Raw genomic sequence first — 288358 nt, forward strand, 5'->3', positions numbered from 1 at the left:
CACCAGACTGATCTTTTTTTTTTTGGGGGGGGGGGGGGGGGTACGATAACTCAATGCAGAGCACTGCACTGCACTTAACGGTGGAATAACGCGGATTATCGACTACCTTGAGGAGCTCGGTTTCTAGGACAGGGAGGCACGCGTTTAAAAATCCAACAGGGTCGCGGCATCCCCCTGACGGGTTTTCGATCCTAGTGACCGAGATACGCTCCTCGAAGGCGTCGGCAATCGCCGAGTACTGTAACTGCAGTATGGTGTCACCGACCTGATCTGCTTCGCTAAAAGGGCGGGGGACAGAACTGCCACTAGCCACAGGATCACTAATACTAGAGCTATAAGTAGGTGAGGCGCTCTGTACCTCACACGATGGAGGTGATGCACGTGCTGACTGCTGCGAGGGACCAGCAGGCGTGCCCCAGTGTGAGCAGCCGGGGGCGTGGTCCGTGACGGCGGCTGACGCACGTGGTGGCCTGGGAGAAGTCCCAGCGGTCGGACACGGCGACCTTGACAGAGGCGGCAGCTTCACGTGAGGCGACAAGGGGCGCTTTGACCGGCGATGCACGTCTCCGGGGGCGCTGCTGATTTGCCGGTTTAGCCACCGTAACAGGCACGCGCACAACACCGTGCTGAGAGTCGATCTCTGTGGAAATTAAGTAAATAAGTACATTGTATACGTACGTGAATTGTAACGATCACACACATGGTTATAGGGAGAGGGAATAATTACCTTTTTGGCACTGACCCCAAGGCGTGAACAATTCATCGGCGCAGTGTACTGCTCCCTCAAAAATCTCATCGAGCCCTTCGTCCATTAATTGTTTATAATCATCTAGAACAAACAAACAAGATATTTTATAAATAGAACTGTTAGAGAAAAAGAAATAAGTATATTATTATTATTTATTTAAAAAAAATAAAACTTATGAGTGGGCTGTTGTTGTTGTTGTTCTATTTGCCGTTGAATGGTCTCGATCTCATTATCAACGGCTATGAGATCATCAATTGGGTTTCCTGTAACAGAACGAAATAAAAATTTTAGTTATTTTTTTAAATCTTGAACAAATTTGGCAAAAATGCAGTGGCCTGACGCATAGGTTGCCCTACTGCTCGAGTATAGATTTGAGCGTCAGGAAGTCCTTCTGGAAGTATTTGTTTTGGCCGTCGAAATTTATGGAGGTGAAACATGGACAATAAACAGAGAAGAATCGTAAAGAAGGGTACTGAAGATTAGATGGGTAGGTCACGTAACTAATAAGCAGGCGCTGAATAGAATTTGGGAGACAGTAAATGTGTGGCACGACTTGACCAGAAGAAGGGATCGGCAGACAGGGCACATTTCAGACATTGAAGTGTCACTAGTTTAGTACTGGAAGGAAGTGTGTGTGTGTGAGCGGGGAAGAGAGGGGGGGGGGTGGGAATGGTATAGGAAGAGCAAGAGATGTATACAGTAAGCAGCTTCAGAAGGCTGTAAGTTGCTGTAGTTATTCAGAGATGAAAAATCTTGCACGGGACAGAGTGGGCTGGAGAACTGCATCAAACCACTTCTCGGTCCAGAGACCACAACAACAACAATAGCGAGTAGAATAATCTCGAAACTGATAGTTTAACAGAATGTTACCCGCAAAAAACGAATATAAATCTGTGGCGTATCACATACTTATGCATTGTCCAACCACATTAGTGTACCCACCGCCTATGTTCGACGTCAGCGTGCAGTAACCACTCACAGACAGCAGGTAGCAGCACGAGCAGTGCAGGGTATATAAAGCGTGTCGAGAACTGAGGAAAATAGAGCAGTAGTTGTCATAATATGGAAACGGAGGTAGTTATCTGGCGTGCAAAAGGGTATGATCATAGCTTTCGGGCGAAGGTTGGAAACATTTCCAAAACGGCTAAGTTAGTAAACTGTTCGCGTGCCGCCTTAGTTAAAGCGTACCGCGCACAGCAAAATGGCGCTATCCAAAACTGGAGCTGAAGCAACTGTGATGCACCACGGACTATAGATGACAGGGGTGAACAATGGCTGCAGAAGTGTGTATGGTCGAATAGACGTGCAACTGTTGAGCAACTGACCACCCAGATGAACCAAGGAGCTACCAGCTCTCCTCAACGACCATTCAGCGAGCGTTGCTACATTTGGAACTGTGCAGCAGGTGCTTGGTACATAGTCTCATACTGACTTCTGTTCATCAGCGACGAAGACTGGTATTTGGCCATTAATACCTTAACTGGACATCCACTGAGTGGAGACAGGTGGCTTCTTCGGATGAATCACGTTTTATGCTCCATAGCACAGATGGCCATTGGCGTGTACGGCGTGGAACGTCTGAATGCAAACACCCTGCAACCAAAATGGATCATGATGGCCTGGGGAATGTTTTCATGGCATTCCCTGTATGATTTCGTAGTTCTGGAAGGCACTATGGATCAACACATGTATGCAGCTATCCTTGGGAATCACCTTCACTCCTACATGAAATTTGTTTTACCACACTCAGGTGTAGGCTCTTGAGCCACTCAAGTTCACATCTTCTTTGGAATTTCTGAAGTTATTTCTTCACAAAAATCTGACGCTGCCTTGCAATGTGTACGCGATACTACCGCCATCTGTATTAATGTTACTCCGAGATGAGGCCTATATTGCGTTTCATGCTTCAGGACTTGAAATGGAATACTCCCATGCTTGAGAAACATCAACAGTCATTCATGTGAAGGTATCGAGCATGTAATACAAGCAGTGCAGACAGTCAGAGCAACTTCCATATTTCTATAACGAAATGTATCCGCCCGGATAGCCGTGCGTGTTACATAACCTCTTTCGGGCCGGAGAGGTGCGCTGGCCTCCTGTCGAATTCGCCCGACAGATTAACAAGGGTTGGTATGCCTGTCTGTATGTTGTTTTTAAGCAGTTCCCACATCCCACTAGGTGTATACCGGGCTGGTACCCAAGCCCCGCGTCGGTTACACAACTCGCAAACATTTAGAAAAAAGATTCGCTCATTTTCACGTGAATGACACTACACGCAGACCGTTGGGTTACGCATATTCCGTTCCAGGGGGTAACGGGGTGGCGACAGGAACGCCATCCGAGCACCCCTTCAAAAATTAACCATGCCAAATCCATAAATAACCATGCCGACCCTCCGTCGATGCAGGACAAAAGCACAAGGAAAAGTAGAAGAAGGCGTCTTTAATTAAATGTAATTGGTGTGCAGTTATACAGTCACTGAAACTTACGGACGTCTCGTGTGCATAGCTCATTATGACAGGTAAAAAAAAATGTATTTCTTATCCAAAAAGTAGGAAAAAAAATTCTCCATTACCCCGTATCCGTCCTCAAACTTGTCTTGAGGTTCTAAAACATCATATAAGTGGTATATATTATTTTCCTTACCTGTTAAGAAATACTGAAGAATAAGATAACGCAGTTCCCTTGATTAGGCTACAGACATATGACAGAACACATATATCATTAAAGAAAACTACATCTATTAAACATAGTAGTAGTGAAGAAGGCAGTTACTTCTGACCAGGAAGACCAACGCCAAGAAAGTGACCGCTGAGCTTAAAATAATTACGCAGAAAAGAGCGTCAACAGAAACAATCTGACAAAAGCTGCGTAAAGAAAACATTTATCGGGGAGCCGCGACTGCCAGACCTCTTGTAAACCAGATGAATAAAAAAATGTGGTTCAAATGTTTCAAACCGCTCAACACGTGGCCGACAGGTAACGGAAACATGTTACACGGTCCAACTACGTGTTTTCTGCTGTATCTGTCGTTGGCTGTTTTTATGTATGGAGAAAATCAGGTGAGTGTGCAATACACGTTGTCTTCTTCTGGCTAATAAGCACTGTGCAAGATCTGTTATGGTTTTAGCGGTCATTCGTGTTTTTCATGAGTTTAACGGTCAAACTGAAAGGAATGCTAATGTGAAGGGTCTATGGGAGAGTTTCCGTGGTGATGCACGTTCAGTGGCGTGGACAATGCTCCCAGCCGTGGACTGCTTCTTTCAAAACGATATTATCACCTAACACAAGTAAGGAAAGTTTGCAAATATTTTTCATTCATCGGCCTCCAGAATAGCTGGATTTGAATATTACTGAGCTTTAGTGATATCTGTTGAAAAATTACTGGCAAATTCACAAACAGCCTCGGGTACAGGACCGGAAAATCTTAAAGGACAAACGATTTGGAATTACGGATTACGTGTCTTTGGCAAAGTGGAATGGTCGAGGAATCACCAACGTAGAAAGCTAGATAGATCAAGTACTTAAAGAGAGAAAATTAAACATTCCTATAATAACAGAAACTAAGAAAAAACTAAAAGGAACAAAAGATTTGACAGAATACTGGATGACTCACAGTGGCATCCCACAAAGAAAACGAGCTAGTGATGGAGTAGCAATTTTAGTCAATGATAAATGGAGAGGATAGATTTATAAATAGAGCTTCATAAGTGAAAGAATAATGACGGTCAGATTTCAAATTTCAAGAGCTCGTCTAACAGTCATAGGTTTCCACAGCCCTGAGGAGGGAAGAAAGGATGATACTGATACTTTTTACTATGATCTTCAGAAAGAAATGAACAAAATCAGTAAGACAGACCATATTATCATCGCTGATGATTTTAATGCAAGAGTTGTAAATCTGTGTGTGCCAGTAATAGTAGGACCATTTGGAGACAAGACCCTTAATAATAATGGATATGAACTACGCCAGTTTGCCTCCTTTGACAATTTTAAAATTACTAACACTAAGACATTCGCAAGTTTACATGGTCTGCACGAGGACTGAGGTTTGTGATAGATTAGATACCAATCAATGATGAAATGAAGAATCTTATGCAAGATGTACGTGTTTATAGAGGAAGCGACATAGGTAGCGACCATTTCCTTTTAGGCAGTAAGATAAGGTTACCATAAAAATGGAAAAAGACAAAGAAACTCCAAAATAACCCACAACATGAGTTGTTCAAAGTACATCTCCTGTCGGAATATACACTCTTGGAAATGGAAAAAAGAACACATTGACACCGGTGTGTCAGACCCACCATACTTGCTCCGGACACTGCGAGAGGGCTGTACAAGCAATGATCACACGCACGGCACAGCGGACACACCAGGAACCGCGGTGTTGGCCGTCGAATGGCGCTAGCTGCGCAGCATTTGTGCACCGCCGCCGTCAGTGTCAGCCAGTTTGCCGTGGCATACGGAGCTCCATCGCAGTCTTTAACACTGGTAGCATGCCGCGACAGCGTGGACGTGAACCGTATGTGCAGTTGACGGACTTTGAGCGAGGGCGTATAGTGGGCATGCGGGAGGCCGGGTGGACGTACCGCCGAATTGCTCAACACGTGGGGCGTGAGGTCTCCACAGTACATCGATGTTGTCGCCAGTGGTCGGCGGAAGGTGCACGTGCCCGTCGACCTGGGACCGGACCGCAGCGACGCACGGATGCACGTCAAGACCGTAGGATCCTACGCAGTGCCGTAGGGGACCGCACCGCCACTTCCCAGCAAATTAGGGACACTGTTGCTCCTGGGGTATCGGCGAGGACCATTCGCAACCGTCTCCATGAAGCTGGGCTACGGTCCCGCACACCGTTAGGCCGTCTTCCGCTCACACCCCAACATCGTGCAGCCCGCCTCCAGTGGTGTCGCGACAGGCGTGAATGGAGGGACGAATGGAGACGTGTCGTCTTCAGCGATGAGAGTCGCTTCTGCCTTGGTGCCAATGATGGTCGTATGCGTGTTTGGCGCCGTGCAGGTGAGCGCCACAATCAGGACTGCATACGACCGAGGCACACAGGGCCAACACCCGGCATCATGGTGTGGGGAGCGATCTCCTACACTGGCCGTACACCACTGGTGATCGTCGAGGGGACACTGAATAGTGCACGGTACATCCAAACCGTCATCGAACCCATCGTTCTACCATTCCTAGACCGGCAAGGGAACTTGCTCTTCCAACAGGACAATGCACGTCCGCATGTATCCCGTGCCACCCAACGTGCTCTAGAAGGTGTAAGTCAACTGCCCTGGCCAGCAAGATCTGAGAAAAGACTGCTTCACTACCAGTCAATAAAGACATCACTATAGTACAGAATAATATCAAAGCCTGCCTTACTAAAGCGGCCTCAGAGAACTTTGTAAAAGGAAGAAAACAGAAGGGAAAAAACGACTCAGAATTTGGAACACGGAAATGAAAGAAGACATTAAAGAAAATAAAGGTTATTTGAAGTTTCTACAGCAAAAGCAATCACAAAGCTGGAAAATATAAAAAATAAAAAGGAATGCTGCGAAACAAACAGTGCACAAAGCACAGCAAGTGTCGTGGGACTCATTCATAAGCGTCTTAGAGCACGGCGTACACGGTCGAAAGCAATGTGCATACAAGGTCATGAAATCCCCTCAACAGGGAAGAAAAAGACACTGCCTCACTGAACATCCTCACTGAACACTATATCCAATGAATAATGAATAAATCATTATGTAGACTTGTGGTGTGCACAGAAGGCCGAAGATGACACTGGAGAAAGTATTACACTGAAATCGTAGATCCAATTACTATGGACGAAGTACAAGAGGCTTCGAAAGCCATGTGAAACAGATGGAATAAATGCAGAGCTAATTAAATATGAAGGGGTACCTCTAGATAAAAGACTTCTACAATTAATAAATGAATGTTGGTCGAACTGTAAGATACCAGACCCTTGGTATACAGCAGGAGTAATCTCTCTTTAAACAAAAATGGAAACGTAATGACTGTAAAAACTACCATGACATCAGTCTTCTAAACACTGGCTACAAACTATACTCAAAGATAATCAATAACCGCATGAAGAATATCATAGAAGTATTATTTTTGATGAACAAAATGAATTTATATCAGATCTTTCATGCACAGACAATGTGTCTGTAATTAGAGTAATAGAAAACACAGAGATTTTAATATAGAAACACATACGGCCTTTGTCGACCTAGAGAAGGTTTTTGACTGTGTGAGCCGTGATAGTCTGTGGAAGATTATGTCTAAATGTGGATATCCTTATCACCTAATAGAGGCGGGGAAAAGTCTCTACAAAACTACAAGCGTTGTAATAAACGCAGCTAGGAATCGAGTAGAAGAAATAATTATTAGGCAAGGCGTTAGACAAGGGTCTAGCACCTGCCCCCTGCCCTTTCTAATATTTACATTGACTTTGTTATTCGCAAATGGAAATGCAAAGTAAACAAAGGAGTTAACGTCGTTATTATTCAAAAGAATGAAGATGACCTCCAAAGATCAGTATACCAGCTGAAGGAAATTTGCAAGAAGTACAACTTCAATATTTCTAGCAGCAAATCAAAAATAATTGCATTCCGAGGAAAATATCCAGTCGGATCAAAAATTGCTTTGGATAATTCATTTTTAGAGGATAATTCCTTTTTAGAACAAGTGTCTCAGTCTCTTATTTAGACTGTGCTAAAAGTTTTGATTTTGACACTGATATTGAAAATAAAATACACAAATTCCAAGCAATCTGTGGTACCATTAGCAAAACGTTGGGCCATACAGTAATGGCGCTTCTGTGTTATCCTAAGGAAGCGAAAGCTGGGTTACTGGAAAAAAATAAAATAAAATTCAAACAGCAGAGATAAGATGGTAAGAAATACGAAGGGCTGCACAAGAAGATATATCTTTAGAAACGAAGATATAAGAACAGAATTAAATGTTTTCAGCATGAATGAAAAAATTCAAAAATATCGTGAAGATTGGCGATAACACCTCATTAGAATGCCGGCTCAAAGAATTTCTCAGAAGATCCTGAACTTCAAGCCGAATGGGAAAAGAGATACTGGAAGACCTAGAAAAAGATAGGAACGATTTTGTTTGTGAGTTAGGAACAGGCAGCAGCCTGATCCTTGAAAGGAAAATGATGATGACAATGATAAATTTTCACGTCGTTTTTAGTTAGGTATATAATAGTGTTTTCAGTCATCATCCAATCGGGGGTTTCAGATAGTGTCATCCAATAAAATACTTGATATATATTAAAAGAAGTAGCCCATTTCTCTAAGTAATCAAATGCTACTGTATCGAAAGCCTTTGTCTCTTCCTCAAATTTAGAAATTACGTTAATTATTTCTTGATTAGGTTCCTCATTCTTTAATTTGTTCTAATTCGTCTTGGTTTGCATGCCAATAAAACTGGCTGTCTTCCTTCCATTCAGACACCTTTGAGTGTCATTTAATACATTTCTTATTTCAATTATCGTGACCTTATTCTTCTCAAAGGTTTTTATAATTTTTTTCAGACAGAGCCAAGTTTGACTGAAGTGAATTTCACTTATCGGACTACTGAAAATATATGATATTATTTTAGGTGGCCTGTCTTCGTCGTCAAAAAATTGTTTTAATGGAATGCAAAGCTTAAGAATTCTCGCAACTGTGGGTAGTAACGACAGCAGTCGTGTTTTTGACTGAGATAGAAGAATCTGATGATTGACATCAACGTATAAGCATAACTCTTTCAGCTTCTCTCTCCCTGCCGTGGATATTGAAAAATAATTAAATATTTTCATGACGATTATTTCAGTGTCGACAGTTAGGACTCCAGCGGCTCTTGATATAGTATTGTGGAGAATATGGCCAGGGCATCCACTTTGGTGAAACGCACTCCGCTGGTCGCGTCGATTGAGCCCTCCGAACTTGGTACTGGAACTGTTTCCATAAAAAACGATTAATTTATCTAATGGAATTTCCAGTTGTCTTGCAGTGTCTAGACAGAACTTTGCAATCGTCTCCAGTGTTTCGTTATTCAGCGAATCAAACTTCAACTGCTTCTGTTGAATTCTGTCAGTTTCAGTAAAGTGTCAAAGTTTTAGAGGGTGTGGCAACATTGAAAGAATAATGTCTCCTATCATTTTAAGTTGAGCTGTTGCTGTAAGTAAATTGCAATTTATTTAGTGAAAAGTACTTTTGCAGAAGACCCAGCTTACGTGGCCTTAAGTCGCGTTTTGATTGCAGGATGTTGCATGCAGGATTTGTGAATTCAATCAAAGAAAACTGTTTGATAATCCTCATGACAGACCGGTTTTAGCAGAATTTCAAAGACTGAGAAGCAGTACTTCATTATTTAAATTTTTTTCTAAGTCTCGAACTTCCTTATTTAAAAATATTTTCACATTCAGAATACTTTGCAGTTCTCACTTGAAGCTGCTATTAGTATTAAAATGAGTTAAACACTACCATTGTATTTTACCATTGTTTTGTTTTTGTTGTAGTCTGTAGCGTACTACACCATCCATACCAAACTGCATTCATTATTTAAAAATATTTTTACGTTTAGAATACCTTGGAATTTTCACTGCTACTAGTAATGATTAAAATGCATTATAACACATCATCTTCTTTTACCGTTGTCACTTACGCGATTTATATTTTTCTTTTTGCAATTCACACATATATTCATTTACTACTTTTTATAGTATATAGTTAACAAACTTAGGTAACGTAAGCAATAAGCAGGGGCGATAATTATAAATCAAGACGGAAGAAAATGGGTTGCCATTGCGCTCTCTTACAATGGGCTGCCTAAACTATTAGGGCAAAATCATTTGATTTAGTACTGAACTGCAAACTTCAAAACGAACTACACAGAAGTGTACGTGAGCGTATGGTTCTCTTTTATAGTTACGTCACAATCACCCTTTCTCTGCTTTGTAGGTGCTGAAACGAGCGCCTTCAAAAGACAAAAATTATCATTGTTTGTCAACCGCATAATATAAACATGTATTCTTGCAGACTTTTGTTTAGATCTTCTTAAGCTCTACAGTCTGATACTACGCAACATGGTATAGCTCTTATGAATTATGTACCGTATATCAAGAGAGCGCGCCGGTGGAAAACATTTTTACTTAATTTAGCTGAAGAAATTTAAACGGCTGAACAGGCTTTCATAGAACGTAGCTAAGAACCACTTCGGTTAGCTGCCAAACACTGCATTAAAATCGGACTTTTCCTTTGGGAGCTACGACGCCACAGGCAGATACACAGATACAAACGTTAAACTTATAACACTCCTCTGTGTGCGTCGAGGTTTAAAAAATACCGGAACAAGCTTTCTCTGTCGGTCTCAATGACAACAATAGTGATGCACATTAGAACTAGTCTGATCACTTCTCGGTATGCATTAGCGCTGTTCGGGGCAAAAAATACGCAGTGGCCATTTCTCCAAGCCTAGCAACTTTACCACAACTTCCCCTACCGATCTTACTGTTAATTAGTGACCTACATAAATTAGTATGTTGTATTAATTAATAACTGTAATTACAACACGAGACAGGATCACAAATGTTTACTAAATGTTTTGAATATCATTTTTCTTCTACTCATTGCATTGTTATACAACAACCTCAATTTGATTTCATATTACTTGCTACAAATATGTCCTGATGTACCACACCTGAAAATGAGCGTCTCTATAAAACGCATTCACGAGTCCATGTTACTTCTGTCTGACATTTATGCTGTAGCAGCTAATCGGTGCGAGTTGCGCAAGCTCGTGAGTTGTCAGCATTGGAAGACAAACAATAAAATATTCCCCCTCTCATTATATTAACCACACAGTATCGCACTGCATATCACTCTGCTCCTGAGGTAAGCGTCAGACTTTACTTAACTCACGTCCGAATACACCAACGTCAATCAAAATGAAGCACATCTAGTAATCCCAAAAGTAAGGTGTCTTATTTTTTTTATAAGTACAGAACTCTGCTTGTGTGGCAGTTGGTCACACTGTTAGGAAGAGTGCTTCACGCACTGTGTGTAAACATGCGCGCGCCGCGCTGAGGCGCTCAGTCTTGGTTTGGCAGCCGTTGAGAATGGAGCTACCGTTGGATGTTACCGCCAAGTGCGAATTGCGCGCAGTTATTCGGTTTTTGAACGCAGAGGCCACTGCGCCGATTAAAATCCATCGCCAACTGACGGAAGTGTATGGTGAGTCGTGCATGGATGTCAAAAATGTTCGTAAGTGATGTAGAGAGTTTGCAGTCTGCCGGTAAAGACATGACAACCGTTTTTTGGGATCGGAAAGGGGTATTGTTGGTCGACTTTATGCCCACTGGGACCACAATTAACGCTGACAGGTACTGTGAGACTGAAAAAACTCAAACGGGCAATTCAGAACCGGAGAAGAGGAATGTTGAGCAAGGGCGTACACATTCTCCATGACAACGCTCGCCCACACATCGCTCGTCAAACCGTTGCTCTCTTGTAACAGTTTCAGTGGAGCATAATCACCCACCCACCCTATAGTCCTGAGCTGGCGCCCTGTTATCTAGGTTAAAAGAACATTTGGCCGGAAAGCGATTCAGCTCCGACGACGAGGTGAAAGAAGAGGTTCATAACTTTCTGAATAGTATGGCGGCGAGTTGGTATGACATGGGCATACAAAAACTGCCACAGCGTCTACAAAAATGCTTCGACATAAATGGTGATTATGTCGAAAAATAGCTAAACTTTCAAGCTGTAAACTTATGTAAACCATTGTAGAAATAAACATGTCTAAGTACTTATAAAAAAATAGAAGACCTTACTTTTGGGATTACCCTCGTATTACTGTCTCTATGAGTCTATTTGTTTGTTATTGAAGAGGAAGAATACACCCTTAAGGAACTGCTAACATGGGTGGACGTTTTTGGATTGTGCTGTTGCGACATGCAAATTATTAAAAAAAAATACGACTGACAACTGCAGGCCAGACGAATACTTGATTCGGGCCGCACGCGGACCGCAAGCCGCAGTTTGACGACCGCTATTCTAAAAGGTATGTGGTTTACGACAGGTGTATAGTACAGTGTTATTTACCTTCAGGGTTTCGTAGGACGATTGGGTGAAAATACTAGAGTTACAGCGAACTGACACACATCAGTGGACAGAGCATCTCTTCAAGTTTTAACTCGTAGACGTTAAATCAAGTGACCGTTGGGGCCACAGAGGAAGAGAAGAGTCAAGACGAGAAGCATGTCCAGTCCAAACCGGAAGCACTTCGGCACTGAGTTAATCACGAACGTCTGAAAGAAAGTGTGGCGGAGCATCATCTTGCTGCATAAGCAATGGCTTATGTCTAATCCAATGCTGCAGAATTTTCGGGTACACGAAACCAGTTACTGTTTATGCCCCTTAAACCTTTGAAGAGGCCATGGTACAAAAGACGTTATTAGGTGAATCACAAATGTGTAACACAATCTCGTGTGGATTTTATATGCCCCAAACACGCAAGTTATGACGATTCATCCAGGCAAGTGCAATGTCGTTTCGTCAGCCGCGAGGGATTAGCCGAGCGGTCTGGGGCGCTGCAGTCAAGGACTGTGCGGCTGGTCCCGGCGGAGGTTCGAGTCCTCCCACGGGCATAGTTGTGTGTGTTTGTCCATAGGATAATTTAGGTTAAGTAGTGTGTAAACTTAGGGACTGATGACCTTAGCAGTTAAGTCCCATAAGATTTCACACATTTCTTTTTCGTTTCGTCACTTAAAATCATTTTCTGTGAAAAACTATCTTCCTCCAGCAGACATTCATGTCATTACAAAAGTCAGAACGAAGCTCACTGTTTCCAGTAATCAGTGCCTGTAACAACTGCAGTCATTGCCACACAGACATTTGGGTGGAATGCGCCACAGCTGACTGCGCTGTGTACAGTTCCCTGTTCAAAAGTGCCGATGATTTGTTCGGGGTCCTGACGATTGATTCCCGCACACAGTCCACCTTCTCTGCTGAAGCTCCCGACCACCTGTTTTCTTCGTGTATAAACAAGCACTCGTACAGAACATGTTACACCATCCATAGATCGTTCTGTTTGTTGGAGCTTACACATGATATTTGGTACGAAATTGTCGATGAATCGTCACAATTGAATCGTATTATTTGCTCTTATCTACTGACATATGCATAGTAGCTTTCGCGCAGTAGTCTTCTGAAACCCCCGGGATAGTTACGAATAACCCTGTAGAATTTTAGCACAATCTGCTTCAAATATCCCTAATTTAGTAAGAACAGTTTTACGAGATCAATGCTGTTTTCTGACGAATTCCAATTTAAGCTCCATAAGCTTTTCTGTGATATTTTCGTAAATCTCATACTGATCTGTTATGATTTGAAATAGTTATCAGTCTCGATCGCTAATTTTTAATTAAAAACTAAAAACCATGTATTAATGATAAACGGTTTCTGTCATATCTATATCGTCATCAGACCGTGTCTCAGGTGATGAGCAGAGACGACGAGCAGAGCACTTGCTGGAGGTGTCTTCCGATACTTGTCTGTGGTCTGTTCGTCGTCTCTGCTCACCACCTAATGAGACACGGTCTGGTGATCAGTAGTGCGGTAATGGGGCTCTGGCCCCAATTTTGATATCAAATTAATTAATTGATCAATTAATTACCCTCAGCACAGATGGCATCATGGGTTCTCCCCCCAGAAACATACAACACCATCTCAAATGTCATAGAGGCTACCAATAAAGTCCATCTGGAAATTAATGATAAAACGAAATTGTGAAAATTGAACCTGGTGCATATGATGCTGACGATTTAAACGAAGTTTTAAAACAGTCTGGAAAAGAGATTGAGCTCTGTGCAAACATCAATACACTTAAATCTGAAATAAGGACTGTGAACGCATCGATTGATTTTAAGGATAAGGGTTCAGTAGGTCCACTACAGGGTTTGACAAAGGGACTGGTTTTGAAGATGGATCCCAGTAAATTTTACAGATCTGGTCAGACAGTGGATCTTTTCCCTATCAGTACAATCCGTGTTGAGTGTAACATTGCAAACAAAAGTTCACTTCCAATGTTCCACAAAGGTTCGTGGTAACACACTCAAACACTAGTAACAGTCCAATTCCGAGACGAAGACGTAATCTTTAACGGTCGCAGTATACGAGGTAGGCATCAGGCGTGAACTGAACGTCCGGCCTGGTTCTAGCCCCTAAATATCTATCTCCAGCCAATCAGGTTTTGGTGTAGTGATACTTCCTGCAGGCCTTGGCTCGAGCTCCCCCTGCAGGAAATAGTGCTCAGTCTGTCTGTTTCCATTATCTTGTATGTAAATAGCTGGTGTTTACTATGGTGCTTTTGGGTACGCCTTGGGCATAGACAACCTCGTCCTCTATGGTGTTATATGGGTTGCCAGCCCTCAGGGGTACCTTGGCTCCGGTATAACAGATTATAAGAAACAACAGCAAAAAAAAAGAGGTGTTGAATTTGCCTACAACAAGATATTGACTATACATAACTACGAAAAAAAAGGTTCATACCAGATGGAAGTGACGACTCCTGGTCATCATCCTCGACGCTTACCCTTGGTAGATTCTCCTCCCCTTGCTCGACAGCAACATCTACAACAATGAAGAATATATGTCTCCCACAACTGTAGCCAAGACGAGAGGAAGAGAGGGGTTATACGGTATGAGACACTCCGCAGAGTGCAACCTCCGCTTTGAGGTTTGGAAAGCTGATTCACAAGCCGGGGACCAATGAAAAGGCACAGTCTTTCGGCACAGGTGATGGAGGGGCGCCTCAATGTGGGTGGCGGAGGGAATGAACTTTCGATAGTAAGCAATTTTACCCAGGAAAGACTGCAATTGGTGGACATTGTGCGGACGAGGAAGGGCCGTTATAGCGGCGATGTGGGAGGAGGTAGGCGGATATGCCATCTCGGGAAATGATGTGACCCAGGTAGGAGATAGCAGGTTGTAAATAGGAGCATTTAGCAAGGTGGCATTTTAGGCCCACAGTCCACAGACAAAGGAACAATTGTCGCAGATGACTGAGATGTTCATCCACGGCACGGCCAGTGACGACGATGTCGTCAAGGTAGTTTATACAACCCTTCTCATCCCGCAAGAGCTGTTCCAAGTAATGCTGAAAGATGGCCGGTGCACTAGCGATGCCATACATGAGGCGGTTCAACTGGAACATCCCAAATGGGGTGTTGACGACGGCTAAGTGAGTAGAAGGTTCATCTAAAGGTATTTGGAGGTAGGCCTCGGCAAGATCGATCTTTGAAAAGAATTGTCCCCCTGCGAGCTTGGAGAACAGGTCCTCAGGACGTGGGAGGGGATAGTTTTCAACCTATAGCTGAGGGTTAAGCGTAGCCTTGAAGTCGCTACAAACTCGGTGTCGCCCACGAACTGTAACGGACAAGAGTGACGACTCCCTCCATGGTGAGACTGTCCATTTCTTGTTGAAGAGGCTGCTGAAGGGCGTGGGGAACCTGCCAGGCCCAGAAGTACTTCAGGCAGGCAGACAGTTTCAGCTGGAGCGACACATGAAAATCGTGAGCACAGCCGATGCCTGGCTAGAAGGGGTTCTGGAATTCCGTGCACAAGGTATCGACTGCCGGGAACTGAACCTGAGAAGACACAAAATGAACATTCTCGTCCATGGCGAAGCCAAAGGCCCGGAAGGCATCCAACCCAAAGCGATCCATCATGGCTGCATTGTTGACCACAAGGAAGATAACTTCCCGGCGAACCGATTTATACATGACGGAAGCCATGAACTGACCCAAGAGGGCGATTGCTTGCTTATTGTAAGTAAGGAGGTGCCGAGGTGTGGGCGTCAGGTGGGTCACTCCAATCTTCGCATAAGAGGAATAGTTGATCAGTGAGACTGCTGCTCCAGTATCCACCTGCATCTGCAGTGGCCGACCGTTGACCTGAACGTCGATCATCAACTTGGAAGATCCCAAAGAGTGCACCTGGCTGACATCCATGGGTATAGGCCCAAGACGGTCATTGGCCGTATGAGGAGGGAGCTGCCGACATCGGCAGACCGAGCTGACGTGTCCGTTACGGGTACACACTGCACAATACGCCCACCTGTCAGAGCAGTTTCCGTGAATGGTTCCTAAAGCATCCCGGGCAGGTTCGGCAGCCGGAGGGGAAGGTGGCGCTGGCGAGGGCGCAGGGGCCTCCGTGCACTGACAGTCTGAGACGGACCCGTGGAGCTGTCCGAGAGCGCAAATTCCTGGATACGGCGGCTGCCCTGTCGACGCTGTGCAGAACAGGATGGGCTGCGCCGGTCATCGGAACGGACGATGGCAACGTCTTCGACCTCTGACAGTGATGCGAAGGGCTCTGAGGCGTCGTGGTCGCGGAGGGCCACCACTTCCGCCCAGGATTCCAAACGCTTGTCGGCCGCCGTAGAGACTTCGTACTTGAATGCTGGATCAAGACCTGGTGCAGAGTAGGATCGTCGAGTCTGACGGTGTCGCGCCGGAAAGCCACGTCAGGGGCAGCTTGGATGAGGTGGTTGCGGACCATCTCGTCCGTGTTGAATTCTTTGGAGCCTCGTGTGTTGAAGTGACAATTCCGGCTGAGACCTTGCAGTTCCGCTGCCCACTGGCAATAGGATTGTCCAGTCTTCTTGCGACACTGGTAAAATTCGACACAGGCAGCCAATACGTGGAACCGTCGCCGGTAGTAAGCTGTGAGAACCTCACAAATCCGGGAGAAAGTCAAAGAATCCGGAGGTCGAGATTGAAGTTTCGTCAAGAGAACATACACTTTGGACTGGTTCCAGGACAAAAAGTACGAACGACGAGTAGCCTCCTGGACAACCTGGTGGATTTGAAAATTCTGCTGGAGCCGCTTCTCGTACGTTTCCCAGTCTTCAGCATCCTCACTGAAAGTGGGAAACGGCGGGGGCTGCGGAACTGGGCGGTTTTCAAAGAGTTCCGTAAATAAATGTTCCTGTGTATCCTGAGAGCTCTTGCAAAACTGTTGAAAACCTTGTAGTAAGTCATGCACACTTTGGACCAGCTGCTGAAGGACAACTTCCGCCATGAGGAAGACACATGCAAGCATCAACTCGTCGCCACTTGTGTTGTGACTGACAACTCACAATTTTTCACAATACAACTTTTATTGATCTAAGTTCACAAGGTTTATGAGCTGAACATACAAACGAAAGGTAACAACAACGAAAAAAATCTCCTAATTGAGGCAAATTAAAGTTCACTTCCAATGTTCCACAAAGGTTCGTGGTAACACACTCAAACACTAGTAACAGTCCAATTCCGAGACGAAGACATAATCTTTAACGGTCGCAGTATACGAGGTAGGCATCAGGCGTAAACTGAACGTTCGGCATGGTTCTAGCCCCTAAATATCTGTCTCCAGCCAATCAGGTTTTGGCGTAGTGATACTTCCTGCAGGCCTTGGCTCGAGCTCCCCCTGCAGGAAATAGTGCTCAGACTGTCTGTTTCCATTATCTTGTATGTAAATAGCTGGTGTTTACTATGGTGCTTTTGGGTACGCCTTGGGCATAGACAACCTCATCCTCTATGGTGTTATATGGGTTGCCAGCCCTCAGGGGCTACCTTGGCTCCGGTATAACAGATTATAAGAAACAACAGCAAAAAAAAGAGGTGTTGAATTTGCCTACAACAAGATATTGACTATACATAACTACGAAAAAAAAAGGTTCATACCACATGGAAGTGATGACTCCTGGTCATCATCCTCGATGCTTACCCCTGGTAGATTCTCCTCCCCTTTCCCGACAGCAACATCTACAACAATGAAGAATATATGTGTCCCACAACTGCATATGATGAAAAAAGTTAACAGCAATAAATTACAAATGTTCTTTAATTCTTGCTGCTGCTACCTTTCGGCCTCCAGCAGCTGCTCAACTGAGGTCAGCTACCAATCTAATGCTGCAACAGTGAGATCAAAAATTTTATAAACACTTGTTACAATTTGGATACACCAAGAGCTGTTTTCTGAACATGTTAATACACACACACACACAGACACACACACACACACACACACACGCACACACTCACACACACGCGCGCGCGCGCGCACACACACACACACACACACACACACACACACACACACACAGAACTTGGAGGTGTACCTACATGAAGGTAGAATAACCTTGTCGGTTTACTGCTACTGTCGACTTTCAGCATCCAGCTGTCACTCTAATGCTAACAACAGAAAAACTTTTACCAGCACTTGTTACGATATGAATACCTTAAGAGATGTTTAATTAACGTGTAAACCATCACACACAGAATTTGGAAATCTATACTTACATGGCTGCTTCTCAGCTTCCAGCTGACGTTTAAAGTCGACCAGCATGTCGGAAATGAATGCAGCAACAGCAAGAAAGAGAACTTTTGTAACCACTTGTTACGAAAGTGTATCACAATCTTGAAAAATTTGAATTTTTTGCTGAGGTTTTATAACTGTAGCAATTTGAAGATTTATGCATTCCTGAGAAAAAGAGCTTTTAACAGTCGGACAGACAGACGTACAACAATGTGATCCTATAAGGAAGGGCTGGCCATGGCATACCAAACTTCATGCAGGAGGGGTGTGCAGGACATGGGTGGGACAAGTCTTCTGTCTTCTGCTGGTATAGTATGTAGCTGCTGCTGTATACACAGTCAACTGGGTAAATGCGTGGTGACCAGCAGTGGTGGTGGTGGTGGTTGTGGTGGTGGCGGGGGGGAATCGCTCAGAGCGCAGTAGGGGAAATGCTGAGTCCTGGAGGGGAAGTGTCATAGTGTCATTCTAAACTGAAGACTATACTCACATTTTTTGTAAATATTAAATGGGGCAGCTCCACGCCCACACTTGCATGGTGACCAGTCAAAATAAGTCAAAAAGATCTATCACCTCTTCTTTGGTTAGTATCTGAAAAGACCTCCACTGAAAATGCAGCAATTCATTTTCACATGGTTTATTAACCATTTTTAACTTTCAGTGAAGAGTCACAAGTGGGGAATTTTGAGTAAAACCTACACGTTTCTCTTGTTTCCATGTTAAAATTTGCTTCTTTTGTCAAAACTCAGCAGAGTTAACACAGTCTCAGCTCACTAACATGTTGTGCAGACGCAGTTGCGAAAGAATTCTGAAATAGTGATTTATTAAGTTTATTGAGTAAGGAACTGAGGAGAAGTAAGGTCATCACCTCATGAAAAAACGCACCCTCAGTACGAAAAAAAAAATTGTGTAATGGTTTCACTTACGTCATTCCCAAGCTCATGTTTCTCATTTCACCAGCTATCGATGGCCCTTAAAAATTACATTCTTTCATCAGAGAAGTCTGTAGTTAGTGGAATAACATGGTAGATAATGAAGTTTTGCATAATAACCATACAGAAAAATACTCTCCTCTTTGTGTGCTATCATTTCCCAAAATCTCATTTTTATATCTCAAACCGTTTATGAAACATAAGGAATGTTATGGATATTTCATTCTGGCTCTATCGCTGGCGCTTTGCACACAAATGAGTACACTACGTCAGATTAATTTTCTCTCGAGATTGGTGACAGATAGAGACCTCCAACTAAATCTAAAGAAAAATTCGATATGCCAGCTAAATTTCATAAGCAGCAACACATTATGTACTATTCACCAGATGCAAAATCATAGCGACCCACAGCTTTCATTGTAAACTTTTTCGAATTTCGCGCAGTGTCTAACTTCTATGGAAATATCACAGTAGTTATGACCTTAACTCATGATGGGCACATCATAATAAACCTGACATATAACGCTACAAGTAAAGCAAAAAGGATAATTTTGCCGAATATTTTCTGTAAAATCGTTTGAGAAAGATTGCAGGGCGTGCGCGTCGATTGTGTCATCGCTGACCGGCCGAAAGGTGGCAAATGATTGTCGGCCTCCCCTTATGAGCGAACGAATGAACTCGCCCAGTAGTTCTTTGGGAAGAAACTGGTTACTGTGCATCGGCCACCGAATCCTGCGCAACCTATATCGTCTTTGCTTGTTCCTTCCTGGAAATATAGTGCGGCATTTCATTTAGTATTGCGGTATGCCGTCTTCGGTCGGTACAACTCTCTTCAGCGTGGCAGAACCGTGGTGTCAGCGCTGATTACCCTTCGCTACATGTTCGTTGTGTGCAGGACATTCACAGGTTCAGTGGATGCTTGCACAAAAAAGGCAGTCTAGCCATCTATCATCACAAGCCTTTAAAAATGAATAGGAATGACAGAAGAGAGGCATGAGAGTTCTCAATACATATTACGCAGTCATTAGTGACGGGTACTCCAAATTTGGTAGGTAACGATACTACAGTACCATGCAGAAAGTTGACAATGGAAGAGCAAAGAATTACAGCGATCGACAGATGGGATTCATTGTCCAACACATGAAGAAGCAGTTTGTGCTAAATTTTCAGGCATGAAGCACATAATGATATTGGTTGTGCAAATAGTAAAATTCCTGATGTTGCACGCATTATCCCACTGCCATTTGCAACTGTTTTCAAATCAATTGAATGAAGACTGCAAAAATGTTGATTAAGTCAAAGGGCAAGCCTGGAATAATTTTTAGATTTTAAACTCCCTATTGTCGAATTTATGAAGGAAAATGGAGTGCAGGAACGAAAATTAGGTCATCGGGAATGGATTGCAGGCCTCACATTTTAAGTGGACTTGACTGCACATTGCTCACAGTAAGACACTGCAAGGTGATTTGATGGGGATGCATTTCAAAAGGAAATCTCTTTGTGGAAGGAACACATTTTGAAGAATTCATTGTAGTGTTGAAAGCGCTACAAAGATATTTTCCCAAACGTTTTGAGGACACTGTCAATCTTACATCTGTTTTCGAGACTGCTTTGCCGTTTCAGTTGAAAGTGTCCCTGTGCATGTGCAGATGTAACAGATTGAAGTGCGAGGGAATTTCCTCTTTAATCACAAATCCTTGCACGTTAAAACTCTCCTGGGCGTCTACATTGCTCTCCTTAGTTAGATTTTCAATGTCTCCATAATGAGGTTAAAAAAGTACTACAATATTTCGATCGATATATTCGTGTTAAATACCTTTTCGATTATTAAACTAAATAAGTCATGGTCACGTGGCAACTTAAGTGCGAAAATTTGTGAAATTCTCTATGTCTGTTCGTATGCCGACTATCTGTGCCAGATCAAAATTATATTATGTCGTCGGTGCACCAAAACAGAAAATTTGTTTTGTTTCTGACCTACATTTTTGAGAAACGTCAAATATAAAACCAAGTAGTACGCAGTGCGACTGCACTACCATTTAAATGTGGAGCATTCGCAGTTTCCCCCTCTCCCCCTTCCTCGCGCTCAAACAGCGTGGCAAGGCGGTGGAGAAATGTGCAGCGACGCTGATCGCTATATCACTCGTGACTAGATGTCCCTGCTATAAATGTTCCATTTTTACCGACTGAGGTACGGAACTCCAAAAAAACTAAATGAATAATGTCCTGCTCAGTTGAATATGTCTTTTTTTCCATCACTCCACATAAAACCGGTTCGTACTCAATACAACCAACATTTTAAAAATTAAATACTAACCCTACACTCCAGCGACAACTCAAGTTCACTAGGATGTTTGTTTACATGAAGCAACTACTACGAGAGTTGCCCAGAAAGTAATGCACCGCAATTTTTTTCTTCAACAATTCTTTATTGAACATAATCAGAATTACACACACGAAAGAATGGTGTTTTATCCACACACCCTGTTTTTTCACGTAATCTCCATCCAATTCTGTGGCCTTCCTCCAATACAAAACAAGGTAGTGTATGCCCATGTGTTACCAATCCTTGTCCTGCTGGAGGAGCCAGTGCTTCACTGTGTGAATCGCCTCATCATCGTCCTCAAAATGTCTTCCACGAATGGCGTCCTTCAATGGCGAATGACAACATCAGCTCGCTGCAAAACGTCAGGTGTGATAGCCATGGATGGTCTCTCCGACCGCTGCAATCGTGGAGCTCTGCCGAAACGCCTGCTGATGACCTCATCCTCCGTGCCCAGCGACTAACTGTACTTCTGTCGACAGCAGATGCTCCATAGACTTTGCACAAGCGCTTGTGAATATTCCCCACAGTTTCTTTCTCTGCAGTGAGGAATTCAGTGACGGCACACTACTTGTAACGAACATCACCTACAGACGCCATTTTGAAACTGTCCTGCAGCTACGCTATCTGTCGGAAGTGACGGAAACTTGGCGCGCTCACCTAGGAGACTTCACATAACACATATGTAACGTCTCGCACTGGTAGCATTATTTTCGGCCGAGATAAAATTCGGTGCATTACTTTCTGGGCAACCCTTGTAATACTTGAGGAATCTGAAATCGGGCAGCCAAACGACCATTTCTAGAAACTATATGGTAGTGTTTACATGACCAGCCTGAAACGGTAATGTCAAATCGGTTTACGAAAAACCTGATTTCAGAGTCCCTGTAAAACGTAGTGAGACTATCTGTAGCCTAGCCCGAGGCATACGCTAGGTTTGCAGCCGATGATTCGGTTGAGTTGGCAAAGCCAACGGATCTGAATACGAAATGTAGATCTTCATAATAGACTAATCTGTGGCGTAGCCCGAGGACACGTATCATGTTCACAACATTAGCTGCATATTTAATAAGTGCCATGATGACATATCTACTACGCTTTTGTGATTGGTTCAGCCACTTGTAACATTGGAAACAACTCGTCGTAGCCAACATAAAATTTTGTCGTTACAAACAAATATAGTTTTAACGGAAATTGAGAACCATTGTAGTGAATATTGGAGACCTATACGATGAGTAGTTCGGTGTAGAAGTGTAGCATATAAATTATTAAAGATGAAAAGGGACCATAACGTAGCACATATCTGTGTGTTTTGCTTTGGTCAATAAATAGCATTGAGACAACTTTTACAATGTAAATAAACATTATACAAGAATCGATTAAGAACCGTTAGATGTGGTGTAAATCAATATCTCAAGGAAGTCGCTCGTATTGAAGAATTTCTCTGAATTACTGTGTGCTTTTTATGTAAATTCCGTGGTTTTCAGCACATAGCACAGGTTCGCGGCATAGCGTCCATGGTCTTCAATACAAAATAAATAAGTCTTGGATATCTTCTTTGTCATTATGGCAGTAACAACTAACGTATGTGCCGAGCGTATTGCGGTGGGAAGCCTTCTGTAGATGTCGCAAACAGTTCGTTAACTGTTCTTATAATACCGACGGTAAGTGTTAATGATTTACTTCTTTCAGAGGTATAAAGTAAATAATGTCGTTGTTGGATCACACAAATCGTCACCTGCTCTCTTTCTTTTTTCTTTTCTTGGGAGAGAGGAAATTAAACCAACGTCCTTCAATCCAGAAAGTTAGTTTGATCTTTGCTTGTGCGTTAGCTCAACCTTACTAAAATAAACAGTCTTGAATCTTTTAAATGTCAGAAGATGATGACTAGTGTAATATGATGTTTTAAACTCGAGAGTTCAAATAAACGAGAAAAGTCACACCGGGCAGTGCAGTTACTCTTGAAAAGTTTACATAAAGAAACTTTTCGTATTTTCTGTCCAACTTGGTGGCAACTGCTTTACACCAAAACATCATGTTCAAAATTTAGATGGTATAGAAATAACGAAAAATGGTGTAACTCAAATTATCCGCACGTAGTACACCTGTAACTTTGACCGAAATTCTTAATTTTGTTATTGCAACAACTTCGGTATTCTTTACGGGAAAAGTTACAGTGTTAACTTTCATATAGTAATAATAATATAAATAACAAACAAACAGCACAATATTTACTTTATATTAGTGCATATAATGCCATCAGAAACAAAAATTTTACGATACATAAAAACTGTCGAAAAAAACTGAATCCTCATCAAATTCCCCAATTTTTGAAAAAACACAATCTAAACTGTTTCAATCTTTCCGTAATATATATTGTCAGATGGAACAACACACAAATTTCTTGCACTCATGACAAGTAGTTCGGAACTGAAGTGTAGCTAAAGGATGGAAAATCAAGGTTACGAGAACCGAGAAAAGAAGACTCATAATAGAACGAGAAAACTGTACGACACTGACCTTCTTCAACTAAAATATCTCTGCTCTTGATCCATTCCCTCAGCTACTCTCTTTTTAATGTTACGTTCTTTTACCAGCTGAAGAACAAGTCTGTTTGCTTTGGCGCAATACTCCTTGCCAGTAGTCACACGACGAGCTGAAGTAGTAGCCCTTACATGGCTTAGAGTGGGACACTGCCCACTGACGCATGGCGTTCTCATGTGTCATGAGCCCCAATGTATTGCAGATGTGCGACACAGCTGTCCATACGACAAACTTTAATTGAGTGCGTTTGATACGACGACCTCAGAGCTGATCTGAGTCTTCCACAGCACCCGCCCGCTATTTTAAGTGGAAATGAAGAGAGGGTTGTTCGTGTTTTAAGTTTTCGTGTGATATTTGGAAATCCTCCCAAAATATGAGGTGTGAGATTTTAATGTGTCATAGAGCGGCTCGGTCATTCATGATTTCTAAGTAGTCATCCAGCCACAGACACCTGTCCTCTTTTAAACTGTGTCTTTACTGGTGTTTTATAGTTTATTTTATCCAGTTATTCTGCTATGTTTTCGTCTGACTGTTACTAAAGGGCTTTTCCGATGCACATCTTATCGGTGTTATTTTTCCAATTTTTGTGTGTGAATACAACTTAGTTTTCGATTTATTATTATTTTTAATAGCTTTTCACAATTCTCGTTCGTATATCATTCATACAAGGGCGCCGATGACCCTGCCGTTTAGGGCCCTCATTCACAATCATCGTTATCATGTAGCGTCCAAATTCCCTCACGCTTCTACCCAAATTCATAGCTCTAAACCCCAGTTAGTCGTAATGGAGAAGTCAGAGAACACTTATACCCTCCGTTCACCTTTTTTAAATTATATTATTTATGGAACACTTAAGAAAATGGCTAAAAGTATATTTGCTTCTGTGGCAGGGTTTTGTGACACATTCCCAATCTTTTTCATTCTGGACATTTCAATTGAAATAACGGGAAACAAATCAAAACATAAAAACTTATAACGAGAAACGCACATGACTAACCCAAAGACAGACACAAACTTCATGTGCTTCAACCAATGATTGTGTACCAACAATACTGCGGATAGTAACTTTGCCATCATGTAATTAACGTTTTAATAACCTCTCGTATCCATACAGGTAAGATATAGCGTGTACTAACACGCTTAGAAGTATCGGAACGTCATCAACTGCGTTTCACCTAATTTGTATGCAACCCTCATAATGAACTTTTTTGCTGGTCCTGTAATCTATTTTCGTTACAGTCTTTTTTGTCTGTATAAAATTGTTACCATAAAAACGCTGCCTCGTATGGCTATCAATCCAGACGCAAATTAATACCACGATGATGCAAATATCAGGACTCAACTTACTAGGTATAACACGCTTTAAACTAAAATTTATTACAGTAAATGACATTTCAAAAAGCAGGTTTTAACTTGAAGTTACATTACCAAAAATTTTGTACTTTACCAAGACCCGGGACTCCTAACGAGCAACTGTTATCCCCGTTAAGTAACCACAAAACATCTTAAATATGGTTTCAATCATAAGTAACAAAGTGTGTGCATGTTTATACGGAGTGTTCGAAAAGGCTTTCCGCAGGGCCGTATGATTGTTGGCCGCGCGTGCCGTATGATTGTTCGCCTGCCTGGGTTACTTCCCTTCAAGTGGACTCTCTCAACATTCCAATGTTTCGTTTTATCTCAGCCAGCGTCAGTAGTGTCGTTGGTGCGTGTGGTTTCATGTTGACGTGAACGTTTAAGTTTAGTTCCTTTGCTAGTTTGTTTCGTTTTTGTCGCTGTTAAAATACTCACCACTGAATAACGTGTGCTTTTAGTCGAACAAGTCTTCAAAGCTGGCGGTAAATACACAGTTTCAGTTCGTCAAACATTTAATTCAGTTTTCCCGGAGACAACACTCCCACATCGCGATAGTGTGCGAGATCTGACTAGCAAATTTCGAAGTACGGGTTCAGTGACAGATGCACCGAGAAGTGGTCGTCCTAGCGTTTTCTCTGAGGATAAACTACTCGATATTCCCGATAAAATGTCCATAAGTCCGAACAAGTCAGTAAGAAAACTCGTCCAGGAAATCGATGTTAGTGTCGGAACAGCCCACACAGGTAAGGAAAAAATTAGAACTTTTCCCATACAAAGTGAGTCGTGCTGATGTTTTTGGTGATCGCATAATTTCACAGGGACTTTGGCCTCCACGATCGCCTGACCTAACACCACCTGACTTTTTCTTCTGGGGTGCAGCGAAAGCAACTGTCTATAAAAAAAACCGCCCAAAATCCATCGATGAATGGAAAACTGCAATATCCACTTTCACTGCTTCTGTTACAGAAGAAATGTTACAGCTTGTGTTTGGAAACATGATTAGGCGAATTGAATTGTGTATTCAACAACAGAGGGGGGGGGGACACTTTCAACATTTAATGTGAAAATTTGTAAGTAAAAATGAATATTCAATAAACTAATAACTTGTATTTCACTGAGTTTCATTTCGGTATATTCATTGCGGCATACGGCACGCGCGACTAATAATCATACTGCACTGTGGAGAGACTTTTTGAACACCCCGTACTTGACATGACGTGACGTAATATTTGCGTTCGACGGGGATTCGCATGCACCACCTAATCGATTGTTATCTAAGCACATTACATGCTAAATATTGAATTTTTCACCAGTAGTGAGACAACTTAAATCGACATGAGGAGACGAATAAGTGTTATCTTACTGGAATTCGGAAACATCACATATCGCCCGTACTTTCTAGCCACCAATAGATATTAAATATCTGTATCAGTAGCATGTCTAAATAGGAAGTAATGTGATGAAAAGTTCTGTGCTGAATGGGAGTCAGCTCTCACAACATACCATCGTTGTTGACTGCAAGTGAAGAGACATTCTTGTGCTGGACCAGGATCCTAACCGAGACACGTGCGCTTCGTAGAGACTTTGAGCAATTTGGAATGTTGGGAAAACAACAAAACTGTGGAACTTTATTGCCCCAAAGTGGTCAGCTATCGTGAAAGGGGAGATTTGAGCTCGAATCCCAATCCAGCACCAATATTTTCAACATCTCACTTTCGAATACAATAAGAAATAGGTGCTCTGTAACCTTACAGCCTTAAGCAGCCTCTGTAACCTTAAACAGGAAAACGAACGGCCCAATTGATAGGCCGGTGTAGTATTTAAAAATGATAGATCAAAGGACAGTACAAGGGACAGTAAGAGAGTGAGGAAAACGAACGGCCCATTGGCTAGCCGGTGACTTACAAGTAAATGACAGATTAAAGGAAAGGAGGAGGGACAGTAAGAGTTTAGTGAAAACGAAAGGCCATTATCCTGGCCTCATCTCCATGGCGGCGTCGGTGACGGCGGTGGGCGGTGGCAGACGGGGGGGGGGGGGTGAAGGGTGGTTAGGGGGGCTGGGCTGGATGTCATGACGTGGTGATGAGATGAGATGATATGAGAAAGGACTGCCGGGGCTGCTACGGTTTCTCGCTTATATAGGCATAATGACATCATCAGCAGCAAATCAAATAGACCCAATGTGGGATACACGCGTAACTTGATCCGGGCAGCTAGCGGAGCTATTGCCCGTCGCAGCACCGGTGATGTCAGGTGGCGCGAGGGATAGGCGCCACGTTTGAAACTGCCGCTCCCGTGTCGCGCATCTGTCTTTGCTTTCTTTCGATGTCCAACGCCCGCCCCCATGCCCCGCTGAGTGTGTACCCCCGGTCTCTGTTGAAATTGTTGTTGTTTAAACGAATATCGGCCGCTTCCTTTATAACAGAGTCCCAATATGTAGATGCATGAGCCAACACTTTTGTATTTTCGAACTGTATTTTATGTTCATTTTCTAGGCAATGCTCCGCCTTGGCCGACTTGTCAAGCTCCTTTTGTTGTATATGGTGCTTGTGCTCAGTACAACGCTCCGCAACCGTGCGAATTGTTTGTCCGATATACATGGTGCCACATTCACAGGGTACACCATACACGCCGGACACTCGAAGAGCAATGTCGTCTGTAGCAGGGCGCAACATATCTCGTATCTTGGGGGCGGGCCGTAACACTGGTCTTAGCCCATTTTCCTGCAGCAGACGTCCTAACTTGCTGCTAGTTGCTCCACAGTATGGCAGGAATGCAGTCTGTTTGGCCTCTTCTACTGATTCACCAGGTGTCTTTCGTCGGCGGCCCTTGAAGGCGTTTGCGATGTGTATCCATTTTCCCCCAAAACACGTTTTAACGCCAATAGGTTGCACCACGCTGTACACAAGAAAGCGGTCCTGAATACGCTGGTACATAGAGCCAAGATTATCTCTGACGGCGACCACCTACAGGCTGAATTTCAGAACTTAAAACGTGTTTTCGGGAAAAATGGACGCAGCAAAAGAGACATCGCAAACGCGTTCAAGGGCCGCCGACGAAAGACACCTGGCGAATCAGTAGAATAGGCCAAACGGACTGCATTCCTGCCATATTGTGGAGCAACTAGCAGCAAGTTAGGACGTCTGCTGCAGGAACATGCGCTAAGACCAGTGTAACGGCCCGCCCCCAAGATACGAGATATGTTGCGACCTGTTAAAGATGACATTGCTCTTCGAGTGTCCAGCGTACACTTGTTCGTTCACCGACCGCTATCTCGTTCAGCTGCCCTCGATGCCGAGCAAGAATGGGGTGAGAACATACTTTGGGTGGTGAGAATCAATTCTTACTTCCTTATTGCCGGTCGGAGTGACTGAGTGGCTCCAGGCACTTCAGTCTGGTGTACCCTGTGAAACAAACAATTCGCACGGTTCCAGAGTGTTCTACTGAGCACAAGCGCCATATACAACAAAGGGAGCTTGACAAGTCGGCCAAGGTGGATCATTGCCTAGAAAACGGACATAGAATACAGTTCGAAAATACATAAGTGTTGGCTCATGCATCTACATATTGGGACTCTGTTATAAAGCAAGCGGCCGAGATTCGTTTAAACAACAATTTCAACAGAGACCAGGGGTACACACTCAGCAGGGCATGGGGGCGGGCGTTGGACATCGAAAGAAAGCAAAGACAGATGTGCGACGCCGGAGCGGCAGTTTCAAACGTGGCGCCTGCCCCTGTCGCCACCTGACGTCACCAGTGCTGCCATGGACGATAGCTCCGCTAGCTGCCTGGGTCGAGTTACGCGCGCGCGCCACATTGAGTCTATCTGATTGGCTGCTGATGATGTCATCATGCCTATATAAGCGAGAAACCGTAGCAGCCCCGGCACTCAGTGTACTCCTATGATGTCATCATGCCTATATAAGCGAGAAACCATAGCAGCCCCGGCAGTCAGTGAACTCCTGACGACGATGGCGGAGATGGTCATCGAAAGCTCGAGGATTTTATTCGAATTGTCGCGGCTTGAAAACTGAGAACTTTTTATTCATGTATGCCATCGCGAAAGACTCCGAGGACACAGTTACTAGAATTATTAAATTTTCTTCAATTTCGTTGGTTAAAGTAATTTTTGGATGCATATTATGAGAGGCGCTCAACAAGTAATGCAATACATTTTTTTTCTCTGCCAATTTCAGTTGAAAAAATGTGGAATTTGTTGTGCGACATCGTTGACATTTCCGCTTCAGCTCCTATAATTTCATGAAGTTCTTATAGGTGGCGGCGCTATACAGACCCTTCAAATTGTCATCTTTAACGGAGGTGTGTTCCAAGCAAAGATTCACAGATGCTTGCAGAATATCTACGGAGACTCGGAAGTGAAAAAAAAACATGGTGAGTTGCTGGGCAAGGCTTCAGTCATCATTGCAACAAGTTCGCGCAAACCTGTCCAATCTCTCACGTGTCAGCCAGCTGCACACAGCTGAGACTCCTGCAGTGCTGGAACATGTGAACCCTCTCACCCCACTGCTCAACTGGACAACTTTGTTGTTAGTGGCGGCACACTCGTCCACCAGAGGTTGTCCACTCAGAAGTGTGTACCCACTGGGTTTCTCAGCCCCTAATAGAAGACCACAAAGAGCAATGAAGGGCCATCTGTGCAGAGTTTCTTGCACGTTATGAGGCTGAACGAGACAATTTTTGTCGTATATCATTGCCAGCAATGAAACATGGATTCATCACTTGAACCGGAAGCAAAATATCAATCCATAGAGTAGCACTGCACCACTTCTCCTTCGAAGAAAAAGGTCAAAGCCGCCTTTGAAAGGGTTATTCTATATCCTGTCCACCCTCATGCTGCTACAATCGTCTTGGAAGTGTAAAGTGCTGCCCTAAGGTAAATGAAGAAACAACTGTAGCTAGTTCATTGCCACAAAAATGCAAGCCAACTGCTCCTTCTCCATGACAATGCTAGACCTCACAAAAGCCTGTGCACCCCAGAGCAACTCACAAAACTTCATTGGACTGTTCTTCCTCATCCACTCTACAGCCCACATCTCATACATTCTCACCTCTATCCGTTTGTTCCAATGAATCATGTTTTCTGTGGGAATCAGTACATGGCTGATGGAGAGGTTACTGATGCAGCAAGAAGGGGACTCTGACAACAATCAATAGAGTGGTATCATGAAGGCATACAGGCCCACCCAGTATGGTCAAGTTAGGCTATTGCATTGAATTGAGGTTATGTTGAAAAATAGAGTTTTGTAACCAAAAGAGTGGGGAAAAAAAGGTGTATGGGAATCCTGAATAAAACCAACCTGTTTTTAGAATAAAATGTGTTGCATTACTTATTGAAAACCCCTCATACCTATTGTTAGAGCATATGCAGTAACACTGTTGACATCTCCTTTAACTTTCCATATAAGTATTACCATAACAATATTATTGTTTTCATTCACATTATACAAGATCATGATACAGGCAGACTGACTCCTACATGTTACACTACTATCGAAAAAACTATGAAAGTTGTATAATATGCCTGAGGAAAAAATAGGTGACAAGTTGAGGTCACGTGTATGTGTTACCACAGTTTTTGATATTTTTTGGTAGCTTACAGAAGTTTTCTATTCAACTTAAATACTAAAGTATTCCATTTCACATACGCAGACACAAATGCCAAGGATATGGTATCAACAGATTCCATATAAATTTGTGTGGTAGAAGATTCCACTTTGTGTGGGTGAAACTCTGGGCCTTCTGGTTGACAACAAGGTTGGTAGATGAACGCAGAATGGACAACAAGCAACTCTGTCCGATTTTGGAGGATCAAGTCTCGGACTTCACAAATCGGTATGTTACACAAATGATGCCTACTCAAGTGGCTGTCTGTCATAGCGAACGTTAAATGATTCAATCCAGCTACTTTCCCCTGCGCAACAATAACATTTTATCATTCTTAGCAGTAAAAATGGAGGAGAAGAAAAATTAAAGTCTTGTCGACAGTGAGGTCTTTGGATGGGGAGAGATTGGGACTGTATGGAGAATGTGTGAGTTCTTCCCAGGGGAACATCTGCAGCGTAGTCAAAACAACCTTGGCAACATGTGGGCAGGCATTATCCTTCAACAGTATGTTGCCATCTGTCAACATTCCTACGTGTTCGAAATTGAAGGCGCACCTCAACTTTTAAAAAGTATGCATGTACTGCTGTGCTTTAATAGTGGCACTGTGTTCCAGAAAGTCAACGAGCAACTGGCAATTGCAGTCAAAGAACAAGATCATCATGAGTTTCTCCAAGCTGGTGTGCCTATTGTTTCAACTATGCTGCAGAAGTTTCGCCAGAATGTCCTCATACATACTCCATACAGTCTCAATCTCTCCCCAAGCAATTTCCATATTTTTGAAGCCTTGCAGAAAGTCATACATGGCTGTCAATTTGCATTGGATGAAGAGATGCATGCCTGCGAACAACCATGCTTCATAGGCAACCGCAAACATCTTACCATGAAGACACTGACCATCTTGTCTCACACTGGGATAACTGTATTAAAAGGAATGGCGATTACTTTTGAAATAATGAACAATATACTGATTTATTTTCCGTCTGTCTCATTTTCATTTCGCTGCAACTAATATATCTGCTTCAAAGTCCTCATATCGATTTGACTTTCTTTTGGCTCAATTATATCCCTTCACCATCTAAGCAGAGCAAACTGCATAAGCAGACTTTTTCACTGTCTTAATTGTCAAAGATCAAAAGCTATATTAAAACTGATGCTGATAGTGTCATATATTTTCTATCATTTTCCCACTGGCAGAGCTGGTTGAAGAGCATTTTTCCACACAGTCAATTTATCACTTGGCACTCTCCCCTGCCCTCTCTTTTCTTTTTCGCATGAGCAGTTCCACCCACATTAGTTATCATTAATAACTGTCATATGCACTGTACACATATCTTCCACATGGGCCCTCTGGACCTCCCTCTCAGCTTGGTGCCCCATATGGCAGCTTGTGTCACCTGGGCCGTAAATTGGCCCTGCCCATTGAGAACCTATTCTGCTCATATGAACACAAATAAAAAGATATATACCACGTCATTAAGAACCACCAGTAAACCAAAAAATTTTTGCCACTCTTCACCAGAGGTAACACAAACAATATATTATTTTTTTTATATTTTATGACAAACTGCTGTTTCAAATATTGAAATTTATTCCTGAAATTCAACTTAAATGTAATAGGTATAGATGTACTAACTAAAGCAGCATATGAAAATTTGTTCTGAGCTGGGACTCCAAACTGGATTTCCCTCTTATCGAGAGCAGTATTCTGAAAACCACATGGGAATCATGAGATGTGTGAGTCTGTGTAAATGAATTAACAATCCATGAGAAGAAATAGAGAGGTGTGTGGCATATGCAAGTTTGAGCCAGCCCAGAGAGCATGCTCAGACAGCCTAAGAGGTCTGTGTGGTCATTCCATTCCATTGCATTTCGTATCCATATTCATATCAGCTGACCGATTCTAATTGTGACTCGTCGATAATGTAGTCGCAAGACACTATGTTTATTTATTTTATGAAGTGCACAGTTTTACATTTCTGAACATTTAAATTAAATTGCCAATATTTTCACTGTATGAAACCATATCAAGAGCCAACTAAATATTAGTGCATCTTTTCAGACTCTACTTCATTATAGATAACTTCATCATTTTATAAATGTCTGAGATACTATTAATATCATCTGCAAGCTCAATAATATATAACATGAACAGAAAGTGTCCTAACACACTCCCCTCGGGCACATAAAAAGTTACTTCTATACCTGATGATGACTCTCCATCCAAGATAACATAATATGTCCTCTCTGTCACTAAACCCTCAGTTCAGTCTCAAATTTCGCTTGATATCCATTGATAATAAGTATAGATGTGATACTGAGACACATACTTTTCAGAAACCAAGAAATACTGCATCTACTTGACTGCCTTGAACCTAAACTTTCAGTACAGAGCGTAATGTGAGAAAAGCATGAATTGGGTTTCACATGATTGATATTTTCAGAATCCATGGTGGTTGGCTTGGAGGAGACCATTTTGTTCAAGATGTCTCATTTTGTTTGAGCTCAGAGATATGTTCTAAGAGTCTACAACAAATCAATGACAAGGATATTGGACAGTAGTTTTGTGGACCACTTCCACTACCTCTCTTGTAAATGAGTGTGACCTGTGATCCTTCTCAACTACTGGGCACAGTATTTTGTTTGAGGGATCTTTGGTAGATTACAATTAACAAAGGGGCTAACTCAGCCACAAACTCAATACAGAATCTGATAAGGACTCCATAGAGCCATTGAGCTTTGCTCAGTTTCAGCAATTACAACTGCCTCTCAACACAATTGCCGCTAATATCTATATCAGCTATCTTTGCACTGATGTGGCAATTAAACTGGGGCAATAGCCATATTATTCATTCATAAAAGAACATTTTAAAACAGAATTTAGCGTTTCTGCTTTTGCTTTGCTATTCTCAACTGATTTCCCTGGCTTATTTATGAATACCTGGATATTAGCCTTTACATACAACCAGAATTTCTTTGGGTTTTATGATCATGTTCTGCTACAGTGACAGTTGATAGAATCATGCATTGTCTTTTTGCCAAAGATGTTTCTTTCAACATATCTCTATCTGTAGCTTTGAAAGCCAAAGATGTTTCTTTCAACATATCTCTATCTGTAGCCCTATGTTTTGTTTTATACCCACAGTGTAGTAGTCTCTGTTTCCTTAGAAGTCTCTTTACAGTGCCTGTATACCACTGACTGTGATGCTCATCATGAATTGCTCTACTAGGTACACATCTGTCAAGCACATGGTCAATTATTCATCTAAACCTCAGCCACACTTCTTCTAATGCCATTCTTCAGTGCTAAATATTTCTAGTTCATTACCAAGAAACAACATCGTTGTTTCTTTGTATAGTGTGCTGCACATATAAAATATTCTATTTGTTTTAGTTACCCTTTGTACTTTGCTAATCATTGTTGCTACAACTGTCTCACGGTCACTGACAACATTCTCAACGAGGACATCCTCAAAAAGGTCATGTCTATTTGTTACTATTAGATCCAATATATTTCCATCATGAATGGGCTTCCAAACAATGTGTTCTGTGTTGTTCTCAGGGAACATATTACATATTTTTTCATAGGACATCTTGCCACACCCACTATTTACAAAATTTTTATTTACCCAATTGATTTTTAGTGATTAAAGTCGCCTCCAATGATGATGGCATGACTTGGAAATTCACATACTAGTGAACTTAGTTTTAAGTTGCATCTGGAGGTGTGTGGTGATCAATACAAGGACCTGATTATAAGTTTCTGCTCACTCTGGATACCGAGATTTGTCCAGCCAATCTTGTTTGCAGTTTTGATTTCTGTGTCAGTGGATTTGAGTTTCTCGTCTACTGCAACTAATACACTATCTCCACTTACCATTGGCCTATCTTTTCGATATATGCTTAAATTTTTCCTCAAAAATTTCATCGCTTTCTATTTTGGATTTTAGTTAGGTTTGTGTACCTAATATTATGTGAGCTTCAATGCTTTTTATGTGTGCATCAAACTCTGGTACTTTGTAGTGAATGTTCCAGCAGTAATATTGTAAGGAATTTAATAGTCTTGCCCATAGAGAGCATTTCTTTGGATCTTATACTGACACTTCCTGGTCCCCTTCAGCTATAGTTATCTGTATTGGATGGAGAATCACCTTCTCTAATAAACCTGTGTGTGCACTGAATGATTATAGCTGACTGCGTTGCAGCATCTGGTTGTAGAACACACCTGACCTGTTTAGGAAGACCTAACAGTTCTCCACTGTAAGGCACAAGTCCAGAATGTTGCAGCCTAGCTTGTCTCAGAACTTTCAATGTCTCTGGTTCACTTTTTCCACTCAACTTAGAATCAGAGGTCCACTATCAGCTCTGAGGATAATGCTGCAAACTGTAAGCTTTGTTGAAATTCCATGAGCAAAACTGAACTTCTCAGCCATCCCTGCCAGTTGTTGTAATGATCCAAGTATGATCCTGAATCACAGATGAGAGGCATCTTTTGTTCCAACATGCATAACAATACGCTATTGGTTGCACCCTATTTTCTCAATGGCTACTGGAATACCCTCTTCAACATGCTGAACGAGGCCTCAAGATGTACACACTGCGTAGGCTACAAGTGTAATATATGTTTTTTCCCACAGCTGTAAAATAACCAGAATGATTGTTTACTTATGAAGGAAAAATTTGCTATGCAGGATCGATGCGCAAGACTGAAATTAACTTTACAACACAGATTAGGTATCAGTAAATGAAAACACACGCATATTAGGAACACAAAATGTGCATGATCATTCAGATTTAAGTGTGTTATGAACATTACCAGACTGCAATGAGGGTCTTTAAATGGAAGACTCAAGAGAGTCTGAATGCGTTCCTCAGGAATCTCCCTTCATGTGGTTTATCTGTATGTCTACCAACTGCCAGCCAGTGTGGCCGAGCAGTTCTAGGCGCTTCAGTCTGGAACCGCACGACTGCTATGGTCGCAGGTTCGAATCCTGCTTCGGGCATGGATGTGTGTGATGTCCTCAGGTTAGGTAGGTTTAAATAGTTCTAAGTTCTAGGGGACTGATGATCTCAGATGTTAAGTCCCATAGTGCTCAGAGCCATTTGAACCATTTGTCTACCAACTGTAAGCATATGAATCATGCTGGACAAGTTACCAAAAAATCACATTCCAGATATCTTCAATGGTAGATGTTGCAGGCAAATTTGTAGGCTAGGGCAGAAAAGGTACCCATCATTCATTGATAGAGACTTGGGGATTTCTTGCCACATTGAGTGAGCACTTACCTGCTGAAATGTGGGATGTGTAGTTGCCTGAGGGAGTAGCAGAACATCGGAATTTAAAACCTGCCTCATGTAGTGGTTGGTGGTTAGACTGTGCTCATGCAAAGATGTGAAATGCTTGTTATATTCAATGACACCAAAAAGTGTCATACATGACAGTTGCCCATTCTGCCCCTTAAAAAAGCATGTTGTCAGCACAGTGTCAACTTACAAGCATATAATCAGCTTAAGTTCTCAGAAACAGGATGCATGCTCTCATCCCGATTAATTCAAGATGTCACTACAAACTGTGCAATTGATAGTTCACACTTCCACCCTTTGTTAATAACATTCACAATTAGTATAAATATAAGTATCATGACTATACAGTTTCAATGAATTGTTAATAGTACCTAAAATTTATTACTAACAAAACGGGTCACCAAACTAATTGGAAATTACCTAACTTTTATGATGCTCCCTGCCGCCGTTGGATAAGCAGCTGAGCAGCAAGTCGTATACTCCTAGCTCACTCATTTGTTACATAGTTTAATTCTTAATTTCTTTGCGTGTTTTTGGTACTTGCATTGTTTAATTCATAAATTTCGGGCCTATTATAGTATTTAAGAGTTGTAGCATCGCGTTTTAGTACCTGAATAGTGTAAATTCGCGTAGTCGTTTGTCTACTGTTTTTGTTTTGAACGGCCAGTGTCGGTTGGTCACAGTCAGTGTGCTCCCTGCCGCCGTTGGATAAGCAGCTGAGCAGCAAGTCGTATACTCCTAGCTCACTCATTTGTTACATAGTTTAATTCTTAATTTCTTTGCGTGTTTTTGGTACTTGCATTGTTTAATTCATAAATTTCGGGCGTATTATAGTATTTGAGAGTGTAGCATCGGGTTTTAGTACCTGAATAGTGTAATTTCGCTTAGTCTCCTTCTGCTGCCGAGCAGTGTCAGCAGTGCGCAAGTAGCAGCATTACTGCATTTACTAGGCAATCTTGTATTTTAATAACCGTTTAAATTTTGTCGATTTGTTTGCACTCTCTGTAAATTAGTTCAGACGTTCTTTGCAAAACAGTTTTTAGCATGGATAGGGACTGCAACTGCTGTGTTCGGATGCAGGCTGAGTTGGCATCCCTTCGCTCCCAGCTTCAGGCAGTGTTGGCTTCGGTCACACAGCTTGAGGCTGTTGCCAATGGGCATCACTGTGGGGGTCTGGATGGGGGTTTGTCGGGGACGGCCAGCTCGTCCCACGCATCCCCCGATCGGACTACGACTGTGGCTGCCCGGGATACTGCCCACATTGAGGCTGATCCCTCACCTGTGGTAGAGTGGGAGGTCGTTTCAAGGTGTGGCAGGGGGCGAAAGACATTCCGGAGGGCTGAACGGAAAGCCTCTCCAGTTTGTCTGACGAACCGGTTTCAGGCTCTGTCTCAGGCTGATACTGATCTTCGGCCTGACACGGCTGCTTGTCCTGTTCCAGAGGTTGCCCCTCAGTCTGCAAGATCCGGGCAGTTGCAGAGGGTGGGCTTACTGGTAGTTGGGAGCTCCAACGTCAGGCGCGTAATGGGGCCCCTTAGGGAAATGGCAGCAAGAGAGGGGAAGAAAACCAATGTGCACTCCGTGTGCATACCGGGGGGAGTCATTCCAGATGTGGAAAGGGTCCTTCCGGATGCCATGAAGGGTACAGGGTGCACCCATCTGCAGGTTGTCGCTCATGTCGGCACCAATGATGTGTGTCGCTATGGATCGGAGGAAATCCTCTCTGGCTTCCGGCGGCTATCTGATTTGGTGAAGACTGCCAGTCTTGCTAGCGAGATGAAAGCAGAGCTCACCATCTGCAGCATCGTCGACAGGACTGACTGCGGACCTTTGGTACAGAGCCGAGTTGAGGGTCTGAATCAGAGGCTGAGACGGTTCTGCGACCGTGTGGGCTGCAGATTCCTCAACTTGCGCCATAGGGTGGTGGGGTTTCGGGTTCCGCTGGATAGATCAGGAGTCCACTACACGCAACAAGCGGCTACATGGGTAGCAGGGGTTGTGTGGCGTGGGCTGGGCGGTTTTTTAGGTTAGATGGCCTTGGGCAAGTACAGAAAGGGCAACAGCCTCAGCGGGTGCGGGGCAAAGTCAGAACATGCGGGGACCAAGCAGCAATCGGTATTGTAATTGTCAACTGTTGAAGCTGCGTTGGTAAAGTACCGGAACTTCAAGCGCTGATAGAAAGCACCGAAGCTGAAATCGTTATAGGTACAGAAAGCTGGCTTAAGCCAGAGATAAATTCTGCCGAAATTTTTACAAAGGTACAGACGGTGTTTAGAAAGGATAGATTGCATGCAACCGGTGGTGGAGTGTTCGTCGCTGTTAGTAGTAGTTTATCCTGTAGTGAAGTAGAAGTGGATAGTTCCTGTGAATTATTATGGGTGGAGGTTACACTAAACAACCGAACTAGGTTAATAATTGGCTCCTTTTACCGACCTCCCGACTCAGCAGCATTAGTGGCAGAACAACTGAGAGAAAATTTGGAATACATTTCACATAAATTTTCTCAGCATGTTATAGTCTTAGGTGGAGATTTCAATTTACCAGATATAGACTGGGACACTCAGATGTTTAGGACGGGTGGTAGGGACAGAGCATCGAGTGACATTATACTGAGTGCACTATCCGAAAATTACCTCGAGCAATTAAACAGAGAACCGACTCATGGAAATAACATCTTGGACCTACTGATAACAAACAGACCCGAACTTTTCAACTCTGTATGTACAGAACAGGGAATCAGTGATCATAAGGCCATTGCAGCATCCCTGAATATGGAAGTTAATAGGAATATAAAAAAAGGGAGGAAGGTTTATCTGTTTAGCAAGAGTAATAGAAGGCAGATTTCAGACTACCTAACAGATCAAAACGAAAATTTCTGTTCCGACACTGACAATGTTGAGTGTTTATGGAAAAAGTTCAAGGCAATCGTAAAATGCGTTTTAGACAGGTATGTGCCGAGTAAAACTGTGAGGGACGGGAAAAACCCACCGTGGTACAACAACAAAGTTAGGAAACTACTGCGAAAGCAAAGAGAGTTCCACTCCAAGTTTAAACGCAGCCAAAACCTCTCAGACAAACAGAAGCTAAACGATGTCAAAGTTAGCGTAAGGAGGGCTATGCGTGAAGCGTTCATTGAATTCGAAAGTAAAATTCTATGTACCGACTTGACAGAAAATCCTAGGAAGTTCTGGTCTTACGTTAAATCAGTAAGTGGCTCGAAACAGCATATCCAGAAACTACAGGATGATGATGGCATTGAAACAGAGGATGACTCGCGTAAAGCTGAAATACTAAACACCTTTTTCCAAAGCTGTTTCACAGAGGAAGACCGCACTGCAGTTCCTTCTCTAAATCCTCGCACAAACGAAAAAATGGCTGACATCGAAATAAGTGTCCAAGGAATAGAAAAGCAACTGGAATCACTAAATAGAGGAAAGTCCACTGGACCTGATGGGATACCAATTCGATTCTACACAGAGTACGCGAAAGAACTTGCCCCCCTTCTAACAGCCGTGTACCGCAAGTCTCTAGAGGAACGGAGGGTTCCAAACAGTTGGAAAAGAGCGCAAATAGTCCCAGTCTTCAAGAAGGGTCGTCGAGCAGATGCGCAAAACTATAGACCTATATCTCTTACGTCGATCTGTTGTAGAATTTTAGAACATGTTTTTTGCTCGCGTATCATGTCATTTCTGGAAACCCAGAATCTACTATGTAGGAATCAACATGGATTCCGGAAACAGCGATCGTGTGAGACCCAACTCGCCTTATTTGTTCATGAGACCCAGAAAATATTAGATACAGGCTCCCAGGTAGATGCTATTTTTCTTGACTTCCGGAAGGCGTTCGATACAGTTCCGCACTGTCGCCTGATAAACAAAGTAAGAGCCTACGGAATATCAGACCAGCTGTGTGGCTGGATTGAAGAGTTTTTAGCAAACAGAACACAGCATGTTGTTATCAATAGAGAGACGTCTACAGACGTTAAAGTAACCTCTGGCGTGCCACAGGGGAGTGTTATGGGACCATTGCTTTTCACAATATATATAAATGACTTAGTAGATAGTGTCGGAAGTTCCATGCGGCTTTTCGCGGATGATGCTGTAGTATACAGAGAAGTTGCAGCATTAGAAAATTGTAGCGAAATGCAGGAAGATCTGCAGCGGATAGGCACTTGGTGCAGGGAGTGGCAACTGACCCTTAACATAGACAAATGTAATGTATTGCGAATACATAGAAAGAAGGATCCTTTATTGTATGATTATATGATAGCGGAACAAACACTGGTAGCAGTTACTTCTGTAAAATATCTGGGAGTATGCGTGCGGAACGATTTGAAGTGGAATGATCATATAAAATTAATTGTTGGTAAGGCAGGTACCAGGTTGAGATTCATTGGGAGAGTGCTTAGAAAATGTAGTCCATCAACAAAGGAGGTGGCTTACAAAACACTCGTTCGACCTATACTTGAGTATTGCTCATCAGTGTGGGATCCGTACCAGATCGGTCTGACGGAGGAGATAGAGAAGATCCAAAGAAGAGCGGCGCGTTTCGTCACAGGGTTATTTGGTAACCGTGATAGCGTTACAGAGATGTTTAATAAACTCAAGTGGCAGACTCTGCAAGAGAGGCGCTCTGCATCGCGGTGTAGCTTGCTCGCCAGGTTTCGAAAGGGTGCGTTTCTGGATGAGGTATCGAATATATTGCTTCCCCCTACTTATACCTCCCGAGGAGATCACGAATGTAAAATTAGAGAGATTAGAGCACGCACGGAGGCTTTCAGACAGTCGTTTTTCCCGCGAACCATACGCGACTGGAACAGGAAAGGGAGGTAATGACAGTGGCACGTAAAGTGCCCTCCGCCACACACCGTTGGGTGGCTTGCGGAGTATCAATGTAGATGTAGATGTAGATGTAGATGTAGATTTTTTTGGTAATTTTTCCAATAATAAATCATTTAAACAGATATACAAATCATGTATGAAGTTTATTTATTTATACGTCAAGTTCTGTAGGACCAATTGAGGAGCAAATCTCCAAGCTCATGGAACATGTCACAACAAGAAATTACAACATAGAAGTAATAACAGATAAAAATAAAATGTTTATGAATCCAAAAAAGTCAAGCCATAAGTTTAAGTAAACTCAATCAACAATACAACAAAAATCAGCTTAATTTTTCAAGGAACTCCTCGACAGAATAGAAGGAGTGACCCATGAGAAAACTCTTCAGTTTCGATTTGAAAGTGCATGGATTACTGCTAAGATTTTCCAATTCTAGTGGCAGCTTATTGAAAATGGATGCAGCAGTATACTGCACACCTTTCTGCAGAAGAGTTAAGGAAGTGAGATCCAAATGCAGGCTTGATTTCTGCCGAGTATTAACTGAATGAAAGCTGCTTATTCTTAGGAATAGGCTAATATTGTTAACAAGAAATTGCAGTAAGGAATATATATATATATATATATATATATATATATAATGAGAGGCCAATATCAAAATATCCAGACTCGTGAACAGGGGTCAACAAGAGGTTCATGAACTTCCACCATTTATTGCCTTAACTGCCCATTTCTGAGTCAAAAATATCCTTTTAGAATAGGAAGAGGCACCCCAAAACATAATACCATATAATGTAAGTGATTTAAAATAAGCAAAGAAGACTAATTTTCATGTCGAACAATCACTCACTTCAGATACCGTTCGAATAGCAAAAATGGCAGCAGTAAGTCTTCGAATAAGATCGTGAATGTGAGCTTTCCATGACAGTTTACTATCCATCTGAACACCTATAAATTTGAACTGTTCAGCTTCGCTAATAATATGCCCTTCAGTGAAATTAAAAAGTCAGGTTTTGTTGAATTGTGTGTTAGAAACTGTAAAAACTGAATCTTACTGTGATTTAGCATTAGTTTATTCTCTACAAGCCATGAACTTATGTCATGAACTGTATTATTTGAAACTGAGCCAATGCTGCACACAACATCCTTTACCACTAAGTTAGTGTCATCAGCAAACAGAAATAGTTTAGAGTTACCCATAATACTAGAGGGCATATCATTTATATAAATACAGAACAGGAGTGGCCCCAACACTGAACCCTGGGGCACCCCCCACTTAACTGTACCCCACTCAGACCCCACATTACAGCCCTTCTCAACACTGTGAATAATAACCTTTTTCTGTCTAACATTAAAATAACAGGTGTACCAATTGTGAACTACTCCCCGTTTTATGTAATGGTCCAACTTCTGGAGCAATGTTTTGTGATCAACACAATCAAACACTTGAGTTAAATCAAAAAATATGCCTATGGTTTGAAACCTTTTGTTTAACCCACCCAGTACCTCACAGAGAAAAGAGAATATAGCATTTTCAGCTGTTCAATGACATCTAAAGCCAAACTGTACATTTAATACCAAATTATCTGATATAAAATGATCAATTATCCTTGCATACAAAGCCTTTTCAGTAACTTTAGCAAACACAAGTGGCATAGAAATAGGTCTAAAATTGTCTACATTATTCCTTTCTCACTTTTTATAAAGTGGCTTTACTACCGCGTACTTTAATTGTTCAGGAAACTGACTGTTCCTAAAGCAAAAATTACAAATATGGCTTAGTACAGGGCTAACATGTGCAGCACAGTACTTAAATATTCTGCTTGGCACTCCATCATATCCATGAGAGTCCTTAGTCTTCAGTGGTTTCATTATTGACTCAATCTCTCCCTTGTCAGTATCACAGAGGAGTATTTCAGACATCTGTCTTGCAAAGGCATTTTCCAAGAGAGTTTTATGATTCCCAGTAGAAACTAAATTTTTATTTAATTCATCAGCAATACTCACAAAATGATTTTTAAATACTGTACATATATCTGATTTATCAGTAGCAGAAATATTTTTACTACAAATTAACTTTATATCATCGAGCTTGTGGTGCTGACCAGACACTTCCTTCACAACTGACCATATGGTTTTAATTTTATCCTGTGAATTAGCTATTCTATTTGCATACCACATACTCTTTGCCTTTCTAACAATATTTTTAAACACCTTACAGTACTGCTTGTAGTGGGCTACTGTAGCTTGATTGTGAGTACTTCTAACATTTTGATATAATTCCCGCTTTGCTCTAAGTGATATCCTTATCTGACTAGTCAGCCACCTGGGCTGCCTTTTACTGCTAGTACCCCGTTTCAAACATTCTAATGCAAAACAACTCTCAAAGAGCATGAGAAATGTGTTAAGAAAGCATTATATTTGTCATCTATTTTATCTGCACTAAAAACATCCTGCTACTCTTGTTCCCTGACAACATTTAAAAAAGTCTTTATTGCTGCTGGATTAACTTTCCTACAACTTTGTAATTATATGTGCCATTTGTTTCAGTACAAAAGCCTTTTAGTGTTAAAATTTGTGCATCATGGTCTGAAAGGCATTCACCCTTTTACTAACAGAATACCTATCTAGTAATGGCTGTGCTACTGTTCCCCTGCACCCTAGTTTGAAGAAACACAGTCTGCATCAGATCATATGAATTTAGAAGATCTAGCAACATCCTTTTTCTTGCACCATCATATACAAAATTTGTATTGAAGTCACCAAATATAAATAGTTTCTGGTACTTCCTATAAAGTGAATCAAGAACCCTTTCTAGCTTGAGTAGAAATGCTCTGAAGTCAGAGTTAGGGGATGTATAAACAACAACAATTATAAGTTAGTTTCACTAAATTCAACTGCCACTGTACAACATTCAAATATCTGTTCAGTGCAGTGCTGTGATATGTCTATGGACTCAAATGGAATACTGTTTTTTACATACATAGCCTCTCCCCCGCCCGGCAAGGATCACCTTGAAAAACAGCTAGCTGATCTGTATCCTGGTTAAGGAAGCCTCTGAATTGTCAAATTAGTTAACTGGTGCTCTGATATACCAATAATTTTAGAGTCAACATCTATAAGCATTTCACTAACTTTATCTCTAATACCTCGTATATTTTGATGAAATATGCTAATTCCTTCACTACTTGGAAACATGATGTCCTCTAAGGGTGAGCCTTTAGTTAGAGGGAACTTCCTTTAAGCAAGTATACTTATCAGCTATGATATAGTTCAATTCTTTTATCTTGGCGGCTCACGCATGTCCGCCCAGACGCGGGAGATTGCTGCGTTGCCAGTTGCACACGACGCACGCGCCAAGAGAAGCAACGCCACAGTATAGCATAGTTCGCAAGCTTACGTTTAGGGGGGAGCGCGCAGTTCATGAAGTAAAGCCACCACGGCCGCATTAACCCTTTCGCTGCTACAGAGACGTGCTCCCCGCATTCCGCGCTGTGCGCGATTTTGTCACTGCACTGCTCGCCTGTGCTGACACATGGTGTTCCAACTGCTTTGACACACTTATCATTCGATTTTACAAAAACTATTTGGCCCAAAAATTAGATTTTTACACATTTTCTTGACTGATACCTTCCCCCATAAATGACTTAATTTTGTTTCGATTATCAACACAGTTATTATACAGCATTAAATATAGTAAACCATTGCACGAAATTTTGAAGAGTTTGCAGAGGTAAAAGCCCATAGAATATACTTTCCGTATGCTCGATTTTAGTTGCCACAACGTTGCGAATGAAATATGGACAAGATACCTAAATTTCATATAAAATTTACTGTATAACAATATCTCATTTAATTTAGGTACCACATAGGTGTCGTATTTAATATTGAGAAATATTCCGTCTTTCGCGACTGTAACAAAAGTTTTATTTACACCGGGCGCGTTTGGCATTATTTTAAAGCACTTCAATCAGTCAAAAGGAAGTAGACAAAATACATTAAACAAAACTGTGGACTTACAAAAACATTAGAACTTGAATATACCGTCTATTAGTGAAGTGCTCTGAGCTATGTCAAATATAATTTTTGTGTGTGGCACACACAAACATTATTTATTTGCTAAAACACTGATCAGCCGACACAAACGTTGAATATTGTGTTACTGCAGCACAAAACTACGAAAGGTGACTTGGCAATGGAGGAGACAAAATACTGTCCACTGAAGATGCGTCTGGTCTAAATAAGTCGCTTATTACAGTTGCAGAAGAGGAATATATTTCAATACCATTGGTAAAACTACGACTGTGGAACAAAAACAAGAAAGAGAACATGAGTACCATTGTGTATGTGCCATACCTTCCATTGATGGAAGTGCTTTAAAATAAAGCCAAATGCGCCCGGTGTAAATAAAACTTTTATTACAGTCACGAAAGACAGAATCTTTCTCAATAGTACATATGACACCTATGTGGTACTTAAATTAAATGAGATTGTGTTATACAGTAAATTTTATATGAAATTTAGGTATCTTGTCCACATTTCATTCTCAACATTGTGGCAACTAAAATCGACCATACGGGAAGTATACACTATGGACTTTTACCTCTGCAAACTCTTCAAAATTTTGTGCAATGATTTACTACATTTAATGCTGCATAATAACTGCGTTGAACATCGAAACAAAATTAAGTCATTTATGGGGGGGAAGGTATCAGTCAAGAAGACGTGTAAAAATCAAATTTTTGGGCCAAATAGTTTTTGTGAAATCGAATTATAAGTGTGTCAAAGCAGTGGGAACACCGTGTGTCTGCACAGGCGAGCAGTGCAGTGATGACAAAATTGCGCACAGCGTGGAATGCGGGGAGCACGTGTCTGCAGCAACGAAAGGGTTAATGGAGAGACAATACACTAGAAATTTCAAAAAATTGCATTCAAATGAATAAAATTCGTGACGTAAGACACTTCAATATTGTTTTTAAATAAAGAAAATATTTAGCACTGCACAAGGTTCGAACTCTTCACCTTTCGCTTACTAACCCAACGCCATAACCGTTACGCTAACGCAGCATTTTTTTTAACTCTTTATTTTTTTTTAATTAAATCTCATTTTGCTCACTTTTGTTCGTTGCATCTGCTCGGGGCGGACGTCGTATAACATCCATTGAAGTTCGTTGTTGATCGATTAACTCAGTTTTTTTTTATTACAGAGGGCAGGTAACCCTCTGACCGAATACGCTGAGCTACCGTGCCGGCAGCTCGTCCTACGATGTAACTGCTTGAGGACTGTAACAACATGTCATGCAAAATACTGACAAACACTGTTGGTATGACTATGAATTACTCACACTTCGTCGAAGTACAATAGGAAATAAACAATTACCGCTGTTCTTTATTGCGAAAAAGCGGTTCGTGAGATTGATACAAACACCTTTCCTTGCTATCGCCTGAATTAGGAGTCTTATTGCTTGTTTGGTTTAATTAATTAATAGAATATGAAGCAACTGGTACAAAGAATGCTTTTTCCAAACTTTCTACAAAAGAAAGTCTGCTATCAATTCATTGCTTTTGTTCTATTACTTTATTTATGACTGAACGTTTCTAAAATTGAAGACACTCGTCCGTGCTCTGTTTTGCAGTCGAGATCTGGCAACGTCGTTCTCTGTTCATTGGCTGACTGTGTTTTGTGACGTCAGATGAGCAGAACGAACCTAAACTCGGCCGCCAACATAAATGACGCGCACTTTAGTATTCTATTAGGTTGATGCATAAGTTCATAATGTTTTTGTTTAGAATGTTGGTATGCCAGTTGCTATGGGTCTGTTTATTGAGTTTCATTCTGTATTTGTAGTTCACTGATGCTATTTGAGTTGACATATTGTTTTGTCTGTTATAAATAGTGGGTGGAGCTGTGGATGCTAGAAAATTGAGGGCCAAGTGGGGAAATTAGAACATTTCTGACATATTCTTCTGTTTGAGTACAATAGAGGAGTCATAACAGCAGAGGTAGGCAGAAGCATTTGAATCTAGTCTGGGGCTGAAGCCACTAGGCATAGCATGACAAGAAACTGGTTTTCTCATTTCAAGGAGGATCATTTTGAGGTTAGGACTTTCCACATTCACAAAGAACTTCATGGTTTGATAAAGATTGTTAAAATGCATTACTCCACAATGATCCACATCAATGCACTCAATAACTGGCAAAAGGGATGAACTGTGATTATTCCTACATTGTGAAACAACTGCATGCAATGGGAAAGGTTCAAAATATTGGGTGCCGCATGTTCGAAGCCAAAATCACACAAATCACTGGGTGGCTTTATGAGTATCTCTGCTTGCTCATCACCAATTGGTTTGCAAACCATGCTGAACGTTATTATTCTTGTATCATTACTGGTGAGGAGAAATAGTGTCTTTATGCCAACATGAAGGAAAGCAAAGCAGCAACTCCCAGTAAAAAGACCTGCGCATATCCATAAAAGATAATGTTATGCATGTAGTAGAACAGCAACAGTGTGGTGTACTATGAAACATTTCCCCAAGGTATAACTGTGGTGTCACCGCCAGACACCACACTTGCTAGGTGGTAGCCTTTAAATCGGCCGCGGTCCGTTAGTATATGTCGGACCCGCGTGTCGCCACTATCAGTGATTGCAGACCGAGCGCCGCCACACGGCAGGTATAGAGAGACTTCCTAGCACTCGCCCCAGTTGTACAGCTGACTTTGCTAGTGGTGGTTCACTGACAGATTATGCTCTCATTTGCCAAGACGATAGTTAGCATAGCCTTCAGCTACGTCATTTGCTACGACCTAGCAAGGCGCCATTACCAGTTACTGTTGATGCTGTAAAACATGTACCATCAAGAGCGATGTTCACCAATTATGAATTAAAGTTAAGTATTCCAGCAGCTACGTACTTTATTTGCTAGTCTCAATTACTTTACCTGTTCCAGACCTCACGCCAGCCTGTGTGAGCTTAAACGCGTGCCTTTCGGCTTCCTCATAGTGGATTGGCTGTCTTGCCAATCCACAACAATAACCACCACTGCTGACATTTATTATCAACAACTGAGATGTCTTGCACATGAAATCCAAGAATAATGATCAGGAAGACTGCGTGAAGTGATGCTACACCACAATAATGCCTGCCCACGTTTTCCTAGATTGCCGAAAACACTATGCAGGAGTTGGGTTGGAAAGTTATTCCACACCCACCTTATTTACCTGATCTTGGACCCTCAGACTTTCACTTTCTCTGCTCTCTGTCAAGCAACATTGAAACAACTTCCTTTCCAGATGAAAATCTGCTCTGAACATGGCTTGACAAACTCTTCATCTCAAAACTAGATGATTTCTAAAGTCATGGAACTGAAAAGTTACCCCAGCACTGGCAGAGTGATATGAATAGTGAAGGAGAATACATTACTGATGACTGATATCTCTGTTTTGTGAAGCTATTGCGTAACACTACGTACTAATGTATCAGCCCAATACTTACTACTATTGCCTTTCGCAGCCCAGTAAGTCAGCCATAGCCAAGCATTGTATCTATACAGGACAGTCCATGGATTATTTTACCACAGAAATCTTGGCCTCTGTAAGATCCTTCTAGGACACAGTTATTAAGGAATTTGTGGAAATAGTTTGGCAGAAGATCTTATTAATTGTGATGGCAGCTTTCAGCTGGATAAGGCATGGGATTCAGTGATTTCTTTAATTTCTTTGGAAAGAAAACATTTTATCACTAATGACATGGTTAGAGACATTTAATTTTAATAACTTGACATTTTAATTTTACTCCATGAGCCCGTATTCTGACAGTGTGCAAGTAGTATTAACATTACACATGCATCTGCATGCCATAGATGGAGCAAAATTTAACAGAGGTCACTCATATAGCAGATACCTTTGCACATGCATCTCTGTACCAATTTGTGGTATAAAGTTAGAAATGTGAACTTACGATCACCAATGAAAAACACTTACCTGAAGCTGGGTGAATGTTTGTGAAATGAAATTTCATGACAAGAAGTCAACACCATCTGGTGGCAATCCCAAAACTTCATGGAATACTCTTTGTGCAGGGAAAATTTCAAGAACCACAAGGTATTTATTTGTGACTCAATGCTCCATTTATGTACATAAGAAAACGAATAAGTACAGGAATGGATCCTTGGGGGACTCCATTTTTTAATATTCCTGCAACCGAAAAATATGTTCTAGTGTTATCATTTAGTTTGTATATTATTACTACTTCCTGTTTCCAATTTTTTAAGTATGATGAGAACCATTTTAATCCAGTGCCTCAATGCTGTACTTTTGGAGCTGTTCCAACAGGATTCTGTGGTCCAAGATGTTAAAAGCTTTGCTTAGCTCTAAGAAAATATCAGCAGCATTTTGTTTTTGTCCAGTGCTTCTATAGCATTTTGTAAGAAATTATAGATACCACTGCCATGGATTTATTTTTCTAGAAACCATGCTCAGCATCAGTGAGGATTTTGTTCTTGTCCAGGAATTTCATTAATCTAAATAATAGAAGGAAACATTCCACGTGGGAAAAATTATATATAAAAACAAAGATGAGGTGACTTACCGAACGAAAGCGCTGGCAGGTCGATAGACACACAAACAAACACAAACATACACAAACATACACACAAAATTCAAGCTTTCGCAACAAACTGTTGCCTCATCAGGAAAGAGGGAAGGAGAGGGGAAGACGAAAGGAAGTGGGTTTTAAGGGAGAGGGTAAGGAGTCATTCCAATCCCGGGAGCGGAAAGACTTACCTTATTGGGAAAAAAGGACAGGTATACACTCGCACACACGCACATATCCATCCACACATGTCTGCTTGTGTCTGTATGTGTGGATGGATATGTGCGTGTGTGCGAGTGTATACCTGTCCTTTTTTCCCCATAAGGTAAGTCTTTCCGCTCCCGGGATTGGAATGACTCCTTACCCTCTCCCTTAAAACCCACTTCCTTTCGTCTTCCCCTCTCCTTCCCTCTTTCCTGATGAGGCAACAGTTTGTTGCGAAAGCTTGAATTTTGTGTGTATGTTTGTGTTTGTTTGTGTGTCTATCGACCTGCCAGCGCTTTCGTTCGGTAAGTCACCTCATCTTTGTTTTTATATATAATTTCATTAATCTATTATACATGATCCTTTCATTGAGTCTGGCAAAAACTGAGAATAATGAGACTGGTGTATAGTTTTTCAAATTTGCTTTTCCATCTTTTTTTATGAACAGGGGTTACTTTGGCAGTTTTTAGACAACAAATTTGCTTTTCCATCTTTTTTTATGAACAGGGGTTACTTTGGCAGTTTTTAGACAGTCAGGAAAGGATCCTGTCGGGAAGGGTGAGTTGATCATACCTGCAATGGGTGTTGCAGTGTTTATAATACATTCTTTTCTGATGAAGTCTGGAATACTAGCAGTTCCTGAGGTAATTTTTGAAGGTTTTTGCTGTGTGAATGTTTTCATTCAAGATTGTTTTATAGAGATAGATTGAGTAGAGGCAAAGATTTACTTTGTTCTGTCTGAGCCATCTCTCTTACTATCGATCATTAGATTTTTTATATCGTCTGCATAGTACTGGCTGAAAAAAGTGAATCTACTGATAATCACAGAAGTAATTGTTTATAACAGTTTTGGCAATGTTCGGTAATGTTGATCTCCTTGGAGAGTGCAAGGATTGAGAGCTGATTTGTGAGGGCAGCCAATCAGACCCCCTTACCTGGGCTGAGTGGGTTCAACAGTGGGAAGTGTGAGCAAATACATACACACTCAGATTTGAACTAGTTGATTTATTTCTCTTGCACAGCATACAATGGAGATTCAATACCAACATCCAGCAGTGGGGAGTAGGCATTGAACCCACATCCTTGGTGGCAATGTTTACTCATAACTTTACCTGTTACCATCACAATTCAGTTCAGTTGAGAGTGTAGCAACCTTGTAACATAAGCATACCTGGCTGGCAGCCACAGCTACATCAGTCATTGGTGATGCGGACCATCATTGCTATACCACGAGCAGGCTGTGCCAGTAGCCTTGACTGGTGGTGGCTGGTGGCAGAAGCAGTGGAATCCAGGGAGCCAACCCCAGCACCTCGCTGGTGGCACCTGGTCACAGTAGATACTAAGAGGGTTGCGTGCTACAAGAGCTGTACTTCAACCCTTTGTTTTATCAATGCTGATGCTGGACTGCACAATGGGCAATCCTGTAATGTGATGGACACTGGTGACTGCACCAGTGGATGTCAGTAGAATGACAATGCCATTGCAGGCCACATGGCTCTAGCCCACTCCACATCCATTGCTGACTCAGTGCTCTTCCTGGGCTGAGGGGCTATACCTATATGCCCCAGGGCCCACTGTGTTGACGTGCAGGGCCCAAGGCATAATGTAGTCTCTCTGTCGTAATGCTGCAGGTGCATCCTTCATTTTGGTAATGCTGCTGGTTGTCAACCTGATGGTTGGAGCAAAGTGCTGAGAGAGGTCATGATATTAAAATGGTATGACAGCTGCTTGCTGCAGTCACTATGATGACAGCAGCAGTGGCTTTTCCTGACCAGCAATGTTCCATTTCTCTCCCTTTAAAAAATTCAGCACCAAAATTTCAGCCTGCAATTATCTGGATGATGACTGTTTATATTATATACAGTTCATATCGGACATACTTTCACTTTCTACTTAGTATTTAACTCTCTATTTACAATGAGCGAAACTTCACATACAGTCTGCACAGGCAGACAAATCTCCTTTGATTGTGAGTATTGGTGCATTAGTTAGGGTCACACTATTAAGTAATTACAGAGAATTCTTTGATTTTTTTCCTTTTTACTATTTTTGATGCCAATTCTCCATGCAACAGAGCAGTAGGTAATAGGATACTGAGAACAGGATTTGGATGACTCTATGCTTGTAATAGCCTATCATGATCAAGACTAAGAAAGTGGCTAAAATTGAAGTTTCTACTGTAAGGAGCCAGTGCTGATAGTCTCTGTGATATTGTCTCATATGTCCTAATAACTGTTCAGTAGCAATACAGCTGTTATCATTTAGTCCAGGGAAGTGAGTAGTGTTTAGTCCAAAGTGGTGTTCAGATATATTTGATTTTCAGTGGACAGGATTCTTGAACTAAAGATCAGGTAGGTCAAGCAGTCACTAGCTGGTGTTCAGCATTTTGGCTCCTGTCAAGTTTGCAGGTAACCAAAAAGAGGGACCAGATATTTCACAATACGTCCTGTTGATCATTACCCTATATTTTTTGGTGATATGTGTCACTTAGGTGATTGTGATCATAGCATGTAGAAATGTTGATCACTGGTTCCACCAGTCAATAAGCCTGTGTGACCCAATCCCTTGAAAGTAGTTGGCTATGTGTTGTACCTGGATCACCCCCAAGGGGAAGACGAAATTTGCAGTTATGATAGTATTACATGCTATCTGTGACTTTGGGGCACACAGATAGGTAACCACAGGGAAAATTTACTCGTTTTGTTGGGTCTTGCCTTCACCTTCAATCGTTTCCCTCCCCCCTTTCACGGAATCTGACAGCAACTGTAACAGAGATTCTGAGGTGCTTTAGAACAGATGAACTGACTCCATGTGCGCCACCGTAGTGTGCATCAAGATCTGTAACTTCACACTGACTAGGTAAGTCATCCTTAACACCTCATAGGGGCCCCAGTACAATGTCCTGAATTTCTTTCTTTTATCCTCTGAAGTGTAAGGGTTTGTTAGTTTCACCGATTATCTCTTGTGATTTTTGGCAGTTTGCTGATTCCCTTTGTGTGCTTTATTGCCACTGTAGGGCTCTGATATTTATCTTCTCCATTTGGTACCATACATCTCTTAACCAGTTTGCAAAACCAAGGTGTGGTTTAAATAACTTGAGTGGGGAAGGCATTTTCTACCCATAGACAACTTCCTGGGGCAAAAGTCCTGTACTGTCATGCACCTTTGAGTTGTATACTGCTGTTACACATGGCAGCAAAGTGTTCCCCTTGCTGTGGTGACTATTTCCTTAGTAACTCAATATTTTACTTATGATCTTGTGAATTCGCTCCGTTCCTCTGTTAACTTGTGGATGCAGTGCACTTATGCATAGTTTCTGAATTTTCTGGACCTGGCACAACTGTTTCATCAGTCCCAAAATAAAATTAGTCCCCTGATGGATTAGTAGGATTTACAGCACCCAAAATTTCAAGATCTAGCAGTTAATCATTGCCTGGGTCACTGTCTCTCTAGGCTGGGTTTGTGTGAAAATCATTGACATGTACCATGAGAAGCAATCAATGATGGGTAAAACATATGGATTTTTGCATGAAGGGCCCAAAATATCCACACCAATCATTTGAAGCGGTTGACTGGCCTTCAGTAATCACTGGAATGGTAACCACTGTTGGCTAAACTCCACCCTTTGTATACAGAGCCCAGAATTCTTCATGTATTACTTGATCTACAGCTTTCATGTCTGCCACCAATAATTTTCTGTGACACATCTTCCATGCCCTGAAAACATAGAATAGTGGACCTGCCTCAGTGCTTCACCACATAAACTTTCCAGTATGATTACACATCAGTCCCACAATGTCTGGTTAAACAGTATTCTGTCATCAGCACAGGACTGTGTTTGTGTTATGAATTACTGACAGAGAGGGTCAGCACTCACATAGCTCATCACTCATCTGTAGAAATGACAACATATTCCATTGCGTGCACTTTTCAACTTACACAATTTGATTATCATGATTCTGCCACACTTATGGATTACTTCAAAATTGTAGTCTTTCAACTGCAGTGCCCATCGAATCAGGTGGCTGGTTGGATTCTTTAAGCCCATAGGGCAGTTTGGTCAATTATTACCTATAAATATCTTCCATACAAGTACCAATGAAAGTGAATCATTCCTTAAATCAGACTCAGCATTTCTTTTCTCCATAGTGGAAAACTTCTTATATGCCTTGCTTAGCTGCCTGTACGCATAAAGTATCAGGTACTCCGCTCCAGCTACTGACTCACCATGGAGCCCAAGGCATGGTCACTAGTATCAGATGATAATATAAATTGTTTATGGTAGTCTGGGAAAGCAGGAACAAGAGCAGTTGTCAATAGGTCCTCTAATTGTCTGGAGATTCATCATGTTACAATGTTCAGTGGAATTTCACCCCCGTCTCCACAAAATTAGGCCAACTTTTGATAATAATGGGTAAAACCTTAAAAGGAAAGCAGTTCCTTGACCATCTCAGGGATAAGAAATTCTTATACTGCTTGCTTAAGCTAGAGGACAGTTTACACTCTGTCCTGTCCAATAATGTGGCTAAATAGTGAACTTCGTGTAACACAAAATGACATTTTTCTAGCCTCAGGTTTAGATGCTCTGCCCATAGAAATTTGAATACGTCCCATAAATGAGCTACACGTTTATGTATGTCCTTGGATAATACTATATTGCCATCCAAGCACATCATGCACTGCCTCAGGTTTAGTCTCCAGAGCATTTTGGTGGTACAATGTTCAACCTGATTGGCATTCAGGGGTGCTGATAATGCCCAGTTGAGACTGTGAAAGGCCAATTGTCCATTGCAGCTCCTAACTGAATGTACCCACTTCACAGATGCATAATTGTAAAATAACACCATTGCCTTAGGTTATCTAGTGATTTTGAGATACTTGGAATTGGGTAAACATCTTTGACCATGCATCAATTTAAATAACACTAATCACAACAGAACCACTATGTCTTACTCCCACCCATACTTTCAGTAAATTCAATTACCTTGGGTGCCTCCTAAGGGATGCTAGTTTCTTCAGTAATTCTGTCATGGAGTTAATGATTTACAAATTCCTCCATTACACGTTGGAGGTGGTGTGATTTCTTGTCCATTGGTGCTGTGCTACTGGAGTTGTTGCAAAATACTTATCCAAATCCTCTTTCTCCAATATCTCTAGACTGGCTACCAGCACAGCTGTTGATAACTCTACATCTTCTGGGTCAAAATTCTCTGTGCTGACAGCAACTAAATGATTCCTGTCCACCTTGCCAACTCTATATACTCTGCCAGTTGAGCAACCAGGAAATGTTACCAGCAAGGATGACCATCGGATGGATCATTCTGCTGGTGCTACACCTCTACAGCCATAGTGGTGTGCACACATTGCAGGTGTGCCAGTGGGGGGAGCGTACTTCTAACGTCCTTTGCATATTTCCACTCAATAATGTCTTACGGTATAATTTTCTGGGGGAACTCACCACTCAGATCTAAAGTATTGATTGCACAAAAGAAAGCAGTTAGAAGAGTTAGTGGTGTTCACCCAGGGACATCATGTAGGCACCTATTCAAGGAGTTAGGTATTTTAACTGCACCATCAGAGTACATATACTCACTAATGAAATTCGTTATAAATAATCCATCTCAATTCATGAAGAGCACTGATGTTCATACATACAACACTAAAGGGAAAAGTGACCTTTCCTTTCCGTTATTGAAGCTGCCAGTTGCTCAAAAAGAAGTACATTATACAGCAAAAAAATCTTTGATCATTTATATATATATAAAAACAAATATGATGTGACTTACCAAACAAAAGCGCTGGCAGGTCGATAGACAAACAAACACAAACATACACACAAAATTCAAGCTTTCGCAACCGACGGTTGCTTCATCAGGAAAGAGGGAAACACGAAAGGTTGCGGGTTTTAAGGGAGAGGGTAAGGAGCCATTCCAATCCTGGGAGCGGAAAGACTTACCTTAGGGGGGATAAAGGACAGGTATACACTCGCACACACACACACATATCCATCTGCACATACACAGACACAAGCAGACATTTGTAAAGGCAAAGAGTTTGGGCAGAGATGTCAGTCAAGGTGGAAGTACAGAGGCAAAGAAGTTGTTGAAAGACAGGTGAGGTATGAGCGGTGGCAACTTGAAATTAGCGGAGGTTGAGGCCTGGCGGATAACGGGAAGAGAGGATATACTGAAGGGCAAGTTCCCATCTCCGGAGTTCTGACAGGTTGGTGTTAGTGGGAAGTATCCAGATAACTCAGACGGTGTAACACTGTGCCAAGATGTGCTGGCCGTGCACCAAGGCATGTTTAGCCACAGGGTGATCCTCATTACCAACAAACACTGTCTGCCTGTGTCCATTTATGCGAATGGACAGTTTGTTGCTGGCCATTCCCACATAGAATGCATAACAGTGTAGGCAGATGAGGAAGTGGCTCTGGTTATTTGCTTCTGTACCAGGTCGGGAGGGTAGTTGTGGGATGCGAAAGCTGTTTTCAGGTTGTCGGTGTAACGGTTCAGGGATTCCGGACTGGAGCAGATTCGTTTGCCACGAAGACCAGGCTGTAGGGAAGGGACCGTTTTATGTGGAATGGGTGGCAGCTGTCATAATGGAGGTACTGTTGCTTGTTGGTGGGTTTGATGTGGACGGATGTGTGAAGCTGGCCATTGGACAGATGGAGGTCAACGTCAAGGAAAGTGGCAGGGGTTGTGGAGTAGGACCAGGTGAATCTGATGGAACCAAAGGAGTTGAGGTTGGAGAGGAAATTCTGGAGTTCTTCTTCACTGTGAGTCCAGATCATGAAGATGTCATCAATAAATCTGTACCAAACTTTGGGTTGGCAGGCCTGGGTAACTAAGAAGGCTTCCTCTAAGTGACCCATGAATAGGCTGGCGTACGAGGGGGCCATCCTGGTACCCATGGCTGTTCCCTTTAATTGATGGTATGTCTGGCCTTCAAAAGTGAAGAAGTTGTGGGTCAGGATGAAGCTGGCTAAGGTAATGAAGAAAGAGGTTTTAGGTAGGGTGGCAGGTGATCGGCGTGAAAGGAAGTGCTCCATCGCAGCGAGGCCCTGGACGTGCGGGATATTTGTGTATAAGGAAGTGGCATCAATGGTAACAAGGATGGTTTCCGGGGGTAACAGACTGGGTAAGGATTCCAGGCGTTCGAGAAAGTGGTTGGTGTCTTTGATGAAGGATGGGAGACTGCATGTAATGGGTTGAAGGTGTTGATCTACGTAGGCAGAGATACGTTCTGTGGGGGCTTGGTAACCAGCTACAATGGGGCGGCCGGGATGATTGGGTTTGTGAATTTTAGGAAGAAGGTAGAAGGTAGGGGTGCGGGGTGTTGGTGGGGTCAGGAGGTTGATGGAGTCAGGTGAAAGGTTTTTTAGGGGGCCTAAGGTTTTGAGGATTCCTTGAAGCTCCGCCTGGATATCAGGAATGGGATTACCTTGGCAAACTTTGTTTGTGGTGTTGTCTGAAAGCTGACGCAGTCCTTCAGCCACATACTCCCGACGATCAAGTACCACGGTCGTGGAACCCTTGTCCGCCGGAAGAATGACGATGGATCGGTCAGCCTTCAGATCACGGATAGCTTGGGCTTCAGCAGTGGTGATGTTGGGAGTAGGATTAAGGTTTTTTAAGAAGGATTGAGAGGCAAGGCTGGGAGTCAGAAATTCCTGGAAGGTTTGGAGAGGGTGATTTTGAGGAAGAGGAGGTGGGTCCCGCTGTGACGGAGGACGGAACTGTTCCAGGCAGGGTTCAATTTGGATAGTGTTTTGGGGAGTTGGATCATTAGGAGTAGGATTAGGATCATTTCTCTTCATGGCAAAGTGATATTTCCAGCAGAGAGTACGAGTGTAGGACAGTAAATCTTTGACGAGGGCTGTTTGGTTGAATCTGGGAGTGGGGCTGAAGGTGAGGCCTTTGGATAGGGCAGAGGTTTCGGATTGGGAGAGAGGTTTGGAGGAAAGGTTAACTACTGAATTAGGGTGTTGTGGTTCCAGATTGTGTTGATTGGAATTTTGAGGGAGTGGAGCTGGAAGTGGGAGATTGAGTAGATGGGAGAGACTGGGTTTGTGTGCAATGAGAGGAGGTTGAGCTTTGCTGGAAAGGCTGTGAAGGGTGAGTGAGTTGCCTTTCTGGAGGTGGGAAACCAGGAGATTGGATAGTTTTTTGAGGTTGAGGGTGGCATGCTGTTCTAATTTGCGGTTGGCCTGTAGGAGGATGCTCTGAACAGCCGGTGTGGATGTGGGAGAGGAAAGATTGAGGACTTTTATTAAGGATAGGAGTTGACGGGTGTGTTCATTGGCTGAGTTGATGTGTAGGTGAAGGATTAGGTGGGTGAGGGCAATGGATTGTTCAGTTTGGAACTGGTATAGGGACTGATGGAAAGAAGGGTTGCAGCCAGAGATGGGAACTTTAAGTGTGAGGCCCTTGGGGGTAATACCAAATGTCAGACAAGCCTGAGAAAATAAAATATGGGAGCGTAATCTGGCTAGGGTGAAGGCATGTTTGCGGAGGGAATGTAAATAAAACTTAATGGGGTCGTTGTGGGGGTGTTGTGAGAGTGACATGGTATTAGAAGGTGGAAAGTGTAACCTGAGGCTGAAATGAAAATGAAAATAAAAATATATGGGGAGAGATAAAGGTGAACTAGAAAGCAACTGGAGATCTGGTGTGAAAAAAGGCGAAAAAGTGTTGGTTAAAGCTGGGCTATGTTGATCCTGTGGTGAACTTGGGTTGGTAGACAACGATGTGCATAAAGGTTAGGTGGTTGTGTTGCCGCCAAAACACGTTAAAAGATGGAGAAATTCGGGAAAATTTCGAAAAAACTTCGTGTAAATGTATTAAAAGGAGTGGTTTTGTGGTGGCAGATTAAGAAAAAGAGGCTAACAATTGTCTGACGAACAAATAATGACGTTAAAACCTGTGGGAAGCGGCTAAAAATGATCAGTGATGTGGGAAAAACGGACATGGAAATAAAGCAAAAGTTATTAGAACTAGCCGAAATAGTTGTTTAATAGGTGAAAGGAACTGTTTGTGAACCAGAAACGGTTGATTTTATAGTAGCGGTAGTGTTGAAAGTGCAAGAAAAAAAAAATTTTTTTTTTGTTATGGTTGGGAAGTGGGATTACGTATTATTGAGTATATATAGGCGGGATAAAATTGTATAGTAGATTACGGTAAAAAGGAGAAGGTGAATACAAAGTGAAACTACTGGGTAAAACAGAAAGAGAAAATAAGACGACAGAAAAGATTTCGAAATTCAACAGTGACAATAACAAACGTAATTGTTGGGTTCAAATTAATGATATGAATATAATAGAGGGAAACATTCCACGAGGGAAAAATATATCTAAAAACAAATATGATGTGACTTACCAAACAAAAGTGCAGGCAGGTCGATAGACACACAAACAAACACAAACATACACACAAAATTCAAGCTTTCGCAACCGACGGTTGCTTCATCAGGAAAGAGGGAAAGATGAAAGAATGTGGGTTTTAAGGGAGAGGGTAAGGAGTCATTCCAATCCTGGGAGCGGAAAGACTTACCTTAGGGGGAAAAAAGGACAGGTATACACTCGCGCACACACACATATCCATCTGCACATACACAGACACAAGCAGACATTTGTAAAGGCAAAGAGTTTGGGCAGAGATGTCAGTCAAGGTGGAAGTACAGAGGCAAAGAAGTTGTTGAAAGACAGGTGAGGTATGAGCGGCGGCAACTTGAAATTAGCGGAGGTTGAGGCCTGGCGGATAACGGGAAGAGAGGATATACTGAAGGGCAAGTTCCCATCTCCGGAGTTCTGACAGGTTGGTGTTAGTGGGAAGTATCCAGATAACTCGGACGGTGTAACACTGTGCCAAGATGTGCTGGCCGTGCACCAAGGCATGTTTAGCCACAGGGTGATCCTCATTACCAACAAACACTGTCTGTCTGTGTCCATTCATACACCATCAAAGGCATAGCCACGTGTGAAAGCACCCACATGATTTACCAACTGACCTGCCTACACTGTGAAGCTTTCTATGTGGGAGTGACCAGCAACAAACTGTCCATTCGCATGTGGGAAAAATATATCTAAAAACAAAGATGTTGTGACTTACCAAACGAAAGCGCTGGCAGGTCGACAGACACACAAACAAACACAAACATACACACAAAATTCAAGCTTTCGCAACAAACTGTTGCCTCATCAGGAAAGAGGGAAGGAGAGGGAAAGATGAAAGGATGTGGGTTTTAAGGGAGAGGGTAAGAAGTCATTGCAATCCCGGGAACGGAAAGACTTACCTTATGGGGAAGAAAGGATGGGTATACACTCGCACACACACACACATATCCATCCACACATATACAGACACAAGCAGACATATATATATTTTCTAATCTGACTTGTTCCACATCATATCAATAAAATAATCATGAAAATGATCTACAGAATGTGACATAACTAAACTAAACTAAGTAAGAGCATTGCCTGTGCATATGAAAGATCCTGGTTTGAGTCCCAGTCCAGCACACATTTTTATTATGCCAAGAAATTTTGTAACAGCATATAATCTGCTGCAAAGAGAAAAGATTCACTCCAGATGTAAGTTAATATTGATCTCCACACTGTAGCATGGTGTAATATATCTTATTATGACACTGTTTTGTGTCATGAGCAACAGACACTTACATAGCCAGTTCTTACACGCAAGAGGATAGGTTTAAAGGTCATAATTGTTGGTACAGTAGTCCCAGCTGCCAACCTTGGAGATAGTTCTTGGTGCCAGAAGGCATGTCTAGCCTGGCAGTGGTAGTCACTGCATTGGGAAGTTCTTGCATTGCACAAGATATGTTTCTCTTTATGGGTTTGGGTTGCCCATTTCTAGAACCACCATTACTGTCGAGCTATTACTAATAATCAACTGTGATGAAGAATTATTAGCACTGCACATTATGTGTAAGCCACATTCATTCCAGTGACATAAATATTCTAACAATAGCAGTGTTGTTGTTGTTGTGGTCTTCAGTCCAGAGACTGGTTTGATGCAGCTCTCCATGCTACTCTATCCTGTGCAAGCTTCTTCATCTCCAAGTACCTACTGCAATCTACTGCCTTATGAATCAGCTTAGTGTATTCATCTCTTGGTCTCCCTCTATGATTTTTACCCTCCATGTCTAAACTATTTATTGTCCATGTTTCATTTCCATACATGGCTACACTCCATACAAATACTTTCAGAAAAGACTTAAACTGATATTCGATGTTAACAAACTTCTCGTCTTCAGAAACGCTTTCCTTGCCACTGCCAGTCTACATTTTATGTCCTCTCTACTTCAACCATCATCAGTTATTTTGCTCCCCTTACAGCAAAACTCATCTACTACTTTAAGTGTCTTATTTCCTAACCTAATTTCATCAGTATCACCTGATTTAATTTGACTACATTCCATTATCCTCATTTTGCTTTTGTTGATGTTCAACTTATATCCTCATTTCAGGGCACAGTCCATTCTGTTCAACTGCTCTTCCAGGTCCTTTGCTGTATCTGACAGAATTACAATGTCTTCAGCAAACCTCAAAGTTTTTATTTCTTCTCCATGCATTTTAATTCCTACTCCAAATTTTTCTTTTGTTTCCTTTACTGCTTGCTCAATATGTAGATTTAATAACATCGAGGATAGGCTACAACCCTGTCTTACTCCCTTCGCAACCACTGCTTCCCTTTCATGCCCCTTGACTCTTATAACTGCCATCTGGTTTCTGTACAAATTGTAAATAGCCTTTTGCTCCCTGTTTTGACACCTGCCACCTTCAGAATTTGTGAGAGAGTATTCCAGTCAACATTGTCAAAAGCTTTCTCTAAGTCTACAAATGCCAGAAACATAGGTTTGCCTTTCCTTAATCTATCTTCTTGGATAACCAACATCTGGAATGAGTCTTTTCTCTTTGCAGCAGATTATATGCTGTTACAAAATGTCTTGGCATATTAAAACTGTGAGCTGGAATGGGACTCAAACCAGGATCTTTCATATGCACAGGCAATGCTCTTACTTAGTTTAGTTTAGTTATGTCACATTCTGTAGATCATTTTCATGATTATTTTATCGATATGTTTTGGAACAAGTCAGATTACAAGATACATATATACACACATGAAATGTCTGATATTAATATTACTGATATTTTTAGTTCTACACATGCTACTACATTTAGAGGTAGGAATTTTTTTTACCAGTTCTGAAACAGAACATGGAATAGAAGGAGTTGTCCAAAAGAAATGATTTTAAGCTAGATATAAAACTTGATCTGCTACCTGCCAGACACTTTATGTTGTTGGGCAAATGATCAAAGATTTTTTTTTGCTGAATAATGTGCTTCATTTTGAGCAACTGACAGCTTCAATAACAGAAAGGAAAGGTCACTTTTCCCTCTAGTGTTGTATGTATGAACATCACTGCTCTTCGCAAATTGAGATGGATTATTTATAATGAAATTTCATTGGCGAGTATATGTACTCTGATGGTGCAGTTAAAATACCTAACTCCTTGAATAGGTGCCTACATGATGTCCTTGGGTGAACACCACTAACTATTCTCAATGCTCTCTTTTGTGCAATCAATACTTTAGATCTGAGTGGTGAGTTACCCCAGAAAATTATTCCATAAGACATTATTGAGTGGAAATTTTGAGAATCTCAGTAATACGCTTCTTCCTGTTCAAGTTGGCATCAATGTGAACACCCAAAAATTTGGAGAAATCTACCCTGTTAATTGAGCCTTGTTCATATGCTACATCAATTGTCGGTATGACTCTATTCGGTGTACAGAACTGGATATAGTGAGTTTTTTCAAAATTAAGGGAGAGTCCATTTCTGATAACCACTTAATAATTCTTTGAAGGACATCCTTAACAATATCTTCAGCTGCTTTTCCTGGAATGGGATTTATTATAACACTCATGACATCTGCAAAAATACTAGTTGTGATTGTTGAACATTGAGTGAGAGGTCATTCACAAGAATACGGAACAGCAGAGGACCCAAAATTGAACCCCGTGGGACTCCCTTTGTGATAACTCCCCATTCACTAGAATTTACCACCCTCCCAACGTTATTTGTGTTAATCAGCACAACTTTTTGCTTTCTGTTTGTTAAGTATGATTCAAACCACCTGTTTATATAGCCTTCAATTCCATAAAACCTGAGTTTTTCTAAGAGTGTGACTTGATCCACACAGTCAAATGCCTTGGAAAGAACACAAAAAATGCCAACTGGCGATAATTTGTTATTTAGGGCTTGTACTATTTGATGGGTAAATGTGTGGATAGCATTCTCAGTCGAGTATCCGTTCCGGAATCTGAACTGTGACATGCTGAGTAAATTATTTTCACTTAAATGTCAGACTACTGTTGAGTACATAACTTTTTTGAATATTTTAGAAAATGAAGTCAGCAATGAGATTGGTATATAGTTATTTAAGTCACTCTTGTCCCCTTTCTTATGAAGAGGTTTGACAATTGCATATTTCAGTCTGACTGGAAAAATTCCCTGTGCCAGCAAAGCATTACATATATTACCAAGGACTCCACTTATTAAATTAGAACAACACTTCAAAATTCTGTTAGAGACTCCATCAACAACACATGAGCTCTTGTTTTTCAGCATATTTACAATTCCCTTAATTTGAGTGGGGGATGTTGGTGCTATTTCTAAAGGTCTAAAGTCCTGGGGAATGACATTTTTAACATATTTTTTTTTGCTTCTTCAACTGAACTCTTTAACCCTATTTTTGCTGCCACATTCAGAAAGTGATTATTAAAACATCCAGCTAATCATATGTACAAATCAATTTGCAACATGAATGTACGAGGTGTGGCTAGAAAAAAACCGGACTAGTACTGGTGAAACAATAAAACGAATGCAATAAGGCTGAAAGTCGCGTGGCCTGTCACGTGACTCTCGCTCCGCCTACTGCTCGAGTTTCATCTGCCTCCTGCACTCAGTCTGCCCGTGGCGTCTGTTTTAAGTAGTTGACGTTTTGTCTGTGCGTCGGAAAATGTTGAGTGTACAGAAAGAACAGCGTGTTAACATCAAATTTTGTTTCAAACTAGGAAAATCTGCAAGTGAAACGTTTGTAATGTTACAACAAGTGTACGGCGATGATTGTTTATCGCGAACACAAGTGTTTGAGTGGTTTAAACGATTTAAAGATGGCCGCGAAGACACCAGTGATGACACTCGCACTGGCAGACCATTGTCAGCAAAAACTGATGCAAACATTGAAAAAATCGGTAAACTTGTTCAACAAGATCGCCGTTTAACAATCAGAGCAGTGTCTGAGTTAACAGGAGTTGACAAGGAAAGTGTTAGGCAGATTCTTCATGAAAGTTTCAATTTGAACAAAGTGTGTTCAAAAATGGTTCCAAAGTGTCTCACAATTGAACAGAAGGAACGCTGAAGAATGATTTGTTCTGACATCCTGGAAAACATTGAACGTGATCCCACCTTCTTACAAAATGTTATTACTTGCGATGAATCATGGTTTTTTACTTACGATCCCGAAACTAAACACCAATCGATGCATTGGAAAACTCCTGGTTCTCCACGACAAAAAAAAGCACGAATGTCAAAATCGAAATTCAAGGCAATGATGATTGTTTTTTTTTTGACATCAAAGGGATTGTGCACATTGATTGGGTACCAAAGGGACAAACAGTGAATCAGCATTACTACATTAGCGCCCTGGCTACCCTACGTGAGCGAGTACGGAGAAAACGAAATGATTTGTGGAGAAAAAAGTCATGGATCCTTCACCAAGACAATGCCCCAGCTCACAGTGCGTTGTCAGTGAAGACGTTTTTGGCAAAATACAACATTCCCATCTTAGATCATCCACCCTACTCACCTGATTTGGCCCCCTGTTACTTTTTTCTTTTCCATAAAGTCAAGTCAGCTTTGAAAGGAACTAGATTTGAGACTGTTGAAGCAGTAAAAGAAAAAGCGACGGAAGTAATGTATGGACTTACCGAAAATGATCTGCAGCATTGCTATGAACAGCGGAAAATTCGTATGGAGCGGTGTAGAGACCGAGGAGGAGAGTACATTGAAGGAGATAACATGAAATTGTAAATAATTGTAAATAAATGTTTTTTCCAGCACCAGTCCAGTTTTTTTCTAGCCGCACCTCGTATAATGACTCATTCAACAACATTATGATCCAACATCCAAAATGATCCATGGAACACATTAATACCTAACTAACTAACTATGACTCACCACTCATCCTCCATCTTTCACTTTTGCCAATACTTCTCTCCTACTTTTCAAACTTCATGTAAGTTATCCTGCAAATCTTACAGGACTAGCACTCATGGAAGAAAGGCAAGTTTTCAGGTCTGAATACTGGTTCAGCACACAGTTTTAATCTGAGAGATGAGCTGGCAGCATACAATTCCTCATCAACATGAGTTGTGTGTTAGTAAACTGAGTAATGTCTCAAAGCTGTCTGATTGGGATGTATTACCTTTTTCCTGATACTTAACAACATAGGACTGCAATTTTTAAGCAACCTTTGTACAGCTATTGTCTGCTGCTTAGGTTCTTAGGCCATACTCAGTACATATGTGCAGCTGGTGGAAGTGGCGAAGACTGTTGGGCCATTTGCAGGGTGCAAGCAGAGCTTTGCAGTATCATACCCTGAACTGATTGGGGTCCATTAGTTTGGAGACAAGTGGTAGGTCTCAAGTAAAGGCTCCATCAATACTGTGAACAGACCTGGGTACAGATTTCCAGACCTGTATTACAGGATCGAGAATTGTAGGGCTCCCCATGATAGGTCAGGAGAAATCAGCTACTTCAGTAACAGAATGCTTTAAGAGGGCATATGGTTCTTTTTAGGTCACCTGATAGTTCGAGGTCTGATGATGAATGCTTGCCATTCAACATGCAGAGAGTGAAATTAGACTGCATTCAAAGTAAAGACACTTCCGACATCAAAATTTTAACAGCAAATAAACAAAGTATTCATAATGAAGTTCCTGAATTTACAGCCTTCAGAGAAAGCTGTCACACTCAAGTTATACTCTGAACCAAGGGATGGATTAAACTCAAAATAGAAACATCACAAATATTTAATGAGGCATGGAATATGAACCAAAAAGACAGATGAAATGCCACAGGAGAGTGTGTCCATTGCAGTTGACAAAAATATTGTTAATTTAGAGATTGAAACAGAGCCTGACTGCAAAGTTATCTGGATGTGAGGAATCAGGCTAGATGAACTCAAGTTAATCATTGGATGTTTTTATCAGCCACCATAATCCACTGTAACAGTTGTTGAATCTTTCAAAGAAAGTCTGTGCTTAGCACTACAGAAATAACCTGAACATGCAATATTAGTTCAAGGTGCCTTTAACCTACTGTAGACTGGGGTGTCTATAGATTGATTGCACGTGCTGTGGACAGACAGTCTTATGAAGTAGTTTTGAACAAATTTTCTGAAAACCATGTTGAGCAGCTAGTTTGACAGCCCACACACAATGCAAACATTTTTCATGTTTTACCTGCAAACAGGATTCACCTTATTGGCAGTGTCAGCATGGAGCCAGGGAGTAGTGACCATGATGTCACCTTAGCAATGATCATTACTAAATTTAATAAATCAATCAAGAAGGCTTAGGGAGTATTTTTGCTAGAAAGAGCAGATAAGCAATTGTTAGCATCCCACTTAGACAAACGATGGACATCCTTTGGTTGTAGTATGATGGACATAGAATAATCATGGGCAAAGATCAAATTGATTGTAAATCAAACTCAGGAAGGGTAAGTGCCAAGTAAGTAGAGTAATAGGTTAATAACAAAATTTGTAAAATGCCGAGGTAGTAGAGACTGTTGTACCCTTACGTCAAAACAGAATGTGCAAATGACAATAGCTAAAAGTTAGTAGCAATTCATGCACCCTATAAAAATACTGATGCACTAAGCACACAACAATTTCCAGCATCATACCACAGTAAAAGATAATGCCGAAACCCAAGAAAATTCTGGTTCTACCTAAAATCACTGACTGGGTCGAAGGCTTCAAACATACCACTTGTCAGTCAATCCAGTGTGGCAATAGAGTAAAAGAAAAACTGAAGTTTTAAATTTCATGTTGAAAAAAAAAAAAAAAATCATTAACGCGAGTGGATCATACAGAAGTACCATCATTTGACCGTGACACAGACTCCCATATGGAGGACATCGACATAGACATCCTTGGCATTTGAAATAACTGAAAGAGTTGAAAACAAATAAGTCACCATGTCTGGTTGGAATCCTGAGTGTAACAGAATAAGACAACATTTAATGAAAAGTACAATTCCAAACATATTGAAGACTGCAATGTTTATGCAAAGTTACATACGTGCAAAATCTTAGGTTGTAACATTGTTGGCTTACTGTAGTGATGAGAATAAGTTGACACAAGATTAATTGTGATCAGTTAAGATAAATTCTAATTAATTTATAGAGGTATTGCACTATAAACCAAAAATATGTCAAAAATAATGTAAACAGCCAATTTATCATTTGTGGAATTTGTACATAGAAAAGTGACAGTAATTCTGACACAGCCAACTGTAGAGACATGGGATTTATGATATGAAAAAAATTCACACGGCATTCATAAAGTCATTAACAGAAATAATTAAGACATTGTTATTGATGTATATTCCATTTAACTTTACAGCGGAAACTGCAATATTTCAACATTCTGTTTCAGAAACACTGTAATGAATTGTAAAGCCAAATTCCATAAATAGTTTGGTGCAAGAATCAAAATCTTAATCGTAGATTCAATTAACTTCAATTTATACAGTGCATAATGTAATTCTGTAACTGTTAGAACCTCTTATAATCACCAATAATGGTGGCTGTATTGCTTCAGTCTTGGCACAGTTTCAGTGTCAGTCTTTTCATGTTAGAATTTGGGCAGTAAATCAATGTCATTGTTATTTGTGTTGTGCTGCAATAAACACACTGCATTTTAAATTATTTTGTCCATTTTGGCTGCCTTTTTGATTAACTTGACATAAATTGCTTTACATACATAAAACTGGACCCAGATGTTATTTTAGGAGGAGGAACTGCAACAAACATGAGTTTCACACCTTGGTCAAATTGTCAATCATCAGCAAGTTAAGTAACTGAAATTTAGCCATGAAAGCTGGTTACATTTTAATCCCAACTCAGTTTGGTAGAGAGTACTCATCAGAAATAGCTCCTTACTCATCTTGAATTTATTGTAATAATCTCTCATCCATTGCAAAGTTAATACCACCTGGAATAATAAGCAGATGACTCTGTACATAAGAATTGTAACAGAATAGACCATTCAAATTACAGACGAAAATCCTTAACATTCTTTTGCACCAGATATCTATAGCATATTCTAGGTTCAAATATAATAAATTTCCTGGAGGCAGAAAAGTTTCTTGTCCGCAGATCAGCAAGGATTTAGAAACCATTACTCATAAAAAAACTCAGCTTGTCCTTTTCTCACATGATATATTGTACACTGTGGATGAGGGGCACAAACTAGATTCCGTATCCCTACTTAACAACAGTCTGAGCTTTAGAAGAGGTCCCCAGATACATGAGTGGCCCAAAGATAAGTACACCATCCTAGATTGATCTGACAAACAGAGTGAGCAGCAATCTGTGTCTGTTTGTTGATGATGCTATAATGTACAGGAAGGTGTAGTCATTGTGTGACTGTAGGATGATGCAGGATTACTCAGACAAAACATCTGTCTGGTGTGATGAACAGCAGCTTTCTCTAAATGTAGAAAAATGAAAGTTAATGCACATGAGAAGGAAAAACAATCCTGTAACATTCAAATACAGTATTAGAGGTGTGCTATTTGACATAATCACATTGATGAAATATATAGAAATCATGTTGCAAAGCAATATGAGATGGACCAAGCTAGTAATTATGGTCATAGGGAAAGCAAATGGTTGACTTTGGTTTACTGGGATAATTCTGGCGAAGTGTGTCTCATTGATAAAGAAAACTGCACATAGAACATTATTGAGATCCACTATTGAGTACTGTTTGAGTATTTGGGATTCCCACAAAAAAGATGAGATTAAAGGAAGTTGTCAAAGCAATTCAGAGGTTAAAATTGTTACAGATAGGTTTGATCACCACATGAGTATTATGGGGATGCTTAATGAACTCAAAAGAGAATCCATGAAGGGAAGACTAAGTTCTTTTCATGAAACACTACTGAGATAATTTAGAGAACTGCAAAATGATCCTAATGTTGCCAATGTACAATTTTTTGTAAGGACCATGAAGATAAGAAAAAAGAGGGCTCATTCTGGGGCGTGAAGACAGTCATTTTTCCCTTGCTCTATTTGCGAGTGGAGCAGGAAAGGAAATGACTAGTAGTCATACAAGGTTCCCTTCGTGGCTTGAAGAACATTTATGTAGATGCAGATGTAGGTAAATACCATCAACAAGTCACATTAAGGCAACAGAAAATAATCTCCATAAGGGCTTTGTCCATGATAGTCCCACATTGAAACCACAATCAAGTCAAAATTTAAAAGTTGAGTAATCAATGAAATACAACACTTAGCACTGACAGCACACTTATTAAGAACACCAACATATTGCCAGTACAGAACTGAACTGGATGGAGAGTGGAGTAATTTATGCAAATATAAAATATTCCAGAAAGATAGTATTTATACAGCCATTGAATATTCTAGACATAAAGACACTACAAATGGAAAATATTTCCAGAATCTTGTAGAAATTATAAACAAAGTATAACAAATAACTGCTGGTGACTGAGTTTGAATTGGCAATCCACAGCACACCAGCAAGCAACGTTAACCATTACACTACACCAAGTGCACCAGAGCTCACAGCAATACACCCTCTCTTGAAGAAAGAGTGATCCACTATTTCAGAACGCTCACTGGTGCCAGCTGCAGTATCCTAGATTAAGATCTTGTCACCCTGTAAGGTGGCACTGGTGTAGCCTTGCATTCTGGTCGTGTTGTTACATCCTCTTTGTTATGATCAGAATTGAAGATAGCACCACCCATCAAAGCTCCATGATCCTTAAGTGGGTCTTCAATTTCCTTGAACCTCAAAGCTCCATGATCCTTAAGTGGGTCTTCAATTTCCTTGAACCTCCAATCACTGATATGTGTCTTTGGACTACATTAGGGCTTGAAAGGGTGTACATAGTTGACGTCTCAGTGCTATTGTCTTTTTGATGAGGAGTCATAATTCTTGACTTCATATGTGATGTCTGACAAAAGATGAAGGACACAATATGGCCCAATGTAGCAATTTAGTAACTTTCTGGATAGCCCAACTCCCTGCATATGTGTAAAAATCCTTACTGGACTGTATCTCACTGGCCAGTGCTTTGCATTATAGTGTTGGTACTTCTCCTAGGTATCCAGTACCCATATGTGAGACAGCTACCTTGTAGTCATCCTGAGTATCACCCAGATGAAATGGAAACAGTGCATCCACTGTCTTTTCAGCCTCGCAACCTTGGAGTAGGAAGAACAATGTGAAGCCTGTAGTGCCTTGCCTCACTATGTTGCATACATATGTCACAATGGGCCTATTGTATCCCAATCACTCTGTTTGACATCAACATACATCAAGAGCAATTCTTATTAAGGCATTCAGTGAGGCCATTTTCCTGTGGATGGTAGGCAGTTGTCATCCTGTGGTTGATGCTGAAACATGAAATTATCTCTGTTACTAATCTTGACTGGAAAACTTTTCCAGATCGCAGATCATCACAAAGGGTTCTCCAAGCTTCAATATGACGTTTTCTAAAAGAAACTTTGCAATTTCCTGAGCATTGGTAATCATCACAGTTTCTGTGACAGCATAGAGGGTAAGACATCCATTGCAGTCCACTGATTCCCATTTGTTGATGTTGGAAACCTCCTCAGAGGTCAATTCCAATTTGATGGAATGGCGCTGCTGTAGATGGATCAGTTACAGATGCCCCATATGTTATTGTGGCAAATGTTTTTGTCATTGGGATTCCTTACTCTGGATCATACACATGGGTAGAGACCTTTGCAGTGATATCTACATCTGAATTGGTCTAGAGTCTTCACAAATTCCAGGTGAAAAAGGTGTTGGAGCGTCTCGAAAATACTTTGGCATCACTGGCTGCAGATGTGCTGGGGCGACAGGCAACCATTTCTGCACCAGTGGATCAATGTTCCTCTTATACAATGTTTCAATTATTAACTGGAATCCTCCTTTGGCCAGTTCCTCATTCTTTGAGGCTTCTATGGTTTTCAGCAATGCTGGCTCTTTCCTCAATTCGGCAACAATGTCACAATAGCATTTAATGCAATCTTGACTGACATCTCGTCGATACTGTTGTGTTCTGCCAAAGACAGTCAGCATCCTTGTGTCAGCATCTGATTTTTTACACCATTGTGACACCAGACTCCTCAAGCCTCAGGGTCAATCTCATCGGCCAACCTGGCAGATCCTTTAGACTAGTCAGCCAGCATAGAGAATGGTGATTCGTCATAATGCTGATTGGTTTGCCAAATAAATATGGCCAGAACTTGTTGATGGCCCAAAATCTGCAAAGCACTCTTTTAAGGTTTGGAGTAGTTCTTCTCAGGCAAGGAGAGTACTCAAATAGCATAAGCAATCACCTATCATCTTTTCAACACCTCTACTGTACTAGAACTGATCCTATCCTAAAACAACTATTACCAGTGTGAAGTTCTTTCTCAGTGTTCTCATCATACAATGATAGAACTGGAGAGGACATTAGTACCTCCTCAAGGACAAAGAAAGATTTTTCTTGCACCTTGTTCCAGAAAATTTGGTGACTCCTTGCACTAGTCACTCCAAGGGATGTTCCTTGGTTTGGAAGTCCTTTATGAATCACTGATAGTATGAGCAAATTCCAAGAAAATTTTTCATATCTTCAGTGTGCTGAAGAGTTGGGAGATCGGTGACTGCTCTTATTTTCTCTGGACTGTAACAGACTCCATCACCATTCACTGGGTGCCCCAAGATTTTTATTTCTTGAATAACAAAGAGGCACTTTCTGGGATTCAGGCAGAGACACAGTTGTAAGTCAGCCTAGATGTTCTTCAAATGTCTTTGATAAAATGACAATGTCCTCCAGATAGCAAGAAGATGTCATCCATTTAAGGTGTTGAAGCAAGTTGTCCATTATATGTTCAAAGCTGCCTGGAGCATTACATAGTCCAAAGGGGATAACTTTGAACTCAGAGTCTGTCAGGAGTTATGAAGGCAGTCTTTTCCAGATCAGCTTTGTCAGTGGCAATAGCCTGCCTGCATGTCCCTAGTAGAGAAATATTTTGCTGCTTTCAATCAGTCCAGTGTGTCATCAGTTCATGGTAATGGATCAACCTCTTTCACTGTGGTTTTGTTCAGTCATCAGTTGTCACTGCAGAAATGCTTGGTGCTGTTCTTTTTCTTCACAAGGACAACTGCAGAGGACCAAGAACACTCTGAAGGTTGTTTGTATTGATTATTTGTCAATGATACTAAACTTCCTTTCACATTCTGGGCAATTCTGGTTGTAGAAATTGGTGCTAAAGACTAATATGTCTCTTCCTCGAAGTTTTCTATTACCTCCTGACATACTGGGTCAACATTCAAGGCTGCTATCTCTTGTGCACTCAGTCTAACATTTCTGGCCACCATGCACTGCTGTATCTCTTCTCTTACTATTGAAATATAACAGAGTCAAGCTCACAGTAGTTTTCCGCAACTGCCTTAGGGACCACATTCAGCAGTCCATCATACCTTTTTTGTCCAACTGTTTTTCTGATGGATTTCTACAAGATGAATTCTGCTAGTGTTATGGCTTGCTTTATCTGAAGAGCTTAAGAGCTTGTTACATGTCTTCTGTAATTTCTTTCATCAACTGTGAAATTTTGTCAGCTTTTGTCATGCTAGGATTCAGTATGTGGCACAGGGCCAATACATTCTATACGTATGACTGTGTCATGTCCCCATGACATTGTATCATTTCCTTCTATTGTTCTTCCAATAAATGGACTTGCTGCTGATTGTTGCCAGACATTGTATTCAGTATGTCTTGGAATTAGTCCCAGCTGGTTGAGATTCTCTTCATTGTTCTTGAACAATGAAGGATCCTTTATTGTATGATTATATGAAAGCGGAACAAATACTGGTAGCAGTTACTTCTGTAAAATATCTGGGAGTATGCGTGCGGAACGATTTGAAGTGGAATGATCATATAAAATTAATTGTTGGTAAGGCGGGTACCAGGTTGAGATTCATTGGGAGAGTGCTTAGAAAATGTAGTCCACCAACAAAGGAGGTGGCTTACAAAACACTCTTTCGACCTATACTTGAGTATTGCTCATCAGTGTGGGATCCGTACCAGATCAGGTTGATGGAGGAGATAGAGAAGATCCAAAGAAGAGCGGCGCGTTTCGTCACAGGGTTATTTGGTAACCGTGATAGCGTTACGGAGATGTTTAATAAACTCAAGTGGCAGACTCTGCAAGAGAGGCGCTCTGCATCGCGGTGTAGCTTGCTCGCCAGGTTTCGAGAGGGTGCGTTTCTGGATGAGGTATCGAATATATTGCTTCCCCCTACTTATACCTCCCGAGGAGATCACGAATGAAAAATTAGAGTGATTAGAGCGCGCACGGAGGCTTTCAGACAGTCGTTCTTCCCGCGAACCATACGCGACTGGAACAGGAAAGGGAGGTAATGACAGTGGCACGTAAAGTGCCCTCCGCCACACACCGTTGGGTGGCTTGCGGAGTATAAATGTAGATGTAGATGTAGAACTACTGCTGAGCAGTGCCATCCAAGTAGAAGTACAAATTTTCCAAATAAATCACCCCACCTGTTGTATTCAGCAACTCAGTCAAATCCTTTCAGCCACTTCATTGAATCTTAGCCGCCATCTCTGGAGAACACTGATGGAAGCCTGATGTGCAGCTGCTTGCTTGGAGTTCATCGATCTCCTTAATATACAGACCATGGCAACACTGTATTGTTTGTATTGTGGTTTGAGTCCATATAGGCGTTAGCTTTTACATTTTGCCTAATTGGAGCCACAGTGATGCAGTGATGCACCAGCGTCTCCACCAAACAATGTTGTATTGAAACCACAATCAAGTCCAAATCCAAAGGCATGGTCATCAGTAAAGTACAACATTTGGAGCTGAAAGTATGTTTATTAAGAACAAAAAGAACAGAATTGATCTCCCGGACAAAGATTGCAGTTATTTATACAAACATAAAATATTATTAAAATGAGAGAATAAACAGCTTAACTAAACCTTCAGAAATCACTTTTTACATTTCTCAAAATGGAAAGCCTTTTCCCTTAGTCTAGGCAGTAATAAGAGTGGCATCAATGACACCTTCATTAAGCACTTGCAGTCTGCCGCTGACAGCTGTGCAGTAAATGGCACATTTAAATTTCCCACCTGTACGCCAGTGCTGTTGCCAATAGCTGGGTGGGGTGGGAAGGGGGGAGGAGTGGGGGGAGGGGGGGACAGACCATATATACACACCTCAGAGGACACTGAATTAATGCTAAAGACATCACTGCCCATGACTATGATTGACCAGTGCATCTTTTTAAGAAGCTGCACTGAGCCTCGGCCCATAATCAATTAATCTACAGGCACATATCAACTTTGGCACAGATGACTTCAGTGAGTAGGGTGGCCAACTATTCCTTATTTCCCAGGAAATTTCATATTTTGGTTAATTTTTTGGTCAGATCCCGTGTCCCATATCATTTAAAATTCGTCCCATATTTTTTCTAACTTTTGCAATGATCGTTCAAACAACTTATTTTGCCTGACATGCCCTGGTTTTCCCTACTACCTCTACCCCTTGTGGTGACTGTGTAAACCATTCCTAAAACTGTATGGTCACTTATCCAGTTCTGCAAAACAAAGGGAAGTTTTAAACTTCTTTTTTTGAATTTTTAGATGTAGAATGACATGAACTTCTCCTACATTTATCGACTAGATGGCTTTCATTAACATGAGCAGTTGTCAGAATCATTACAAATTGGGAACCCATTAAAAGTCACATGAGAAGTAGTGATGGTTGCCCAAATCTCTGAAGTTATTTTTAAATGATTCTGATGACACTGAAAGGCAGTTAACTTCAGACATTTATTCATCATTTTTCCCATATTGGTGCAGTTGTTTTGGAATATGCTAACTATTTAGAATGCTCTAATGTTAGTATAAATGGAAACTCTTGATGCAGCCAAGACTCTGATAAGTAAAATTGAGCAAAGGATGAAATATTTTGGTACTGGAGCAAATAAAGTTTTTAATAAGTTAACTGTTTCAGAAAACACCTTGAAGATAATCATATGGACTTTTAAGTCTAATTGAAAACATGTTTAGTACAGAATTTCAAATTTGAAGATCATTTGCCAATGGCAGTACTATCTTGGATGCCTCTTTTTCTATGGTTCAAGCTAAAATTTAAGCATTTTCAAGAAGTAATTGACTCATTACGCTTAGATGATGTAGCTGAAGATTGTTTATGTGATGAACATTGTAATGCAGATGATATTTTGAATCAAGGGTTGTGCTTGAAAAGGAATGCAAACAGAAGGTGGCTTGTATTTTGTATTTTTTTCCCTAGTGCAAATTGCACAACAAATGTACCCCTGAGCTTATAAAAGCAGAAATGCAAGTAGCAGGGAATTTTAATTTAGCTGTTTTTTACATATGTAAATTCGAATGAATCTTTGCAAAAAGAAGCAAAGACTGTTAGTAAACACAAGCAATATTGTAAAATAAAACATGCATGAATGTTATAAATGAATTCCTACTGTTTTTTGTAAAAAAAAAAATCCTATTTGGAATACTTATTTTGCAGGCTTCCAGTCCCCTATTTTCCAGTAAAAAAAAAAAAAAAAAAGTTGGCAACTCCATCAATGAGGAAAATTACAATAATGTAGCATGACACTATTAAGTATCATTACTATCAGGAACTTATTATATCAGCATTCAAGATTATTTGTTTCTGTCAGGAACATTACTCTCATTGCATATAACTCAGCACCACAGAAGGACCTTACAGCACTTCAAAGTTATGAATATCTCAAATATTAAGTGTACATAGTGTGAAAAAACTTATCAATGACTTTCTTATCTTTTTTTAGTTGTCTGATAATTTTTATAGGCCACCTTACCTACCAATACATCAGACATCCATTGGCAACGAACCTGGTGCTTAAGTGTGGCAGTTGTTGGCAATTCGTATAACTTTTCATAATTTTTGTGTGGAATATATCTTACAGTACATTTAATTTGTGTATGCAGTGGTAACTTCTGGAGAGCAATCAGTCACTGGACTTACTGACATTCAGTGACAATAAATTACCTCCCCACTCAATGCTACTGGCTGATTGTTGGACACATAAGAAACCCAACAAACAAAAACAACTGAAGCACAGAATGTCACCAGCCAGGTACCACCTTCTCCCTTCTGCTCTTTTGATGCAAAACAAGAAGAACAGAGTATTGCCTGCAGCATATCACAGCATACAACATATCAGATGAATTACAAAGATCTTTTTTTTATGGGTAAGAATGTTTACTTTCAGATTGTGTAGGAAATCATTACCTCTGTTAGGGCTCCAAACCCTACCCTGTGAAGACACTGTTCAGAAACTGGATGACTTCTTTGAAGCTCAGAGTCATGTAGCTGCTTCACATTTCAAATTTTTTCATATGCATCATCATAATAACCAGTCTTGCAAGGAATGGATCACTGAATTCATGGCATGGCTAAATTTAACTGCTCTTGTGGATTTTCACTCCAAGACAAAATGCTTTGTGATGATCATTATTCAGATTCTCACTCATAACATAGTACTCACTAGATTCTAAACCACTGAAACTCTGGTCTCAGTGACTTGTTTAAAGTAGTCAAAGCTCAAGAAGTTCAAGATTTCATTGAATTTTACTTTTATGTGCTTTCTGTTGCAACACTGACTGCAGATAGCTTGCAGTGGTCCCGGTTTTGCATGGCATGCAACAATTGCTGCCATAGGCAACATCATAAACACAATGCAAGATGCTCAGCTGCTTCCTCAGCTAGTTGAAATGTTCCAAAGTCTTGTGTGAAATTTTAGATACTACATGACTGCAAAAACTGATGCTCCACCACTTGAAATGCCGCCACTGTCATAAATCAGGATATGCACAGCAAATGTGCATGCAAAAGAAATGGAAAGTAAATTCCATTCCACTCTAATTTCAACTTCAGAAAAAGGAAGTAACTATGATCTCTCATTTTGAATCTGTACCCACTACTCTTAGCAAGCCATACAGGAATGTGATGACAGCAAGGAATGTTTTGTGGATCACAATTAGGATAAAGACATCTTCTGCAGGTAAGAACAGATAGTTACATTCAGAAGACAAACCATAAACTATTCTTCTCTCTGCAGATTTTCTGTCAATCTTTATCATTTCTGTTAGATACTGGTGATTCAGTCACACTGATTAATGAAAGTAGTTATGAGGAATTGGGACATCCTAAACTATAAAAATCACACCTGCACCTCATGGCCTACAATGGCAAAATTATCTCTGTTCTTGGAATGTGCACTCTGAATGCGAAATATAGAAATGTGACTGCATCAGTACCATTCACAATAGTCCAGCCATATCCTAGTCCCAATATTTTTGGCAAGGACGCCATTGATTTATTTGGTTTAGGTATTTAGGATAATGTAAATCATATTAATATCCAACTTTCTCATTCCAATGTTCATCAGATATGTGAAAAATATGGACATTAGTATGATGACACAGTGGGACATGCAAAGAATTTTCACATGCACATTATGCTTGATGACTATGTACAACCTAAATTTTGGCATGCTTGTCGAGAAACCCACACCGTTTGCAGTGAGCTTCTTCTGAACTCAACAAATTAGAGAAAATCAGAGTTTTGAAACCCATTTCTGCAAGTCAATAAACACTTCCCCTTGTCATCACTAGAAAAATGATTGGAGGATCAGACTTTGTGCTGACTTTAAAGTTACATTTAATATTCAAACAGTGTTTGATTTCTTCCAACTTTCATGTAGTGGCAAACTTCTGGATCGCTTTGTAGGTGTACAATTCTTATCAAAAATTCATTTAGCCATTAAATGCTTATCTTCAACTGCTGCCGGATGGGAAAAAATTATGTTGGTTAATACACACATCACCTAGTATCAATATTAGTGCCTCCCTTGTGGTATCATGCATCCATACCACTCCACCAATGTATCATAGTTGGCAATGGAGTTAGACGTTTCCATTCAACAATGATAGTGGTTGTGCAGGACCTGGTACACCCAATGCAGAACATACGCTGAGCCACACCTCCTGCAACTCTGCACTACGAGTGCCCTTTGCCGCTACAATATAGGACTGCCGGCAGCAACTACTCAGGCTTCTTGCACTTCAAGCCACTATGCTATGGCGCCTTCATTTGTGCTTCTTCCTTGTGACATCAATAGTTGGATTCTATTTCTTGTTCCACAATTTGTAATGAATCTTTACATATATTTGGAGAAATACAAGTTTGCTGTGTTAATTGTTCACTAATAATTCCTAATCTTGTCTAGCTTTTCTACGATGACAGCTGTCACACTGCTTAGTAGCCCACCTCTCCTTACTGTTGTATATCAAGTTGTACACAACATTCCCTTCAGAAGCACCTCTGCTCATGTGTTATTTCAGCACTGTCTTGAACAAGTGCCATCAACAGTTTTTTCCACTTCAAATTATTTAAATGACATCATTGTATCCGGACAAACACTTGAACAACATCTCAAAAATTTGGAGTCTCTTTTCCAAGTTCTAACTGAGGCAGAACTCAAGTGTAATTTACAGAAATATTCATTTTTCAATACTGAAATTGAATATCTGGGACATATCATAGGCACCCATCAAGCTTGTCCTTTGAATAAGCATTTAGAAGCCAATCGAAGTTACCTTCTCTTACATACGTATGAGAACTCCAAGCTGTTGTTGACAAACTGACCTACTACATCAAATTCATTCCAACTGCAGCACAAATAGCTGCTCCTTTGCATCACTTCTGGTGTGATTATGTTCCTTTCAAATTGATTGGAGAATGCAAATAATCTTTTCAGGATTAAAAGCTGCACTGCATAATCACCAATATCTTATGCAATTAGACCCACAAAAACAAGTAGTGCTTGCAGCTAACGCCTCATCACATGGAATAGGAGCAGTTTTATTTATTAGTGTTGGGAATATGCAACTGCCAATGATATTTGCTTATAAGACATTGTACAAGGCCCAAATCAACTACAGTCAGTTGGAAAAGGAAGATTTAGACGTAATTTATCACGTCACAAAATTTCATCAACTTCTGCATGATAGAAAATTTCTTCTTGTGACTAATCATAAGCCACTGACAGCTCTTTTTCATCCACTAAAAGATGCATCTGATCATCCAGTAGCCAAGCTGCAGTGTTTATCGATAATTATTTCCAATTATCAATATGAAAACCTTTATCACCTTACAGCATAACATGCTAACACAGTCGCTTTGTCTCACTTACCTATGGGAAATAAGCCAGATTTCAATGCATCCAAAGTTTCTTGTCTACAAATTGATCACCCTGATTCACAAGCACTGCATGATTTTTCCATTGATTCTCAGCAGATCGCACAGGTTACTGAACATGATCAATCACTAAGATTGTTCAAGTACTACATTCGGATGAGTTGGACTCATAATTTAAAATCAGTACCAGATGCAGTGATTTGTAAATACCACACACATCCCAATAGCCTTTCCTATTCAGAATGGTGTAATTTTCTTACATTCACCTAATGAACAAACATGAGTCCTGATTCTCATGTTTGCAACACTTGAGACTACTACATCGAGGACATAGGGGAAGCATTGAAATAAAGCATCATTGTACATGGCTTTGGCTGAATAAATAGATAGAAGATACAGCCATCTGTTACCATACATGCATAGATAACCAGTCAGCACCATGCCAAGAATTTTTCAGTTGGCCTCGATGAGATGGTCCTTGGCAATGTAATCATAATAATTTTGGTGGTCCTTTCTGGAACACATGATGGCTGATTATTGTCGATGTATACAGCATATGCCATTTTGTCATTCCAATGCATTTGAATACTGGCACTATCAGTGCACTCACTTCAGTCCTTTGCCACAGACAATTGTTTCAGACTATGGTCTACAATTTTCTTGGACAAAATTTCAACAATTTTGGCAACAAAATAGAATTCAACATATTTGAATAGCACTGTTCTCTCCTCAGTCAAAAAGTAAAGCTGAACAGTTTGCTCACACTTTCAAGACTCAGATGTCCAAATTTCATGCTTTGCACTCAAGGGAAAATACTTTGTTGTTGTTTCTGAGCACCTATCACACTATGCCTGCTCATGATCTTCACCAACAAAACTTTTACATGGCTGTTGCCACCGCACTATGCTGCATTTCTTTCATCCTTGTCACTCTGTTTCTGATGATAACTTTGCAATGAAGTTCCACACAAAGGACAAAGTTTTCTCTCATGTCTATAATGAGCCTTACACTTGCAAATCTGGCATTGTTACTCAAATGTTTGGATGTGCTCATTACACCACTCATAGCGCATAAGTCTCCACTGACAGCACCAAACCCAAATTAGTTCCTGTGATTATACTTATCCTGCCACAGTTTCTCATTTGTCAACAAGTTGCCTACAACCCAGCCTGATACCTCCAAGTGGCCCTTTCTGGTGCCTGACATCTGACCACACGGATCTTCCAATGACTCTGCCATGAAGATTGGCCCCTGCCCACCTCACAGCAGTGGCCTGCAGAGTATGTATGTATGTATGTATGTATGTATGTATGTAGATGTAGATGTAAATGTAGATGCAGCATGATGCTACTAGGCATTACTACTGGCAGTGACTTAAATGATTGTATCAGCATTCAAAACTATTTGTATCTAGCAAGAACATTACTCTCATTGCATATACCTCAGTACCACAGAAGGACCTCACAGCACTTCAAAGTTACATATATCTCAGTAATTAAAAGTAAATAGGTCTGTGCATGGCAGTGCATGGTGCCGATAAGTTACAAAAAGCCATGTGCAAAAATGCAATTTTTCGGGGTGAGGGGAGTCATATTTTAGGTTCTATTGAGCACTGAGATAAGAGGTCAAGTGTTATGGATAGCCCTTGGCTAGTGACCATTTGTATACCTATCAGCAGAATGAGCATACCGTAGCTATCCTACAGTATATGGTCCGAAGTTATACACACTTCCTCTAGTCCTGGAAAATTGGGCAAATCGGTTGGTTCTTTTACGTCAGGTGTGGTCTAGGGTTGACTTTAGGCAGCTTATAAAAGCACCATTTGTCCATGGGCAGTTACTGAGAAAACCCCAAAAAACTACGATTTTTGGTTACAAAATGTACCAATTGAGGGGATGGCCATTTCTGTAATTTCTATTCCTTGCAGAATGTCGAAGTTTTTACCATATGTTCTAAAGATGATATTCTCAGGGAACTTCAAAACATTTTTGATATCATTATCAATTACCAAGATTCAGAGGTTCAAATGTACTTATGCACAAAATAACAAAAACTGATTTTTAGCCCTTTTTTTATCTAAATAACTAACAGCAGCAAATGGTTCAAATTTAATCTGCACATTCTTTAGGCATTCATCTACAAATGCCATTTTCCTCTTTCCAAAAAAGAATAGTGTTTGGGTACAAAAAAATACCAATTGTGGGGATGGCCACTTCTATAATTTCTATTCATGGCGAATCATCAAAATTTCTACCATACTTTCTAAAGATGATGTTCCCAGGGAAACCTTAAATATTTTTTTACATCATTATTCATTACTGAGATCCCTAGGTTCAAAATTACTGTACTCATGCACATAAAATATGCACATAATATCTGGTCTGAGGAATAACTGTAACTGACTTGGTGAACTGATGGCAAGTTTCAAGGGTCATTGTAAGGGTTCTGAGGTCACCGAACTATGTATTTAGACAGCATTATTTCACCAATAAAACTCTGACTCAATGTCTTGGATAATGGGCACTTCATAAATGCTGTAGTGACAAAAATTGTGCTAAAATGGGTCTTCAACATGCCTCACAAGAATTTATAATGACTGCAAAAACTTACATAAAATTTAAAAGACTGCAAATTCAGTAAAATATTTCTAATAATATTTTTACTATTTTAAGATACAAATCAAAAGCCAGGCATTTTTGGTGAATTGCAATTGATGAGCAAAGCCTCCAGAAAAAAATGTAAAGCAAGTGACTTATGTTACCCTAATGTTATGCATAATAATTTATTGTTCATATGTTTCAAAGACATAAATTTGTCCAAGTACATAAATAAACTTTCAAAACTTGACTGACCAGTAGAATTCATTTTCTATAAGCAGCACACCCTCTTGTAGCATGGAGAAAAATGAAATAAGCAGAAAAATGCTCCTATCAGAGCACAAAAAGGTGAATGTGTTTCTCTTTAAACGACTCTGAGAGAAAAGTGAGGAACCAGCTGTCGTCAGTCCTCACCAGAAATTTTGGCATGTGAACATATTTGTGCTTTTTGTATCGAAAGAGAGTAGCAGGGAGACAGAGATGGTTGGAAGAGGGAGGATGCAGCGCCAGTAGGAAAGAAAGAGAGAGAAGACAGTGATGGTGGGAGGGAGAAAGTTGCAAGCAAAGAGAAAGAGAAATGGATGAAGACAACAGTGGTGGGAGCCAAAGAGAGAGGAGATATTAATGGTCTGTGAGAGACAGTAGCAGTAAATGAAAAAGAGAAATGGATGAAGTGAGAGCAAAGGAGAGAAGAGACAATGGAAATGGAAAATATGGATAAGTGGAGACCACATATATACTTGGGTGATCTGGACCCTCCCAGAATGACAAACTTTAACATGAGGGTACAGGGGAGGCTGCATTGCTGGCCAGGGTGGCTGAGCAGTTCTAGGCACTATAGTCTGGTAGTGCGTGACCACAACGGTCGCAGGTTCGAATCCTGCCTCGGGCATGGCTGTGTGTGCTGTCCTTAGGTTAGTTAGGTTTAAGTAGTTCTAGGTTCTAGGGGACTGATGACCTCGTCCTGGATGTCTCACCCTGTGAGTGGACACATGGTCATTCCTTCAGCAGGGTCCGAGCAGGCGCATGCGGACCAGGATTTGCTAGGTATTGAAAGCTCCTATGTAAGGTGCATTGTGGAGCTCCTTAGGGAAAAAGCATTCAGGGTTGGAAAAAAATCCAGTGTGCTTTCAGTATGCCTGCTGTGGGACCTCATGCAAGATGTGGAGGTCCTTACCAGTGGCTTTTGAGGGTGCCAGGGTACAGTAGTCTAGAACTTGTAGCTCACATTGGCAACAGTGACATTCATTGCCTAGGTCTGAGGCCATCTTCAGTTCATATGGATGTCTAGTGAAAGTGGGGAAAGATTGTTGGCCTCACTCACAGGTTGCAAGCAGAGCTCACAATGTGCAGCAACAGAGTTCATAGGGCTCAGCTGATTTGCAGCCAAGTGGAGTGTCTCAACAACATGCTTTGTTGATTGTGTGATGATCTTGGATACAGACCTGTGTTATGGGCTGGAGAGTTGTAGGGCTTCCCTTGGTAGAGTCAGTGGTGCACTACACACAGGAAGCAGCTACTTGAGTAGCAAAGTATTTGTAGAGTGCATTTGGGGATCTTAGGCTAGGTGATAGTTTGAGACCCTCTGATGAATGCTCACCATTCGATAGGCTGAGGTCAAAATCAGATTGTATCCAAAGCAAAGAGATTTCACCCGTCAAAATTTTAACAGAAAACTGTCAAAGTATTCAAAACAAAGTTCCTGAATTTACTGCCCTCCAGGAAAGTTGCATGCAAATTATTTCCAGAAATAAGAGCTGAATGAAACTCAAAGCAGAAAGCTCTGAAATAATTAGCAAGGCATGAAAAATATATAAAAAAGACAGATTAGATGTCACAGAGGAGGGTGTCTATTGGGGTCGAAAAAATGTTATGTCTGTCAGGGTCGAAATTCAGTCTAACTGTTACGTTACCTGAAAGCAAGTTACAGATTTGGGTGAACTTATGTTAATTATCAGATGATTTTACCAGCCACCTGATGCTCCCATGGTAGTTTTAGAATCATTCAAAGAAAGTCTACATTCAGTAGTGCATAAATAGTTGGATCATGCAATATTATTTGGAGGTGACTTTAACCTTCCAAATATAGAGTGAAACATACATGCATTAATCACAGGTGGTGTGAACAGACAATCTTGTGAAGTAGTTTTGAACAAGTTTTCCAAAAGCTATCTTGAGCAGCTAGTTCATCAGCCAACACACAATGGAAATATTTCTGACCTGGTATCTACAAACAGGTCTCACCTTATCAACAGTGTCAGTAAAGAGACATGTATTAGTGATCATGATATCATCATAGCAAAGGTAGTTACTAAAGTTAATAAATCCATCAAGAAGTCTAGCAGAGTATTTTTGCTAGAAAGAGCAAATAAGCAGTTGTTAGGATCCTACTTAGACAAAGAATGAACATCATTTAGTTCTAACATGATGAATGTATAGGAATTATGGGCAAAGTTTAAACTGATTGTAAATCATGGCCCAGAGAAATATGTGCCAAGTAAATGGATTGAGGATCCAGTTTTACAGAGAGGATTCTATGGCATTGGTCATTTATCATGAATCTCTCAACCAGCAAAAAGTTCCAAATGACTGAAAAAGTGTGCAGGTGACATGAATATATAAGGAGAGTGAAAGAACGGACCCACAAAATTACAGGCCAATATCCCTAACATCAGTCTGCTGTAGAATTCTCCATATTTTGAGTTTGAACATAATAAATTTTTTCTTGGGGGGGGGGGGGGGGGGGGGGGGAGGTTTTGTCCACAAATTGGCATGTATTTAGAAGGCACCACTCATACAAAACTCAGCTTGCCCTTTTCTCACCATATCGAGGGAACCATTGATGAAGGGCAAAAGACAGCTCAATATCCCTAGATTTCTGGAAACTCACACTGCAGACTGTTAATAAAGGTCTAAACATACAGGTTAGGCTCACAGATATTTGAATAGCTCAAAGCCTTCTTCAGTAATAGAAGCCAGTACGTTGTCCTCAACAGTAAGTATTCATCAGAGACAAGGGTGTTGTCAAGAGTGCCCCAGGAGAATGTGATACTAAACCCCTTTTTCCTATGCTCAGATACAGTGCTCTCGTTACATTAGTTATTCTGAGAACCAGTTTACATCTGCAAAGCAGTGCGTCTCTGCTGTGTCTTTGTCTATCAGATGTTGCATGTAAAACTGTAATCACCAACCCAAATGACAACAATATTTCCACTTTGAACAATGTACTTAACTACAATGCACTCTAATTAATCTTGACAATGTGTTTAGCTAACTGAAATTTAATTTGTCTTTCAAACTATTTCTGAGGCAATCAGTAGACAACCACTGAGTCACAATATTTAGCAACATAGTACCTGATGTATTTGATTGCTCACCTTGGTTTCAGTTTTCCACTAAATGTAGTAAATGCACCCACCACTTGAATAGGAACTGTGACTGTACTCACCTTGAGAAATTCCTCCTGTTATATAATGCTTCTATTTACTGTTTATGGTTACCACATATTGCTGGAATGAATTTTGTAAGTTAAATCTGTTTAATCAGTGTGGAACAGTTACTGGTACTCAAGTTAATTTTTAATGAAGTTAAAACTTGCTTTCGAGAACCTGAATGAAACTGAGAAGATATTTATTAACTTCCTTTCAGTGCTTTTAAGACTTTTCACAATTCATTTAAAGTTAATTCTTGTCATTTCAATAAAGAAAATATACTCTTGAGACTTCAAGAAAATGTCTTTATGCAAATGAATTTTACTCAAGTGATATAAAGTGACCCAGCAAACTTGCATAATATTACATATTTAAGAAAAATTAAGTGAATACTGAAATCAAACAGCAATACTCTGTAGTTATAAATGAGAATATACAGACCAAAACAAACTTGATCAGAGAATGAGTTGAATTATGTCTGGCTCTGATTTATATTAGTGACAAAAATAGTTCGTAGCTCACTTTGTTAACTCCTGTGAAGTTGTTGAGGTAGTGCCAAAAGATGCTTCTGCAAATTTCTTCACATCTCTGGTTAAAACAATATGACAATGGCCTCGCCAAAGCTGCACATACTGAAAACAAAGTTGTGCAAACTTTTATTAATCCTGGTAATTCTTGAAGCCACAGCTAATAATTACCAGAAATGGCTTTTTCATACTAAAGTATTAATGAACATCTTCTTCCAGTATATTGTGCAGATGTTAGCACAAAACCTAAAGCTTTGTGATGCACACAAAAAATGAATGTTCATTGCCACTGCTGTCTGGCTACTTCTGCCCTGCTCAGTCTGCCTTTGGTAAAGTTTTTCCACATGAAAGTTGTTCCGAAAGGGGAATGCAACACAGCCACCCATTATCTATCTCAACACTGTCCACCAGGTCTGCCTACATCATATTTTCTCCTGTAGGAAAAGTGTTCTGCAAACAGAAGTGACAAGAGCAAAATAGTTCAAATGGCTCTGAGCTCTATGCGACTTAACTTCTGAGGTCATCAGTTGCCTAGAACTTAGAACTAATTAAACCTAACTAACCTAAGGACATCACACACATCCATGCCCGAGGCAGGATTCGAACCTGCGACCGTAGCGGTCGCTCGGCTCCAGACTGTAGCGCCTAGAACCGCACGGCCACTCTGGCCGGCCAAGAGCAAAAGCTGAGCCTTCTTCAGCCTACTGGCTTCCTTCTTTCTTGTGTTTGTTTTGTTACCTTTTTCAATAATAGCTATATATTAAGTTAAGGATTAGCTCTGACCATACATAAATGATTTGTTTTATCTTCTCAAATTTAGGACAATAATTTCATTGTGTATTTATCATTGCAACTATACATTTTAAAAAATAAGCATGTCATGTGGGGACATCAAAGCAAGGCAGCTAATGTCTTCAAACTACAAAAGAAGGCAATAAGACTGATATGTAGCTTGGCACCCAGAGCTCACTGTAGGCCAAGCTTTAAAAAATTACAGATTATGACCCTGCCGTCAATATTTATACTACACTGTGTAATGCATATTAAGGAAAACTATCCGAGTTATCTACAGTATGACATGCGACATAATTATAACACAAGAAACAAGCAGGACCTAGTTTCTTTCCGATGTAACTATAAAAAAAACACAAAAGTGCTTCTTATACATCATCATCATCATCATCATCATTTAAGACTGATTATGCCTTTCAGCGTTCAGTCTGGAGCATAGCCCCCCTTATAAAATTCCTCCATGATCCCCTATTCAGTGCTAACATTGGTGCCTCTTCTGATGTTAAACCTATTACTTCAAAATCATTTTTAACCGAATCCAGGTACCTTCTCCTTGGTCTGCCCCAACTCCTCCTACCCTCTACTGCTGAACCCATGAGTCTCTTGGGTAACCTTGCTTCTCCCATGCGTGTAACATGACCCCACCATCTAAGCTTGTTCGCCCTGACTGCTACATCTATAGAGTTCATTCCCAGTTTTTCTTTGATTTCCTCATTTTGGACACCCTCCTGCCATTGTTCCCATCTACTAGTACCTGCAATCATCCTAGCTACTTTCATATCCGTAACCTCAACCTTATTGATAAGGTAACCTGAATACACCCAGCTTTCGCTCCCATACAACAAAGTTGGTCGAAAGATTGAACGGTGCACAGATAACTTAGTCTTGGTACTGACTTCCTTCTTGCAGAAGAGAGTAGATCGTAGCTGAGCACTCACTGCATTAGCCTTGCTACACCTCGCTTCCAGTTCTTTCACTATGTTGCCATCCTGTGAGAATATGCATCCTAAGTACTTGAAACCGTCCACCTGTTCTAACTTTGTTCCTCCTATTTGGCACTCAATCCGTTTATATTTCTTTCCCACTGACATTACTTTCGTTTTGGAGATGCTAATCTTCATACCATAGTCCTTACATTTTTGGTCCAGCTCTGAAATATTACTCTGCAAACTTCTTCACACTCTGCCATCACAACTAAGTCATCCGCATATGCAAGACTGCTTATTTTGTGTTCACATATCTTAATCTCACCCAGCCAGTCTATTGTTTTCAACATATGATCCATAAATAATATGAACAACAGTGGAGACAGGTTGCAGCCTTGTCTTACCCCTGAAACTACTCTAAACCATGAACTCAGTTTACTGTCAACTCTAACTGCTGCCTGACTATCCATGTAAAGACCCGCTTCTTATACAAGTCCATAAAATTTTTTAATGCCATACCCCAACATATCAGGGATCTTCCAATTCAACAATTCAAAAAAAAAGTAAAAGAATTTCTTCTTGAGCTCAGCATTTATGAAACTGATGAATTTTTAAGGGAGGCAAAGAATATGGTATGACTACACTTTGTGATCAGTTTTTATATGCTCTTATATATGAGTAAGTCCATAATTGGCTAAATGTACTATGCAATATCAATTTGTACCAGAAGTCTCTCTGTTTTGTTTTTGTGTGAAGGTACCATAATTATTTGTGTAATATTTAAATTGTGTAATATTTTTCTTGTTTTTGTAATTATTTGTGTAACATTTATACGATGTAATATTGACTTTTGTAATGCCTCAGATGATCTCTGAGGTCTCTACAACAATAAAAATCAATCAATCAATCAATCACATTTCAACAACATACTATTTACATGCACAATAACATTTTCCGTTATAATACAACTGTTCCTTTTCTCCATTACACAAAAGATCTGATGACAGGGTGAGCTGCTATCTGTGACTGTTTGCTGATGATGCTGTGGTGTCAGGAAGATGATATCTTTGAGGATAGTAAGAGGATACAAGATGACTTACACAAAATTTCTATTTGGTATGACGAATGGCAGCTTGTTCTAAATGCAGAAAAATTTAAATTAATTCAGGTGCATAGGAAAAACAATCCCTTAATATTTGAATACAGCATTAGTAATGTGTTGCTTAACACAGTCCAATCAATTAAATATCCAGGAATAATGTTGTAGAATGATATGAAATGGAACAAGCATGTAAGGATGGTAGTAGAAAATGCAATTGTTCGACTTCGGTTTATTGGGAGAATTTTAGGAAGTGTAGCTCGTCAGTATTAAGATTCATTCTTGAGTACTGCTCAAGTGTTTGAAATCTCACCAGGTCAGATTAAAGGAAAACACTGAAGCAATTCAGAGGCATGCTGCCAGGTTTGGTACTGGTAGGATCAATCAACATGCACATGTTATGGAGATGCTTTGTGAACTCAAATGGGAATCCCTGGAAGGAAGGTGACACTTTTTTTGCAAAACACTATTGACAGGATTTAGAGAACTGGCATTTGAAGCTGACTGCAGAACAATTCTACAGCTGGCAACATAATTTTGTGTACCACCCACGAAGACAAGATAAATTAGGGCTCCTATGGAGGCATATACACAGTCGTTTTTCCCTCACTCTATTTGCAAGTGCGCCAGGAAAGAAAATGACCCTCTACCATGCACCATATGGTGGCATGTGGAGTATGTATGTATAAGCAGATATCTAATCTGTTACACTGGGTTCATTTAACTAAAATTTGTTGTCAATCGTATAGCAATTTTCACTAACAATACTTTATTATCTAGAAGTCATTAGTGTATTGCATGATTATACTTTACATTTTTGTAAATCTTTTAGTTACTCTGACTTAATGATATGAAATGTTCTTTTTAATTTTTTCTTTTCCTATTTTAGAAACTAGAAAATATTAAAACCATTTTATAATCCTGATGATATTTGTCTCTACAATACTCTGATAATGGTGACAGTTTGAAGGGTAAAAAAATAAATATGGTTCCAAAAGTTTGCTATTTAAATTGCTGTCACAACAAACCTGTTTTGTACTGAATTGTATTCCATACTTTGATTAATTGGAAAATAAAATGGCCTAGGGAAACAGTGAGATAACAAACAGTCCTTTAAATTTTCCCTGTTGGTTTATGGGTATCCTAAATGTTATGATAACATCTGGTGTCATTTATGTTTATGTTTTACTTTATAATGTACTTTCTTTTATCATAGTTCATCACTGCTCACATCCACAAAATCTTGTGGTACCAGTGCCAAAGCATAAGATGTACAAGCTTGTTGTTTGTGTGCTCTATTGATTGAAGCAATGAAAATTGTTCTCTATTGATTGAAGCAATGAAAATTGCAAGTTGCAATGCCTTAAAACATTTTTATCCCTGAGAATGAAATTTCCTTTGGCATCTTTCATTCCAATTTTGTCTTCTCCACACCATGCACTGGGCAGTTTCAGATAGATATTTTGTGGTTGCTTGTATAGTTTATTTAAGTTTGCTGGGATGGATGCCACAGATTGTATTGGTGTGCTTTTCATAAAAAACTTTATGTTTGCAAAATAATACTGTGTGCTAAATCTTTGTTACTGTAAGCAACTGCACACTTTTAGCTGGGTGTACCCCATTTTTAGGCCAACAAACAGCATCTGACTGTTCACAGTGTATCAGGATGCAGTGCTATTAAACCAGCACTTTGCTTTCTGCATTATGTTCTGAGGCACAACTAGCTTGACATTGTACCACCCCTAACTCCCCCCCCCCCCCCCACCCAAAGTTCTTCTTATTCTGTATTTCTAAGTGCCTAGTCTATTTTACGCATTTCTCTAGAAATATGACAATCTCTGCATTTGTTGCAATAGATTGGGCCATAGACTTGAGGTTGCTGTCCCCACTAAAATGATATCATTAAATGGAACCAGCAAGGCTTTACCAAACTTTCTGAATTTCAAATAAGATGTTTTAATCAAATAAGCCTCATTTTATCAAGACAGTACCTTTTAATGGCAATGTCGCGCTACAGTTTCTGGCCGTTGATGACTTCAGTTCAGAAGATCTATCGCTTACAAAGAATATCAGATCTTGTCATGGGAACACCTATGGTACTAGGTATTGGTTGTGTTGTCATAAAGAAAACAGTTTTCAACTCATTAGAAGTACATGATCAAGAACCTTTATTGGCTATTGACCATACAAGATTGAATAGGCTTTGTCCGTGGTACATGTCATAATAAAAAGTTGTGACACTCTATACAGTGAATAGAGAGAGTTAATATATACGGTCCAGTCACATTAATGTGACCACCACCTATGTTTGATGTCAACGTGCAATAATCACTGACAAAGGTATGTGGCAGCACTAGCAATAGATGCTGTTAAGTGAATCGAGGGAATGTAGAAAACAGTGCAGTCATTGCTGTAATACAGAAACAGAGTGATTTATCTGACATCCAAAAGGGCATGAGTACTGGCTTTCGCACCAAGAGTAGAAGCATTTCTGAAACAGCTACATCTATAAACTGTTTGCATGCCACCATGGTTAAAGTATATCATGGATGGCAAAATGGCACTATCCAAAAACAGCACCAAGGCAACTGTGGTGCACCACAGGCCATGGATAACAGGGTGAATGATGGCTGTACAGGTGTGTACAGGTGAACAGATATGCAATTGTTGAGCAACTGAACACCCAGATGAAGCAAGGGGCTACAAACAGTGTCTCCTCAATGACCGTTCAGCGAATGTTGCTACTTATGGGCCTCTGTAGCACGCGCCTGGTTCACACATCCATTTTGAATGCTGTTCATCGGCGACAAAGGCTGGAATTAGCATGCCAATACCACAACTGGACGTCCACTGAGTGGCAGCAGGTAGCCTTTTCAGATGAATAACATTTTATGCTCCATTGGACAGATGGTCATTAGCATGTACAGCATGCAGTGTCTGAAAGCAGACACCCTGCAACAATTGTTGGAAGGGTCCAGGTTGGAGGGCATTCCCTGGGTGAAATAATCATTCCCAAAGGCACAATGGACCAACATAAGTATGCATCCATTTTTGGTGACATGTCCACCCCAACATAAAGTTCTTTTTACTCAGTAAATTGGTATCTACCAGCAGGACATTGCAATGTCACACAGATCACATTGTGTCGAGCGGTTCGAAGAGCACCAGGATGAGTTTGCCGAACTCCCCTGGGAATTAAACTCCCCAGATTTAAACCCAATAGAGAATATGTGGAACCAGCTTGTTCGGGTTGTTCATGCCACAGATCCTCAACTGAGAAATCTAGCACAGCTGGCTACGGCACTGTAATCAGCAAGGGTCCACATCCCTGTTGGTACCTTAAAGAACCTCATTGTTCATTTACACTCTTCCTGCAGGTCTTTCAGTAGTTCACACAGCAAAAGGTGGTTATTCAGGCATCTGACAGCTGGTCACATTATTGTAACAGACAGTGTGTAAATAAAAATCTGGTCACTTAGTGGCGGCAGGAGAACACATATATAAAGGTATTTAAATTTTCAAGCTTTTGGAGCTAGTGGCTCTTTCTTCTGCCAGAAGGGTTGAAGGGGAAGAAACAGGGGTGAAGGAAAATGACTGGTGAGCTTCAGGAAATGGGGAGATTTCAGAAAAGTTGCCCAGAACCTCATATCAGGGGAGACTTACAGGATGGAATGAGGAGGAGAGACTGATTGCTGGGGTCTGCACTGGACGAGATCTGTAAACCTCAATCGCTTTCTTACAGTAAAACCAATTACCCAGTAACCAATTTTTAATGCCATGGCCCAAGCAATTTGTGATAGTTTATTGAAGATTTTTACAGTATTAATTTTGTGAGAGTTACCAGCCTGTACCTTGGTGTATCATAATCTGCCATTCATAAAAGTTTTACAGATTTGTTTTCTATGGATCTGGGCAACCCTAAAAGAAACTGCCGTGTTTCCTCAGGATTACAGAGCAATTTATTCGCTCAGAACCATGAAGGGCAGATTTGAATGATTCCTGTGTACTATTATCCAAAGCTGAGATGAGATGTTCTGATGTGAGGTGAGGAAAGGAGAGTTGTGTCATCATCACAGAATACAACAGTACGATTTATGTAATGAGGCAGTTCAAGGATACTGATGATGAAGGAGAATGGACTAAGAACAGAGCCCTGTGGAACACCAGTACTAATTACTGCTACAGCAGAGTGTTTACTTTTAGTTATGAGAAATTGTCTTTTATTGTGAATATATGAATATACAGGGTGCAGCAAATAAAAGTGGCCCAGACAACAAAGTCTACGGTACAAAGAAACACAGCAGAGGAAAGGAAATACAGTACTAACCTGACAATAGCAGACACTGAAAGTGACAACTATTCATCTCTTGGCACTTTTGGGCCCTTGTCAGCAAGTTGCTGAAGTCAGATTGAAGTTGGACTGCTGGAATTGCTCCAGTCTAATCCATAATGTTCTGCTGCAGTTCTTGAAGACTAAGAGGGTTGTGTTACACCTTATATTTGAGGGCTCCCCACACAAAGTAATCACACATTCACAGATCAGGTGAACTGGGTGGTCAAGTACAGCTGCTGCCAGACTGACCTCTCTAACAACTCTGTCAGGTGTGAAGAGAGTGTATTAATATGCTCCAAGGTTTGGCCAGCTGTATGGGCAGTTTGCTCCATCATGTTGGAAGTAACTGTAGGTCTTTTCCTCCTCCATTAATGCTGCCACAAATGACATCCACTTGTCCAGGCTACTTTTATTTGCCCCACTCTGCATTACTGTTAATGCTGGAATACAGACACCATAAAATTCTAGTTTTGCTATCAGAATCTCAAATCGAATGCAGTAAAATGCTTTGTTAGAATAGCATGAGACACATGACGACATATACTGGTTTCCGAAGGTCATTAATGTCTGGTCATTAATTTCTAAAATGGTCAACTGCTGTCTGCTCCCTGTCAAAATCCAAACTAACTGCAACTCAGAAGGTTGTGTGTCTCAAAATAGCCACATACACTTATCAGCCAGAACATTATGACCACCTACCTGATAGCCAGTATATCTACCTTTGGCATGGATAACAGCAGCAATGCGTCATTCCACGGTAGCAATGAGGTCTTGATAGGTCACTGGAGGAACTTTGCACCACATCTGCACACACAGGTCACCTAACTCTTGTAAATTCCGGAGAGGGTTTATGAGCTTTGATGTCACATTCAGTCACACACCAGGTGTGTTTGATCAGGTTCAGGTCTGACGAGCTGGAGGGCTAACACATGAATTGGAACTCACTACTGTGTTCCTCGAGCCACTCCATCACAATTCTGGCTTTTGACATAGCACATTGTCTTGCCGAAAACATGGTTATCATGAAGGGGTGTACATTGTCCGCAACTGGTATATAATATTCCTTGGTCATCATGGTGCCTTGCATGAGCTCCATGGGACACATGGATGCCCATGTGAATGTTCCCCAGAGCATAAAGCTGCACCCACACACTAGACACATATTTCAATTGGAACCATTGTTTCCTGCAGTGTTTCGCATCTGTTTCTGATATTGTTTCTTGTCTCTGTTTCTGTCCACACTGGCAGCAAACATTTCTCAGTGTGTTCTATCATCTGCAATGCTACTTCTTGTATTGTTTTTGTATTGTCTGCCAAATCATGTCTAGATGAGGAAACTGTAAATGTGCTGTTGCATTGTTAATCCCAATAGTTCACACAAACAAAATGAAAGGCATTGTCACCACCTTTTCTTTCTTTATTTATCGTGACTTGTGGCTTGAAAGCCATCCAGCCACATCTAAGTGTTCCAGAGTTTTACAGAAGATTGGGTTTATCAAAGAATTTTGTAATTGCTTTTAAAACTATGATATTATTTTGATGCAGGAGTGTTTGTATAGTAGTTGGTAATGGTTAATAACATCAGATTAGTAGTTTTATGAAATCAATTTGCTGGTTTGCATACACTCATCATCAATGGAGGGAAAACATAATATAGGAGAACTGGTGGGAAAAAACTTGCTATGTATGGAAACTGAATATGGAAGAGAGCTCTACAACCAGATGTGCTGTTAGTCTTAGTTTTTGCCAACAGGAGATTCATTCCAGAGCCTTGAGTATTTATTTTGTATTTCGAAGCAGGCTACAACACATGACCTTATTTTCTTTTCTACAGAGTCTTCGTCAATTTACTACCAAATGCAGCAGCAGTTCTCTGCAGAGCATTTTGTGTTTTATTGATGTATATATTTGTACTGCTTGCTTCATGTATTTCACAAGTAACCCTCAAGCTGGTATAGCGATAAAGCGATAACAACTTGACTGACTGCTGCCTTGTCCACTTGCCCCCCCCCCCCCCCCCAATTTCTATTTTTTTTTAACTTAATACAGCAAGGGAAAATAAAAAACCTAATAACTCTATACAACAGACAACACAATGAGACATATAAATGTACACTAGCACCAAGCAGTGGTGACATGAAGTAGCTGGCCTTAAACATTGTTTCTTTTGATCTGTACTGACACTGCTATGGGTAGATGTTTCTAAACAAGTTTCAAAACATATTTCCAAACTGTGTCCGAATCAAGTAGCTGGAAACATGTTTCAAAAACATGTTTCAAGCTCAGTGTGTATGCAGCTAAATGGAGCAGCCACCAGATTGTCTCCTTCCCACAGTACAGGTGTCAAGGAGCTGATCCCCCGGAAAACGATGGATTCACCCCCTCCCATCAGCATGATGAAGAAGGCATCAGGATTCATCAGACCATGCAATACACTGCCAGTGCACAAATGTCCAGTGCTGGTGGTCACTTGCCCATTTCAGTTGTAGTTGCCAATGTCATTGTGTTAAGATTGACACATGCATGGGTCGTCGCTGTGGAGGTCCTTTCTTAGGAGTGTTTGGTACATTGTGTGTTAAGACACACTTGTGCTCTGCCCAGCATTAAAGTCTGATGTTAGTTCCACCACAGTTCTCCACCTGTCCCATTTCAGCAGTCTGCCTACCCTATGATGCCCAATATCTGTAATGAGGGGTGGGCAACCAAGCCCATGACATCTGGACATAATTTCACCTTGGTTTTGCCACATGTTGAAGAGACTGACCACAGCACTCCTTGAATACCTGACAAGTTGTGCACTTTCCGAAATGTTCATGCCAAGCCTCCGGACCATCACAATCTGTCCTTGGTCAAAATCAGATAGATTGCACGCCTCCTGCATTCTACACGTGAACAGCGTACTCACTGATACTGCATGCACTGTGTGTGTGTGTGTGTGTGTGTGTGTAGCGGTCCTCACCAAGTGACACTGCTATCTCCTGGACGGCTTTATATAGACAGTAGGTCAGTGAGCATAATGTTCTGGCTGATCAGTGTAAGTGACTCAAACACCTTAGAAAATGTTGGTACATTTGAGATCGGATGATAGCTTTGAAGTAGATGTTTATCTCCCATTTTAAACACTGGAATAACTGGAAATTTTGAGGCAGTTGGGCAAACACTCTAGAATATAAACATTTGTTAAATATGAAAGCTAATGGTTTACAGATCAAATTGAGTGTGCTCTTTTTTGGAAGACAGAAGCAGTCCATACTTTTAGACGCTCATAATTTTGAGACTGCTTTTTTAATTTCAGTGGGTGTGATACTATATCAGTGAAAGACATTATTGCCCAGACATGACCCCAATATGTCTGAGAAAACCTAACGGCTGATGTGTAGCTAGGACCACAGTATTGAAGGAAAACTATTGATAATTTACTACTGATTAGTTTTGTAAGAAGTATCACTGTCATAAAAGTATCAAAGAAAAGTATTGACACTGAAGTATCAATAAATACCTTTGATAAAAAAAAAAGATTACAGTAGATACTCTACCAGCTCCAATCTCTCTCTATCTGTTCTAAAATCTATCTATACGAGAGATATATAGTTGGTTTCACAAGTTTTAAAGCATTAAGTCTGGCAATGTATTTATTTTCATTACAGATTGCAGTTATAAAAAATTTGGAACTTGAAATAGGAAATTACAGAACAAATTATCAGTAAAACAGTTGAATAGTATGCAAAATTACATACATTAAATCATATTTACACTTTCCTTTCTTCTTCCATATAGGACACACCTGAATTTGACAATGTGTTGATTGCCTTTGAAAATAAGCACTCTGAGAACACTGATGTCCCCTGAATTGTGAGGTGCTTATTGGCTGGCTTATATGATGGTGAAATGAAACTTTCATGCCTTGCCCTTGATGCAAAGGACTAGAACCCACAGTGATGACACAGATGTTGCAAAACAAATGCTCATTTCATCTCTTTGATCAAGCAGAACAGGGTTGAAAGAAGGAACTGCTCAATCTTTCCTCTTTTGTTTGCTGTATGCTACTGTCTATGATGACTCCAAAAGTCATATATCATCTGCTGCAGCTGGTGCTAGCAGTAGAAGCAATATTTGTTTCCGATAAATGCCTTATAGTAGATATTGCTCTAGTACATGTTCTGGAATCCTAAAAATGTATATTTTTGAATCTTGGGTCAAGCAAGCTGGCTATTACAGCCAAATTATTATCTCAATTTTGTCCAGATCTGCCTTAAAATAATACTACAAAGGCATCAATAAATAAGTAGAATTTCCTACCTTTCTTTTCTACATGCAAGATTTCCAAGTCTCTTCCTGTTCCCTTAAAGGGATGACCTGTTTTGTATACATTATTTGCAACAGCTGATTTGCCGTAATTACCCAGTCTAAATGCACCTTTCCAGTTCTTGAATCTGACCGAAAATGTTCTTCCTGTCTGCATCACAGGATACGCATTGAATTTTGTAAACTCCTGATATTTTGAACTTATTTATCTTTTTATGGGCATTATTTTTCAGATTATGCCTCAATAGAATTTTTGTCTAGAATGCTATATTAACACCATGCAGTTTAAAATTGTTCACGATCTTTTGCAATAGTGTACCATAATACAGCACAGTGACCCTTTTCTTTTTTTCTTTGTTAGGTTTATTCTTTTTGTTCTCATAACCTCTGCACAGCAATTTATTAGCGATACCTACATAGTAACCATCGTCAGACATTATCTTCTGAACAGTGTTCAGTTCTGTCTCTCTATCCTTCCTGTTCATTGGCATGTTGACTGCCCCTTAACCTAATTACGGAAGGCAGCTTCTTTACAAGCACGTGGACAGTATGAATCATAGCATTGGTTGTTGTTGGTTTCCTGTAAATGATAAACATGTACTTATTGCCCTGCCTTTTAATGTTAAAATTGGGGAATTGCAAACTGCTATCAGTTTCAGGCTCCACTTATTGTGAAACAATAAAAACTGTTACCTCACATCCATAATGGATAAAATTAAACAGTTCAGTATTCCACATTTCTAAAGCTGAGAGAGTGCCTTTACACTGAACATCAAAATTTGGTGTACAATAGGAGCCAGTTCAATGTACCTCTGAAGAATGTTATGAACATAATTATGAGTCTTCACATCTAGGATCAACTTAAGGGCTGTGTCAGTTTGGTTTTGTCTCACGAACCACTCTGAATGAAACTTGATGTGAAATATTTAACAATTTATCTTACCTAGTTGACCAATACATTAAAATCATTGTCTGTCATGGCTGGTTCAAAATGGTTCAAATGGCTCTGAGCACTATGGGACTTAACTACTGAGGCCATCAGTCCCCTAGAACTTACAACTACTTAAACCTAACTAACCTAAGGACATCACACACATCCATGCCCGAGGCAGGATTCAAACCTGCGACCGTAGCAGTCGCGCGGTTCCGGACTGCGCGCCTAGAACCGCTAGACCACCACGGCCGGCCATTGCTGGTTCAGCAATAACATTTACTGAGTACACAAAGCAAGGTCTGTTAGGGCTCACACATTCAATAGTTGAAAGTTTTGGAAATAAGTCAGCGGCCGAAATTTTGGGTAAATAATAAAAATGTAATAAGTTATTCCTACAATCATTCAATATGTGCAAGGGTACTTGGCCACCTCTTAAATTAACTACGCCAAATTCACTCACTGCAATGTCAACCCTGTACAGATGTGGGGCAAAGACATATACACCTGTGAGCAGTTCCCTTTTTAGTCCTGCAAAACTCTAAGAATCTTTGACACTTGAACTTGTGAATAATGATTTTTTTTATAATCAGAGGTAGCACTGCAAGTGAGAAATGAATGATTATATCCCAACAACACAAGCACTCAGGGCTGGTTTGAGAACATTTTTTTACACAAGTGACAAATAATGTCACCTCACCACTTGCCTTCAGAAAAAGTGGGACAGAAATACAAAAAATTTCATCAATTTTTATATTAGTGCGCTAAACATAAGACACTGTTTTACTGTGTAAGCTGACTCACATTTGCGAAAAAAAACTACCTATACCCAGTTAAATTTTACAAAATTTACCATGGAAGCAGTTCAAGATTGATAAACATAGTCAAAATGTTTGTGTATGCTACTGAAGAGAAAAACAAAAAGTCATGTGATATATGAAAAAGAAATATTCTATTAATGAAGTCGCATGAAATTCCAACAGTTGTTCAATATTATGTTCTGATAATTTTTCCCATGGATGAAAACATTATACTGAATTTTTTTTTAGCCTTTCACTTAATAAAGTCATAAAATAGAATGTGAATCTATTGACTGTACAGTATACTTCCAATAGCTTAAGTTCACAGTCAAAACACTGGTTCGTAAAAAGGTGGTGACCTGAAGACATCTTCATCAACTAGAGTTTTGATAGCTTCCTTTCACCACTGGCTACAAATATAGGTAATGTCAAGAGGATTCATAAGCTTACAAAAGTTTTGAGAAAAATGTTAATAAAATTAATGTTTGTAATATAAGATAAAGGACTTTGTGAAGTACTTCAAGCAGGAAGAATAGACAGCAACATCAAAACTTCATTGTTTAATTCCTTCCCACTGATATATTTTATCACCATCGCATAACACAACCTCAAGAGCCAAACTCACATCTTAGTTCTACATCACATCAAACATCTTCAGATCATGAATATCATACAGAAAGTCGAAGCTCTTACTACGGCTGTTCATAAGCTCCAATCATTTTTTTAGAGAGTAGACAGCTGTACTGACAATAAGACAAAAAAATAATTGCTTTAAAGGAGCATATGTAAATTGAATGAGCTATAAACCAAAGACACCACTAAAGGAAAATTAACGAGTTGTTTTGTGGCAAGGATAATGTTTTAATACATCGTTAAATGTCTGTATGAAACAAAGTAAAAATACACTCTTGAATTTATTAATTCATGTATCTTCACCGTTTTGATTTGGGAAGTGGTAGCAGCCTACGGCCGTATGCTTGGATCCATCGTACCAGCATTGTCCAAAATGTGTATTTTAACCGTTCATTGAAAGTATTAGAAAAGGAATATTTATTCACATGGTTATAAGATCAGATCCTATCTGTTCATGATTTCACTGCATCAAGAGATTCAGTGCAGACAAGAACAATTCACGCGGTATCTGGAGGAGCGTTCCTGCATCGACATTGTCAGTCGAGACTAAATACAATGGAATTAATGTGAAGGTAATGACTCAGACTTGATAGGCACATATTGAACTTTGTTTACTTATACTAAAAATATTGTGCATCGTGTGACAGATCGACAATTTCTATGGTTGTAGTGATTACTTTGTACCACACACTACTGGAAGCAGCAGTAAGTACTGCAATTTATGTTCATTGACCTTGAATGTAATGATATTAATGGTCTGTTAATATTGGTATCAGTTAAAGTTCACCCTGGACAGATTCATAAGTTACCCCCTAAATTTTTTTTCAACTATTCTTTCCAATCAACTTTTCCAATTATTCAAGCAGTTATTAATTCATTTCCATTTCTACATCTCTATTCAAAGTTCATTGTTCAACTCCAAAGTAAATTGTTTCTTCATCCCCCTGGAACAACTTCTTCTTCTTGTTCTTCTTTTCCAGGGTCTAAAGCACCTTTGCATTTGCTATAACACTGTTACAGAGCTTTGTGGACCCGGTGGATACTGTGCTAGTCCTGTGAACAACAAAACCTGAATTCTTGAAGCTTTCTTGGAATACCAAAGACACTTTCTCTTCTATTCAGAATCTTTATTAGCTTCATAAACAGCATCATACAATTGTTCAGTGTAGTAACTAAGAGCCTTCAAGGCATCTATTACGCTTCCCCAATGAGTACAGCTGACATGTTTTGCAGTCATATTAGATACGTGCTTTTTAAAATACCTCATCTTTATGCAAAAGCAGACAGAAATATGAAAAAGTTGACAGGAGTAGGGAACAATAGCAGTGTACTGTTCATGGCAAAGTTTAACCAGTGAGGTCCATACGGAACAATAAAGGCTTGAGGGTTAATGACTTTAATTATTTTTTGAACTCTTCTATTTTTTCCCTTTCATATTCAAACCATAATCGTATCCTTGACCTCTCACATTTTTCAAAGAAATCTGCTGTTTTATCGACTCATTTAAAAGACCATTGTTTAGACATTCACTGAGCATGTCTCTAAATGGAATACAGACAGGAAAATGTCCTTTGATGATAATTTAGTCATTATACTTTGATCTTCTTTAATCCCAAAAGTATTTAATTTTTTTGTGTTGTATGAATATACTCTCTCAGAACAGTTTACATTTACAAATTTTGCTTGTCATGTCCTGGGTTGAAATGGTTTCCCATACACTTCCTGCTTAAACATTACTTGTAATCCCTGCATGAAGTACTGATATGGCACAGCTGGGCCGATACATATGACTGTACACTTCTGAACCACACAGCTACCTGGAAAGCCTACTGCATTGTTTTAAACACAATATATGATGGCAGATCAATGAGAGATCACAGCAACAAGGATACTTACTGTCAACTAACTCTGTAACATGTTTTCCCACACGAAACTGATGTTTATAATGTTATAAACTATTCACCTGATCTCAGACCCTTGGATATTTCTGACCATAGTAATCTCAAAAGTTAATTGTGTAGTTTTGTCAATATTTACGAGACAATCTGAGTGTGTTTCAAGAATTCTTAACACACTGCAGAGAGAAGTGCAGTAATGTCTCCAAATGTGAGAATGACATGTGGAACACCACATTTAACAGGTACAAGTGTACAACAGATTGTAACATGCAACATGCTGAAGTAATATTGTATTTCTTGTTAAGGAAATTTGAGCCCAATTAGATGGGGAGTTAAACAAAGAATTTGCATATACACTTAAATCTGTGACAGCTCATAACAAAACATTTGCAATTATCTCGCAAACAGCTCATTTACAGGCGCATGTTTACTGGAATGTTTTTGTTTATCTTGTAATGTAATTTCACCCATGTTAGTTTTCACTACTAAGTACGATACATCCTGTACATAAATTTTGCACTTGGGCCTCTGGTGCCCCTCTCAGGTTGGCACAACAAGCAGGTGCTAGGGCCTTAAACCAGCCCTGTAAGCAATAGTTCAGCATCTTCCATAAAAGTAAGTTATACAAGGATGATGTAAATTATAAATTCAAAATAATTACTTACTGATAGCGAGTTGGCTATCATATTGTGAAACAGAGTATCATCACACATTTGATCATGATGCTTAAAACGATTTATGGGAAATCCCTTGTGAAGAGGTCCAGAGGAATGATTGCAGGAGGTGAAGAGACATGCATGAGGGGGTTCACTATTTATTAAAAGGGCCTACATAGACAATTGTGTATCCAGACTTAAACACTACTGTTTATCACTGGATTTAATAGGAAGGTGGAAGAAAGGTAAAATAAGGGTTTTGGCGCGTAGGATTCCAAAAATATGACAAATATAAATTATTCCGGAGAGTGATCTTCATAAAAGGCAAAATTAACATTTTTGAAAATTATGGCTACTCTCATTCTGATTCATGTATTGTAATTTTCGTAACAGATTTTCAAAATTAAATTGATGAACATCATATGAAAAAAAGGAGAATCATTTCAGTACTATACCGAAAATATTCAGGTATCAATAAATAATGTCCTTGTAGACTGACACTAAGAGAACTTGTAACAAATTACACAGAAGGTGACAGGTGAAGTTTCGAGATTTTCAAGTTTTAGAAAGGCAGAAAGTACTCACTGATTTAAATATTTGCAGGAAATTTACTGAATATGCTGGATAAGAGGATAAATGAAATTAGTCTCTAGATGACTCAGGAAATGGTGTGAAGCATGAGGAGAAATATTTATCCATAGATTGGTAACGAGAATGCTTATACACAAAACCATTTGTTAGGGGATTATGATGCTGTACAATCCATGGTACCAATCTTAAAAAAGGAAGATATTTTATGACAGGCAAGATCTTAATGTCTTTCCATTCACCTAAAAGAATCTACCGGAGAAAAAATATCATTGGTGGGAACAATGGTTCATCATGACCTCTGTAATGAGGTGAAAAAGCCCAGTGCTAAAGTATACTCCATGATCATCTTGTGACTGGTAAGCAACTGGGAATCCACCTTGAATGTACATCAAGGAGAGAAAAGCAATATTCTATGCACTTTGCATGACAAATCGACAGTATGCAAAAGAGACGCCAAAAACACTCTTCTTGTAACAGCACAAATAGGAGTTTAAGTGACCAAGAAAATGACAAGTATGTTTCAAAAAGCTGAATGTAAGATACGGCCAGTAAATATTTTCTATAATAATTTGGTTACTATACACCTAGAAACAATGCAACACAAGAAAAAGTTGCTCATTCTGCAGCTAGCTGATAAGTTTTAGGGGGTGGGGGTGAGGGAGGATTGTCCAGTAAGGCATCACAAAGCACAGCATGCAAGAGTGAAAGTAGCTCCAGGCTCAATGGTTAATGAAGAAAAGAAGTGCCAAACTGGCAAAGGCAAAGACAACACAACTAGTAACTTATGTGAAAATGCTGCAATGGCCTGTCCATAAAATGTGGATATAAAACAGAAATCTCATGTGATAATGTGTCGTAGGAGAAAACTATGTTAATGCACATGCTGTAAAGGCACATGCTAAGAAAGAGAGATAACTTCATCAAAATGTTTCTAGGATGTACTAATGACAAAAAAATTATTAAAAACTGATTGCAATAATTGCAGAAGTAGGCTCAGAAAAAAACATAAACAATCATCATAAAGGAATTCAAGTTCAAACGCTCTCTTAAACGGGAATAATCGAAAATAATAATAATTTATATGTAAGTAATCAAATAAAAATAAACAGTCTTTTGTACTTATGAGATCAACAAATAAAACAAAATTTAATATTTGTAAATTTCTTTCGTAGGGATCAAAAACTGAATTCTTGCCATTCTTGAATGTACATTCTTTGACTTCCCAGTGTTAATTATGGTAATGCAGATATTACCAGTATCCTGATATGAAGGCACATTCCTTGGATACGGTACAAATGTTTCTACTCATGAAAATACTAAGAAATTTGGAGAATAATTCTTGGGCTTCCAGCCGGGTGGCGGTGTCTTTAAACTGTGATGTTTCGACGAGTGACATAATCATTACCTTCTGGCGAAGTGCTGAGACTTTGCGGATGCCGGTCCCTTTATACCTGCAGCGTGCCCACCACCACCTGGCCACGGGAGGCTGGATCCAGAAGAGCCAGCAGGCGTGGTGGAGGGGGAGGTTGGTGCATGTCTCCGTCAGAGCATTCTGGTCACGTCTTGCGAGATGCGACTGGAACGCTCTGACAGAGACAGGAACGGCGCACCTGCTTCCCTCTATTTCCCGCCCACCGGCTCCTCTGGATCCAGTCTCCCACAGCCAGGTGGTGGTGGGCATGCCACAGGTATAAAGGGACGGGCATCCACGAAGTCTCGATACTTCGCCAGAAGATGATGAGTATGTCGTCGAAACATCGCAGTTTGAAGACACCACCACCCGGCTGGAAGCCCGAGAACTCTTCACCAGCTGCATATGCCGGGAAAGCATACATTCACTCTTAAATTTGTTGCTAGCAGTTACTATTTAATGGTGCTTACAGATGAAGGAATGTTTAGCAAGGTGACAAAACAGATCTCTTGTGATGTGTGTCATCAACTGCCATGCATGATATTATTCCATGATGTATAATCCGAAGTACACTACCAACAAATTTAAGATGGAGAAATATGAGTAGATTTTAAAAACAAAATTAACTAAAAAATGGAAATTATTCCAGGATGGAATAATGACAATGAAAACAATAATTGCTACGCACACACACACACACACACACACACACACACACACACACACACACACGCACACACACCAAAAAAGAGGGGGGAAGTAAAGAGGCTGTGGGTGTGTTGGTGGAACAGAAGGCTGTGTAGTGCTGGAGTGGAAGTAGGGAAGGAGACAGATGGGTGAAGGATGGCGACTAACAAAGTTTGAGACCAGAAGAGTTACAGGTACATAGGGTATATTGGTAGGAAGAATCCAGATGGCATAGGCTGTTGATGCAGTCATTAAAGTGAAGCATGTTGTGTCAGGTAACATGTTTAGCAATTGGTTGGTCCAACTGTTTCTTAGCCAGTTTTTCACTGGCCATTCATGTGGATAGACAGGTACATTACACGGCTGCTCTCACAGATAGCTCTGCCTATGATGGGATGGGAGCTGCCTGTGACCTAACTGGAATAGGTGGCAGTGAAAAGATGCATGGGGCAGGACCTGGATCTAGGTCTATAACAGGTACATGAGGCAAGAGGTTGCAGCATGGCGTTGAATAGGGATGGACGAGGATTTGTGTAGGTTCAGTGGGCAGTGGAATACCACTGTGGGAGGGTTGGGAAGGATAGTTGGTAGGGCATTCCTCATTTTAGGGCACAACACGAGGTAGTCAAAAACCTGGTGGAGAATGTGATTCAGTTGTTCTTGTTGTGCCATGAAATGAGGAATGTCCTACCCACTATCCTTCTCACCCCTCCCACAGCGGTATTCCACCGCTCACCGAAACTACACAACATCCTCATCCACCCCCACTGAACCTCTGCTCCTAACCCCTTGTCTCATGGCTCATAGCCCTATAATATACCTTGATGCAAGACCTGTCCCATACATCATCCCACCAGCACCTACTGCAGTTCAGTCACAAGCATCACCTATCCCATTTTGATGGGATCCTATGAAATCGCTCATGTGATATATAAGCTAAGCTGCAACCACTGTGCTGCAATCAACATGGGAATGACAGCTAACAAGCTGTCAGTCCACATGAATGGCCACCATCAAACTGCAGCCGAGAAACACCTGGAGCACCCAGTTGTTGAGCATGCTGCCCAACACAATGTTCTTCATTTCAATGACTACTTCACAGCCTGTGCTATCTGGATCCATCCTACAAACACTAGCTTTTCTGAACTGTGCAGGTGGGAATTCTGCCTGCAATATCCCCTAGCCCTCCTGATTTCAAACTTAGTTACTCCATTCTCCTTCGTCTACTTGTCCTCTTCCCTGTTCCCATTCCAGCACTACACAGACTTCCATTCCATCAATGCACCCATGGTCTCTTTCCTCTCTTCTTGTCCATTCCCCCTCACACTGCCATCTGTCTAACCTCCTGACTGTACGTAGCTACTCTGTCCTCCCCCCCACCTCATCTCTGTATGTTCTCACTAGCAGCACTTCACTGTCTGCCCACTCCTACCTGTGTTACAACTGCCCCTCATTGCCCTAGCCTGTTCTTTATCACCAACAACCAGACTGCTTCTCCCATCATGTGCTGTTGCTTGCTGTCTGTTCTCTGTTGCCATAGACAGTGGTCATGTGTGTGAGATCCAATTTCGTGAGTAGGAATCTATATTTTTCATAATACTGTCAGAAACGGAATTAAATGAGCCAGAAGCAGCATGCGGATCATCGATCATTCAAAATGAAATTTACTGTAACCTCTTTGCAAATACAAATATTTACAGTTCTACGAGGAAATGAAACTCAAATTATTGATCATGCCAAAAATTAACAAAGTGGACCTCACTCTCAATCACCATACCTCCTCCAACTTCCTGCACTTTAATCAGAAAGTATAAATTATGTAGTTAAATGAAAGCAGGTTTGCATGAAGATTGATCATGTTCAGTCTTTGACTAATACAGTTCACAGAAAATTGTGATTATAAAGAAATGGATGCAAAATTATGTGCTAAGCATGACAAAAAAGTATATAATGTATCTTCTTCTAGTGAAATTTTTCTCCAGTGATATTACTTCCGTCACTTATGACTGTTTTAGACATCTGCATATGTTAAATGCAGTTTAGGAACCTTCTATAAAATTAGACTGTTGCTCTCTTTCTTCTTCTCCCCTCCCCCCCCTCCCCTCCCCTTCATACAGTTTGGACTTCACTATTTTATGTGTGGAATTCATTAAGGTTGAGAAGTTCTGAGACTCTTAATACTCTCATATTGGTTCAAATTAATGGCACTTGTATACAAAAAATGAAATTACATGTACAATATATTCTCCTTCATTTATTTACATTTTCTTTTAATTAGATCATGAATACCTTGCAAACACTTATGTCTTATAATCATACAATCTGCTCGAAGCATAACAACCATGCACAAATTTCACACATCTTTAAATCCTATTAATGTCCTCTGTTTAATCCAACACAAGTGAAAAATTCAACAAGGTAATATGAAGCATTCAAGCCATAAAACAGTAACACATTTGACATGATATTTGGTAATATTTCTTTTTATTCATAAAAACTATATGAGCTGTAAATGCTGCAAAATTTTCACAAACTCAGACAAACAAAACAACATAATATTAAATATGGCTAATCTCTGTTCAGCAGTCTCTGTTCATGAATGTCTAAATCAAATGAAACTTTAAATGAAAGATAGATGATCCACAACACAATGGACAGACATGGCTGTAATTTTTTCCTCAGGCTTAAGCATCATGGTATTGTGAAATGAAAAATACGACACTTTCAAATGTTTAGGACTAATGCTTTCTTCTTTGGTGGTCAGGAGAACAGGATGTTAAAAGGCAGAAACTGGAGCAATGGAATAGGTCTCTTGAATCACAAATCATTAAAAGTCAATAAAGGAACATAATACAATGTTATCTATTTGAATTTCAGAAAAGTCAAAGTAGTAAATAGTCATGAGAATGCAGTTGATCAGGGACTGATTTTAACTGGGAATATATAAAAAAAGGGAAGAGAATTGTATCCACAATACTTTTAATAAGTTCATTGGCATTTATAAGAAAGAGTAACAAGAAGAGAAAATAGTATATTCGAGGCTGTAATGTAATAATTAAGTAAATGGCGGAAGGCATTGAACAGAGATGAGTTCAGCTGACAGAAAAACGAAGAAATACTTTAAATGTGTAGGGATAACAAACTGCTACGAAGGGCAAACTTACAACAGACACCTTTGAGAAACACTGATATTACGATAGACAATTTAAATGAGCTGAACAGTGCAATAGGCAGAAACAGAGCATTACTTAGTTTTTATTTGTGACAGAGCACTTCCATTTTCTTGGGTTGACCTCTGCGACTTTCATAAGCTTTAGTTTGAACTTGTTTGCTTATCAAAAAATTTGCAATTGAATGGATATGTGTCGGTGAATCACCAGCAAACACCATCATTATGTATATTTCCTAATACCAATCAAAAAAAGATAACTGTGTTTTAAAACTTAAGATTCTGCGTAAACTCTTATTTAGGTACATAATAGTGCCACTGTATTTTCAAATTAAGTATATAATATTCCTCTATATTTACTGAGGGTTGCTTAAGACTTACTGTGGAATAGCAACGTTTACTATGTAAATAAATTACAAAAAAGGACAGAAACAACAAAATGTGTATTTGGCGTGGTTTTGTGCATGCTCCCCCCCCCCCCCCCCCCCCGTCCCCCCCCCCCCCTCTCTCTCTCTCTCTCTCTCTCTCTCTCTCTCTCTCTCTCTCTCTCTCTCTCTCTACCACACACACACACACACACACACACACACACACACACACACACACACACACACACAGTGACAGGTAATAAGCTCACAGACACTTTTACGTTGATACAGTAAATAAGTTCAAGCACCATTCAGCTATGAAGCTGTAACTACACAGAGTCTTTGTTTTGGCTTGAACAGCCCAGCACAAAAATTCAAAGAAATATTAATAATTAAAAACAATATAGGCTCTAAATCAGAACAAAAAACTGAAAATAACAGAGATATGTGATGTTAAAATTCTTCTGAAGTGTAACATTTCTTGCTCGTTTAGACTGTACAGTACTAACTAAATCTGTGAAAGATGATTTTAGTGCCATTTCATTTACTGCCAAAACAGAGACATGTTCACAGAATGTTAAGCATGGTATAGACTATTATTTGCTACACTGCAGCTACGTTATTTCACCAAAAATTGAATTTATTTTAGCTTATACTGCTTGTAGTTAAATGGCTGCAGATCATAAAATCACTGAATCCTCTTTTAAGTACTCAAACCCCAATATAAAAAATGAACACTGACCTACACATATTGACAATGTTTCAAAATAGAACATCTAAATATTTAAATATTAGTCTTGATAACTTACCACATATAATCACAACAATGATTACATTAGCACATATTCATACAATGAAACATCTCAAAGCAGCTGCTCTTATTATCGATATTTAGGCATATGAGGTAATCCTGTATTGAAACAAAGTCCTGCATAACACACTTACACCTATCTTGGTCCTTATTGTCAAACACATCACGAATGCATGTAGGTATGGTCATTAACTATTAGATAGACAAGCTACCACAACAGAGAGAGATATGAAGAGTTCACATTTCTTCGTTACTGACTCAGTGTTTATGGTTTTCCTCTGGAATCCATTCAGTTAACTCTGCATTCTGGGTATATCATTAACTTGCACCACACTTTCACAACTGTTGTCACAACTTAAATAGCCTAATACTTCAGTACAAATCTTATCAGCCAAAGAACACAGCTTCCTACATGTATAACACGAATTTCTCTTCAAGCACTTGAAGAGGGCTTTCAATAAAATTTTGTGATTCAGTAGCTTGTGTTATTAAACCTTCCACATTTATTTCTACAGGCTTGTTATTACAAGGCTATTCTTTGTTTAGTAACAATACTTGCTTCAACACCCAATTGATAAGCATTTTAGATAGAATTGTACCACTGCCAGTGACCTTATACTGGTAATGCTGAAGGCCATTCAGCGATGATTAAAAAATTAAGTAAAGCAAATAAGTAACATTTTTCAAAGTATGTGTCCGAAAAACCAGAAAGGTAACTGACAGCTAACTGTTTCATGCTGTTCTAAAATGCCATAGGCCTGAATAGCAGGAAATATGTCTAAAGTTTACAAGATATTACTTTACTGTCTTTTCCCTTCATTTTTGACCTAACTTCAGTTACATATTTCCCGAAGTAATTTAAGATGTTTTAAGCCAAATCTGGCATTATAAGTAAATCATTTGATCAGTTAATAATCAAATTAATCATTTAGAGAAACAAAACAAAATTTTGAGGTGCTCATAAACATTCAATAATTGCACCCAGAATGTACATAACCAATACACCTCTTTAGTGTGATAGTTGTAGCACTACACTGAAAATTAAATCAGTGTAGAAAAGGCATATGATTTGCATCTACCAGGCTGCAGGCAAGAACATACAAAAAACCAAAATATAAATTTAATTTTGCAGTTTTTCTAGGTACTGTCTGAATAGTCTCCAGGCAGCGAAAATGCTTTTCTATGCGAAATGCTGCAGGTAATGTCGTAAGTGGTAGCAGGAACCACATAGAGTATCTAAGACCTAGAGCCACAAATAAAATATATGGGGTAAAAAGGAGAAATGCATACAAAATATGTGAAGCTGTTTGTCCAATCAATATAGCAAGTGTTACAATTCCAGCACGGCTGTCACTTTCCAGATCTCTTGTATTGTTGCTGTGTAAGATAGCTTCTGTGTTTAACGCTAATGGAATTGCATAATAAATCGTTCCCCAGTCGACATGCCCTGTCTGGGACATGAAGGAAAACAACACTGATATAGGTCCAAATATAATGAGTATTATAACGTCACCTAATGCGATGTACTTCAATCCTATTCCACCAGTGTACAGAAATGAACTAGAAAGTCCGCCAAAATACACCAAAGCCAAGTGTTCCATTTTTGCCGGTGAAACTGCTGCCAAGCAAATAAACCCAAGGCAGCCTGCTGCATACAACATTGCACCAAGTGTAACAACTTCATCCTTAGACAAAATATGGTCTACAAGGATACGATCATCACTCTTTCGTCCATCTATACCCTTCACGTAATCGAAGTACGTGTTCACAACATTCCCAGCACCATGCACTGTCACGACTGTAAACAACGTCAGTAATAATATAACCCAACTGAAGTATCCACACTTGTATGATAGTGCACATCCCAATAAGGTAGGCATCAAAGACCCGCTTAAGGACCAAGGCCTTAGTGCCAAAACATACGATGACAGTTTCATAAACTTCGGTTTGGCAGTAACTGTGTGGTTTGCCTCTTGATGGCGAATATTGTTGGTTTCTTCTGTCCCCATATCTTCAAAAATGATGTACCTACAAGTAAAATAAGTGATTAACAATAATGCCTACAAAAATCTCAAGTGTTGCTTTACGTGACCAATAATTTCCATTCAAACTTACGTTCATTTAATAATATCGACAATGGTTTTACAGAATTCTGCCTCTATCCGCGCTCAACATAACCATTGGATAAGGTTAGAATTCGCTTTCGGGAAACTAATACATGACAGTATGCCAATAAAATGATAAATTGCTCACTACCTCAGAAGCTCTATTTTAGAGCGAAATAAAGCTTAGCAGAAATAGGTATTTAGTGTTTCCTGCTATTCCATGACACTCGGCATTTGCCTTCAATTTACAGAACACATTGGTGACGTGTTTGTTTGTAACCTACAACAGCCAACAACAATCTGTGTTTGATCATGAAAAGAAATACGTTTACGTAGTGCTTTAATGACCTCTACAATTGTTTATACAACTGCCTCGATTTTATTTAGGTAAAAATCGCCTATATATTGCAACACTATCTTTGACATATCAAGCATCTATGACGCTAAAGTGAACATCTCGACACGCGTAAGCTCTGACGCATTCTAGAGAAATCGTCAGTACGAACTACGAAGTTTCGATCAGTCGAACAACGAACGAGTTAGTGTGTGTGTGTGTGTGGGCGAGAGAATTTTCCTTCAAGCAAGTGAATTTAGTCAGTTATAGTGTGAAATTTCGGTGCGATGTCGCTTTTTGGATCGCTGATGGGGGATTTTGAAGAGGACCCTTTCTTTGGGTAAGCATAGTTCTGTAGTTTTGCGAAATAAGTGTGAAAATGTTTACATTTTTAATTGTATAGTAACGATATGTTGTTTTGTATTCTGGTGGATTGGAGAGCCCATGCCTATTTCACACAAAGTAAAATACGAATTTGTAAGTTCAAAAGCAGCACTAAACCGCAGAGAGAAGTTTAGAGCAGTATTGTATGTGTGTTATGGTTTTTCAAACTGCGCCATTTTACCTTTCATCGGATCACTAAAAGCGTGGAATTTATGCTCGAAATCAAATCCTCGCTTGATTATTAATTTAAAATTAACTTCATATTTGTGTTTAAAATTTTTTTCAGCAAAAGTGTATGATAACTTAATAATTGCCCTTTTCGTTTAGTGTCTGAAGCATTTATTCTGAAGAAAGGATGTGTAATTTCAAATGTGAGCTTTAAACTTTTGAAAAATGAGATTTTCCAACCGAGCAGGAACTGTCAGGTAATGTTAAATTATGGTTCATTGATTGAGAATAGTAGGGGAAGAAATTACAAAATATATATACCGGTAACTTTGTTACTGGCGTTCCATGACTCTCGGAAACACGTAATCAGTTTCTAAGTGCAGGTAATATCCTGGATCCCAATTGTTTCTTCCGTAAAAGCTACGCCTGCCAGCAATATGACAATTTTTTTAAATTGTGTGGACCTTCATCCTCGTGCATATTGAAGTTTGTGTGATGGGACTATTCTGCCTTGACAAGTGACGCTACCAACATATTTTTTTGAAATTGCCGATTTTTAATTTTGTAAATGAATTTAAGTGACTGTTATACAGGCGGTAACTGCGATGTTTTTGTTGGTATGTTTTGTTTGTGTTTCGTGTATGGTGTTTGTTAACCCTTCCACACCTGAATTTTTGTCGAGATGAAAATTTTTTTACATTGTAATTCTTTTAATTTTTAACGATTTTAAAATTAAAAAATTAAAGTTATATGTACGCATTTTCAAAGTATAGTAAGTCCAGTGGGTCTGTCAACGTTTAACTCATTGCAGAGAAAAAAAATTAGTTAGTGCATACATATGTGAATGCTTTTTACCCACACAATAGAATAAAATTCGTCATTTTTCTAGTCAACAATGTAGTCTATAGGAAATTATGTTCAGTGTCCTTTTTATTTAAATGAAACTAATGGAAACAGTTCTTTTCCTTGGAGAAACAAAGATGTACATTGCATTCTGGGAATTTGCACCTAGTAGGTGCTGCACTGTTTTTATGAAGTGGCAAGTGTTCCTGCTGAATCTCTTCAGGTAGTCTAGTTTATCCTCGTCACCTTTGAACACGAGTATATGGAGGTGTGACAGATGGTTAGCCTTGTTTTATTGGGAGGGTATCCATCCCACTTAACACCAGAAAACTAGCCTGTCTCGTAAAGTTGGTTTGGCACTAGTCCTGTATTCCGTCCAACTCTGTACTACAGCAAAATCCAACAGCATGGAAAATAGCTCTTAGTGTCTGTTCCTTGGATGTCATAAAAATCAGTTGATTAGAGAGGTCAACCCCCTCTCATTCTGTGGCTTTACAATCTGTGTTCAATTTTGCTAGATTCTCCTTTCCTATTAAAGTTTCAACCCAGAACTACTGTGCTGTCAACCCATTTTTTCAGTATTATGACATTTGTGCTGCGTAATTCTTCTGAAAAAGCACATTTCTTCAGTTGCCTCCTTGTGTGGCATTAGAGCAGAATTAGCAAGATAATTTAGGCCTACTGACAGTTCCGGCAGTGCGAATGTTTTCTTGTGTCAGTGCTTTGAAATTTTGTATGAAGTTGTCAAAATATGTTATGTGCTATTTCTCTTTTTATTCTCTGGGTTGACAGAATTACTGTTGATCCTTGTTCAAAGATTCCTGAAACTCAGTTGGCACGTCCTGATGAATAAAACTATAAGCCTGTCCACTGTTATAGTATAACATGTACATTTTCATACCCCCTTGGAGTTATCTTTCACATGCTGGTTTTTTTTTTTTTTTTTTAGCTGTCCTGTAAATGGGATCATTTCCTCAGTTGCTAACTCTTCTGCAACAGGTAACTGTAGACTTCTGTTATGCCCAGCTGTATACATGGGCTGAACTTTATAAAACAAACATGTTGTGAACAAGAAGCAAATTTCTCAGTTGGAAGAATATCTCTGGCCATATCGTCTTAAGAATAATTGCAGTTTCAGTGCTGTGTCCTAATACATTCGAATGGTGGGCAATTTTAGAGTTCCTCTAATTATGTGAAGTTAAACAATGTTTTATTTCTGCAGATGTACTCTGAAGGAAATTGCTTGTCTGTTCAGTTTGTAATGCATATGTGTTCATCATATCAGCTGTGGTGCTGAAGAGGTAATTGGAAATGTACATACTGAATTAAGTTGAAGGTGAGAGTAACTCCTGATCTTCAGTAAGTTGTTCTCAGTCAGAACATGAATCCAGTTTTGAAACTGGGCATTGGCTCCACTTGATGCCCCATTTTTCCAAATAAAATGTTTTTTGTGTAACTAATTTCATTGTTTGTAATTATGACTTTGTTGACCATCACTGTTGTCATTTCTAGCACTCCAGAAAGCAAGGGGATTTCTAGTTTTGCAAGATTCGCAGGAGAGCTTCTGTAAAGTTTGGAAGGTAGAAGACGAGGTACTGGCAGTAGTGAAGCTGTGAGGACGGGGCATGAGTCTTGCTTGGGTTGCGCAGTTGGTAGAGCACGCGAAAGGCAGAGGTCCCAACTTAGTCTTGGTCTGCCACACAGTTTTTAATCTGCCAGGAAGTTTCATATCAACACACACTCCGCTGCAGAGTGAAAATCTCATTCTGGAATATTGAGGATAAGTTTGGGGAAGTGACAGCGCTGTCAAAGGTGAGAAGCCATGCAGCCTTGATTCAGACAGCATCCTCGGCCCAGTCCTGGGCGTTACTCGCTTGTGACTGGCAGGGTGATAGTCCTGTTCCTGTCAGTTCCCATGAAAGTCTCAACATGGTCCAGAGGATTATTTTCCATCGCGACCTCCTCTTGCAGTCTTACAACGAGCTCTTGTGCCTATCTAGAATGGTGGGGTGTTCTTCATCCAGCATGTTTACAGGGGACGCGGACAACAGGGTTGCTACTGGTGCCTTCATCTTGGCCTTTGAGGGTTATTCATTGCCTGAAAAGGTCAAGGTAATGGTTTACCACTGTGATGTTAAACCATACGTCCCTCCCCCTACGTGGTGCTTGAAGCAGTGGAAATTCAGGCACGTCTTCCTGCTGCACTTCCAATGCCACATGTCAAGACTGCGGACATCTACAGCATCCAGACCCTCCCTGTGTGCCTCCTCCCACTTGCATCAACTGCGGAGAGCAGCACTCCCCCTGCTCGCCATATTGCACAGTACTCCAAAAGGAGTGGAAAATCATGGAATACAAGCCCCTGGACTGGTTGAGTTACCAAGAGGTTAAATGCAAATTTGAAAGATTACACCCCGTTCAGAGATGTCCACATACTTTTTAGCTTCATTACCATTGCCATCACAAGTACCAGTCACACCACACTCTGTGCCATGAACAGTGGGGCCTCCAGAATTCACCTGCCCCCTTGGTGGTAGGGCAAAAATCTCCTTCCATTGCTCCCAAAGTACCTACTTTACAAGCAAGTTCCCCCCCCCCCCCTTACCCCCCCCCCCCACCCCTAGCCAGAGAAGCAACAGCCTCCTTACGTGCGGAAGGGTTCCCTTGGGACCCCCTGTCCCAAGGTCTATTAATGCCACAGCAGACACTTACCAGTGGCTAAAGGAGGTGAAAGCTACTGGGTGAAGATCTTCAGGTCTTTCTCTGTGCCTGAAGCTACTTCTGAGACGTCATCCCAGCAAGCCTCAAAAAGAGAAGCGAGAGGGAAAGGAAACAAGGAAGTCTGTTAAGAAAAAGGTCCCTCTGGTGGCCCCAACATGACCACTCCCTACCAATTGTGCACCTGCAGATGAGGTGGAGACCTCAGCGTCCCCTGAGGACATGGATCTCACTGATACCTCATCCACGATAGGAATGGATACAAATACTCAGGTGGTGGCAGCAGGTGACCCTGAGGCGTAACCTGCCTCGTAGCATGCGTCATCCCAGCTTCATGATAACGTCATCCTCCAGTGGAATTGTTGCATTTTTCTCCACCACCTTGCTGAGCTATGGCAGCTGTTAAGCTTTACACCTGCTTTCTGCATTGCCCTGCAGGAAACCTGGTTCCCGGCAATGCAGACATCTGCCCTTTGTGGCTATAGGGGATATTAAAAGAACCGTAGTGACTATTATAGTGTGTCAGGTGGATTTTGTCTCTGTCCTGAACTCATTATACAGTGAACCCGTGCCCCTTCAAACACGTCTTGAAGCTGTGGCTGTCAGGATGAGGATGACATAGGAAATAACTGCCTGCAACGTATATCTTCCTCCAGCTAGTGCATTACCCCTGAATGCATTGGCTGGACTGATTCATCAACTCCCTAAACCTTTCCTACTTTTGGGAGATTTTAATTGGTGGGGTGGCACTGCGCTTACTGGTCAAGGCAGAGATGTCGAAACTTTCCTGTCTCAACTCGGCCTCTTCCTCTTAAATTCTGCGGCCCCCACACATTTCAGTGTGGCTCATGGCACTTAACCCAGCCATTGATGTATCCCTCTGCAGCCCAGAACTTACCCCATCTGTCCACTGGAGAGCCCACGATGGCTTGTGTGGTAGTGACCACTTTCCCATCTTCTTGTCACTCCCCCAGCGCCATTGTCCCGGACGTCTACCAAGGTGGGCTTTAAACAAGGCAGGTCGGGAAGCTTTCACCTTTGTTGTCACCATTGAATCTCCCACACATGGTACCATCGATGTGGCAGTTGAGCCCCTGGCGAAAGTCAGTACCTTGGTGGTTGTCAGAAATTGCTGAGGCCATTAAAGAGTGTCGGCGGGCTCTACAGTGACATGAGTGGCACCCTTCCCTAGAGCACCTAATAGCTTTTAAACTACTCCATGATAAAATGATGGAAACAGGCATGTCGGGAGAGGTACATCTTGACCACTGGGTGCCACCTGTCACCTTTCCAAGTCTGGACGAATATCAGACGTGTTTGTGGTACCACACTCAGACAGGTGTTACTGGCATTAGCATCAATGGTGTGTTGTCTACCAATGCAAATGCAATTGCCAAGCACTTAGCTAAGCACAATGCTTGAGCCTCTGTGTCAGAGAATTATCCCCCAGCATTTTGCACCCTCAAGTGGATGGAAGGGAAAGCCCTCTCGTTCACTGAACGTCACAGTGAACCCTATAATTCTCCATTTACAGAATGGGACCACCTCAACGTCCTTGCACATTGCCCCGACACGGCTCCTGGGCCTCATCTGATCCACAGCCAGATGATTAAACAGCTATCATCTGACTCGTGGTGTATAAAACCCAGGACATCTGGGAGAAAACCAGGAATTTTTTGGATTTCCAGGAATTGTTCATTGTTCTAGTTTTCAGTTAAATTTTTGTAATTTTGGCAGGTAAGAATCGCTACTCTAACAAAGGATATTACTGTATCCCACTACTGCAGAATAATACTGCAACAATAAAACGTGAACGAGAAAAAAAATGAAAATGAAACATAAATTGTAAAGGAAATTTGCCGTATACAACAAAAAAACACAGTGCTCATACAAGCATTTGTCAACATCAAAATGTGTCAAAGGCTTTAGGAAGACTGTGCATGCTTCATAACAACAAATTGCCTCCAATGAGTGTGACATCACAACTGTTTACATTAGATTCGTTTTGCCAGTTACAAGCGGGCCCATGCGCATGCACAGTTGAGTGGCATATGAGTAGTACCTTCTCCCATTTCTGGCTACAGAAATGTGGCTGTTGGCTGTGTGTAAGCAGTCACAGCAAGCAGCTAGATGCAACTGGGAAAAATTTTACTGCCTCACCCAAGCTGCCAGATTCACGCATGCACAGCGGGCCCGGATCTATGAGGGATTTGGGGGGGGGGGGGGGGGCATGAAATTCATTAAGAGGCAAAAAAAACCTTGTTTCACAAAGCACCTAGCATTCAGCGCACATTGGTCTATCGATTACTCATATGATTTTTATGCGCATCCCTGTTGGTTTTTGAACCCACTCTGTACGTTGATTTCTGAATGAATCATAAGCTGCACAGAGTAGCAGACTCGTCACGGTTCGCGTGGCTACCCCCATCTCAGGGTCGAATCCTTCCTCGGGCATGGGTGTATGTGTTGTCCTTAGCTGAAGTTAAAGTTAAGTTAGGTAGTGTGTAAGCCTAGGGACCGATGACATCAGCAGTTTGGTCCCATGGTAAAAAAAAAAAGTTTCTTTTGAATGCATGCATAGTGTACGTGATGTCTGTCAGGGGAATCCTCGTCGCATCTCGAAATAAACTTTCCTGCAGGCAAAAGGGAACCGATCTATACGAGTGAACGCCAATTGCTGTCTGATTATGTTTTTTGGGTTTGCGAATGATCAGCATTGTTATACAGGGTGATGCAAAAAGAATACCACAACTTTAAAAATGTGTATTTAATGAAAGAAACATAATATAACCTTCTGTTATACATCATTACAAAGAGTATTTAAAAAGGTTTTTTTTTCACTCAAAAACAAGTTCAGAGATGTTCAATATGGCCCCCTCCAGACACACGAGCAATATCAACCCAATACTCCAACTCGTTCCACACTCTCTGTAGCATATCAGGCGTAACAGTTTGGATAGCTGCTGTTATTTCTCGTTTCAAATCATCAATGGTGGCTGGGAGAGGTGGCCGAAACACCATATCCTTAACATACCCCCATAAGGAAAATATCGCAGGGGGTAAGATCAGGGCTTCTTGGAGGCCAGTGATGACGTGCTCTGTCACGGGCTGCCTGGCGGCCGATCCATCGCCTCGGGTAGTTGACGTTCAGGCAGTTACGGACAGATAAGTGCCAATGTGGTGGCGCTCCAACCTGCTGAAATATGAATTGTTGTGCTTCTTGTTCGAGCTGAGGGAACAGCCAATTCTCTAACATCTCCAGATACTGTAGTCCAGTTACAGTAGCACCTTCGGAGAAAAAGGGACCAAAAACTTTATTGGCTGAAATGGCGAACAAATGTACAACTAAATGAAACTTTATAGCTCCCTTAATTCGCCGACAGATAGTGCTTAGCTCTGCCTTTTGTCGTTGCAGAGTTTTAAATTCCTAAAGTTATTCTTTTTGAATCACCCTGTAATTAGGCCTACTAGGGAAAACCATAGATTCAGTCTAGCAGAGTAGAAATAAACAACTAACAGGAATAACAGATAAGAAAGGTTATGTATTATCTTCTCGGTGTATCCAGGAAAATGAAATTTTGTCAAATTTTTGGCCAGATCGCAACACTACTAAGGACCAGTTGTACAGTCCCCATCTAGCGACCACTTAAGTTCTATTCTGGAAGTAGTGCAGAAAATGGTTTGTATGAACATAACACCTAACTGGATAACCAAACCGGTGATTCTGGTAGGGTTAGTGAAGTTGAAGTTGACTGGCGAATAAGTTTTGACAAAGGCAGGAATAGTTCCAGAATTAGTCATGACAAGATTGCTCGTTAGAATGAGGAAGGAAGAGAAACAGGGACATCACACAAATTAGGGAAGAATATGTTGATTCCAAATTTATATAAAAATCTCGTACTACTACTTTTCAATCTCATGCTCTAGAAACTGTAGTGTATGAACGAAATGTGAAACTACTTTCTAACATAAAGCTTTTTCCTTTTAGTAGGCCTAACAGGCATTTTATGTTGGTCTTCGTAAATTATATTCTGTTGTTTCATAAAAATGACCATTTGTGCCAAAACAGTCTCGTTTATTTGGTGTGTGTTACAGTTTCTGCAGTGTTAGAAAGGCCTATTTTGTTTTATATAGCAGACAGTGACAAAATAGAAACCACACCAGTCTTGGGTACTATTCGGATTAACAGCTTACTCAGTATTAGACAGCGATATTTCGATTTTTCATGTAGCTAAACATTGGATGAACTTTGATGAGCTAATAGATTCTGTCGCAGAAAGGAAAGCACGTCATGTAAAGTTGTAGCAACATTAGAGAGAAAACAATGCTAGGAGCTAAGGATTGAAGAAATGTGTACTGTATTGCTTGTCTCTTGTCTTTACTGGTTTTATGTATCCTATATTTAAATTTTATGTAAAGTTATAAGCTAAAGGCAATAAAGAGTGCAAATTTTCTGAAGAGTTCTTGTTCTCCCGATTACAAATAATTCCATCCAGTATTAATTGCGAGTTGCTTGTTTTCTAGAGGGGCGGGATGTCAAACTGGGCGAGTGGGAGCAGGAGAGGCACCACAGGACATTTTAATTTCCACTGTCCTGAATATAGTTTGATGGCATCCAGTACAAAATACACACATTTAAATTCCACGGAGCAAAATACAGTGACGTGCGATAGAAGAATGCTGTGTGAAGAGGGGTGGCACTGCACTCTGGCACACTTAAGACCAAATAACGTCTTACATTTCCTCGAACATATGTTTTATGTATCAGAAAAATTCGATTTTTTCAATTTTTTACGTTGTATCTCAAACACTCAAAGGAGGGAGGGGGGGTGGGGGCGCCAGTATCTTAGTATTGCCCTGGTTGGGAAATATTGTAGATCAGAGGCTGATGCACAAAGCAGTCTGATTTATAGTGGGGAAGTGTGTAGTCTCCATGTGACCCATGTTTACATGTAGTGATTTTCCTGTTTCCTCTTCGTTTACTGCTCTCACAGCAAATGAAAACAAAATGGATTTCTGTGGCCGTGAGCTATGAAGTGAATTAAAATACATTCACATAATTACGGAAGGGTAATATACGTTATTAGTTTAAGATTTTATTTTATTTCCACTTTTCTGACAGCCATGCATTAATCGCCTTTGCCTTGTAGAACAATGAAGCTATTTTTGTCGGTTTGCTAAAGAAACTTGGTTTTTTATTAATCTTTTATGCTGAGACACCCAGTATGTTTGAAACAGTGTTTAGTTCCGCACTATTGGCTAATTTCAAGTGCACATTTTCATCTTCTAGCACATATGGCATTATGCCATAATAATCAAAAAATGAGTTAATACAGTACTGGCACTCCAAGAAAATTTACATCCTGAAACCCACACTAAAAAGCTTAATATCAGGTAGAGGCCTACTTCATTGGGAACTTGGACATACGAATGAGCTCTTTAAGTGTGCACTTTAAATGTGCCATTTTAGTATGGTTCACGAAATTCCGATGCCCTTGGCGTATCCTCTGATGTCTTTTTCTTTTATGACATAATGTAAGATCATTTAATGTCTTACATGAACACGGGCTTCCTGCGTCTTAGCAGCTGCCAAAGCGCGGTGGCACCCATTATCTGGCGCTCTCTGACTACTGAAACAAACCTATTTCTAACAGGTCGCGGAAAAATATTGCGAACGGTGGTTTGAAAAGCATTACTTTCAAAGTAAATTTCCTTTTATGCAAGTTGAACTATGTACGAGAATGTTGGATGAATTTCTTAAATCAGTGTTTGATGACGAGCCATTTAGAAGTATTTAGAGCCCAGAAGATGAGACATTCATGTCGCTGTTATGAGCATATTGATGTTGTGCTACGGGAAGCTCTCTCTCCTGTGTGGTAGCTAATTTATCTGCGGAAAACTTAGAGGACAAGTCACTGGACTCTGCTAAAAATTTTACTGGCACATTTGTGTGATATATCTTAGTGTAACACACGCACAAAATATCAACATTATATGTGATAGCTTAGCTTCTCTTGCAGCTTATTAACCTTAGAGACCAATATTGTATGTGAAAGCTTTGCTTTTCTTGTAGCAACACTATGTATATTAATTTTTCGTGTATCCGCGCTACTTAACAGTGATGTTGCTATTAGCTGACTACATCAGGTGTACTATGGTCTGAATAACCGCTGACATTGGCTGGCAGGATCACGTGACATGAGCTATGACTGGCTTACAAAAGCACATCACAATCTTGCTTACAATGGTACAGAAAGTAACATGCGGTGTTTGGTAGAATTCGAATTTATACTACCGTAATACGAAAATATGCTGGGTACATGTTACTGCACATCAAAAATCTTTCCAAAAGGAGTTTTCTTCCCTGAGTTTAGTTTTCTAAAGTGCCGGGAAATTCTACGCCGATGTATAAAAACATAACCATTCAAAGGATTGATAAGTGGGAGGGAAAATATACTGTCACTTAGTAACATGGTAAAAGTATGTTTTCATCTGGGAGAAAGTGTATTTTTAACCAGGAAATCCGGGAAAAATTTGGGAATTTTTTTCCTTGTCCACATATACACCCTGTTACTATAAACGACATGTCCTCATCATCTTTAACCAGATCTGGCGTGATGACGTCTTTCCATCGCAATGGCGGGAGAGCACCACCATTCCAGTGCTCAAATCCGGTAAAAACCTATTTGATGTGGATAGCTATCAGCCCATCAGCCTCACCAACGTTCTTTCTAAGCTGCTGGAACATATGGTGTGTCAGCAGTTGGGTTGGGTCCTGGAGTCACGTGGCCTACTGGCTCCATGTCAGGGTGGCTTAACGCCAGGGTCGCTCTACCACTGATAACCCTGTGTCCCTCGAGTCTGCCATCCGAACAGCCTTTTCCAGATGCGAACACCTGGTTGCTGTCTTTAATGACTTACGTAAAGCTTAAGATACGACCTGGTGACATTATATCCTTGCCACATTGTATGAGCGGGGTCTCTGGGGCCTGCTCATGACTTTTATCCAAAACTTCCTGTCACTCCGTTATTTCCATGTCCAAGTTGGTGCCTCCCATAGTTCCATCCATATCCAGGAGAATGGAGTCCTGCAGGGCTCTGTATTGAATCTCTCTCTACTTTTAGTGGCCATTAACAGTCTAGCAGCAGCTGTTGGGCCCTCCGTCTCACCCTCTCTGTATGCAGATGACTTCTGCATTTCGTACTGCTGCTCCAGTACTGGTGTTTCTGAGTGCCACCTACAGGGAGCCATCCACAAGGCGCAGTCGTGGGCTCTAGCCCACGGTTTCCATTTTCAGCCGCAAAGTCGTGTGTCACGCACTTCTGTTGGCGTCGTACCGTTCATCCCGACCCAGAACTTTACCTTCATGATGATCCACTCACTGTAGTGGAGACATATTGATTCTTAGGACTGGTTTTCGATGCTTGATGCTCCTTCCTCATCTTCGTCATCTTAATCAGAAGTGCTGGGAGCACCTCAACGCCCTCCATTGCCTGAGCAACACCAATTGGGGTGCAGATCGCTCTATGCTGTTGCAGCTCTACAGAGTCCTTGTCCAATCTCAAATTGACTATGGTAGTGTGGTTTATGGTTGGGCAGTGCCTGAAGTGTTGCATTTACTTGACCCTGTGCACCACTGAGGGGTTCGACTAGCGACAGGAGCTTTTAGGAAGAGTCCAGTGACCAGAGTATTGGTGGAGGCTGGGGTCCATCCATTGCAGATCAGTCGTGCACAACTGCTCGCCAGTTACACTGCACACATTCGTAGTTGTCCTGAGAATCTGAATTACTGTCTCCTTTACCCGCCTGCGGCGATCCATCGCCCACATCGGTGGCCCAGGTCGGGGCTAACGGTCGCGGTTCGCGTGCGGTCCCTTCTCTCCGAACTGGAGTCCTTCCCTATACCACCCCTACTTGCCATCAGTTCACGTACACCTCCATGGTGTACTCCTTAGCCGCAACTTCATCTGGACCTTTGCATGACCCTAAGGACTCAGTTAACCCCGCCGCTCTCAGATGTCGCTTCCTCTCGTTCCTTGACTTTTTCCGTGGCTCAGACGTGGTTTACACCGATGGCTGATGGTCACGTAGATCTTGCGTATGTTCATGGAGGACATATTTAACAGCACTCCTTGCATATGGTTGCAGTGTTTTCACAGTAGAGCTATCGGCAATATCTCATTCTCTGGCGTCTCATTTCTCCTGTGTACTTGCTCATTGAGCAGCCTACAAGCTATCAACCAGTGCTACCCTCTCCATCCTCTGGTGGCATCCATCCAAGAGTCCATCTGTGCCCTGGAATGATCCCATCGTTTTTTGGTGTTTGTGTGGACCCCAGGACATGTCGGAATCCCAGGCAACGAACTTGCCAACAGGCTGGCCAAACAGGTGACGCGGGAACTGCTTCTGGAGATGGGCATATTCGAAGCTGACCTGCATTCTTACACCGCAGGGTTTTCAGGCTTTGGGAGACGGAATGGCATAACAGTATGCACAATAAGCTGCCCGTTATTAAGGAGATGATGACTGCATGGAAGTCATCCCTGTCATCTGACAGGGAATCAATAGTCGTCTGCCGGCTCCGCATTGTCCATACATGGCTAACACATGGTTAACTACTCTGTCGTGAGGACCCACCTCTGTGTCGCTGTGGCTCCCAAATAAGTCGTCCACCTCTCTGGACTGCCCACTTATAGCCACTCTTCGGCAAACTTTCCCAGCTCCCTGCCTTCAGTGTTGTGCGATGATGCCTCAGCAGCAGCTTTAGTTTTACATTTTATCCATAAGAGTGCGTTTTATACTTCTATGTAGGTTTTAGCACATGTCCTTTGTCTCTCTGTGTCCTCCACCCTAGTGCTTTTAAGGTGGAAGTTTAAATCTGTTGCTCGGCCAGCCGCTGTAATCTGCTTTCTTGCTTCACCATCTTCTGTTTCTAGCGTCTCTATTTTCTTGTCCTCGTTTGTTCCTTTTTAGTGTTCATTGCCTTTCCTTCGTTCTTGTGGTTTTTCCATTCTTTCTGTTTTGTGTGTTGTCTTGACCGTTTTATTCTCACACAAGTGGCATTGTTTTATTAGGAACAAGGAACCAATGACCTCGTGGTTGGGTCCCTTCCCCCATCTTTTAAACCAACCAACCAAAATCCCTGAGTTCCGTGGAGTGCCCCATTCTGCTCTGTGTCTAATGACTACTGATGTTGCTGATGTGGAGTACTTGGCAGTAGGTGACAGTGCAATGCATTTAATATGAAAACTGTGTGTATTTGGGGGTGTCCAGACACTTTTGAACACATAGTGTAGAAAAAGCTTATATTGCAAAAAGTGTTTCATTAATTTTTTCAAATTTTATGCTAATTACTCAGCTAGGGCTGTTGATAAAGTTTATTACAAGATAATCAAACAATGGAAAATCCTGGATGGAATGTAACAATATTATGAGTAGGAAAGTTGCTACTCACCCTGCTGAGTCAGATAGGTACAACAAAAAGAATCTCACAATTAAAGCTTTCGGCCATTAAGAACTTTGTGAACAATACTACACACACTCACCACAAGAGACGGCAGTCTCAGGCAATTGAAACAACACTGCTAGCAGCAGCACCAGTGCATGATGGGAGTAGTGACTAGGTGGGGGAAAAGAGGCGGCTGGGGTGAGGAGGGGGGAAGGATAGTATGGGGGGGGGGGGGTGTACAGTGCAGTGCTGCAGGTTAGACAGAGGCAGGGGAGAGGTGGGAAGGAAGACAGGGAAAGTAGTGGAAAAGGAGAGAAATAAAAAGGTGGTGGTGGTGGTGGTGGTGGTGGTGGTGGTGGTGGTGGTGGTGAGGAACAGGGAAGGGGCTGGATGGGTAAGGACAGTGACTAACGAAGGTTGAGACCAGGGGGGAGGTTACGGGAATGTAGGATGTATTGCAGGGAAAGTTCCCACCTGCGCAATTCAGATAAGCTGGTTGTGGGAAGGAGCCACTGGCACAGGCTGTGAAGCAGTCATTGAAATAAAGGATATCATGTTTGGCAGTGTGTTCAGCAACGGGGTGGTCCACTTGTTTCTTCGCCACAGTTTGTCAGTGGCCATTCATGCGGAAAGACAGCTTATTGTTTGTCATGCCTACATAGAATGCAGCACAGTGGTTGCAACTTAGCTTGTAGTCCACATGACTGGTTTTACAGGTAGCCCTTTTCGTTTGATGGGATAGGTGATGTTAGTGGGTGGTGGTGGTGGTGGTGGTGGTGGTGGTGGTGGTGGGAGGAGAATGTATGCGACAGGTTTTGCATCTAGGTCTATTACAGGGGTATGAGCCATGAGCCTAAGGGATTGGGAGCAGGGGTTGCGTAAGGATGAACAAGTATATTGTGTAGGTCTGGTGGATGACAGAATACCACTGTGGGAGGGGTGGGAAGAATAGTTGGCAGAACATTTCTCATCTCCGGGTACGAAGAGAGGTAATTGAAACGCTGGCAGAAAATGTCCAGTCCTGGGTGGTACTGAGTTCAGAGGAGAATGCTCTTTTGTGGCTGGACAATTGGACTTTGGGAGGTGGTAGGAGACTGGAGAGATAAGGCACGGGAGATTGGTTTTTGAACGGGATTGGGACGATAACACGGTCAGTGAAGGCTTAAGTGAGACCCCTTGGTATATTTAGATGGGGACTGCTCGTCACTGCAGATGCAATGACCATGGGTGGCTAGGCTCTATGGAAGGAACTTCTTGGTATGGAACAGGTGACAGCAGTTGAAGTGGAGGTATTGCTGATGGTTAGTGGGTTTGGTGTGGACAGAGGTACTGATGTAGCAGTCTTGTCAACATCTAGGAAAATGGCTTGTCATGTTAAGTAGGACCAGGTAAAGCAAATGGGGCAGAAGTTGTTGAAGTTCTGGAGGAATGCGGATACATTGTCCTCACCTTCGATCCAGAGAGCAAAGATGTCATCAATGAATGTGAAACGGGTGAGAGGTTTAAGATTCTGGGTTTTAAGGAAGTATTCCTCTAGGTGGCCCATGAATAGGTTGGCATAGGAAATGCGGGTGCCCATAGCTCTACCACGTATTTTTTCGTAGATAACGCCTTCAAAAGAGAAGTAACTGTGGGTGAGGATATAGTTTGTCATGGCAACTAGGAGGGAGGTTGTTGGTTTGGGATCTGTCAGGTGTTGGGAAAGGTAGTGTCCAATAGCGGTAAGGCCATGGGCATTAGGGCTGTTAGGTTACAGGGAAGTGGCATCAATAGTGACGAGCAGGGCACCATGTGGTAAAGGGACAGGAACTGTGGAGAGTTGATGGAGGAAATCGTTGGTGTCTTTTATATAGGAGGGTAGGTTCCGAATAATAGATTGAAGGTGTTGGTTTACAAAAGCAGAGATTCTCTCATTGGGTACACAGTAACTGGCCACAGTGGGGTGTCCTGGGTGGTTAGGTTTATGGACTTAGGAAGCATGTTGAAGGTAGGAGTGTGGTGAGTGGTGGGGATGAGTAGAGAGGTGGACTCCAGGAGAGGTTCTGGAATGGGCCTAAGGATTTGAGTAGTGACTGGAGATCCTGCTGGATTATTAGAATGGGGTCACTGAGGCATGATTTGGAAGTGGAAGTACCTGGCAGCTGGTGGAAGCCTTCCGCCATGTAATACTTGCAGTTCAAGAAAACAGTTGTGCAGCCTTTGTCCACAGGTAGGATTATAAATCAGGATCAGCTTCTAGATGATGGACTGTTGTTCTTTCTGTGGATGTAAGGTTAGTTAGCATGTTGAGGGATTTGGGGAATGGTGAGGCAAGGTTTGAGGTTAAGAAATTCTGGGAAGTTAACGGGGTGGTTTGGGGGCAGTGGGGATCGGTCGCGGTTGGCTGGAGGAGTGAACTGAGTTAGGCAGGGTTCAGTACTGGTTTTAGGTTGAGCCTGACTAGTAGGGTTGGTGGTAAAAAAGTGTTTCCACTGTAGGGACCGCGAGGGGATATCGTCTTAAACAAGTCCAGCATGACTGAATTTGGGAGTGGGGCAAAAGGTGAGGCTTTTTTAAAGGACTGATATTTATGGGGGGCTAAGGCTTCTGGAGGAAAGGTTCGTGACTGTTTTGGGTCTGTTTAGCTTCTGGTTTCCTTGTGGTACTGAGAGGCAGTTTTGGAGGGTGGGGTAAATATAGTAGGTCTGTGAGACAGGGTTTTTCATCTATGAGAGGATGTGGGGAGGGGGGGGGGGGATGTTTGGAGGTTGTTGAAGATGTGGTGGACAGTGGTACTCAAAGGCAGGAGTAGGAAGTGAGCAGCATGGAGAGCTTTTTGAGGTGGCATTGTTCATGTTGCTCTAGTTTCTGCAGGGCAAGAGTTTCAATGTGTGTTATAGGTTCCAGGAATTTGGGATTGCATAGCAGGAGAATTTTGCAGATGGAGAGAAGGTACTGCAACTTAAATTTTTTGTATTACCATCAAATTATGTAGACTCTTGTAATGGACTAAGTGGGGTTGAAAAGTGCCTTTCGATGTAAGCTGTTGTAGAAACAATGCATGTAGGTTAGTTTTCAATAAAATAGAAATGTTGAACATATTTTAGTTTTTGAAAATTTGGTTTTTAATATTCAGTAAAGCACTTTAATACCACAAATAGAAACTAAAACATAAGTGTGCTTCTTTTGTAGTGATAGTGTTGATAGTGTTCACAATATTTTTCTGAGGAATGGCTTCTCATCTAAAAAATTACAAACATTATCTTGACAATATGCTTGCTACATGATCATGTAATCTAGGTGAAACACACTGTTACTTCATTCTCTCTTCAATATTTATTTATCCCCATTCTGAGGCTTAGTAGTTTTCCACATTGTACTTCTTTTCTTGCTTAATCTTGTTCAGAGATGATACTTAGGATCTATTTGTTACTCTGCTAAAGGTGTAGCCTTGTTTTCCAGAAGGCAAGAAACACTTTGAAGATTCATCAGAAAATTAGTTGGGGTTAGTTCAGAGTTTCATGTCAATGACTGTTTCAGCTACCCTGGGTTCAGGAGAATGGGACAGCAGCTGCTCGATGAAATGTAAGATTATCATACCAGCAGCTGTTATATTGATATTGTTTTATTAGGCAACCAGTTATGTTCCAATCACGTTATCTTCAGGCCTGTCGCTTGAATGACAATAAGTACCAGTTGTGAATGTGTAAGACAAGGCAACCAATACTTGTACCTAGATCCATAGCTGTCCAAACTTAATGAGTGTGTGTGCTGACATGTATGTAGAGTTCTCATGCTCATGAAGTTCAGATAGTTGCAGAAGTAGAAAAGAGTATTGGTGCCTAGTCTTATACATTCATGAGTGGTACTTAGTGTGATAGAAGCCTGAAGATGACATGATTGGAACGTAGTAACTGGTAGCCTAATAAAGCAATATCAGTATAATGGCTGCTGGTATATTCTTACATACTACCTATTTCTTCAAATGAATCCTTTTACAGGCTTAAAAATTTTAATTGGTTTTTAGTGAGCAAATATTTTCTCATCTTTTCCCCAATCTTTTTGTTTCACCCACTTCGGCATAAACTGTTTGGATTCAGTGTTTGTGAAATTTTATGAAGCTTCTATTCTAGTCGATCAGCAGGTAAATGGAGTGTCTGTGAATGGGAAATTAGCGAAGTCACATGCCCTGGACATTCTCTTTTAACTAGAAGACAAAAAGTGATGGAAAAATATGCATCCACATTCTATTTAGGCTACTCTCCATCTTAACGGAACAAATTTTTTACATCCGACTTCTGTATTTCTAAGTGAACAAAAGAATGGTATGAGAACGACGAGGAAAGTTCAGAAGCTGGGAAGTACTCCAGGTGGAACTGCGCAAGTATTTCGGCGACACACAACAGAAGTGCAAGGCTGAAGACAAAGTGCAGGGCACAGCGTCCAGGAGAAACAGCATCCTACATTCAAGGTGTCTTGGAGCTGTGTAAAATATTGGATCCAGTGCCCTCGAAGTAGTAAAATACGAGGCGTGTTTTTAAGTAAGTACCGTTTTGAAATTAAAAGAAGGCGTGCTAAAATATCTGAATAATTTTATTTTTACATGAAAGCCTGTACCTTAATCTACGCACTGACGCCATCACAGTCTGGTTCTTCATTGTTTATGTTGTGTACTGAGTGTTCAAGATGCCTCCGACAATCGTGAGTCCCGCTGTCTGTGAAGTATGGGCTGCTAAAAGATTTATTAGTGCTAAGGGCCTGAAAGTGATTGATATTCATGAGATCTGTACAGTTTACAGAGAAAACATTGAGTGATGGAATGGTAAGAAATTGGGTGAGAGCATTTAAAGATGGCCGCACAAGTGTGCATGATGAACAATGGAGTGGGTGTCCCTCGGTCATTAATGAAAGTTTGGTGCAGGAAGTGGACAATAAGGTAAGAGAAAACAGATGCTTTACTATTTCCTCCTTGCGGGATGACTTTCCTAATGTTTCTCGTAGTGTTTTGTATGGCGTTGTGACGGAGCACTTGAATTACCGAAAATTTTGCGGACGTTGGGTACCGAAAATGTTGACGGATGTGCAGAAAACCAAACATTTAGACAGTGCATTGGCTTTCCTTGAGCAGTACCACAACGACGGTGATGATTTCTTGAGCCAAATTGCTACGGGCGATGAAACATGGGTGGCCTAAGTCACACTAGAATCAAAGCAACAGCCCATGGGAGTTGAGCAAGGGCATAGTTTTGCTGCAAGACAATGCCCATCCACATGTGGCGAATCACACCAAAGATCTCATCACACCTTTTCGAAGGGAAACTCCAGATCATCCTCTGTACAGCCCCAATCTTGCGCCCAGTGACTACCATCTATTCCTGCACTTGAAGAAACACCTGGGCGGTCAGCGTCCTCAAGATGATGGTGAAGTCAAAACAGTGGTGATGCAGTGGTTAACAAGTCAGGCGGCAGACTTCTATAAGGAGGGTATTCAAAAACTGGTAAAACGTTATGACAAGTGCCTCAATATTGATGGAAATTATGTAGAAAAATGGATTAAGGTACAGGCTTTCATGTAAAAATAAAATTATTGAGATATCTTAGCACATCTTTTTTTTATTTTAAAACAGTACTTACTTAAAAAACACGCATCCTACGTTAGCCAAACACAGGGTGTCATCCCATTTGTTAAATTTGGCTATATGCTCAAATACCTTCACCCATTTGTATGGATCTTGGCCATCGTCACCAGAGAACCCAGAAGGATATCTCGTGTCGTGGCACACAGTTTCTATCATCGGAACGTCTTCTTCTGTCTCCGATAGACTGCACTCTGTTGAATATTGCTCGAACTCGGGTTTCTTGCCACGTAAATGGTGGCTCTGTAGTGGTCTGATGGGAGCTACTGTGTCATCGATAATGTGTGCTATCACAAGTTCCAGTACCCGGTGCCTCCACCAGAATAATGTCATGTAAGAGAAGGTGTAATTAGATGAAACGAAGATTTATTCAGCACTTGTTCATACAAGAGCATGGGGCGAACTGCCTCCGGCCAGAACACACATAAAATATATACAGTTACAGAACATTCCAGTACAATGATTATTGACATTTTAGGATTCTTCTAGAATGTGTTCGAACCGACTGTAGAAATTAAAAATTTACAGTTCAGGTGAGTTTTGAACTCATGACCCCCCCCCCCCATGCAACAGTCTAGTATCATAACCACTACACCACGGTGACTGTGCTGCTCACCTTCTTCTGCCACAATATTTATTCAGAAATAATAGATTTCAAATGTGCAGTACCTTATTATGATAAGTGTTGTTAGGGTCCTTTATACACCTCTTTGTCATACACCAGTATGAAGATGTTAAAGCCTTGTTTGTTCAGTTCCATTTCGAGAATGCAAAGTAATCAATCAGAGTATGCTTCTTGTAACAGCATTATATAAAAACAGATATTTTGTGAACCTAAAGTACAGCCTTTATATCATTAATGCATTATGAAAATTTGTTCACTGGAAATGCACAAAAGCTCCAAGGTCAAACTGTGAAGTCAGTTTTTGACCATAGCACACAGCGCACTTGAACACCTCCTTCTGTGCATGCAGGCATTATTCCTGTCTAGCATGCATGTGCCAATTTATGTCAGTTTAGAACTGCTGCCTTTTTCCACCTGCCATTCATGCTCGCTAAATCTTTGTTCCACCTCTTTTGTTGCAAGTGGCAGCTGTGCTAAACGTGTTTCATTTGTCGGGCTTCATCGTATAGCACCCACCTTATCCTGTCATATCCTATCAAAACTGAAGCATCTGTGAAACTGATCATTTCTTGTCAGAATTTACGGGCTTGATCTCAAACCTGTACAGTTAGTACAATTGAATGGCCACTGTCAAAATGTGCCAAAGATCGTATACCCACCCACTATTGGAACATGTCTGGGTGCACAGATTATTCAATTTCAATGGCTGCTTCACAACTGTAGCTTGTGGATAATCATCCCCTGCCCCCCCAAACAACTACTTCTCTAAATTATGTACTTGGTACTTGGCCTTGAACACATCCTTCTATCTGTACTCTTGTTGACCTCAATTTCCTCTAACCCCGTGCTTCACATCCATTTCCGCCTGTCAAACTTCACTTGTGGCACACCCTTTTCCCTGCAGTCTCCACTTCCTCTGTTCTGTCTTCCCTCTCGCTGCTTCTTCCCCATCCACTCTTTGGTGAAAACTGCAGTTACTATAACAAGCACTCTGGAATAAGGGATGCATTTCAATGGGTGACAGTTGAAGAGGGTCAGAATGATCAGTCTGAGCCACAAGAAGTAACTTTACAGGAGAGCAAAATAAATATTTGGAAAATCTATAAACTGAAATAGACTTTTGGTGTAGACTTATGACATTCTTAGGTTTTTTGAGTAAATTGTGAGAAATAACTAACAAAAATTATTAATGTAAAAATAAATCACTTTGACTTTCTGCTGTTTTATGCATATTATTCTTCTGTATAAGTTCCATAACATCTTGCAACTCCTTCTTGCTGAAAGGAAAAGATTTCTTCTGTATTTAACAGGTGATGAATTCAGGTCTACTTTCGTAATTTCTGCTGCTGGCCTTCACTTTTTTTGTTTCACTTAGATCTTGAGACTGATGCAGTGAACTGCTTCAGGGACTTAGTATGAATCCTTTAGCTGAGTATTTATATTGTAGGATATTTTCTGTACTCAGCCTATTATACAGTTGTGCGCGCATTTGTTTACACCACTGAACTTTCTAGGGCAGGTTTAGCAAATACCTGTTAGATGTGCTGTAATTGCATTTGTTTCACAATTATGATTTCCTGAGATTTTTTCTTTTTATGTCAACATTTTTTTTGTATAAAAAAAAGGGTGTGTGTGTGTGTGTGTGTGTGTGTGTGTGTGTGTGTGTGTGTGTGTGGGCGTGCGCGCGCGCGCGCGCGCGCGCGCTACAGAGAACTGTAACTTGATTTCACATGCATATAATTTTTGTAAAACAAGGAATTATTTTTAATGAAATATCTACAAACCATTCTAGTTAAAATTATGTAATGCCATTAAATTGAGTGGTTTATGATGTATTCCTGCTTGTAAACTTACATTTCAAATGCAATCAGCAATTGATATCTCCTATTTTTTCCTTCCTTTTTCTGTTTACTTGATATTATTTCATAAAACAATGAAAATCTTTTTGTTAACTTGACTATATATATCTGCAGTAAGTGTCAAATTGGCAGTCTCAAATAAACATAACTTCTGGTTACTGGTTATGTAAGAAGCTTTGATCATTTGCCCCACAAAATGATACTGTAATTCCGTGGCAGATTATTTAAATTTTGCAGTTTGGTCATGAATGTCACATGTGTGCCAGCTGACAGGAAGAGTTGTGCAGTATCATCTCAAAATAACTTTTTATAAATTGACCAAATGTAAATCAGAACACTTTACTATTATATATTATTCTGTTATTCCTAGTTTTTTAGAAATAATAAACATGTAGTAGGGTCATTCCTTGTAATGTCTTGGCGCGGGGTGGGGGGGAGAAAAGATTACCATTTCAGAATTTGGTACATTGGCACTGTGTGTCTTAATAGTAAAACTGCCAAATGACATTGTCCTAACTCTAACCCTTTTGGGGTTCATGTTTTAAAACTGGTAATTTGATGGATACGTTCATGTTTTAAAACTGGTAATTTGATACACCAATTTTCCTATTTTCAGAGTCCCACTACTCAATAATTAGTAATCCTTGTTTGCACCTAGTATGTAGGCTTTTAAGCTGATATAATGTATAAAAAGTAGGATACCTCATTCAGATTTTTAATGAAAAATGCTGAAACACTTTTTACGTGCTGTGCTTTAAATGTGATGATTCTTTTAAAATTAGTAGAGGCCGCATCTTGTGTTCTGTAACTCTTCACTTCTAGTATTAGGTATAAATAACAATGAAAAGAATTTAGTGCCACACTGAGTAATTATTACCTCTGCCTTTAGATGAGTCCATTGCAAAAAGAGTCAAATAGTGGGGGGGGGGGGGGGGGGGTGGTACATAGATTGTTGAATCTCAACTTGATTTTTTGCTGAAATGTTAGTTACATAGGCCTATGTGGTAGCAGTCTTAGATGCAAAGTAGAATATCCTAACTTTACTCATTAACAAAAATAAAATTAAAATTCTACAGACATGTGCCATTCGACCATTCAACACCGTAAGGCATTGGTAAATAAGTGTTACGTATTCCTTGAAACGGTGTTCATAAAATATTTGTGGTTGGCCAGAAGATCAGAACTGTAAGCAGGTGAGAACTTAAAAGGGTTACCATTCATTTTCCTCAATGGATTTGTTGTATTTCACTGCTGTTTGTCTTTTCAGTTGCACAAATGAGTTGATATATTATTATTCTGTCACTGTAAATTAAAATGATACTTCAGTAAAACATAAGAAAAGATGCAAACAGTAATAAGACATTAATAACTTTTTAAATATATATCAGTATGTATAAATATAAAAATTCTGCAAAGAACAGTTTCATAAAAAAAATTCAAATACAAAAAAGAATTTATTTTTAAAAACACTTGCACTTTGCATATAACTTTCTCGTTCTCCTTGACATCTTGATGCATATACAAAACAAGTTCGCTTAAAAGTGGTAGATGATATTTTTCATGGTGCTTATTGACAAGCTTATACAATCGTGCACTGTGTCTTTGTAATGATGGGTCATCCACCTTACATATAACGTTGGAGAAGGGGACCCAAACAGCATAATTCCAACTGAGCCAAGAAAGGAATTGTGATTCAGCAGTAGGTATTCAGTTAACCTCAACATCTTTAAATTCATGTGATGCTTGTAAATGTCTTGTGTGCCAGTTTTCATTGTATTTGAAAGCTACATACTGTGCAGCTTACAGCACAAAGTGTCTTCATTAGCTTTCATAGCAACAGTACTCCCATTTGCATCTGTTAGGAGACTGTAAATGCACTTTGCGATCGTTGTTTCTGGAACGGTCTTCACTGTACTGTACCTGTGTTCTAAGAAACTTTCACACAATTTGATCTGTGAAGAAACTAAGAAAATTAATGCCCTGCGATTGTGTGGAGTATCCATGTGAACAGTGCAACAATTTTTCTGATGTAATGGAGCTCCTTACTCAGAAATGTGGAAATCAACTCTTAATGAACAGGTTAAAGTTTTCACTTGCTCTGTCCTCATGGAGCATTGTCAGAGTATATTTACTTTTATCGCAAAGTACATAAAGTTGACAATAAGTGCCATGAATAAAATCATCTCTGTCATTTAAGTGAACTTGTTTTGTTTTTGCATCAAGAGGCAAAAAAATAAACAGTTTTAAGGGAGGTGGAAGAGTTTTAAAAATAAAATTTCCTTCTTTTTGAATTTTTAATGGAACTTTTTGTTGAATTTTTATGCCAGGATATGTTGGTGTATATGTAACAACATTTTTAATGTTTCTTGTTTGCATCTTCTATGTTTCACTGAAGTATCTTTTTAATTTACAGTAACAGAATGATATATCACCTCATTTGTACACCCAAGCTCCCTCTTGTAATTCTTTAAACTGAAACGACAATTAACAGTGAAATAAAACATATCATTGAGAAAAATGAATGGTAGCTGTTTTCAGCTCTCGCCTATTTACAGTTCTAACTTACCGGTCAACCACAAATATTTTAGGAACAATTTGTCACGGAGGACACAAGATTTTTTTTTTACCAATTCCCTGTCTGCTGGATGTAGATGGCATTTGTCATTTTCATTTTAATCTTTGCCAATGAATCAAGTTAAGATATTCTTCTTTGCACTGAAGATTGCTACCACATAGGTAAAGATTTCAGGAAAAAATCACGTTGAGAATCAGCTGTCTAAATAAGGCCTTTGATAAATTTCAAATTTGACATTTTTTGCGATGGGATTGTTTGAGAGAAGGTAATAACTACAAATTGCAACGCCAAATTCTTTTCATTGTTATTTATACTTCGTATTGTGACTAAATAGTTACAGTGAACATAATGAGTTTCCCACGGTTTCCATGTGCAATGTTATGACTTTTTAAAAATCACCTATTTAAAGTACAGCATAGAAAAGTGCTTTCTCACCATTTTTCATTAAAAAAAATTGAGATGTGTCCTACTTTTTATATACATTATAGCAACTTAGTGGCCTGTGTACTAGGTGCACTGCAGGTCAACTTATTACTGAACAGTAGGTTCTGAAAATAGATAAATTGGTGCCTGACTGATTGGGTACACACCCTGGAGTGTGCAGACCTGAGTTTATGAAAAATTGTTAGTTAGGACAGTGCTGTTCAGTAGTTTTACAAAGACATGTAGGTAGAATCCATTTACCGAGTATCACTAAATTCTGAAATGGCCACCTTAAGATCCATCAAAATACGTGATTTTTTACACAGAATGACCCAATTGAGGGCATAGGTTGCATGTCATGACAATGGACACTTTTATAGAGTATGCTTGTTTCTTGTGAAGTAGACTTTTGAAATACTCCTGTGACAACAGTAGTGTAGACAGGCTTTATTTTTGATTGACTGTGAATTACTTGTATTTCAGAGCACACATGCGGTCCATGCGTCAGATGAATGACATGATGAATTCAATGTTCTCGAATCCATTCGGAATGTTGGGAGGTATGGGTTTTCCAGCTCTAGAAGGCCCACGTTCTCAGAACTCTCCTGCAAGCAGGGGGTGTCAAGATTTGATGCCATTTGGATTTCCAAACATGAACAGCATATTCCAGAATTTTGTAAGTGTGTTTAAGATCTTATGTTGAATTCTCTCTCTCTCTCTCTCTCTCTCACTCACTCACTCACTCACTCACACACACACACACACACACACACACACACACACACACACAGTTGCTTTTACATCAAATTTGCCATGTTTCATTTGGTTACCAAGAAAATGTGAACATGCACAACTACTTTTTAGGTTAGAGCTACAGCTGTAAGCTGCTTCTCCGTATATCTTTCTGCAATATTTACACCCTTGTGGTAATTGTGAAATGCCCTGTGCACACAAGGTTAATAGAACTGTGCCGCTGCTAACCTTCATTATAATTCAGTTACCATGTTCATGAGCAGCACAACTTCCAGAAGATGGTGAATTTTGGAAACTGTTTTTTCGCCATTGTGTTCACGTGTAAGACCTGAAGTGGTTGATACTGGAATGTTTGTATGTCCAACCAGAAGCATTATTTGGAACCTATTTACAAAATTACTTTGGGAGCCCCATATAAACAGAGTGAGAGACATCTTCAAACATTTCTGTAATGTTGTGATGATACCTTTTTTTATGTGCTGGTACTATTTAGCAGGAATCAAATCAAGATTATATGAGCAGTAATGAAACTGTTCTCATTTGAGTTTCATGTTGCAGCACATTGAACTGTGAGATAAAAAAACTTACACCCTCTTACGCATTTCCTATTACAAATGTGAAAGACGATCCTTTTTAGACTTTTCGGACATCACAAAAAATGAGCACTTATCAAATAGACTTCTCATAACCTAATCAGTTACCATATCTTACGTAACTGTTCATGGGAACATTATGTATACCGGCTAATAAGGCCTTAATTGCAAATTGCAGATTTCTGCAGTTGTCTCAGTGGCAGGTGCAGGCAAATTACGGTGTAGATCTACTGCTATCTCTTAGCATCACCACACTAAATAAAAATTTTCATAGAAACGGCTCATATTTTGCATAGGATTCGTGCTGGCTCTAGTTTCATATTTGTGTACAGTATGTTACTTTTTCTTCTCTTCTGTCGTCAGTATGAAAACTGAAATTACTTTACAACTTGTAGTGTGTTTGCAGCAGTGTCTAAGAAGTAAGATTCATGATGAGATATTGAAAAGTGACAAGACCATATTGTAGAGATGAATAAGGTAAAGACCAACTTATTCTTGTAGGTAATCCTGAAACTTTAGGTCAGAGGCTGGGGCTAGGTACAATATTAGTCACCAACCCTGTAAAATGTTTTTAAAATTTAATTTACTCAAAGGAAGGAAGAAATTACATACAGGTTTGACCAGCATTTTTCCATGTTGCTTACATTTAATAAAAGGCAGTTGGCTTCTGATATGTTTTAAACATTTATCCTAAAGACGTAGCATGAATTGTTTTGGGCTCAGATAAACTACATTCAGGCAGTTTCCTTAATGTGCTGAGGTGTTATTACAATTGTTTGATGGTGGTATAATGACAGAAGTTCCATGCTTGTGAACAACATATTTGTCTAATGAATGCTGTCTTTTACTTATCAGGGTGAAGTGATAACTTGCAGTTATGTGGACTCACTTAGTCCCATGACTTCGTAAAGACCACACTGGGGCTAAAGTACTAATGAAAATTGAGCGTAGAAAATGTCTTTTTGGACAGGTGCGATATCTTGCAGTTAATAATGTTAACCTTGTTGATAGAGAGGAGGAGAAGGGATTGATTGTGATGGTGGAAAAGACTACAGAATGTGCAGTCAACATGTTAAAAGTTAAATTAGAGCAAGAGCGTGGTTTGCAAATTACAGGAGGGAGGGTACAAAGGCGAACAGAGTGGAATTGAAGTTTCTATGCCACAGAAGGAGAAGAAAGATGTTCGCAACAAGAATTCCATTAACAATATGGATAAATGGATTATCAGGCAGCAATGTATCAGACACTTGTGCATACAGCCACCTGCAAAGCAAGTGACTGCCATCTCCAAATGATGAAAATTCCCCCTAGGTGCAGGCACCCACTGGCTGTTAACAAATCTGTAGCAGATTGCTACAAAACAGCAGCTAAGAGGTTTCTGCTCAATTTTTAAACTGCTGATTATTTGTATGAAGTCATTTTGTGTAGAGTGATGAAAAAAGTTTGTTCTGCCCATGATGTGTTTCCTTTATATAAGGAGAATCATATTTTATCCTCCTGACAAAATATTTTCTGAATTGACCAAACAACTAATTAGCAACAATCGTATTCTCCTTCATAGTACGCTAATTTGTAAATGATGATACCAAATTTCTCTTTTTGACACGCACTCTATCATTATTTGCTAGTGACAAAAGTTTGAAAAGTTAAACAAAGATTAAAATGATGTAGCACAGGTTCAGAAATAGAATAAATTCAGTTGAATAAAACTAGTGATAGAGATCACTTAAATAGAGAGTTAGAAACAAAAATTTCAGAGCTCCTGAGGATTTACATTATGCTGGCAGCCTTCACAACATTATTCATTTTAAGGCTCTAGGGCACCATGCAAAATTATTTTTTGTCAATTATTCAGTCTCTTTACCAGTTACAAATATTTCTTGCCAATGAAAGTGTCTAAAATATTTGCTTACACTGATGTTCAACCATTGATCACTTTGCAATTTTTTCCTGTAACATGCATGATCTGATGGGAGTATCAAAACAGCCTTGTATAGATAAGATCTTTAAATCTCTTCTTGAACCATCTGCTCTCTTAATTTTAAAAAATAAAATAAAATGAATGCACTCATAATCTCCCATCAGAGTTGACTGAATCTGAACAACAGATTACATAATCAGTTTGTGTTAGACAAGTAATATTTAACTGGATAAGCAAAAATGTATTGTCCTAGCATGTAAACATGACAGTGAACATCACATTTGAATTTTAAAATTGCAAGTAAATGTAGATAGATGCGTGGTGTGTCAGTTCTCTACGTGTAACAGTACTGGAATGTATGCAACTACTACTTCCCTATGTTTTTCTTGGGTGTGAACAGGGCACTGCTGCAATTGCTGAGGCAGTTACCACTTCGCCTTGCTGAGTAATGCACTGTCATTGCTGTTGTGAACTCTGTTCGAGCAAAATGGTCATGTTGGTACATCATAGACTGTTCTATGTATACATGAAAAGAGCGAGATCACAGCAAAATTATATTGCCAATATAATACCTTACGGAATATAAAATAAACAAAACACGCGTCAGTGTATGTAAACAGGTTAACTTAATATTGCTAAATGATATACCTAAGAAGTAAATACGGTGCTGGAAATTAATTTGTGAAATTCAATTATGACAGAAGAAAACTACGTAGTTAAGTGGTTGATTGGCCAACGAACAAGATTAAAAAGTGTTGGTCTTTCAGATAAGCTTCTTCAGATTTTGCGAACACTCAGGTGCCCGCATACCCAACTTTTCCTGCAAAGTATCACTTATTTCACCTCTGACAATAACTTATGTTAAAAGTGGCAAGTTGCAGTGTTGTTGAGAGTCCACTGCAAACTGTAGGTTCCATAATTGATGGGGCAAGAGCACATTAAACTATAGTTTACATAAGTCAGTCAGTTTAAAGGTTGGAGGAAAGCAAGCACACATTATACTCACATTAAAATTGCTTCCTGATTGACATTTTTTCAGTCAGGTGGTAGGGGTTAGCCACCACCTAGTCATAGTTCTTTCTTGTGGGCCACATGCTGCTGTGTTGCCTGTTCTGGAGGTACGTACAGCATCTTGTGATGTGTAACTGGCTGCACACTGACAGCCCCCCCACCCAGATCCTGTCATTGCAATCTGATGGTCACAAAGTATAATTTTAATTAGAGTATAACTCGTGTATGACTGTATGTAGTACAGCACTATATCATTCAAACCAACTATTGGATTGAGGACAGTGTTAGTTTATGGCAAATAAAGCTCCCATCATTGCATTAAGGATGAACTTCACATCTCGTTTGTTGTCCCTTCCTCATGATGATACACACCTAAAGTACTGCATCATTTCCACACTCGTAGAATAGTTAACACTGCAAGGGGCCCATTTGAGAAGATTGTATGTCTGATAACATTTGTTTTAGTTACGTAGAATGTGATAGTACTGTTAAATTAACACCATTAAATGTATGCATGTTTCTGCAGACCTGTAATAGGTATCTGCTTCAAATGGAAGCAATGGAGACGCTTTGTGATAGGTATGAGACATGCTCAGGGAATCAATATAGGTCTATATTTTACTAACTATTCTTCTCAATATTCAGACGGCATACCAGTCAGACCAAATATATCATCATATACCCTGTTGTTGCTTCAATGAAGTAGTTGTATTTCTGATAAGTGTGAAATGTGAAAACTTGATGGCAACAGAATCACAAATGCAATATCGTTGAGGCTTGCAAGCACCAAACTCTTTTGAGTTTTTGGTTGGCTACCATGGGGCCCCAGCCCTCAGGGACTCAGCATTTGTTGGCTGAGTATGGGCTTGGTGACCCCGGGGTTCCCGAGCTGGTGACTGGTAAGTGCCGCCAGTTCTCTGCAACTGTAAGCTCTGGGCATGCTTCAGTGGCCACGATGCAGCCCGGACTGTGAGGATGGAATAAACCTGTATAAAAAACCCTCAATCTCAAGGTGTGCTGTACACTGATGAGATGTATGGCTGTTGATGTGGAACAGTCCTTAGTGGGCAACCTCTGGGGAACCTGCCGCACCTCAGTTGTACTAGACTTACTCAGGCACGCAGGGCTCTGTGAGTGGACCCTTATTTCCCTAGCTGCTCGTGGGACCGAAATGGACCCTCCGAAATTCTCTTTACCCCTCTCAGTGGAAAGGGTGGGCCGCTGGAAGGTACTAACAGTCCAACAAGAGGACTCGTGTAGCCAGTCGTCCTGATACAATCAGTTGTAACAGAGTGCATGCTGCTTCACAGAATGTGTTTCTTATTGTTAAAAGAAAAGAGGGGAGTTTTGACAAAGTTTTGCCATTTTACATACAGAAAGGCTTAGAAGGCATTGCTGGCACCTTAAAATCTTTTAAGCACTTGCGAAATTGAACCCTGTTGGTTGCAACATCTAGCTTCCAACAAGTCAAGAATCTTCGGAAAGCATAATGCCTTGGGGAGTTCGTGCTAGAAACTGAATTGCACAACACCTTGAACTTACAACAAAGGTGATGTGACTTGAAGGGATCTGGTTGACATTCCCCAAGAAGAACTGAAAGTTTCATGGTCCCAGACAGACATTGTCGACGTACAACACGTTATGAAACGGGTGGATGGTGCTCTCGTGAAGTCATTTGTTTATCCTTACTTTTAACAGCACCAAATTACCAGAGCATTTGAAGGTGGGTTTCCTACGTTTAAGTGTACGGCCTTATTACCTCAATCCAATGCTGTGTTTTAAATGCCAGCACTTTGTGCACAGTACTCTCAGCTGTAGAGGGAAAGCCACTTATGGGAAATGTGGTAAAGCTGCCCATGAGGGAGTTAGTAGCTGCTCTTCTCCAAAGTGTGTCAACTGCTCTGGCGATCGCCCTGTGTGTGTCCTAACTACTGCCAATGCAAGCAAGGATCCTGTGTTTCATTGCTACTGTGCAACTCTAGAGGGAAAAGTTGGACTTCAGGTTCAACAGTTCTGAGGCCTACAACTCCCCTTTCTCCATGTGGGGGCTCGAATCTGCACTGGCTGAGACTGCTGGCACTGCACCCAGTAATTACCACATCTGGTACTGCATGCTTAGACATTTTCCAGCGGCATCCCATGAAATCATCCTTGAATTTTTAATCTAATATGGCAGACAGGCAACTTCCCCAATTCATGGGGGGAGGCAATTCTGATCACTTCACTCAAACCAGGAAAGGACCGCACGTATCCAAGTAGTTATGAGAGTATCGCTTTGACGAGCTGTATAGGAAAGATCCTGGATTGGATGGTTAACCATCGTCTGGTCTGGCTGTTGGAGACCAGACACGCACGTCCTTAGCCGCTCTGTGTGGATTTTGAAAATTTCAGTCCACAGTTGACAACCTGACCCTCTTAGAGGTAGCTATTCAGCAGGCTTTCCTCCATAAACATCTCTGTATTGGCACTTTCTTCAATATAAATAAGGCTTACGATACTATCTGGAGACACTATATACTAGTGCAACTGCACAAGTGGGGTCTATGTGGCAATCTCCCCATTTTCATTCAGTCTTTCCCGTCACAGCGTTTTTTCAGACCTGAGTTGGTGACACACTGTCTGATTTGAGCAGGAGAACGATGTCCCAAAGGGCAGTGTTTTAAGTGCTACCCTCTTTGCCATAGTCATAAACAGTATAACATCTACAGTAAGGAGTCCAGTACAGTGCTCCTTATTTGTGGATGATTTTGCTCTTTGCTGTTTTCTGTTCCTCCCCCAGTGTTGCATCAGTGAGCCGTCAGTTTCAACATATGATGTGGCAGTTAGGAGTGGGCTGCAAAAACTTCTCTCTCTGCCTGCATTGCATATGGGGGACACTATCCTACATTTTAGAGATACAGTGCAGTTTCTGGGACTCATTTTTGACTCCAGATTGTCATGGTTGCCACGCCTGCGAGACCTTGAAAGCCAGAACCCTGAAGGCACTGAACGTCCTCAAGTACCTCAGCCACAGGTCATGAGCAGACAGGGTACGTCTCCTCCAGTTTTATTGCGCTTTTGTGCGTTCGCAGCTGGACTATGGGTGCATGGTGTATGGGTCAGTGCAGCCCTCTTATTTGTGGATCCTTCACGCTGTCCACCATACGGGGATTCAACTGGCCATGGGTGCTTATCGGACCAGTCCTATATCCAGTCTCTGTGCTGAGGTGGGGGAACTGCCATTTACCATCTGGCAGCAGCTCTTTCTGGCGTGCCAGGCTTGTAAGTTTCTTGCAGCTCCAAGCACACCTGGTCAACATGTTCTTGCTCATCCTCCTCTGGACAGTCTTTTTTTTCCCACCGTCCCTGAGCCACAATGCCGCTTGGGATCTGTGTGCAATGTGTGCTGGAGTACTTCAGTGTGGAGCACATACAGCCCCAAATCCATGGTTTTAACTGCCTGCCACCCTGGTTACTGGAGAGGCCCAGGCCCAGAGTGATTTTAAATTTGGTGCAGTACAAGAGATTGCACTCCTGCCATCATTTCTAATGCAACATTTTCTGCTATTTTATCTGAGCACCAAACTATGTAGCTGTTTTTGTGGATGGGTCGAAACAGGGGGATTCTGTTAGTTGCTCTGTTGTTTTTCGGGATCGTGTCCTCAAGGTCAGACTGCCTCAAGCGTTTACTGTCTTTTATGTAGAATTGTCGGTGATCTTGCGGGCACTGGAGCAGATGAGACGTTCTTCCCATCCTAAATTTGTCTGTTCTGATTCACTCATTGCAATGTTTGTATCCTGCAGGTAAAATAGTCCAATCCCTCCTCCAACTAAAATGACTGGGGAAGGAGGTGGCTTTCTGCTCGGTTCCAGGGCACGTCGGCATTGCTGGGAACGAAAGAGCAGATCTCGCAACCAAGGAGGCATGTCTCGGTCTGCAAGTGTTTCAGTGTGCCATCCCCCTGCACGCACTTGCCTCTGAGTTCAGGAGTAATGCGTCAGTGGGAGGATGGGTGACCAGAAATGACTGACAATAAGCTCCTTTGAGTCAAGTCCACAATGTGTGTGTGTGGTGTACTTCCTTCCAGCCCCGTAGACGGGACGACGTTCTCCTGTCAACTGAATTTTTTTTATTCATCGTAACCGTATGGCAAAGGACACTTAATCTTTAGTTCAGAAACTCCGTCGTGTCTACAGCATATTTTGTAGACCTTTCTCAGAGTGGAAGTCCTTGTTTTTAGCTTTCCTCCCATCTATTGGGCTTAATGTGTAGTGGCTATTAACTCCTTTTTTGTCTTAGTATTTGAAGGTTCTGACATGGGCACATATGACCTTAGTTGTTTTTGCGCCCTAAAACAAAACAAACGAAACTGACATGCCAGGTCTATTTGTTTAGTCGTGGATGGAAAGCAGAGGAGATTAGTAGCATGACACTTTCATGCCAAAATGCTAGTGAAAAAGTGTTGTTTCTCCACGAATTGCTTTGGTCCTAGTAATCTACATCAAATGTTACAGTAAGGTTATGGTATTCTGCTTGAGAAACTAGTACTTTATATTACCAGACAAATTTTAGCTAGGCAGTATGCAGTTTCGCTTGCAGAAAGCTGCCAGTGAGGCATGGTTAACTGTATACTGAGAATAGTTAGCTAAGTCTGAGATGCTAATTTGTTTGTTTGAAAAATTAAACATTTCAGCAATTGGTCCTAACTGAAAGGTGTTTGAGTAATGTTTGTAATGACTATGAAGTTGCATTTTATTACAGTGTGTTTATAAGAAGGCCCCTCTCTGACTGACACTCAGGGCTGTAAGGAAGAATGCCTTGCCCTGTATATAAACAGAAATGGTGCAGATGGAACTAGCATTGATTCTGTTTTGCAGTGCTTGTGTTATTATCTGTGTTTCTACACAAGCAGAAGTGACATAACTTTCCTAAATTCCAGTGTCATAGTAAAGAGAGAGAGCTCTGTGATAAACTGTAGGTGACTCTTTTCTCATTTAATCACAGAAACATGACACAGCATAGAAAACTCTTAATGATATATTACTAGTTAACATTGGCAGCAGTCTGAAGAAAGAAAGAAAAATACTACCTGCCAGCATCACCAGATTAGTTTAAACTGCTGAACTGCTAGCAGCCACCAATGTGAAGTGTCTTCTTAGTGTGTACCTTTCTTGTACAGTGAAATTGTTGGGGTCATCTATTTTTAAATGCCTGAAATATTCTTAAATTGTAAAATATTTTCAAATTTGATGAACGGCTGCCTTGTTGCCAATGTACAACAAAATTCATTGTCACCGTCGTCCATTTGCATGTTAGAGATATACTCAGAACATTATTTACACAGTGTCTCATTTTAGTAATCTTAAGGTTTGTTTGTTTGCAGCTGTTTTTAATAAACTGTGATCTTGTGTTCCTTTTTGCCAGCTGTCATTGAAGAGAGAGACTGTAAAATGTTTCAAAATATGTTTACAATTTGTAAATGGTGGTCAGTAGAATGTATAATTCCCTCCAAAGATGGGAAACTGTTAGTGTTTGTGGCTTAGTTTCACTGTAGACAGTGTCAGTCGCGTTGGAAAAGTTGAACATAAAAATGTGGCATGTGAATGCATCTCATTGAGTCTCTACAGTTTGACTGAATATTTACTAGGTTGCCACAAATTCTGGAAATTGGGGAATTTCAAATGTCAGGGAAATTGGGGAAATATCAGTGAAAAAACTGAAAAAAATTCCCTTTTTCTCAGTGGATGAAATATGTTTACTGATGTGCATAGCCACTGGCTTGGCGCAGCTGAGTTCATGCGCCACTTCCCTACTCCATCATTCTTACTGCTTCTCCCCTTTCTACAATTCCCCTCAGCTGTCAATCAGTGCTGCCACCTCTTCTTGTCGCTAGCCTGACAGTGGCCGATGAGAGGCAGGGAGGTGTGAGGAGTGGTTTGTTTGGATCTGATTCTCAGAGACTGTTGACACAACGGCCGGAAACAGTGGTCACATGTGCATGAGTTGTCTGAGTGATCGTGTGTGTGCGGTTGCGCTTTTGTTTTCTGACAAAGGCTGTGGACAAAAATTTAGTTGTGAGAGTGTGATTGTCCTTTATATGTGTCTGTCTGTGGCTCAGGGATCATATTTACCATGAGTTGCTATCTGTCCTCATTAGTATTGATTCTCAGAGTATTGGTGCAAGTTATCTGTTGCTTGGATTGATCACTGCGGCTTCATTTCAGCAACATAGTGTCTGTGACACATGACTAGTTGGCCACATAAATGAACTTCCAAGATGGGCCAAAACTGCAGGCCATTTCTGTGGGGTATCTCTAATGGATTGGGCCTGCCTATCTGAAGCTCATCATTTCTCATTAATATGCAGGCCCCTGCCTGTCGGATCTGGCCTGCGCGCCAGGTCTGTTTGTGTATGACATAATGCGAAGGATTTTCGCATAGTTTATCCATGGAACCATGACTTGGTGGGAAGAATGTAAGGAATTGCGACTGTCTCACTGCAAGTACATTGTACAGTGCAGCATTTTAGAGACATTTAATATACTCTAGTACATTTTGGCACTTCATAAGTAGTTTATATATCAGAAAGTATAGACGGTAAGAAGAAAAAATTGTAGCAGTCGCTGGCAGTTCGTACACTATATATTCTTGTATTTCTTGAAAGAAGAAAATATGCAGTACCTGTGAAATAATAGATGTACACAATGGGTAATAACAAACATAGAACAACCAACATTTTATTGGCAGTCACCTATAGTGTTGGTTTACACGGTTGTTCCCAATCGTCTTTCAAGGGGCCTACTTTTTTCTGAGATTATTTCTGCAATCAGTGAAGGTATTTTAAATCTATAGACTCCAACGAAATGCGAATTTTTGTCACCAACGTGTTTAGTTCTATTGAAATAAAATAACATCTTTGGTCTTCATGAAACACACACATCATCAGGCTTGCTCTCTCCATCTAAAAGCAGTTATTACAAAAGATGTTATGTTACTACTTCAGATTTTCACTCACTCGTTTAGAAGTACAGAAGTCCTTACAATCTTTTTTGTCCAATTATGTCTTTATTTATCCTTGAAATGTCAAAATTTGTTAGGGAAAAAATGCCAAAACTTGTCTGGAAATAAGGGAATTTCACTTTGGGAAACTTAAGACAACCCTAGTGCAGCACTTGGCTTAAAATAGACTTCAGCCACTGTGAATGTTGATGTTTTGTTTAGTATATAAGGTCAATTCCAGGTTGTAGAGTGGATGTCTTTAGTGTGGAAGTAACCAGTATCATTTGTGTAGCCATTACACAGCACCTGCAGTTCAGTTTTGGGAAAGTGGGAACATACCACAAATGATGGTTGTGTTCCTACATGATTGTCATTTTCATCACACTTTTTGCAATACTGTTTATAAAAATGAGTATTACAAAGACAAGTGTTAATCAGTTCATTTGTTTTCTTGCATGAAGTATTTAATAGCCCATTTTTTTGTCTGATGTTATACCTAGAAACATGTCGCAATATTAAAATAGTTTGTGAGCAAGGTAATAAAATAGTGTCATTGGTAGTGGTGTACCTAAACCTGTTAACAAGTTTTAAAATTGATTAGTGGTCAAATAATGGCCATCTTGACCATAATTTGTTACAGAATCTGTATTGTGCTGCATCACTAAATACGTTAAGAAGGCAGGTTACTGGGAACAGTCTTGAAAGTTGATTCACATTACTGTGGTGTCTGTAATTTCTTTTAACAATGGCCATTTTGTTAAAAATACACATTTACCCTTCTTCTGTAATTAGGATATGAAAATAATTTTTCTTATTGCCAACTTGAATTATATTCAGCCTGTTTCTTTAAGTGTACTAATATTACCATAATTACACACACACACACACACACACACACACACACACACACCTCTATATGTGAGAGTTCAGCTTAATGAATTATGAATTCTGTTTAAATAGGAGCACATGGCCAACAATCCAAACTGTCATTCATTCAGCAGCAGTACAGTCATGACAATGAGCAGTGGACCAGATGGAAAGCCGCAGGTATTTACTGCCTTGATAACAACTACTTGTTCTTATGCCAATTGTAATTTTTTACTTGCAACATGGGAATTCAGTTTATTTTACAACTAAATGAACTATATTTAAGGAATGTGACATACACTAATGTACAGGAAGTTTACATTATATTTCTGCAACATCTGGAGGTAAAAATTTTAGAAACTTGTCCAGACAAATTTTCTTTAAAGCAACAGATAAAATGGATTTGTCTTGAAAATCATATAGCAGCAGTAAAAATTGTATTTCTGAGGCTTTTGTAGTGTGAATTGATAAAATTCTAAATTACCAATCAGGTTGACACTCCATTCTTTGGCATAGTATTTACATGGTCTTGATCAGGTGATGTGACTGATTATCCTGGACATGATTACTGTGTTGACCCAAAAATGAATGGCCACCATCCGGTCTCCAAACATACCAATCACTAGCAGTGTTGTCATTATAACCGCACAGCCCCTCCCCTACTACTTGACATCTGTGTCACCAAATATGCTTACAACCTTAACAGAATCTCTATATGCAGTATCCTGTTCTGCTAATCCAGTAAAAAAATTCCTCCATCACCAACAAAACCATTACTTATGTGAACTACTCTGTTGAATATTCCTTAACCACATGAGGCTTGAAGGGCAGAACTTCCCTATTATAGTGCCATGAAATAAGGGATATTGTACCATCTGCACTGCCCCCCCCCCCCCCTCCCCCAACCCTGCCAACCGCAATTGCCGCCCCAGGGTTGTCCTTCCAGTTAAGACACGCTCATTTTGTCTCTCATCACAGATGCCTACATGAACAACTGATTGTAAACAGTTTTGTGTGTAAGGTCACTAGCTCATGTATATAAGTGAGGAATGAGTGGTTGTGTTCCTCATTTTGTCTATTTGATATTGTTCAAGGCTGAACTTCTGAACAAATCAGCACTGCAGCCACGAAAGCTAGAATGTCCTGGATCACCAAACAGCCTATAGTCTCAGATTTGTCAAAATCACAACTTAGATAACAGAGCAAGGTGGCAACTGGATAAATGTTCAGGGCGGCCAGGATTTAAAACTGTCTGGTTATTAAGGTTTACTTGGTTTGTTTCAGGTAAATACCAGAATCTCTTCTCTCCTTTCCCCACAAAAAAAGGGGCTGACAATTGCTTCTACATCCATCTTGTCAACCAGGTAATAAACTGTTACTCACATGAGGGGCCACTGCCAAACTGTGGCAAACCCCAAACTTGACCATCCAGTTGCCGAACATGGGCACCACAGCACAAATGACTCCATCAGCTGTGTCACTATATGAGCCGTTATGCATATGCCATTCCAGCACTAGTTTCTCTGAACTACACAGGTGAGAATTCTCTTTACAGCATATCCCGCACTCAAGCAGTTATACTGTCCTAAAACTCTACTAACCTTTTTCCCACGGTCTCCATTTACCATTTCCCTTCTCTCTCTTTGGTCCCCACCAGTCCTTCCCTGTCCAGCTCATTCACTGCCTTCTCCTTCCACCCTCATTTTCCAATCCTCTTCATTTCTCTCTTCCCTTCATCTCCTGCTTCGTATCCACCTCCATGTATTTCTTATCCCCACCTCCATCCCTCAGTAATGGATAACTGTCCTGTCAGTCTCACTGTGTGTGTGTGTGTGTGTGTGTGTGTGTGTGTGTGTGTGTGTGTGTGTGTTGAGGGTCTTGGATATAAATTTGTGTACTTCTGCTAGAGCTGCTAAGAGCTCAAAAGTTATTGCTAATACTGTGTTCTGTTGAGTGTTTGTGTGCCCCACATCAGTCGGCTGTAGGTCAGTAGTTGCCTTTCCTGTACTTTATTTACAGATATTAAATCTTGCTCTTTTTTTTTCCCTTTCGTGTACTTCGTAGTTTTATATGACTGCCTCCTCACCCCCCCCCCCCCCCCCTTCCTCCCCCGTCACTCAGCGGAGTCAAAATTCTTTTGTATGTGTTGGCTATCACGGGACCCCATTATTCGCAGCGTTACTTCTTTACTGTCTTGCAAGCTTATAGTTTCAGTATACCTTTGCCCCACTGCCTCTCCATTGGTTGGTTTTCTTGATGCAGAACCTCCTTAGACCTGGTTTATGATTGGGACTAGTTTCCACTTCCGGCATTCTCTACATCATTTCATTAAATAAAAACATTGTCCCCATTGTTGGGTTCAACCTGCCACTAATTTTCAAAATGCTCCAGAAGTGCAGATCGTGCAGGGAAGGTCGGCCAATGTGGTGTATGCTCCACTTACGTGCCTCTTCATCTCTTCACACTCCCCTTTAATAAGGTAATATACCCAAAACTGTTAATGCTTTAGCTGAAAATTCCTCATGTGTGTCAAGGAGTATGTGCTCTTTGTGACTTGGACACATGGACACTCAGCAATGGATTATTGGTCTGCTGAGGCTGGGTGGCACCCATGAGGAGAGTCGCAATTTGGAGTGGGCTGTACCATGGTAGATTAGTCCCACATGAAGCGGATGAAGTTATCTCCTGCTGGTAGCCCTATGGCCCCAGCAATCTCTATGAAAGGACAGTCGTCTTCTAATGCAGAGATGTGACCCTAAAATGTTCCTTTCCTTGGCTACTCTGTTTAAGGAACGTAGGGCCAAGTGGAAAGCAAAAAAGTACTCCCCCACCCCAGTACTTCCTTTGCACAAGGAGTGATGGGGATTCCTTCTAGGCCACAAAGCCCTTATTCTTTGTGGAGAATCTTTCTTTTAAAATTGGGAAAGCAGCTGCCATCTCCATAATGAAGACCGGGTCCTTTTTTATCAAAACGGCACCCCCTGCCCAGTCAGGGGCACCACTCGCTTGTAACAAGACAGGTGACATACTGGTGACAGTCACTACGTGTAAGTCTTAATATGGTTCAGGGCATCATTTCCACAGAGATCTGCTCTTACAATCTGATGAGCTGTGCCTCAAATTGGAGCAATGTCATGTACATAATGGGTCAGAAGACAATACAGTCACTACCAGTGTCTTCATCTTGGCGTTTGAGGGCGATTCACTGCCTGAAAAGATTAATGTGATGGTATAATGATTCAGTGTGAAACTGTGTGCGCCCCCCTCTCCCTCAAAGTGCCTGAAATTTGCGCATATGTTTTTGCGTTGCAGTGCTAGCCCCCACCTATAGAGATTGTGGATCAGCACTGCATGCAAATGCTCCTTCTACACCTCACTCCATCTGTGTCAGCTGTGGAAAGCATCATTCTCTCTGCTCACCAAATAGCAGCATTTTCAGGAGTGCGATTACAAGACTTTGGCCAAATTTACTTATCAAGAGGTCAAAAAGTAATATGAAAGGTTGCACCCAGTGTGTACAATGTAACATACATGCTACAGCTACGACAACGTTGCCCCCTTTGGCAATTGTGCTCTCGCCCAATTTCACCTTCTACAGTGGGCCCTCGGGCTGCTCAACCATCCCTGCCTCCACCCCCCCACTCTCCCCAAGGGTTGGGTTTTCCCCTTTTGCTGCTTCCTCCACACCTACTTCGGGATAGGTGGCTTGCTGATTAACAGGGACAACGGTTCCCATCTCCCAGCTGGAGGCCCCCAGGGGGCCCATGGTACTCTCGTGAGTTCATGCGTGGATCGGACGGTACCCCAAGCTATTGCAGCCAAGTCTTCTTTCCCAGGCTGTTTTTCCTTCACCCTGCCCTCCCTCCCTATCCTCGTTCCTTCCCGGTTGTCACCTCCTTCACCTGTCTCAGAGTTCTGATTTATGTTGACCTGGCTATCCAACTGGTTTCCTGTATTGGTTGCAGTTTTGTTCCTTTTGCCTGTTTTTTTCATCCTTTTTGGTGTTTAGGTCCCCACTTAAGGTTTGACCTCCACTTCAAAATTTCCTCTTTTTAGTGTGAGCCATATGAGGAAGAAATCCCTTCCTAGCATCTATGGTGTGTATTCCTCTCCCTCCCCCTCCCCTTCCTTCCCCTCACCCATCCCTACTGTAGCCACCTTCCACTCTGCTAGATCACCAGCACTTGTAGCCAGTCTGTGTGATAGGGCTGTTATGTACCCATATGACTGAGCCCCCTGACAACACAGGGATCACTCCACTGATACCGGAGTTGTTCGCTCCCCATATATGCCAAGGAGTGGTTGTTTATCTTCATGGAGCATTGGAACTCCCGGCAACGGCTGCCGTGCCAGAGAGCCCTTGCTGTGGCTGGGTGGCGCCTATGGGAAAGAGCCCCTGGTCGGAGTAGGTGGTATCAGTGTGGATTCTTGGCGCATGAAGCATATCAAGATGCAAAAATCTGGCCTTTATCAAACGGCTGTCACTTAGAATGGTGAAGGATCACTGAATGCTGCTTCGTATGACCCGGCAACCTTCCTTTCCCTGGCTACACATTGGGAGGACGGCAGGCTCGCTGTCTTGTGCTGAAACCTTTTCACTGTTACTTCGTCTGTACTAAGATGGATGGGGACACATTCACTGCCACAAAGCCATTGTTTTTCATAAAAAATGTTAAGGACAAGTTTGGTGAAGTGGAGTCTTAGTAAGATGCAGTCGGGCTCCCTGTTGATCAAAGCTACTTCTGCCACCCGATCTGTAGCTCTTCGTGCCTGTGATTGTCTTGGCAACATCCCGGTGTCTATATCACTCCACACCAATCTCTGAGTGTGATCCAGGGAATTACTTTTCATAGGGACCTCATCCTGCAAACTGTTGAGGAACTCCAGGCTAATCTGGCGCAGCATTGCATTTATTTTATTAGACATATGCTGAAGGGTCGTGAAGACAACACTGCACCGATACTGGCACCTTCATTCTGGCTTTCAAGGGGGATACCCACCCAGAGAAGGTCAAGCTTATGCGCTACAGATGTGACGTGAAACAGTACATCCCTCCACCTATGCAGTGCTTTCAGTGCTTGCTTTTTGGGCATATGTCTTCCCACTGTACGGCAGACCCTTTGTGTGATGACTGTTGCCACCCAGTCAATGAGGGAAGCCCCTGTGTTCCACCACCTGTGTGTCTGTTGTGCTGACCACCACTCCCCTCACTCACTGGATTGCCCAGCTTACAAGAAAGAAACCTCCACCTCAGAAAGAGGAGGAGGAGAAACATAAATCCCAAGACAAGGTGCCCTCGGAGGTGCCATCTACCCCACTGATACCGCATTTATGGATGTCAACCCATCCTTGTCGGTGACGAATACTGACCAAATGACCTGACTTCTTCCTCAGCTTCTTTATGTCTACCTTGGACTCTTGCCACATGATCATCCAGTGGAATTGCAACAGATACTATTGTCACCTACTGGAAATGCAACGTCTTGTCTCCTCCTATTGTGTGTTCTGTCTTTTTCTTCAAGAAACACACATCCATGACAACTACTCTCCAGCATTTCGCGGTTATCGGGCATTCTGTTGAAACTGTGCTCACCCCCAGGTAATATCTGGTTGGGTATGCACTTTGGTTCGCTCCGATGTCATTAGTGACTGCAACCCCCTACGTACCAATATGGAAGTAATAGTAGTTAGTACACGTGACTCTGGCAATCACCATTTGGAATGTCTACCTTCCTCCAGGTAGGCCACTTGGTTACGTTGCACTGTTTACTTTTATCCAACAACTCCCGGCCCCATTTCTCCTCCTTGGGACTTCCCCAACCATCCACTGTGGGGGAGTGTCACTTCAATGTGTAGGAGGTATCCTTGACCAACTTATCATGGACCTCGATTTCTCTCCTCAAAGATGGTTCTCCTACCCACTTCAGTACCGCTCATGGCACTTTCTCTGCTATCTATCTCACTGTCTCCTCCCCTGCCCTCATGGCTTCCCTACACTGGTCATCCCATGATGACATTTGTGACAGTGACCACTTTCCGGTGATTCTATCATTCCTCTGCTGCAGCCAGACTGATGGACCCCCACGTTGGGCATCTCGCAGGGCCAGTTGGTCTTTATACACTTCTGTTGTGAACTTGGAAACCTCCCTCTCGAATTCCATTAATGAAGTCATGCAAGGCATTTCTACCATTATTCTTCATGCTGCTGGTACTGCTGTCCCTCTATCCACAGGTCCCCCTCGTCATCAACCTGTGCCGTGGTAGACCAAGGAAATCAGTCGCTGTCCAGGATCGTTGACGGGTATGTCAGATTTAAGCCACGCCCTTTACTGACCAACCTCATCGCTTTTAAATGTCTCTGTGTTAAGGCTCGTTACCTTATTACGTGGAGTAAAAAGGAATGCTGGGAACACTTAAGTTTCCTTCCTGGGGACGTATGCCTCTTCATCACAAGTCTGGTCCAAGCTCCATAGCCTTCTGGCCGCCAGAGATAGTTGACTGTCCAGGGTCTAAACTTTAAAGGAGCTCTGTGCACTGATCCATTGGGCCTTGCAACATACTTTGCGATGGTGTCAGTCATCCCCATCCTACCCTACTACCTTTCTCCAGCAGAAATGCAGAGTTGAACAGCCCCCCCTCAATTTCATCCCATATCCCACATCACATTGAGTCCTATAATGCACCTTTCACTGAATGGGAATTGGTGCAGGCTCTTAGCTCTTCACAAGACACAGCCCCAGGCCCAGATTCCATCCAAAACCAGATGCGTTTCTGTCAAAATGGCAAGACGTATAGTTACCCTGTCCTCCAGCCCAGGAAAAACTAGACTCTAGATAGCTACCGCTGAACTAGCCTGATGAAGGTACTTTGTAAACTGCTCAAAAGGATGGTCAGTGTCAGTTATGCTGGGTACTTGTCCCTCTCTCACTGTGGCTTATGGGCAGAGCAATCTCCAACTGACCATTTACTCTGATTGTAATCGGTCATCCGACAGGCTTTTATTCACATCAGCACCTTGTTGATCTACATAAGGTGTATGACGTGGCTTGGTGCCATCAGATTTTAGTTACCCTCCATGAGTGAGGCTTCCGTGGTCCTCTTCAGATTTTTATCTGCGAGTTACCATCTCACCAGCTCTTCGGGTTAGAGTTGGCACTTCACTCAGTGTCCCTCAAATTCAGGAGCGTGGTATCCCACAGGGTTCTGTGCTAAGTGTCACACTCTTCCTCATTGCCATGAATGAGCTTGTGACCTCTGTTGGGCCTCTGTTTACCCCGACATTGTACCTTGACGATTTTTGCATCTGGTGCAGCTCCCACTCGATAGCGTCTGCTGAGCGCCATTTCCAAGGCACCACCTGAAGGGCCTATGTCTTAGTTTCCTCCCTCCAACACACAGGTTATGCATTTTTGCCGTCGACACACAGTACACACCGATCCAGAACTTTATTTAGGCAACCAGCCCTTTGATGTTGTAGCCCGGTCCCGTTTCTTGGGCCTTGTTTTTGAACAAGCTGACATGGCTGCCCCACATTCGCCACCTAAAGGCAACATGTATGCGGAGTCTTAATGCTCTCCACCTCCTGGCCCACACATCTTGGGGTGCACACCATTCCACTCTTCTCCATCTTTACCTTGCTCTGGTCTTGTCCAGACTAGATTATGGTAGTCAGGTTTATGGCTGAGCAGCTCCTTTCACTTTGAAACTTCTTGACCCTGTCAATCGTTGTGGGGTGCATCTAGGTATTGGTGCCTTTTGCTGCACTAGTCCTGTTGATAGTCTCCTCAAGGAAGTGGGGGTTCCCCCACTACATATCCGATGGAGACAACTCCTTGTTTCTTACACAATCACCATTTGCCAGTTCCCTGACTGTCCTGTGTACCGTGTGCTCTTCGCCAATGAGGGAAGTCTCCCTCCTAACACCCGCCCATGGGTGGGATTGTCAGTTGGCATGTGTCTCACATCCCTCTGTCGGGATCTCCATCTCCCCTCACTGGACTGCACCCTGTGTTTTCCCTCCAATACCCCCCCCCCCTCCTCCCTCCCTGTATGGTGCCTAGACCACAGATAGGACCGATCTGTTCCAGGGTCCTAAGGTCTCTCACTCCTATGGTTTACCAGCATCTTGTATGTAACATTCTTTGCAGAGTTCCAGGGTGTCACCATCTTTTACACTGATAGTTCTAAGACAATCGATAAGGTGGGATATGCTTTCATGTTTTCTACTGGCTTCTAACACAATTTATTGCCGGGATCATGTAGTGTGTTCACAGCACAACTTCTAGTACTCACAGGTCTCCCCCCCCCTTTTTTTTGCTTCTCAGGGCTCTCTCCACAGTGTTTTAATTTGTTCAGACTCCATGAGCAGCCTGCAGGCTATCGACCGATGCTACTCTCATCACCCTTCAGTCTCTGCTATTGATGACCTTCTCTCTGCCCTTGCGCATGTGGTCTGTTCAGTTGTCTTTCTCTGGGTCCCAACTGATGTTGGCCTCCCAGGGAGTGAACTGGCTGACTGTTTGGCTAGAAAAGCAGATACTTACCCCATTTTCCTTCATGATTCCAGCTGCGGATATGCGGGTCTACCTCAAATCTCTCTCTGCCCAAAATTGGAATGCCGTCTGGAGCATTACTGATCATAGTAATAAACTCTACACAATCAAGGAGTCTACTGCAGTCTGGCACTCTTCATACCGCTCCTCTCAGGAGTAGTTAACTGTTTTATGCCGTTTATGTGTTGGCTACAGCCAGCTCACCCATTGTTTCCTCCTACATAACAACCCACCCCCACAATGTGGTTGTGGAAACAGACTGACGATATGTCACATACTGGACTATCCCCTTCTTTTGGCAATTTGTGTTAAGTATAGTCCTGATTACTTAAATGTAATATTAGCAGACAATCCACAGATGGTTGAACTGGTCCTCTGTTTCCTCAGTGGAAGTGGTTTTTATTTCCAGATATAAGGTTCTAGTGTTGGGGCAGGGACAGATTGGTTGTGGTTGGGAGTTCTTTTACAGTCTTCTTGGACTGTGCCCCATGACCACCCTGTTTTTTCCAGTTTTTAGATTTGATCTCACCCTCTATGCCTTTACTGTGTGTGTTTAATGATTCCCCTGATGGAATCCGTCCATTTTCAGCAGACCCTTTTTCTTCTGTAACTCACTTTGTAATAGCAGGACTGATGACCTCTCCATTTGGTCCCACAGACCCTCTCTAATAATGAATCAATTCCAGCTGGAGATAAATCCCCTTCCTCTGACTTCTTGCCAGTAGTAATCCCTTGGGACAATTTTTACAAAGTTCTCTTCAAGTAACTCGCCAATAGCCTGGACAAACTGGCTACCAGTAAATAGACTCTACAGATCAGTATACCGGAAACAGGCCACTGATCAGTATTACACCATGAAGTTTTAGGAATCTGGCATATGAAATGGATTACTCTGACTTTACCAGCTATGGGTGAAAAACAGTAGGAATCTGTGGACATCCTCCATGCAGGACTATTGCAAAACTCTGCCACCCTTTGCCAGCTCTGCATCAGTTGTACCTGGCTGGCTGACGGTCATCTCGTCCCTCATGACGACCCACCCCACTGTCATTATGGTTCCCGTTTGACTGTGGTTAACATTTTGCTGAACTGTCCCAAGCTAGCTGCCCTGCAGTGGACTCTTTAATCTCAGTGACTTGCTACCCCCGGTGTTAGTGTTACATTTTTTTTTTTCATGAAGGGGTCTGTTACCAATCTCTTCAAGGGAGAGCCACTTAACCTTATCAGCCCATTGAAGGGTTGTTTGAACACACTGTTGCCTCTTCTGCTCAGAGGGGGCTGCAACTGTGTGGGCTTGATTGTCCAACCCAGTTCTCACAGTACCTGCTCTTGCACTCTTCCTCCCCCCTCTTGTGTGGTCTGTTAGACTTGTGCATACTTTGTCTCTCTGTACTTCTTCATTGTCCATGTTGCTAATCTTTCCTATACAATTTCTTAGTGGAGTGCCTCCAGTAAATGCTGGATGCTGGGGGATGTATGTCTCCTCATTGCAATCTGCTCTCGGGGGGCTTTGGGCTGCTCCCCAGGTGGGGTACCTTTTCTTTCTTCCTCTATCTCCCTTTCTTCCTCAGGGTTTTGCGTGGCAGGCTATCTACAATCTAGTCATATAGACCTGTTCAAGAAAAAAGCGACTGATAACCAAGTAGATTGGTCCCTTTAATCATCCAACTAACCAACTTGTGACTGTTACCTGTTTTTTCTGTAATGAAATTCAGACTATATTTCTCAGACCCCTTGTTGCTTTAATATGGATAGTAGCCGATTTGGCTGTCACATCTCCATCTATTACATCTAGCCCACCGATAGGCAACAGCAACTTCATTGTGGCAATTAGTAATCTTTCTATATACGTGGTTTCATATGTTAAAAGTTTGGTTGTTATAGGAAATGGTTGTGACCAGATGCTTACTTTCATAAGATTGCAGGATTACTTACTGAATTTTTCTGCATCTAGATATTACTTAATATTAGTTCTGAAGACAATTTCTTTGGCTGGAATGACTTGACCCATTCAGAACAAGGAAAGTGTTCAGGTATACTACCGTAACATCCTGGACAAGAATCTGATGCTATATAAAATTCTGCTGCGCCACACTCTGGTAGGAGATAAACATTGTCGAAAGTCTTCCCATATTTTATTTAAATTGCTGTGATAATCTCGGATCTTCATAATACAGTTGGTAGCCTCTAGACGTTTGTGTCACATTACGTCATGGTATTTCCCTTGTGAGCAATCCCATAGTAAAACTTCCTGTATGCTTTTGTCCATCAACACCTACTCTAGTGTCATCACTGAAGAAACACACTGTGAAGGGAAGTTCAGGTGATTACTGCAGAGCCGGGTCATTTAGCTATAATTAACTTTTTTGCATTTGTTAGGATACACCAAAAGTCTAAACTAATACCTCCCCTATTACAAAATATGTTCAGGTATACCAGGCATCATCGTCAACACGCACTGCACCTGGTGGCATCAAGGAAGTGAAGAAGACCGTTTGTGATTCTCGTTCAGGAACAAAGAAAATGGCTGTTGGACATCATATTGGTGAACGTGCACACTATCTGGAACGTGAACAGAATATGTACTCTGGGGAGCAGGAGGAGAGGCAGGATTTCATTAACCTTGAAGAAGGTTAGTTGATAAATGTTTATGTACTACAAAATACTGAGCTCATTTCATGTATGAATTATTCAGCCGGTGGTTTCTTGTTTCATTGTAAGAAAGGAAAGGACTTCAGGAAACTAGAATATTTGAGAGTTCATGAGTGTCATTACACTGAGGTGACAAGTCATGGGATACCTCCTGATATTGTGTCGAATCACCTTTTGTTCAGCATAGTGCAGCAACTTGACATGGGATGGACTCAAAGTTCTTAGAAGTTCCCTGCAGAAATATTGAGCCGTGCTGCTTGTAGTTGTCCATAACTGAAAGTGTTGCTGGTGCATGGTTTTGTGCATGAGCTGACCTCTCGATTGTGTCCCATAAGAGTTTGATGGGATTCATGTTGGACGATTTGGTGACTAGATCATTTGCTCAAATTGTCCAGAATGGTCTTCAACCAATTGTGAACAGTTGTGACCTGGTTAGAATTCCAGAGTTATTAGGGAAGAGCAAGTATATGAATGGTTGCAAATGGTCTCAAAGTAGCCGAACACAATAATGTCTTGTCAGTGACCCAGTTCGTTCCATGCACACATGCCCCACAACATTATAGCGCCCCCACCAGCTTGCACAGTGGCTTCAGGGGGTCTTCACTGCTTCGTGGGGTCTGTGCCACACATGAACCCTTCCATCAGCTCTTACCAATTGAAATCAAGACTCATCTGACCAGGCCGCAAATTTCCATTCGTCTAGGGTCCAACTGATACAGTCACAAACCAAGGAGAGATGCTCCAGGTGGTGATGTGCTGTTAACAAGGGCAGTTACGTGAGTCATCTGCCAGCTAATGGATACATTCTTTGTATCTCCTACACTTTTTCTGCAGTTGTTTCACACAGTGTTGTTTGGTAGCACTGACAATTCTACACTGGCTCTGCTGCTCTCGGTTGTTAAGGGAAGGCCATCGGCCACTGCATTGTCAATGGTGAGAGCTAATGCCTGAAATTGGGTATTCTGTTCTCTTACGATATTGCAGATCTTGTAATATTAAATTCTTTAACTATTTCCGAAATGGAATGTCCCATGCTTGTAGCTCCAACTATTATTTCTGTTGCATGGCCATAATCACATTGGAAACCTTTTCACATGAATCACCTGCTTACAAATGACAGCCACACCAGTGCACTACTGCTTTTATAGATTGTGTACGTGATACTACTGCCATCTGTGTATGTGCGTGTCGCAATCCCCTGACTTGACACTTCGGTGTATGTGTTGTGTGGACTAAACGGCACATGAAAAGTCTGTAATGTATCAAGAGAATTGTTATTGACTCAAGATAATTGAATCATAAAATAAAATTGCATTCTACACTCCTGCACAAGGCAAAAAGTGCAGAAATATTTTTCTGTGAATGTGGAAATGTTGAGTGGTTGTTGACGATTAAACTTTAAATGTTTCTATGATTATCACTCTAACACTGAATTGTCAGTGGATGTGTTGTAGGATAATTAAAAAAGTGCATTATATTACAATATCTAAATTACAATTCTTGAAGATGTTACATTGTTTGATTACCTTTCATTGCTAGTAAATATAAAAAATTACTAATACATTTATTTGTTGGTAAATGATAATAATGAATAGCAAAATGTGATAGGGTGTCCAGTATGCCAAGAACAATATTTGGAAATCTCACAATGGGGTGGAGGAAATACCATTGACAAAAAAAACGTGTGCTGGAAAAAACATCCATGTTTATACTCATTTCCAATTCATTAGTGTTACAGAATACTTAAAGGTTCTTTTATACGTATCGAAATGTATTCCCATTTCCTGTGCCCAATGAGGTGTTGTAAATGTCAATGCTATGGCTGCACCACCTTAAATTGCAAACACCAGGCAACGTGTAACTAAGTGGCTCAAGAACCTGTAACACAAAAACATGTCACTTCTCTGAGAAATGTGAAATTTGGTCGAGAGTACTAAGCATCAATCTACAAAACTAGTGTACGAAATCGAGGTGATAAATAGCTTATGCTGAAGCAAATAAAGCATATCAGGTTGTGATACAATCACTGTTTCCAACATAATTTACTGTAGTGACTAAGTAGAGATGAGGCTTTCAACATTTATATCAGTAAAAAGAATTGAACAAGCACCTCTACTGAAAGTTCATCTACAAACTACTTGTTACAAAGTCATTCATGCCTTTCAGGTCATCAACATATTAACAAGACAGTAATAGGCTCCATTTTGACCAGCCAAGACAGCAAAGAATGTTAAAGCGCTGCTTCCAGGGCAGGGGCATGCGGCGGCCGTGGATTGATTCCTCATGGTAGATTGATGAGGTCTCTGTTACATGATCCACAAACATTTTGAAAACTTTGTCACTTTCACATGAATAAATGAATAAAACTACGCCCGGACAGTTAGGGTACATACGTTTCCTTGGGTGGGGGGGGTGGGGGGGGGGAGGGGATACAGGGTGGTAGGAAAGGCATCTGGCCACCCACTTAAATTAACCATACCAAATCAGTCTTGAATATCGCTGTTAGCTGCAACTGTAAGTTTCCAACGTGAAAAGCAGGCAGGTTTCAATATTGCTAAGACTATTTCCTATAGTAGAACAAGTAGTCACTTAAAAACATTTTTAATAAGGACTGGTATCTTGCTCCTAACTGTGAAAAGTGATTAAAATCATAAATGGAAAATAAAAGCTGTTACCTACCTACATTACTTTACATAAAATGTGATACATTCATCATGAGCAGAAGCACTCACATCTCATACAAGCAATATGATTAAAATTCATTAAAAGTGTAAGATAAAAATCAGGTATGGGTATTCAACAGACAAATGTCAAACTAAGCATGTGGCAACTTGTTTTGCAGCACTTACTTGCATGTTGTGGGCTGATAACGTCACTTAAAACTTCTCCTGCAGTGTCATACCATTGTGATACCCAAAACAGTTTGACACAAAAGCAACGAGTGAAATCGGATAAAATTAAAAGGAGTAAAAAGTACTACATGTTCTCAGATTGGACTGTCCCACACAGTTTTTCACTGTAAAAAAGCAATAATGGAAAAAAATTAACATGAAGGCATAAGTAGCCTGTTTATCTAGTAAAAAATAAACAATATGACCATTTAAGATTTCGTTACAGGACCTAATTGTCCTCGTGTGATGAACTTGTGTATTAAAGAAACAGTGCCATCTAGTTAAAATAAAGTATTAAGACATGTACGTGAGGGAGACAACACTACTGAAGAGCAAGAGATGTTGATGAAGGACCTACACAGTTGCGAGCACTGGCTTGAAACTGTTGAAAAAGTCTATTTCTTGATTGCAGCTTGTCATATAGGATGATGACATCCAACCTTCACCATCTCTTTTTATTATGCAGAATCCAGATTTTTCTAATCTTTCTGGATTGTGATCTGATGTTAACGAATGTTATTTGAAAGGAGAATTATGGACAGTAACACATTTTTTTTTTTACCAACAGATGTTCTTTCTATCTAACATAGAAAGCCCTTCCAGTATGTGAGATAAAAAAAATTACTGGATATGCACTGCATTTAATCCTGAGATACCTGAACTACTGTTTTAATATTATGGATTCAGTTTTTTCTGTAGGCTGCTTTTAGTAGAGAACACAACTTTGCAGCTGTATTTATTTAACAGAAAATTTTTAATCCTGCCTGAGATTGAGATACTCCTTATAAAAAGAGTTGAAATATGCCTTTCACTTTCATTAGTCACATAATGTGGTAGCTTATTTCTGGTTTCCTTCTTAAAAGTTTTTCTGCTGTAGATGGATATTATATTATTGCAAGTTAGTTTTAATTTCCCCCGTCTCCCTGTCAAGTCAGATGGTATAATTGGATGAATACTAGTTGGTTTGTGAAAAATATTGAAACCTATTGTCGTCTGTAACCCCGAGTTCGAGCTCTAATAAATTTGGTTTGCAATATTCATTTTGCAACTCTGAGGTAAATTTAAATTTTTCATGAAGACTATTCAACATTCCAAAGAGTTGACCCATTATATACAATTAAAGTATCACCATACCTCGAATGGGGAATTAAATTCCTAGTTTTGTGGATGCATGACCTTAAAAAGAAATTTTCTCTTCTAATGTGACTATAAAAATATTGGCCAGAATGTCGGCTAATAGATTATCCGTGGCAGGACCATCTGACAGTTTACAAAGCTTACCATTAAACTCAAAATAATGTATTTTACTATCATTTAACAACCACATTAATTCTATAATCTGTTCAGCAGTTGTTTCTTTCTTATTAGCCCCCAAGCTCTTCTCTAGTGTTTCTAAAGTAGTGTGAACTGGCATATTGCTGTAAAGGTTTGTAAAGTCATCATAAGACTAAACCTGACGTAAACAAATGCAAATGCAATGATTGGTGAGAAGTTGCAGCACACATGCACTGGTGCTGTTATGCTCTTGAAAGTAGGTCCTGCGTATGTGTTAGATCACGCTTTAATTATGACTATACACAATTTTTGAAGTAAAAACTACAGTCTCTGTAATGTTGTTTTCTGGTTGTCATGCTGTTAATACGCAGTATGACATTGGCTGAGGCTGCTTCTTGTTCCGTAGTGAAGCACACATGTGGAACACGGTTAAAAAGTGCTGAGAAATATGTTGCTCTTAATGGTTTTTCATAAATTTGCAGAAAAAAAATCTGATTTGAAGCACACTTTCGTAGATTGCCGGTACGAGTCTCGCCTTACTCATTCCCTCCTCCTCCTTGTTGCTTTGTTCCAAGTTGCTAGGGTCCCACAACGGAGCACTACATAATATTACATGGCATGTATCTCAGACAGACATTTAACCACCCACATTTCGCGTGGCTGAAGAGCATTGAGTCCACTGATACATTGTTGCGTTTGTGCATATTTTATTTTGCAAACACATTCTTAAGAACATTATCTTCTCAAATTGGGATTTGCCTGATGATGTGCAATACCAGTAACCAAACGTTTGTTAAATTTTAGATATTAATATGCAGAAAATAAGGCTATAAACTACCTCTAATAAAATATCTCATATGGATACATGTTGCTGTGGAATATCGTTCATTAGGTAATTTTGCATTTTTATATTTTGAGGCAGAATTCACATTCATATTTGCATTTATCACAAAATTCAAATTTTTGAGTACTTAACAAATAACTGAACAAAAATGATGTGTGTAGCTTAGGAAAAAAATTTGGCGTTTTGACCTGTTAGCTTGTAATATCCTACACTCACATTAAGGTAAATGGTTTTTAAATTTTGAAGAGTGGATGATGTTTTCTGGCCTTTCCTTTGATTAGAAGCTTGCAGAGCTGTCACATCTGGGCATAGGAAATAATTCTATCAAAATGCTTGGTATTCTAAAAGTCTGCACATAGGCTACATGCGTGTGTCCAGCCCCATCATTATTATAGAACACAGTGTATATGTTTGTCAGTCACACCCAAAAGTGGTAGATACAGCTGACTGCAAGGAAATTCCATTACAAACAGCTCTGTTTAAAAGATCTCAATTTCCAGCCTCTGCACGAAAGGTGGCAGGTCTCCATTTCAGGCATCACCTTAACCATAATGCAACAGTTGTGCAAAATATATTGTGTATGCACCCATGCAGTGATTTTATTTTACTAATTATCTGTGAGGAATGAGTGCACACAGGCTTTGGACTAGGACAACCCATCTTCTAGAAATAGGTGTGGTGAATGTTAATATTGTATACTGAAGTTGTCTTCCAAACTCAACTACGGAAGTAACTGATGACTTGAGAAGATACCTCATTGCCTACTGTGTGTATTTTTAAGGCTTGCTGTAATAATTGGAAGAAATGTTAATCATGCCAAAATTCATTAAGACAGACTTTGAGAGTTATAAAGTGAAAACTTCCTGCAAAAGACCTAAAGCTTTCTTTCATAATTACTTAAAGCAGATGATTTTAAACATTTTTCATGATGAAAATATGCTAATTTCTTTGCGAATGTTGATGTACTGATCACAGTACGGTAGAAGCTACAAGGGCCTAGAAAAGTAAGCAGGAAAGTCTTAAATTTCAACAAGATGGCTGAGGAGGAGGAGGAGGAGGAGGAGGTTGTCATTTCTCAGAAAGGAACTAGAATCACTTTATTCATGCAGTGAGAAAAAATCATTGTAGCTGAGACAGAAAATTGAAAATGCCGAAACAATGTCTCTAAATGTTTCTTCCCAAAGGGCATTGAAGCATTGTTGTAATAATTAAATTTCTGTACTGCAGTTGCTGTGATCATCATCGTAGTCCTTACTTCAGTCTGAGAGACAAAATACAAGAATGTTCCACACTATCAAAATTGATAACGTAACTTCAAAATGGGGCAACAAATTTTCATTGTGTACAGTGCTTAAAGACAGGTTTCAGTTATTCAGCTACTACATCTACATCTACATCCATACTTCACAAGCCACCTGACGGTGTGTGGCGGAGAGTACTTTGAGTACCTCTATCAGTTCTCCCTTCTATTCCAGTCTCACATTGTTCATGGAAAGAAAGATTGTTGGTATGCCTCTGTGTGGGCGCTAATCTCTCCGATTTTATCCTCGTGGTCTCTTCGCAAGATGCACATAGGAGGGAGCAATATACTGCTTGACTCCTCAGTGAAGGTATGTTCTCGAAACTTCAACAAAAGCCTGTACCGAGCTACTGAGCGTTTCTCCTGCAGAGTCTTCCACTGGAGTTTATCTATCATCTCTGTAATGCTTTTGCGATTACTAAATGATCCTGTAACGAAGTGCGCTGCTCTCCATTGGATCTTCTCTCTCTCTCCTATCAACGCTATCTGGTACAGATCCCTCACTGGTGAGTAATGCTCAGCAGTGGGCGAACAAGTGTACTATAACCTACTTCCTTTGTTTTCGGAGTGCATATCCTTAGGAGTCTTCCAATGAATCTGTGTGGCATCTGCTTTACCGACGATCAACTTCATATGGTCATTCCATTTTAAATCACTCCTAATGCCTACTCCCAGATAATTTATGGAATTTATTGCTTCCAGTTGCTGACCTGCTATATTGTAGCTAAATGATAAGGGATCTTTCTTTCTATGTATTCACAGCACATTACACTTGTCTACGTTGAAATTCAATTGCCATTCCCTGCACCAAGTGTCAATTCGTTTCAGATCCTCCTGCATTTCAATACAATTTTCCATTGTTACAACCTCTCGACATACTACAGCACCATCTGCAAAAAGCCTCAGTGAACTTCAGACATTATCCACAAGGTTATTTATGTATATTGTGAATAGCAACGGTCCTACGACACTCCCCTGCGGCACACGTGAAATCACTCTTACTTTGGAAGACTTCTCTCCATTGAGAATGACATGCTGTGTTCTGTTATCTAGGAACTCTTCAATCCAATCACACAACTGGTCTGATAGTCCATATGCTCTTACTTTACACAGGACAGATGTTGTGGCGTGGCATTGCAGATTCCTATGCAAGAGCATGGACGTGACATTAGACAGTAGTATGTGGCTAGACGAAATATGGGTTGATGCCATTCATTCATTATGAAGACGCTAGGCTGATGAAAGCACTAGGGAACAGTGGCAGTGTCTTTTGGATTTTTGTTTTGCAAGCAGGGTACATTGCGTGGTTTTGTTCCAAACTGCCTGTTAATGTATATTTTTTAAAGAAAAAAGAGAGAGAGAGAGAGAGAGAGAGAGAGAGAGAGAGAGAGAGAGAGAGAGAGAGAGAGAGAGAGATATGATGATCAGAAATGAACAGTGTCAGAGTTTTCAAAAGACACACATCTAACCACTTTGCGATACCTACAAGGGTATTAGTCAGTGTTATGAATAATGCAATGTGTCATTCAGTTGCCCATGGTAAGGCACCATCTCTCACAATAAGAAAATTCAGTATTATTCCGTGGTCAAAAGCATGAGATTAGGAACTGAAAGAGATTTGAAGACAGCTGACTTGCTCGGAATTACGGCACAAAAGAAGCCAACATTACCAAAAGGTGCAGGTGTTCTAAGCTTCCTCCATAGCATTGTCATTTCAGTGTCATGGAAGTGATATTGGTGTAAATAAAAAAAAATGTAGCTGAAACAACAAAATATCGCCTATCTCTGAAGTTGATTCTCCTTGAGGTCGCTGTCAGTCAAGTGACTGGTGAGACATGAAAGAGAATAGGGAACTGCACTGCAGGTATAATCAGAGGTGCAGCCAGAAACAGATGTACCGTATTTACTCGAATCTAAGCCGCACCTGAAAAATGAGACTCAAAATCAAGGAAAAAAAATTTCCCGAATCTATGCCGCACCTGAAATTTGAGACTTGAAATTCAAGGGGAGAGAAAAGTTTATGGCCGCTCCTCCAAATCGAAACAAAGTTGGTCCATTGTAATATGAGACACAATTTAGGTCGAATGAATGACGATACAGCTACAGTAGTTTGGTTTGAGTCGTAAGCTTAGCAGTTAAGCTCTACCAGGTAGCCATTGCTATGCGTCAGGCGCTCCGTCCGTATTTATACGGGTATCCTTCCTTCTTCACGCGCTTCATCTTGTTTGAATTCATTGCTTGTTTTTCTTTGATCTGACAAGTGCCGTTCTCTTTGTTATAGGTGTTTACGTCACTCTAAAACTGAAAATGCCTTATTGTACTGTGTCATCCATTGTATGTCGCATTCTGATGATGAATGTTTACGACCTGTCGCCGATCGCGGCATGGCTTGCTTTAGTGCGCGCTGCCGCTGCTTACCATTAAAAAATGAGAGAGGAATTGTCTCATTAGCGAAACATTGGAATGAGACTATTTGTTGTTACTTACACTGCTGCTTTCTTTGATAATGATCAACAAGAACCAAATAATAGACTGCGTATGATAGAAGATGTTCTGAATGAGAGTTTAGCGAAAATTTTCCTCCGTTTGAAAATCTTTGCAGGCGCCTCTTTAGTACATTACATTCTGCACAGAAATTAGATTCATCTTAAATTTAAAAATCTTGTCAATTGCCGTGCTTCATTTCTGACTGTATCACTATTAGGCATAAGAATAATACAAATATAAACATGACAGTATATTCTTCCGCGTTTGCTGTTGTCTCACTCTAGTTTCGTTGTTTATGAGGCAGACAGGATTTAAATGAGACAGCAGCAAACACGAAACAATACGTGGCAAAATGTTTATTTTCGTATTATTCTTACGGTGAAGAGAATACTGCATGTGATTCAAAATTCACAAAAGTTCCTATTAGCAACCATCTCTTCTCACAAGTAGTAAAAAATTCAAAACGTAGAGTTGGCCATATTGACAAACATCCCAAACAGTCTTGCCAGTGGATTTTCGTAGTACATTGAAATGCTGCTACATTCGAAGATGAACAATACGGAATTTGTATTTACTTCGTTGGATAATGTATGAAAATGCAGTGATCGAAACACGGGGCGGAGAAAAAAGCTAGTCTTCCATCTTTTTTTTTTTTTTTTTTTACTGATGCAGAGATTTTAGCGCCAGTATTTATCTTAGTGCCTGCAAAGCATGCCTGTGTAGCGCTACATATATTCGACGGCAGAAGTTCGATGTGGCGGCACCTACCAACATTTTTCAGAACTTCCGCTTGCTTTGCACTCGATTCTAAGCCGCAGGCGGTTTTTTGGATTACAAAAACCGGAAAAAAAGTGCGGCTTAGATTCGAGTAAATACAGTATTGATGTGGACTGTGTGGAAAATTACACATATGGAAGGAATCAGTGGCAGCTTGAATTGTACAAAAGAAACTAATTTGAAATAAGTTTCTAACAGAGAGATTAGTGGTGGTTTTCCATTACCCTAACTGCAGTGTGCTTGGGAATTTAAGTGGAGAATGTGGCATTGACTGATCATAACATTATGATTACCTTCTTAATATTATAACTATTCCATGAGGATTTGTGATTGCAGCTGGATAACATAGACTTCCTGCTGTTAATATACTGATGAATTATTCTGTCACTAGTGCAACGGTAATAACCTGTATCTCTTAACAACAACAAAAATTGTGAATGTTTGACAATATTGTGAGAATAATCCGCATTTATATTGTGTAGTATAACTAGTAACTTCAATTCAGCGAACTGTATAATAAAATGAGTGCTTTACAGTTTGTAGAGTTCATATACTGTAGTTAGTGACAAAGTAAATTCACATATCCAGGTGTGACGTGCATATTGTTATGATTTTTGTTTTGCTTTTAGAGAATGTGAGAGGTAGCTATTAGGCCATGAATAGTCAATACCAAATATTTATCTCAACTGACTATAGTGCTTTGAAAAGCAGTGTAAACCTCTGAATCTTGGTAAAACCATAGGGTGCAATGAAGTCCTAGTCAACTTATCTACAGTATATTCTAGTGAATAAGCTCCACTCTTTATCATAATGTAGTACAGGTACCTTGAGTATAACAATGTTCACTGTGATATGTAAAGAGCTTTCACGTGTACCTGCAAAAATGGAAAAAACTTAACCTGCAAAACTGCCATACTGTATCACTCAAATCTATTTGTCAACATAATCGTAGAACGTGTTCAGAGTTCCTATCTGACCTACATTGAGGGGGGAAAAAAACTCTTCTTCTCAGAAATCTACTTTGTTTCCAGAAACAATAATCTTGCAGAACTTAACTTATGCTCTTCACCCAGAATATCCTCAGTGCAACCAATAATGCAAGCAATGCTAATTGGTGTTCCTGGGTTTTCAAAGAGCTTATGTTTTGGTCCCATACTGAATCTTCTAAAGAAAATGTTTCTATGGGCTATCTGACCAGTTTTTTAATTGGTGACAATATCACAGGTAGGATACAGCACAATTACTGTGGATGATGATTTATACGCACACAAGTAATATTTGATGTACTGCAGGGAATTATAATTCTACAATGCAAGTACCTATGAAGAAATACTATACAGTAAAAATTGGTGAAAACCTCCAGCTAGAGTATCAGACCTGTTGCAAAGACTTGACAAAAGAGATGTGTACTTATTTGTTTGGGAATAAAAATGTGTTTATGTATGAAGTATGATGAACATCAAAGGCTTAGTTGTTGTAAACCAAGTATCGTGCTAATCTTGATTGATAGGATTCAGGGAAACTGCAGTACAAATACAGAAGAGATTACCATATTTACTCGGATCTAAGCCGCACTCGAATCTAAGCCGCACCTGAAAAATGACTCTAAATTAAGGGAAAAAAAATTTCCCGAATCTAAGCCGCACCTGAAATTTGAGACTCGAAATTCAAGGGGAGAGAAAAGTTTTAGGCTGCACCTCCAAATCGAAACAAAGTTGGTCCATTGTAATATGAGACCCAATTTAGGTTGAATGAATGACGATACAGCTACAGTAGTTTGGTTCGACTCGTAAGCTTAACTGTTAAGCTTTACCAGGTAGCCACTGCTATGCGTCAGGCGCTCCGTCCGTATTTATACAGGTACCCTTCCTTTTTCACGTGCTTCGTCTGGTTTGAATTGATTGCTTATTTTTCTTTGATCTGATAAGTGCCGTTCTCTTTGTTATAGGTGTTTACGTCACTCTAAGCTGAAAATGCGTTACTGTACTGTGTCAGTGTGTCGTGCATTGTTTGTTGCATTCTGATAGTGAGTGAGTGTTTCGGACTGTCGCCGCTCGCGGCACGGCTTGCTTTTGTGCGCGCTACCGCCGCTTACAATTTTAAAAAAAAGGGGGGGGGGGGGAATTGTCTCATTAGCGAAACAATGGCAAGAAACTGCTATTTGTTGTTACTTACATTGCTGCCTTCTTTGATAATGATCAACAAGAACCAAATAATAGACTGCGTATGATAGAAGATGTTCTGAATGAGAGTTTAGCGAAAATTTTTCTCCATTTGAAAATCTTTGCAGACGCCTCTTTAGTGCATTACATTCTGCACAGAAATTAGTCATCGTAGATTTAAAAATCTATTAAATTGCCGTGCTTCATTTCTGACTGTATCACTATTAGGCCTAAGAATAATACGAATATAAACATGACATGATGTGTATATTCTTCCGCGTTTGCTGTTGTTTCTAGTTTCGTAGTTTATTAGGCAAACAGAATTTAAATGAGATAGCAGCAAACACGAAAGAATACGTGGCAAAATGTTTATATTCCTATCATTCTTATGGTGAAGAGAGTACTGCATGTGATTCATAATTCATAAAAGTTCCTATTAGCAACCATCTCTTCTCAGAGGTAGGAAAAAATTCAGAACGTAGAGTTGGCCATATTGACAAACAACCCAAACAGTCTTGCCAGTCGGATTTTCGTGGTACATTGAAATGCCGCTACATTCGAAGATGAACAATACGGAATTTGTATTTACTTTGTTGGATAACGTATGAAAATGCAGTGCTCAAAACTCGGGGCGGAGAAAAATGCTCGTCTTCCACTTTTTTTTTACTGACGCAGAGGTTTTGGCGCCAGTATTTATCTTTGTGCCTGCAAAGCATGCCTGTGTTGCCTACATATAATTGACGGCAGGAATTAGTTGTGGCGGCACCTACCAACATTTTTCAGAACTTCCGCTTACTTTGCACTCGATTCTAACAAGGGAACCTCCCCATTGCACCCCCCTCAGATTTAGTTAAAAGTTAGCACAGTGGATAGGCCCTGAAAAACTGAACACAGATCAATCGAGAAAACAGGAAGAAGTTGTGTGGAACCATGAAAAAAATAAGCAAAATATACAAACTGAGTAGTCCATGTGCAAGATAGGCAATATCAAGAACATGAGCTGAGGGGCGCCATGGTCCCGTGGTTTGCGTGAGCAGCTGCGGAACGAGAGGTCCTCGGTTCAAGTCCTCCAAGTGAAAATTTTAATTTTTTTCTTTTCGCAAAGTTATGATCTGTCCGTTTGTTCATTGACGTCTCTGTTCACTATAATAAGTTTAGTGTCTGTTTTTTGTGACCGCACCGCAAAAACCGTGCGATTAGTAGACGAAAGGACGTGCCTCTCCAATGGGAACCGAAAACATTTGATCGCAAGGTCATAGGTCAACCAATTCCTCCGCAGGAAAATCCGTCTGGTATATTCTGTACGACACTGGTGACGGCATGTGCGTCAAATGACAGGAATATGTTGTCGACCCACCTAACCTGTACACTTGGCGAATGAGTAAAAAGATTCTTCTACCTTGCCCGATTTAGGTTTTCTTGTGGATGTGATAATCACTACCAAAAAAGTGATGAAAACACAAGTTTCACATAAACTGCAACAAATGAATGCAACAATTTCACAGTCGCACAGTTTTCCCTGTGCTCTGTCAAAACATATGTTTTTAATGTTTTCATATTTTTCCGTGTGTAGACCGTCAAATCCTGTATATGTCCAAGCAAATTTGAACATGTCCTGGAATTTTGGAGAGCGAAGTTAATTATGTGTGATTGCCTGATCTTTGATAATTGTCAGAAAATAAAAAATTAAACTTTTTACTCCAGTGAAGACTTGAACCAAGGACCTCTCCTTCCGCATATGCTCACGCTAACCACGGGACCACGGCGCTCTTGAGCTCACACTCTCCTTAATGTTGCCTATTTTACGCATGGACTACTCAGTTTGTATATTTTGCTTATTTTTTTCATAGTTCCACACAACTACTTCTTGTTTTCTCGATTGATCTGTGTTCAGTTTTTCAGGGCATATCCACTGTGCCAACTTACAACTAAATCTGAGGGGGGTGCGATGGGGAGGTTCCCTTGTATGCCGTAGGCGGTTTTTTGGATTGCAAAAACCGGAAAAAAAGTGCGGCTTAGATTTGAGTAAATACGGTACATATTAATCGGGGAGGAGCAAAATGGTTGTCATGCAAGCATGTAACATAAATGTTGAAAAATCATGACTAGCAGACACTTTAAGAAACACATCGTACATTTAGCAAAAATCTGCATACAGAAGTTACAGAACTAGCTTTCAGGGCAGAAACTATAAATGTTCTTCTGTCCCATAAGGATCAGGGTACTTTTCCGGCTCAATGTTGTAGAAAAATCAACAATTATTTCTTTCAGGCACTGTTTATAATGTATATGTTTTACAGACTTTTTTGTCAATATCAGGTATTGCAGCACACTATCTAAACAAATTGAAAGTATTTTAAATATTTTGAACCTGATTAGGATTATTAAAAAATTACAAAGAAATTGATGCAATTTTTTTTTCCGAAATGCTTCCTGAAATTGAGGTACCATTTAATCCAATGTTATACATTTGGAGGAGACCAAATTTTTGCCAGATATACATGACATGATGGCTGAGGTACTAGACCTATTTAATTCCACCTCTTGTGTATATTACAAGGATAAAAAAATATCACATCTTACCTTTTAATTTTTATAATTTTTTCGTAATGTTATTTTTTCTATAATTTAGTTGATTTTGCAGTAAAGTGTATGTCTACTACATAAGTATGGACTATTGCAAGTTACAGAAAAAAAATTAGAGCAATGCTTTGTAAACTTTGGGAAATATTTGTACCTGAATTCTGAAAAATACAACTTACGTGAAATTGTGAATGAAGATACAGAAGTCCAATTAAACTGTGCCTTAGAACATTCCTGCAGCATTTCTTCATCTTCAAGCTTCCTGTTGGCATTCCTTTTAGCACTTCTTCCTTTTTTAGTAACTTGAAGAGTGAATCTTTCAGCTTCATGCACTCGTTGTCTGTCACACGCAAGCAGTTGATCTTCCATATTAGGGCCACATTTTATTCCTCAATTTCTCAGGACTTCCAACCTTCCTAACATTCAATCATTGAAAAATATCACTGCATCTAGTACACCAACTTTTAATGTATTTAGTCCTACAAGAACATTCTTGGATAATATTTCCCAAATGCTATGGTTGGAACTTTTGTTTGTATTGAGTGCCCCCATGAAGACATTTACTAAGCAAAACAGGGTCACTCAGGTCTCTAAAAATTGGTTTTATTTCATTCATAACAGGCTCAGGAAGAGAATGCTTATGATGGTATGTTTGACCACTTTCTTTTGCTTTTTGGTAACCACACCAAGAATCTGCTCCTTTAGGGCACAGTCCGTGCATAGGGTGCTCGTCTGCAGACAACTTATGGAAGTAGGTGGCCCATACAGCTTTTCTCATTGCTGTATAATCTTTCAGAGGTGCAGTTCATTTAATGGCCGATCCATAATATCTCTGGAGGAGGTCTATTTCAGTTTCTGTCAATGTGCCTCAGCCAGAGAGAGATTTTCCATCAGATTCAACTTTCCTTTCATTTCGCTTTGTAGCTTCCTCAATCTAGCACCCATCCTCTTTTGCACGTGTCCACAACGCTCCAGTTTTGTTACCAAGGTATCACCACGAACATTGAACTCATTAATTTTATTGAAAGATTTGGAGTCCCCATCACCTAGGTACTTCATATATCTAACATTATAAACGGGCACCAACCTCTGAAATATTTGTAGATCTCCATCACAGTCCATACTTCCAGTGTACCAATCATAATTCTTAGAACACTGATGTTCACATCCTTCAGTGTTGTCATGGCAAGTGTGGCAGTACTTAGATAAGCACTCAACATTAACTACTTATCCATTCACCCAAGAAGTAGCAGTTACAACACTATTCAAGGAACGATGTCCTTGACTTTGCCATGTCCCATCAAGTGCAACAGCAATGTGCCTGGTCCCACGAATAGTTGCAGTTTTTTCTACTGCACGTTTCATAGATGCTTTAGACACAACTGTCAAGGCACCTAAAAGTATTTTTATGTACTTGCTGAACCTACTGGGAGGAGAAGGAGGAGGAATAATGTTCATCAGACCACAAAACATTTGAGTAGCCTTTTTTTCCTTTTCCTGTTGCATGGATTGCGTACACTAACTTCAAATTTACATCATTTGAATTATGCACAATGTTCGAAGTCATTTTTGAGGTAGATTTATTGCAGGATCTACACAGAACAACTAATTTTGATGCTAAACTCTTCCTGCTACTTTGTTGTTCAGTTATTTCCAGACAGCCTACACAATCACATTGTTTACATTTTGCCCTTTCCTTTATCAAAGATAAGATGCCCACATTATCATCAACAACAAAAAATCCACTGCAAACAATGTCATTGTTAACTCAAAAATTTGAATCACCAGGAGGTGTGCCATGTGGGAGTTTCTTCCCTGAAGAACTGATACATAGATTACTTTCAACAGTGTGACTTGCTTTGTCTGTGAACTGGTTATTACAGAATTTCCTTTTATTGAATTTCTTGATGCGTGGCATATTTCGTATTTATTGCACACTAAAGGATATGTACTTCCACAAATATATGTAGCACTCGGACAACATACATTCAGTAACACGTGAATGTTTGTTCATGCAAATCAGAAGTAAATACTAGCATAGATAACCATTTACAGACACTAGAAACCTGCACTGTTACCAACACATACAATGTATTATACATATAATTGCTGGAAACAAAGTTCAGGTCTTTTCGAAATAATACTGGTTTCTGTAACGGAAATAAAGGGGGTGTGGAGGCATATATGACTGTAACTTTAAAATGTGGTATATATAGGTCATTCTTCATTTGAAACCCTATAATGTATATATCAATGTAATCAGGAAAGACTATATAATTTAATAAAGTCATAAAAAAATTTCAATGTTTTTTCCACCATTTACAAGTATCCCGTATCCTTAAGTATCAGTCCCATAGTGATAGTAAAGAGCTGGCAGAGCAGCGTAAGAGGGATCATTCTTTGTATTCCTTAAAAGTATAGATGCAGATATATTTGTAGAGGTCAGTGAGGGAATTATGGTAAAGTTTCCATCTTTATACTGATTTTATTCAACATAATTTTTCAGATGAAGCAGAGGAGTTTAACAAAGAATTTGAACAGAAAGCCCGCAACACAGTGGGATCAATAAATTATCCCTCAGCCCATCTTCCCTCTAGAAGGCACCGTGATATGCTTGCTCTTCCTAGCAGCAGGTAAGTTATGGTGTTTACTGGATTTGCTTCTATTAGTATTAAATTATTTACTACTGTTGAACTGCACTAAATGATTGACGTGTTGTTTTGTCATCTTGCCCTGAGAGAGTTACCTGTTAATTGTTGTGGTTAATTGAAATAATGTTGTTGTGTTAAGACATAAAAGCTAGTTCTCTCATATATATATAATAGAGGGAAACATTCCACGTGGGAAAAATTTATCAAAAAACAAAGATGTGACTTACCAAACAAAAGCTCTGGCAGGTCGAAAGACACACAAACAAACACAAATATACACACAAAATTCAAGCTTTCGCAACAAACTGTTGCCTCATCAGGAAAGAGGGAAGGAGAGGGAAAGACGAAAGGATGTGGGTTTTAAGGGAGAGGGTAAGGAGTCATTCCAATCCTGGGAGCGGAAAGACTTACCTTAGGGGGAAAAAAGGACGGGTATGCGCGCACACACACACACACACACACACACACCAAAAAAATATGTGTGGATGGATGTGTGTGTGTGTGTGTGTGTGTGTGTGTGTGTGTGTGTGTGTGTGTGTGCGTGCGAGTGTATCCCGTCCTTTTTTCCCCATAAGGTAAGTCTTTCCGCTCCCGGGATTGGAATGACTCCTTACCCTCTCACTTAAAACCCACATCCTTTCGTCTTTCCCTCTCCTTCCCTCTTTCCTGACGAAGCAACCGTTGGTTGCGAAAGCTAGAATTTTGTGTGTATGTTTGTGTTTGTTTGTGTGTCTATCGACCTGCCAGCGCTTTTGTTTGGTAAGTCTCATCATCTTTGTTTTTATATATATAATCTCAGAGTGTGCAGGAAAAACAATTCTTTAAAAGTCTGTGTGCATGCTGCTGTTACTCTAATCTTGGCCTCACAGTCCCTATGGTAGCAATAGGGAAGGGGTTGTAGTATATCTCCATAGTCATCATTTAAAACCGCTTCTTGAAAATTTGTAGGGATTAAAGCCACTACAGATCACTGTACTTACATTCAGTGGAAGTGAAATCTAGAGGGGCAAGTACTGGTATCCCTCCACTTTTTCTGTGCAATTCCTCCATTACTGTATTCTTGCTGTTGTCAGTTAGCACGAATTGGTACCATTCAAACAATATTCTGTAGCTTACCAGCCATAGTCCCCATTGTCGAATCTAAGTTTTGTTAATTTTTAACTACTTACACTTCTCAGCATCAGACGCACACACAACTACACAGGCAGCCTTCATCCAGTAGCTCCCCTGCACTGAGTTTGCATATTGTTCACCGAAGAGAGAGGGAATATGATTGAAAAGTTCATCTGAATATAGGGAATAAACCAGAACACTTATAAGTGTGTTACAGTGATTTTAATTGTCCTCTTTTGAAGAATCACTACAATGATACAGCCTTCTTCCTAACCACAAAAATAAATTGAAAAACAACTTTGTGTTAGCTCTGAAGGACTTTGTCTGGAACCTGTGTAATTTTTCTATCTTTCTTACGTACCTTTGCACGTTGCTTTGTCCCTTTTTAGTTATATTGTGATCTGTTATCAACAACATATTTCATCGTGTACTGTCAGTCAGTTTCTACAGGATGATAAATTGTTAACGCCAGCTGGCTGCTGTTTTCACAGTTACGAGATGTGCAGTAAACGCAGCACATTATGTCCCATAAGTCATTTCAAACATGCACAATATAAACACTTACAAACAGAAGTAAATTACTCACATTTATTAACCCAGGAGATGCTGGATCTGCCTCCAGTTGTTGTTAAAGCATTTCTGACACATGCTTAGGAAGCTGCTCATCACACTCTGCAGAGGCAGAAATTTCTTGGCGATTGTTATTTTAAAGTTCATTTTAAGTGTATGAATTTACTTTGTACACTTTCTCTGTTAATGTTCTGAGACAGAGAAACTGCAGATGACCTTTACCCAGGAAACATTTCTGCCCCCCCCCCCCACCCCCTCCCCGGTAACAACTAACCAAAACTGCACATAGAACCCTCTTTATAACAGTTGCAGCCTCCATCCAGCTGTGAACCTCCCCTTCTCCTACCCACTTCTCCCCCTATAACCTTCCAGGAATTCACATTTGTAACCTGGCCTACCTCACTTCCCTAAATCCCTCCCCAGTGGATCCAGCACCACTCCTGTGAATCGCACAGCTATCCATAACTGAAAATGAATTCAGACCTTCTCATCCTTGCCGTACAAAGTCACCACCATAGAAGTCGTGGAATCCTAGTGATGTTTCACTGCCTCTTCAGTTCCTGTCCCATTTCCACCAGGCTCCTTGTTGGTCACTGTGGACATTAAATCCTTGTACACAAACATCTTCCCATGTTCATAACCTAGTGGCTGTGGACAACTATCTGTCCCAACATTGTCCTCATACCAGATCCATCACCTTTTCGTAAATTCTCCTAGCCAACCACATCCTGATCCACAATTATTTCACTTTCGAAGATTGAATCTACAAATCTGCGATACTGCTGTCAGTACTCTCTTGGTGCCATCCTATGCCAACTTACTTATAGGCTACCTGGAGGAACCCTTTCTATACAGTCAACACCTAAAACTTCTTGTCTCATTCAGGTTGGTTGATTGACATTTTCACGAACTGGTCACACGGAAAGGACCCTTGCCATCTGTTGACACAATATCTGTAGTGGAAAGTGGAATTTGTTCAAATATACTGATAACATTACCAAAATCTTTTCAGACAGGCAATACCTTCCTCAGCTCACCCATAAACAAATAATGCACATCATCTGCTCCTCTCAACACCAGTAAACACATTAAAACAGCCACTGACTAGCGTTGCTCTAATCATTCTGTGTGGGGTGGTATTTGTTGTGTGTATATATATATATATATATATATTATGAGATCTGATCTGCAAAAGTGGTTTGTTTGTGCTGTCACTTTTTAAGGCTCTGAGGTGTTCAGAGTATTAGGTGTGGAAAATAGGAAATTTACTTCCAAAAAAACAGTGGGTGTGAGTGTTTGTCTTCAGTAGACAAAACAGTTGTATTACAGTGTAGTTCCTCAGTGTTTTTTGTTTATTGAAAGGGCTGTGTGGTGGTATTTGATGCTCCCTTGTATAATTGCAGACAGAACACTATTGGTAGAGACATCACCTACTAAGCTTATGAGACAGCTTCCAAGAATATCATGCCGAAGTTTCGTTATGCTATTGTAATAGCAGAGACTTTTTCCAGCTGTAGAATGGGATACTTGTGCAATTAAAACTGGTGCCAGTAAAGAGATTTGTGAAATAATTCTGAATGTCTTGTTATGGAATTATTTTGGGCAGATCGTTAAAGAACGGATGGATGAGACCAATGTCTTAAACCTTCTGGTAACTAACATGAGCTTTTCAAACAAGTTAACTTGTAGCAGGGAGAAGGTATTATAAGGAATGTTAAGGAAGGTAGAAAAATAATTTTTACTAGCACGAGGGTCAATCCATATGAAGTGGTCCAGTGATGGTTGCTTGACCATTTTCAAATATATTAATTTTTATATGTGATTGCCCTATATTTGAGAAGTTCAAAACAAGATTTTTAAAATAATTTATCTTGCGCCTTTACTGGATGGTGGTCATTTTTATTTGTAGGCACACGACAGATTTTTCAGCCTGGAGACATTAGCGAAAATTTGAATATATCTGCACTGGATTAAGTTATAACATTGCAATTGACATGATTGTTTTTAGAAAAAGTGTCCTCTACAACATTGTCTATTACACAAAATACCCTAAATTCAAAAATAACCAGTCAAAATGACCTCCAAAGTTTGATATCCAGATTTTCAAAAATCCTCTTTAGGCCCAAAAATAACCAACAAGGGGTGATTCTTTGATTCTATTTTTTCCTATAGTTAGATAGCATACACTATTAGCCTCATATAGAGCAAGAATTTGAGTTTTTGAAATTTGAAAATTTTCATTTTTTTTAAGTTTGAGGTTAGTGATCTCTGGTAGCACTGAATGTAAAAATGATTTTTGCACAGTTTGTACACCTATATGATAGCAACGTACTGTAAAAATTTCAGCACTGGTGTCTGACTGTGAACAAAGATATGACTTTTTAAAAATGAGGAAATAGTTCGCATTACTCTACAACTGATTTTACGGATGTGATATTGGCAGGATATAATCAATTATTATTGGAAGTAGGGTACTGAATTATATACAAAAAGTGGAAACATCACTGAAATTAACATTTATATGATTTTGACATACTTTAAATTAATATTTTCAATTAACATCCTTAGAGATGCGACTGTTCCTAGACCTAGTGCTCAGTGTTAAGAACACTTACTTCTTCAGACAGCTTCTGTGATATAGAATAAGACCTCCCAGTTGCTGTGGTACGTTCAAGCACTGAAAGTTTCCTGAAAACATTTTTCATTAGTTCCAAACTTTCACTAGTAGATTTCTTGAACAATGTTCTTGGGCCAGCAGGGTGGTAAAAATGCACAAAAACATCATTGTTTTCCAAACTTATTCTTTCAATCACTATCTATCATACACGCAAGCCACTATGCCACTCAACGTTAAAGACAAATGTAATTTTGGTGACACAATGATCCTTATACATTTTGGTTTCTGATGTTACATAGCAACAAAGTAAGTTTTCTGCAATGCCAAGGAATCAGGAAATATTTCTTCTCATGATACTCACACACTGATGTTACAGAAGAATATACTCAAAACATATTCGAACACGTGAGGCAATACTGACCCTACGACTTATCTTAGAAGCTAGGTTAAGGAAGGGCAAACATACGTTTCTAGCATTTGTAGACTTAGAGAAAGCTTTTGATAATGTTGACTGGAATACTCTCTTTCAAATTATGAAGGTGGCAGGGGTAAAATACAGGGAGCGAAAGGCTATTTACAATTTGTACAGAAAGCAGATGGCAGTTATAAGAGTCAAGGGGCATGAAAGGGAAGCAGTGGTTGGGAAGGGAGTGAGACAGGGTTGTAGCCTCTCCCCGATGTTGTTCAATCTGTATATTGAGCAAGCAGTAAAGGAAACAAAAGAAAAATTTGGAGTAGCTATTAAAATCCATGGAGAAGAAATAAAATCTTTGAGGTTTGCCGATGACATTGTAATTCTGTCAGAGACAGCAAAGGACTTGGAAGAGCAGATGAACGGAATGGATAGTGTCTTGAAAGGAGGATATAAGATGAACATCAACAAAAGCAAAACGAGGATAATGGAATGTAGTCGAATTAAGTCGGGTGATGCTGAGGGAATTAGATTAGGAAATGAGACACTTAAAGTAGTAAAGGAGTTTTGCTATTTGGGGAGCAAAATAACTAATGATGGTCGAAGTAGAGGATATAAAATGTAGACTGGCAATGGCAAGGAAAGCGTTTCTGAAGAAGAGAAATTTGTTAACATCGAGTATAGATTTAAGTGTCAGGAAGTCATTTCTGAAAGTATTTGTATGGAGTGTGGCCATGTATGGAAGTGAAACATGGACGATAAATAGTTTCGACAAGAAGAGAATAGAAGCTTTTGAAATGTGGTGCTACAGAAGAATGCTGAAGATTAGATGGGTAGATCACATAACTTATGAGGAAGTATTGAATAGGATTGGGGAGAAGAGAAGTTTGTGGCACAACTTGACTAGAAGAAGGGATCAGTTAGTAGGACATGTTGTGAGGCATCAAGGGATCACCAATTTAGTATTGGAGGGCAGCGTGGAGGGTAAAAATCGTAGAGGGAGATCAAGAGATGAATACACTAAGCAGATTCAGAAGGATGTAGGTTGCAGTAGGTACTGGGAGATGAAGCAGCTTGCACAGGATAGAGTAGCATGGAGAGCTGCATCAAACCAGTCTCAGGACTGAAGACAACAACAACAACAACAACAACATACTCAAAATTTAAGCCAAGTTTGTCTTACTTCATCAAAGCCATTGACATTTTTCAAGTTTTTGAAACTGAACTGTAAACTGTTTTGTGACACACTTCACGTGCTATCTGTCCAACAGAGCACTGTTCATCCATGTTATTGCATTCCAGTTAATCTCTCAAAATTAATTACAAATTACACACAGAACAAAGCACAAAACACATTCTACACTCTCAGTGAAGTATGTACGTCCACTCTAACAGAGGTTTCAGAACAGACTGACTAAAACGATGCCACCCCCAGCAAATAATGTACTTCTATGATGCCACACCCAGCAATAATGTACTTCTTTATTGACAATAAACCTAACTGTAGACAGGCATTTTTATTACCATAGAACAAAAGTGAAGGCCCCTGTTGTTTAATATTGTATTATTAAAAATAAACTAAATGAATATTGGGTGATAGTGTTAACTAAATATGTCACAATTAAATTTTATTACAATCAACCATTTAAATAGGCAACACCATAGGATCAGTTGTAGAGTAATGTGAATTCTCCTCATTTTCAAAAATTCGTGTGTTGAAATTTTTGGTGTCATATAGGTGTACAAACTGTGCAAAAACCGTATATTTATATTCAGTCCCACCTGAGATAACTAACCCAAAACTTCACAAAAAATGAGTTTTCGAATTTCAAAAATTCATAAAAAATTAAGGAAACATTTGTAAGTGTTCTTGATGCATATGAGGCTAGTAGTGTATGATATCTAACTATAAGAAAAAAATACTCTCATAAATCACTCCTTGTTTGTTATTTTTGGGCCTAAAAAGTGGATTTTTGAAACTTCGGATACCAAACTTTGGAGGTCATTTTGACATTATTTTTGAATTTATGGTATTTTGTGTACTAGACAATCGTGTCAATTGCAATATTGTAACTTAACCCAGTGCAGAGATATTAATATTTTTGCTAACGTCTCTAAACTGAAAAATCGGTGCGCGCCTCCAAATGAAAATGGCAGCCATTTAGTAAAGGTGAAATGTAAACTTTTAAAAAACTGTTTTGAATTTCTCAATTATAGGGTAATCACATTTAAAAAATGAAAATATTTTAAAATGTAAAGTAACCAACTTAATTTTTATTGGACCACTTCATTTGGATTGACCCCAAGAGTGACTGAATACAGGGTATGTAGTCAGCATCAAATATTGAGCTCTGAGGATGAAAATTTGTAGCACAAATGAGTAAAACTCAGAAATATTTTACAGAACTCCTTAAAGTATGTCCTTAAGTAAGGTTGTGATGATGGTTGGGAAAAGATATTCTGTGGTTAAATAACCATGTTAGTAAGTAGCTTTATCTCAGATTTTAGTGAAGTCGCAAAGCTTAGTAGACACACACTGAATGAAGCCAAAAGGGTGAGATAGAGAAGCGTTCACTGAATTTGAGAGTAAAATTTTGGTGAAGTATCATACTATCTATCCTTCCAAATTTTGGTCTTTGTGTAAAGTCAGTAAACAGATCAAAGTAGTCTAGTCAGTCACTGACAATACTGGCAGTAACACAGATTATGATGGAGAGAATGCCGAAATACTGAATTTGGTTTTCCTAAATTGTTTTCTGCTGAAGACTGTAACGTGGTTCTACATTTCAGTCTTTTCACAAATGCTGAAATGGCAGATACTGAGATGATTGGTTGTGAGATGGGAAAAAAGTAAACTGCTAAACAGTGGAAAGCAGGTGGACCAGATGAGGCGCCTGTGAGTTAATAGAGAGATTATGTAAAAGAAATTGCTCTCATCTAGCAGTAATTTATCATAGGTCACTGAAATGACAAAAGGTACCTAGCCGCCGAGGAAAAACTGCAGTCAGTCAAGTTTTCCGCAGGTCACTCAAGTTTCCAAGAATGTGTAATTACGGGCCTATACACCTCAGGTTTTCATGGTGTAATTGGTTAATGGTATTCTTCCAGGTGTTGTGCCGAGTTGTTGTTCAGATTATATCCCCATTATTTAATGACGAACACAGCTGTCATCTTCATGTGCTGAGAGTTTTGATTTTTGAGTTATTTGTACTCGCTGCCCGTACGCCAACTAGACTGTGAACAATTATCAGTCTCACCCCATTATTTACTGTGGAGTTCAGCTCCCAGAAACTAGCATTCTCTGTGTTTCATTCCCTTCATCTAAGGTAAGTGTCTTTGTAATATTAGATCATCTAGGTCTCTGAAATCTGGGTGTGTACCACATTCTATGCAGATGACCCATGTCTTAAGTGGTGGCAGATGATCACAGCAATCAAGGAGAGGTGGGACATCAGCAACACCCCCAACTAAAACAACCAAGCAAACCATCTGTCAATGAGCACTTGAAATAAAATGAGACGAGTATTGTGGTGTAAACACACAGTTTTTGGGACAGTGCAATTAATGTCCGTTGAAACAAAGGTGGAGAAAATCTAATAAATAGGATCTAGGTTCTCTTAAAACAAAGCTTGCAGTCCGGAACTCAGTTTATTAAGATCTCACCTGCTGTTAAATCAACCAGGAGCTGGGAAATGCTGAGAGAATTTCAGTACACACTCTGAAAAACAAAAAGCATTGAAGTGCAAGTAGCTGAGAGAGACCAGTGATTTCAAAATCTGGTTGGAGGTCGCACAGCAAGTAGACATAACAGTAAAACTTGGCAGCACCTGAAGGAGACTACAGAGTCCGTTGTTGAAATATTGTGCATAAAATGGAAACGGCAGCTAGCTAGAACACCCAAGAACACACCATTATTAGCCCTAAACCAAAGATGTCAATCTCTGTTATATAATTATGGAACTTGCTCTGTTCTCAAGCATTATGGTTTGTCATTTAGTTAACAAAATACAAGCTTACTGAATAGCAGAACAGTTTTCTAATTAAATTAACAAGTTCTTTGCATATAGAACTAGAAACATCATTCTTCATGGAACAAAATCGACAGATCTAAAGCTAATTTAGAGTGTACCCTGGGGAGTGTTATAGCGTAGTTACAATTTAATATTTATATTAATGATCTAATGGGGTTGGAAGAGAAAGTGGTACCAGATATAATGTAAGCCACACATTGTGAACTGGCTTCTGGAGCAGATAGAAAAGTTTTGTAGGAGTTGGTAGTGTTACTCGTTCTGGAAAATCTCCACTCTTCTGGCTTGCATTTTTGTTACCATTGTTAAGAAACAATGCATTTTTAAATTAATTGCCTAACCAATACTAAGACACAAAAACAGAAAAGTCAACAAATGCAGCATGTGAGGTGGTGTCATAAGGTTTAAGTATCACCTCAAAAAAAATGTTCCATAATGCATGCCACAAGAGCATCCAAAACAAATGTTGCAGCCCATCTCCAAAACAAAATGTTGCAGCCCATTGATAAATTGAAGATCATGCTGAAATTCATTTTTCGCTGCTGCAGGAATGTATAAACTGTGTCAGGCCAATCCACGCAGCTGAAAAGGTCACCTGGATTGGTGACATTTCCATTGCTGCTGGAAGTGAATTACCTCACAATACTCCATTTCATCAACAGGCTGCAGCATTCTTGTTTAGACTCTTATAGCAGCATGCAATACTACAAAGGTGTCAGAATTTCATCATGCACATGCACTACAGACATTTTTTTAATAAAAAATTAAATACGTAACTTTGTTTCAAAGTGCTGATTAAAACCTTGATTACCCATTGTTATTCTCAATGTAATTGAAATGAAATTACATGAAACGAGTTTTGCTGCTCCACAGAAATAAGTGTTAGTGTTGCTGAATCGTGTTGCATTTTAAGTTTGTTGATATTTTCCATCAGAAAGTGTGTGTGTGTGTGTGTGTGTGTGTGTGTGTGTGTGTGTGTGTGTGTGTGTGTGTGTGTGTGTGCGCATGCAAACAGTATGTTTCCGAAGTAGATGTGCTGTGAACATTCAGCAAATTATTCTTATTTAACATGTTCAACATTTGTATCGTCTGCCAGGCTATGACTTGTAAATTTTGACAACAGTAATGAAAATACAGTCTGTAATTTTTTGAAAAATAAAATTTAAGGAGAGTACCCTTAATGAATCAACTTAGCATACATGTTCTTTCTTTTCTGTAGGTTAAAAAAGCATACAAAGAAGAAATAAGTTCTCTGTTGGGGTAGTACCAACTTCCCTCTCAGAAGATGAATCTCTAGAGATTTTCACCCAAGATGAAATCTTTGTAAAAGAAGCAAATAAATTTTTCTAATAATAGATAAATTGTGTTATTTCACAACTAATTTTTAATGTCTGTACAGTTTATCAAATGTGCTCATGAATTGCAATTGTAGAGTCGATTTTGCAGCATGTGCAATTTACTTGTTGGAGTGATCGGGGGGCTGACCATTTAGTCATCGCCTTTCATTTCATCACTTGGCGGTATTCTTGACGGTCAGATGTTGTAATCAGCCACAAAGAAATGTCTTGCAGCTGAACGACATATTGTTCCTCAGTCTCCCACTATATATATAAACTCCTGTGCTAGTTCTATAATTTTGTTGATTCCAGAATGCTCAGTTTCATAAGTGAACCTAGGGCTACATAAGATGTATTTTATAGTATGTCTCTATGGTTTTCATGTTGAGTTTTGTTTTCTTTGCAAGATATATTTTTACTTATTAAATAAGGATTTGGAGGGCACTAGAGATGCATACTTACTTTCACTTGTTTTATTGCCTGCACAAATTAGTATTTAGACAAACTAGGATCTTTTGACTGCTTTGTAAACAAGCCTGATACTCAAATATACAATTTCAAAACAATGTTATTTATATCAAAAGTAAGTTCAGTTAAAAAAACTATGAAATTAAAGGAAACAGAATGGCTGGCGAATAAGTGATTTCAAGAGATGAAATTGCCCTACCACAAATAAAAATTGCAAAGAAAAGACTCCAAGCTTTTGAAAACATTATTTCCTTCCTCAGGGAGGGAAGAGTGGTAGGAAGGAATAAGATTAGAAATGAGAGTGTAGTGCACCAACCTGATGTTCTGTAGTCGCTGTTGCCTCCTTCGTAGCACAACTGTTTTGTTTCCTTGAAGTTGAAAATCCTACTCAGTAGTAGGTGTTTGCTCAACAAAAATATACAGACTACCACAATTAAGGTTGCACTATTCACGCAGTTTATTAGCCTCAGTCGTATTGTTTCAACAATGATAAATTTCACTTCTCCATGAAAATTATTAGCACTTACTAATACCCAAGAGTACAGTGGCAAAAGTACTCATACGAATTACAAAGTTAAGAAAATATTCATTAATAAAGCACTGTCCATAATCAGAAATAGTTCTAACCGGGTAATGAAGTGTGGCACAAAACACAGTCCATATTTACACAAATAAGTTGACATACCATATTACCTTATTTATCACCAAAACCTACAAAGTAGACCACTTGGGGGTGTGTACTCATAGCTCCCAGCAGCTTCTTGATGACCTTAAAGCTCCTTGGAATTAATTTTTTTGTGAGCCTGTTTAGTACCACTTGATATTCTATTTGAATCTCAATTGTGTAAAATCTTTGGATTTTTGAGTTTTGTCCAGGGGAGGAACTCACTTAGTGCCATGTTGGTTGACTATCACGGGTGAGGAACAACTGTCATTTTGCTTTTTGCCAGAAACTCTCGGGTGATAAATACAGTGTGTGATCGCATATTGCCATGACGGAGGAACCAGTCACCTGTGCACTACTTTTGTTGGACATTATCTTCTGACACAGTCCGTAAGACAGCCCCACAACATTGCTTATATCCGGGATGGTCTGATTACGATCTTCCAGCAACATAGCCCAGACAGCAGCAACATTTTTAGGAGTGATATCAGTTGATGGGCATTCTGAGTGGAATCATCATGAAATGATTGTGTGCCATCTTGCAATTGTTTAAAACTAGTTAAAAGCTTGACTGTGACCTAAGGCGTCTTCTCCAAACATATTGTGTTAATGTTTATGCAAACATGTTGTTCCTAGGTACCCATCATCTCAATTTCGCAAGACCCGCAGTGTGCAAGAATGAGGAAGCACATGTGACAACTAAATCGGATCATTTAGCTCAAAGTCGAATGAGCCTGTAACTCTCAAAGCATGTATTAGGTGCCACCTGGCAGCTTTTCCTAGTAAAAGCTCTATTTCACCAGCTCCAAATATATTCCAGGAACTTTTTAGTAGTACCTCATACTAGACAATATTTCAGTTGGTTCACTCAGTAATTGAAGTCGCAACGCTCAACAATAACTCGTCACATGACAATGATAGCTCAAACCTCACACAAACTGTGACACATTTCAGTCAAATATTCTTTGAGTTACAGAAATCACATGGAAGTAATCAATATCACTATTGATTGTGTGTGCGTGTTCACACAGATACACACATTTTTGTGAACAGCAGAATTTTAACTTGATAGAATATTGGAAGCACAGATGTTACATGCTTGTTAGGTTGGCCAGGACTGGACACATACTTGAGGACTTGGAGTGACGTATGCCAGTTTAAAAAAAGGCATATGAAGAAATTTTTATTTCAGATATTATTCAGTCATTTAATAGCCAGTTAGGTAAAATTTTAGTTTATGAAAAAGTGGTAATCTAGTAATTTAGCTAAGCTTATAGAATCACTTCATGTCTGCACTGGGAATAACGTACTCAAGATTACAGGTGCCACATTGCAAATTGTTCTACATAATGATAAATTATTCAGAATCGTAGTGTTTTAGTTGGTGAAGGGTGTGCGACATGATCCAGGAAGAATAGAGTAATAGTAGTCCAGTGTCAAAGTTCATAATCTAACAATCCAAAAAGCAAAATTGACAATACAAAATTATGATGGTGTGGAACTTTCAGTGCTAATTACCTTGTAAGTTAGTTTCATGTAAAATAAAGTACTTCACTGTAGAATTGGGATGCCAGTTTTGTAATTAATAGTGTTACTTCTTTCACAAATGTACATTAGCTCACATGATGTGAAAAATTCAACTATGAATGTTTTTCTGGTTAAGATTCTTGAAGTGGAAACTAATTACACTGTTGGACTCGTCACAGTGAAAGTAAGTTTCTGGCAATGGAAACTTGACATCGCACTCCCCTCAGATTTAGTGGTACGGTGACCCAGTGGATAGGCTGTAGATGGAGTATGAAAACAGGAAGGTGTACTGAACTATGAACATAGAAGCAAAGAGGAACAGTGAATGGTTGAAGATGAAGGTATGAAACATTGATGGATATAACTAGGCACGTTATCATGGTTATGTGGTCACGGTGTTGGCTGCAAAGGGGGAGATCCATGTTCAAATTTCCCTCGTGCCCTTCCTCCCACCACTCCCCCCCCCCCCCTCCCCCATTTCCCCGTAGAATTATGAACTGTCTATCTGGTCATTGACTTGTCTGCATCATGGTGTAATGTCTGTTTGCAGTAGCTAGGTATAAGGACGGGGCCTCCAGATGTAAAATTCATTTCCTTTGTTGTAGTATACTTCAACACCCGTTTATTTGTTGTTTTCAGTTCTGTGAGAAAGGTCCATGTGGTGTCTCACCTACTCTCCGTGTGCATCACATTGACTTGCAATGGTAATATAGTCTTAGCATGTGATTCACATTCTATAACCAATGTTACGTATGACAGTAGCCAAGACTACAGAGGGAGAACAGGTACATGAATGAATGTCTGGATGGTAAGTTTGTAATTTTATGGGGGGAAAAGTGGGATATGAGGGAGGTTTGTTCATGGATCTCCCACTTTGCAGTCCAACACAGTGACATGATATCATAGTTCATGCAAGTTACTCGTGTTGCACAACTTAGTCTTGGACCATTCACTGTTTCTATTTTGCTTCATTTTTTTCTCAGTTCAGTACACTTCTTCCTGTTTGAACCCTTCATGTGTGTTCAGTTTTTGACAAGTGAGCCACTAGAATATTTTACCACTAAATCTCAAAGTGGGGGGGGGGGGGGGGGTGGAAAAGGAGAGGGCAGGGAGGGGGAAAGACAGGTCAGTGCATTGGCAGAAGCAGCATTTTTACAGTGAGTAGGTACCTATCCCTTTCCTTGTATTGTTGATATTCCACTCTGGAGTTGCTATTGTTTGACTAATAGGTTTAGAGGGAGCAAAGAATAATCAAAGTTTTCAAATATTTTGGTACATGTCATACTTACAAAACAATGATAATTAGCATAATTACTGGGAAGAAAAAAATACTGATTATCAAGAGGTGGAAGGCATGACAAATGGAATAGTTCCTACTTGTTATGTCACAAAAGGCACATCCATCACTCAGCAGACTCCAGGATGAGAGTGACTTACCTGTTTTAAGAATGAGGAGAGGCAAACCTTTGACAAACATGATCTACCTGTCCATGATGTGTGGATGATCTCCAGAGGGCATGTCTTGAAACAATCTTCTGAAGCATTTCATGAACTCATTGTCTGCAAAATTTGGAACCCAGTCTGGGGATGTGAGGGCATATAGTGCCAGGGAGCGGCCGTAATCTTGAAGTAGTTATCAATGTATTGATAATATGATTGACCTCAGCTGCATCACAAACATTTCACTTCAGAGAGCCCTAGTTACATTTGCCCCTCCCCTTCTTGGAGGTGCTCTTATACAGGGTGGAGAAAAATTGTCATGAAATTTTAACGCTGGATAGCTGATGCCAGTAGGAACCAAAATCTGATGTTTTGTAGGTTGACAACGCATCATTTTTAAACTACAGAAACTCAGCGCCACACTTTCAGATTGACTGTGGGATTGCCCTGTTGCCATTCATCAGTTGATGGGCAGTGCTATGGTTGTCAATTCACGGATTCAAATGTCCCTCGCTCCGTCACTTCCCCAACATGATACGCACACGTGTCAAGTAGGTCTTGTGCTGTTTCTCTCCATCTCACATCAGAGGCATTTACATGTAAGCTTTGCTTTGGAACACACACACACACACACACACACACACACACACACACACACTCACAGTAGTAATAGTCACAGTCACCTGTGGTTTAGTCATACAGTAAGCTGGTGGCACATTATTTGTTTGAGAACAAGATATGGTTTTTGTTTATGGACTAGCTGATGATAATGCCCATGAAGTTTGACAGTTGTATGAGGAACGATACTAACAGCAGGACGCCATCCACACCCAAAAACGTTTACAGCAATTCACCAGTGACTTGGCAAAACAGGCTTGTTAGTGGGATATCATGGTGATGGTGAAAGACTTCGAATATGACAGGATGCTGCATTTGAAGAGACTGTTCTCGTGCGCTTCGGGGAAGCACCTACGACAAGTGCTCAAGTGGTTGGACACGACATGAGGGTCACTCATCGGTTAGTGTGAGAGGTTTTGAGGGATGATGGTGAGCATCCATTTAGTTTCCACCCTGTCCAAGACATAAATTCTACAGTGGACTATGAACTCAGTGTAGGGTTTTGTTAGTGGTTTCTGTGACGTGTTGCACGAGGTCCCAACTTCCCCATCATTATGTATTATACCAGCGAGTGCACCTTCCATCGGGATGGCCTTTATGATACTTCAAACGTTCATTACTGAGCAAGGGGAAATCCTCACACTATTTACATCCACGGACGCCAGGAGCGATTTTTGCTCAACATTTGGGCAGGCATTGTGGGTGACCATCTGATTAGGCAAAGTCCGTGTACCTACTCGACTTACTGGGGCAAATTACCTTCACTTTTTGCAAGAAACTCTACCTTGCCTGCTGGAAGACGTTTTCCTGGACATACGGCTACGCATGTGTTCGCAGCACGATGGGGCACCCACACGGCTGGGTAAATAGCAAGATGTTCTTGCAGGACATGGCCCCTGCGACCACCAGAACTGAAGCCACAGGACCTTTTCCTGTGAGGGGGATTCTTCAACGTTATAATTCACCCACCCGGACACAAACTACCTAGAAACGAAGAGGAATTAATGGATTGTATTCAACATGCCACCAATCACGTCAGGGCAATGCCAGGAATCTTTGAAAGAGTTCGACAAAACACCGTTCGACTTTACCAAGCTTATCACATCAGAGGGTCGCAAGTTCGGGCATGTGCTTTAAGTAAACAATGTCCTAACTACAAAAAAGGCCCTTTTGAGGGCCAACCAATTTGTAAGACTTCCTGTACTAACAGCTGTTGACTGGTTTGTTCCCGGTATGTCTTATCATGAAACTACAGTGGATGTGTCGGGATCCCGGTGGATTCGTCCCAAGGTCCCCAGAGTGGAAAGCTGGCACGCTACCACAGCGTGTGGGGGGGCTGCCTTGGATACATCGCGATCTCCAGCAGGCAAAGCATTTGCGGTCATGGGTTGTCCAGAGCATCCTACAAGGGCAATCCTACAGCCAATCTGGGCGCATGGCGCCCAGTTTCCATAGTTTAAAAATTGTGCATTGTCAGCCTTACAGAAAACTAGTAATTTTGGTTCCTACTGGCATCAGCTATGCAGGGTTAAAATTTTGTGACACAATTTTTCTCCACCCTTTATAGAGGTCTTGACAGCCCAGAAGATTGGCTGTGTGATTTTCCAAGGGACATTTGTGTTGAACAGATAGCTGAAATGGATACTTCCACTTAAGTGACAGCCTCTTTCTTTCTGTATGTTTTGGTTTATTACGCTGCACTTGTTTCTCTCCTCTTGCCAAAATTTGTTCATATATTTCACACACGGGGTGACTCACTATTGCCACAAAGAATAACTCCAAAAGGATGATAGGAGCTGTAAAGTTTGTGGGACAAAAGTTGCATGGGACAGCAGGGGCCATAACATGATGGTTTTTTTGATGCTAGGTGGGGAGCTGCAGATATATGAAGGTCAACTTTGTTTTTTAAATGGGATACTATAGTTTGGCAGTTTCTGATAGTGACTACTGAGATGAATCCAATGATGTGTAACAGTAACTTCTTGGAAGGTCAACGAAGGTCACAAAGGTAGCATGAACATCGATTGACAGTAAAGAAAATCAAATTAGTAAATGTGTCATCCCTCTAAATCTGAAGTTGAGTCCACCGGCAAATTCATTGTGATGCATACAATCCATACCAGTTAATTCTTGGGGGAGACTGATATGGTAAGGATGGTATCGGTGGTGATGCAGAACACAAAAAACACTACTCTGGCTCATGCCAGATTCCCTTGCGATTTGACTCTAACACAAGTTTCTCGAACCACAGTGGCAAGAGTACCAATTTCTATTTCCTTTTTAGTAACTTTACTTTGTTGGATATGTTTCTGATGTGTTAAAGATCCAGTTCTCAATTTATCATACGCACATTTAAATGTACAACGTATGTAAGTCTCTAGCTCTCACTGAATTTCGTTGGCATTCTGCAGAAATGAGAAGCATATCGACTTGTTCTTCGAAGGAGTACATCATTCCAATTCACTTCACAGGGAATCGCCATGTTACATGCTTGATCGCTTGTAAAATTTTGTGTAGTGGATTTTAAGACTGTGTGTAAATTGGGCTTATATTTTTAAAGTGTTGAAAGAGAGTTTGGCTCATGCCTCCATCTGTCATAAACAGTTCTCAGTGCATTGTTAGTGCATGAAATATCACCAAACATCAGATTACACAAAGAATAGTTTTTCTGTGTTACATGTTGTATTAAAGCCTTAGTGATTTACCATGGATTTACATAAATGAAGTGTGAAAAATAAGTATACTGAAAGTTTAGCTATTCTGTATCTCTTGCAAACATTTGTTACTGAAAATATGCAGCACCAGAGGTTGAATTTGCATGTAGGAACCTTGTCAGCATTTGCTTTTTTGTATTTAATTACAAGCAGTAAAGAATTGTGATTTAAATACTTAGTTCGCAGTTGGATTGGTAGTCCACTATCACGAAAGGCTACTACACTTGCCTTCTGTAAATTTACTTTAGAATGTATGATAGAATCATGTTGTGGTTTAATTTATTTTCTTTATGCATGTAAACTTTTGTTTGATTTTGTTTTGTTGCTTGATTATCGTGTTTTATTACTTGTAGTTCTCGCATCAAGAATCGTCCCTATCACAGTAATAATCACAGGAACTATCCAGCGCTGCCATCTCCATCTCGGTAAGGGTTTCCCTTGAGAAAATTTTTAATGTGGATGTGGTTGGCTTTGCCTTTAATTTGTTTGACTGTTAACATTGTTCTCAATGTGGCTTAACTATAATAGTAAGAGAATATCCTTGACAATTAACATTTTGTGTGTGTGTGTGTGTGTGTGTGTGTGTGTGTTCAAGTATTTTACTACTGATGAAGATTTTTAAAGCATGTATTATTTCAGTTAATATTGTTGAAAGCTTTCTCTAAATCTAACAACACTGTGAGCATAGGTTTGCTTTTAACCCATCTGCTTATACGAATTGTAGTTCATTATTGCCCCTCTTGCATTGTAATGTTGTATGGCCCAAACTGCCCGTCCGTATGATGAGTGTGTACCAGACTCCTTCTGTAAATAATTTGTTCTGGTATTTTGTAACCTGACTTGTTAAACTGATAGTTATGTAATATTAACACTTGAAATAATGTGACTTTACTTTGGGGTTGGGGTTGTTACATTCTTCTTGAAGCAACAGGGTGCTTCAGCTGTATCATATCTTCCATATCAGGTGGGATAGTTTTGTCTTCAGTGGTTCTCCCTAGGATCTCAATAATTCTGAGGTAATACCATTGACTCCAGGCGCTTGTTTACACTTGGCTTGTTTAGTGCTCTGTCAAATCCATCTTGCAGTAGTGTTTTTTCCACCTGATGGTGTGCTTCTTTCTTTTTCATGATATTATCTTTGAAATCCAAACTGTAAGTTTGGCAACTGTAAGATAGTATTTTAGGAGGGGTTGAAAAAGAAAATCGGCCAACCAGTTGCAAGTGAAGGTTTATTGGAACCTTTGACCTAGGTTTCAAGAATTTTAAAATTGTCATCTCCAGAAGGTGTAATGTACACCAAAATTAAATTATTGGCTACAACACTATTTCAAACAAAACAGAGTAGTAACAACTGTTGAACAGAAAATTATAATTTAAGCTAATGCACATGTTAAATCACGAACTAATGAAGTCGGAGGAACACAAATAATCACTGCAGCAACATAGTATTTCTGGTGCAAAGATTAAATGCCAAGTGTAGTGGCCCATTAACATAGAGCTCTTGTCTATGTAAAAGTTTATTTGTTTATAAGAAGACACAATGATGGCATGGCTAAAGTCAACTGCCCAAATGTACAGTCACTAGTTAAGGAGAGCTACATAAAGAGTTCATTAAAAATATGTGCATAAGAAGTGTGCCTAGACTGCACTGAGTAGATTAAGTAAATTAAAATAGAAAAACAAGGTTGTGTTGTGTAAGGTGGAATGATACCTAAAAACATTATTGTAAGGAGTAAACCTGCAATGATATTTTGCCATTCATGTGGTAAATAGTGCTATTAAAAATATAAAAGAATATTATGAAGAAGGGGGGGGGGATAGGGACTATGAACTAACATCCGTTAAGTGGATTGCCAAAAACCTTTATTTTCTCTTTTTTTTTTTTTTTTTTTTTAAATTAGTATTGGCTTCCCATCTAAGCTCTTGATGCTCATAAAAGTGCTTCCGTTTTGTCCAGATTTTCTTGTAGGTGGCATCCATCTTTACCGTACTTATCCATGCTTCTACAGCATGCAATCCTACTATAACCATTACTTGCTGCATTATATTTTCTCTTTTCACGTAATCGCTATCTCAGGTGTTGTCAAAGAACTTCCATTGGGCTTCTCTTTGATTATCTGATCCTTTGCTGCCTTCAGTATTTCATTTCACAGTTATCGGCTTGCCTTCTTTCGTTTTCTTTTACCCTTTTTCAGTCAGTCATTGCATATTACTCCCTTTAAAATCTACACAGTTAATTATTATTCAGGTCCCAACTCCTCAATTTGCTACCTGTCTGCAGTTTCTTCACTTTTAATCTCTTACATGTATACATATGTCTTTCATGGTCCTTAAGCATAGTATTAGCACTGATTCAATAGTGCTTTGTGCAAAATTCTATCGGGCATATTTTCTCTTTCATTTGTTTCCGTCAATACATGTTCTAAAAAATTTCCATCTTTTCCTTTTTCTGCTTTTGAATTCCATTCTCCCATCACAAATTTTTCTCTCTTGATGATCTGAGTAATTTCTTTTATCTCATTTTTTGTTTTTTCAGTTTCATCATCTCCAGATCGAGTAGACATAAAAACTTTTCTGCTCTGGTGGGTGTTTGCTTAGTGTCTAATTTTTTGGAATATGGTATGTGTGTTCGATGTGCATTCTATACTGCCTCCAAATGTAGGTGTGATGGTTTTGAGGTTCAACACTTAACTGGAACTCAGTAAGGTAGTAAATATAGGTCCACTAGGTTTTCCTACATGCAGTGTTCCTTTGCTCAGCATCTGTAATCCCTACTGTGTGCTGTTGATGGGATGCTTATGATGCACCTTAACAAAGATGTTCACGAACCCCTTGGGATGAGATTTTGCATTTTGTTGTAGTTTGCAACACTCTCGCTGCAGTAGAGGTGATTTAAACAATCTGTTCAGATTAAAGTGAAAGGCAGTTGGTGTCGAGACTATAGAAGTTGAGGATGATTCCATCAATTTATTCTTTAGTTAGATTTGTTCTTTGACAGTAACTCCACAATCTCAAACCTAAATTTATCTTGCAGGAAGACAGAAGAGCTTGTACTTTACAGTTGGCTTATAATATGACAAATCTAGGGAATTATATTGTTGAAACAATGAAAGTTCTTTTTTGGTGCTTATGTAATGGACACACTGAGAACTAAAGGCTGCTGGAGCTCACTATTTTAGTAATACTAACCCTTAAGTCGTGAATGTGCCATGTTAAAAGCGAGCATGAGAACATTTCTCTTCGTAAGATAGTTTGGGGCAGTGGTGTTACAGTAGACACAATAACATTCCCAGGGTGTTTATATCATGGTCTTAAATTTAAATTGGAGGAGAAAGTGAGCAGACAGCAAATTTTGTCGTGCTGCCAACTGTCTCAATATATACCACATACCTTGACTTCATACAAAGATCTGTCTTCAAACATACTGTCGTTGCAAGGTGCACTTTTGATTTTGACTACCTGTTCCTTAACATTAAACACAGTTTTCTCCTTACTTGTTACTCACCTTCACAAACAGTTAATCACAAGCAGTAACAATAAAACTTCGTTTTAATTGTCCCAGTGTCAGAGGTGGCATGCTTCTTCTCTTAACTCCCTCGTCTGTATGTTGAGTTGCTTACATTCTGGTGGAACCCGTCTCTCCACTCCCCCCACCCCCATCTGGCTGGTTGCTCATTGGCTGCCGCTCTGTCTAAAATAGTGCCAACCTTCCAGTTCTGTATTGGCTGACATCCTGGTATTATGGCATGGTCCATTTAGTATTCTCTAATGACAGCTGCACAGTGTTTTAATTTTGTTTCTGTCTTCCACATTCAGTATGCTAAATGCAGCCTGCGCACACTTTTTTTTACTTAAAATTTTGTTAAAATTCATAGCCTCTGCGACCCCATATCATGTTTTCCAATGCCACTTCTGATCTTACATTCGCTATCCCCAAGTTCATAAATCACTTGGTACTTTCCATAAATTTGTACGTCAACTTCTGACTGTACCAGAGTGGAACAATTCCTCACCTGGAAAGGTTGTTTGTAGGAGATGGTAGATGCATTCCTCTTCTAGTATCCTAGATGCGACAGCAATAAATGTGTGGATTATCTACAATCAAATAACCAGAAGTTACAGGAAGAGTGTCTTTGTCTTCAGCCAGTAAATGAACTCCCAAATAAGGAACAACAGAGAGGGATAGCACCAAGAAATCCATTCAAATGAAGCAGCAACTGTGGAATTTTGCAAGTGAAAAAGCAAAAGAAAGTCAGTTTAGAATGTGCACAAAAAAAATGCCCCTGTGAGAGATGCAAAAATCTGTCTGTAGGAAAATGTGTATGAAAAGGACACAATGTGCTTGAAGAGTGATTTCAGTGTTTAGAAATAAATGAAGAGATGTTAGGAATCTTATAAATAGGCCATGTTTCTGGGTAGAAGTGAAAAATTTTGTTTCCAAAACAGTACAGTGTTGGAATTTAGAGTTAAAGCTTTGATTGAAACACACAATGAGATACGAATGACTTGTAAAAATATAGGTCTTACCTTAACCACACTGGAATTTTAATACACGTCTCATTAAGGGCCTTCCTGTTGTAAGATGGCTAATACAGTTTTCGTTGCCATTTCGGTACCACACCTGTCTGTAGTAGTTAAACTGAAACTAGTAAATGGATACTGGGTGGTATTTGCTTAATGATATTCACACAACAACAATTACATCACTTTTTTACATATTTATTATCATCAGTGCTCTGTCGTTGGGATGGTGAAGCAGTTTCTTACCTTCGTAACATAGCCACCATTTTAGCTTTTGCAATCAAGAGTCAAGTGGTTGGATTCATCAGATAAATTGTAACATTTTTGAATTCAGTTAACGCAGTTCACATTTAGAGCACGTCACAGTTAATACACTGACTTTCAGTAATCCAGCTAAGAAAGTTTTGCACCAATATTTCATATAGTCCAGTCCTACATGCAGCAATCATTCGTTCAAATCACAGTAATAGTGTGTGACACCCTCCTACCGGTCACAACATAATTCGGAAAAGTATTCACAAACTTTAATTAAAAGAAGTGACTTACAAGTTCTTAGGCACTGACAGTACTGAGTTTTGCAGATTCCAATACATTTATTTTAGGAAACAGGTTTCACATAGATGTTGCTCATTCATTTGCTCGACTGGGACTGATTATTTTGGGTGACGTGAGATTATTTGAAGAGTGGTGTATGAACGGATCATTATTTTGGAACCTAGACAATCATATTAACTGCTACGTTAGATTCTGCTTCTCAGGATGGACTAGAAGTTTTAACAATAAATTTGTTTAATAATGTGGTGATGTTACAAACTGGAAAAGTTTATGAAACCATTTTGTGCATCCACATGAGGAATACGTTATTTACGGGTAAGTGTTACATCAAAAATTGAGGTAAATGGTACAGCAATCTTAACAACTTAAGGGGATACGGAATCGCCGATCTCCGCAATGTTAAAATATGCCTACTATAGGGAACATTTTCTCACAAACTACTGGAGACAGAGAGGTAAAATTTTTACTGTATGTGCATTGATATAACAGTACTGAAACAACAGTTTATCGTTAAAGTATTATTTTACAGAGATATTTTAGATTTATTTTTAAGTAAATTTTTTCAATCACTTTTTACTAAATTATCACCCGTAAGTCTTTTGTAAATAAAATAATTAAAAAATCATTGTTTCAATGTGTAAAAGAAACACATGTTACTGTCATAAAAATTTCAGACTTCTAGGTTCACCAGTACCTGATATAATGTTCCTAGAAGTAGTAAAATGCCAACTTGCGGGAAATGGAGAAAGAAGATTAAAACATTCCTGATCCATAGTTAATACCCCCCTTCAGTCTTCATAATCATCTTAGTCTTCTTTTGGCACCCATCTGCACCTGTCCTGATTTTTTTCACTAATGTCTTGATTATATAGTCAGCAAACCTTAGTCTGTGCTGATATAAAGTCAACGTAGCACATACTGTGCAGGAACCAACACGCAAATCCAACTTTTGAAGGACCTGGCATTTAGTTACATACCAAAGATTGAAGGTTGCCACAGCAAAATGTAGTGTATTAATTCCGACAAACCCTGTTCTTGGGAGACAATGCCATATCACACTATTAAAGCACTCATTGGGGCTCTGCGTTTTTCCATGACGACATTTCATCAGAAACTTCTGTCAGCCATATCTCTGAAAATGGGCTTTATTTCTTCCATGATGGCTAATGGTAGACTGTGGTGATAATGTCTCTCTCTCCAGTTGTTAGTCCCCTATTGTATTTACACCAGCTCTTTTCACCTTTAGGGCACAAACCGCGTTCTGGATGCTCGTCTGTGGATGCGGTGTCGAAATACAAAGCCCATATAGCTTTCCTCATTTTTTCAAGATTGCCTGTATTTTGCCTGATTGCAAGGCCATAGCAATTCTGAATGTTGTCTATTATGGAATCAGTCATCTTCCTTCGCCATGCAAGGTTTTCCCGTCTAGTTTTTTCCCTTTCATAACTGAATTTAACCTTCTCAGCCTGGTACCCATTCTCTTCTGCACATGTCCTATACATTCAAGTTTGCTTATATTTACACTGTTCCCATATGGTTTGCTTTCCAAAATTTCTTTGAATGCTTTAGAGTCACCATCTCCCAGATACTTGACATAGCGAAAATTATACCACTCTGAAGAGTGATGAAAAATTTTTTTCACCCCAGCAACCTCCATGTCACCACTACTACTATAATAATTAGCAACACAGTCATCACTATGTTCATTTTTCAGCCTGTCTATGCATATACAGTATTTAGACATTATTGCAACAGCAATAACCTTGCCAGTGTCAACACTAGTTGCTGTTAAAACACCATTGTTGGGGTATGACCCCTTTTTTGCCTCGTGCCATCAAAGGTCACGGCCACCATCATTTTTTCATTGCTTCTTCCACAGCTACCTGCATTGGCTTCTGTGCTACATCTTCAACTGCAGACCCTAGTACATAGTTGTAAGCATCAAACTTTGAAGGTACACTTGGAAGATTTAGAACACCACATAGCATATCACCAGCTGCTTTGCTCTTACCAATTGCGTGCAATCCGTAAACTAACCTAATATATACACTATAAAGGGCAGCTAGGCCAACATGGGATTCTACTTTCAGATAAATGTTTCCCTGACAATTTTTGCAGCACACACTGTTTCCAAGGGCTTCGCACAATATAATCATATCAATGAATTCAGAAACACTTCTTGTCCTTTATCAAGTAAATTATATTTCTCTTCCAAATCTCTTAGTTTTTTAATGAGAAGCATTGTTTTCATTTGGAGTAAGCTCGTTCGTCAAATCAGTAGTAATGGACCTCGCATTTTCCAACAGTGATGATGAATTGCTTTGCTTTTCTAATGAATAATAATTTCTTTTCTTTTGCCAGTTCACACGCTTTTTAAACACTTTTTGGTCTAGCTCTAGGCATTTTCACTGAAATGAAGCACTAAATACAAAATAACTCAACAACTACTTCTTTCATATAGCACACTATTTACAAACAATCCCATCACAAAGTCGGAGTAACTTGAGGAGACCAGAGGAAACATTTTTGGACAAATAGTGTATAAAGAGTTGCTGAAAAGCAGGATATTTGAATTCATGTCACATAAATGTACTGCCAAGAAGTTTATGGTCAGCCATGAGAGATGTGTATAACTAAAGCGCAATACTCAATCTCACAAATCTATAAGAATAAAATAGTTATAATTCTAGTAGAGCATGTATGATATGTCAGTTTAAAGAGGAAACTTGACGGAATATAATGTCAATAAAACGAAAATTGATTTTTTTAACCCAAAATCAGATTCCGTATCCCCTTAGTCAAATAATAAAGTATGCGAAAATTAGGTCAACAAAAGTATAACAGGAAATGTCAGAATCTAACACTGAGGCAAGACCTGCAGTCAAAACAGTAACCACTTCTGAACCTAACTGTTAACAATTTCCCAAGTTAATTATTTCACAATATTTGAACTAAGTTATTGAAAAATTGGAATGTCGAAGTTCATAATGTGTGGTGTCACTAAGTCCATAAATCATACCTTTAGATTGCCAGCACTTCCTGAGACCCCCTACATTAGAAGGATCAAGACATTAAAAATAATACTCTGAATAATGAAAGTGAAACTCAGCTTAGACAACATTTAGAATATTCGTGTGTTTGCCACATATAAATTATGTAACTAACTTGACCCATGTAGGATAATGATTGAGGGGAGGGGAGTATTTAGTTAACAGAAGTTCGTATATAATAGCCAATGCAATGGAGTAATTTCAACTTTTGATATGTCTTTAGGGGTATCATATTTTCCACTGTCCAAATTCTGCAGGTGCCAAGTCATGGTAATATGGGGGTTCTTCAAAACACCTCAACCAAATGAGTCCAAAAACTCCATGATGGCTAAGTCTGCGTGAGGACTGTGGCATTATTGTACAGCAAGCACACTCCTCCCATCAGCATTCTCTTCTTTCATTTTGAATGACATTTTGAGTTTTTTAGGGTCTTGCAATATCATTGTGTGATGATGGTCTCCCGCTGAGGCAGAAATTTGACCAAAATTATGCCTTTTCAGTTCCAAAACACTAAAGTCATGATTTATCGCCCAAAATTGTGGTTTGATTTTTTGCCAGATGTTGAATTGGTGCAATGCCATTGTGCTGACTTGTCTTTTTGTACCGTGTAATAAGCGAACCATCATCTCCTGTCACAGTACAGCTCAGAAAATCCTCACCTTCTTATTCAAATGACTCAAGAGCTTGCTGGACCCATTCACTAGTTTTTTCTTGTCCTGCTCTGTCAGCTGTTTTGGAACCCATTTAGTGCACAATTTCTGGTATCCTAGTGTTTTTGTGTTTCTGTCTCTTTCAAGGTGGGGCAGAATGCACTCCATAATTTATGGGTGAAAAGTAAAACAAAAAAAGAACACAAAGGTAATTAAAAAAGATTTTATTTCTGAAAACTACATTCAGTGCCATTTTATTCTCATTAGGTTTTGGAAATCATATCATCCGGGTGACAACCTCGGTGAGCAATGCCCATATTGAGTCATTCAAAAAAGTTTTCGAAAACTTTTCTCAGCATGTCTTGCATTATTCTAGCGATGGCATCTGTAATTGCCTTCTTAAGAGCTTCCAAGGTCCTTGGTCAAACTTTGTAAACAGCTGCTTTGACATATCCCCAAAGAAAAAAATGACAGGCTCAAATAAAGGGAGCGATGGGAGCCAAGGAACATCCCCTTGTAAGGAGATCAGATGACTGGGAAACTGTTCTTTCAGAATTTGGCATGAATGACGGACGGCCTGTTTAGTATCACTTGTGATTCTGTGTGGATCTCCTCAGTTATGTAAAATTAACGGATTTTTGAGTTTGTTCAGGGAATAAGTTACTTGGTGCCAGGTTAGTTGACTAGCACAGATGAGGAACAACTATCATTTTGTTTTCACCAGAAACTCTTGGGTGATCAACACAGTGCGTGATCTCAGATTGTCACGGTGGAGGAACCAGTCGTCCATGCGCCACTTTTGTTGGACATTATCTTTTGACACATCCTGTAAGACATCCCCACAACATTGCTCATATCCTGGATGGTCTGATCACAATCTTCCAGCAACGTTTTCAGGAGTAATACCAGTTGAGTGGTATTCTGAGTGGAATCGTCATCAAACGATTGTGTGCCATCTTGCAAAGTTAAAAGTTTTACTGTGACATAAGACGTCTTATCCAGACATATTGTGTTAACGTAGTGGTTTTTCAGAGTCTGAAAAAAAAGTTTATGCAGACATGTTGTTCTCAGGCACATGTCATCTCAATTTCGCAAAACACGCACCTATCACAAAGTCACACAAGCCTGTAACTCTCAAAGGATTTATGAGGTACCACCTGGCAGCGTTTAATTGTACAAGCTGGATTTCATCAGCTCCATATAAATTTGAGGAACTTCTGGGTAGTACCCCATACTCGACAATATATCAGTTGGTTCAGTCAGTAGGGTCATTCAGTAATTGAAGTCACAACGCTCAACAATAACTCGTCACATGACAATGATAGCTCAAACCTCACACAAACTGTGACACATTTCAGTCAAATATTCTTTGAGTTACAGAAATCACATGGAAGTAATCAATATTACTATTGATTCTGTGTGCGTGTTCACACAGATACACACATTTTTGTGAACAGCAGAATTTTAACTTGATAGAATATTGGAAGCCCAGATGTTACATGCTTGTTAGGTTGGCCAGGACTGGACACATACTGGAGGACTTGGAGTGATGTATGCCAGTTTAAAAAAAGGCATATGAAGAAATTTTTATTTCAGATATTATTCAGTCATTTAATAGCCAGTTAGGTAAAATTTTAGTTTATGAAAAAGTGGTAATCTAGTAATTTAGCTAAGCTTATAGAATCACTTCATGTCTGCACTGGGAATAACGTACTCAAGATTACAGGTGCCACATTGCAAATTGTTCTACATAATGATAAATTATTCAGAATCGTAGTGTTTTAGTTGGTGAAGGGTGTGCGACATGATCCAGGAAGAATAGAGTAATAGTAGTCCAGTGTCAAAGTTCATAATCTAACAATCCAAAAAGCAAAATTGACAATACAAAATTATGATGGTGTGGAACTTTCAGTGCTAATTACCTTGTAAGTTAGTTTCATGTAAAATAAAGTACTTCACTGTAGAATTGGGATGCCAGTTTTGTAATTAATAGTGTTACTTCTTTCACAAATGTACATTAGCTCACATGATGTGAAAAATTCAACTATGAATGTTTTTCTGGTTAAGATTCTTGAAGTGGAAACTAATTACACTGTTGGACTCGTCACAGTGAAAGTAAGTTTCTGGCAATGGAAACTTGACATCGCACTCCCCTCAGATTTAGTGGTACGGTGACCCAGTGGATAGGCTGTAGATGGAGTATGAAAACAGGAAGGTGTACTGAACTATGAACATAGAAGCAAAGGAGAACAGTGAATGGTTGAAGATGAAGGTATGAAACGTTGATGGATATAACTAGGCACGTTATCACGGTTATATGGTCACGGTGTTGGACTGCAAGGGGAAAGATTCATATTCAAATATCCCTCGTGCATCCCATCATTGACGTGTCTCCCAGTCTTTGCAGCATTTTACCCTTCTGTGCTGCATATCTATTGCTAGCTATTCTTATTCTCCTCCCTTGGGGAATGTCTAGGAGTATTCTGTCTCTGATGTACATACAGCCCCACCTTTGTTTTCCTTTCTTTGCTTCCCTTCTCCTCTCGTTCCTCCACTTCAGTGTTTGAGGATCGTCTTCCTTCCTTTTTCCTCCCTGTGTATTCCTGAAGGCTAGCTCACGCATATGACATGTGACAGGTGACTGGGTAACGCATAATTCCCAGCACTGGGTCGACAGGTAGGGTTCACACATAACCCCTGGTACAGGATAGACCCAGGGAGGGGTGATAGCGTGAGTTGCAATCTTCTCAAATTGCTGATTGGTCCCTCCATCAGATGTTCCGATTGTGTGGCGTGAGGTGTGAACAATCACCTAAGGTGGGTGTGGCCCCTTGGGAAGGGAGCTCCCAGTTGGAAGGAGCGTGCCATCGGAGACACTGGCAATCATGGGAGATTTTCTAGTGATGACTCAATCATCTCCCCATTCAATCTCTACCAAACATAAACGTAATGAGGCTATTGATTCAGAGACCCTTCCCACTGCACCACAATTCCTTCTGGTCCCATGTACTGAAGAGTCAGTCCTTCGCCACGATCAATCTGTTTATTATTCGCAAAAGTGTTCATGCAATTGCTGGCCCTGTGAAATTCTGCTCTCGATTACAGAATGGCACTTTGATTTTGGAGACGGCTTTTGATTCTCAAACACAACTATTGCTTGCTGCCTCGCTTCTCCATAGCTACCCAATTTGCGTGGAGGCCCACAGAACTTTAAATTCTTCCCGTGTTGTAATTTACACCAGGCTGATTGACAGTCTAACAGAGGCTGAAATACGATCTTAGCTCTCTGATCAGGGTGTCATTGCTGTCCATCATGTAATGAAGTAGAAGATTGCTCCTTAGTGCCCACCTGCACTCATTTCCTCACCTTTGATAGGATGTTGCTGCCGTCCAAGCTCAAAGCAGGGTATGAAATTGTCACATTCCAGACGTACATTCTAAACCCGATGCGCTGCTACCAGTCTCATCGTTTTAACCACACTAGAACATCTTGTCGACACCCAGCCAAATGTGTAACCTGTGGCAGGAATGCACACGAGGGCGATTGTCTGCCTCCTTCTCTCCTCTGTATCAACTGCAATGGTGGCCATGCCGCTGCCTCTCGGGGTTGTCCCATGCATCTAGATGAACGGGCTGCCCAAGAGATTCGGGTAAAGGAGAAAGTGCTTTACCCAGTAGCTCACAAGATACTGGCTAATCGCAAACCCTGTGTTCTCCCATCTGGCACCTACAATTCTGTTCTTGTTACTCCTCGCTCCATGAAGGATGTGGCCACGCAGACATGCAACCTCTAATTTGGCTCAGAGGTTGTGAAATCGCCCAGTGTCAGGGTAGCATTGCTAGCCCTCTCCCCCTCCTCCCCCATCCCACTATGCAACAAACTGTCAAACTCTCGACTCAAGGGGCGAAGCCACCAACTACACAACCAGTAGACAGGAAAGGATAGGAGTAGTACTCCTGCAAAGACTTTCTCCGTCCCTCCAGCCAGACAACACCAGTCCTCCTTTACCTGGAAAGGCTTGAAGAAGTCCTCTAAAGGCAAACGGTCTTCTCCTTCACCAACTCGACGATCCTGTTTGACGGTGTCGCCATGTGATACTGCCACGTGGTACCTTAGCCCGGCCGGCCTCTGTCTCATCAGTGCGCACCACCAACCATTTTTCAGCATTGGAAGCCACAGATGGACCGCACAAGCAAGCCGATGCTTCTGTGGACCCCCTGGAGCAGGATCCTCCTGCTCCTGTGCCCTGTAGTAGTGACTCTACACATGCTGTCACTCAGTCCACCAAGTTGACACCCCTCTCTCTCTTCCTCCTCGTGACTGTCCTCTAATGGAATGTTCGTGGCCTTCGGACCCACAAAGAGGATTTACAGCTGCTTTTAGCATCACAGCTTCCACATTACTTACCACTTTGTCTTGACCTTCCTCCTGAGGTTGGCATTGTCTCATGGGGGTGTCATGCTGCTCATTCGGGATGACCTTCATAGTCAACCTATCTCCCTGACTACCTGTCTTCAAGCTGTTGCAGTTCACTTTTTCCTTCCCCACCTGACGTTCTCCCTCTGTATCATTTATGTACCTCCATCCTTCGATGTCATCAGGGCAGACTTCCTTCAACTTATCGGGCAGCTACCTCCCCTGTTTTTGCTACTTGGTGACATTAATGGGAATCATCCCCTCTGGGGTTCTCCCAGGACCTGTCAGAGAGGTGCCCTCTTGGCTGACCTAAACCAACTTGACCTCTTCTGCCTTAACACTGGATCACCCACTTTCCTTTCCGACTCCTCACACACTTATTCCCATTTGGACCTCTCCTTTTGCATTGCCCAGCTTGCCCATCGTCTTGATTGGTCCGTTATTTCTGACACCTACTTGAGTGACCATTTCCTGTGTGCTCTCCATTTGCTGGCTCCTACCCTGTCTGCAGGCACACCCAAATGGCAGCTTACTAAGGCTGACTGGCAGCTTTACTCTTCCCAGGCGACATTAGCAGAACAAGATTTCCCCAGTTGGGATGACCAGGTGGACTATCTCACTGACGTTATCCTTACTGCTGCAAAACGTTCCATTCCTCGCACTTCCTCTTTACCACATCGTGTTCCAGTCCCTTGGTGGCCTGAGGTATACCACAATGCAATTTGCGCACGGAGACATGCTCTCCTTGTTTTTAACTGTCATCCTGTGATGGCAAACTGCATTCGTTATAAACAGGTGTGTGCAAAGTATCATGCATACTTCGGGATAGCAAACGAGCTAGCTTCCTTTCATTCACTAGTTGTTTTAACAGTTCCACCCCCTGTCGTGTGGGTCAACCTCTGACAGATATCTGGGACCAAGATCAATTCCCAAATTTCCGGCCTAACAGTAACAGACGATGTTATTGTGGATCCTGTTGCTATTTCCAATACCTTGGGCCACCATTTTGCAAAAGTTTTGAGCTCTTTGCACTATCACCTTGCCTTCGTTCATTGGAAACAAGCAGAGGGGGCTCAGGCGATACCCTTCTCTTCTCGGAATCGTGAGTGCTACAATGCTGCCTTTACTATGAAGGAGCTCGTTCATGCTCTGTTCATCCCAATCCTCTGCCCCAGGCCCGGAAACCATCCACATTTGGATGTTGCAGCTCCTTTCTCTTGTGGGCAAGCACTTACTTTTTAACACGTACAACCGCATCTGGACAGGGGGCACTTGCTATGGCGCCTTAACTTCACACTACCTGCACTTTCCCAGTGGGTGCAAACCCTTTACCATTTCTCACTTTACCTTCCCAGATGATATTTAAAGATCAGCAGCATGTTTCTGCGCAGAGTGCGATTGAGACTGTGTTGTGGACGCTCTCACTGCCACAATGTTTTCAGGTGTCCTCACACTTTCAGGTCAGCCAGTGGGTTTTCTAGGAAGTGCACAGCCTTTTACCCTAACATGATAAACTCATTTCCTAACAGTATTAGCATGTGGAACCCTGTCACGAAGATCCAAACCAAACTGCCCTAAAAGTGCTCTGCATCTTTGCCATGCTATAATTGTTTTTAAAGAATGTTTCTGCGACAAAACTTCATGCTCACCAGACCATGGCATGGTGACTACTAAAATAGCAACGTCTGCCCCTACCTAACACCACTATCCCCACTTCACTACTGCACCTGTGCGCATTTCAGTGATTGTTTGAAACTAGGGAGTACATTCTGCTGCACCTAGTATAAGAGTTCTGGAAACATCACAGAAATTTCATCCGTTGCCTTTAGGGAGTCTTCATCAAAAGTTTCTTCGCACCACTTGAAAAAACTAATTCTGTTCATAAAACTCCCGCTGTTTTGATTCACAAAAAAATTTTGGTAGATATTCCTTCTGCGAGTAGGAAGTGGATCTCAACACATGAATTGTGCTTGATGGTACTTCTTACCAACATCTTTCACACAACAGGTCACATCATCATCAGTTTACATACTTACCATGTCGCTGTACTGATCACTCTGATCAGGGGAACCCCTCTACCACTCGGTGTTGCCAACTCCCAAAAAACAACAGCCTGTTAGTCGCTGTACACTTACCTTCTGAATGTGCCTTGTATAACGTTAACATTTTGGCCAGATATTTAACATCAACAAAGAATTTTATAGTTTTGATTAGCAGAATATGTTAAAATAAACATTTCTCAAGGAGCCTATTGTTTAACACAGGCACAGTGTGATGTGGAACTGACACTGTGTTCTGTTACAAACTCTTGAAGTGAAATATTGGCTGTAATTTTAAGTCAAGGTTAGACTTTCAGCAGCATCTTAAAATTACTAGGCTAACACAATAAATTAACCCGCTTTGCGAGCAAATGGAAGACAAATGTGAGGACAAAGAAGCTATATTTCATATTATCTGGCAAGTATAAGCAAAAACTGAAATTTTAGCTTGTTATTGTAGAAGATAATTTCTTCACCCTGACATATTTCAGAGGAAGGACAGTATTTACTTGAGTATAAAGAAACCCTGACTAAGGCTCCTGTGGAAAAATGTGTTCGTAACATATTCTTACTAAACAAAATATCAGTGACTGTTACTGACCTAAGGCACCGTATCTGCCTAAAAAGCTCATGTAACACACATTCTAAACTTGTCCATTCATTGATTCTTTATTTTGGTAATACAAGGAAAAATGAACAAAAAGAAATTGTTTACATTAATTTTAATCTTCATCCCCTTTTTTGTTTAGTTAGCCTGTTGTCTGTGGTATCACTATTTTAAACTGTTATAATCCTAACAGGACAGCTGTGACACTTATATCTTCTTTGTCACAAATATGTGATTTCTGAAATTTTAATTAATGTGGGACCTCAGAATGCAGGTTTTTTTCCCCCCTGAATGAATAGCGAATTGTGCTTCTCAGAGTATTAAAAGGTGTCTTGCTCCCAAACATTTCATCTGCCCACCACTCTCTCGTCAGTTGTAGAGAAGTAGCAGCTGACACATCATTCCCAACATACCTCACGACAGTGTTGACAGCATTGCTTCACAAAACACTATGTGCACCACTAGCTCCAATCTGGACTTCCTATGTAAATAAAAGATTGCAGTCACGATTCAGTCCAGTACTTGAACTTTCGCTCATTCTGATCTAGTGACGTTTGTTGTACTATCTCCACAATTGGTTTTCCACCATAATTTATTCTTGCAATAACAATTGCTTTCAGTTTAATGTGACTTTTATTTGTTAAACATTTAATTCTGGATTAATTTTCTTTCTCATTCCATCTGAATACAACCATCTTGTTCTAAAGGTGGCAACATTTTTCCCCTGGTGTTGTAAGGCATGAACAGTGATAGAATTTCTCATTTGGCAAGCCATCTGTTAAATCATTAATTTCTCGTAACCAAATAAAATATTGAATTGGTTTCAGAATCAAGTAATCTACACTCCTGGAAATGGAAAAAAGAACACATTGACACCGGTGTGTCAGACCCACCATACTTGCTCCGGACACTGCGAGAGGGCTGTACAAGCAATGATCACACGCACGGCACAGCGGACACACCAGGAACCGCGGTGTTGGCCGTCGAATGGCGCTAGCTGCGCAGCATTTGTGCACCGCCGCCGCCAGTGTCAGCCAGTTTGCCGTGGCATACGGAGCTCCATCGCAGTCTTTAACACTGGTAGCATGCCGCGACAGCGTGGACGTGAACCGTATGTGCAGTTGACAGACTTTGAGCGAGGGCGTATAGTGGGCATGCGGGAGGCCGGGTGGACGTACCGCCGAATTGCTCAACACGTGGGGCGTGAGGTCTCCACAGTACATCGATGTTGTCGCCAGTGGTCGGCGGAAGGTGCACGTGCCCGTCGACCTGGGACCGGACCGCAGCGACGCACGGATGCACGCCAAGACCGTAGGATCCTACGCAATGCCGTAGGGGACCGCACCGCCACTTCCCAGCAAATTAGGGACACTGTTGCTCCTGGGGTATCGGCGAGGATCATTCGCAACCGTCTCCATGAAGCTGGGCTACGGTCCCGCACACCGTTAGGCCGTCTTCCGCTCACGCCCCAACATCGTGCAGCCCGCCTCCAGTGGTGTCGCGACAGGCGTGAATGGAGGGACGAATGGAGACGTGTCGTCTTCAGCGATGAGAGTCGCTTCTGCCTTGGTGCCAATGATGGTCGTATGCGTGTTTGGCGCCGTGCAGGTGAGCGCCACAATCAGGACTGCATACGACTGAGGCACACAGGGCCAACACCCGGCATCATTGTGTGGGGAGCGATCTCCTACTCTGGCCGTACACCACTGGTGATCGTCGAGGGGACACTGAATAGTGCACGGTACATCCAAACTGTCATCGAACCCATCGTTCTACCATTCCTAGACCGGCAAGGGAACTTGCTGTTCCAACAGGACAATGCACGTCCGCATGTATCCCGTGCCACCCAACGTGCTCTAGAAGGTGTAAGTCAACTACCCTACCCAGCAAGATCTCCGGATCTGTCCCCCATTGAGCATGTTTGGGACTGGATGAAGCGTCGTCTCACGCGGTCTGCACGTCCAGCACGAACGCTGGTCCAACTGAGGCGCCAGGTGGAAATGGCATGGCAAGCCGTTCCACAGGACTACATCCAGCATCTCTACGATCGTCTCCATGGGAGAATAGCAGCCTGCATTGCTGCGAAAGGTGGATATACACTGTACTAGTGCCGACATTGTGCATGCTCTGTTGCCTGTGTCTATGTGCCTGTGGTTCTGTCAGTGTGATCATGTGATGTATCTGACCCCAGGAATGTGTCAATAAAGTTTCCCCTTCCTGGGACAATGAATTCACGGTGTTCTTATTTCAATTTCCAGGAGTGTATTATGAGGGAAAGATTTTTGCCTTTGAATGTTACCCTTACGTAAAAAGTAACATGAATTTCTGTATACGGTAGCTGTAGAAGTACAAGAACTTGTATTGCAGAACTGTTCAAATACAACAAAAGTTTGTAAGTTCATGCACTCTAGTGCTATTTCTTTGGGTTTTTCGTAAAACTTTCAGTTTTTTAAGCAGAGCATTAGATTGTTGTAGTGGCTAGTTCATAGTTTCTTCACTATCCCTTGCACTAGCACCGCGCATCAAATGTCACGATTGTTCGAGCAAGATCAATCCTGCATTGAGCACTCAGGCCTATCAGGAAATCTAGAGCTTATTCAAATGTAGTTATTGTGTGATAAATCCTACCTTTGGAATCCTTAAAAATAAATTGGTACAAATCCTCACTGACCAAAGTTTCATCTGTAAATGTAAAATGACTCCCTATAATCAGCCGTTAAACAGTGGAAAAAAGTTGAACTGAGCAGTAATAGTTTAATCTGTGACTATAAGATGACCCCGTATTTTTCGATTGATGAATCTGTGGAAAAAAAACCTCGTCTTATCAGGTAAAAATGGTAAATAATAGAAATAATTCATTTGTAATTGCATAACAACTGAGTTGACATAATTCTAAAATTCTAAGTAGAGAGAGACAGAATGGCTGTCCAGTACATACCTCCTGGAGACAAGAAGTTTAGTATTGCTGACACACACACACACACACACACACACACACACACACACACACACACACACACACACACACAAGTAAAGGCTATGACGATCTCATTCCTTTTGAAGCTATTAGTTCCTCCCTCGCGTAGGAGGGGGGGGGGGGGTGGGGGGGGGGGGTGGGGAAAGGTAGAAAGGAAATACATGTCAGTCAAACCCTAGAATGAAAGGGTATCACACATTGTGAGGACTCATTTCTCCGTGAAAAAGAACCAGTAGTTTCGAAAACCAGTATAGTGTTCCCGCAGTTTTGTGTGTGTCTGTTGGTAGTATTAAACATTTCATCTTACGAAAGAAAGCACTGGACTGCTATCTTGTCTCATAAATTATTAGTTTTTACCATTGAATTTTGTTATGAAATATGAACAATAATGTGCATTAGATGCAAATCAAAGGCCAGAAGACATGTTTAACTCCTAAGTGTTTGCTGGCTCGGGACCTTAAAAAGACTATAGTTCACACTAAGATTAAGGGTTGAATGATCCACTTCTAATGACCTTGCTATTGAAGATTTTTAAACAAACAAGGAGTTGACCAGTTACTACAAAGACAGTTTTTATAACAATGAAAGCAATCAGTTATTGACAAACCAAAAAATTACTAACCAAGCGGCAGCAGAACTCGCACATAAGACAGTTCTAATTGGCAAGGTTTCAGAGCCATTGGCTCCTTCGGGCAGAAGGGTTGAAGGTGAAGGAGGGGTGAAGGAAAAGGACTGGCTAGGCAAAGCAGTAGATTTTGGGAAAGTCACCCAGAACTGTGGGTCAGGGGAGACTTACCATACAGGATGAGAAGGAAAGACTGATTGTTGGGGAGTGCACGAAACAAGTTTTGAAAACCTGAGAGCTTAAAGATGGAAGACATGGAAATATGCATGACAGAGATAATGATTAAACATCATGCATGAGTAAATAGCTAAGTGCATTGCATGTAACAGAGGTGGGAGTGAGGCAGTGATAAATAGACAAGAAAGACAATAAAAGATGAAGAAAACTAAAACGAAGTGAAGGAAAGAGTGATTACTGTGAAGAAATGCTGAGATGGAAAAAATTAACGTAAATTAAGACCAGGTGGATTGTGACAACCAAGGACCTGTTGTGGTCTTGGTTCCCACCTGCAGAGTTCTGAGAAACTGCTGTCTGGGGGGAAGAAGCCAGATGGCACGTGTGATGAAACAGGCACCGTAGTCAAGATTATCATGTTGTAGAGCATGCTCTGCAGTAGGATACTTCCAGCTGCCACTATACATCCTATGCCTATGCCCATTCATTGTAATTGATAATGTGGTGGTAGTCATGCTAATGCAGGCCGAACAGTGTTTACATAACAGCTGGTATAAGATGTGTGGCGTTTCACAGGTGGCTCTCCCTTTGATAGTACATGTTTTTCCAGTTACAGGGCTGCTATAGGTGGTGGTAGGAGGGCGCATAGGCAAGTCCTGCAGTGGGAATGGTCACAGGGGTATGAGCCATACGGTAGGGAGATGGGTGCCATAGGAGCAAAGGGTCTGACAAGAATATTGTGGAGATTGGGAGGGCAACAGAAAACTATTCTAGTTGTGGTGGGCAAAATTACAGACAGAATGGATCTCATTTCCGGGCATCATTTTTAGGAAGTCATGGCTCTGTCAGTGTAGCTGCTTAACACATTTCGGATCAGGATAATACGGAGTCGCCGGTGGTGTGCGCCAAAGTTTTTTAAGGGGTCAGCAGTACCAGGATTGGATGTGATGGCCCAGAAAATCTGCTTTTTAACTAAACTAACCCAATCATCCTGGCTGTCTTATAGTTGCTGGCTTCAGTGCACCCACTGAACATATATCTTCTTTAGCTGATCAACACTTGCAACCCATAGTACAAACACTCCCCTCCTACATCAGAGATACCAACCATTTCATCTGAATGTCCCACTCCCACCACATACCTTGCTGGTCACCATTGATGCCACTTCCCTGTATACTAACATTCCCCATGTACATGGTCTGTCTGCTGCCGAACATTTCGTCAGTCAGCTTCCACCCAATTCCAAACCTACGATAATCCTTCCTACTTACCTTAATCAACTTTCTTCTTACCAACTACTTCACCTTTTAGGGGCAGATGTCCAAACACATAAGGGTGCAGCCATGGGAACCAGGATGTCTCCTTCCTACGCAAATGATGCATCGTGACTCGCTTGGAGGTCACTTTCCTGGGATCCATAAGTCTTCAGCCCCTGGTTTGGTTTAGATACATTGATGACATTTTTACCACATGGAATTGTGAGGCTGACATGCTAAAATTCCTGGAATCCCTGAAGACCTTCTCCCAATTAAATTTCACATGGTCCTGTTTCGAATCCCACGCCACTTTCCTCGATGTTGATCTCTTCGTCACCAAAGGCTAGATACACACTTCTGCCTACATTACTGCCTACATTAAACCTACCAACATACAGTACTTACATTTGGCACTTGCCATGCTTTCCCTATCAAACGTTCCCTCACATACAGCCTTGGCATCTGAGTTAAAGATACTTGTTTGGATGCAGATTCTTTACGGCATCACACTACCATTCTCATCTCACCCTTCACAGGATGTAATTACCCCACCAGCCTAGTTAAAAAGCAGATTTCCCGGGCCATCACATCCAATCCTGGTACTGCTGATTCCTCAAAAAAAAAAAAAAAAAAAAAATTTGGAGCATACCACTGGTGACTCGGTTTTATTCTGGTCTGGAATGTGTTTATCAGCTACTTCAACAGGGCCATGACTTCCTAAAATCATGCCCTGTAATTAGATCTATTCTGTCTGAAATTTTGTCCACCTCAACTGGAATAGTTCTGTTACCCTCCCAATCTCGACAATATTCTTGTCAGACTGTATCCTCCTTTGGCACCCATCTCCCTTCCATATGGCTCCTACCCCTGTGATTGTCCCCTCTGCAAGTCCTGCCCTGTGCACCCTCCTACCACCACGTATAGCAGCCCTGTAACTGGAAAACCCATATAATCAAAGGGATAGCCACCTGTGAAGTGACACATGTTGTATACCAGCTGTTACGTAAACACTGTTTGGCCTACATTGGCACAACCACCACCAAATTATCAATTAGGATGAATAGGCAGAGGTTGTATAGTGGCAGCTCACAATATCCTACTGCAGAGCGTGCTCTACAACATGACCACAGTTCCTGTTTCGCCACCCGTGCCATCTGCCTTCTTCCCCCAGACAGGAGTTTCTCAGAACTCTGCAGGTGGGAACTAAGACCACAACAGGTCATTGCCGCCACCCCCCCCCCCCCCCCCCCGGTCTGCCACCCACCTGGCCTTAATTTATGTTAATTTTTCCACATCAGCATTTCTTCACAGTAACCACTCTTTCCTTCACTCCATTATAGTTTCCTACATCCTTCATTGTGTTCATCATCAACATTTAAGACTGATTATGCCTTTCAGCGTTCAGTCTGGAGCATAGCCCCCCTTATAAAATTCCTCCATGATCCCCTATTCAGTGCTAACATTGGTGCCTCTTCTGATGTTAAACCTATTACTTCAAAATCATTCTTAACCGAATCCAGGTACCTTCTCCTTGGTCTGCCCCGACTCCTCCTACCCTCTACTGCTGAACCCATGAGTCTCTTGGGTAACCTTGCTTCTCCTATGCGTGTAACATGACCCCACCATCTAAGCCTGTTCGCCCTGACTGCTACATCTATAGAGTTCATTCCCAGTTTTTCTTTGATTTCCTCATTGTGGACACCCTCCTGCCATTGTTCCCATCTACTAGTACCTGCAATCATCCTAGCTACTTTCATATCCGTAACCTCAACCTTATTGATAAGGTAACCTGAATCCACCCAGCTTTCGCTCCCATACAACAAAGTTGGTCGAAAGGTTGAACGGTGCACAGATAACTTAGTCTTGGTACTGACTTCCTTCTTGCAGAAGAGAGTAGATCGTAGCTGAGCGCTCACTGCATTAGCCTTGCTACACGTCGCTTCCAGTTCTTTCACTATGTTGCCATCCTGTGAGAATATGCATCCTAAGTACTTGAAACCGTCCACCTGTTCTAACTTTGTTCCTCCTATTTGGCACTCAATCCGTTTATATTTCTTTCCCACTGACATTACTTTCGTTTTGGAGATGCTAATCTTCATACCATAGTCCTTACATTTTTGGTCCAGCTCTGAAATATTACTCTGCAAACTTCTTCACAATCTGCCATCACAACTAAGTCATCCGCATATGCAAGACTGCTTATTTTGTGTTCACATATCTTAATCTCACCCCGCCAGTCTATTGTTTTCAACATATGATCGATAAATAATATGAACAACAGTGGAGACAGGTTGCAGCCTTGTCTTACCCCTGAAACTACTCTGAACCATGAACTCAGTTTACCGTCAACTCTAACTGCTGCCTGACTATCCATGTAAAGACCTTTAATTGCTTGCAAAAGTTTGCCTCCTATTCCATAATCTCGTAGAACAGACAATAACTTCCTCCTAGGAACCCGGTCATATGCCTTTTCTGGATCTGTAAAGCATAGATACAATTCCCTGTTCCACTCATAACACTTCTCCATTATTTGTCGTAAGCTAAAGATCTGGTCCTGACAACCTCTAAGAGGCCTAAACCCACACTGATTTTCATCCAATTGCTCCTCAAGTAATACTCGCACTTTCCTTTCAACAATACCTGAGAAGATTTTACCCACAACACTGATTAAAGAGATACCTCTGTAGTTGTTACAATCTTTTCTGTTTCCATGTTTAAAGATTGGTGTGATTACTGCTTTTGTCCAGTCTGATGGAACCTGTCCCGACTCCCAGGCCATTTCAATTATTCTGTGTAGCCATTTAAGACCTGTACTGTACTTGATGAGTTCCGACTTAATTTCATCCACCCCAGCTGCTTTATTGCACTGCAATCTATTGACCATTTTCTCCACTTCCTCAAACGTGATCCTATTTCCATCATCATTCCTATCCCATTCTACCTCGAAATCTGAAACATTACTGATCGTATTTTCACCTACATTGAGCAACTCTTCAAAATATTCCCTCCATCTGCCGAAGGCATCCACAGGATTCACCAGCAGTTTTCCCGACCTGTCCAAAATACTTGTCATTTCCTTCTTACCTCCCTTTCGAAGACTGCTAATTACACTCCAGAATGGTTTTCCAGCAGCTTGACTCAATGTCTCCAACCTGTTTCCAGAGTCTTCCCAAGATTTCTTCTTGGATGCTGCAATTATCTGTTTGGCTTTGTTTCTTTCTTCAACATAACTTTCTCTGTCTACCAGAGTTCTAGTATGTAGCCATTTTTATACGCCTTCTTTTTCCTTTTACAGGCTGCCTTGACTGTGTCATTCCACCAAGCTGTTTGCTTCCTCCTACTTTTACACACTACTGTTCCAAGACATTCTTTAGCCACTTCTAGTACTGTGTCCCTGTACCTTGTCCATTCCTTTTCCAATGACTGTAATTGACTACATTCAACTAACTGGTACCTTTCTGAGATCGCTGTTATGTACTTGTGCCTGATTTCCTTATCCTGAAGTTTTTCCACTCTTATCCTCCTACATATGGACCTGACCTCCTGCACTTTCGGCCTCACAATCCCAATTTCACTGCAGATTAAATAATGATCAGTGTCATCAAAGAATCCCCTGAATACACGTGTGTCCCTCACAGCCTTCCTGAATTCCTGATCTGTTATTATATAGTCAATGACAGATCTGGTTCCCCTGCTTTCCCAAGTATACCGGTGAATGTTCTTATGTTTAAAAAAGGAGTTTGTGATTACTAAGCCCATACTGGCACAGAAATCCAAGAGTTGGTGCTCGTTCCTGTTGGCCTCCATATCCTCTCCAAATTTACCCATAACCATTTCATACCCTTCTGTTCAATTTCCAATCCTGGCGTTAAAATCACCCATGAGCAGAACACTGTCCTTGTCCTTTACTCTAACAACTACATCACTGAGTGCCTCATAAAAACTATCCATCTTATCTTTATCAGTCCCTTCACAATGCGAATATACTGACACAATCCTAATTTTCTTGCTAGACACTGTCAAATCTATCCACATCAGTCGTTCGTTTACATACCTTATTGCAACTACGCTGGGTTCCATTTCTTTCCTGATGTAAAGCCCTACACCCCATTGTGCTATTCCTGCTTTGACTCCTGACAAGTAGACCTTGTATTCTCCCACTTCTTCTTCTTTGTCACCCCTTACCCGAATGTCACTAACAGCTAAAACGTCCAACCCCATCTTACTTGCAGCCTCTGCCAGCTCTACCCTCTTCCAAGAGTAGCCCCCATTGATATTAATAGCTTCCCATCTCATTACCATTTGTTTGCCAAGTCGTATCTTAGGGGTCCCTGGTTTGTCAGTTAGAGGTGGGACTCCGTCACCTCCAAAAGTCCGAGGCATTTTGCTCTGATTGTTGCCAGCATCATATTTAAAGTACCAGGGAAGCAGGTTGCTAGCCTTACTTGCCCCGAGTCCCATTGGGTTTTACCCCTAACGGCTGAGGGACTAACCGGTGGATTTGGTAGTCTTTGCCGTATGAGCACAAAGGTGACCACGACTCAGAATATGTCCGAGATGCCCAGCCTTATTCCAAAGTAACTGGTATCCCGACTGTCGGGACCACTTACTTGGCCACTCATACGTTGCCCGTGGTTCATGAACTAGGACATGACTACAGGAACCCACACCATGAACCCTTCATTGTGTTACCTGTCTATTTTTAACCCCCCCACCCGTTACATGCAATGCACTTAGCTATTAACTCATGCATGGTGTTTAAGCAGTAATCTATGTCTGCATAATACCCTGTCTTCCACTTTTAAGCTCGTCTGCAGGTCGTGGTCTTGTGGCTATAATTGTTGCCTCTGGATGATGGGGTCCTGGGTTCGATTCCTGGCCGGTTTGGGATTTTCTCTGCCCAGTGACTGGGTGTTTGTGTTATCATCATCATCATCATTTGTGACAGTGGCTGGATTACTCTGTGAAGAAAAAGGTATGTGTAAAAATTGGGACATGTACGGGTGCTGATGACTGCACAGTTGAGCGCCCCACAGACCAAACATCATAATCAACCTTGAAGCTCTCAAATTTTCAAATCTCGTATGATGCAGTCCCCAACAATCAATTTTTCCTTCTTATCCCATGCGGTAAGTCTCCCTGATCTGCATTTCTGGATGACCTACCCCTTTTCCTAGACCTCTTCAGTCCTTTTCCTTCATCCCTCTTCCTTCCCCTTCAACCTTTCTGCCTGAAGGAAGAGCCACTGACTCTGACAGCTTGCCAGTTACAACTGTCTTTCATGTGTGTGTGTTCTGCTGCCACTTGGTGAGTAGATTTGTCTATCCAATTAAATTATTAAGACTGTTTTTAGATAGAATTTGCCTGTATAAAATTTGCAAGCATTTCATGAACATCATGTACTTATAATTTGGAAAAAACCCTGATTTTTCCACATTTCCATTCCTACTCCATTTGTCAGATAGGGTGCTGCAAACATACGCTATTTCATGGGCTGCTTCTGTTATTGAATAATACTCTGAAATAAAACCAACAGAGCATTATGTTGTTTTTAATTTTAACTGTTTGGGAATGAAAACCAAATATTTTCACAATAGCATTATTGTGAAGTATATTGCCTTTTGGAATGGAATGCCTTTATAGTTAAAGCATATGTAACATAAAGAGCTACATGTTGCTTTGTAACAAATTTGACATAAGACATGTAAGTTACATGACATTAACTTTCTGTGCATTTTTACTTATTTGAGAGTGATATGCAGCTTAAGTTACAAGCAAGCATTTGTTATTTGTCTGTTTCCATTTTTGTGAAAAATCATTCTGTATATCTTGCTTAAAGTGAAAGTGTGTGCATGCTTGATTCCACCAGAGATCATAAATTGCAGATAGTCAATCAGTAACATGTTTTGGCTTCATGGAAACAAAAATACAATTTTTAAGCAGTGCAGGAAATTAGCATTCCGTGGGGAAGGATCAGTAATGTTGCTTCAGAGACCATACTCTGCACTCAAGAAACGTGTAATTGACAGGCTTTGTAATTGCAGTTCTCATTGGGCATTTTTAACTTAGTTACTGCAACATATGTATGCTTCCATATCACATTTCAATTCGAAGCTACTCTTCAGGACAACAGCAAATGCATTTGAACTTACTTCTTATGCAGTATTTAATGGTGAGTCAAGACTAGGTAATAACAGGAAGTTGTCTGCATATTGGCTTAATGCATTTTGAAAAGTGACAACTTCACCAAGTACACATGATAGTTGACTGTACAACATAATGATCACAGAATCAGTAATTAATTTGATGACTACACATACTGTGTTCGTATCATTCATTGATATGGAACTATTGGCATTAACTAGTAGAACTAAAGCTGGTTTTGTTTATACATTGTGAGGCAACAACTGTCAAGAACTTTTGGGTTAGGTTATCAGATGTAACACTTCATAATGTTTTCTGAGTCAACATGTTGCACAAAGTATTCAGCTGAGAGAGTGTGGCCAACAAAAATGTGATACTAATCTGGGAGGTGAGCCAATCCAGTACCTTGAAGCACACTGTCATAAGAACTTGTTATTGTAGAATGAGGGTTACAAGACATGTATTAGTGGGTCAGATTTAAAAACTGAAACAACATTTAAACATTTATTGTTGTGAAGTGAGAAATTTTGCAAGCGATATCACTGTAAGCGTCTTAACGTAAATGGGGTCAGCTACATATAACAGATGAATCGCAATAAGATGACTACGGTTTGAGTTGCACAGTTTTGCCACCCGTACTGTTCACTGTGTACGACTGCTCAAGTTTGGCAGTCAACAGTTGTGATGCTGTTTATTAGGTAAGCCCATTTACCACGGCAAGCTCTACCATGTTGGATGGAAAAATCAGTTTTCAGCTGTCCTTAGACCAAAAACTGCATAAAAAGCAAAATTACATAAATTCCCAATTGTCATGAGGCTGGTGGAAGACATTCAGTATGCTTCCCACTGTTTCCAGCCACAAGTTGAAATCAAGAAACAGCATGTTCCACAAGAGATAGGAGTTTCTCGGGGGTCACATTTAGAATGCATTGTGCAGTGTGTCTCTTCAGTTAAACTGTTTCTGAAATTGGAGCACTGAACACATCTTTCAAGTAACCCCACAGCCAGAAGTCACACGAATTAAGATAGTCATCTTGATTGCTGGGCTGTAGGGAAATGACTGATAATTCTAGCATTTCCGATACACCTCTGCAGCTGTCACTTCACTGGCTGTGCAATGTGAGGAAGATGCTAAGCACACATTCATACTGTGAAAGGGTTGGAATGATGTGGTGTGCAAAATACTCTCAAAGCATTTACCAGTGGCAGTATGGGTAACAGGACCCGCAGGACTCGTCTCTTCAGAAAAAATACAGCCCCTACGACACACAATGCCATCAACCTGTGCCACACAGTCAGCTGTGCACAATGAAGTGCTATTAGTTGATGTGCTTGCGAGCTTACTGTTGACTATATTCTGCCTATTGACATGTCCTTGGAAGTGGAAATAGGTATCACCTGTCAACAGGATGTTCCATGGTCATACATTTTCTACTTATATGCAATCAATAAATTCAAGAGTGAATGTTTGCCTTGCTGACATGTCAGCAGCAAAAGAACCTGTCTGGTAGGATTTTGTAATCATTTTCTCCAAACCCTTAGCAAACACTGTACCTGTGCCTTTTTTTATACTTTGAGTATCTGGAATTTTGGCAGTATCACTGTGCATATTATTCATCATTATTGGACTGTTTAAACTCAGCTGCAAGAAAAACGCCGGCGATTGGACCACAAAAAAGTCCTTTTCCATCACAACGATGCACCTCAGCAGGTGTGGTCACAAAATTAATGGAAATAGGATTCCAACTGGTTTCACATCCCCCGTATTCTCCAGACTTGGCTCCCTCGAACTACTATTTGTTCCCTAATTTGGAGAAATGGCTGGTGGGACAAAGATTTTATTCAAACGAGGAGGTGATTGCAGCAATTAATAGCTGTTTTGTAGACAGTTCCTATTATTCGGAAAGGATCAACAAATTAGAACAGCGTTGGATGAAGTGTATAAATCTAAAAGGAGACTGTGTCGAAAAATAAAAAAGGTCTACCCAAACATGTAAGTAGTTTTTATTTTTGCATGGACTTTTCAAACCCCCCTCGTACAGGTGTCAGTGTTGTGCTAATGGCAGTCTGTGGAAGGGATGGTAATTTCCTAGTTCGGTTGCTGCGTGTCTCTGACCAGTGGTAAAGGATGACACAGGCTGCAGGGAGTCTGTTACCTGTTCAAAATTGCAGGCACAGATCTGAACAGGTCGCAGTGTGCTTGGTGCAGTATACAGTGGTCCTTCCTTGGGTAGTCTGAAGTCACGGGATACCTGTCAATATTCTCAGACCACCTTTCTTCTGGCATAGTACAGCAACTCGACAGGGCATGAACTCAACAAGTCATCAGAAGGCCCTGGCAGAAATATTGAGCAATACTGCCTCAATAGCCATCCATAATTGTGAAAGTGTTGCTGTGCAAGATTTTGTGCACAAACTGACCTCTTCGTTACGTCCCATAAATGTTCAATGGGATTCATGTGGGGCATTTGAAGTGTCTGTATCATTCACTTGAATTGTCCAGAATGTTCTTCAAACTAGTCAAGCATGAAAGTCAGCAGGTGGTCTCAAAGTAGTCAAACACAAATATTGCCAGTCAGTGATCATTTTGCTTGGGCCAGAGGACCCAATCCGTTCTATGTAAATGCAGCCAACACCATTCTGGAACATCTGGAGCAAAACCAGCTTGTACAGTGCTTTGTTGACAATGTGGGGTCATGGCTATGTGGGGCCGCACCACACTCGAACCCTACCAACAACTGGAACTGGGTCTCATCTAACCAGACGCCATTTCTCCAGTCGCCCAGGGCCCAACCAATATGGTCACGAGCCCAGGAGAGACGATGCAGGTGATGTTGTGCTGTTAGAAAAGGCATTTGCTTGGATCATCTGCTGCCATATTCCATTAACGCCAAATTTCTCCGCACTGTCCTAATGGATACGTCCATTGTCTATTCGACATTGATTTCTATGGTTACTTCACACAGTGTTGCTTGTCTCTTAGCATTGACAACTCTACACAAATGCCACTGTTCAGTCATTAAGTGAAGGTCGTCTGCCATTGCAATGTCTTTGGTGAGAGGTAATCCCTGAAGTTTGGTATTTTCAACAAACTCTTGACACTTAGGATCTTGGAATATTGAATTTCGCAAGGATTTCTGAAATGGAATGCCCTATCGTCTAGCTCCAACTACTATTCCGCATTCGAAGTCTGTTAGTTCCCATTGTGTGGCTGTAATCACGTCAGAAATCTTTTCACATAAATCACCTGAATAAAAATGACAGCTTCACTGATGCCCTGTCCTTTTATACCTCTTGTATATGATACTACAGCCATTTGTATATGTGCATATTGCTATACCATGACTTTTGTCATCTCAGTTTCCTTCTTAATTCCCTTTATTACTCCACATTATTTCTGGTTTCTCTTTATAACAATCTCATTCTGTCCTTATCCTTTTCCTCTGTTGTTAAACTAAAATCTTCAGCCATGCATTCCCGAACTCCTGTGCTTCTCATGGCTGTTGTTTCTTCTGCAGCATCCTTAATGGCTCTTTCAATCCTGTTCCTCCTTTTGCCTACTGTCTGACTCTTCAGTACACAGTTCCCTACTTCATTTAGTTGGTATTTTTATTTATTTATTTTTCCTATATTCTGGTTCGACCTGTTTTCTTTCTATCTTTCCTATTAACTATCGATAGTTTATCAAGATTGATGTTACCACAAAATGATTCATCACAATTTGGTTTTCTGTAGCTCAGTATGCCTAAGACTGAGGAGTAACTCCACTTCTACATATAACTCTGCAAACCACTGTGAAGTGCATGGCAGAAGGTATCTCCCATTGTACCAGTTATTGGGGTTTCTTCCAATTCCATACACACATGGAATGCAGGAAGAATGATGGCACTAATCATTCTAATCTTACTCTCACATTCACTATTTAAATAATAAGTGAGGGATTATAGTATATTCCTAGAGTTATCATTTAAAGTGAGATCTTGAAACTTCATTAAGACTTTCTTGTGATAGTTTACATCTGTCTTGGTCTTCCAGTTCAGTTCCTTTAGTATCTCTGTGACACTGCCAGGAATCATACCAACCTGTGACCAATCATGCTGCCCTTTATTAGTGTTTCTTCCCATTCCATTTCACATCCCCCCAGTTACACCCTGGTATTTGTATGACTCGGTTACTTCTGACAGTGACTCATTGATATTAACAGGCATAGCATACTATGTTTTTCTCATTTTGTAAAGTGCACAGTTTTAAGTTTCTGAGCATTTAAAACAAGTTGCCAATCTTTGGACCACTTGGAAATCGTATCGCCACCTCACTAAAGTTATGAAGCTTCTTTCAGGCAGTACTTATTTGTAGACAACTGCATCATCTGCAAAAAGTGTGGGGTTACTGTTAATATTGTCTGCAAGGTCATTGATATACAACATGAACAGCAAGGATCCCAACATACTTCCCTGGGACACACCCAAAGTTACTTCTACATCTGGCGATGGCCCTTCATCAAAGAGAACATGCTGCATCCTACCTACTAAAAAGTCCTCAGTCTAGTCACAAATTTCAATTGATACCCCATATGCTGGAACTTTCGACAAATAAGCATAGGTGTGTACTGAGTCAAATGCCTTTTGGAAATCAAGAAATACTGAATCTGACTGCCTTGAGCCAAACTTCCAGCATGCAGTGTGAGAAAAGTAGGAGTTGGTTTTCATATAATCGATGATTTCCGAATCCATGCTGGTTGGCATTGAGGTGTCCTTCACCATGTCCTTCAGTGATCACACGTCATCAGAAGCTTTTCATGTCACTTGTGTGTCCTACCAAGGCTGGAATAACACAAAACACAGTCAGCACTAATACACTCTGGTTGCCATTCTATCTGTCGCAGAGAATTGCAGGTGTGTACACGTACTAAGCTACATTGACGGCTCGCTATGCCTTCTGGGTGCTGCACTTTGTCAAACAGCGTATAATGCTTAAAGTCAAGTCTCTCTCTCTCTCTCTCTCTCTCTCTCTCTCTCTCTCTCTCTCTCTCTCTCTCTCTCTCTCTCACTCCCCCCCCCCCCTCCCCACTCCCCCCCCCCCCTCTCCCCAAGGCCAGTTTTAACAATCCTCAATTTGATGAAATTGTTTTATTTGGATGGAGGAAGATATAGTGATATAGTTCAAAACAAAATAGATGAAATATAAGATTGTTTTACTGTAGCCAGAGACCAGTTATATTAGTAGAGGATCTGTCAGAGGAAGAATTTCAGGAAAATTGTGATGGGGACCTTTCTACTTCTGCAAGAAAGTACTTAGTGTTGGTTAAAATCAAATGTGTTCAAAGTGCTGATAAAAATATTTAGATCCTAACATTGAATTTAAATTTTGCAGACTTTCTTTTTGTGCCTGTCAAAAGCAGTTCATGTGTGGAAGTTTAAACCCTGGAATTTAGTTTTATGTGAAGATTCTCTTCTTATAGAGATACATAATATTATTCCTATGTAATCAAGTTCTGTTACAGTTTATTACTGTTTAAAAAACCACACAGAATTATTTGATTTCGTGAGATGAAATGAAAAATACTGCAGACTTCATTTAGTGCAACAAAATCAACGAGGAGTATTTAAACAATATTTGAATAATTGTAAAATAAATATTATGTAACCGACATTAAAAATTTCAATTTATTTGCGCCTTAAATCTCAGTTTAAACTACGGGTCCCACAGAGCCCATCTCATAGTATATGTTGCAGAGAAGTTGTCTCAAGAGTTCAACATTAATCACTTCTATCCAATATTGTACTGTCTTGATACAATGTCTCGTTGACAAAATACGGTTAAGGGTACAATAATTGCGGATATATGTAATGAGGAAGTCATGAAGTGAGATATTTCTATTTGAGGTTGGTAGATTTTTTCCATCTGGAACTGCATTGGTGCTTTTGATGTTTTATATTATTTTATTAAAGATAGATTGCAAAAAATCAAAAAGATATGTGAAACAAACAGTTAGGATAACTTCAGCTCTTTGGAAAAGTAACCAATTTTTTTCACTCTTTAATTTAAATATCTGTTCATTTATCCTTGTAATTCAAAATTTTATTTCTATCTTTACATTTCTTTTGATGTTTCGCTTTTCAGGTACAACAGAAAGTATTGATAACATAAATATTTGCACGATTAAGCCCATGTAAGTAGCTCAGGCTAAGCTTGAGTATGTTACATATGACTTAACACTTGCTAAGGCCCGTTGTTGAGAGAGTCATTTTTTCTAAGAATGTCATGAGAACTAATGTTTGTCATTAACCAATTGTCTCTTTTTGTGGTGTAATAATAATGTATATCTTAAACTAAATCCACTGCAGTTTTGTGTGTCTTAAAAATTACAGCCTGTACAAATAGTATGCTTATACAACCAGCAGAAGTTGGGTTGAATGCAATTTGCCTTTTAGTATGAAGTCCTGTAAGCCTAATGATAGTTCACTAACTATTTAAATAATGAACACCATATAAGATTAATTGCACCAATATTGAGCAGTGTATAATTGTCACACACACACACACACACACACACACACACACACGTCTTTGTTCTGCTTTTAACAATGTTGTGAACAGGACCAGAGCTCATTCTTCACTTTTTTGGTTCTTCAATGTCCTACGTCTCTGTAAAGTGAAACAAGCACGAGTCTGTAAAGTGGTGTGCATTACAGCATTGTCTATGACTTTTTTTGTCAGTGTCTCCGTGTCCCACATAATCTGTAAAGCAATAAAACATGACAAAGAAATTTTGCTCATATCTTTATCATACAAATGAAAGAGCAGCCCAAAATAAAACTTAAATATTTAACAAGCAAAAATGGAAAATTTTGTAACCTTCATCCAGTTACTGCTCAAAGTCTAATTCATATGACTACAAATGCATGCTTTTACTATGTCATCTTTCATGCATGCACTTTGTTTTTGTGAGGATACATTTCATATGCCACAGGTTACCAATACCCAGTGATATATTTGGATATGTTGCAGTACATTAATGAATAATCAGTTTCGAAAATTTAAGCATGTAGATGGCACCTTGGTTAGCTGCTGTAATATACAAGGTGTCTTTGGCAATGTATGCTAATGGACTCTGCTAGACTAAATTTTTCTACTGTTTGACGAAGGATTGTTTCTGTCATGTTGATATATTATCTCATGATTGATTTTTTTTATAATACATATCATTGTTACATGATAACTAGTAAGGCTGTAGTAAAACGCATCGCTTAAGAGTATCATATAAATGATTAACATATTGCCATAATTTTCACTGAGAAGTGTATAGGCAAATAAGCAGGAGAGGGCATTGCTATGGTTTAGGACAAACCCTTCAGAGCTGACGGAATACATATGCGTATATATCAAATTAGTCACTCCCAGGAGAGACTATGCTAATATCATGTAAACATCACCTCTAGTCTTGATAATGGCCTCAGTTACGTGAGGTGGAGTGTCCACAAATTTCTTCATGTGCGTAACATGTAACTGAATTCACTTTGATGATTGTCCTGGAGAGCTACCAAAATGTGTGGATGTTGAGTCCTATATTTCACTTGCGTTTCAGATAGTAACAGACATGCTCTGTGAGATTAAGGTAAGGTGAAATAGCAACCAGTCAAAGGGCAATAGAGAAAGCGATTATTTGTCAGATTAAGAAATCTGCAAGCAGTTTTGCGGATGTAGCTGTTGTCAGCATGAAAGATGGGATTGTCCACAGCATACTTATCATTTAAATGGAGAAGAAAAGGAAACTACTTGTTTGCTGAGAATATTAAAATACACATCCTGCCTAATGTTTGCATTAGCCTTAATGTATAAAGCCCAAATGGTGGTAGGAGAAACATCATGAAACACCTAAGAACTTATCATCTTCATCACATGGCTTAAGTGCTACATTGGGTTGTTGGTGCAGTAGATACCGTGCATCATTTGAAAAGAGGAAAAATTGTGGCAGTCAGACCCTACTATTATCTTCCACTCAGCTACTGTGCTGTTTCTTCATTGTTGGGCCTATTGAGACGGTGTATGTGCCACCATATACAGTAGTCTGTAATGAGCTAACAGACTGTGCTAGCAGTTCCATTTGTGATCACTTGGAATCTAGTTAGCTGCATTCAGTGACAGTCCATACACAGCTCTTCAAAGTTGGAGGAGGTGGTTAATATTTTGTCTGGTGACCTCAACAAATCTGTCTGCCTGCCTTTGCCCCTGCTGAAGCAGCCCACTTCATCAGTTGAAAAGATATCTTTCCAAAAGCAAATTTCTTCAGTCGGCACATGTTGCTGTTGCACGCGTATGTGCACACGCTCACACACACACACACACACACACACACACACACACACACACACAGAAAATATGTTATTCAAGGTAAAAGAAAATGATGTATTTCTCTTGTTCAACAAGGAAGTTACAGCTAATATGTCTCAATTAAAGATTGGTAGCATGTTGAGAAAAAATGAACTGTGGACAAAACAGCTTATCTGGGAGACCAGGTTGGGAGTGTTTTGGAAATGTTACTGCCAGTGGCACAGGCACACAGTTACCATCTCAAGCTCCACAAAATTGTATGAAATTTGGAAACCTGCTCCCTGGTTCCCTCTAAACTTGTATGTTCCCCAAGTCATTGAGAAGTTTCTGTAGACGCTTGTGAATTACATAATGCAATCAGTTCTTACTGTTCACTTCAAGGGAGTGGGGTGGGGGATAGCAAGTACTAGTTAGTGTAGTGACTTCTTATATTTGCCCAGATGGTCACCTGTAGATCAGATGACATTATGATAAATGCATTTAACATACATTCCATGCAGAGTGTTACTGGTGCTGAGAGTACCATTGATTGTAATTGAGATTGGCACCTGAACTATCGTTTGACAGTTAACTCGGTACAGTTATATAGGAGCAATACTGTCACCATTCTTTTGAGCTTTCTCATACCTCTCAGTACAAAATGGTGTTTCAATATACATGAAATTACATATTCAGTGGGATTTCAATTAGCTTTATGGTCTAGGAGTCACCCATTTCTGCACTGGAAATCTTACTGTTTTATCAGCTTATTTGCCAGCAAACAGTTGGACATTGCTCCATGCTAATAAAAGAAGATTAGTTATTACTCACTTTATTGTTCAATGTACACCTCATTGCTGTAGCCTCAGTCGCCCAGTTGCTATGAAGGCTGTAGTACAATCTGCTATCGTCAGTGGTAGACTGTGTTGCTAGAGATCACTGTCAGTCAGCATCGACAGCTGACTGCCGGCCTGGCAGATGTCCACATGCCAATTCAAAGGCACTTTTCATGGGGCAGATCAAAGGTGTGACTGAGGTGCATGTATAACTGATTCACATGCCACCCTGAGAATGCTCGGTCCCTCTCTGGTCATTGCCCGAATTGTCCCTTCAGGACCACCATGGTATTGGATGCCATGAAGTCTGATGTGATGTATGTTGATCCTGGCCTGCCGGTTAGGTATGCCCTCTGGCCTGTACAAAGCTGAAGGGTCAAAGCATCTTGAGGCCTGAACTGAAACTGTGGTGGGAGGACCCATGGCCTACCCATTAGTGGTAGATACATTCCTGGACTTCAGCGTCAGTTAATTGTGGTTGTGGAATCGCTATCATTACACCAGACATACTGTGTATGACTATCACGGGGTGAAAATACTGGAAAAATCTTAAACAAAATGTTAACAATAAAATAATCAGAGAATTGAGTGCAAATGACAAGAAATTTGCCATCAATCCTAACCGCACCGTCTGAGGTGCCTTGTCATGGTCCGTGCGGCTCCCCCCCTCCTCCAAGCCCGAGAGTTTGGTCCCCTAAGACCTTACCACAAATTTGCAAATTTTTCCATCAATCCTACTGATTGACTGTCTAAGCTAGCTGGTCATGTTATTTATCCTGAACTGAGAGAAGGTTTTGCTGAGACACACCAGTTACATTAACTTAATTGGTCCAGTTTATTACAAGTGGTCAACTGTCTCTGGCTCTGCTATATTTGCTTAATTTGCTTGTCAGTAGTTCTAACTGCTCCATCAGATCACTGATAGGTGTTGTTGCATCCTATCTGTTGCATCTTATTTAACGTTAAGAGGGCAATGAAGGCAGTTTCGTGTGTGCTTGTCTTACAATTTCTCGCTTAGCTCTCTCACAAGTGTTCATGTTGCACTCTTGCTGACCAGCTGTGTCAAAATATTTATGCCTTGCATCTGACTTGGGTTGACACATCCCTACACTGAAGCAGTGCTGGGGTGTGGGTAATGGTAATGAATTCTTATTGACGTGATAAAGTTGAAAGGTGAATTGACCTTCAAAGAGTGAAAGATTTTAATTTTAACACTATGGTAATATTGGCTGGCAGCGTAGTTGGAAAAAAAGTGTAAAATATTGCTGGAATTGTTTTATTAGAATAGCACTCTGTGGTATGTCTGAAACCTGATTTCACATCTTTTGAAGATGAAAAAAAGTTTAACATACTCTAGTTGTAGTTTCAAATGTTGTGAAAACAGATTTGTCATCCATACTTAAATGTAATAATATATGGAGAAGGAAGTACTTGTAAAGATTGCTTCAGCTAGGTTGGAGAAGTTTTATAATCGGTGAAACTGTAAAGACACATCAGATAGTATCTGATGAGTAGTCCCACTTCTATAAACAAGACTTCCTGTGAACACAAATGAATAGTGTGGAAATAGTTTATAGTGGGTAAAATTTAAAAATTTTACTACCGTAGTTTGTGAGAAATGTGTGTGTGTTTAGGTTGCAAGCGTTGTTACTCTTAAATTCTGAACTACTGTGTCTTGAAATAAAGGGTGTTTCAGAAAGACTGTGTGTATTTATATTGAATCTTAAAACAAACAATTGTGAAATTTCAGACACACATTTATGAACTGCTCTTGTTTTAGAGTACAGATATTCAGTATGTCCTCCATCAACACGAATAATACTGCATCAGTACTCAAATGCCTCCCACAGTCAGGTAAGCACATCCATAGTCAGTGATGTTACGGGAGTACAGATAGGGTGTCAAAACTCCTCTTGATACCGTGGAGGCCAGTGGAGAAGTGTTGGAGGCCAGTGGAGAAGTGTTGGAGGCCAGTGGAGAAGTGTTGGAGGCCAGTGGAGAAGTGTTGGAGGCCAGTGGAGAAGTGTTGGAGGCCAGTGGAGAAGTGTTGGAGGCCAGTGGAGAAGTGTTGGAGGCCAGTGGAGAAGTGTTGGAGGCCAGTGGAGAAGTGTTGGAGGCCAGTGGAGAAGTGTTGGAGGCCAGTGGAGAAGTGTTGGAGGCCAGTGGAGAAGTGTTGGAGGCCAGTGGAGAAGTGTTGGAGGCCAGTGGAGAAGTGTTGGAGGCCAGTGGAGAAGTGTTGGAGGCCAGTGGAGAAGTGTTGGAGGCCAGTGGAGAAGTGTTGGAGGCCAGTGGAGAAGTGTTGGAGGCCAGTGGAGAAGTGTTAATGTGCCAGCTGTTTGATGACCAATCCAGTGACTCGGTCTAGTTTCATTCAGATATTCCCGTACATGGTGACTCCATTGAGGGGGTGCTCCATATTTTTAAAAATGAAGCTGTCCTCATTCAGCCTCGGAAGCAACAAGTTTTGTAACATAACAAGATATTGTTGGCCGTCAACCTCTTTGCTGGCAGTTTTACTGCAGATTCTCCCATTTCAGAAGGTGTTAATAATGCTAACACAGGAATACCTGACAAATTACTATGTCTTTGTCAGACTGGTCATTGCTTGCGCAGGTTGTTTTAAACGATGGTCCCAAACCCTCCTCTGCTCTGGGTGGGTAGTTGCCTTTGCTCACATCTTCTGTTGTTTATTCTCTTCCCCTCCCCCTCCCAGTTGATTCACTTCTCAAGATCTTTTTGCAGAATAAACATTTTGAATGGTTCCACTTAATGCTTTGCAAGGTTGTAGACCATAGTAAAATGTAGTTGATCAGTGTTTAATGTGATTTTATTGTGTGTTTTTGCCCTGCTGCTGCTCATGTTCATTGATATGCATAGATGCCAGAATTATTTCAATCCCTGTGTTACCATATCCTATCCATTTTAGATGTTCAGCTGGTTATTCTTTAATACTAAAAATTAATTACTTACTCCTTTGCTTCATTTATTCATGGTAAAGTACCTCAGCCTCTGTCATATTATTTTTTATTGATTTTGTCTGAGATGATGATTGTCAAGGACAGTCTTTACCATTGATGTATACTTCTCTTCACTTGTTGATGAGTAAACTTGAATAACATTGTGTGAAACAGATGATATTTCACATTGTTCAATTTCATGTTTCCCACATTATTTTTGCACATATTGGTCATAAAGAGTCTCATATTGTACCAAAATATCCTCAGGATTCTTATTATTGAGGAAAAGACCTTGTTTCACAAAGTACCTAGCAGAACCAGCACACGTTGGTCTATCGATTACTCATATGATTTTGAATGCATCCCTGTTGGTTTTTGAACATTTTTGATCAAATTCTAAGTTGATTTCTGAATGAATCGTCAGTTGATTTCTGAGTGCGTGCATAGTGTACGTGACGTCTCTGTCAGGGGAATCCCCGTTGCATCTAGAAATAAACTTTCCTGCAGACAAAAGGGGATGTGTCTATACAAGCTGAGCGAATAAAGCCAAAAGGATGAATGACAATCGCTGTTTATGTGGTTGACTGGGTTTGCAAATGATGAGCGTTGTTATAATTACTAACGAATTCCATTGATTCAGACTGCCATAGTGGAAATAAACGACTAACAGATTACGTATTGTCTTCTCCGTGTATCCAAGAAAATGAAATTTTGACGGAAAATTTTTGGCCAGATCACTACACCACTAAGGGCCAACTATACAGTCCCTGGCTAGCAGCCGCTAAGTTCTGTTCTGGGAGTATCGCGGAAAACGCGTTGTACGAACACGTAATAATGCCTAACCAGAGAATAAATGCAGGGTAATAAAACCGGTGATTGTGGCAGGGTTAGTGAAGTTAATCACAAAATAAATCACAAATTACGGAAGCATATGAATATTTAAATTTTTATATGAATTTCGTGCTACTACTTTTCAGTCTCATGCTTCAGAAGCTAGAGAGTACGAATGAAATGTGAAACTATTTCCTAACATAAAACTTTTTGTTTGTAGTGGGCCTAATAGGCATTTGATATTGGTATTTCATGAATTATATTCTGTCGTGTTATAAAAATGACCATTTGTGCCAAAACAATCTCGTTTATTTGCTGTGTGTAACAATTGCATAATATAATTAATAATGATGTTATTATTACAAATGTGATAGAATCCTTGAAAGTAAAATACTACAGGCTTGTTTTGTTTTATCTAGCAGACTGACAAAATACACATAATCAGATTGAGAAACCACACCAGTCTTGGTACTATTTTTATTAACAACAGCTTTTCTAGTATTAGATAAAAACATTTCATTTTTTCATGTAGCAAAATGTTAACGAACTTTGATCGGGTAATAGATTCTTTCCCAAAAAGGAAAGTATGCCATATAAAGCTGTGTCTTTACTCGTTTTATGTATCCTATATTTAATTTTATGCCACACAAAACAGCAAGTTATTAGCTAATAGGCACTAAAGACTGCAAGTTTTCTGAAGCGTTCTTGTTCTGGAGATTTTTTGCAGAGGGTCGGGACGCCAAACCGGCTGACTGGGAGCAGGAGAGGCACCACAGGACATTTTAATTTCCACTGGCCTGAATGTAGTTTGATGGCACCCATTACAAAATATTACACGTTTGAATTCCACAGAGCAAAATACAGAGACATGTGATGGAAGAATGCTTTGTGAAGAGGCGTGGCACTGCACTTCAGCACACTTGAGACCAAATAACATGTCTTAAGTTCCCTTCAACATATATCTTTTATGTATCAGACTCTTCAGAAAGGCGTGCGCTACAAAATGAAGATATTTTTGAAAAATCTGTTTTTTAAATATTTGACGTCCTACCTCAAACACTCGAGGGAGAGGGAGCACCACTATCTAATATTGCCCCGGTTCGGAAATATTGTAGATCTGAACCTGGTGCACAGATCAGTCTGAGTTGTAGTGGGAGGTGGTAGTCTCCATGTGACCTGCGTTTACGTTAAGAGATTTTGCGGTTTCCTCTTCGTTTATTTCTCTCACGTCAGATGAAAAGAAAACGGATTTCTGTGGCCAGGAGCTGTCAAGTGAACTAAAATACATTCACATAATTACGGAAGGCTAAAATATGTTATTAGTTTCAGATTTTATTTTGTTTCCACCTTTCTGACAGGGAAGCGTTCATCGCCTTGCAGAACAATGAAGTTATTTTTGTCGATTTGTTAAAGAAATTTGACTTTCATTGATCTTTCCTGCTGAGGCAGGCAATTTATTTGAAACGAAGTGTTTAATTCCACACCATTGGCTAGTTTCAACTGTTAGCTGCACTTGTAAGTTCACATTTTCATCTTCTAGCATGTATGGTTATTATGCCATAATAAAGAACCTAACATGAGATAATACTGTAGTGGTACTCCAAGAAAATTTACATCTGAATCTGGACATACGAATGTGCACTTTAAGCCGATTTATGCATATTAGTATTGTTCACAAAATTCCCAAGCTCTTGGTGTATCCTCGAATGTCCTGTTTATATTATGACATAACGTAAGATCTTTCAATGTTTTATACGTGCGAACGTACGTGCTTCCTGCATCATCGTAGCCGCGCAAGCGCGGCGACGCCTGTCATCTGGCGCAACTGCTGAAACGAATCTATTTCTAACAGGTCGCGGGAAAATATTCCAAATTGTTGTTAAAAAAGCATACCTTTCAAGTAAAGTAAATTTCCTTTTACACAAGATGAACTCTGTGCGCGAATGTCTGATGAATTTCTTAAATCACAGAGCGTTTGACTCTCATTCAAAAATCAAATCTTTGAGGACGACCATTTAGAATATTTTCGAGCCCAGAAGATCAGACATTTATGTCGTTGTCAAAATTTTTACTGGCGCATTTTTGTGATGTGTCTTAAGTGTAACACGCACAGAAAAGATCGACATCATGTGTGAAAGCTTAGCTTCTCTTGCAGCTTATTAATCTTAGAGACCAATACTATACGTAAAAGCTTTCTTTTGTTGTAGCGACACTCGATGTATCAATTTAAACCATTACATTTTCCTATTTGTGTGTTCACACTACTTAACTGTGATGTTGCTATTGGCTGTCTACATCACGTGTCCTTTGCTCTGAATATCCGCTGTCATTGGCTGGCGAGATCGCGTGACACGAGCTACAACTGGCTTACAAAACCACATCGCAGTCTCGATTTCAATCCTTGGGAAAGTAACATGTGGTGTTTGGTGGAATTCGAATTTATACTTTTGTAATATGAAAATATGCAGTGTACATGTTGCTGCACATCGGACATCTTTCCAAAACGTGTTTTCTCCCCTGAGTTTCATTTTCTAAGTGCCAGGAAACTCTACGCCGGTGTATAAATCACAACCATTAAAAGGATTGATAAGTTTCACAGTTCCGAGGAAAAGTATACTGTTACTTGACATGGAAAAAGTGTATTTTCGTCTGGGAGAAAGTGTATTTTTAACCAGAAATCCTGGAAAAATCCGGGTTACTTTACCCTGCATAATATTTTTGGATATGAGTATCTGAAGCAGTGGTGTTTCGGCATTTCACTGTGATTGATTTGAAGTAATGCTCTCTTGAGTTTCTATTTTAGATATTTTACCACCAAGAGCAATTAATCCTTAGCCTGTGACCCATTATAAGGCGAGCACACCCGACCTTTTAACAATTTAAGAAATGACCTGCTAAATTCAAATGTATTTGTACCATTTTATATTAATATATAACTACAAGAAGGAATTGTGCAAAATGGTTGCCACATTTGGTGAATACTGACTGTAGGCAACTGTGAAATATAATTTCTTAAATGTTTGAACAGCATTAAAACTGTACTGCACAGATATGTTACAGTGATAGTCTGGGTCCTCTACTTTGTACCAGAAATCAATAAGCAGTGAAACAGTATTGACAGCCTTGCACAAGTAAATGTTAAGCTGATATAATCTGGTAGAAAGGTTATGTCCGTTGTTTCCAAGGAGTACAAGAACAACCTGCAGTTTGAGGTAAATTTGTCCTAAAGTTTCCAGGATAAGTTGGTAAAAAATGAATGATGCATCAAATGTAAAAGGTCAATGGAGAGACCCCACCGTATTTCCACACAAGAAATTTGTTGCTAAAATCATGGGGTACCCAGTGAGAAAAAGTTACAGTTGCCAAGGTGGGTATTTTGTGGACTTTCACAATAATTTCGTGAATGGGGAACTGAAAATTCAAAAAATTGGGCACAGTCTGATTACCAAAAACAGGGATCCTAAGCTAGTCTCTCGTTGCTCTCATCTCTCTGTCTACTTGTAAGTTCATAGATGTATTGTAGATATAAAGGGTTTGTAATGTCTTCCTTTCATCCATGTCTTAAGAAAATTGCAGCCAACTTTCTTCGTTTATTTTATAAGCCTAACTTGCTGATATGAAACACAACTTAGTGATTCATTATGTTTGTGTGCATATTGTTTTGTTTGTTTTCCATTCATTTTAATGCTGTAACAACCCATTGGGTGCAATGGGTAACTACCATGAGAGGATTTTTCTTCTTAGAAATGCTAATGGTAGCAGCTGATAAGTAGTTCAGGTTAAAACTGCTTTTGTTGGTGACAGGTGACACTAGTTATGAAGCTATGGTCGTTGCATGACCTGCATGATTATTGGCTATACATTACTCTCTTGGTCAATGTTTGTATCTATATATTAATTGTAAGTCAAGTATTTTGCATTATCCTTGTTTTTTTCCTCTAGAGTATCTCCTGAACATTTATGTAGTTCGTTATGTGTATGAAGTATCATTTATGGCTTGAGTGCAGTGTAATTGCCAACATAATTCTGGCTGTTTTTTGCCCTGCTTGCAGAATCCCCGCCCCCCCCCCCCCCCTTTGCTACCCTCACCCCAACATCACTTGGTAAAATCATTTTGCAAAGTGTTACTTGACTGCTTGCCTGTCACCATTGACTGAATGATTGCTGTTTCTGGTTAACAAAACACAATTTCAAGGTAAGTTTCCAGGCAATTCACATCATTATAATATATACATAAAGCAGAAAAAATTGCTAGAATAGTCAAAGAGGAGTGGGAGGTATTGAGTTAAGCAAAAGTTGCAGTGGAAATAAACTGTTGTAGAATTACAGCAGTAAAACAATAGTCAAGACAGGTGTACAGTCAACAACCATAAAGAAAAATTTTTGTGCTCACTACAATCTTTGTGTTTGTGGCCACTGTAATTGTTCACAAAAAGCCATAAATTTTTTAGAGGATGTGCCCGTAGTTCATTCATTCTCTCCACACATTAGCAAAGTATTGAACACACAGCCTTCGGAGTGCATTATTCAAAAATGAATCTTACAAAGCCATATATTAACTACTGTATTGCAGAATTGTTTCTGTAGTACAGCTTATTTTCTTACCTGATTAATGGTGTTACAGCACTTTTAGCTTGTCTTATTTAATAGTCAAGCTTCTCTCGGTAATCTTCACGAAAAATCATACCTTAACAGTAGAAATGACTTCAGCTAATTTAACCAGCAGCTGCCCCTCTTGCTGACAGGTAATAGCAGTGAGCACACAAAATTATGTGCATTCAGACTAATTTCCCTAGCTGATTGGATGCCATTTATTGCCCAACTCCTCAACAATGCTTTTCCGATCTACGATTATCCGTCACCTTTTGATGTATTCAACATGGTCAACCTTCTTCAACTTATTATCAAGGTGTATTTCTCTGTACCTTGTGTGTCTTCCAGTTCAGGTAAATAATTTTGGTGTCCTTTAGCTTCTGGGGTTGCTTCTGTAGCACAGCACTCACTCTGTTTGTCACTATATAGGCTCCTAGCTTTGTTGGAAAAATTTGATTTATATTTTATTTGGATTAATATATACTTAAATGCTTGGTCAAGAACAGTCAGTTTCTTCTCTCTTTGCTTTATCATGAGATGTTGTGGAAAGTATCAAAATGAAGCCCTATAGTAGCTTCCCAATAGGGAGCCTCTTTCATTTAGGTTATAGTGCTTTCTGTCTTGTATTTAAGCAGAACTGCTTTTAGGGTATATGAATTATATAAGGTAGACTATTTCTTTGAAGCTTCCATTTACTTTACAGGTCTTGGGTCAGGACATTGGAGTGTTAATAGCTACGCACAACTGTACACATGTTGACACACACAGATGTACCAGTAATATAGCTGCACAACATTGCTTTCCTTAGTCACAAAGATGATTTACCATTATTAAATGTAAGAACAATGGAAACTAAGAAAGCAGAAGACTTAACATTTCATGTGTTTATCTATGAGTAATGGGTAATTTTAATTGTTATTACTACAGTCAAAGTTAGAACTTCGTGGAAGATGCAGCAGGAACTGGCAGAGTTGAACCAGCCTGCGCAGTAAAGAAAGTTCCATGTGATACTTCTACAGGTGATGTGGGATTAAATTACCTGAAACAGGCTTGTTTGCACATATTTGAGAAGCAGCATTTGTGAAGTAATACTGGTTCTAAGGGGCACAATACCACTATAATTAGCATTTTTGCATTTATTTTCTTGTTCTTTATTTATTGTGTCTAATTAGTAAGTTTGTTTGAACTTCCATGTCACTTCTTTTTCCTGTATCTCTTCTTCCATTTCTTGTGTTCCTTGTTTAGTTTTGCTGTCTGTCCTGAATGTGGCGATCAGGATTCTCAGCAAATTTGGATTGGTGAATTAGGATTTAATGTTTCAGTCTCAAATTATCACTAAATGCCAATTTCTTTCAAGCCTTCATGAACTTCTGTAGGCTTCATTGATGAAAATCCACAACACCTGGCTAAGATTAGAATTTAGTTTGTAAGCTTGTTGTCCATTCTATATAGGTGACTTTAAAACACTTTTTAACTGCTGGTGTCTGCTCTCTCTCTCTCTCTCTCTCTCTCTCTCTCTCTCTCATCTCTCTCTCTCTCTCTCTCTCTCTCTCTCTTCCCCCCTCCCCCCATGCGCTTCAGAAACTATAGATCTGTGATCGTTTAGAAATTGTTGCTGAAAAAAGAAAAAAACACAAAGTTGTTGACACTGGTATTCAGGAATGTGCATTTATGTAATTTTTTTTGTTTCAGCATACACTCAAAGGAACGTTCCCGGAAGCGAGATCATGAACCTGAATCCCTATTGGAGAGGAGCCACAAATCTCTGAAGTCCTCCAGCAGCACTTCCAATGAGAATCCTTAGTCAGCTAAATTCTTCATGGCTGTATTTACTACTACTACTAACTTCTGTTTAACAAGTTAGAACTGTTGTTCCCCTTATGATTGGAGGCTGTATACCATCTTCAGGGATTAGTGTATGTGTGTATTGTATTATTCAATGTCTAGACATTAGTCTTAAAATGTATTACAAAATAACTTTGCTTGTTTAAGAGAATCTTTTTCTTGTCTATGTTTCCCTAGAATTTGTGCTACCCCACTTCCTCTTCAAAAGTATGTTTATGGATCTTCAGCACAGTACATGAACAAAATGTGCTTCAGTTTACTGTTGTATTATATAAAGGTTAGCATGTTTCCAATATATATAGGAACTGGTCCATATGGCATACAGTTTTAATTTGTTGATAAAATGTCAGTTTTTTAGTATTTAGCAGCTCATAGACGATTGTACTAAGCAAACATTCTAAATTGCCGTCATTATTGTAACATTGATGCATAACTATTATTCACCAAGGTTGTATTATCCCCCTTAAGGTTTTGTGTGTGTGCGCCGTGTATGCAAGTTGTTATATGATTAAAATAAAGTTCGCTGAATTTGATGTCTGTTTCCTTTGGAAGAGCATATTGTGCATATATTATAATATATTAATTACCAAACATCTTAAAACTTGTAATTGTGTTGTTTGCATGTGTCAGGAGGGCAGGTGAATGAATTTTAAATTTTATTTATTAATTTAATATTTCCAACTCTTGGTCTACACAATAGGCATATCTGCTAGCTTGTAGATGGCCATTCAAATCAAAATGTTCTGGAATGACATAAGTTTTGTAGAGTGGTAGAAACTAATTGCTGAATGTTTAGTGCAGATTTCTTTTTTCTCCCAATTGATTCAGAAGTAGGTACACTCAGATAACATTGAAACTATAGCTCGGTCATTACTGCAGTGAATGAAAGAACTACACTCGTTATTTTTTTTTTTTTTGTGGGGGGGGGGGGGGGGGGGGGGGGAGTTATAAATCTCAAGAACATTCCTTGGGTCAGAATTATAACTTGGTTTCTTTTTTGGTGTGAGTGATTTCTCAGATTGAGATGGCACTGGCAGCAATGCAATTCATCAATTTGGCCATCCTGGCATGTTTTTTGCTGCTTATGTGATCACTTCCAGTTGGGATTCTCTTTTGACAAGGTTACAATTAGTTTTCTCTCCAGTCTTGCTAGACAGAGTTATACTTAGTTACTGATAAACTTAATATCAGTCAGATTATTGAATAAGCCACATGACTGGTCCCTTATTTTGGAATGAAATGTAGCTGTTTCTAAACCCAATTTAACCCTTAAGTGGCACACCGTTTCTCATAACATGAGCAGGTACACAGTGTATTTTGTACATGTGTAAAGAATAGCTGTCTTTGTTATCTAAGTAAACATGTAAGAGTGAAATGACAATTTAATCTTGGTTTAATTACACGACATTGAGCGAAAGTACTGTTTAAGTAAATAGTAATCAGATCAACTTTAATCATATTACTTTGTTGCCATGGACAGGTCTTAACCCTCATTAATGACCACATTAAACAGTGCACCTGCATCAGATCCCAGCCAGCTGCTTATTTGATTTCTAATTATCTCATAGACAACTGCATCATCACTGGATTGTGCCAGATAGTTCATAATATGGGTCATTCTTACTTTGTGTTTATTTTGTATTATTGCAACTCACTTGGATGTGCAACACAATTTATCACTGTGTTAGCTGAAGGAATTTGTACCTGCTTTTAATTGTGAATGAACAGTGGAACACCAAAACAATGTTATTTGTGGTCGGCGAACTTTATACACAGGTGCATCTGCTCGAGCACTAATATTTGAGATGTCTTCAGTAAATACCAAAAGAAAAAACTGTCATGGTGTAAATGAATGAAACAGTGTAACTTGAAGCTGTGTGTGCAAATTGCTGAACCACGCTAATGCCCTCTCAGCTGCAGAATTTATCGGGTTGTTAATTTTTACACTTGCAGTAATGTTATTTTTCGTGTCATAAGTTATAGTTTTCATCCTTGTAGCGTAGAACTACTGGAGGCATCCCTGCATAAGTGTTTTCCTCCTGCAAGACAGCCTTTTAAAGATAACACTCTGAAAAATTAAAGCTCTTGGAATTTAAATTTGGTTTCTACTTCCAAGAAATAAAGCAAATACCCCTACAGTTGCAGTTATTGTGGTGTAAGCAGAATATATAGAAGTAACTGCTTACATTTGTTTTATTTAATAAGTTTTTATTAAAATTATGAGCAGGCCTTGGAAATAATCGCGAAAACTGCCATGGCCAGGGAAATCCCTAGTGTAGAAATTTCACTACAGTTGTATATTTAGTCTGACACTGTCTATTAAGTATACATTAGTTCAACTAATTAGACTGGTTAATGGTTAATTGAGGGTTGGTCCAGAGAGTGAGAGAGAGGGGGGAGGACACACACACACACACACACACACACACACACACACACTCGGTAGGAAGGACATAGCATGTTATCTTGGATGGAGACAGACTCAGATGTAGAAGTAACTTCATGTGTGTTCCAGCGAAGTGTGTTGGGACTCTTGTTGTTCATCTTGTATATTAACAACTTTGCAGACAAAGTTAATCATAACCTTAGACTTTTTGCAGCTGATGCAGTTATCTGTAATGAAGTACTGTCTGAAAGGTTCGTAAATATTCAGTTAGCTCTGGATAAGATTTCAGAGTGGTGCAAAAATTGGCAACTTCCTTCAAATATTCGAAAATGTAAAATTATGCAAGTCATAAAACAATAAAATAAAGTACTCTATGACTATAAAAATGGAATCAGCCACCTCATATAAATACCTGGATCTGACACTTCGTAGAGATATGAAATAGAATGATCACCTAGTCCCCGTTGTTAGTCAATCAGTCTACAAAGGAGATCGCTTACAAATCACTCGTGCAACCAGTTATAGAATATTGATGAAGTGTGTGGGACACATACCAGATATGAATTAACAAGGAATACTGAATGTGCGAGTGTGTTAGACATGCTGAAGATACTGAACTGGCAGATTCTGGAAAAACAAACTTATCTCGAGAAAACCTGCTGACAATTTCAATGTCCGGCTCCAAAAGATGAATCTCCCTTAGGGATCGTGACGACAAAATTAGATAACTTACAGCATGCACAGACACATTTTAACAGTCATTCTTTTGACACACTATTTGTGAAAGGAACAGGAAGAATCCCTAATAATTAGTACAATGGAACATACCCTCTGCCATGCACTTCAGTGGTTGAGAGATTACAGATGTAGATGCAGAGTAAACGATAGATGTTGCACTGTTGTCATCTGACACTCCAGTGATTATTGAAGAATTTCTATGGGACTGCAGTATCGTGTATTAGTAGTAGTTACAACCTGCTAAAAAGGACCATACTATTTTTGAGTTGCTGTACATCCTGATGTGAAGATAATGGCGATAACAGATATTGGTTTTTCAGTATACAATCTTTATAAAGTTATGTGCTGATTTCTGTACATCTGGCACTTAAAGAATGGATTATTCAAATAATCATCATCTGAAACCAAGTTGTGCAAAGAATTTAGTGAGTCTCTTTCCAGGCATTGTACACTGGGATCAAAAGTATCCCGACACCCCCAAAAACATATGTTTTTCATATTCAATGCATTGTGCTGCCATATACTGCCAGGTATTCCGTAACAGCGACCTCAGTAGTCATTAGACACCGTGAGAGAGCAGAATTGGGCGCCTCACGGACTTCGAACGTGATCAGGTGATTGGGTGTCACATGTCTGTATGTGAGATTTCCACACTCCTGAACATCTCTAGGTCCACTGTTTTTCTGATGTGATAGTAAAGTGGAAACATGAAGGGACACACACAGCATAAAAGTGTACAGGCCGACCTCATCTGTTGACTGACAGGGACAGCCGACAGTTGAAGAGGTTTGTAATGTGTAACAGGCAGACATCTATCCAAACCATCACACAAGAATTCCAAAATGCATCAGGATCCACTCCAAGTATTATGAAAGTTAGGTGGGTAATGAGAAAACTTGGATTTCGTGGTCAAGTGTCTGCTCATAAGCCACACATCATGCTGGTAAATGCCATACTTCGCTTTGCTTGCTGTAAGGAGCGTAAACATTGGACAATTGAACAGTGGAAAAACGTAGTGTGGAGTGACGAATCACGGTACACAATGTGGCGATCCGATGTCAGGGTTTGGGTATGGCGAATGCCTGGTGAATTTCATCTGCCAGTGTATTTGGTGCCAAGAGTAAAATTCAGAGGCAGTGGTGTTATGGTGTGTTAGTGTTTTTCATGGATGGCACTACAGACTTAACCACGGAGATAAGAAATAGAGAATGGTACTATAGACTTAGCTGTACGTTGTTTGGAAACCAGAGTATGTGGGGACTGCCACCATCTTAAACACCCAAAACATTAGCAGTTTACTGCTTACAATAATGACTAGTCCATTATTTCTGTTATGTGCATGCAACAATTGTTTTAAATACTAAAAATCACACTGCTTACATGAATAACATAGTGTCACAAAGGCAATTTCGAAAGTTGGGTCAATTCTAGTGTCGGATTCCACCTGTCGGCTTTGACCAATGACGTAATGTGTGATGTTATTTTGTTTGTGCCACAGACTGTATTTATGAATGTTAAATGATTTATCTGGATTTCCTCGTTATGTGCATGTATGAAAAATTCGATGCTCATTGTTTTGTTTTCATATTGTAATTTTTTTCAGCATCTTTTGTTGAAAGTAGTCGTGATTTATAAGATCTTCATTTTTCGCGCAATTGCTTTTCATTATGGATGAGTCAATTGTGTTTATAGTGAAAATTCCCCTTGAGAAAATGACTGACCGTAAATCAACTATAAGATTTCTGCAATCATTGGGTGTTATTGCAGAATTTTGCAAGTGCAATGTTTGTGGAAATTATATAGTTTTGACTAAGGTTCCATCATCATGAACTTCTGACGAATACATGTGGAGGTGCAGAAAAAATAATATATGGAGATCTATATGCAGCGGGCTTAGTTCGAAAGATCAAGGCTGAATTTAGAAGTAATAGTCATGTTGACTTATTTTTGCTATCAATATTATTGTAAATCTGTCATCCATGAAGCGCAGGGGTTTCGTGTGGCAGTGTAGTTGACTGGTTTTCATTTTGTAGAGAAGTCTTTGGTGAATTTATAAAGTATAGGGGATCATTGGAGGGGCCAGGGGCTACAGTTGAAGTAGACGAGTCACATTTTGGAAAAAGAAAGTACGAAATGGGGCATGAGGTGGTTGGGCTTTGGGGTTTCGGAGTAGTAGTTTCTGGAGGGGATTGTGCTAATGTATTTAGGGTCGTACCAAATCGTACAAAGGAAGTGTTGACATTTTTAATAGAAGAAAATGTTGAAGAAGGTTCGGTAGTCACATGGGATGGGTTTGCTTCATACAAGGGGTTGGGTGAAAGGGGTTATCATCATTTGGTTGTGGATCACAATATTCAGTTTAACGATTACAAGGCGTTGTCATGTACCAACACTACTGACGGGTATTGAGCGGCTGTAAAATATGTTGTCGGGCAAGGAAAGAGGATCACAAAAACCCTCTGGCATAAGACACAGCAACCCACCTCTCCCAACACTGTAACCAAAAAATATTAAAACACACTGCCCCCATAGAGAAACCAAAACAGTAACAAACCCACAGGAAGATTTCAGTGTTGCAAGGCCAATTTTTTTGTTCTTGTCAGCCGTGATCTTTCACTCTTTTGGAAGTTCATTTGTGGTAAGTTTTCTTTTTAGAAATAATTAGCCATCTTCTGAAGAAACACAAAATGGCAGAGTCTTCGGGCCCCTAGCAAAGATTCTGCAACTAATGAAGCTTGTGAAACATGCAGGTCTCAAAGCTCGTTTACGCTGGTGCAACATTGTGGCATGCTATGGAAATGTGGCGATGTCGTCTTGTAGTATACTAAAAAAGTCAACATCATGCGGCTTATGTTGCATGCGGCAGGTTAACTTATATTAAAGCAACAGAATTTGTGCCACAGAGACGGTCTTGCAGGAGAGTGGGTGATAAAAGAGATTGCGGAGGCTGCTTACTTGGTCATCGCACATGCAGCTAACAATGGAAAGGAAGGAAAAGATGGTAGAAGAGAAGAATACTTAAAGAAGGCACATGAACGAGTACACTAGGAGATCTAGCAGCAGATGATCATCCATTATTTAATAATTTTAAGAGAACGCCCAATGAAGACTTCAAATATTTACCACATTTAATTATGCCTCTTATTCTAAAGAAAGATACCGATAGCCGAGAAAGTATTTCACGAAGAATTCGACTGACGATGGCATTACAATTTTTAGCCACTTGGGATTCGTACAATTCACTAACGTACTTATTCGAAGTATCATATTCTGCTAATTTTCCTCATAGTGCCAGAAATATGTGAAGCTATTTCATCAGTGTTGAAGAATAACAGAAAGGTAAGTACGCAACGTTCAGTACTCAATTTAAATAATTTTTTAACTAAGTTTTAATCGAAATTAAATAATTGGTACAAAGTATTTCACTTTCGCAAAAATTAATCGAGGTCTTTCGAAGTACTTGGTACTTCGACGAATTCTTCACCCTCACCAGTTTCATTGTCAACGTAATAATTTGACGGTTAGCTTCTGGACAGCTAGTTTCAGCACTGTCTTCCGATACGACAACCGGTAATGATGAGACGCTAGGAGTTCCCCTTTTCTCATTTCATTGACGATGAACTCTCCATACCCACTCCATTCATCTCTGTTAACAGTTTTTTAAAATCTAGTAAGCTTCCTCAACTCGAGCACCTCTACATTTCCCGAGCTGTTCTTTTTGGGCTTAGTAACTGTCTCTCGTTGTGTTTCCTCATGAGACGTAGTTGGTGTTTAAGGAACATTTTCTTCGGAAGGCTGACTTGCATCTTCATCTTTTGTTTTTGTGTTCTCTGTGTTGTAATTTTGAAAAACTAGGGGAATGGAAGAATGCCGCCAGAAATTTCGAAGTAGAGTGGAACTTCCCTCACTGTGTAGGAGCTACAGATGGCAAACATGCACAAATTATGTGCCCTGCCAATACTGGAAATGAATATATTAACTACACAAAAACATTTAGCATCATTCTTATGGGAGACGCAAATTACTGCTTTCAATATGTGCATATTGGTTGGTAGGGCCGCATATCAATTGAAGGAGTTTTTAAGAACACTTCGTTGCATAAAGCGTTAAAGGAAATTAAATTAAAAATTCCTCCCCCAGAATCTCATCCTGGAAGAGAAAATTTGACACCATGTGAAACCGTATATTGGGCAGTTACTAGGTTCGGAGGAAAAAATAATTACCGACTTTATCGCGCCCTAAGTATTGTCGAAAACTCTTTCGGAATAATGTCCTCTGTTTTTAGTTTGTTTAGGAAGCATTTTTACTCAAAGCTGAGAACGCTGAAATAGTTACAAAAGCTTGTACGTATCTCCATAATTTTTAATCCAAAATGCAACGTCCAGAATTTTTTATTCACCTCCAAATAGTTTTTATATAGAAGATGTGGTGTTGTTGTTGTTGTTGTTGTTGTTGTTGTTGTGGTCTTCAGTCCTGAGACTGGTTTGATGCAGCTCTCCATGCTACTCTATTCTGTACAAGCTTCTTCATCTCTCAGTACCTACTGCAGCCTACATCCTTCTGAATCTGCTTAGTGTATTCATCTTTTGGTCTCCATCTACGATTTTTACCCTCCACACTGCCCTCCAATACTAAATTGGTGAACCCTCGATGTCTCAGAACATGTCCTACCAACCGATCCCTTCTTCTAGTCAAGTTGTACCACAAGCTCCTCTTCTCCCTAATTCTATTCAATATCTCCACATTAGTTATGTGATCTACCCATCTAATCCTCAGCATTCTTCAGTAGCACCACATTTCGAAAGCTTCTATTCTCTCCTTGTCCAAACTATTTATCATCCACGTTTCACTTTCATACATGGCTACACTCCATACAAATACTTTCAGAAACGACTTTCTGACGTTTAAATCTATACTCGATGTTAACAAATTTTTCTTCTTCAGAAACGCTTTCCGTGCCATTGCCAGTCTATATTTTATATCCTATCTACTTCGACCATCATCAGTTATTTTATTCCCCAAATAGCAAAACTCCTTTACTACTTTAAGTGTCTCGTTTCCTAATCTAATTCCCTCAGCATCACCCGACTTAATTCGACTACATTCCATTATCCTCGTTTTGCTTTTGTTGATGTTCATCTTATACCCTCCTTTCAAGACACTGTCCATTCCGTTCAACTGCTCTTCCAAGTCCTTTGCTGTCTCTGACAGAATTACAATGTCATCAGCTAACCTCAAAGTTTTTATTTCTTCTTCATGGATTTTAATACCTATTCCGAACTTTTCTTTCGTTTCCTTTACTGCTTGCTCAATATACAGATTGAATAGCATCGGGGAGAGGCTACAACCCTGTCTCACTCCCTTCCCAACCACTGCTGCTCTTTCATGTCCCTCGATTCTTGTAACTGTCATCTGCTTTCTGTACACATTGTAAATAGCCTTTCGCTCCCTGTATTTTACCCCTGCCACCTTCATAATTTGAAAGAGAGTATTCCAATCAACATTGTCAAAAGCTTTCTCTAAGTCTACAAATGCTAGAAACGTAGGTTTGCCTTTCCTTAATCTTTCTTCTAAGATAAGCCATAAGGTCAGTATTGCGTCACGTGTTACAACATTTCTACGGAATCCAAACTGATCTTCCCCGAGGTCGGCTTCTACCAGTTTTTCCATTCGTCTATAAAGAATTCGTGGTAGTATTTTGCAGCTGTGACTTATTAAACTGATAGTTCGGTAATTTTCACATCTGTCAACACCTGCTTTCTTTGGGATTGGAATAATTATATTCTTCTTGGAGTCTGAGGGGTATTTCGCCTGTCTTATACATCTTGCTCACCAGATGGTAGAGGTTTGTCAGGACTGGCTCTCCCAAGGCTGTCAGTAGTTCTAATGGAATGTTGTCTACTCCGGGGGCCTTGTTTCCAGTCAGGTCTTTCAGTGCTCTGTCAAACTCTTCACGCAGTATCATATCTCCCATTTCATCTTCATCTACATCCTCTTCCATTTCCATAATATTGTCCACAAGTACATCACCCTTGTATAAACTCTCTATCTACTCCTTCCACCTTTCTGCTTTCCCTTCTTTGTTTAGAACTGCGTTTCCATCAAAGCTCTTGATATTCATGTAAGTGGTTCTCCTTTCTCCAAAGGTCTCTTTTAATTTTCCTGTAGGCAGTATCTATCATACCCCTAGTGAGAGAAGCCTCTACATCCTTACATTTGTCCTCTAGCCATCCCTGCTTAGCCATTTTGCACTTCCTGTCGATCTCATTTTTGAGACGTTTGTATTCCTTTTTGCCTGCTTCATTTACTGCATTTTTGTATTTTCTCCTTTCATCAATTAAATTCAATATTTCTTCTGTTACCCAAGGGTTTCTACTAGCCTTCGTCTTTTTACCTACTTGATTGTCTGCTGCCTTCACTATTTCATTCCTCAAAGCTACCCATTCTTCTTCTACTTTATTTCTTTCCCCCATTCCTGTCAGTTGTTCCATTATGCTCTCCCTGAAACTCTGTACAACCTCTGGTTCTTTCAGTTTATCCAGGTCCCATCTCCTTAAATTCCCACCTTTTTGCAGTTTCTTCAGTTTTAATCTACAGTTCATAACTAATAGATTGTGGTTAGAGTCCACATCTGCCCCTGGAAATGTCTTACAATTTAGAACCTGGTTCCTAAATCTGTCTTACAATTATATAATCTATCTGATACCTTTTAGTATCTCCAGGGTTCTTCCAGGTATACAACCTTCTTTCATGATTCTTGAACCAAGTGTTAGCTATGATTAAGTTACGCTCTGTGCAGAATTCTACCAGGCGGCTTCCTCTCTCATTTCTTAGCCCCAATCCATATTCACCTACTATGTTTCCTTCTCTCTAGGAAAAGGGAGAGAATAGACGATGTGGATAATAGTGTAATTTCTCTTGGAAAGTGGAGAGAAGCTGCTTGCAACTATACAGGCTTAGCGAATTTATCAAAGGTATCTCGAAGACCTTCCTGTGATGCACAGGCAGTACAAGAAGAATTCAAAGAATATTTTGTGACACCACATGGAAAGGTTGAGTGGCAAGAGAGATACCACTGTATACAAATTATGTTCGTACTGCAATGTATATTCATTTACGTAAATAAATAGAATTATCTAGGTGAATTCAAAACTTTACTTTCTTCCTACAAACTTGTTTGTGTGGTCCACCGTTGTAAAATGTATTTTGAAACTACTGTTTGCATCTATCTATTACATACTTATTCGATATCATTTAACAGAAGGTACTGTATGTAGTCTGTTCATTACAACAATTTAAAAAAATGGGATTTTCTAAGAACAGAATAAAATGATCTATTTTACGGATATACTTATTGGTAACTTTGTTGCCATGGATTGGTATACTACAGTACTCAGTTAAGAAACATAGTTATTGAAATCGAGATACTTGCAATTGAGCTGTCCATTTCTGCACGTGGTTCTGTCACATCTAAGATGAATTTTAATGATTCATATGCAAACCATTACCCAATGAGCCGCTTGTTTTAGTCGCCACACGCGTGTTTTCGCGATGAAGCGCACTTCTCAGATTTTTAATGTTCTTCCTTACAGCGTTCTCATCGATTTCATATTTTGAACGAAATTTCGTATAACGTGTCTTTTCACTACTTTTTTTATAATTACTTTCTCGTTCGTTCCACAGAACCTCAGCTTGTCTGCAGTTCTCTATGAATGCTAAATACGTAGCCGGCCGGTATGGCCGAGCGGTTCTAGGCGCTTCAGTCTGGAACCGCGCGACCGCTACGATCGCAGGTTCGAATCCTGCCTCGGGCATGGATGTGTGTGATGTCCTTAGGTTAGTTAGGTTTAAGTAGTTCTAAGTTCTAGGGGACTGATGACCTCAGATGTTAAGTCCCATAGTGCTCAGAGCCATTTGAACCATTTTGCTAAATACTTTCCGTTCGACCAATCCATATTTTCGAATTTACCGCTGCCGCACAGAAAATGTCGCACACGAACCTATTCAGGTCGGAAGATAGCTGCGGCAGCTTGCGGCATGACGCACGTTGTTGTCTATGCCGCATGAATCACGCGACAACGTGCGTCATGTAGCATGCGACACTGTTGCATGCCACAATTTTACAAGAGATTGCCCCAGCGTAAACAAGGCTTCAGAACACATCGAATTTACAAAATACCATGTGGGAGTGGGTAGTTTTTTTGTCGGTTAGACTGTCTGCACTATTGAACAGCGCATAGAACATATAAGCTGTTTCTGTCTACCCAGTCCCAAGAAATCAGCTGTTGCAGAGTATGCACTGGAAAACAAACAGCAAATTGCATTCGACGATACTTTAATGCAACAGACCAATGGCTTCGGGGATGGAGTAATAAATGAAGTAGTAGGGATCAAAATATCCCTCAGTAAGGATGGTGGACTGCAGGTAAGTACGGCCTGGGATCCTGTGACTGGGGAGTTGAAGTAGACATGACATTGTCATATATAGTGCAGCACTGGCGGCGACACAGCTATATATGCACGGCGGCGGCAATCGCACAACAGTCAACCACTTGATAATGGCAGAGGAGATCTCTGCTGAAAAATTGGGGCAGTTAACCACTTGATGCGGCTGAACCATTTGACATCGCTTGAAGCCCGAGAATATTTTACTAGCGCGTTCCTCGCAAGCTAATTGAAAGTAGTGGTACACAATTATGCAGATAAGTTTGAAAGGGTTGATCTCTCACTCATCCACAGCCCAGTCCACATAACAGCAGAACTTTGCCAATTTAGAAACAATGCAACTTTGAGGTTAAAGTATCCTGAAGTAATGAAATAGAGTAACTTCCGGTTCTCTTCACTTAATGTGAATGTTATCATTTTGAATGTCATGGTCGCCTCACGTGTTGTGAACCAAACGATCACGAAAGTTGACAGATAGTTCTTTTCGCCTTTCATACAGCACATGACGTCAAATGACATCACGATTGCACAAAGTCTGGTGATGGGTGAACTTAGGTTACCCATCTTTGTTGAAACCCTTCTTCACCCAAGTACGAGCAGCCCTTAGCAGCTCGCTATCTTATTTACAACTATTCATAACGTCGCCTCTCCGGCTTAGATTTTTTAAAATGTGACTTGTAAGTACTGCATCTCTTTCCAGTCAGTACAAATTTTATTAATGTATTATATACCTAATATGTTTTAGAACAGTTACTTTAATTCTGAAGACGACGCTCATAGTAGCATCGAAACCTGGTCAATTTTTACTTAGTATTTGTGACCGAGGACTTATTTTTTTCTAATACCATCTACAAATCATACAAGGCTGCCAACGAATGAATTTACCTAAATAGGAAAGTTGATGTTAGTACAAACCGATCAAAGAATAAAAGTATTGGTTATATAAACTAAATATTAGTAAAAATAGTATTATAAATGTGTAACATTCTGCCTGGAGTCGCCCCTGTGCCTCAAGACAGCACAGTTTATAGTACAAATGTCACAGTTTGCCCAATTTGAGAATAAAGCTCTCTGAAAATGTGTTCTAGACAATCGTTTGCAAATCTAAAACGATGCCATAGGCTCTGACGAACACTTTTCTACATCTGAAATACGCATGACAAGAAAAAAAAGTCACTAAAAGTTTCTGTTTCTTCAAGCATTACCGGTATATTGTGAAAATAAAGACACTGTTTGAATCATGATTAAATATGCATAATCTCGACAATCAGATATAAGCTTCAAAATAATTTCTCATTGGGATTAGAATTCAGGCCAGTTCAAGGCTAATTCACACTGCCACATCAATGTTTATTCACATGTCTGTCAAGACACATCAAGTCATTTCAGCCATGTGATGTCATCAACTGTTATTTCACAGGAATTACGATCTTTGCAAAATGATTTTCAATTGTTTTTATGTGCGAATTGCCCATTCACAATAATGTAGTTTATATGCAGGAGTCCACATCTGTACGAAAATGTCATGTTTTGGACTCAAATGACTTGCAGGGATAGCTCTTATATTAGAAAAGGGAAACAGAAGTGCAAAACAACACAAAGTGCGTAGGATCGAAAAAAATGTCATTAAATGGTACAGAAGGGCAATTACACACGTTATAGAAGGAGCCTGAGGAAGAGGAATCTGCATTTTACATTTTGGAAAGTGGAAGCATCAGGTTTTTCATTTGTTATGTCAAATTGCACCCAAAACTATTAGAAGGAACAGTGGAGCTGCCGTTACATTCCATGAAAAATTGTTTTGTTTAAGGTCTGGCTGTTAGTCCATTGCAAATTTTCGTGCATTAGTCATATCTCCTTCAATACCTTTCCCATCAAGATATATAAGTTTTCTTTATATGTTGTATTTGGCTTTTAGTAGTTCAAGTGCCTTACTTGTACCAGGGCTAACTAGTGAAACCACATAAATATTGACCACCACTGCTGGCAAAACTGTATTGCACACAATTCGGAGAGCTGCTTAACAGTAAATAGCCTGCCACAAATACATACTTAAACAAATAACTTGCAATGTGTGAACGTTTCAGTGCAATTATGTATGTAACACTAAAATTGACTGACAACACACAACTAATTACACCTACTAATCAGTCTGATTCTGCCTACTGTACTTTTTCCACTTAAAGTTGCAATACATTTCATTGTAAAATATTAAATATGGTACCAGTATCTACAAAAATTCACTTTATAATTTTAGTGCAGGATAAGTAATTTAGCACGCTCTTGTCACATAATTCAAACTGCTATCTCACTGCTCCAATTAATCTGTCGTCATTTATTATAAACTTTAACAAAAGAAATGATATAATTTATGCCAAATAACGAACAACAAGCAACTGATGCCATCCTCTAAAACCACCATGAAATGAAATATCGGGCTCTGCCCATGGCTGCGAACAGGAGGAAATGAGTAAGTGGGTCATATGATCAGCAATGGATGGACAACATCAGCCATCAAAACTTCTCTCTGGAGAATCCTTGACGGTGTTGTGATGTGACAGGATGGGAAGCATGGATATCACAATTTGAAACGCATTGCAGAATGTTTCAATGGGACAGGACATGACATGATGGTCAGTGTGAATTGGCCTTCACTCTGGCCATCATGTCACATGCCATCAAAATATTTATTTTGTTTTATTTTTTTTATTTACACGTCTAGTTCCGTAGGACCAATTTGAGGAGCAAATCTTCAAGGTCATGGCAGGTGTCAATACATGAAATTACAACATAAATGTAACAACATATGAAATACAATGTTTATGAACCCAAAAAAGGTCAAGCTATAAATTTAAATAAATGCGATCAATAATATAACATAAGAATTAGCTTAATTTTTCAAAGAACTCCTCAACAGAATAGAAGGAGTAACCCATGAGGAAACTCTTTACCTTCGATTTGAAAGCATGGATTACTGCTAAGATTTTTTAATTCTTGTGGTAGCTTATTGATAATGAATGCAATGGTATACTGAAAATGTTTCTGTACTAGAGTTAAGGAAGTGAGATCCAAATGCAGATTGGATTTCTACCAAGTATTAACTGAGTGAAAGCTGTTAATTCTTGGGAATAAGGTGATACTGTTAACAAACGACAGTAATGAATATATGTAAACTGAGAGGGCAATGTCAAAATACCCAGACTAGAGGTCGACAAGAGCTTCACAAACTTACACCGCTTAATTGTCAGAACTGCCCATTTCTGAACCGAAAAAATCCTTTTATAATGGGGAGAGTTACTCCAAAATATAATGCCATATGATATAAGCAAATGAAAATAAGCAAAGTATACTAATTTTTGTGTTGACCAATCACTTATTTCAGATACCATTCGAATAGTAAAGGTGGCAGCACTAAGTCTTTGAACAAGATCCTGAATATGGGCTTTCCACGACAGTTTACTGTATGAACAGCATAAAATCTGAACTGTTCAGTTTCACTAATCATATGCCCATTCTGTGAAATTAAAATGTTGGGTCTTGTTGAACTGTGTGTTAAAAACTGTAAGCCATACTGTAATTTAGCGTTAGTATATTTTCTACAAGCCATGAGCTTATGTCGTGAACTGCAATATTTGAAACAGAGCCAATGTTGCACACAATATACTTTATTACCAAGCTAGTGTCATCAGCAAACAGAAGTGTCTTAGAATTATCTGTAATACTAGAGGGCATATCATTTATGTACATAAGGAGCAGGAGTGGCCCCAGCGCTGATCCTCGCCCCCCCCCCCCCCTCCCATTCAAACACGCCTCTGTCAGATGTCACATCACAGCCATTTTCAACAATGTGAATAATGACCTTTTGCTGTCTGTTGTTAAACTAAGAGGTGAACCAATTGTAAGCTCCTACCTGTACTCCATAATGAGCCAACTTGTGGAGCAATATTTTGTGATAACACAATCAGACACCTTACTTAAATAAAAAAATACGCCTAGCGGTCGAAACCTTTTGTTTAATCCATCCAGTACCTCATAGAGAAAATAAAACAGCATTTTCAGTTGTTAAACGACTTCTAAAGCCGAACTGTACATTTGATAGCAAATTACGTGATATAAAATGATCAATTATCATTACATATACTGTCTTTTCAATAACGTTAGCAAAAACTGATGGCATAGAAATAGGTCTAAAATTCTGCAGTACATTTCCAATGGTGGCATCCATCCTGGCTGTTCTGTCACATCACATCACAGCACTGTCATGGTTTCTCAGAAAGAAACTTTTGACGTAATCTTCCATCCATCATTGATCATGTGACCCATAAGATCATTTCCTCTCGATACACCATCATGCATGGATCTCCATATTTTGCTTTGTGGTAATTTTTGTGGTTGATATCAGTTGTCTGTTGTTTGTAATTTGTTACAAACTGTTTCGTTTCGTTATTTATTTTGCTAAAATTTATAATAAATGACGAGTTATTAATTAATGATGACTTTAATTTACCCTCGATATGTTGGCGAAAATACATGTTTAAATCCAGAGGCACACAAAAACACCATCCGAAATTGATCTAAATGCATTCTTTGAAAATTATTTTCAGCACTCAGTTCATGAGCCCACGTGAATAGTAAATGATTGCGAAAACACACTTGAGCTCTTAACAACGAATAATAATGAACCATGGACGAGCATCAAAACAGAATCAGGGATTACTGAAGACAGGGTTGTCATAGGGAGCCTGAATGTTGTAACCTTCAAAACCTCCAAAAATAAAAGAAACATTCACTTGACACCTTCCTGAGAGACAGCGTCCAGTCCTTCCGAGTTAACTGTTATGTGTAGACCACATGTGGCTTGAATTCAAAGAAACAGAATCGACAGCAATTGAGAGATTTATAGCAAATAAATTAACAAACGACGGAGCTGATTCTCCTTGGTACACAAAACAGATCAGAACATTTTTTCAGAAACAAGGAAAGAAGCACGCCAAATTTAAGCGAATGCAAAATCTCCAACATTAGCAATCTTTTACAGAAACTCGACGTTTAGCACGCACTTCAATACGAGATGCTTATAACAGTTTCCAAAACAAAATATTGTCTCAAAACCTGGCAGAAAATCCAAAGAGATTCTGGTCCTACGTTAAGTACGCTAGCAGCAAGACGCAGTCGACGCATTCTCTGCGTGATAGCAATGGAAGCAATATTGATGACGATGCTGCCAAAGCAGAATTACTAAACACAGCCTTCCAAAATTCCTTCACCACAGAAGACGAAGTAAATATTCCAAAATTTGAATCAAGAACAGCTGCCAACATGACTAACTTAGAAGTAGATATCCTTAAACCACTTAATAAAAGCAAGGCTCCCAGTCCAGAGTGTATACCAATTAGGTTCCTTTCAGAGTATGCTCATGCAATAGCTCCATACTTAACAATCATATAAACTGATTACTCGATGAAAGATCCGCACCCAAAGACTGGAAATTGCACAGGTCACACCAGTATTAAGAAAGATAGTAGGAGTAATCCACTAAATTACAGCCCCACATCATTAACATTGATATGCAGCAGGATTTTGGAAAATATATTGCGTTCGAACATTATGAATTACCTTGAAGTGAAAGGTCTATTGACACACAGTCAACAAGGATTTAGGAAACATCATTCATGTGAAACTCAACTAGCTCTTTACTCGCATGAAGTACTGAGTGCTATTGACAAAGGGATTTGAATCTGATTCCATATTTCTAGATTTCCAGAAGGCTTTTGACATTGTACCACACAGGCAACTAGTAATGAAATTGCATGCCTGTGTAATATCATATCAGTTATGTGATGGGATTCGTGATTTCCTGTCAGAGAGATCACAGTTCATAGTAATTCACAGAAAGTCATTGAGTAAAACAGAAGTGATTTTTGGCGTTCCCCAAGGTAGTGTTATAGGCCCTCTGCTGTTTCTTATCTATATAAACGATTTAGGAGACAATCTGAGCAGCAGTCTTAGGCTGTTCACAGATGATGCCATCGCTTATTGACCGGTAAAATCATTAGAATTTCAAAACGATATAGAAAAAATTGGCAATTGGCAACTGGCAATTGGCAATTCGCAAAAAGTGGGAGGTCATTCACATGAGGTCCAAAAGTAATCCATTGAACTTCGGTTACAGGATAAATCAGTCATATATAAAGGCCACTAATTCAACTAAATACCTAGGAATTACAATTAGGAACAACTTAAATTGGGAAGAACACAAAGCAAACCAAAGACAGAGTTTTATTGGCAGAACACTTAGAAAATGTAACAGACCTACTAAAGAGACTACTGACACTGTGCTTGTCCATCCTATTTTGGAGTACTGCCGCACAATGTGGGATCCTTACCAGACAGAATTAAAGGTGTACATCGTGAATGGTCAAAGAAGAGCAGCATGTTTGGTATTACCGAGAAATAGGGGAGAGAGTGTCATGACCATGATACAGGATTTGATGTGGATATCATTTAAAAAAAACGCGTTTTCGTTGCTGTAGAATCTTGTCCCCAAATTTCTGCCACCGACTTCCTCCTCTGCATACGAAAATATTTTGTTGAAGACGACGTACATAGGGAGAAACGATTATCATAATAAAATAAGGGAATCAGAGCTCACAGGGAAAGATAAAGCTGTTCGATTTTTCCGCGCGCTCTTCGTGATCGAAATAATTGAGAATAATTGTGAAGGTGGTTCGATGAACCCTCCGCTAGGTACTTAAGTGTGATTGGCAGTTGTAGGTGAGGCATCAGTCTGAGTCATACGTCATGAGCGTGATAAGTTACTTGCCCTTTACTAGATTTATAAAGTGGATTTTTATATACATACTGGTACCGTGTTCAATTTTTTACAAGCCGATGGACTTCAATATGGCTGCAACTTGAAGTGAAATAAGTACTGTGTGTAGAATCAGGTTAATTAGTACATGGAATTTATTTGTATACTGTCAGACAGTTGTGTTTCGTAAAGAAATGGACTAAAACTTTCACACACTGCAAGCAGGCTTATTTAATGTTAAGCAGCTCCCTGAATTGTGTGTGAAACAGGTTTCTAAGGGTTACTGATCAAAATTTATGTGCTTTCACCAGCTAATCCCACTACAACCAAGGCACTTGAAATATTCAAAGTCAGATACATCGTGTAAAACCTATGAATCCTGAAGAGAAAGGAACTGAGGGAGATAAGACTGTTGCAAAAAAATTCGTACTGGACTAGCAACTAAACATAAATTATTTCCTTCTTAACAAGCGATATAGTTGCTATGTTTTTTTTGTTCCATCTATCATTAGATTACCAATAGACCTGACTTAATGTGAAATACATTTAAAAACAGCAGAATCACGCTAATTGAATTACATGAGGAACAACTTGTTCATGAAGAAATACTTTCGAGTATTTTTTATATTTGCAGCTTATTCCACTGAAAGCAGGAGAATATAGACACATATTTCATGCATGAAAAGCATATATTTCTATTGTTGTCTGTTGTTATTATCATATGCAATTTCTTTGTCAATTAAAAAAAAATTATGGAATCTAAAGATTCGCCCATTCTTGCACTTAATTCGTCGTTCTAATAAAGGAACATTTTTAAGTGTAAATAATTTTTGCTTCAAAAGTGAATGCATTGAAGATTCTTGCCGTTTGTGGTTCAGATTTCGCAACAATTGTGAAAATGGTTTTTTCTATGTTGGGAAACAGTTTTATTGACTTTAATGATTTATTGTGACGTCTCTGTGGTTTTCCCTTAAGCTACAGCTATAGTGGCTTATTTGGACGCCAAATAATGAAGAATTGCATCCCATGTAGGTTTATTCTGTTCCAGATCCCATTTAGAAACCCATTTAAAGAATACAAGTCCTGTAACTGGTAGAAACATTTAGGATTAACGTAATTAGGTGAAATCTGGAAAAAATGCTCTAGTACATTGATCAAAGTCATTTCTTTGAAAGTGAGATGGATTTGAGTTAAAACAATAACTAAATTAAACTCTGATGTATTTAAACGAAAAACCAATGGAGAGAATCAGAACTGATTAGAAAATGTAATTATCGAAAATGGTATAAGTGGCATCTAAACATAGGTAGTTATTTAGGTATTTTGTCAGTAACAAATAAAAGACACATATCGTCACCCTCATTGGGTGACTTGGAGACATATACATTGGTGGGAACATTTTCTGATCCATGTATCGTTCACATTTTATAACAATAGTAAAAGTATTGATAATATTTCATATTTGAGTATTTTCACATTTATAAAATATTAAATGGTTAAAGTTCGATAGATGTATTCATTCTATAAGTGCCAATTCAACTGATGAAATTTGTCATTAATGTTAAGACAACAGTTTTAGTTGTAAGTTTATTAAAAAAAAACCCTTTATAACAATACCGAGGATTGTTCAGATGCATATATAAAGGGGCAGCCATGTTGGAATTTGGAGAGCAGCAATTTATTAGACTCCATGCAAGAAGCATGTAATGACGTAAGGAAGATATAAGTGTTGTAAGCATGTCAGTGTGATTATGAAATATCTTAGAATAACTTTTCTGAAACTGAATGTTTATATTTTTTAAATCATGGCTCAAAACCCACGTTGCAGTAGACAACATGAGCCTGAGGCAGCAGCAGATATATGCATGAGTACACCCTACAAACGTATGTGCTTTGTTAAATAATAAATTTCACAATGTGGTGAATGGAGCTGGGATTTGTCATAATTTTGTAATCTTACATTTTCTTTCAGAAAAAGTTTCTAATTTCATGTTATACTTTAGGGTCATGTGAGGAATAACAACGAGATTGTGATCAGCAGCACAAGAGTACCAAGAACGTAATGATAATCGTCAAAATGAGGTAAACTGAAGTAGTAAAAAAAGGCCTAGAAGAAGAAAAGTAGTGTAAGTACAAAAAAATATTTCATTTTTTGTTAATTGTTTCAAATTTTTTCGCTAGCATTGTTAATATGGAAGACAACAGGGGGGGGGTTGATGTAAACAATCAGAATGGTGCAAATGTTAGTGGGGAGGAAATAAATGATAATGATGCAAGTATTTGCTCATCAATCCATGATGAAAGTAATGTAGTTAATCGAAACAACGGAGCTGGGGAAAACAGTGACCACAATAATGTAAGTGAAGGTTCATCTTTTTTTGGGTTTGAATCAAGTGTGTCTGTTTTGGATAGATTAGTTCAACTAATGGAAGAACAGAAAAATTCGGTTGATGAACAAAAAACTTTTCTCAATCAAAAATTTGAATTTGTTGAAAATAAATTAGATGGATATGGGAACCAAATACATGAAACAAAAGATAGGTTACAAGAATGTTGGGTTCAAGTAGACAAGAATATCAGAAATGTGTCAGTTATCGAGAGAGAAATTTCTACTTTAAAACAAGTACTGCAGAATTTTGAAGAAAGGTCAGACTCTGTAGAAGGAAAAGATGATAGTTTCGAAAAATTTGCAACCTCAGTATTTCAACATTTAAAAAAGTTTAACAAATATGTATACAAAACTTTACCAAAATTGCAAATGACAATTTTACAGAACTGAAAGAAGACGTAGGTACATGTTTAGGGCGAATTTAAAGTTTCAATTAAAAAATTCAGGAAATTGAGGACACTGTTGCTATAAAATCTTTCAGCAACTACAATCCATTTTGGAATAATATCAACATCAAAACCTTTTCAGGGGGGGGGGGGGGGGAATGTATATCCTGTTGAATTTATGTTTCAAATATAGACGATTTTGAAAGTAACATGAGTGACAATTTAAAAATTAAATGCATTACAAAATTCGTGGATGCTGAGGCTCTCATGGGCTAACCAGACAATAAAATCTGACATGTCCTTTTGTGAAGCTGAATGTGCCTTTATGAATAAGTTTTGGTTGGAAACTAGACAAGCCAGAATCAAGTCCTAGATTTAATTGGTTCAAATTTCAAGCAAGGTAGTGGTTGAATGAAAACATTTTGTGAACAGCAGTTAAAAACATTAGTGCATTTAGATAACCCATTAGATGAAATGATTCAAATTGATGCTTTGAAAAGACGTTTGCCACAAAGGGTATATTGGAGTCTGGTCTATGGGCCTGACGACACTATTGAGGAATTTTTAAGATTTGTAGACAAACTAGACTTAGTCTGGGAAAGAAATGAAATGTATAATGACAGGCAAGATGACAGTAGAAATAGAAACAGAGCTTTAAATGATCATTTTGAACATAGGGATAGGAGGAAAGATTTTAGAAATGAAAATGATGGGGAAAGAAATGACAGACAGAGACCAGATAAAAGAACTTTTGATCCAAGAAGTAGGTGGTGGGTACAAAGTCATGAGAATAATGATAACAATTTTGATAACAGAAGGAATGGTCTGGGAAACTAAGGCCTGCCTCCTGCGGAGCCTGCAGAGTGGGGCAAATAGAAATGGTATTTATAATCAGGCACATTGTGGTGATTTCTGGAGGGGAAGGGGTAGAACAAACAGGACATATCAGAACTATGCATCCAGAAGACAAACTGAAGTGAACAGAATGAATTTTGGTAGGGAATTTTGGGAGAATTTTTTGTCTGTGAACAAAGATGAACAAAAAAGGAAAAGAAAATCTGAATTTAAAATAGAGGAAAACATTCTGGCCAATTTCTTTGGTAGTAGTAATGTAATAGTAGTTGCTGATAGTGATGAGAATGAAACTGATGAGTATGGTTTAGTGAATATGTTGAGTGATCGTGAAATGAGTGAAAGAACTGATACTGGTGTTGTATGTATGGAAGCTGATGATCATGTACTTAGAAATGAAAGTGAAAATGACAGTGTTATTCCAGATAAAATTTCAGTAAGCAATAAACAGACAAAAGATGATGATGATGATAATGAGGTTGATGATACTGTATTGCTCACAGAATTAGATGGAATGGTATATGCAGAAGTTAAGATTGATGATGGTGTGCTGAATGATTCTGGAAACTCTGATGTAAGCTTGAGTGATGATTCTGAAACAAGTAGAAAAGTACATGATAGTTTAATTTTGTCTGTAGATGTTAGTGATATTGTGTCTGAATGTGTTAATAAAAATGCGAAAGAAAATTTGATCAGTGATAAAATAGTGAAAGTAATTAGTGACTGTGATAACAAATGTAACTATAGTGATCAAAGGTTTAAAATCATAACTGAAATTTGTCAAAATGTGTATTTAGAGAAGGAAATTTGTTTTGAAAATTTGTAACAAGTTCCTAATAGTAATTCAATCAGTGAATGTGTACAAGTAGTGGAGGAAGGGAGTGTGTGTGTTGAAATTAGTAGTTTGCAAACAGATTTGAGGGACATTTGCAAAAGTAATTACCCAGTTAGTGAAAGTACTACAAAACTAAATGAAAAACCAGAAAATATTAAACTTGTGCTGAAGAATTTATACTCTATGACACACAGACAAATCCATCTCATACACCTTGTCATGCCATGCTATGAATATTTTGATCCAGTAGTAATGAAAAAATTAATTGAAAGAAAATTACAATTCATAAGAAGTGCTTTCTGTAAATTCAACCACTGAGAAACGAAAAATCGGATAACTTAACACATTTTGTAGTTTACATTTATATTTTTTGTGTGAACATTTGCATATTTGCCTATATTTTTGTCTATTCATAGAGTGAGGGTTGAAAAGTTAATATCCGAACATTAGTGTATGCTTTTACCTGGCGTAGATTGGAGGTTGTTTAATATTTATGTAGGACAATTTGAAATTGTTGAAAACCCACATCCAAATGCATACAGACTTGTATAGTTCTTTGATATTTAACACACCATCGGAAGTTTATTTGAAATGTATCTTACAATACACTGTCAAGATCATACTGTATACTTTAGCAAACCATATGGTAAGTACTTTAACCCAGTGAAAGTGAAGTAACTAATAGAAAGAAATTTATTCTAATCTCTGTTATCACTGAATATTTGAACATTTTTTAAGATTCTTATTTCCATCATACGTTACGAATTAAAAAGTTATTTGAGGAGTTGAAATATTTGAGACTACATTCTGTGCACTGTATAGTCAAGGCAAAATCTTGGGGTGCAGTAGTTTTGTGGTGAAATTTAACAGGTAGGGGATCTGTGGTACTTTCATAGATACACCATGTGGTATATAGTGCCTTGCCCCAGCCAGTGACTTCATGTTTATTTTCTGGAATCACTTCTCTTCTACTATCCTATCTAGTTAGTAAGAGCAATTAGGATCCTTCTACTATCCTAGAGTATACAGTGTGCAACATGTAAGACACAAGACTATATCTTGACCAGGCACTGAACTTACAGTGTGGAAGAACAAAACAACACCGATTTGATTTTTTTTAGTAACCTGTATTTTCAATGTGATATCCACTTTTCTTATAAAATTTCAACATGTAGTGATTTGCCACTGTGTACCAGTAAAATATAAACAGAGTAATTTAGTAAATGGTCCATGTTGCCATCAATTATTGTCGAAAATGAGAGCAATCATGATAGAGGTTACACCCACATTGGGCTGATAAAAAATAATGGGGGAAACTTTTGACAGGGAGATCTTAGAAGGAAATTAGCCTTCAATGAGAAGGAACAGGCTTATTACACGAAACTTTCAATGAAAAAGCAGATGATGTGACTGCCTGTTTGTGTGGTATGGATAGTAAATATCTGGCAGATGTCAAAAAATATTTTGTGGTACCCTGAATAATGTGTATAGCTACCAAAGCAAACCCAAACATACATACCATGGCCCCATTACACTAAAACCATGTAGAGTTCCATTTTCAAATAAGAAGGCTAGATATAATCACAATCTCCATAATTATTCTATCAAGGCTATGAATTCTGATAAACGTGTAGTGGCAGTCATAACAATTTTGTGAGGACAGTAAGAACAGATGCAATTTCAAATGAAGACAACCTCAAAACATCCTAACAAAACTTCCACAGGAGGATGCAAGCTCTTTTTGCAATTTGGGGCTGGTGAACCCAAGGCTCTGAGCTGGTGTGACTCTTTCCTTTTTCATGTCTCATTTGAACTTCTGTGAACATGGCAAAGGAACATTTCTCAGGAAGGAATTTATTATGTTTACATTACTTGAATGGCTCCATCTGTGGAGAATGAAGAAAATGGAAATTTATGTTTGAGTTAGTTACTGGGACAGAAGTGTTTATGATTCCCAAGTTTTGAGATTCATGCAGTAGTTATTTCTAATGCCTTAATGAGCACTATGGTCATCCACTGGAAGTCTTATTTAATAATTGTTTTACCTTTAATACTATAAGATAGAGATGATGTTTGCCACATGTCTGGTATCAGTATATATTATAATATCTGTTTGATTTAAGGTGTTAGGTATATTACTTTTGTCATAATATCAACTCAAATCAGCAAGCTACTCAGCTATAAATCTTATGTAATACAAAATGTTTGAATTGTAATTTTATGATGGTGTAAAAAGTACATCAGGTGCTGTTCAATGTTGCTGTATATATATATATATATATATATATATATATATATATATATATATATATATATATATTAGCTTTCTAAATACTTTAACTTGAGATTCCCTCAGGCAAGTGTTGGCCTATAGCCCAAAATTGAAAATTTGCAATCTTAACAAATTGATACATTATAGGATTTTAAATGGTTACATTCTTGTATGGCACCAAATCTAGAAATTTGAATGTATTTTCTCTTACTGAAATTACCCATGTTAAAATGGACTGTTTACCAATTGCGGAAAAGGTCGATATTGTGTTGATGTATGGCTATTGCGATTAAAATTCCCAATGGGCGTGTGCTATGTATGCTGCTCGGTATCCTGGATGACATCATCCACTGGACTCGCATTCGGGAGGACGACGGTTCAATCCCATCTCCAGCCATCCTGATTTAGGTTTTCCGTGATTTCCCTAAATCGTTTCAGGCAAATGCTGGGATGGTTCCTTTGAAAGGGCACAGCCGATTTCCTTCCCTAACCCGAGCTTGCGCTCCGTCTCTAATGACCTCGTTGTCGACGGGACGTTAAACACTAACCACCACCACCACCACGGCATCATCCAAGTGTCCGGACCGTTAGCCGGATAGTTACGTTATTTAAGGAAACAGGGAGTGTTCAGCCACATGTGAAACGTCAATCACGACCTGCAACAAATGATGCCCAAGTATGTGTTTTAGCTGCTGTCGCGGCTAATCCGCACATCAGTAGCAGACAAATTGTGCGAGAATCGGGAATCTCAAAAACGTCGGTGTTGAGGATGCTACACCAACATCGATTGCACCCGTACCATATTCTATGCACCAGGAATTGCGTGGCGACGACTTTGAACGTCGTGTACAGTTTTGCCACTGTGCACTAGAGAAATTACGGGACGATGACAGATGTTTTGCACACGTTCTGTTTAGCGACGAAGCGTCATTCACCAATAACGGCAACGTAAACCAGCATAATGTGCACTATTTGGCAACGGAAAATCCACGATGGCTGTGACAAGTGGAACATCAGTGACCTTGGTGGGTTAATGTATAGTGCGGCATTATGGGAGGAAGGATAATGGGCTCCCATTTTATCGATGGCAATCTAAATGGTGCAATGTATGCTGATTTCCTACATGATGTTCTACCGATGTTACTACAAGATGTTTCAGTGCATGACAGAATGGCGATGTACTTCCAACATGATGGATGTCTGCCACATAGCTCACGTGAGGTTGAAGCGGTGTGGAATAGTATATTTCATGACAGGTGGATTGGTCGTCGAAGCACCATAACATGGCCCACACATTCACCAGATTTCTTTCTGTGGGGAAAGTTGAAGAATAACCCACCGACAACGCCTGACAACATGTGTCAGCGCATTGTCAATACATGTGCTAACATTATGGAAGGCGGACTGCTCGCTGTTGCGAGGAATGTCGTTACACATATTGCCAAATGCACTGAGGTTGACAGATGTTGATGTCTGCGCAGACAGATCGTTGCGTGTGGACCGGGCTTAATAGACAGTCGCGATACTCGTTGCTGTAGGCTGAGGAAGTTGTTACGATTCGACAGCTGGAGCTATACTAGCGTTCCAAGGTGGCAAAAGCAGAACTTCAGTTGCTTCGTAAGCAGAGTGTTTGTTTCGTATCTCTTTCCTACGTGATTTACGAAATATCTGAATTTTTTTTTTGCCTCCAAGAGTTTGCGTAATATCAGAAGACACAGATGTTCCTAAAATGATTCTAAAATAAGTGCAAGTAGGGATAAATCTCATCAAGCCAGTGGCAAGTTATACTTTCGTGAAGAAACACTTGTGACGTTGGATAGAACTGCAGCTTACCACGTTGATATCAACGAAATGTAAACACACAGATTCACTCATAAAAAGCACAGACATGAACCTCTACATGCAATTTGTCGTTCCATAGGCCTACTGTATTGTCATTGTCGTATGTTGCCACAAGCACGACCTCAATCATTATATTGTTCCAAGTGGGACAAGCAACTGCCACATATTGGGAGAAATATACTGTGAGTGTAAACCCCAAGACCCCAAAGCCAATAACACTGAAAGAAGTGCTGTCATATGTTAAATTTGCCATTAGAGACTTTTTTTAATCCAATGACATATGCACTAGTTTATCAGTATCGTAGAAATGCTGTAACTTCTGCTTCAAAAGGTGGAACATATTGTCACTTATCCCACGTTTTATTTTTATGCCTTCCACATGCCTCTGTAATGAACACACTGATGGAAACATACAACATTCTGACAAAACCTGTATGCTTTAATATAATAAATTTAGAGCAAACAGCTTAATTTTGTCTTTCCATCTTTTGAGATGGCATGCTAATCTGATTTAACAACAAGCCAAGGGCATCTTTTTTAAAAAATATCGGGCTCCTATAGTCTTCAAAATTTGTTTGTCCTTCTTCACTTGATCCTTCAGATACAGTTTCTCTTGCTGTCTGTATTTAAAATGATACTCACTTTGCTTGTCCCATTACAGTTTTGCACCAAGTGTAGTGATCCGCACATTCTAATACTCCACGCGCTTTTTCTAAACACGAGTAACTACGCTTAATTTTACCACTTCATCGTCAAAACAGGTCTGTGTTGACGATTCGGATGAATCTGGCACTGATATATGTAGAGCTGAACTGACTGCTTTTGTACTGTATGAGCGTTTTACAGTTTTAGACGGGTTGCCGAGTCTTTGTGGCAGTCTCCTCATCATCGTCATTGAGGTGGTGTATTTGGAATGTAAAGCAATGTGGTTAACTGTTTTCCACACGTGTTTATTATTGTCTGCATTCATGAACTGGTTTCGATCGACGTATAACGGACAAAACGTTATTATAAAGGTATACAGGGTGTTTTTTCCGTCTGCTATTCACTAGCCATTTTCTGCACCTAAAACAAAACATTAAACATCAATATACATGTAATTTACAAGCGAATCCTGAAGATGCAGTTTAGTAACATGATGTTATACACCTCTCAGGGTCCTTAGCAAAAAAAGAACAGTGTGGTATCTTTTTCTTGTCGATGCTGCAATTTATTGCGCTACGCTACATTCTCATCTGTAAAAACCAATGTACAAACCAAATTAAATAGCTACTACTCGCTTTCGTTTTCACGATCGCACCAAACTCAATAGTTTATTAGTTTAACATACGGCCGCTTGGCGCGCCGCTGGCGTAGCAGGCAACAAAATCGAGGCGAAGTGTTGCGACTGCTACGTTATCATTCAAAAGCGTAAATCATAGACAATATGTATTTATTTAGTTTCCTTTTTATTGGCTTCTAGAAACAATATTTATGGTGTATGGAATGCAGAAAGGTCTAACTTCTTGTTATGATGCTGTCGGAGCATCCTTGTCATTCAATCAGCTGATAAGTGGAACTTCGGACAACCCCCACCAACATAAACATTCCCAGTACGAAGGTAGAGATGTTTCAACTTGAAGTTTTGGCAAAGAATTATACCCCCTTTTTGTGTCTATGAGTATTAACTCTACGAGATGACTGTGTGCTTAAGATCAATTTCAGGAAGGTGAATACAATTTTTATCCTTTCTCTGTCTGTCCTTTGCAATACGTATTTGTATAAACAGTAACAGGATGTGTGTTATACCATAGCGTTATTCAGTAGATGAAAACTAATTAAACATGGTCTTTATTCCAGACAAGCTGTGCTCTTCATCACAAATGCACGTTGCCATGCCACATCCACACATAATTTGAGCGAGATAATTGCAAAGGCTATCTTCAACGAAGAAAACAGGAAGAAAGGCTTGGAGCGACTACAGCGTATGGGCCCATTGCGAACTAAGCAACATGTGCCCGCAAAGCAGGCAGCTGTGTTGGTACCATTTTGTATAGTAAATGAAGAAATTTCGTTGTTATATACGTTGCGATCAAGTACGTTGAAAAATTACAGTGGACAAGTTTCATTTCCTGGTGGCATGCAGGATGAGACAGACAGTGATCTAGAAGAGACGGCTTGTAGGGAGACGTGTGAAGAAATAGGATTACAGAAAAGCGACATAGAGATCTGGGGACATGGAAGTTTTGTTGGTACAAAAGACAATGAAGTAGTCGTTTGCCCGTATCTGGGTTACATAGGGCATGTGAATGTGAAAGACTTGGCAATAAATCGGACAGAAGTGGAATCTGTGTTTACAGTACCATTAAGACTGTTTTGTGATTCTAGTAATTGCGATTACATGGAATATCCAGGCGGGTACACCTTGCCTGTATTCTCTGGAGGAGAGCATAAAATATGGGGGATGACTGCAATTATTACACATACTGTATTGAAATCCCTTATACCTGATTTGTACAAAAACGAAGTTAAATTATTTCGTTAAAAGGTGTTACTGCAGTGAAATAGAAAAAGTCAGTGATATGTTTTGTATTTATTTACTGCACCTACTTTGGGATCTCACACATTAGCCTTACCTACATCACACTTTGGTTGTCTTGTGCATGAGAATTTGCAATGCTGCATTTGATGCTGTTATATGTGGTGCTAATAACGTAAATACCAAATTATTTTTAACAGTAGCCTGCATATAGTGTGAGAGATGAGTCACACTAAATATGAATGTTGATGAAATGAGGTGTCATTGTGGATGTTTGGCATAAGTGTTATTCATTGATCTGCAGTGTTCAGTATATGTACACAGTAAATCAGAGCATTGATAGTTACAATTTGCTAGTTCTTTCCACTGTTAGTATGTACTTCAGAATATATTGCTGCTCCACAATGGTAGTTTTTTTAAAAAGTTGTTTGATAAGTTAGTAACACACAAAAATTACTGCAATTTGTTACTTATTCCTGATACTGTGCTCACAAATGTTGTAAGGTGTTCGAGACTGTGTAAGTAGAAGTAACATAAGTATTACTGATTGATGATTTCAATAATAAAGGTAAATTCCCTTAATTTTGTGAAAAACAAAGGAGACAAAAAAGTATTTGGGAAAGGTTTCAAAATCAGACGTAAATTAACAACTGTTTCCTGTTGTAGTCGCCACCATGTGTGTCTGGATTTGGAATGTGGATAATTCTTTCTCCATTTATGAACAGTATGAGACTTTTTCCCTCTTTTGCTGGTTGAGGAAGCTTTTTCTTGGAAAAGCATGGTATTGCCACCTTTCGTTTGTGCGGCTGTATGCAAATTGAGGAAGTATCAGTTCTTTTTTGAGTGTTGTTTCCAGCTAGTTCTCTATTAAAAGTTACTCAAAAACAATGAACAGTTTGTTTACTGACCTGTGACTGAATGTCGAATCAGTGCATGTTTTACTCATCGTACCAGTGAGAAATATGCGTACATGTTTGAATAGATACGGAAGTGTCGAAAGTCATTTGTTGTTGGTGTGAAATCAAATGCTGCATATTTCTTTAACACATGAACTGAAAATAAATCTTTAAGTTGCATCATTTTAGAAACTTTGTTAAAATTTGGTTGTGACCAAAGTGTTCCATATGATTTGAATGTGCTTCCATGTCGAACTGGAAAAGATGATGATTTCTGAGATACATCATAAGTTGAGGCGTTAATCTTCAGTTGTGCATTTGCATATTCCACTAACATTGCGAAAGGCAAATGATTATGAAGTGCATGGCATTGTACCCTAGTAGGATTTCTTACTGCTCCATTTGCAAATAACCTCAGGAAGAGCTGCTTTGATGCCTTTATGACCACTTTAATCTGGTTTGGTGTTTGTTGTGTGTACAGTAGTGATCATACAAGGCTTCAGTTTATTCCTAGGTTTTTCGTGTAGTATTGCTTCTTGAAACTTTGTGGACTTTAGCAGGATAGTTGTTGATGTCTGTCTTCAGGTGTTCACCAGAGAATATTTTTCTTTGATGCTTCCTCATTAGTCAAACAAATCTATGATCATTTGTGCCACCTGTCTTTTTCTATGTTAAATATTTCCTTTTAGTTCTATGTGTTAGGGGTTTTGCATACCCGAGCAGTAATCTTAAGATGAGTCACGTGACTGTTTTGTAAGTGTTCATTGTAAACCGATTGTATTCTACCAGTATCTTTCCAATGAAATGTAAGTAGCAGTACATGCTGTACTGACTGGCATTCAATTTCACGTCCCCACAAACTGTTACACCAAAGTGTTTGTATAACTGGAATGATCTCAACTGTGAGTAGTTGATATTGTAGTCATAGGACTATGCATTTTTGCATTTCACCAGGTGCACAGTTTTACATCACTGAATATTTTTGCAAGATAGCTACTTATCATTGCACCACTTTCCATTGTTGTGTTATTGGCTTCGTTTTTTCAAGTAATGTTTGAAGTAAAGAGTGCTGTAAATTAGCCATGGCTGACAGTATATTGTGAATGGTTTGGTGGGTAAATGTCAGACTACAGTTCAGTCCCCAGTTCTTCGAATTTTCACTGCCACTTCATGGATGCAACTTTCTGAATGTGTGTGTGTGAAATGCCAAGTTGCACTGTTGTTTGGGACCCCATGTAGGTTATGTAACTGATTGATGAAGTTAGTTCATAGTTTGAGAAAGAAAAGAGTTTACTATTTCCTACTGAATTGTGCATATTACGAATGTGGTGTTGTAAACAAGCCTTTACAGCCAAGGTAAGTGTGCCAGAATGCCCGCATGGACAATGCCCTCCACAACTGCGACTCGTCCAATGTTGTGGCCTGTTCCTCCCATCTGCCTTATCACACGGCAAGGTAATATTGAAGACTGTAGTACCAACACATCCCCTTTGACCCATGACATCATTAAGATGGTGGATACCCCATTTAACGCTTATACAATTTGGTCACCATGGCGTCACACACCTGAAAAGAAGGGACTGATAACACAGCAGTTTGGTCAATTTACTCCTCAGGCCAACCAACCTGAAAAGACGCAAGCAACATAATAGTGGGACAAGAGCTTAGGTGCTCCCTTTTATTTTTATTTTATTTTTTGGAGGTGGCAAACAAAATATATGGTAGTCTTAATAATGAATATGTACCAAATCAAATAGTAATGCAAAAATGAAACTGAAACCTCAGCAAACAAAATCTGGAAAAAACAAGTATCAGAAATTTCAGTTGACATGTACAGCTCAAATGAAACCTATGATACTAACAAACCACACTTACCATAACTATTGTCAAAACCTAAACAGGCCAAAATAACCAGAACAGCCTTTATGATACTACTATAAATTACTAAATAACAACTTCTACTACACACTCAAACCACAAAATCATAGAAACTAAGCAATATAGATAACCAATTCAAAGAAAATTATGTACATAAACAAACACACTACACCCCTTAAAATATAGGGGAAAAAAACATAAAAACACCCAAAGACTGCTGATAAACCTAGGCTCTGTCAGTTTTATAAATTTTCTGTACTGCTGACACCTTACGCCATCTGCCATGAGGCTATGTAACTGTAGCAGCTATATAGGCAACTGTAGCAGCAATTAATGAATGACTGATAAAGTGTGTGGTAATATCCATACCTAGTACCAAATGAAAACAAAATAATTAAATTTCAAACCATTAACAACATCACAAATGAACAATTCCAAAACTGAAAACTAATCTGTGGCCTATTACTAATGACATTAAAATAATTCACTGACAAGACATCTAAACAAAACTCACAAAACACAGAGTAACATACAGCACTTGTTTAACACCATGCTAACATCATTCCCAAACAGTGTATAAACATCCCCTGCTAGTGATTGCCACCATTTACTTCAACAAACTCTCTGCAGACACAATCTGTTTCAAAGACACAGAACCAAAAAGACATCAAACAACACAGTTGTGTCACAGGTCAAAACTGACAATTGGTACATCAAACCTCAATTGATCCCATGGCCATGTACTGAGCAGTGTCTGTTTGTGGGTAAAGGTCTGTGGAAGCAAGTAATCTGCTGATGGAACAGCAGACCGTACTATGGACTCATCGCCAACATACAAGCAGTAACCTCTGAACAGACTGTCTGTCACACAGGTCTGCAAACTAATTGATCTGTAAATGGTTGTCTTAATGCTCAACAACAGTTTATTGGTATAGTGTGGTTTTTATATCTTCATAAATTAAAGCATTTCATCCAACACTCTAATCAAGTCTAGAAGTATACCTGTTTTGCAGTTTTGTGTAGCTCTGTAGTTGAGTAGCAAGTTACATAAATAAGCAATGACCTAGACTGTGTACTAAAAATGTTAAATTAGACACTCTGCAGTGAAGCAGGCTGGATAATCAAAATTATGTTGGCAAATAAGTATGGTAGTTTGTATTTTATTTTACATGTCTGGTTCTGTAGGACCAAATTGAAAAGCAAATCTCCAAGGTCATGGGACATGTTAGTTCATAAAACTACAACATAACACTAATGACAGACAAAATAAAATGTTTGTGAACCCAAAAAAGACAACCCCTAAGTTTATGTAAATGCAATCAACAATATAACACAGGAATCAGGTTAATTTTTCAGGGAAATTCTTGACTGAATGGGAGTGACCTACGAGGAAATTGTTCAGTTTTGATTTGAAAGTGCATGGATTACTGCTAAGATTTTTGAATTTTTGTGGAAGTTTATTGAAAATGGATGCAGCAGTATACTGCACACCGTTCTGCACAAGAGTTAAGGAAGTGCAGTCCAAATGCAGATTAGATTTCTGCCTAATATTAACTGAATGAAAGCTGCTAATTCATGGGAATAAGCTGATATCAGTAACAAGAAATGACAATAAAGACAGCAGCATTAAGTCTTTGAACAAGATCCTGAATGTGGATTTTCCATAACAGTTTACTATCTATCTGAACACCTAGAAATTTGAACTGTTCGGTTTCACTGATCATATGCCCATTCTGTGAAATTAAAACAGTGGGTTTTGTTGAATTATGTGTTAAAAACTAAGAAAACTGAGTCACTGTGGTTAGTGTTAGTTTATTTTCTACAAGCCATGGACTTACATCATGAACTGCACTATTTGAAACAGAGCCAATGTTGCACACAATATCTTTTATTACCAAGCTAGTGTCATCAGCAAACAGAAATGTTTTAGAATTACCTGTAATACTAGAGGGCATATCATTTATGTACACAAGGAGCAGGTGTGGCCCCAGCACTGATCCTTGCCCCTTCCTGCCCCCCCCCCTCCCCGCCCCTCCCATTTGACCGTGCCCCAGTCAGACGTCATGTCACAGCCATTCTCAACAATGTGAATAATGACCTTTTGCTGTCTGTTGTTAAAGTAAGAGGTGAACCGATTGTAAGCTCCTACCTGTATTCCATAACGGCCCAACTTCTGGAGCAATATTTTGTGATAACATAATCAAATGCTTCAATTAAATCAAAAAAGATGCCTAGTGTTCAAAACTTTTTATTTAATCCATCCAGTACCTCTCAGAGAAAAGAGAATATAGCATTTTCAGTTTTTAAACCACTTCTAAAGCTGAACTGTAAATTTGATAGCAAATTATGAGTAATAGAATGATCAATTATCCTTAAATATACAGCCTTTTCAATAACTTTAGCAAACACTGATGGCATAGAAATACGTCTAAGATTGTCTACATTATCCATTTCTCCCTTTTTATAAAGCGGCTTTACTACTGAGTACGTTAACTGTTCAGGAAACTGACCCTTCTTAAGGGAAAAATTACAAATATGACTAAGTACAGAGCTAACAAGTGCAGCACAGTACTTTAATATTCTGCTAGCTAGTGCATCATATCCACGAGAGTCCTTAGTCTTCAGTGATATAATTATTGACTCATTCTTCTCCTTGTCAGTATCACAGAGGAGTATTTCAGACTTCAATCCCAGAAAGGCATTTTCCAGGAGAGCTGTGTGTTTCACTGTATAAACTAAGCTTTTATGTAATTCACCAGCAATGCTCAGAAAATGATTGTTAAATACAGTACATATATATGACTTATCACTAACAGAAATATTTTAACTATGAACTGACTATATTGTCAACCTTGTGCTGCTGACCAGACACTTCCTTCACAACTGGCTGTATGATTTTAAGTTTATCCTGTTAATTAGCTACTCTATTTGCATACCACATACATGTGAAAAATACATTCTCCACTGTTTTTAGCTTGATTTAATGAGAAGCCAGAGTGTACATAAGTGTAATGTTTGTGAAACTGTGTGGAAGTCGTTGGACAGTTTTCTTTTAGCAACTGTCTTTGACAATAAAATTGTAGTCAAAGTGTTAAGGATTCTTCACCTCTATTATGAGTCATAAAACACATGGGTACTGATGTGAAATAGTAATGTAGGTTTCCCTATAATTTTTCAGCAGCTGAAATGAGCATTTGAAATATCTTATTTTGAGGATGAATATATATAAGAGTAATGTTATGACTATAGAACAGACACTTGTTCTACTCTCCTGGTACAAGTATGAGAGAGAATGACCATGATCATGAAACTGGTCAGTAATTTAACAGTAAATCAGAAGAGTAATTATAAATTGTAACACTCATTCAGTGAGATAATTGTCTTTTATACACAGCATGAACCAAACTCCACTGACAAGCTTTCAGAGATTGTTCAGGGATACCTTATGAGTATTTTGCTATGAGAAATACCTGATATTGTGTGGCACTTGACAGATTAATAATGTACTTCTGATTTACTTGGTTTTTCTACTGCAGTCATCCTTTTTCTATAAAAAATACCTTCACAACACTGAAGAAGCATGTAATTTGCATTAACCAAAACATGCAATAAACAACACAAAGTAATGTAAAGAGCCTCAGATGCAAAAGTACTGTGATGAGGTTGTTGTTGGTGTGTGAACAGCTGAGCATAGTGTCGCACTGCTGTCACATTGCATTTAGTGAATCCATACATGGGGAGCATAATGGCCAACTCTCTTTATCAACAAACATGTCCAAAGTACTGCTGTGTATCACTGTTAAAGCACAAATTACACTGCTGGAAAACAAAAACCCTAGACACCGAGCGAGGTGGCGCAGTGGTTAGACACTGGACTCGCATTCGGGAGGACGACGGTTCAATCCCACGTCCGGCCATCCTGATTTAGGTTTTCCGTGATTTCCCTAAATCGCTCCAGGCAAATGCTGGGATGGTTCCTTTGAAAGGGCATGGCCGACTTCCTTCCCCATCCTTCCCTAATCCGATGAGACCGATGACCTCGCTGTCTGGTCTCCTTTCCCCAAACAACCCAACCCGACCCCATATGGGCTTCACAACGCATGACGTGTCCTTCCCACTTCAGTCCCTTCTCCCTAATAACAGCCAGCCAAAAACCCTAGACAGAACCAAGCTGAACTGTATGCAAACCTGAGGGCAGTGATTTAATGAGGGTATTACAGTACTATTGTCAACAGCAGGTACCATGAGAGAATGAAAACATGACACACAGTGCATATCAACAATGTTTTCACAATTTGCACTATTTTCAGTGCAATGTGGATACAAAGCCAACTGAGGCAAGAAACCAAGTGAAATGCAATGACTCCATAATGAGCTACCAGAGACCATACAAAAGTACTTGGAAGGTATCTCTGAGCAACATCTGTAAGTTTGTCAGTTGAGTTCTTGTTATCGCTGTAGAGGAATGTATGACTGCATTAGAAGAAAAGTGTCAACCATACGAAATCAATTAATTTTGATAGATATAAAGACTCTATTTTGTTATATTGTGTGTATCTCTGCAGTAGCAAAAGGAGCCTGTAATTCTAGTTTCAAAATTAGCTAAATTTTTTACTTATAGAGGAATTGGTTAGTATATTTATTTTTTAAAGATTTCCATGCATGCAACATTGGTTTCTCCCTCCCTCACTGAAGAAGCAAAGAAGCCAGTCTCATATGTTGACTATATCCTTTCTTACATGTAAACAGAATTAAACTGAATTTTAAGTTTCTACACATTTTATCCAAAATGTGTTGATCATTTTGAGTGAGTAAAAGTCAAATTTGTTATCAAGTGAGGTGTTCAAGTGGGTAAGACATTGGGCTTGTGCTCATGAAGGATGGAGTTCTGGTCATCATTGGTCATCATTCAGCCTTCCTGTTTTCCCGTGTTTTACATGGGGCAACTATGGTATGGCTTGCCATACAACAATGTACAGGTTGCTGATTTCCTTCTCTCTAGGTTTTCAGTTGGGTCACTGATCCATCCATTCATCACGTTTTCTCAATCCCATCAACAAAAGAAGCATCCAGGGACTTGAAATATTTAAAGACAAATGGAGAAATACCTATCAGGCATATGAGATCATCTGGAAGATGTAGATATACTTCCAGTTAAAACATGAAGACCTATTAAGCACAATTATGCATATCTGAAATGTTAAAATGACCGTTGACTCTCAGTACAGATGCCATGGTTGAATTTGAAATATTTATTTCAGGTTGTAAAAAAAAAAAAAAAAAAAATGAGTTTCTCAGTCAGACTTCCAACAGGAGGGAAACAGAAGAGTGAAGGTGCTTCAATGAACAATTGACAGTGATATCTGTTTTACACAACATACAAATCACCCACTTTGTTTAATTTGTGAAACAAGTATGCGTAATGTGAAGGAATGCAATATTTGAAGACACATTATGAATGATGTTTTTCATATGAATCAATGTTGATCTCTTATTGGTGGTGCTTGCCAGACTAATATTTACTCCTTGAAGGTGATTCTGAGGTTGCAAAAAATCTTTAGAATGGAAATAAACGATCACACTGATACTATGCGAAACAGTAACGGTACTGTTAAGATAATAGGCACCAATGGTTAGCTGTACACTGATACAAAATTTGTGAAACCTGTATCAAAGACATTACTGAGGGGATGTCTTAAGAAAAGTTATCAGCAATCAAACCTGTGTGTTTGTCTGCAGGGTCACCGATGGGAAGAACAGAGGATACAAGTCACAAATTGAAATCTATGCTTAGAGAAAATGGTATGAACGAGAATAAAGGTGTTTGTGATACTGCATAAGTGTTTTTTTTTTTTTTCCCCCCAAAGGTGTTGACAAATAAGAAGCAAATAAGAAAGCTAACTTAATAAGTTTGGCTATAAATGCCATGAATTTTGTAAGAAGTCAACTTAGGCCATCAACATTTTCAAGAGCTTTTGGGTGACATGTAGTATGAGTTTGTTCACAACATCTAGAATAAGAACCATGAAGTTCAGAACTGACTGAAGCCGACAGTAGTTGGTAGATTCCAGATCATGTGTGTTTTGTGACTGGCCGCTGCCAACATTGGTGATCTAACTATACAGTACCTGTGTGTACAACAGTTTTTACACAGTGACTGTCATGCCCTGCCGAATAACTAAGAACATGCGTAGTGCCAGAACTGTGTAAAGAAAGCAGAGCTTGTTCCTGCCACCCTACCTATGTGCTGGACTTCAGTAAGGACACTTCACTGAAAACTTAGTCAGGATAGACTTGTATTTTGTTAGTGGTCCTGTGAATCATGATTTGATATGTAATTTGAACATACTATAATGGCGCTAGTCAGTTTTGAGACATTGAATACGATTTATACGTACTATGAATCTGAAATGATAATCCAAAACATGTTGCATCTAGGTTACTTAGTTATAAAACAAATAAGGTGAGAAAAAAACAAAATATGGTTAAATATGTGTGATCAAATTCACTAATTTTTATGGCACCTCAAAAGTTGGGAACATAATACCAGCAGTGGTCAAGCAAGTGCTGTTTCAGATGTCATTTTAAATATACATAAATTTGGTAACTGTTTCACATGGGAGTCCATGTGATCGTACAGCATAGAGGTGGTATGATATACTCTTCTTCTGCAAGTGTTTGTACTTACTGTATGACAAGCAGATTATGTTCCTGCCTAGCATCACAAGAGTGAAAATCGGAGTCATCAATGAAGAGGTTTTCTTCTTTTAATGTACTTCCTTTCATTGAGGTATATTAGAGCTAGTGTGTGACATTACATGCATTTGCTGCCCTTCCTTCTAATTGTGCAGTTTAATATACCTACCGTATTTACTCGAATCTAAGCCGCACTTTTTTCCGGTTTTTGTAATCCAAAAAAGCGCCTGCGCTTAGAATCGAGTGCAAAGGAAGCGGAAGTTATGAAAAATGTTGGTACGTGCCGCCACAACTAACTTCTGCCGTCGAATATATGTAGCGCTACACAGGCATGCTTTGTGGCCACAAAAATAAATACTTGCGCCAAAACCTCTGCATCAGTAAATAAATTTAAAAAAAAGGTAGAAGATGAGCTTTTTTTTTCTCCGCCCCAAGTTTCGACCACTACATTTTCGGGACTAGTGTAGCAGGGGATACAACCCGTCGGCTTTGGACAATGACGTCACAAGTGGCCAATCGAGAAGCGATTCTTCTTAGTGTTGTAGCTCCCTTCAGTGACTGATAAGTGTTTTTTGGCTTTTTAAAAAAAAATCTCACGAGATAGAATAAACAGATCCACTTTATTAAGCAATCAGTAAAAAAACGAAACTGAAACATAACAGCAAAAGCGAAAATGGTAAACTGCTCTCTGGCGACTTGTGACGTCATTGTCCAAAGCCGACGGGTTGTATCCCCTGCTGCACTAGACCCACATTTTCATACATTATCCAACGAAGCAAATACAAATTCCATATTGTTCATCTTCGAATGTAGCAGAACTTCAATCTACTACGAAAATCCGACTGGCAAGACTGTTAGGGATGTTTGTCAATATGGCCAACTCTACGTTCCGAGTTTTTTTCCTACCTGTGAGAAGAGATGGTTGCTAATAGGAACCTGATGAAATGTGAATCACATGCAGTATTCTCTTCACCATAAGAATAATACGAATATAAACGTTTTGCCATGTATTCTTTCGTGTTTGCTGCTATCTCATTTGAATCCTGTCTGCCTAATAAACTATGAAACTAGAGTGAGACAACAGCAAACGCGGAAGAATATACGTATCGTGTCTTGTTTATATTCGTATTATTCTTATGCCGAATAGTGATACAGTCAGAAATGAAGCACGGCAAGTGACTAGATTTTAAATGTAAGATGACACATTTATGTGCAGAATTTGATGTACTAAAGAAGCGGCCGCAAAGATTTTCAAACGGAGAAAAATTTTCGCTAAACTCTCGTTCAGAACATGTTCTATCATACGCAGTCTATTATTTGGTTCTTGTTGATCATTATCAAATAAAGCAGCAGTGTAAGTAACAACAAATAGCAGTCTCTTGCCATTGTTTCGCTAATGAGATGATTCCTCTTTTTTTTTTAAGCGGCGGTAGCACAAAAGCAAGCCATGCCGCAAGCGGCGACAGGCCGTAAACCCTCATTTTCAGAATGCGACAAACAATGCATGACACAGTACAGTAATGCATTTTCAGCTTAGAGTGACGTAAACACCTATAACAAAGAAAACGGCACTTATCAGATCAAAGCAAGATAAGCAATCGATTCAAACCAGACGATGCACGTGAAAAAGGAAGGGTACCCGTATAAGTACGGACTGAGCGCCTGACGCATAACAATGGCTACCTGGTAAAGCTTAATTGCTAAGCTTACGACTCGAACCAAACTACTGTAGCTGTATGGTCTTTCATTCGACCTAAATTGTGTCTCATATTACAATGGACCAACTTTGTTTCGATTTGGAGGTGCGGCCTAAAACTTTTCCCTCCCCTTGAATTCCGAGTCTCAAATTTCAGGTGCGGCTTAGATTCAGGATTTTTTTTTTTTTTTCCTTTATTTCGAGTCTCATTTTTCAGGTGCGGCTTAGATTCGAGTAAATACGGTAAATATTGGGATGCCATATAACAAGCTATTCTTACCACATCAGAATTAGGCTAAACATACCCTTGAGGCTAGTGATATTAATTAATTTTGATAATAATTTGATCTATCATTTTGTGTGTGTTGTGAGGGCAAATTAGAGATACCAAATACGCAATAATGATGCCCCAGTATAAAGGTATTATCTATAATCTTTGGTTGTCATACTTGCAGTTAATTCAGAAGTTAGAAATTTTTGCTATGTTGTAAGGGGGCTCTTTGTGCTAAGTTTGAATTGTCTTTCATATATGAATACACCACACAGGTATCAAAAAAGCAATTCTGCCTGTTGGAAGAAATCACTGTTTGGCAGTCTAACATAGTTAAACAGTATGCCCAAAACTGTGCAGATGAGCACAGGTGGATTGGCTGTGACAAATAGTGACCTCTGTACTGTCAGCTTTTTTCTTTGAAACCCAAGATGTTAAGTAAGTGCCACAGGAAGAGCCCTGCTTCAGTGGGACCCGAGCTGTTATGCCTTCAATACACGTATCTTTGGCTGATACAGTCAGCCTCCAGACCAGATGGTCCCATCACTTAGGTGCCACGTTGAGGTAGTTTAACTGAATGCTCTAGGCACTAGAAGGGTCAATAAAAGATTTCTGATTAATCAGAGAAGTTGATAAATGTTTCTGGTGCTTGCTAGTTGCAGTAATCATTATCATCCAGAATTACGATGGCATCTCATAATTGCGATTGCTTTCACAACCATCAATATTTCTACGCTGCCACTGAGGTAATCTGTCTTGCTCACCTGGTATGTGCCATTACTGGATATTCTCTCTCTTGCTTATGCTCAGTTACGTGTTTTCTTTTTTAATTTTGTGTACTCTGATTACTTATGTGTGTGGTTTTTCTTGATTGGCTGAGTGCTGTCTACGTTCTTGTATCCAGGTACTTTTGCCAACTATTTCAGTACTTTTTTATCTTCTTGAATTCTGTTAATATATTTGTGGACATTTTTATAAAAACATACATATGTAAGTGAGTAGACTCTTATTTGAGTTGTGCTAACCTCTTACGTCATTTAGCTGTCCACTGTAATTTTGATGGCAGTATTGAATCAGCCTTGTAGTAGAAGATGAATTTAATGCTGTAGGCATGAACAGGGCAGGAAGCGGGGAGGTGGGTGCTTGTTCCCAAGCCACATACCTAGGATCAAAGATTCACCTTCTCACAACCTACAAGGGTCATCCAGAAACTTGTGTACCACATTTTTTTCCCCAGCCAACAACAACGGCATGAATGTGAAATTTTAGGTATGTGTTATTTGAAGTTTTCAGAGTTTGAGGTGCTCTTCATAGAGAAGCTGCATTCAACACAAGTACTGTTAGTTGTTGGGCAAAGAGGGTGAGGCTGTTATGAGAAGGCAGCTTGGCAGAGCTCCAAAATTTGCAGCATTCAGGGAGGCATCCCATGGCAGTCATACACATGTGTTCAATAAATAATTGATGAAGAAAAATATTTGGTGCATTACTTTCAGGGCAATCTTCCTAGGTTTTACCATGACAGGGTCTTACACCTTGATGAGATCCTAACTGAATTTCTATAGCTCGGCAGGCTGCCCAGCTGATGTCTTTGTTCACTGTCCATTCGCCCAGCAAATGACAAGCAGGAAACAGATTCTTGTCCACTTGTCCATCCTCCTGAGAAGTGACCAAAACCTGCAAAGGTGGGTGCAGCCATTATTCTTTTGATTCTGTATGATCAAACTTCAAATATGGAATGATAGATACTTTAACTGAGGAGGCAGTCAGTAGAATGGCAAGAGATGGTGTTGAAAGCTGCAGTACCATCTGAGAACATTGGTGGCCTTGTAGAGGAGGACAGTGAGGGGTGCTGAGATGATAGTCTACCAATTGAGACCTGGCAGGTCTGCTGTTGTGGCCTGAAACCGATGGGCCATTAAGTCTGATTACATTGTGGGTATTCATCTCGTGGTCAAGCCACAGGGAGTAGATGTTGCACAAAAAGATACAACTAGCACTTGCCAATGAACTGAAGTTAAATGAGGTGACATGGAGCCACCACCTGCAGCTGCTGCAGACTACAAACCAATGACAGCCCTCATCAAAGTGCAGAATCTCAATGGGGGCTTACCAGCAAAGTACCTCTCAGCATTCTATTAATCTTCAAATGCAATTGGCTGGTTACAGGTTGGGAATGGTTGGCATGACAGATTTAATGTTAATGGGGCTAAACAGTAAAATGGATAAGCAGATGGAAGAACCCAAGAAAGGGAGCGAGGAAACTAAAAGTCAAATGCTGATGGTTTTAACAAAAGTGATTGCTTGAACACACAATTAGATCAACAGGAAATTGCTTTTGCTTTACTGGCCAATCAGTTGGGGGTGTCCATGGTCAAATTACTGAACAAAGGGAAAAGTTGAAGTCAGTGGACACTGAGTTAACTCCTCTAACCAGTCACTTTGACACCCAACTTGCATCACAAGAAGTAGACCCCAAGAGTTTTGTTCCTTCAGTAGTAATCAGTGGAAATGAAAAGATTGTTGAATGTCAGAAGGTTAGCATGTCCATAGACAGGTGAGTTACTGCATGCAGCCCTGATCTGATAGGACAGATAACTGTTTTCAGAGGACTAATTAATTTTATCACTGAATTGTATATTGCACCAAATGTCATTTAGAAAAATCAACTGTATTCAAAGGGACATACAAAATCCTCTAAAATAAACTTTTGAAAATTCTGTTGATGTGTGCCAAGAAGAGATACCAAAACAAGTATCGGACTTAAAATTATTGGTTGTTATTGCCGATGAAATCTGTAAAATTTAAAATATATTTCAGATCTCCATTTTGTACCATGTGTGTAAGAGGCAAAGCAATAAAAGGTTCTGGAATTTCCTGTGTACTTCAAAACATGATGCACAGATATTAGTTGCATGTTTACTGGAAGACTTAGGGCTGGTTTTACAAACTTGGGATAACAGCTGGTTAACCTCTTTTCTCAAAATGGCATAGGAAACACATTTACTAGCATGGAATATTGCCTAATTGGAGTATAAACTCAGTGTAAAAACAAAAAACACTGTCTGACGAGGCCCAAGACCCAACGGTACTGACCGGCTGGCATGTCATCCGCAGCTCTTAGACATCACCAGATTCGGATACAGAGGGGCTTGTGGTCAACACACCACTCTCCTGGCCGTTGTCAGTGTTCGTGACTGGTGCCACTACTTCTTAATCAAGTAACTCCTCAATTGGGCTCACAAGGACTGAGTGCACACCGCTTGCCAACAGAACTCAGCAGACCCAGACAGTGACCCATCCAAGTGCCAGCCAATCCTGACAGTGCTTAACTTTGGTGATCTGATTTGGAAAACTTGGCATAAGTTAACCAGTAATTCTGGGATGAGTTACAGTGCTTATCTGGAGAATAAGTTTGATGAGTAGTGAGAAATAGCCAGACATTAGTGACGAGGTTTTACAGAATTGTTAGTCAGAATGGGGGGAGATAAAGTGAGATGTTGGCAAAATTATTTTGCAGGAACATCAACTCAGAATGTATAATTAGAATGTGGCTGCTGAAGGAAGCCGAACTCAGCCTTGTAAATCAAAAACTGCATAATATGAATAAAAGTGGATCAGTACCTGTGTTTCAACATAATTTTGTGGTTTCCTGTACAGCTCAACACTGTTAGAATAACATTCTCTTATTTAGTGGAAGTATTAAAATGACAGGCTCATTAACGCTGAAAGGAAACAAAATTATTTTCACCTAGCATAATTTTCACCAGTTTTACTGTTAGGGATAGGCTTTTGAAACTACACAGACAGTGTTTGTACTCCTGTTCTGAAAAAGTGGCTTCCAATTTTGCTTAGAATCAATGTGACGGTGGAGGTGCCTGTAAGTTCTGTGACTGATACAGGCTTATGTAGTAAGAAATAGATGGCAGTTGTCACCCATGTTGTCTCATATAATTTCCTTAAGAAGTGACTATTCTACCAATGAATTAGCTATTTCTCACTGCAAGATATTTCTTCTGCAGATTTCCTTCTGTCTCTTGGAGATTTTTGTTGATACTGACAAGGAGACAACCAGCAGGACAAATTTTAGTCTCATAATTTGCTATGTAACTTCAAAACTTAAAACAAAAAACTGCTGGTGCACAGAATGTTTCTTTGAAATAGCTTCATTCCCATCAGAATTTGTTATCATAAATTGCCATTTATAAAAATTCAAATCCCAGGTGGTTAAGCTAGAGTACATTAAATGCTACACATTTTACACTGCCGGACAATTGCTAAGGAACACAGACATAGTTGCACTGGAATAATCACAGGCAATGATGGGTGATATGAGGCACAGTAATTACATATTAGAGATCAATGGTATATTTATAACAAAAAATGGTACAGATTTCACCACACGGGAAAGCAGGGTAACAGACAAATAATGTTCATGTTTGATACAGATCAGACTCCTAACAAAATGGCAATACAAGAGTCTAAGTAAGGAATATGCCCTTCTTGGGCACTAATGCACATTTTGCACCTGTTATTCATGCTGGATACCAAACTGTTGAGGAGTCCTTGGGGAAAGTTACCCCATTCCTCTCGCAAGGCAATTTTCAGTTCTTGAACGGTTCAGGGAAGGGGTATTATCTGAGAAACATGTCTACCAAGAGCATCCCAGGCATGCTCTAGAGGGTTTAGTTCCATACATTCTTATCTTTACATTCCAGTGTGTCCAACACCTCAGTGGTACTTTGTGGGTGGGCATTGTAATCCATAAATAGAAATTTGGGACCTACCACATGCCTAAACAGATGGATATGATCCAGAATAATCACCATGCAATACCACTGTGCTATAAAGGTACCTCACATGGAGATATGCAGTAGTGTTTGGCCATTGTGCTTATTGCCTGCCCACACCATAATCATACTGATGATGTTTGTGAACATTCTATGGTGTGTTACATGTTCACTGTCTCTCCCCACATTAACTGGTAGCAGAATCACTTGTCACTACCACCAGTAGTGGCTGCAACATTTGAAGTGATCTTCCTAGGAGTGAGATGTCTGTTCCTTTTCAGCAATAGGGCTACGTGTCGATCCCCTTGCAGTTTTGTGGTCCATCTATGATCACCAGCATGCTTTTGGATAGCATTTCCACCTTTGGCAGCCTTTTTAATCATGAGAGGACACTTTTGGACACACTCATTACTGTGGGCACTGTAGTGACACTTGACTGACTGTGAGCTGTCTCGCTGCTCATCCATGATCGTAAGCACACAAATGCTATGTCACATGCATGTTGGCATACCATATGAAATATTGCATTAATTGGTTCAACTTTCATAAAATGCCGTACAGCATGAAATGTCAAATACATACACAGCATTCCTGCACAGGCTCCACTGCAGTTAACACATCCCACCATCTATATTTTCTTTTACTGTCATTAGTCAGATGTTCAGCAACAATTGTAAGTTGTTCTGCAGCAACTGGCAGTTATTCCTTAGCAAGTGTCGGTTGTTCCTTAGCAACTGCCAACCAGTGTATTAACATGTAGCAAACTCATTCTGTTGTACACGTCAGTGACTTTCACACATTTTAATTCAGAAATTCTGTTGTCACAAGAACAGTAAAACTGTATACATGAGAAAATACGTCTTATATGTGTGTTCTCCTGCTGCCCCTTTTTGAGTAGATTTTTTATGTATGCATTTACATTATATTTTGAAAACAGATTACCTTCAAAAGTATGTTTGCAGGTTATTCCCTTAAACACATGGCACCCTATACAGCTTGCAATTTTAAGTGACTACTTGAAAATCTACTGTGCTGTTTTATAGATTACAGGAAAAGGTTCCACAATGTGTACAATAATCACATTTCAGATATTTTTCAGAGACGTTCTCACACTGTAATGGATTAAGATACTTTTGTAGATCTTACCTGTGGATACTGACTGACAGAAATGGTGCTAGTATAGCAAAATATTAGGACATAATGTGTGCAACTGCAAAAATTGGTGATCTTTGCCTTTCATAGGCAAGTGCTCTACCGACTGAGCTATTCAAGCACAGCTCACGACTGACCATCACAGCTTTACTTTCTTCAGTAACTCATCTCCTACTTTCCAAACACCATAGAAGTTCTCCAGCATAACTTACAATACTATGGATAAACAAAGGCAAAGAATTTACAAATTTTCTTTCATTAGGCCACCTATTGCCACTTGTATTAATTAAATCATTCTCTTATGCAAATACAAGATAGCCAGTGAATAATCTTTCTGAATTTTCAGCCAATAAATATTTCTGAATGATATCTATGTTGTCAGAAAACGCAAGATGCTCTGAAAATACCATGTACCATAGGGTATAAAATATCTTTTTCAAAGCAAATCACCATTTCAAAATTGGTGCTGCAATACATAGAATTATAATAATCATAGCATCATCTGTCATACAGCTGCTTTCACTGGCAAGTTAGCTTGCCATGTAATAGAACAGAATTTAGTATCTGAAATACTGTACTGTGCACTATACAAGATTTATGTCCTGTGTACCAAACACAACCAGTTCAAAACTTCTGTTGCCTTCCAGAACAAATTATCACTCTGCAGCAGTGTATGCACTGATTTGAAACTTCTGCCAGATTAAAATTATGTACTGGACCAGGACTTAAACCTGGGACCTTTGCCTTTCACAGGCAAGTGCTGTACCGACTGAGCTATTCAAGCACAAC

At 39.9% G+C, this 288358-nt stretch overlaps 3 protein-coding genes across 5 annotated transcripts; 2 read left to right on the forward strand and 1 right to left on the reverse strand.

Annotated features, from left to right (window-relative positions):
* Window positions 1–108773: 108773 nt before the first annotated feature.
* LOC124775013 (ubiA prenyltransferase domain-containing protein 1 homolog) lies at window positions 108774–111998 on the reverse strand. The gene is made up of 2 exons (XM_047249772.1): window positions 111541–111998; window positions 108774–111453 (listed from the first exon to the last, which is right to left on the reverse strand). The coding sequence occupies exon 2, from the start codon at window positions 111432–111434 to the stop codon at window positions 110472–110474; it is 963 nt and encodes a 320-aa protein (XP_047105728.1). The 5' UTR covers window positions 111435–111453; window positions 111541–111998; the 3' UTR covers window positions 108774–110471.
* A 21-nt stretch (window positions 111999–112019) lies between these two features.
* LOC124775014 (myeloid leukemia factor) lies at window positions 112020–241252 on the forward strand. 3 transcript variants are annotated; one of them, XM_047249775.1, is made up of 8 exons: window positions 112020–112204; window positions 137007–137199; window positions 148741–148827; window positions 159630–159831; window positions 176677–176803; window positions 194683–194754; window positions 227468–227516; window positions 240567–240703. In XM_047249775.1, exons 1-7 carry the CDS (start codon window positions 112152–112154, stop codon window positions 227484–227486), a joined length of 753 nt encoding a protein of 250 aa, XP_047105731.1. In that variant the 5' UTR covers window positions 112020–112151; the 3' UTR covers window positions 227487–227516; window positions 240567–240703. The 3 variants fall into 3 exon arrangements, with proteins under 3 accessions (XP_047105731.1, XP_047105729.1, XP_047105730.1); XM_047249773.1 differs by lacking the exon at window positions 227468–227516 and having other exon boundaries at window positions 240567–241252; XM_047249774.1 differs by lacking the exons at window positions 194683–194754; window positions 227468–227516 and having other exon boundaries at window positions 240567–241252.
* Window positions 241253–268998: 27746 nt separating this feature from the next.
* Window positions 268999–270237, forward strand: LOC124776867 (mitochondrial coenzyme A diphosphatase NUDT8). The gene is made up of 2 exons (XM_047252045.1): window positions 268999–269383; window positions 269515–270237. The coding sequence occupies exons 1-2, from the start codon at window positions 269352–269354 to the stop codon at window positions 270197–270199; spliced, it is 717 nt and encodes a 238-aa protein (XP_047108001.1). The 5' UTR covers window positions 268999–269351; the 3' UTR covers window positions 270200–270237.
* Window positions 270238–288358: the final 18121 nt, after the last annotated feature.

The sequence above is a fragment of the Schistocerca piceifrons genome, chromosome 2, assembly GCF_021461385.2.
Source record: "Schistocerca piceifrons isolate TAMUIC-IGC-003096 chromosome 2, iqSchPice1.1, whole genome shotgun sequence".
Taxonomy (NCBI): Eukaryota; Metazoa; Arthropoda; class Insecta; order Orthoptera; family Acrididae; genus Schistocerca; species Schistocerca piceifrons.

Excerpts from the sequence above, each read along its gene's own strand:
- LOC124775013 (XM_047249772.1), bottom strand. The coding sequence starts at position 111,434 with ATGGGGACAGAAGAAACCAACAATATTCGCCATCAAGAGGCAAACCAC.
- LOC124775014 (XM_047249773.1), top strand. The coding sequence starts at position 112,152 with ATGTCGCTTTTTGGATCGCTGATGGGGGATTTTGAAGAGGACCCTTTC. Across the intron at positions 176,804-194,682 it reads CTTGCTCTTCCTAGCAGCAG|TTCTCGCATCAAGAATCGTC; the intron begins GTAAGTTATGGT and ends TATTACTTGTAG. Across the intron at positions 194,755-240,566 it reads GCGCTGCCATCTCCATCTCG|CATACACTCAAAGGAACGTT; the intron begins GTAAGGGTTTCC and ends TTTTTGTTTCAG.
- LOC124776867 (XM_047252045.1), top strand. The coding sequence starts at position 269,352 with ATGACTGTGTGCTTAAGATCAATTTCAGGAAG. Across the intron at positions 269,384-269,514 it reads TTAAGATCAATTTCAGGAAG|ACAAGCTGTGCTCTTCATCA; the intron begins GTGAATACAATT and ends TCTTTATTCCAG.